Source organism: Salarias fasciatus, chromosome 1 (assembly GCF_902148845.1).
Source record: "Salarias fasciatus chromosome 1, fSalaFa1.1, whole genome shotgun sequence".
NCBI classification, from domain to species: domain Eukaryota; kingdom Metazoa; phylum Chordata; class Actinopteri; order Blenniiformes; family Blenniidae; genus Salarias; species Salarias fasciatus.
The window spans coordinates 27,754,051-28,042,408 of record NC_043745.1 but is presented as its reverse complement, the minus strand read 5'-3'; the positions used below and the strand labels follow the sequence as shown (position 1 = coordinate 28,042,408).

Below are 288,358 nucleotides of genomic sequence, written 5' to 3'. Positions count from 1 at the left end.
ACCACTGTGTTCGCTTCCAGCCCGATGGCTCCTCTGGCACAGAAATGCGCATGGGGCAAATTAACATTTGCTCTCATAGCCTGCAAATGGCAGCTCGTGCTTGCCATAGAAATGAAACACTGGCAAAAGCAGGGGAGTGAGTGAGAAAATATTTGAGCGAGGAGCGATTAATAATTCCTCGGGCAGAGCGGTAACATTTGCTTTTAGGGGCAGTGGATCGACAGAATGGGCTTCTTCAGGAACTTTTGAATCAAAGCTTGTTTTTTTTATTGGCAACTTTATCTTGCTCTGTGCATTTGAAAGCATCACCGGATACTTTTCATTGACCAGCATTACAATTACAGGCAGTAAGAGCCACACTTCTCACCATACATCCTTTTTAAAGTCATGGCTCTCATAAATATGGAGAGGGAAAAAAAAAAGAAAAAGAAAAAGAAAAAAGACCAAGACATTGAACAGAGGAGGCAAGAAGCCTGGAAATGTATCTCGAGCAATAAGCTGTTCTTTACAATAGGAAGAATATTTGTCCTAATTACAATATGAGCAAAAGGATTTCTTAATGCTGTGCTTCATTATGCAAGCATAGCCGTTAGTCCACAGTAACAAAGGGCTTTGAGTGATTATAATTATTTAACATTTTAAAATTTGAACACAAAAGTATGAAGGCGCTGGTTGATCACCCAGTAGTGGAGAAGCGCAGTGAATGTTTTGCACGGCGAAAGGGACATTTACGTCCACTTTTTTGTGCAGGACAACCCTCAGCTAATGCCGTGATTACTCAAAGAGGTAAATGGACAGAGTTATTGTGAGAGACGGGAAGGGGGGGCATGACCTGCTGCTGACTCTCCACACGCTCCGCAAGAGGAGCTCCTTCCTCATTTGCTTCTCAAGATGTTTGACTCAAGGCGAAGTTCGCTACAGATGGCTCTTCTCTGCTCCGCCGTAGCGCCAGCCTGCTGTGGAAAGACGCCTGTTTTGGATGCTCGAGCCAAACGGATAGACATTTGAAAGAGACACGGCACATCTGTGAATTACAGTTTCAAGCAAACATCATCCATCGTATTCCTCACAGAAATCTCATTTCATACCAGAGGTTTTCTTCTTCTTTTTTTTTTTTAAGTAAACAGGCCAAGTAAGCACTTTAAAGTTCTTTCAGAGGAAATGTCTTGGTTTGGGGCAAAATGCTAAATGACACTCACTCAGCATCGTGACTTAAGAAGTTCTCAGCGTTCACCTTTTAATAATTCAAAGCTGCTGGATATACAGTATGTTTCATTAGCATCTGCTATAAGGTACAAGGATTTCTCTGCCTCAAGATTTGTACCCTGAGGCATCTTCTCTCACACACATGGCCAAACATCTTGAGGGGATGATGATCATCTTGTCAATTTGGCAACAGTGTTTTATTTTTGCTGAACACTTCAGAATTTGCACTGGTGTGTTTGAAATATCATCTTATAATGACACGTCAAGATTAACAATCCCAAACACCCCTGGGTAATTGGATGCGTATTGTTCCTTGCTTGTGCTCAATACTTAAAACAATACACTTCACCTTTGTTTTCCTAATTAAATCCCATGACACTTTCGCAGCTGCAAGTTGTGTGAAATGACACTGATGTCATTTCTATCATTGATTAATTATTGTGGAAAATTAACTGACAGCACCAATGATGAAAATAATGAAGTCACAAATCTTTTTTTCTTTTTTCTTCCATATTGACTTCAACTGAGTGTATGCATATGAAAACTTGCCTGGAGTTGACACGCATGTGCCGCCATATTGGTTTGACACTGAACCACAGTCACTTGAGATTGATGTGACATTTTCCAGATCAAATGACACATATTGGAAGCTTGCTACCGTTTCGTAACACGTGCACAAGTGACACGCAAGGCAGCTGAGAATCCTCCACCAATCCAGCAAAACAAAAAGACATATGACTTTGCAACTCATAGTTTTAAAAATAGGGCGGAACAGATGCACATGTTAAAGTATATGAGGAAAAAAATCCCACTAACACTTTTACAGTGTTGCATAAAAGCCAATTCAAAACAAGGTTTTAATGCAAAAGACTCTTTCCATGAAGTCAAAGTAAATGCTGCGATAATAATTGGAATGCATTTTGAAGGATGTCAGGCTCAGTAGTGGCGATCACACATTCATGCAGTAGCGAGTTTGGTTGTGACAGAACTGTATCAGTGACGTTAGATGTCATACAACCAATTTTAACCTTTCATTGCTGGCAGGGAGAAGAAATGTCTGCCACGGCGGCTGGTTGGCGAGGTGATGAGAGTGGATGAGTGGAGAGACTCGTGAATGAGTGAGCGGTAAGTAAGCACCACAAGATTTGTTAAAAGTTCACATTTTTTCCACATGAATATTAATTGATCAGCATATGCCAGGTTCAAGGGGATTTCTTTATAAGGATGCTGAGCCTCTGCGGTATTAACAGTGCACTGCAGGTATTCTACCACTCACAAATTTAAGGTTTAAGAAATCCGGCCCAGGAAATGCACGTTCATGCTGCTCCAATGAACTGTGAACAATTCAAAAAGCAGCTTAACTGTGGTCAATATGCTGTTGTTGGTATTGGTGCTGTTTTGGTGAGCGTACCTGGCTGTCATTCAGCTCAGCAACTAGTCAAGTGTATGCAACTTCAAAAAGAGATGGCTTCTTTGATGTGTGGGCCCAGTGCTGATTAAAAAGAGAATGGGATATTTGAGCAGATGTGCACAAAACCACTCCCCAACACAAACTATGACGATAAGTGCACCATGAGAGAAATCTTTTTTTTTTTTTTTTCCTGTACCAAAAATGTAACCTTGCCTTTCCTGTGATTAAGTGTCTTCATCAAAGAATCCAAGGAGATGTCACTTCACATCAAACACTATATTTTATTATTAGTATTATTTTGAAACATCAGAGTCATGTTCATTAGACTCAAGATTTTCAAGGAGTTCAGCTGTGAGTGCAGAAAAACAGACGCAGTCAGCTTTTTTCCAGGGAAGCTGGAGTTGAATGTCCGCGAGGCTCATTTTCACGTCTGCAACAACCGAAGTTTCTTTGCTCAGTTGCTTGTGTGTTTGGTATCTTGGTGACTCCTCGGCGGGAGGAGAGAAGCACGGCTGAGGGTGTGGTGATGCCAGTTCGGTGGCACATTGCAATTTTGTTGCCAGGAATGAATCTGTTTTACACGGCTGGCTGCTCGCTGAGCAGGTCAGCGGCTCGGTTCACTTGTGAGTCAAAATATTTTGTCCACTTTACTTGCTGGAGGCACTCATATTTAAAACTCCCTAAAGCGACACAAACCGCTACGGAACTGTGTTTTTATTTACTGATGTTATTGTTTTTATTGTTCTAACCAACATAAGAAGTCAGTTTTTGTCTTTGTTGAGAGAACAACAGGTTCAGCATTCATGAGGAACGCAAAGATGCACGGAAGCAAATTGTGCTCTAACCACACATTGTTTACCATGCTCCACTGAATGTAAGAAATCATGATTTAAAAAAATGAATGAGTTTGAAACACATACATTTTATTAAAATGTGTGTTTCAAATTTTAGAGCAGAATATGATGCAAATCTAGTAAAGACAGAAATGCTCCAGCAGAATACAATATAAATCTAGCAGGTTCCTTGAATCAAAAGCATATCTGACTCTTCATAGGCCAAACACCCAATAAGGTTCATTTGACTCCCAAAACCTCAACATGTCTTCTATTTAGCTGAAAATTCTAACCGAAATTGAAGCAAAGTCTGTGCATTGTGTTTATTATTGATATGTGAGAGATTAGATTTGTGTTTAAAATAGATTATAAAACAAATCTGATGGTAAAGTAGCTTTAATTGCTGTGACGGGGATACATTTTCACCTCTCCTGTTCTAAATATTTTGGGGAAATGAGGATACATAGACCTGAGGGCAGACTCCATACTCTCAGTATGTATGGATTGCCGTGTATTGATGCTGAATTGTATGAAAATGTTGAGTGAATTTGCAGTCTGTGTTTGTGTCAATGCGTGGCATCTCATTTGTCCAGAGAGAAGGCATCTGGAAGTCATTGATCGGGTCAGCTGGGTTTGACCATATATCTTTGAAGACGTGTCGTCACTAGGTTAATGTAATGCATCTTTATTTGTCAACGCCTATATCTAAGTATCTATAATTACACAAATTAATGGAAAAAAAAAATTCCATCCACACATTCATGCACAAAACAGACAAATTAAAACTGAATGCACACAGACGCCGTCTGAATAAAACAGGCTGCTACTTCAGGAGAGACTAAACCCAGTTGTGCTGGATGTCCAGGGACGGCAGCTGTTTGAGTTTGAGTTTGTGTTCTGATGGATTCAGAACCAGATGCAGGGTTTCTGAGTTGGTTGGAGATGTTGGCTGAAGAAGAGGCAGCTTGCTACTGCCTCCTCTTCCTGGCAGAAGTCTCTCACCTTCCATGCATCATTGTTTATTTTCAGTTTGTTAAGTTTATTTCTGAAAGCTGAGATGCTTTTAGTAAGGTTGTTTTTCTATTTAATTTATTTCATTAACCTTTTGGCTACTGGAGTTGATCTTTTCTTGAAAATCTTTCCTTTTGTATCTCCCTTTCGTTGTTTCCTTTTTTTCAGTCATTTGAGGCAGAGCATAACAGTGTGTATGAATTGATGATTGTGACTTGTAGTGTGGAGTGCATTGAGACCACTGAAGCAGTAAAAATGTCCCCCATAAGTCAGATCCAATTACTTAAAGTTGGATTTCTCTTGTCACTCGTTACTTTTGTCTTGCAGGGAAACATCGCCGTCTCCCCATGCCTTCTGCTCACCGACCATTAACACAACCTTTTCTCTGCTGAAGAGAAACAGTTCACCAAACTTATGTTTACTGGAGAACAAGCTCTGCCATTGATCCTGTATCAGACTCATACCTTTTAAGAGATGCATGAAAGATAACTGCATGCAAGTATGAACATTGCGACATTGCATCTACGGCACTTGAGCTGATAAACTGCAGGATGTTCTCATTTTAATGTTCATTAAAAAAAAGTAAACATCAGATAAAAGCCAAAAAAAAAAGGTTTATGCTCAGTCATTATCTTTATTGATTGAATCTGTCAGGATCTGAATGACCCTCACGATGATGGACAGCAAGCTGTCACTGCCCCCATTAGGATGGGGGGGGGGGCTTTATTATTTGTAACATATTACCTCAACTTCTCTTCTTTTGACTATCAATAATGTAGCTCATTACTTCTAAAACATAATAATATTAGCAGAACTGATAAAGTTTATGATGAGATCATTATTACTTGTTCCTGCAGCTGCAGAAGCACTTGGGCTGTACGTCAATTAGTGTTAGAACAGTTTGGTCTCTCTTTGCTGAACAGCAACACTAATAATACTAAAAAAGTAGTGTCAATAATACTCATTCCACCTAACATAAAACTGAAATATATGTAATAAAAGAGTTCATTTAAGGTTTGACATTTTCTTCCGTTGTGATTAGCTGCTTGCATTTTTTTTTTCTTGTTTTGTCTCTTTCTTAGTTTCTTTTCTCTCATTTTTTTCCCCTCAAACTTCTTTCCCGGAGCTACTGAATTGCAGCAACAAATGCATCTTATTCTCTAAATTTCTGATGTTGGTTTATTATCTATGCAGGGTGCTATTCATCAGAAGAGATGTGGGAGATCTTCCCTTCCTCCGGTGTCAATAAACCACCACAACCAAGTGAAAAAAGCTTTTTCTCTGACAGAACTCTGCTTTACTTGACTCAACATTCGGCTCCCTGCTATCAACCGTCAGTAAAACCTTTGTGATTAAATTTACTCTCATCACACGTGCATCTTTTTCTCATCCTTACATACCGTGTTTTAGTTTGAGTCAACAGTTTTTGACTTGAAACTGGAAGTCAGTTCAGAAAAGGTTTATTTCTTACAGTACACCTTGCCCATATAGGGTCGGAGTCCCTTTTGCCTTCAGAGCTGCATTAATTATTGGTGGCATTTAGGAACGCACTGGAAGCACTCCTCTGAGATTTTGGTTCATTCGAACATTACGGCATGGCATTGTCCGCTGCACATTCATGATGCAAATGTACCAGTCCAACAGATCCCAAAGATGCTTAACTGGATCAAGTTCTGGTGAAAGTAGAGGCCTTGGTAGTGCGGTGAACTGATCGTCATATTCAAGAAGCCAGCCGTTTTCCATTCAGTGGTCCTGTGGCCTCAGATTCAAGTTCTTAGTTGACCCTTGAAACTGTCGTGATCCAGATGAGTGAACCATCCATCATAAATGAATCCCACTATGACTGATAGCTTCAGCAGCATGTCGAGAAAAACACAGCTTTCAGTAAATCAACAGAATAATTGTTGCTGTAATGTAAGATGTAAGAAAAAAGTTGCTTTCTCAACAAAGTGTCTTCTTCCCATTTGTAGAGTTCAGCAAGGTCCTTTTTTTTTTTTTTTTTTTTTTTTTTGCGAGGATGTATCAAGTGTTTGGAGCTAATTACTCACTTTTACTGACTCGTACAACACCGAATAAAAGTGATACATCTGACCACTTGTGAGCTCAAAGGAACTCAGTGTTCTTTTTCCTCTAACAGATGTAAAGTTTAGGATGACGAGTTGTCCAATCTCGATACCTGGCATGAAACTACTGCCACTCCAGGATTTATGCATCTTATGTCGTTCATCATTATCAGAAAGTAATGAATTATTTCTATGATTTGTTTTCAGACAGATGCAGAGAAACGTAAAGCGACATTTACATTTTATCCTTTTATGCAAGGTTACTTTCAAATCAAGGCTACGCTCCAGTTGTCTTCCATGTTTAGTTGTTCGGCACTCAGATGGTGCTTTCAATCTCCTTTGTATCTTTCCTTGCTGTCTATCATCTTCTGCTTTGTTATTCGATTCAGAAAAAGGAAAAAAAAAAAAAAAACATCCGATGAGTTGTTGAGATATCCTACTGAGACTAAAGCCTCATTTCCGATGGTGTCCTAGAAACATAAATCTCATTATAATTTCCAACATCAAGACAATCTACTTTGGAAAAACACAAAATTATGAGTAAAGCTAAAAAAAGATTTAAAAATAAACATATTGGGAAAGCCAAACAACTTCCAACCATGCATATGCATTGAGTTACTCCAACAAGATGAATAAAAAAAAAACAAAAAAAAAAACTGCTGGATATCTTGGAAGTAAAATAACACGTGAAACTCTTCAGGAACTTTGCAAAAAATAAGTGGCAGTTGTGGTTTTTGCATGTTTTTACATGTCACGCATTGCATCATCAAGAAGTACGATGTGCATGAGCAACTGCATTGTTTTCCTTGAAATTCATCTCATAAACTAATGAAATATGAAACACAATATACAGTTTTAGTACCTGTGTTTGCCTAGCAATGACAATGAATAGGCTGTTATTTGTTTCTTTATACACCTTCCTCTGTATTTGTGCTTTATAAATAATAAGAGCTCATTACAGCCCAAAATGTTCTTTATTCACAGACCAAATCCTTATTATCAAGTTGTCAGGACTTTAATTTCATTTCCTCCATTGATGAATGTGGAAGTCATTGGGGGGGGGCGAGAAACGAAAGCCATTCTGATGCTTCATCCAATGATGATTCCTCCGGGAACCTAAGATTACAAAGCGATAATGCTAATAGCAGCCTGTTCATTTGATCACACAGACACAAAACAAGGGCCTCTGTAATTTATTATAATGCAGTTATTGGCTGGGAGAAATACAGCTTTTAAGGACATTTGGGTGCATCCGTTCTGTGGTATTTGCAGTAGTCTCATTCGCCGCTCTGTGGGGTTTGGATTAGGCTCTGTGGAATTTTAAATAGTGCTGCTTGTGCTTTGCACATACTGAAAGAGTGAGAGTCACTACACATTACTGCACCAAAGTACATCAAGTGAGAAAAGAGTAGCAACATGTTGTCTTTGATAATGTTCCCTAAGAGGCTGCGGACTACACCTTGTCTTGACCTGCTGCCTACTATATGCGCTGCATACAAAAAGACATATCAACAATAATTTCATGAAGAAAGCCTTCAAAAGAGCAGCCGGGTCTAAACACTCTCCGATCAAAACAAGTAAAAGCAGTTTAGAGCTCCATCATGGCAAAGGTTTAAAAAAGAAATTCCAATAAATGTCGTAAAACCTTGATTTACATAATTAAAACAAAGTAAGCAACATTTAAATTGGTCAAACTAATTTTATTAACCCTATAGGTATAGATGAGTGTCGCTGCCATCCTGAATTGCAAATCTTAATTATGAACAGTAATCTGTTAAAATGGAGACGATTGAACACTAATGAAAGAAACTGACAAATGTTTCATGCAATTATGTAATGATGATATAAGCAATTGTATTCTCAGAAATCACTGCAAGTTAAATGTTGGTAGAAATCGTCAGTAACTACTTTTAAGACACATTAGTGGTCTCCAACCTGTAGTCCCAGATCTTAACGGGCAGCAGAGCTTGTCTGGGACCCTGAGGTTTTAATGACTTGACAATATCAAAATTACATTGTCAGATGTTAAAGAAAAACCACATTAAGTCATTTTCACAGACTGCTTTTGTATGCTGATGAGAGTGGGTGCATTAGTGAGCGTCTCGGTTCACTGTAATGTTTCAGCGAGTCAGCGTGCATTCTGGGATCTGCAGCCTTAAAAAGTGATCTGAAAGGTAACCAGGGTTAACAGATTTGGAGCCACTGCTCCATATGTAGTATTTTTAAGTGTGCATCTTATACTTTTTAGTTCAGGCTAAGGGAAAATGAACTATTTTCAGTTCACTGAAATACATCACAACAGATATGTGTATCAAAGCAAAACCCTCAACTGCAGCATTAAACTAAAATGAGAAAAGCATCAGTGTGGTCTCAAGCTACTCAACTGCTCTTTAACCATATGAAGCACAATAATTTAATGTTTTTAATTACGTCTACACCGGAGCAACTATGTTAAAACCACATTGTTTTTATTGCTGCATAATTATGAATGTCTTTAATCAGCACGCAGACTATTGTGTGTGTGTCAGTTTGAAACTGCCAATGCATTGAATTTGTAAATGGTTTATTTTAAAAACTAGAATGTATTAAAAAAATAAATAAATAACAAATTTTAGGACACAGTCAAGCCTACAAAGCCTTCAGCTGTGACTTTTAGTGTTTCACTGATTTTTGTGGACAAATGTGGTGTAAATCTGCCGAATAGTGCTTTGTGTGTTTCTCCAACTGGAGAGCTGGCACCTACGCACAGCCGATCCAATAAGCAAATATTGGCCACAGCGGATGAAACCCTGTGAGGACTGGCAGACTGTATATTTAATTGTGAGACTGGATAGTGGACAAATAGATTGATGATTTGCTATTTTCACACAGTCCTTGGAATTCGAACAATCTCCGGGTGTTTTCTCCCCCAGGCTTTGTTTCAGAGCTCATGGCACCAATACAGTAAATACCCTGAGCATCACACTCTGGCGCAGTGGAAATCACATGATGCACCTTGCTCTAAGTGAGCTGTAATCCTGATTCTGACAAAGAAAAAAAACATAATTTGTCCTTTTTTGTTGTTCCTCACAAGAACAGCTTAAGCATTTACTATCTTTGTTTAATGTATACATCTCCAGGGATTCCATTAAATTACCGATTTTTCATGCAAGTGGAAAATTTACTTCAATCCCCTCAAAATAAAGTTACATTTACCCCTTTAACAACTAGTTATGTAATAACTAGACTCATTCTGAAAGTATTAAAAGTTTAAAACCAATAAAACGATAACTTGTCAATGTTATAAACCATATTTATTCATCCTTGATTGAGAGACAGTACTGAACAGTTTGTTTCCTCAAGGAATTATGATTGAACTTTATGATGTACCTTGCAGTACACTGCTTGCAGGATATTACATTATGGGCTTTATTACATTGAAAAAGAAAGGAATAATAACAACAATGGCAGGTATTACATTATTAGCCATTGTTACGTTGTTGGCTGTTCCAAACCCCTTAGAGCAAAATCTGTTGTATGCTGATGGCCTGGTGAAGTACTGACAACCTATCTGTTGCAGAAACGACATAGGCCAGTGAAAGGTGTGAACATTTTACACCTGATTTGCAAGCCATCAAGTTGGATCTATTTCTGTGAGAAAGTAATCGCTGGTTGGACGCAAACATGATTTGCATTTGAGCAAAGAAAATGGAGACTGCTAATCATTGAAGAAACAGCACATACGGCCTCCTTGTCAAAGCTGAAATAGCTGTGATAATCTGCACTGCAGCTGTTCTGCCTCCAGACAGAGAAATGTTCATTATATTGTCTTTAAAAACACAAGACGTATTCAGTGTGTACAATAAGCCCAGAAGGTAAAGTCTCCTTCATCTGTTATTTTTGTCACTTTGTGTATCAGGCCTGAACAATTATGACTGGAAAAACAACATCTTCATATCTTCACTGGCACAGTTTATCTGTTTAATAAGAAAAACTTTATGAAAGATCTCTGAGTTTTATCATTTTCAGTAGTTTTACAATATTTCACAGAGTAAAATAGCTTCTCCTGTTAACAAGATCATAATGGGCCAGATGAACAATGAGTTCTGTGAACCCTTTTCAGAGCTCACGATAATTTTAAGTTATTTAATGGTTTATTTATTTATTCAATCATAATAATGTATTATCCACTGGAGCAATACAGCTCCACTGGTCTCTGTTCACACCCCCGGGGCAACAGATGTTTCACAGCCCATATGGTGTCTTAATTTCTTCAACAATCTTTTTCTGCCTCCCTTTTACACTTTCAACATTTGTTGCATTCCGGCTTCAACATACAATTGCATAATCAGCACCACTAAAACTGTTAAAGGTCGGCAGATTTTTCAGATGCGCGGCTCTCCTCAGTCTGTGAAACTTCAATGATGTGGGGAGAGACTCTTGCGTCAGTTTGCTGCCTTGCTTTCACAGTGAAAAGGAACCAATTTAGGCAGTTTAGGCACCTTTTAGAGGAGACCCTCCGGCACTTTCCTCGGTGTTGTAGGCATGGTCAACGGAAAGCAGCCCCAGCGTTAGAGAGCTGTGACTCCCAGGGGGGCTTCACATATCCCAGTTAACCAAAGATCTACATGAAGAAGCCATGCGAGGATCCAGTTCCTGACCTGGATAAAAAAAAAAAAACCTTGAATATTTATGAACTGAACCAGGAATGTTGTGGTAGAAAGATCCCATAAAATATAGAGTAATTGGGATTGTTGAGTGCTGTTTGTTGTTTTTTAAAATATCCATGCCTGGTCCTAATTGGGTTCTTTGACCCCAGAAGTCTGGAGCTTTACTTTGATGTTGCCTACAGCAATTGCATCTCTATATTCAGGAGGCTTGTGTTTTGTGATTGTTTTGAAACGGCGTCTGACTGAATCCTCCTATCATTCGGGGATTTAGGCCCCCGATGTTTTCGGCGTGGTAAAGTAGCAGTCATTTTCAAGCTCAATAAATACATCTCGGATTGGGGGAGAGATTCATACAAACACGAGCACTGATGCTGACTGAAAATGTGCAAAAAGCAGAAATTGTCCAACACACATCTAAAAACAATTAGTCACATTCAGCCGGCTGCCATGCAAGGTGCTCGACCTCCACCGGGAGCAATTTGAGGTTCAGTGTCGTGTTCAAGGACACTCTGACATATGGTCACGACGAGACGGGGGACTGTGCCACCAACCTTGAGGTTTTGAGATGCACAGTGTTTAAATACTGGTCATTACCATTGCTGCGAAGATTATGAGAGAGACACGCTTGTTTTTGTTTTTTCGTGTTGTATAAAAACAGTTTTTGGGCGTGTTTGTTCCTGATTTGATTGCTTTGTGCCGCCTGCCTGTTGGTAGCTCTTCAAACGTGGAGTGTCCAGATGGGACGTGTCCTTTAAATTCTGTTCTGGGCTTTTTCTTAAAGACAACGGGAACTGTCCTTCAGTGCGAAATTGCAAACGTCGATAAAACACAGGATAAAAAGCTGTATTACTCTTTGGGATAGATGTCGTTTCTCTGAGATTTACAAAAGAGACCAAGTTAAAGAAAATCAATTCTGTCAACATACTTTCATCACATAGACTTCAAACACAGCTCTATTACATGTGAGAGTCTCTGTTTTTATTTCGCCCAATCACCTAGTCTGGGGCTGTCAAACATAAGGCCCATGGGCCAACACCGGCCCCCAAGAGACTCCAATTTGGCCCGTCAAACTACCAGGCTACTTTATTGCACAAATTTAAACTAGCATTAGCCTCAAAGTCATTCTGTAAGGGTGAGCTTGTAAAAGGATGCAAAATGCAACAGGTACAGGGATGAACTTTTTCTTTTTTTGGCATTTCACTGTATTTTGCAACAGCAGATATCATTACACTTCATGTTCATATTGTGCTTATTTTTGTTGGTAATTGTTTAGTTTTTGCAACAAAAAAACAAACAAAAAGAAAATATTTTCATGAAGTATACTCTGTGCCACAACACACAAATTCTTCAAAGTTTAAGTTTAAACATCATCATGATACTATTTTTACGATTCTGACACACTTAAGGTGAAATTAGGCTGCATGTGGAGCCGGAACTAATATGCATTTGATACCCCTGACCTATAGTTAGTTACATTAATGGATACAACCACACTAAATTAAAAGGCTGCTGAATTACTGTTATTGTAGTCATTTGTTGCAATAACAGTGCACATTTTTTTCAGAAGTAAAGTTAAAAAAATGTCCAAAGCCAAAAATGTCTGATTTTGGAAAGTATGCTAATCTTTACATACGATATATAACTGTGTTTATTTGTACTGTCTTATTTGAAAAGGCTTTTTGTAACCTTCAAATATATAATCAATTTCAAAATTGAAATTTCAGTGTGTTTTAATGACGGGTTAAATTACATGCACTGTAGCATCTTTTCTGTTGCATGTAATGTAACTTTAATATCACTTTGCAAAAATTATTACTTTTTTCCCTGCTTCCTCCTCCTCTGATGTGGTCAAACATATTTTGATGGAGTCAACTGTTTCAACAACTGTTGAATGGTCTTGTTGGGGGGAAAAGGCTGTAATATTACTGCCTTTGGACCTCCAGTTACTGCTAGTGAGTGTTCACACGAGCCAAGTTTGGACAGATTACCACAAACCCTTGTGGTGCGATTGCTGCATTAGTGCAGTCCATTTGTGGAAGTGTGGTCACTGCCATCTGAACCCCGGTGTGCACCAAGCAAGCCGGAGGTGATTTTCTGAAAAGCAGGTCTTGGTTTGCTTCCAGATTCTCTCTGATGCCGTCCGACTGAAGGTCTAAACACAACGCGGACCAAAGGACTCTGCACGGACAAAAACGGAGGATGTGACCGGTGTCGGAATCGCTGTTTCCCTGCAGCAAATCACAACTGATGTGTACAACAAAGAAATTCCCAACACTGCTGTTGACTCAATACATTTTTTAAGCTGGCTGGGGAGTTCTACAATAACAATGCTTGTATTGCACAAAACAATACTTTATATGATATCTGTCAATCCTACAGTCTAAATAAAATTGAAGAAATTGTTTTTATGCCATAAAAGAAAAGATAAAAATAAAAAGCTATCTATTCTTTAGTGAAATAGTTCCATTTTTATCAAGTCAAAAACTTTACATTCATATGATTTCAGAAGATTTTTTTTTCAGTTTAAGTATTGTACACATAACTTCATCATTATTTTTTATTTGTGTTTAAAGGAACTTCCCTTTTTTTTACAGTAGTGGTCAAATTTCCATAGATGTATTTGCCATTCTATACATTATTTACCAGTGTTTCATAGTTGGACCTACTTTACTGTCAACTTGGGGCTCCATGCTAACCTACATTTATACTGTTGGTGAAATTAGAAGCGCAGAACATCAAAACACTGGAGTTTCTACCAAATAAAGTGTAGACTAAAACATATACGTATATTAGCCTATGCTCTTGCTAAACTTGCATCAATTTTAACTGTGGGTGTGTCGCTGATGAGATATATTAATGGGTGAAAGTCCACAGTCATTTGGTGGCTGTCAGTGTTTAACAAATGTAACTTTGGAGGAGTCTTGTCTAATTAAAATTCTTCATGGTTTTGGGGTGATTTCAACAAGTCGGGCTGTTGCTAGGTTACCGACTGTTGATTTTACAGTATAGTGCCAAAAATAAATGCAACAAATTAACAAATAATTACCAAGATCACAGGTACATGCACATCAGAGTTCTATCCTCATACTGTGAAAAGGCATTGTGTGAATTACCAGCTCTGGTTAGTTACCAGTTTTTCCTCGATACTTCATCTAAACAGCTTCGTGCCTGTGAGCACTGTTTCATGTGAATTCATTTGCGCGCACATTTGAATTTTGCACTTAAGCGACTCCAACCGAGACTGTGAACAGTGAAAAGTGGTGGGATTCTACCCGACGCGCGGTGGGCTCGATGTGACAGCCCACTGAATTTTCTGTAAGAGTTTATATGTTTACTGTGTGCCGGTGTGTGCCTGTTTTCTCCAGGTATTGTTTCTTTTTTTCTTGCTTTAGTCAGTTTGGTATACAATTACGATAATGTATATGAAGTAATTAATCATTAGAGTTGTTCAAAAAGAGTTACTTCTAGCCCTAAATTACTATTAGAAATGCATGTGCAATCATATTATAATATGTATGAGCAAAGTGAACCTTGCTAAACTTTGAGAACAAATACAGTACAGGATGAAAAATGTAGTGCTGAATTGTCCATAAACATTTTGGGAAGAAAACAATAAGGGGTTTTTTTTTTGTTTTTGTTTTTGTTTTTTTTTAAATGAAAAATTACATTAAAAAAATTGTGAAGACTCAAAGAAGTGGTAAAGGACTTGTTTGTGTATCAAACTCTCAGATCCTCATTATCCTCTGGACGAGTGAATTTATTGACTGGGAGCTAATGTTTTGAATAGAGTGAAAACCTTGACCTGACTAAAGAGCGCTGTGATTTGAGTTGAAGTGGCCTTGTCTACAGGAAGATTAAAGTTGTTCATCAACATTGTTTTGAAGTCACTCGTTTCCTTCCCCTTTCATCTTATATGCCTTTAACCCACCAGGTTATATTATCTCATCTAACCTCATTAAACATTAAAATGCATATATTAAATCTACAAATCTTTTCCGGGTTCTGCAGGTTTTCTTACAGCAAAATCCTCTGTTGACCTATTTTTTCTGGACAGAGTCAAAGTCTACTATTTCCCACCCTTGTTTCAGATTTCCATGTGGATGAAGCCTTTTTGTCACCAATGATGAAGAAGTGTGATGCTGACACAAATCAAACAAACCCGTGTTCAGAGTTCACACGTTTCCAGCTTTCTCTGTGGTCTTTGTCATTGAGGAAAGTGCCCCTCTGTCCTCATTCCTCATCGTCTTATTACACTTCATTATATTCACTCCAGGAAACATTCAGACGCCACTCGTGTCACGTTCATCCGTCGAAAGATTCATCTCCGTGTTCATCAAAGCTGTCTTTTGCCTGCTGTCACCACCGAAACTCCCCTCCTGTTGAATGCCTCTGGAGACTGACTAAACTAAAATTAATCATACTTAAATAATACCCTTGGGGATTGATTCCTTTTTTTTTTTTTTTTTTTTTTAGTGACCCATTAGCCACAGTACTCCAGGGAGCTGGTAGGGGTCAAAGGTCTTGTTTAGGACTCCTTAATTATGGCCCGTCGACTATAGGGATTGAACCAGAAATGCTTAGACCTCAAATCTGCTTCTCTCTAACTTCACGGCCGCCTCTGCTCACTATTACTAATGCCTTCCCTTTTCACACTTGAAAGATCCTTTTTTCCCTTTTTTTTTTTTTTTTTTGTCATCCAATAATATTACTTACTGGTACCATTGTTTTCCTGATGACACTCAACCTAACCTTTTCTTTCCCTCTGGCAGTACACAGTGTGAGGCATTCATTTGCAGATGCCACATTGACATCTCTGTATGGATGCCTGCCCACCACCTCAAGCTAAGCCTTGACAAGAGTGAACAGCTCCTCTTTCAAGGCTGTTTCTGCCCTCTGCGAGATCGCTCCATCATCGCTAACAATGCTACTGTGACCCCTGTTGCCTGTCAGCAATTCCACTGTAATTCTTGACAACCGGCTGTCATTCATCAAACATTTGCCGTCACAAATACGTTTCACACCAATATATTAGTACTCAACATCAGCCGGTTCGGTCTCCCAGAGGACTCAACTCACCTCGCAGCTCTTTGTCTAGACTGCAGCTCCCCCCGGGCTGGGTTTCATATCAGAACCTACGCGAGTAACCGGTGAGCGTGGCCGCTGTGTCGGTGGATGGAAAGGGAACAAGGGACAAAGGAGCTAAAATTACACTCGTGAATTACATTCTCTCTTCATCTTCGTGGAAGTGAAAGTCCTATTTCTCTGAGGTTACTGTATTAATTGCACAAACTGGCGCGGTCGCTTTTCTTTGGAGAAGCTACTGCCAATGTCGCATGCTCTTTATGTAGAATTAACACACAGCTTCTAAAGGAATTCGCCGGAGAACGTTTGCGCTCGCAATCTGTCAGCTGACGCACTTCTAACGACCGGAGTGATTGATGAAAAGCTTTGACAGAATTATCCCTTGAAAGCAAAACTATGTGTGACAAAGAGACCAAGACAAAGCCCTCTTCAGCGACTCGGTATGCCTCCTCTCAGTCCGCCTACTTGAGCCTTGTGTTTTTTTATGTGTTTTTTTGGGATCATGTTTCATTTAGTCTCTTCCACCAGCAAGGCTTTAACCTTATTCCTTTTCTCTTATTGCCTGAGGGCAAAAGGTAAATGGAGGATTCTATCAGGCCAAACCCCAACGCTGCAAAAGGCTTTCAACTCCACCAATTGAACCCACACGCAGAGGAGCTGTCAAGCTAAGCTGCTGAGCCATGTGAAGGACCAGTGAGGGGGAAAGGAAAATGCAGACGCCATTACTGTCTGTTTATGCCAACAGAGGGAAGAAGAGGGGGAAAAACAGGGTCATTGAACACAACAGAGAGGAAATTGTGCTGTGATGCAAACAAAGAAAAGCCTGAGCTCGGGTGGCTATTATCGCAATCTAATCAGCTGCAGTCATTTCAGCACCAACTTTCTGCTTTTTCAACATGTTTTTTTTTTTTTTTTTTTTTTCAGAAGATAGCCATTCTGAATGTGTGTATCGCACAGCGACTCCTGGATGACTTCAAAGTCCACTTGTCATCAGGTGTGTGTTGCTCGAAATGGATTAATTCAAGGCCTTTCAGACTCAAATAAGGCATTTTGCTGCTGTTTGCCCATTCCAAGTGAACCCTGATCAAATCAAGACCTTGTTTTTGGCAGGAAGTAAACTTACAAGTGTAACTGATTGCAGAAAGAGGCTGCGTGGCCCACCAGCTTGGCTCCATGCATGCACTGCTACATCTGTAATGGACTCAGGCAACGTTGTACCACAGAAAAAAAAAATCCTTGTGACTTACAAATGACTGGGTTTCACATTTGTTGTTGTAAAGCTATGATATATAAACAACTCACTACATTTTAATGAAGTAAAAAGTAAGCATTAACCTTAAAATTAAAAAAAAAGAAAATGGGTGTAACAAGCAACAATGTAACAATGGCAACATAAAACACACACATGCACACACATATACAATAAACTCTGCTAATTTTCTATGCTTTATGTATTTTGCTGAACAAAGCAGATTGTCTAATTTTGAAATATGCTGCTTTATTATAGCTTCATGCAACCTTTTGTTGTTTTTTTTTTCCTGTTTTTGTGATTTTATAGCTGCAACATAAGATGCTACCAGGTGAAGTTTGGTTAGATTTGTGTATAATGAATGCAGCCTCTTAATGTTCAATTAATGTTCAGTCAAGTTGAGAGATATATTTAAAACTGCATTGGGACGTTCACGAGTAGAAGCTGTCCTGTGAGGACTTGTGTTATTTCTCTGATTTTGCTATATACATAAGTTGTCTGTGTGAAGACACACAGAGATTTTTATTAGCACCGCAATACAGCTTCGGTCCCCACGTAATTTTTTGTTTGGGGCAATCAAATTTGTTGCATTGCCTAAAGGCATCTGGAAAAACAAGGTCTGTTAAGAGACTGTGTCCAGACGGCCTTCTGACTCTGCAGAAAAGCAGATGGTTTTTAATAATGCCCTACTCTCAGCTTCATGCCCCCCAGCTAGCCAGCCACACAAATAATGCACACACACACACTCACACACACACATATACATGGTCTCTCTGTTTGTTGCTGCCTCTCTCCCTCTCTCTCTCTCTCTCTCTCTCTCACACACTCACACACCATACATAACCCAACCTCTCTTCAGTGGGTGTTGCAAATTTTCCAGTTTTTCTTACCAATTGAAATTTGAAGGAAACCAATCAATCTTGAGTAAAATGGAGTGTTGATCTCCATAAACAAACGCAGAATAGCTCAGGGTAAAAATCCTACGACTCAAGGACAGATTGAAAAGCACATCCTGCACATGAGAGCCAGCACAGCGGTGGCACTGCCAGCAGCCAGGACGTGCCACCGTCTCGCGTCAGAAAGGAAGAAGAAGCACGACAGAACAACTGAGAGCAAACAACTAACCAACCGGGACTCTGTTCCAGGTTGCTGGTAACGCTCTTCTGAGTAAGATTTAAACACGGCTTGCTAAAATAAATTTGCTAAGAATTTGTTGTTGTTGTTTTTTTGTTTTTTTTTTTTTGTGTGCGTGTGTGTGTGTGCCGTTCGACAGTTATTATTTGGCAGCTGTTGGTCTAATGCTTGAACATACATTTCTTGAAAGCAACAAATACATTTGAAGCCTATTTATGGTTCTGGTATGATCAAATGATTGTATGAATATGTCTGTTGTACTTGACTTTAACACCATGCTGTTTTCTTTGGAGCAGTAAGTTTGTGTTGTTGCGTTATTTTGGCTCAGATGTGAGTCGGGTGGTTGACCTCATGATCAGATGTGCCGAACTGTCCTTGCAAGAGACGCCTAATTTCAATAATGTGCACTTTGCACGGCGACTGTTAATCGTGTGTAAATGTGCGTGTGAATATTTAGAAACGATATGCAAGTCTATTTAGTATAATAAAAGGTAAAAATATATATGTTTTTTGACTGCATGCATGGAGATTGCATATTCTTCCTGGGTGCAAAATCTTATGAGCTGATTCTAAATTGCATTTTGATGTGAATATGTGTGACTGACTGCCTCTGCTTGAGCTCTGTGCAGAACAGTTCAGTGTGTAACCTGCCTTTCTCTCTGAGTCCTCTGAGATCACGTCGAGCTCCGTGTTGAGGTGAATAAAGTGAATGTAGCAGGTGGGTGGATGGATGAACTGCAATTTTTAGCCTTCGGCTAAATTAATCTAATTTTCACCTAAAACCTACAGACGCATGTGATTCTGCCTCGCTGAGAAAAACAGCAGCGCTGACTCTTTTTGTGTGGTTGCAGCTGCACTGTACATGTTCATTACTCAATCAGATTTGGGACTGTTGACTAAAGTAAATAAGATCAATCTTTCTTTGTCAGGTTCAGTCATTAAACAAAGAGCATCTGTTTTCCCCTGTCTGTATCAGTTGTTTGCGTTGTCCCTTCCCTCTATGCACCTTTAACATTAAATTTAAAATATCCAGCAGCTACCAGGAACAAATCCGCACAAACATCAAACACTTGCTGTAGTCTAAGCAGAGTGCATTGTCCCCCATTTCAAGCAAGGTAGAAATATAGGATGAGGAAAAAGAAAACGTCCTGTGCAGATGTGTCATATAGGTCACTGTCATTAGCTGTTGCTGCCGAATCTCGATTTCTGGCATGCGAACAAACCGGATTGTGGGAAAAATGTCCAAGTGAAGTTCACTTACAAATTTTCCACATTCTTCCCCAAAACATTTCTCCATGTTTCTGTGCACACAGATTCTTAATAGCACCATCTTCAGCTGAATGAGGCACAGATATCAAGTGTGCGTCAAGTATGTGTGAGGGAATATTGCCATGCGTAGCCCTTGACTGCCTGGCCCGAGGAAACGAGAATTCCTGTATCTTGAGGAGAGAAAGAGGGTTTTTTTTTTTTTTTTTTTTTTTTTTTATGCGAGGTGCAGAACATTGCATTTTCTCTGATGCTTCATGATAGCATATATAAAACACAGTCTATTTGCACTGGCTAAGAAGTAATGCACATAGGTGACTTTATTTGATAAAGCCAACATAACCTCTCACGCCTTGTCAACAAAATGAATCATTTTGCAAAAATTTTGTGGATTTTCAGTAAAGAATGTACAGGATATTCATCAAAGAAATAATTAATTTTGTGTAATGTAAGTGAGTGGCTTTGTGTCAGTTGCACATGGTACATCTGTGACATACCTGAGGAACATAAATTATTGGGAGCTGGATGGATCACATAGACCACAGGCGTTAGATCCAGAACCTGCTTCAGACCACCTGAATTCAGTGAATACGTCATCATGAAGTGTGACAGAAAGTGTGATAATTAACCTTTTTATCAAACTCAGGTGTGGGAGAAGAGAGCTATGAAGAAAAACGTGCAGGAATCTGGCCTTCGAGGACCAAGATATAACACTGTTGATATAGATAAAGGAAAAAGAGAAGAATTCTCCTTGATGAAAAAAGTTTGGTCAGTGATGCTTTTCCTGAGCCCACCAGGTTGTTCTTGGCTGTATACAGAACACTGCAGGATGTACATGCTAAACGTATATGCAGTGGTGAAGCAAAGAAAATACTACAGTTAAAAAAAAAAAAAAAAAATCAAACAGTCACGATGTCCAAATAAAAATCCTCATTATACATGTTGTTTGAATAGCACACTAAAAACTGTGGGAGCTCTCTTCTTTCCACTCTTCTGTTGACTGTTTTGTCAATCAACTTTCAACTATCAAAGAATTTCACTTGCCTGAAAAATATCCTGTATTGTACTTGTGATTCAGACTGCCTACAGAAAAGAAATTCAGAAATTGACAAGTTAGTATTGTCACAATGACCTAGACATGAACAGCACAAGGACCAAAGGAGATAACTTCAGTAGACTGAGGCACACTGAACACTGACTTAAAGCTAGTGCAATACCCAAAAAGAGACAAAACAGGTGAATAACTTTTTTTAAAATCAACAGACAACACAAACGATCACATGGACATAAGTGGGTAATCTGGCAATGATTGGAGGAAGAGTCGCAGTATTTCTGCTGGTGAGGGGATGAGGTGATGAATCTCAGGTGTGCAGCTCTGCCAGGCAGTAGACTATGGCTGACCACACCCATGACACACACAAACACACACACACACACCCACACACACGAGAAGGGAAACGTGGGAGAAAACCACGGCAAAAACCATAACATTGCATTCATGACAAGAAATTTAGAGGTTAAAGGGCTGCATTTTTCTAGGTGCCCACATCTCAGCTAACCTAACCTGGATTACAAATCATCCCCTCTCAGCTACATGGGCCAGCTGCAAAAGCTGTTTTTCACATTTGTGCTGTGTTTCTATAAGATATGTGCTTTCAAAGTGTGCTTTCTTGAGATTTTTAGACTTTCCATGAACATGCATCAGTCACTTTATTTAGAACACCCATTCAACTATTAGGCTATTAATTTCATAATTCATTTGTGCAAATGGCTCAAGACAACACAGGAGCTCAATGTATTTTGGCAAGACATGTTGCAGATGACCCGCTAGTATTCAAACAGAACATGAGACGTGTGATTCAAATGACTGACATCCTTGGACCTTTCAGAAACTGCTAATCGACTGGGATTTTCACACACAACCATCTCAGAGAATGGTCTGATAAAGTCCAGTGAGCAGCAGTTTTCTGGGACTAAATGCCTTGTTGATGTCAGGGGTCAGAGGAAAAATCGCCAGAGTTCCTGCAGACGGCAAAAAGACTACAGAACCTCAAATAATCAGTGGTTACAATCAAGGAATGCAGAAGATAGAAGTGGGCAGAAGTGGGCTACAGCAGTAGAAGAACCAACATACATCCAAATCTCTTGGGAAAGAGTCCAGCACCTTGTTTTATTGATGAGAAGAAAACTTTGACTAAGAAGACTAAGATTCCATCAAGCATCAAGTAAGCTCAACATTGTATGCTTTTATAAAAGTTATGAACACGCATATATGACTTGTGTTTATTTGGAGAGGTAAGGTTAACTGTTGCCCAGCTGAGCTTGACCTTGCCTACTCTCAGTTGAAAAGATGCTATGTCTAAATACGTTTCACACTATGACTTCAAAAGATTCTATGAAGCACATAAAACATGGTGTATTAAACGATTGCCTGCGGCCCTTTATGAATTGCTGTCTGACCGACCTGTGTCATAATTACAGCTACCACTAAAGGTTGCAGTAAATGTTAAAAAAAAAAGGAAAACTGTTCATGTCGGTGGTCTATAGGAAGTTTAGAGAAAGACTGGAATTTATAACTTTCTAACAGGGTGAATTTTTTTCTTTTTCTTTTTTTTTTTTTTTACCCAGTTTCAAACCTCCAATGGCGAGTTAATGCCATGAGGAAGTAACTAATGACATCTAATTAGCCGTGATATGATTACCAAGCACAATATCAAGTACTCTGCGTCCAACTAACTTCAAAAGGCTAAAAAACATCTTTGATAATACAAATTTCTAGTATCCACACTTACACATTCACTTACACATATACACAGAACCTTTTTGCTGCCTACCTCCTGTACCTGGTCTGCCAAATGCTGTCCCAGGCGACGGGGGGGGGGGGGGGGGGGGGGGGGGGGGGGCTCCTGTGTGATGATCCTTAAATGCATAAATCCATCAACAGGGCTACTAAAGAAGGACATTTCGAAATGCTCTTGAAGTGACTCCTTTCTCATTTTTAAAACACTTTGACTAATGTATTTATTAATTGCTCTATCTCACTCGGGTGACATTTAGACTTGGGAGGACATTCTGTTCGTTCAAGCAGGAGCAATAAGTTTATTAAGGATTTAAATCAAGGATATATAACGGAGAATCATTATTTCACAAAACCAGCCTCCAGCCTTTTGGTCCTCGGGGTATGGTGCAGACTTGACATGAACATCATCCCGTTCAGCTGTGAAGGCTTTTATCTGAAAGTGCCTCTAGCCTGAGTTACAAAAAAAAAAAAAAAATCTGACTTGGCCCCTGTAGTGTAGCCTTCATGGTCATGGACAAGCAGCATACGCTTGTAGTCGTAGCTAAAGATTAGAAGTTTTTTTCTCTCTTTTTAAAAGCAGACATTTTACCATCTAATGGGGGAAAAAAAAGCTTGTGAGTATTTAGGGACAAAAAAATGTCTGCCTTTCATTCAAGAGTTTGCTGCTCTGTCACTGTGCAGGCAGATTCAATAATAAGACACTTTGAAGCAGGGCCGTCACTAGGTTTTACGTTCGGGGGGGGCTTAGTCCCCAGGAGATGCACAGGATGTGAGTGAATGTAGCACACAAGCACAAAACTCCACAAACAGATAACAAAGACTCGGGTCACTTTACCCCAAGTAGTTAGTGAGCCAGAGCTTGGAGGTCTGTGAAAACATGTCAAATAAACTGATAATAAATTATTAACCATCCCTCATCAGTCAAAAAAAAGTGTAAATCTACACATATCACTAAATCTGTGATCATTTGCATCCCACACAGCTCCTGCCTCTACTCAGTGTTTCTAGCTAGTGACGAGATGGAAACATGTTCAAATAAGCCCTCTTCATCAAGTGGTGCTGAGTCTAAACCAGCAGAATGAGAACATGTCATGACCTTTATCTGGAGTTTGGTTTCACTGAGAACAGCGGCAGAAGACCAAGATGTGTGGAGAGTCTTCCGCTGTTAGCAAATGAAGCCACGAAGCCACCAAGTTACAGCAGCTTCTGATTACCAAAAACCAGAGTTCAGAGACTAAACAAAGGCCTGAAAACAGGAATGGTGAATTTGGCTGTAACTTCAGAAAAAAACCCAGAGAGCTTCTGACATATAGGTAGAGAAGAATCTTAGTCTATTTGTCATCCATCACTCCAAGAATAGAGAAACTCGCCTTCTCACTAATGTAACCTGTTAGTGATGTGAGTGAGTGAGTTGTGTGTGATAATACTAGTTATATACAGTATATTTACTGGATGTTTTTTCCGTTTCCTGCCAATAATTCAAAAACATGGGAGTAAGGGTTGAACCACTTCAGAAGGTTTTGAGCTGTTTGTTCAACAAGCTAGTTTCATCAGTGTTCATACTGTTTGTAGTAACTTGAAGATGAAGGAAACTCCCTGGTATGAAGCTTCGAAACTCCACAATTGATGCTGTACAGAACAGCTTACTGCTAACATCATAGATTTATATAGAACACTAGATGCCTTACGGCAGACTCCATGACGTCCGCAGAGGTCGGCCATCTTTGTACGGGAAAGCTGTTAGAGAGTTTCTGTGTTTCTGTGGAACACAAGGTAAGGTTGGTGATCTGTGCAGACGTTTGTAGGCTACTCTTATTTCGCTGAAATTTTGACTTGAGACTTTCTGAGCTCCTTTTATAGATTTTATAAATTTTTACAATGCCTAATTTTTTAGCAATGTATTTTCTGGTGCACTATTTCATGTTCAAATAATCTATGGGGGGACATGATACATTTACAATCGATTTAATAATGTGGAAGGTTACTGTTTAACATTATATATGAATAAATATAATATGATATATGTAATATAATGAGGTTCATGAGATTTAAGTATTTACATCCCTCTCACATCTTAAAGGCGCATTAAGGAGTTTTTCATCCTTAAAAATGCTTATTTTCCACCATAAATATGTTACACATTTTTAATGATGTGTACAATGTGCCCTGACATATTTATTACAAGTACTTCTAACAGCCCTAAATTCTCACTTGAAAGTTGCAGTGCCGGTTTGGCACCAGAATTTTTTTGGGGAGAATTTGAAAGGAATGATGTAATGCACGCTCTGGCTGGTTAGGTTTCATTTTGTCCGCCATTACTCTGCCAGTTGCTTAGTGAGCAACAACTGAGCAGGAGCTTCCAGAAAGTACGAAAAAACTGGCTTCTGGCACTGCCACAACTCCAGCACAGTCTCCACCAGGTAAAAGAAACTTAAATTTTACTCGAGCGCTACTAAACGAGCGAGGAAGGAGTTCCTCTCTTCCGTGCACATGAGCCGCAGGGACGAGTTTTTCACTAAGCTGCATTACGCGCAAGGCCTGCAGGGGGCGCTGTTTCACATAAAACGTGCAAACTCCTTAATGCACCTTTAAAATATTTTCATACAAAACTAAAAATATGGACATGTATGGCTTGTCTAAATTATTCATAAGTCTGCAGTGCTATTAATATCTCTCAGTGTAACGAATTGAACATGGAGCCTAATATGAAGAATATTATGAATATTCAGGATATGAGATATATATATACACACACACACACACACACACACACATATATATGAGTAAAGCACAAAAAGGGATTGGCAATAACACCAGGGGGTCCAAACACCAGCTACTGGTTGACAGGGCAATCGCCCAAGACTGCAAGGCCCGCAGCACCAGCCTGTGCTCTGCCTGGGTTGATTACAAGAAAGCCTATGACTCAATGCCACACACATGGATACTGGAGTGCTTGAAACTGTACAACATTAACAGGACTCTAAGGAGCTTCATTCAGAACTCAATGGGGCTGTGGAAGACGAGTCTTGAGGCCAACTCAAAGCAAGTGGCACAGGTGACCATCAAATGCGGCATATACCAAGGTGATGCCCTGTCCCCCCTGCTGTTCTGCATAGGCCTGAACCCCCTCAGCCAGACCATTACCCAGAGCGGCTTTGGATACCAGTTCAAGAGCGGAACAACTATCAGCCACCTCCTCTACATGGATGACATCAAACTGTATGCCAAGAATGAGCGTGACATCGACTCCCTGATTCACCTCACCAGGACATACAGCAATGACATTGATGTCATTCGGACTAGATAAGTGTGGACGAATGGTATCTAGAAGAGGGAAGGTGATCACAACTGAAGGAGTTGAATTGCCTGAAGGGAACATAACAGATGTGCAGGACAGCTACAAGTACCTGGGGATCCCACAGGTAAATGGTAACCATGAAGAAGCAGCTTGAAAGTCAACCACAGCCACATACCTACAGAGAGTAAGACAAGTCCTGAAGAGTCAGCTGAATGGCAAAAATAAGATCCAGGCCATAAACACCTATGCCCTACCAGTAATCAGATACCCTGCTGGCATAATATCCTGGCAACTGGAAGAAATGCAAGCCACTGATACCAAGAAAAGAAAGGTCCTTACAATGCACGGAGGGTTCCACCCTAAGTCCAGCATACTGAGGCTATACACCAAGAGAAAGGAGGGAGGCCGAGGACTAGTGAGTGTCAGAGCCACTATCCAGGAGGAAACCAAGAGCCTCCATGAGTATACCAAGAAGATGGCCCCCAGTGATGATCTGCTAAGTGAATACCTCAGACATCAGAAGCCCAGTAAGGAGGGGCCAGAGGAGCTATCATGGACAGACAAAGCCCTGCATGGCATGTACCACCGACAAACTGAAGAAGTGGCTGACATTGGGAAAACATACCAGTGGTTGGAAAAGGCTGGACTGAAGGACAGCACAGAGGCACTAATCATGGCTGCACAAGAACAGGCCCTTAACACAAGATCAATAGAGGCCGGGATCTACCACACCAAACAAGACCCCAGGTGCAGACTGTGCAAAGAAGCCCCAGAGACAGTACAGCACATCACAGCAGGGTGTAAGATGCTGGCAGGCAAGGCATACATGGAACGGCACAACCAGGTAGCAGGCATCGTGTACAGGAACGTATGTACCGAGTATGGACTGGAGATCCCAGGGTCAAGATGGGAGACACCTCCGAAGGTGGTCAAGAACAATCGAGCCAAGATCCTCTGGGACTTCCAGATCCAGATTGACAAGCAGGTGATGGCCAATCAACCTGACGTAGTGGTGGTGGATAAACAGCAGAAGACAGCTGTGGTGATAGATGTAGCAATCCCAAGTGATGGCAACATCAGGAAAAAGGAGCACGAGAAGCTGGAGAAGTACCAAGGGTTGAGGGAAGAGATAGAGAGAGTGCGGGGCGTGAAGGCAACAGTGATACCAGTAGTGATCGGGACACTGGGAGCAGTAACCCCCAAGCTGGGAGGATGGCTCCAGCAGATACCAGGAACAACATCTGAGAGCTCTGTTCAAAAGAGCGCTAGGAACAGCTAAGATCCTGCGCAGAACCCTCAAGCTCCCAGGCCTCTATTAGAGGACCCGAGCTTGAAGGAGACAGACACAATACCGCCGGGGTGGTGAGAACACAGTTTATATATTTTTTTTTTTTTCCACACTGAAGAAACATTGAAGAAATATCTGATGGAGTCGAAATGGCAATTGGTTTCTGATAAGTTATAACTTTAAGTTAAAAACAAGCATGTACGCGTTTATTTTATTGATTTATTTATTTATTGGGAATTTGTTTCATTTTATCATGTGGTTTTAGATTTTCTGTTCAGTTACTGTATCTCTGTGGCCTGTTCTCCAAAAAAAAAAAAAAAAAAAAAGATAAATTGTTGGTGATAAACAAGATTCATTTTTCTGACTCCTTCAGTAAAATAATCCATTTCACTAAAGTCCTGCTGACTCTAATTTTTTTCCCATGAGTCTTTTTCACTTGAGTCCACTGTTGTTATGTGTGCCACGTTACTCAGACCTCAATGCGATGAAACAACTGCTCAGTGGTCTTTATCAAACTGTTTACAGATTTTTCCCAAAGACTTATAGAAATATATGCCAAGAAGATTGCATATAAGATGTTTACTTGCACTTTCAGGTCACGGGTTGATTTATTTCATATAGCCATTTTATTATGTTAAAGTTTCAAATGCTAATTTCTGTTAGCCTATATATGGGAATTTCCTTTTTCTCTTCAAAAGACATTATACTACTCCGGCTCAGCATATTAATGTGGGTTTGAGTGGGAGGCCTATAGAAATGAGTCCTCGTGTGTGTGTGTGTGTGACTCAAAGATCCCACAAGGTAACATCAAACAAAGGATTTTTTTTTTTCAGGTTTATTCTACAACAGTCTTAGAGGCACTACAGCAGACATTGGAGGTCTTCCTAACTGAACTGCAAAACAAGTGTTCTGATTGGCTGGCTTCCCGCAACATCTCAAGTTTGGTGGCTTAAAAACTGACAAATAAAAAAAAAGAAGTTAACCAAATTATCGACTGTGCCAACTGATGACAATTTGTCTCTCATGTGGAGAACTGTTCACCATCTGCCAAATTCAGCCAAGAGAGAGCTGAATACTTTGGGTACTTAGCAACGGCCACTCAGAGGACTGAAATGATCCAGGTTAATGGAGACCTTGAAGTCAGAACATAGAGTCAAATCATTAATCCAGATGATTCACTATAGTGAAGGGGTGACTGTGAAGTAGTATTTAGAAAGTCTTCCTTTTCACAGAATGCCTCATATATTAAAGGTTGCACAAGCTGGAATGCTTTACCTATCGCTATCAGAGGACGGTTCACTGATGAGACAGTTTTAAGAGACAGTATAAAGTGTGATTAGAAATCAAACTTGAGAACATAAACAAAAATAAGGCACTTTCATTATTGGCACTGTCTGACTGCACTTTAACTAAATCACAGCACTTTAGTGTAGGTTTAACCCAGCCAGAATTTGTTTATAGTCTTTTGTTTTACTATATTGTTTTTATATGTCTGTAGCTGTGTCTGTTTTCATGTTTGGTACATCGGATGGAAATTAGCCTTGTGCTAAATCTGGCTTATTCACTGCAACCTTGTGCAAACTCATTAGGCTCATTAACATACACTGCTCTATCCAAATGAAAAAAAAAAAGACAATTAAATGAATCATGTTTATAGCTGTGTAATATTTACAAAGTCAGAAAATTCATTCTGGGATGGCATAACTACAATGTCTTTCTAATAACGAGGTTAACATAAATGAAAAAAAAATTACACTGAGGGAATCAGAGTTGGTGTGGTTTGTTTAGATTCATAAAAGAGGCTGAAGCTGTATGGCGAACTACACCATAACAAACAAACTTGGTGATGGCTTGAAATGGTCTACATTTTTCTTCATAATTATATATAGCATACGCAAAAATATGAAAAAAAATTTGGAAAGGTTTTTGTTTTCCCTCTTAGATACTATTTGAAGGAAACATTTGGTTTCTATACTTCATACTGCTGTGATACTGACTGTGATGCCCCTTTCACATCAAAGTCCATCATTCAGTTTAACCTGCAGATATAGAGGCTTCCTCAAAATATATTGAAAGCAACAATAAACTTTTTAGTGCACCCTATGAAAAGGTATATGAGACGTCTACCAAGCGATTCAACAACATTTTGATTACCTGAATCAAAGTGTACATTTCAGCGATGAATAAGAACTGTGTATTTAAGTAGGACTATACGTGTTGCCTAAAAGTTCCCAACAGCTTTAATGCAATCGACATCTTTTTCTTGATATGCAAAGTCATTCCAGTAGAAATGAACTCAATGAAAACTTTAATGCTCCAACACACTACAGCAGAGATTAGGTCCAAAAGTCAGATGCAGATATGGCTCTGCTGAATATGCTTTTATGTGGCCTCCTTTTTCCTTCTGTTGTATGAGGTTGGCTGAGGACAGGTGTACACAATCAGTCAGGCAGGATGTGGGGAGCTGACATAAAGAAGCAAGATGGAAAAACCCAAAATAGGACCAGTCTCAGGCACAGATACGTGTGGGGTCCCCACAAAGTTCATGTTGTGTACTGTGGTTGATAAATTGCTTTCTTTCCGGAGTGTGTTAACCCTTAGGACAGCGTTAGATGTTTTTCTGTTCAGTTTGGTTGATGATTCGATTTGTGCATTTGCTCTCTCCTCACTTCTTTCTTTAGGGTAGGTGTTCCTCAATACTCATTTGCTAGTTTGTAATTTACCTTTAACAAGCAATTGTTGGAAGAAAAAAACATCCCAGTCTTATTTATTTAAACAGTTCAAGAAATTGTTGAAGAAAAATCGTTAAGGGTGCAAAAGTACTAATCAGATTGTAACTTCTTACTTGTTTATAGTTTACTTCCGCAGGATTAATCCACACTGAACTACACCACCAAGGTTCAAACCACATTAAAGAAACATTAGTGCTGTAAAGCATAAGACATCATAGATCATGAATTATTTTCTTTACTCAGAACCATCTCACCTAATAATCGAGCTTTAATGACAACATTATGTAGGATGCAGGTGGTCAAACAAGTAGCCCACAGGTCAGATCAGGCCTGTGGTACAACCTGAGTGAGTGTAACACCAGCAGCAACAGCAATCAGTTTCATTCAATTAAATTAACAGCAATTCCTTTTTTTCACAAAGTTTCCAAATGAAAGCTGGTGAAAAAACGTATTCATACTTATGCACACTGGGGACAGGGGGCTGCCACAGGGAGCGGGTGGGGATCGAGGGTCTTCCTCGGGGACATGCAGTGGTAACCCGTCGACTGTAAGATTCCAGCCTGTAAACCTCTGATGCCAAAACCAGACAAATAATGTGACATGTATGCCAGATTTAGAGGATCTATTTTGTTATGTGACAGGCTTTGCCCACATTCATTTGAAGGAGATGAATGTGGCAAAACTGATTTAAGGTTGAACTTTATCCTTCTTCGCAAGTGTATTTTCAATAAAGAGTCTTTGTTTTTGCATTATATTGTCAATACCATCATTTTTTTTCTCAAATTCTTATTGTCTGTATTTATTTCTATTATTAATATTTAAAATTAACATTTATAAATAGTCCCATTTTCTTACCTTTGTGCAATGCAGAGTTACTGTGAGTACCACTTTTCCAATGTGGGGAATACTTAATTTCTTTTCTTTATTTATTTTTTTTCTTATCACAAAATAAAAAAGACATGTCAAATGTGATCATTTTCAGGGTGTATTTTTATTTCTTGCACTATTCCCAAGTCAAAAACTTGAAGTCATGATTATTACGTTATATCAATTTACTCTTGCCCCACTGACATGTAATCGGCTTTATGCGGCTCTTGAACAGAAATGAGTTTGACACCACTGATTTAGTGCTACTTGTCGGCATGTTGCCTGTACAGTGAAGATGTCAGTTTGTCTCCATAGTATTCCAAATAAGTCCTTATCTTCGGAGATGTGGTGCCTCCAAAGGCCATCAGAATACTGGGGTTTCATTCCATGTCTGAGAAACTACTTTGAGATGATTGGAGCCTTGAGGCACGACACTTGATCCTGCTGGAAATAGCAGGAGAAGAAGAAGAGGAAGAAGGAAAGACTGATGCATAGAGGGATGGACATGACTTTGACTCAACAATAAATCTGTTATTTGGTGTCTTTTGTGGCACTGAATGAGGTCTTGCATCAACTTTCAGCACATTGTCCTTAACCTTCGATAGCATTGCCCACCTGTAACAAACCACGTTTCTTTCACTGATTCTGCCCCTTTCAGTTTTTGGATTTGTTTGTTTGTTTGTTTGTTTGTTTGTTTGTTTGTTTGTTTGCCTTTTGTGGCATGTGTTTCTGTCCAAAAATCAGAGTTTGGACTGAGTTTGGGATTTTGTTGGGGGTTTGGATATTTTTTTCAGGAAGTAAAAGCAGCACGTGTGACATAGTGATGGCAAAATGTATGATTAAAATTACTTTTCTATAATGTTAAAAAGGAATAACTAGGTGAAAAAAAAATATGTGGAGATGTAGAAATATGATGAGGCATATGATGGCTTGTAATTTTTCTTTTTTTTTTTTTTTATTGTTGTGCCTTCCATTCACCCATCTTTCTAACAACTACATCTACTACAATGTATAAAAAGTCAGTTTAATAGAGTGCAGATTCGTTAAATGTTTTGGCGCAAAGAGAGGCTAACGAACAAGAAAAAGGAAAACTACTAATGCGGCTTGAGTTGCTTTGATTTCATAAAAAGCTCACATTGTCATAAGAAATTACAACAGCAAATTTTGGAGGATTGCATATTTGATTTTTAACAGTCTCCGAAAATAATTCCTGAGTGTTTTTGTCACTGACTTTCACTATCAAATTAATTTGAGCTACAAGAATGAGCAGCTGTAATCAATAACGTGTGATCCAGAACAGGTTTTCACTCATTCTTGGGTTTCATTTCTTTCTTTTTTTTTTCCCTTCACTGCTGGCAGCTCTGCAGCAAGCTGACATTTAGCACAATCTGTAGATGCTTTCCTGTCTGCATCTGCGGCAATGTTTGTTGTCAGACAGTCATTCACACAAGAGAGGGCAGTCAAAAGATGAAAAGAGGGGAGAAAACAGCCACTCACAGTCCCTGCCCCTGAATTCTCAAAACTCCACTTCACTACACCATGGAAGCTGCAGCGCTTGGGTGGTAACAATTGTTGTCTGTCTGAACATGTCCTGCTCCATTTTTTCTCCAGCTGGAGATGACTGACAACACTCACCACCCACTCCGCACTGTTTCAGCACATAATGATGTGACTGATGTGAGTGGATGAGCAGAGGATGTTGTGTGGTGCCATACTGTCAATCATGCTCAAATGAGCTAAACCAAGAGAAGGGCAGTCTTTTTTTTCCCTTATAGGTCCATTCAATCTTCTAGTGAAGCCGATTATTATAAAGAATCTGCCGACCTCCTGACACTTACACAATTTACTTTTTGAAGATATTGTGTTACAGACTGGCACATTGGAGATGAACCCCTGGGGATGCATATGCTTCAGGCAGTTTTCTTTCATTCCTCATGTTTAGCAATATGAAAACATGGCAACCCTGTTCACCCCTTCACCAGGCAGGTAACTGTATTTCTTTACTCCTATATGCTTCATGAAATTTTTAAAAAGTGTAATTGAATCAAAGAGTACCTGATAGTAGTCCCATGCAGCCATACGGTAGAGAGAGAAAAAAAAAAAGACCCGCAGCAGGTGGGGAGGAACAAAGTGCATTATCAACAGACCAGTAAGCCCCTTCAGAGCCATTCCGACCACCAGCAAAAGCCAGTTATATCTTAAAGGTGCCCATTCATCCTGAATGTCACCTCGCTGGTTTTCTGTGCAAAGAGACACTTCTACCCCAAGCTGAATCTTGATATGCCATAACCCCAAATCACGTGAATCTGATTTGCACGATTTATTCATTCACATCTACCACTGGGTACATGTTTACACTGCTTTCAGTTTGTTTGATTGTTGTCTGTCAAAAAAATGAGTCAACAACTAATTAATGGATTTTGATCAAATTTTGCAGACTACTTGATGATATCCCAAGCAAGAGGTGATTTAACTTTGGATGGGATCCAAATTTGAATTCTGGATCTAGGAAACAGAAGACACAAAAAAAAAGAATATTCTATTAAAGTTAAAAGTAATATTGCTAATGAGCTCAGAGCTTACAAATTGAGAGTGATCCATATCATATCGTGGACACTAAATCCATAAGGATGTATAGAGATCCCTGATGTGGTTCTCACTTATGTGCATGTACAGGATGTACCATGAGAAGTGGGGAGCAGGAAGGGAAAAATGTTCCTGCCAGGTGAAGGATATATGATGCTTTGCTACCAACTATACATTTTTATGGCATTCTGTCCTACACATTTGTTAAAAAGATTGCACTTGTCATGACAACAGAGCATTGTCATGTTTTTCCTCTTTGTTTTGGCAAAGCAGCTTCAACTCCCAAGAAGAACAAATGATTGATGCATTTAACCTAAAAATATGAGAATAAATGAAAAATTGTGACAAAATCAGTGGTCTTAGCCAACCGTATGCACCTGATTGCTTAAGTTTCTGACATTGTTATAAAATTACCTCTGGTAGTCAGCAAGTCCCGCTCATAACATAAAAACCAATATTTTAAATCTTGACAAAAGGCATTCCTCAGCTTGTTGATCTTTCATTCAAAACAGGCGTAGTGTACTACTTATTAACTGTAATATATTGTAAAAGTTGAATTATCTCAAAAAGAGGCATTTTGAATTCGGAGGAAACTGCACTTGGAAAAAAAAAAAACATGCGAACTAAAAAGCAAACACGGGCACTTTCTGCTGAGTGCTCATCACAACATTACTTGATATCTGTTTCAATAATCCAGAACGTTTCAAATCAAATTTGTCTAGGTTCAGTTGTTTGCTGTCAAGTACCTGGTGTAATGATTACCTCTGGTTTTCTGATGGTCACACAAATTTGAAACACCAGCAGTGTGAGGTGTTATGGACTGAAGACATTTTCCTTTTTTCCTTTTTTCCTTTTTTCCTTTTTTTTTTTTAGCACAATTGTCTGGACTGCGGTCGCCTCGAAAAGTATCTGATACGTATCCGATATGAACGAGGCCTGGGTCTGGTGTGAAAAAAATCGGAATTGCAACGTTCACACAGTCACAAAACAGGTCAGATATGGGTCACGTGTGAGCAAAAAATCCGAATTGAGTGGCATTTGCCTGCAGTGTGAAAGGACCCTAGCTGTATCTCTCGCTTCAGGCTCTGTGGTGCCCTCTAGCCTCATGTCTGATTGCCAGTCCCTGCCCTGATGTGTTCACCTGTGCCTGATTGTGTGATTGAAGTCACATGGTGCTCTGGGCTTATCAGGGTCTGTCTGTCTGTGTTCTGGCTGTCAGGTCGTCTTGTCTCACCTGGTTATATGCTTAGTCTGTATATTCATGCGGTACTCCTGCATCTCTGACTTGTGCTGTGCCAGCGCTGACCTTTCCTGGACCTGAGTCCCTGGTGGACTCCTCCCTTTGTTGGATAGTTGGATTTTTGTGATTCTTTATGGACACAAAAATGAGTAACACACTACTCGGACAGTGCCTGGCTTACTGGGTTTTCCGCCCACCGCATTCCTCCCGTAACTGACATTTTTGAGTCGACCACCATGTGTTTGGAGAAACCTCCGGCTGGTGATCTTTTCATTGCTCTCCCTTCAGGAATAAACACTGCACGGATACAGATTTTAGTAAATGGTCGGCCACAGGAGCCAACGCAGCACGAGAAGGCAGTGGCTTTTAAATCCCATGTAAACAGTAAGCCTGCAAAGTACAGCAGTGAACATTTTGTCAACAACAATAATTACACGCCTGATTTCTAAATCCTTAAGAAGTGACAAGATGCTACTTAAGTTGTTCCCCTCGTATGGCGCTATGTCATTTCTAAGAATACACTGGTAAAGACAATGCGGGGTACAAAAACATAATTAAACCTTCTTGTGTGAAGAAACTGTTTTTGTGCAGTTTAATGACCAATAAGGAAGACTTTGGTGAGTAGGCCGTGAAGTAAGTTAAAATTATACTGAAAAATTAAAAACTCTGGTCGACTGCACAACAAATAACGGCAGAGAGAATTAATAGTGATTAAAAGTGATGTGTGCACACCCGGCTGAAAAACTGTTGCCGTCTGTAATCAAACCCACCAGACAACAATTCACTGACCTACTTGTAGACTGAAAACATGAGAAACACAGCAGGATGGCGTCACACAATCAGCACCTACACAGAAGAGCGTCAGTAATACCAGTCATACACACATTGACAACGACAATTTACTCAAAACTCCTCATTATCAGTGTTCTTATTGTTCACTCAAACAAATGAGAATTTACCTCAAAAGTCTGAAAATGTACAGATTAAATGTCCAGGTTGGGTTTGGAAGCCATTCTGTGTGTATCCATGAGTGGTTGTCCATCTCTGTGGTGGTCTTTTGAATTTCCCCTGCAGTATAAAGTCATGGATTTGAGGTGAACTGGTAACTCTAAAATTGCCTCTAGGAGTGAAAGTATTCGTGTGTGTATGTGTGTGACTGCTTTAAACACTTTTCTCACTGCTATTGGGTCCTTCAGGCAGCCATTAAGCACATTCAAAACTAAATGGCACTCACGTATGAGGTCAAGGGAATATGATTTTTGTATTTCTTCATTTACTTAATGATGTGCACCTAACAGGAATCTTGGGTGGGGGGGACGATTTGAGAGCACTATTTATGGGAAGGAAAATCAAACATTGGTCAGACTGTAAAAGACCTTCAGGGAGATTAAGCGGATTCAGGAGTGGCGCTGTGCTGTTCAGTTGTGAAGCACCTGTACAAATATGACCTTGATGGAGGCATCATCAGAAGAAATCCTTCCCCGTGTCCTCATCTGAAAAGTCTCGATGAGCAAAAGTATGTTTGGTTAAAGGGTAATATCTTTTTGGGATGAAAATGATCACACTCAGTACCATAATGAGCATTTTACTGGTTAACACGAAAAATCTAGTTCAGTCAGATGAGGTGAAATTCTGCAAGCGAACATCTCAAGTGGTGTAAAAACAGTTCAACTTGAGAGAGGAGGCCTGCTGTATCATCCCTTTTGCGCAGTGCCAGCCGGGATTGTCTTCAGACCCCTGCGACTCTACACGGGATAACGCAGGTTTAGAGGATGACTTCTACAACAGGATAATGACCCTACAACACATACCGCAAAATCCTGAAGAGGCTTGAGCTGAAGGTCTTGCTTTGGCCCAACCTAAACGTCGCTGAAAATCTGTGGATTGACCTCAAAAGAGCAGTGCCTGCAAGACAGCTCAAGAATCTTACAGAACTAGAAGTCTTTTCAAGAGAAAACTGACAAAAAAAGAGAAGGGCTGCGATGTAATACGCTTTATTGAAGGTTTCTTAACACTAACCAAGTGTTGGGTGGACAAGTATTTGCCTTGTACCCTGGTTTCAGTGAGACAACCAGAGTGAAGGTCAAATAAAATAAAAACCAATCTGAGGGGTAATATGAGAAAGTCCCTCTGGTGCCTTTTAGAAATCAGATCATCTGTTCAAAAGAGCAGTAATGAAAAATGGGTGACCAGAGGTGGCCAAAGCGTGCATCTCTACCTGTTGTCCTGATCATATGACAGGACTGAGAGTGAGCAGCGGACACGTGTTTAGACAAACACATGAGGAAAAGAGCAAGTGTTCATCACTGACGCAAACTGCAAAAAGTTGCAGGATAGATACATTTTTGCATGACTAATACTGAATGACAATGGATGACAGCCTGTGTCACAGGAAAGATTTATTCATGAAGTTGCTGAACGTTTGACAGGTGGGGTGGCTGGAATGAGCCGGAACAAAATGAGTGGAACCCAGGAGAGAGGACATGAATTGGAGGAACTGATTCGAGTGCGGAGCTTGAAGGCGTGGTGACAGTGGACGTGATGAAGCCGGCAGACAGACAGCGAGACGCATACACAGAAATACAAAGAAAGACTACACACTCTGAAAGAGAGGGGGAGGAGCAGGGAAAAAAATAACACTTTTGAAACCATCTGCTGTCTGCCGGCATGTCATTCCCAACCAGTCAACCTGTACCACAGGTTTCTTATTGAAGACTGTTACATTTTTAGCACTCACCAAGCAGAATCTGTAACTATTACCCAGCGGTGCACTCACACGTATTCAATTAGTCAGAAGCGATTTCAAAGAATTAATTTTTATTAACTTTGTTATGAAGTCTGATTAAAAGTACACTTGCAGTAAAACCAATTTATTAAATCTGTTAAAGAGATTTGGCAGGATAAAGTGGAAACATTTGCATTATGTTTTGTAACATTTTGAAATTTATTAGGAAAGAGCTGCAACTGAAAGTAAGGAACCAAACACTTCAAAAGTGCACACAGACTCCAACAAATGAAAAATAGTTAAGTGGAGACTCGTGCAATTTTTGGGAATTTGTATTTGGTTACATGTACTTGTTGCTTCTTTTATAAAGTTATAATAAGACATGACGTTTATTCAAGATAGATATGCATCACAATGTCAATGAAACTTTAGTTATAAGTAATGCTGCATTGATGTATTTTATCCCATGTAACACTGAATTGTAATATATTTTGTCCAAGGTAATATATACAATGCAGTTCTATAGCTTATGCTATGAAGTGTCTTGCCTCTTATTTCGCTGGCCGTGCAGTGAATGCACTGAACTGGGTGGCCAGCAGCCGCGTGAATAGAGGGACAGTCTGTTAACCAGATCCTCTTGGTTCAAGGCTCTGTGCTGGCCAGAAAACCATTCACACATGTGCAGTCCAAGGAGGTCACATTTCCCCTCACGCGCATGCACACTCACAAGTCCCCTGTCTGTTGATGGAAGCTGTTAGTGTGCAGTCGCGCAGAGCACCATAGCATCCCCCCCAAAAAAAACGGTGCCGCTCAGAGACTCCTGCACTTCGTAACCTGCTGTATATTTATGCTGCTCAGAAAAAATAAATAAATAAATAAAATGACATAAAAATCTCAGGGTCCAGCGGTGAGCATCTTTGCCTTGGATGCTAGCAAAGTGTTCATCCAGTGTGCCATTTCACTTGATTCCCACGTCTGACTGGGAAATGGAGGATAGCGAGGTCCTTGCCATGTCCCTGTGGGGGTGAAAGAATCATCAGTCATGCTTCCAATTTTAACAGGAGAGCACCCCTGAAAAAAAAAAAAAAGAAAGAAAATGGTGAATGATTCCAAATGTCTGGTGAAGGCTTGGATTCACAGCATTTGGGGCAGACATGGTCAGCGTCTGGACTGCTGCCACCAGGAGAGACCCAAAAACACTAAAAGAGAGAGAGAGAGAGACAGAGAGACAGAGAGAGAGAGAGAGAGAGAGAAGGCTGCAGCCTGGCTCACTGGGGCTACCTCAGCTTGGTGGTGGATTAGTCATCAGGGATAATCTTTTCAAACAAGAGCAAGTGGTGACAAAATTGTGCCCCTTACTAATCCATTTACTGAATATGCAAAGTCGGGCATGCACAGCCACAGCTGCTTCCATGCAATGTTTTTAGGAACAGTGTGACACAGGGGCAAAGCAGCAGATGAGGGAGTCTGGCTGTCTCGCCATGTGCGCGAGCATCTGAACCTCTGTGTGGAAAACAAACGCGTTATTATAGGTTGTCAGAGCCGTAGGAACAGTGCGGACGGCAGGTTTGAACTCATCCCTCTCCTTGCGCTGTGTAAAGGGAAGTACCTCAGATCCTCACCTTTCAGGCTTTGGGGACCAGTTAGGGTAAAGGTAGCATTATGGCAAGTCAAAACAAGTCTCCTGTTTAGAGACAGCGGGGGTTGAATGGACTTTTGGGAAGTTCAGAATACCAATTAACTCTTTTTCAGCTACTAATTAAAAAAAAAAAAAAAAAAAGAAAGCCCGTATTTTTTAACAACCGCTGCAGTAATTGCCTTCAAGTATCTTTATTCTGAGCTGACATAAGAAAAACTATCTAATGGTAACAACTAAGGTTGGAAATAATGGCAGATGTAATAATTTAATGGCCACTAAAAACGCAGTATGGGGAATTATCTTGAATCGGAAAGTCTTGAAAACCATATTGTAAGTTAAAATTGTTAAATCAAGTGCAAAACTTCCCAATGAGACTTGCTGATTCAGCCGTTTCACTTCACGCCTCTTGGTGGAGCATTTATTACATCAGATTCATGGATTCAGTCAGAGGAAGTTCAATAGCAGGAGAAGTACTAGCCATCTGCGAGGGGTGGGGAGGTGTCCTCTAAAGTGTCTAATCTTCAGCTCTAAGTGAAAAGGACGGGTTAGGAGGGTAATGTGAGGCGGCTGAACCCTGCTGACCTGACCAACTGGCTTGAATGCCAGCTTGCAGAGGCCACGGGCCTTCTCCGTGTGACCTTTAACCAGGTGGCCCCTGAAATAAACAACCATTTTGAGAGGAATCTGGAAGAAGACGGGAGAAAAAAAAAAAAGTTAAAAAAAAAAATACAAGTACAACATAGATGATAATTGTAACAAATTAACTAGAGGAGAAACCGTGTTGTATACAGAAAAAAAAGTGTACACAGATAAAGGTCAAAACCTCGAACAGTTCCTTCAGAAATTTAAAAATTCTAATGAGAATTACATTTCCATCAGTAATTAACATATAAACCCACTCAACACCTCACAAAGGTTCTCAGTACTGAGACTGACATGCACTACTGACGGCTGAATGGAGACGGCAGCCTAATGGCTCATGTAAACTAACTTGTGAATCAAATAAATACTAATTAGGATAGATCAAAAGGCAATGACGATAAAAATAAAGGCCGGTTTCTGCACAGTGATTGCTGCTGTAAACAAGGAAGGTTTCTACCTAAAAGGCAAATTTTCCACATAATTTAGAAATGTTTTCTGTCTGTAAAGTGTGTTACATGTTTTCATTACAATGGAAATTAGTGTAATCAACCACCCAGATAAATTATAACAGTTAAAAAAACAAAGGTCTTGCCTAAAAAATGAGTGTCAAATTGAGAAAGTTGTTGCTTTTTGCTTTCTAATAGTGGGAGCATACCTGATGAAGACACTGAAACCAAACTGAAAGAGCTGCCACAGTTGAAGTCTCTGGAGATACAGTAAATTATCAAATTAGATTATCCCTTCAGTAATCAATGCAGAAATAACAGCATATATCCATTTTATTCTCTGATCATAAATAGTGAAACCTCTGATGATCACTGTAACGACAGGTGCAGCCTGTAATCCCAATTTTTTTTCAATCTTTTTTCATTTTGTGAAATTTAAAAAAAGAGTCTCACATGGCTTTTACATTCCAGACTATTGTTTTTGCATCATGAAGCCTTTGTTTCACACTTCTTTAAAATTATTGGATAAGAGTTTCAAGCTTCAGCCACACATTATATATTTATAGAAACAAACACCTGAAGGCTTTAATAAACATTAATTTCACCTTTGATTAGATAAAAGTTTAAAGCATTACAGGAAATGTAACAATTAGTGGTGATTCTCTGAGGTGTCACAGAGGATGCGAATGTCTATCTGAAGGTAGCCTATTGACGAAACACATTATCAAGTCCATGATACTGCTCAGAAAAGAAAAGGAACTAAAAACAAAAAAGCCTTTTTTGTTTTTTTTTTGTTGTTTTTTCTTTGTTTTTTTATGTTTGCATGCAGACTGCTTTCTGTGTGGCACTTTTGTACGACTCCACCTGCTCTGATCACATTTCTGTTTTAATGCAAGCACAGCAAAGACTTGCAGCAAACATACAAAAAGCAACATGGTTGGGCTGACAGCGTCAAGGAAAATTGACACAGTCCATTACCACTGCATGGCATGCGGTGAACCAGCCGATGTGACAAAGGAGTGATGAAAAAACAAGCCGCTTTCTTTTGCACAGGGTGACCTATCTTCGCATTACAGATTGCAACTTTAAATAAAAGAATAAAATGGAGTGGAAAAAGAGACCTGCAGAGAAAGCATGGGGCCACAGTGATAATAGGCTGCATTAGCCACATCTGCAGGGAATAGGCCTGCAGCGAGGCTACTTGCTCAGTGAAGTGTAATCTTCAGTGGCCTGGCCCCGGTGACAGCCAGCATGGTGAGTGGTTTGGGTGGGGCCAGTGGGGCCTTACACAAAGCAATGAGTTTCACTATGGCAGGTAGGGGATACAAATAACACACATACAGCATAAACACAGGGGGAGGGCATCAGACCGTGTACGAGCCCAGCATGAAAGGTAGATCACCGGTGATATAGAGAGAAAACTAGATGTTGGAAAGGGGACTGTGGGGAAATTGGCTGGAGGGCGTGAAGGGATGAGAGAGAGAAGATAGAAACTAGGCTGTGATAGTAAATAGAACAGAGCTGCTGATGTGAAGATGCAATGGGAGGAAACGGACGGATGGAATGATAAAGAGGATAACTACGGCGTAAAGCGTGAGAGCTGAAGGGATAAAAACAAAAGATAGCAGGTCAAAGAGGGATGTTAAAAGAGGAGATAACTGTACAGAGAGACGCAAGTGCAAATGCTGTCGGGGTGGGGGAGTATAGCAGTGTGACCTGTTAGACAAGGAGCACATATTTACATAGCGGAAGCCTCGTGACAGCTTGCGTCTCACTACTCCCCGGTTAAGGCATTGGAAATAAATGTACCAGTTGAATGTAACAATTCAATGCAGGCTTAATAAATCCAGTGTCTGTGTCACAGCTCAAATCATCACTTAGGAGCGAGTCAACGCACGAGCAAACAGAGGGGCTGTGTGAGGGTGAGGCTGATTATTTTACATAAGGTATATGTACTGCGGGGCTCATGTGTTTTCTTCCTTTCAGTTGTATGGAAGAGTTCTATATGTTCTTATCATCCATTGTGCATTCGTCAGCGGAATCAAACATAATAGATGTCGCACACCCACTCAGACAAAAACCCAAATATCCACTCTTTGGAATCAAGCAATGCCACATATGCACGACCGTCGGACGCTATCCGCAACCCGCCAACTTGACTTGTGCGCCGGATCATTTGCCCTCCAAGTTGTGATTACCCAGTTCACAAGTCGGATGCACCCCTTCAATCCCATCCCGCATCCCAGCATCCCGGCGGCCCCGTGGGTGCCTGACCTTTAAGAGAGTGCCTCGTGAAACGAGAGACGGAGGGGAATAGAGGGAGGCTCGGGAGATGTGCGTCCCCCCTGGGGAGATGGACAGACTGGTAGACATGGGAAGTGGTGGCACTTGAAAGCAAATGGGAATCGGGATGGAAATAGAGGCACATCAGCAACTGTTGCCTGCAGGGTGGAGAGAAGTTGTTTGGTGTGCACCACTGAGGTGGAAATGTGCGGATGGCCCAGCATGGTGGGTGGCCAATAGCTTTTTTTTTTTTTTTTTAAAGGATAAAATAAGAAGCATTTTTATGACTATGGAGATTTGCTTTTCTGTATGTTTATCTAAGGTACACGTGCTGTGAATCGTGGAGCAGGATCAGCTTCAAAGCCTAACTTACTTGCCTTGCTATTGAATATTGAAATTTGCCAAATATCTTGAGACCGACACCAGAAACCAGATGTGCTATCTGTTGATGAACAATGGATTTAATCCATTATGTCTCCAGAGAACTGTGGTATTTTTAAATGTTGCTTCAACCTCCAGTTGCACAGTCTGCTGTTCAATTTTTCGTGTTAAAAACAAAAACCCTCTGGTGTCTGGTCTTGTTTTTGTCAAACAGCTGTATTGGACATTTCACTGAAAAGACACGAGAGGAAAGGGTGTACTTTCATTCAGAAATTTGGCATCGTGTTCCCCAAAGCTTGCACAGTAATCCTCAGCCTTAACCGGAGAAGACATTTGCTATGCAGTGCTTGTAAACATCTGATTAACACTGCCTGGCCCCCACATAAACAATATTACAAACATATTTGCATGCACAAACACATCGGGTAAATAAGAAAATCTTTTTCAATGAGAGCTGAGCACAAACAGCAAGAATTGTACGGGATAATAGAGAGTGGAAGGTGACAGCTCAAAAGACTCTCATGACCAGACATCAAGCAGAGAGATGTATACATCCACAGCAGCCAGTGGCTCCACATTAATGCAAACAGCCTTGCTGTTATTCACATTTTCATACAGTGTAGTACGATGTATTTCTCCAGCTGTCACCAAAGTGCAATCTTTTACAGATACATAATGACAGTGATGATAACAGCGGAGTAGGAGTAAAGCAGACCTTTGTCTTTGTTGTGGAAATCCAAAGCAGTCAAAGTTTCCAGAATTGGAATTGTTAAAGTAATTCTTTTGCATTCTGTTCCATTCTATTAAAAGGTAATTTCAAAGCCATCTGTTTCCATCAGCAGCACCGCCCCTTTTTCTCTAAAGGGCTTATTGATTTGGTTCGTAATCTACAAATAAATATATTGTTTGAGTTTATTTTTTCCATGCTGACAGCAATGTTAAAAGGACACAGCTCATCTGGCTGATGGATGGGAGCAAATGTAGCCCAGGGCCTAAGGGTGGACTGCAAGAGAAATGCACCTTATAACACACATAGAAACACACACACACACACACACACACACATACACGCACATAAACAACCCCTCCAGATGGGTACCCCCTTGTGAGCAGAGTGTAGGGCCCAATTATGTGTGTGAGAGAGTGTGTGTGTTTGTTTGTGTGTATTGGTGAGAAGTGGGGGTGGGGGCGGGGGTGCAAAACAACTCTTGTCACAAAGTGTTTTGAAAACTATTACAGCAAAATTGAGTCGCATTATGTGTAAAGCACATTTTAAATCACACACACCTACATTACAGAGCCACCACACTCCACAGCAACACCACACAACGGCGGAGAGCGTCGGTGGAGGTCAAGGCAGTGGATTATTGTTACCATAAAAGAATGCACAGTGCAGTCTTACCCCACAATGCTACGGTTCTTTTATAGTGTGTACTTATCATGCAGCGTGACAATCGGCGTGCCGGTATGTCCACGGGAGCTTTTCCAAACAGGCAGAAGAAGAATCCAGAAATGAGATGCTGTGCGCCATAAATGAATGCCATAAAGCACAATAGCTGGATATGTCACCTCTTTCATTTGCAGAGCTTTTAGTGTCTTTCTTGCATCACAGCACACCACTGCACTTACAGTGTCTTACTAGAGTCACCATTGGGTTTGACTCAGTTTTGATGTAAACCATTTTTAGTGAAAGAAAGTAGTTTTGAGGATAACACTCGAAGTTGCTCTGTTGGTTCAAGCTCCCTTTGGCCTGCTTGGGTATGACCAAAACGTAAAGAAAATCAGAAAAAAAATATACAGAAGTATATAAGTAGGAGTACTGTTCAAGTAGTATATATTTAAAATCACATGCATAAATAAAGATTGTTGCTTCATCCTTGTTTAATGTTAAAGGACATTCTTTCTGACTATGTTGGGTGTTTGCAAAGCTTCCAAGTCTCGCCAACACACAGCTGGGTTGAACAAAGAGGTCAAAAACCGAGCAGAGGTCCCTGTGGGAGCTCTCCTGCCCTTCAACCTTTAGGTGCTCATCCCTGATGCTCATTTCCCCAGAGGTGTCAGATGAACACAAACCAAGAGGTGCTGTATGCAAAGACAAGGAAAGGAGGTGTGGGAAACAAGGGAGGGAGAACTTGAGAAGGTGAGAGAGGACAGAAAGCTCTGAATGAGCAAGGTAGAGGAGAGTCAAGGAGAAGAAAAGAGGGAAGTTTAGAGGGAAGGAGCGGGAGGAGTGTGGCTGCAAATGGCACGCGGGGTGAACAGACTGGGCAGAGAAGGGGAGAAGAGAAGCGGTGCTCGAGAGAAAGAACACAACGAAGATGGGCCCGCATTAGCAACACGTCTCAGACCAATTACTCTGCCGCTAACCCTCTTCTTCTACCACTCCTCTTCTCTCCCTCTCTCTGTCCTCTCCTTCTCCCCCACTCTCTCTATCGCCGCTCTAACTATCCGTGTGCTGTCAGCAGCAACAGATCCCTATATGATACCGGTCTGCACTGGCAGGTTTTATCTTCCCGTTGTACAATAGGAAAGAAGGATCTGAGAGGAGATAAGATAGGACCGACCAACAGTGACAACAGCAAACACAGCACAGAGGGGCACGTGCTTGACATAGTGCTTCACTGCCATCTAGTGGCACGTGTCTCAGCAGGGCCTCCATCAAACCACGCTGATCATTAGTCACAGGCAGTTACGTTGCAGCAGCGGGATCAAAAAGCTCATCTGAGAGAGTGTTTTTTACAGATGAGCGCAATAAAAACCTTAAGGCCCTGAATTATGTTGTGCACCTGCGCTCTGCAGGGGTTGTAATGCACTTGTGTGTGTGTGTGTGTGTGTGTGTGTGTGTGTGTGTGTGTGTGTGTGTGTGTGTGTGTGTGTGTGTGGTGAGGGTTTGTGTTTACTGTGCCTATAATAAACTGAGCCAAAACATCCGGTTCTGGCTAAATGACGCCTAAATGACTCAAATTATGGTGTCTTAAGCAGCCCGATGCAATGCAGATCACTACAATAAAGAGAAATTGATGCTGAGGTTGATGGAGAGGTTCTCAAAGTTTAGGTTTTGAACAAATGTGGGGTTGAATTGACTAGCTATTTGTAAATACCTATGATGTATTGGATTTATAGCAGATAAGTAAGATTTAAAAAAAAAAAGCATTTAGGGCTAATTGGAGACTCTATTTGCCCGAAGATGTTTGTCTCCCTGTTTGCGCTTTAAAGGACTCTCTGAACCCACTGCCAACTGGGATCACCACCGGCAATCCTGAGCTGAATAAAGTGTGAGTTTATATTCACATCAAGCTCTAAAATGATATAAATTGAGTTTCCTGAAGCCTCAAAAGAGCAATCGATCTATCCATCTATCCATCCATCCATCCATCCACCCAGACAGGTTCACAGACGACCAGCCTTACATGCAAACCCTCTGAAGATACATCTTGAAACAAGTGCTCTGAATTTAATTTACAGGTTGTTTGTTTTTCAGTTTTGGTCCGACCTCTCTATTCTGCTCGTGATTTCAGCCTCAGTGTTCAGTTTATTAAAAAAAATAACAGCATTAAACAGTGACACGATCGGAGTAGAGTCCTGAGCTCCTGACTGACTCTGTTATGTGGTTTATGAGAGAGAGAGAGAGAGAGAGAGAGAGAGAGAGAGAGAGAGACACTGACACCTTATGTGATTATCTTTTTCAAAGTGAAGATGGGATTGAAGAGGTTGAAAAATCTGAAAAACAATGGTGGAAGTAATGTTGCAGCAAATAAGCCCGGTTAATTTACGTGTGAAATGTATATTGGTATTATATCTTTACGGTTAACAGGCATAAAATTGAGGCAGTCAGACAACTAGTGTCTCTGTGGATGAGTAACCCAACAGTTGGGTAAATCGTGATGTTGCATGTGGGGGGGGGGGGGGGGGGGGGGGGGGGGTAAGTTTACTCTACAACAAAAAATATACACTCAATAAAGTAATCAATGTTAATTCTAATTGTAACTATTACTAACTCCGGCCAATCCAAACTGTTTCTGGCTGTGTAGGCTGTGGTCTCAGATGACTTGGTGTGCACTGCATGGTAACTACAAATCCATGCTATGAATAGGGTGTCAGGCTGTCATCTGTCTAATAGGGTGTTAAGGGTGTAACTGATGAGCTCATTGCCATGCAGTAAGAATAACGCCAGTGAAGTGTTGTGGAGAACGTACAGGAAAATGATAGTGCTGAAAACTGACTGCAAAGTTTTTACATTCGATGGAGCCAATTTCAAAAAGACGTTTTAAGCAATAACTTTATTCGCGTGACTCCAGCGACCCGCTGAGGCGAGCGTGTGTGTGGTGGGCATCAGGGGTTAATATAGGTGCAAAGAGCTGGAAAAAGACAAAAATAAAATCACAGGGCCACTCCAGGAATAATGGGACATCTGGTCCAGGCATCTGGAGCCAGAGGACTTTTAGGAGCTTCCCAGCACCCTCTCACCTTGTGGGTAAATTAGCAAAGTGAGAAAATATGGCAGGGGTAAACGATGCTGACAATCACACAGAGGGAGGACGGTTGAGACAGGCTGGTGGGGGAATTCATCATTTGGAGGTCTTTTTTTTTTCTTGTTTCACATGAATAAAGGGTGATAAAGACCGGACAATGCAGGAGCTGAAATGGGATTGTGCGTGTGTGCGTGCACATGTGCATGTGCTTGAAAAGCAGATGGAGGTGGAGCCCATCTCATTACTCTTTGACAAGAACTGATACATTTTCTACACTCAGCTAATAAACGGAAATATGTTTGTTAATGGACATTATTATTCCAGGTAGGCTGGACAACAGATGACTGACAGTTATTTTCATCACTCAGACATCAGTATAAATCTCTCATCTCATCATTAGCGGGCCATCATTGGGCTTTATCAATAATCTTTAAAAGAGAAAGAAAAATCCTTTAGTCAAATCCGTCATAGATTAGCTCATGAAAATAGGTTCTGCATAAATTTCGAGTAACAGGCCATGCACTGACAAGTCTGAGCTTTGGTTTTCAGCCCTAAAAAAAGTTGTTCAGACTGTTGGGGAATATGAAGAGACAGGTCATCAATTAAACTTTTCCAGGCTTAAATCTTGCAGAGAAAACTGAGCTTGCAAGATGCAGTCTGGCTTTGCAAGCACACATCATGGACTGATGGGTTGGCATGTGTCTGGAAAGAGAGGCAGAAAGAGGGGCAGAGAGTGAGAGAGACGGTGTCAGATGCGATATTGATGACAAGCCGGTGTGCTCGTCTCTTGTTTCCCCTTGGCTTAATGTAAGGTCACAGAGGAAAGGTGGGACAGCAAATACCACCAAGTCACTCTGACAGCCTGACCCCTGGGAGAGAAAATACCCTTTTCATCAGCTGCCCCCCCCCCCCCCCCCCCCCCCCCCCCACCACCACCACCAAAATGCCCCATTCCTCTGCATCCACCTCTCCACTTGCTTCTCTGTCTTCTGTCTTCTCATCTTGTCTAATTCACCTTAACCTAACCTGCACTTTCTTCACCACCATCACAAGCTGTTTTGCCCTTTTTGTTCTTTTCCCCTCTCTCCGGGCGCATATGCATACACACATAAAGATACAGAAGCAGTCACACGGCCCTCTCCCGTCCTGGCAGTTTCCTTGGGCTTTGGATCTAATGTCACAAATAGGTAATAAAGATGCCATCAAAAGGACACCAGAGGATCCACATTCTGCCTTCACTCCCTCCCACTCGTAACTCTCCAGAGGGCAGAAGGACATACATCACCTGGAGAGCTTGCTGGCATAGAATTATGTTGTTTAGTGCAGGCTGTTCCCATGGTGATCCAAATGCATAACACTCATGTGCACAGGAAAAAAAAAAAAGAATGAGACCCACACTGTGCAAATATAGCTAACATCATCCAGTAAGTGGGAGCCATTAAGTAATCTAAAGCATAAAGCAAAATATGTCTTAGAGCACCCTGCTCAGCATGCTCACCACATAGAACAGCGAAGACAGGATGCAGGCGGCGGACGGGAAGTACATACTGTATTTATTCCCCTCTGTGTATCCTCCGACCCCTCCTCAGACAGTGGAATCGGCTCTGCCCATAATGTCTCATCAGATATGACCTTGAGCGAGTCCATTGTCTCCCAGGATCTTCAGTCACGCTGTCACATCAGGCCACTTCAGTGTTCTCAATAGAAACAACACAACAACAGCATTCTGATGATCTATGGCTGTACATCAGATGCATTAGCAAACGGCTGGGGTGGGTTTGTCATTTCCAGTCATCGGCTCTGTAGAGTGGAGTGGCTTTAAACGTCATCCCAGTGAAATTTTTATGATTTCGCCTGTCTTGTCACGCTCATTAATAACGGTTCTCATAAAAACCTTTAAGCAAACAAAGAAAAAAATAAAACAGGCTTCAAACCATAAGCTAAAAGTACAATAGTTATCCTCACATGTTAAATCACAACTCTGTGAACAATAGATTTTAAAAGGTACATGCTAAAATTGCAGGCATGCGTTGCTTGTGTGCTGCTTTTGGAATGAATCTGATATCTTTGACAAGCGCTTCGCGGAGCTGTCGCAGTGACATTTTGCACACGGATGTACTGGGTTCACCCTGTTACTTCTAAGTGTCAAAGTTAGTGCTGTGCCTTTAGGAATTATATCACCTCCATGTGAGCGTTTTTGTCACAGCCCACAGAACCAGCTCCAGTTAAGTGGCACATCGTACTCATCTGTGCCCTTTTGCTATTTTGGTGTCTCACTTCAGCTTGACTGCACATTTGTGTGAGCAGAGGCTCAATACAGGTGACAATGACCTAACAGTTCAAATTAAGATGATCCAAAGAGTTGTTTTTTTTTTTTTTTTTTGAAGGTCTACACTGGTTGGAGAGCAGGTCCTTTGCAGTTTTTACAGGTGTTTCCTTGGAACAGAGAATGGGCTTTAAATTGCTGTTCTATGAGCAAGGTTGCCACACGAGCTTTCCCAGTTCCATCTGTGTAATTGTGGCATGCTACAAGCCACTAATGCAATCCTGGTTCATTACAGCACCAAGAAGTCATGAGGAAGTCTAATATGTTGGCATTTACTGCATGAAAAGGTGAAATAATAATAGCAGTGCCACACTTTGAGACTTGTAAGTTGCTCTTTAAGTGCTTTGAATTGAGGATTTTTACCACTTTGAAGCCTATTTCTTATTGCTTGAAAATATTATGCTCTTATATTCTCAATGTCTCTGCTTTTATCTGGTTGTATAGTTTGAGTTTATATCACAGATTGCTAGCGGCCAAGATACACTACATGGATTAAGTATTGAGTCATTCATTTTATTGGTGGAAGTATTTTATAAATTCTTGTAATGGAGTAATTTTCACCAAGATGATCAATAAGATCTAAATGTTTTATGCCGTGTTATGTGGTCGTGCAGTAGAGTAGCAGGGCGGCACTGCAGCACCACAGCAGCATAGTGTCACTTTCAAATACTTCACCCAATGTACGGAGTTTCCATGTTTTATCATTTCCAGTGAAAAGATAACCTAAGATTAAATTGCACTATGCTGGTCACCGGTGCAATGAAATGTTGATATGAAATGTGTTGACTTTTGTGTGTATTGTTGTTCTACATTAATTTTTTATCCAAAGCTACACTGCAACTTTCTTTGCAGTGTTACATAATCCCAGTCAGGATTCAGTGACTCTTAAGTTAACTATTTTTACATTTTAAATCACGTGATGAGTAATTCACATGCGATTTCTCTGACAATGCCATGTGAGTATTTGTTTATTTGCAGGACAAAATCCTAATTTGTACCGACCATCAACATCTGACTGGAGTGTTTTCAGTTTAACCGGCTTCAAATGTTCTGAAATCAAAGTTGAGGACAAAAGACAGATGATGCTTTGCTGTTGCAGCCCCCAAACTCTGGAACAAACTGTGTCCGAGCATAGTCACCACTACATTTACTTTTTTAAAAAATAAGACTTTTTCCTTTAACTGTATTTTATGAGGTTTATGTATGCTCTGTGTCATCTTCTCACCTGTTCATCTGACTTGAGTTATCTTCAACTTCCTATCAGTTTTGGTCCTCTGACCTCTCTCGCTGGCATTTTCCTCCCATCCAACTACACTTTCGTTGTTTTTGGCAAGAGTCTGTGTGATCTCTACAGGCTACGGTGGTGGGAGTCCCAGGAGATTAGTCATTTCTGATAAACTCAAACCAGACCGTCTGGCACAGCCAATAATTGCATGGTGGACGTCACTGAGATGACATTTCTCTCTGCTCCTGGTTGTTTACTTTGAGCCTAAACTGGACCTCCTGAGCATTTTTAGTCCTCATTAAGCAAAAACAAAGAACCCGTGTTTGTTGCACAGATGTCTGTCACTGCTGTGTATGTCAAAGGCTTCACAATTAGGCCCTTTTTCTCATTGTCAGTTGCCACATGCGACACGTCAACACCAATATGAAGAGGATTTACTCAAGAATAAATGACATTGTGTTCAAAGACTGCCCTTTGGTAAAGGCAGAAAATGCATTCCAGCGTTGATCCATGTAGTTTTAGAGCTTTACATATGCATCATTTTGTTATTTTACTGGCACTTTTGCTGAGTGCATTTTCTTCTCAATTCATAAATTTGAATTGATCATTGTCTGCTTTCCAAAAACCCTCCAGTCCGTCGCTTCAGTTCTGTCGTTGTCAGATAACATTCCCATGTGGCTAATTTCCTTCCACCATCATGAGGCTAGCTAAATGTCATATCCCACTTTCATCTGTTTTTATTGATGCATAGACTCTTGCAACATTTTCTAAACAGGGCTGTAATTTTCGATGGGAATGTAATGAATATGTAAACTATCTGAGCTATTGAACTATTGTGAACTCATACTGGCCAAAAAGGCTGGAATTTCTGTCTTAAAAAAAGAATAAGGAGGGGTTAAAAAAAACAATTGTGAAATATTGCTTGAGAGTAATTCCGGACTAAGAATTGATTTTTTTCTTTCTAACACCAATGAGGCAAAAACTGATTTCGGCTTTGAGATGTGGATGTATACGAATTCACTAAGCGATTATTTTCCATCAACAGATTGAACCCTCCTGGAAACTCAATTTCATACCTTAATTGATGTACTCAAAAACCTCAAACTGAGGTTCTGAAATAGTCACACGGTTAGCAGGCAGAAACAAGAACTTGTGGTGGGCCAATCGATAGAAACTTCATTACCAGGAAGCCAGGCTAGTAATCTCCTTGGCTGCAGCTGTGAGGGGCATACATTCAACCACAGCACCTGTTCCCAATGATATATCCAGCCTGCACCTGCAGAGACACAAAGGCACGCTCTCACCGCTCAGTGGTTTAACACTCCCAAACTATCTCACCATCTCCTTTCTCCGTCTGCCTCTGTCTGTCTACCTATCAAATACAAGCGCACAAGGTTTTCATGTTATTTTATGCTCTTGTCCCGTTTCTCTCTCTCTCTCTCTCGCTCTTTCTCTCTCTCTCTCTCTCTCTCTCTCTCTCTCTCTGGGCTCCAGATGAGCTTTTTCACATTTGTGCCAGGATGCATCTTTAGCAGCTGACAAGAGCAGAAAAGGAGAAAACTGATGGGAGAAAAAAAACACAGTGGCGGAGAGTGGAGCAGCAGGGCAGGTGTGAGGAAGGCAGTGAGTGGGGGAAAAAAAGGAGGGTGCAGCTGAGTTTTTTTTTCTTTTCTGTTAATAGAAATAGACTGCTGGGGTTCAGAAATTGTGTAGTATAATATTATGGTAGGACAGCTCCATTTTATACCAAAATTGGATCTATGATGGCTAGCCACATTCAGGCATTTTTCCTTTGTGGCTCTCCTTGTTGAGAAAATTGGATCTTCACTGGGAAAAAAAAAAAGACAAACCATATACTTATAAGTACTCCTTTAAGTATTTATCCTTGGACTAATCTGACATTTGTAATCGTCTAATTCTCCTACAGAGTAAAACTCCAGTGAAAACCAGGTCCTAGCTTTGGTCCTAAATTGATTTTGTGCTCAACTGAAACAACCTCTTACAGGTCTCATCAGGTCAATTGTGTGAATGAAACATACTTATTTTATGTTAATTCAGCCAGTAGATGGCAGTGATAGAGCAAGAACAAACACCTCTTATTTTCCTGGAAAAAAAAAAAAAAAAAAAAATACACACTGTATTTCACACAAAGAGAAGTTCATGATATCGCCACAGTGATACTGAAAATACTTTTCCTTGTTATTTACCCTCCATCCCATCTAGCAGAAGCCAGAACTAATCAAAATGTGCTCTTCTCCGCTCCAGCTAGGTGATGACTACTCTTATAGCGAGGAATACTGAAGTCTCCCCTTGAGACGGACGGATGCAGCTGCTGTGTCTGATGCATGCTGGAGAGCAGCTCGCTTCAAAATGTTGTTCCCAGATAGAAATAACGAAGAGACACAAGCTTATTATTGTCTTATAGCCTCCTCTATGTTGCCGTGGTGGTGGAAATAGTCAATACCGGGACCTTGTCAAGAGAGAAACACTAACTGTATGCTAATAGCGCCCATTATGCATCCAGGTAGTGCAAAGTAAAGCACAATTGTGGAGACTGTCTCCTGTGGCCTACTCTCCTTTGTGATTGACATAATATATGTGCGCCGAATGGATTTCTGCCTGGTTGAATAGACTTAATGAACAGTACATTTGGTGCTACTCCATTAAACTGAAATCTGTGTTTAATCTGCGGCAATTATCGTTTTGTGATAAACACTGGAAATGCAGGTTTGATTAATTCAATGTTACAAAACAAGTATTTGTGGCCGCAGTGTGTTGAGTTGCCAAGAGCCAATTCTCCAAACATTTCATAATAACACAGCTGTGATGCACATTTCTGGAACTGTATATTACTATAGAAGTGACGATTCCAGCTGGCGCGGTAACAAAGTTTAGTGTCTTTTGGGTTTTTGGCATTCCCACAATCACAGTAATTAGTCTGTGAAGAGTGTTTTGGGGCATTTGGTTAATTTGTACTGTACAAAACAATATATTACACACCCGGCATTTTAATTTGGGGAATAGTGCAGCTCCATGCTGTTCCAAAGGAGAGCACTATTACCACAGATCTGCTTAAAGAGCGGCAGATCATTGCATGTCAAAGCAGTGTTACCATCCTCTTTGAGCACCGTAAGAAATTATTTCTATCATTGATGGCTTTTTAGAAGAAGAGAAGAGACAGAAATAACAAATGAAAAAAACGTTACTGTAATTAATACACACCTAAAAGCGGTTAAAAAGTGGCACGTGTCAGTGTTTTTTAAGAAAAGTTCCCAATGTACTTTTACTGTCATTTGCCAGTAAATGACGACGGCTAAAGCGGTGTGACTTTTTTTTTTTTTTTTTTTTACACATTCTCAGCATCGCTTCCATTTCTGCACAAAACATGATTTAGAGGCAGTCACACAGGAACGGCATGTCCGAATGTGTACTCGCAGGCTTTCAGTGATGCTTAATTTGAGGGAGCATAAAGGCCAGTCTAAACGCTAACGTTCCATCAATCAGCTCACGGTGGATTCCGAGGTCCGCTTTGGGTCATTGTCCAGTTGTACGAGCATGCCTCTCTCCGATTTCTTTTTTCATGACTGACTGGTAAAAATTTGCATTGGGTATTTACAGGTATTCAGTGGGATTCATTTTGTCCTCCATCTGCAAAATTTTCTGCGCCGCCAGCTTCTTCAAAGGCCCAAAACAGACTATTTCTCTTCAACAGTTGGCAAGGTGTTCCTTTCAATTTTTCCCCTCTCTCTCTCTCTCCGCTTCAAACATGTCTTTGGTGATCGTGGCCAAAGAGCTCAATTTGAACTTCATCTGTCAACAATGGCTCCGGCTCATTCAGATGTTGCTACGCTGATGTTTGTGATGAGGCCACAAGAGAGGATGCCTTGTGATGACTGTTTCATACGCTGGACCCTGTTTGTGCATTGATGTTGTCGACTTGAGGCTGATTTGACAAGGATTTTTTTTTTTTTTTTTTTTTTGCTTTGCCTTTCTGCCCAGCCAATATGATGTTTTATCCGAAAGTTTTCTTGATCTCCAGGATCTCGTCTAGACTCTCAGAGTTCCTCTCGACTGCCATCTCTTCAGAGAGTTTCTGACAGTCAAAGCTTGGAGTGCTTTGATACTTCTTTATAGCTTCCCCTTGCTTTGAAGTAACCGTACATCAGATAAAAATCATATTTTTTCATGTTTGTTTGCCTGAGTAGTTGTATTTACTTCCCTTCACTTCAAAAATCAACACCATATGTGATTTTCCCAGGAATGTCCAAACTACTGCACATTCAGTGGTGCATAGGGAGACTTTAACTTACTAAGGCAGGATTTACATGTGACAAAAAAAAAAAAAAAACATTATCAATTGCAGTGTCAATCTCAAGTGAATTATGCTGTTTCACATATGCTCTTTTTTTTGGGCATATTATTGTCAATTGTCTCAGAATCTAAAGAAGTGATAGAAGATATACAATTGTCTCAAATTTTTTTGTTGAAAATATCAAGCAAAACGTTTCAAGCATCTTTTTAGGATTTCAAATTTTGGTCTGCAGTTAAACATAGAAAAGAAAATATCTGATCTTATCAAATATTTTGTTTATTTATATTTTATTTTTGATGAAATAAGCTAAAATCAAGGGGGAAATTATCTTTTTCATTGCAGTATCATTTTGAGATCTGCCTCAGTCTTATGACTTTGCAGAAATTTGAAACTTTACTTTTCAAACTCGTATATCTCTTGGCACAATACTTTTGTGTGGCCGTATCCATCTTACTTAACGGCTGTGAAGCTGTCTCGTAGCTATCAAGATAGCTTAGCAGCCCTTTGATTAAATGAAAAGACCAAGGTTAACAGGACATCTGTTAGGAAATCTGGGCAAAGATTACCCCGGCCTCATCTCACACAGACTCACAGCAGCAAATGATGTAATTAAGACCAAAGTAATACTGCCTCTTGGCCCTGGCTTCTAGCCTCATTCAACCTTTTGTAGGAGTTGTTTTCTGCCCACTTTCAGATTGGAGAGCTCACTAAAAACAAGAAAACATCCAAAAAGTAGTTGCGAAGGCTTGGGAGAGTATACTTGTAAAAGAATTTGTTGCAGTTACAGTGTTTTAGCTGCAATTTTCCATTTTGATTTGAGGTCTGTTGACAGAGTGTTCGTATTTTTCTTACACTGCAATTGATTTTGGGTTGGACAACATTATGATAGCAATGTTTTCTATGTCTGTCTGTTGTTCATGGAGTTTCAAAGAGTTCACGGTCGATGTTGATGAAGTGGAGGACCTCCGAGTATACTCAGAGAAACAGAGGTCAGAGTATCAGGTTTACAGACACACAGCATCACTGGGTTACGTGTTCGGCTCCTTGTCTTGTCACTGTTTCTCCGTAAATAATGCAAAGCCAGCCTGTAACATACAACCTTTTTATGTTTATTTAAAATATTCATCACATAACTGATCACCTCCAAATTTGAAATTTGACTCACATCGAACTGCAGAACATATCATCAGCACATTTTCTTTACAAATGAAATATATCAATTCAACTCATTCATCCACTCATATCTAAATACTACTTCCAATAACACTGCTGTTGTATCGTTTGAGGTAAGTACACTCTAGACCTTCAGTACCTGAATGCAGCTCTCAAATGACTCTCATTTTCCTGATCTGCTTTCCCACGCTCTAAAGCCTCTCAGTCGACCATGTCTACAGCCTGTGTTTACAGAAATATTTCCAAGCCCAGTGCACGGAGCGGAAAAAAACTCCGGATGCAGGAGGCAAGATGGATTTTTAGATGATCCATTTTAATATACTGCTTTCTCTGTCACTGAGCTGATAATATTATGCAAAGTGTGTCATAAAAATAGAAACTGGGCCTGTTTCCACAATCTCACCAAATAACAATGGAAATGCATCAGTTGCGTTATTAAGTTCATCGCTGTCCATCCATCCGACGCTCGCACATGATGAGGAATGACAGCAAATACCCGACACTGTATGAGACAAAATGATTGTGTGCAACTGTCTCAATCTGCCTTTTTCCAGAGAACTTCAATCTCTCAATATCTCTGAGCAGTATGCTTCCAATCCCGGCAAACAGCTGGCCTGGCATTTAGAACACATGGGGATTAGGGGGTTGATTTAGTTAAAGGCTCAATCCAGAGTCAGACCATAGCACCACTTATGATGCCAAGATCACCTCTCTGCAGGGTTTGTTCATCATGTTTTTACATCCTCTGCATCGATCCAAAGAAATTAAAGCAGATATGAAATAATAATTTTTTCTGTCACCTACATAAGGCCACAACATATCAGTTAAAATATCTGTTTCCTTATTTATCTTTTGTTGTTTTTTTATCTGTGAGCCAAGTGTGAGTAAAGAATCATGACATTTCAAAGTATGTTACTTGAAATTTGCTTTGATTTATTCTGCAAAAACTTGCTTTTATCTGTTTGTTTTTATACCACTATTGCTTGATTTAAATGATCTCAATGCCGTGGCTACTTCAAATGTTGTCAATTTGAGCTCAGTCAGTAATTACATGCTTTCGCTCTGCCACAGAAATACGTGTCATGCAGCTTTTTGTGACAATACAGGTGTGCTTTAAACGCACAGGTGTGTGTGTGTGTGGACGTGTTTTCATCACATGCATGAAACAGGAATCTGTGAAGTGAAGTAGATGGCCCATTGGCTGTTGCATCTCATTGGTTAACACCAGGGCCAGATTTGCATACGGTGGGAGTGTCCTGAGCCAGCAGTGGGATGAATGACTTGTTCAAGTCAGACAGAAATAAGGCATAGCACTTAGCAGAGGTCTGCACAGCTCAACGCTCAAAATGCCTGGGTTACTTAAGCTGCCACTCTTCCTGCTGTAAGTGGAAAGTGCTGGAATAGGACATAAACATGTTCAACAGCAGACTCCCCAGCCTTAGCAAAACAGGAAGAATCTGGGTAAGTTTTGTCATCATTTGCTTTCCAGATTGACTTCACTGTGACTCAGCTACAAGTGCATTTTAATGCTGTGAATACTGTTTTATATTATGAAGGCAGAGGCATAAGCAGGCCCCAGTTCCTACACACCGTTCTGTGTCTTTCATAGTCCTGTTAAACAAGTGAATACAAGCCTTTATCTCAAAACAAATCTGATTTTATAGACTTTCAAAGCTCATCACATTCAGGTCTTATATGTCATGGTTGTAGTTCAAATCTGATGAGCATGCAACAAATAATGCAGCAAAATAATGACTGTCTCACTTTGTTGTGCTTCTCTTTCATTAAACTGTTTTATCTTTGATTATCTTGTATTGCAGGGATTGTGCTTCCTCTTGCTCTACGCAACCCCACCTTCCTGTTTGGCACATTTTAGTCAAGCAAAAGAGCTCATCTATAAGATAAAAGAGGGATTACCCACGGGGACCTTCATAGGAGCCATTGGAGTAGACTTAAATTTGGATTTCACTGTGGAGCCCCCCTTTCTATTCAATCTCCCGCAAAAGAAGGTCAGTGGACAGTATGTGAATCTAAATAATACCACCGGGGAGCTGTACACATCTGCTACGGAGATTGACAGGGAGACCCTCTGTCCTGATAACGCCGAGGGACAGGGCTGTGTCCTCTCTCTGGATGTATTTGTGCTGCCTCAGCAATACTTTCAGCTTGTAAAAGTGAAGATTTTAATAGAGGATGTGAACGACAACAGGCCAAAGTTCCCCACAGATGAGATTGTTATGTCAATCCCGGAGAACTCACCCATCAACGCTCGGTTTGCAGTGGAGCAGTCTGCAGTTGACCCAGACCTGGGTCAGCATGGAGTGCAGACCTACTGGCTGGTTAACGACTTTGGCATGTTCACGCTGGATGTTGAGGAGAATGAGGGAGGTGAGCTGACTCCCTTCCTCATTGTTACAGAAGCTCTGGACAGAGAGACACAAGCTGAATACAACACAGATATCATCGCAGAGGATGGAGGGGTCCCTCCTCTACTCGGAGCGGCCACTTTAAAAATTGTCATCACGGACGTGAATGATAACTGCCCCCAATTCACAGAGTCACAAATTAATGTGACTCTTCATGGGAATACCACCAAAGGGGCACATTTGGCACGTCTGCTTGCTTTTGACCCTGACCTTGGTGCTAATGCTCAGATCAGCTATGCTTACAGTGAACGTGTGCCAAGGGACACCAGGAGCTTGTTCCATTTGGACAAAATCACAGGGGTGATCAAGCTAGCAGGGAATATAGAAGCTGCCACAGCCACATTTTACAAACTCACTGTACTGGCCAATGGACCTGGTTGTATACCTGCGGTTGCCACTGTGACTGTCAATATCATTAAAGTTGTCACAGGACCTCCCGCTATCATACCTCGATATATTGCACCAGAAAAGGATGGGGTGGTAACAATAAAGGAGTCCGAGCCAGCTTTTTCTCCCATTGCTTTTTTCACTGTTAAAAACGTTGACACAAACCAAAAGGTGGACTGTCATTTGGAAGGAACTGGTCCCTTCAGACTTGGGCCCTATCAGCTGTTTAAGAATGAATTTCTACTGGAGACGACAGAACCCTTAGACTACGAGAGGACACAGGAGTACGAGCTAATCTTGGTTGCGAAGAATACTCAAGGTCTGGTTATTAAGACCTTCCTGAAGGTGCAGGTTTTGGACGAGAATGACAACGCACCTGTGTTCCAGCAGTCCATGGTGGAGATATCAGTCGAGGAAAACAACCCACCAAACACCTTCCTAATCCAGCTCCAGGCGTCAGACCAGGACAGCGAAAGCAGAGGGGAAGTCATCTACCTTCTTGGAGGTGATGCACCCAGGATTTTTGTTGTGGACCGAGACACAGGCGTACTGACTGTGACGACCTCGCTGGACCGCGAGGAGAAGGAGAAATACAGATTTATCGTGCGAGCAGTGGATCAGGGCACACCCAGACGGGAGTCGATCGCGACAGTGGTTGTGACTGTTCAAGATCGCAATGACAACAGTCCACGATTCATCAACAAGGACTTCACTTTCTTTGTACCAGAAAACTTTCCTGGCTACGGTGAGATCGGCGTTCTCTCTGTAACAGATGCCGACGCTGGGGAAAACGGCTGGGTGGCCCTTTCCATCCTCAACGGCAGTGACATCTTCATGATCGACACAGGTCGAGGGGCACTGAGGGCCAAGACACCCCTGGACCGTGAGCAACAGGGGACGTACCAGCTTTGGATCGAGGCTGTTGATGGTGGGGAGCCTGCGCTCTCCTCTGTTACCATGGTTACCGTGCTGCTGTTGGATGTTAATGACAACCCACCTATTGTCTTGTTCCCCCAGTCCAATCAGTCCTACATGCTAGTGCTGCCCAACACTGTACCAGGGACATCAATCACAGAGGTATACGCGGTGGATAAAGACACTGGCATGAACGCTGTGATCGCTTACAGTATCATTAAAAGGAAAGGCGGTGAGCCGGGGTCATTCGCTATTGACCCTGAAACAGGAAATATCACATTAAAGAGGGAGCTCAGCAACCGGGGCCTCTACAGCCTTCTGGTCAAGGTCAGTGACCACGGTCAACCTGAGCCACTTTATTCGACTGTCATGGTTAACTTTTTTGTTAATGAAACTGTGAGTAATGAGAGTTACATCCAAAGTTTGCTGACCAGAGAGGCTGACATAGAGGTGGAGGAGAAGCCCTGGTACATTGGTCAGATGAGAGACGGCCCAGAGAGGTATGAGCTGTTTCCCTGTAAGCCCGTCCTTATAGCTCTATCAGTGACATGCATGGGGCTGTTCTTCTTGGTTGTCACGTTGACATCTTATATATGCTGTAAAAGGTTCAAGAAGAGCAGGAAGAAAAGATCAGAGGTGGAAATACCTTTGAAAATGAAAAATGACTCGATGCAGGTTGTAAACAGAAAGCTCAGGCAGATTTCTAACATGTGATGTTCTGTCATCCACACATCCAAAGTCCACCGCTGTTTACATGAATGTTTACAAAACTCCCTGAAACAAGTGCAGCTCTTTAATTAAGTTGCTCCTTTTGCTTTTGTCATATAAACTTCACTGCATGGTACATGTTTAGTTCTATTACCATCATTAAAAAAAGAAAAAAAAAATCACAGACCCATTTTCTGGTTTATTTTTATTAATCATAACTAAAGAAAAGGCTTTATTCAAGAATTGCCTTCCTAAAAAAAACACACTACTTGCCACTGCATGATATGACCATTATTGCAAAACCACAAGGAGCAACTCTCAGAATATTCATAAGGCCCTATGTAAATATTGTACAAATGTTTTTCAACTTTATACAGTTTTGCATCGGCGTGAAAGGAGGTGAAAGGACAAAGAATGTGTGGAGGCACATCAATGATTCTTTCTTTAATAGTGTCCTTGAAAAATTCAATCGCTTCATGCCACCTGTTGTTATGACAAAGATATAATTATATTTATTTTTTTACTGTAACATTCCAGCATATTCATCAAATAATCACGAATGTTTAAACTCTTGGATGAAAAAAGGCTAATCAGACAATGCTTGCCATACTATGCATTCTATAGGAAGAGCATGACAATTTATTCCTGAAACTGAAAACAAACCAAAAAGGAGAACGATCACTATTTTCCAGAGCTTTCAGTTGTGTCTCACTTTTTTTTGTTTTTTGTTTTTTTCAATCAATATGGACTGATATGCATTCTGTGATATATGTACAACTATATTGGAGTAACATGCTGTGAGATAAGGGCGAAAGCTTCTGAAAGTGAACCGTGAGGTTTTTTGTTTGTTTCTTTGTTTCTTGTCTGCTTTGTTTCATACACGTCAGATTCTGCAGGTTGTTTCTGAGCCATTCTGAGTCCTCCAGATGTGAAGGCTTACTGAGGATATTGGCCGGATACGTAAATCCTTTCAAATGCCATCTCGCCACAGCAAAAATTCACATACTTTCATTTTCACTCTGAATAAGTGGAATTTTGTTCAAATTTGTTTGTCAAACTGCTTTAAGTACATCACTGTCTTTCATCGAGTCATGCAATTCTCAATGTTTCTGTGAAAACATGCAAGTGTTTGTGAAAGAAAATCTAAGTAATTATTAAAGATGTCTATTTTTCTACTACAATGGGTTTTATTCCATATTAATATTTCTATGAAGTCATGTGTCCTCGAACGGCTTTGCAGAGAAAACCGTCTATTCTTTTGACTATGACAAAATGACAGGCCCACACAATGCAGATATGCCACTGGTAATGCAAACTCTCCTGTTGTTCCAGCAAATATGAGATTTAAAAAAAAAAAATCTTGCCTGTGTTGAATAATTAATCTCATTATTAGTCAAATGGAATCAAATTAAGACAGCATCCTCTTCAGATAAGATTTAATCTGGTATTCAAATTACCTGCTGCATTATATTTCAAGAGTCACCGGAGACATTAAACAGTTAAAGATCCAAAGCCAGATATCCTGTATTGTTGTTGTCGTCACTCGCTCCGGTCAGAGCCGGTGAGGCAACACCCAGAGTCGCACTCTGAAGGAAAAACACTGCACCCCAGCTGCCCTTGTCGGGAACATTTGAAGATCAAATCAACATCTCTCACCTTTCCTGAGCGGTATTGGCCATCACTGTCCTGATCGTACCAACACAATATCACCCAGGAAATTGTGAAAGAGGTTGTGGCACTTTCTCTTCTTACAAATGACCTCATAAAATCTTTTTGCTTTAGTGCTTTTGTTTCTCTGCCTACATGTTTTGCTCTGAGGCTCTTATTTCCTGTTAACTATGCACACTCCCAAGCCAGGCACTTGGTTAAGATCACACCTCTTTAAAACCTGTTCGGGTTTGGCTCTCACAAAGCAGCAAACATGCTAACAATCCTGTGTCAAAAAGGTATTCGCGCATGCTCCTTCTCAAATTATTGGCAGTCTTTTAGGATAGAAACACTTCCTGTAAGCACAGAGCACATCGGGAGCTCCAAACAGCTCAGTGTAATCCTCACTAATCACCTCCGGCCAAACCGTGCATTCTACAAATATACTGAAAAATGATATCCATGCATGTACTGGATGTACAAAACAGAATGATCACGATGACAGGTGCTATATGTAGAATTACCTTACAGTGTATGGCGTTGAACAAAAGCACTTCATCTGCATTATGTAAAAGAAGTGAAACCAGTTTGAAGAATTCCTGTGACGCTGTCCATCATAAAATGTGGCTAACCAGGTCCCAGGCTTAGTGTGCGGCTGTGTGCCTACGCAGGACATGAAAAAAGCAGCTAAATTCAATCATAAAAGGTATTTTGTCAACTTCTATTTTTAAAACGACTTCTATATTTGGATGCCCTTCACTGCTTTCACTTTGCAGGACATTTTCCAGAAAACTTCTCATAATATATGGGAACAGTTTCAAATGCAGCACACTCTGGGGAGACCAGGTGCTCTGTCATAATCAACTGGCCTCATTTATCAAGCTGAATCAATACCCAGTCAATATCCCTCTCATGCAGCCCATATCTTCCTTTGGTAAATAAGTCAGCTGCCTGGCCACTGGTCGTTTGCAGCCGGGTGACACAGAATTTAAGATGGTTTCTGCACAGTATTACGGATGTTTTTTCATGCAGAGCAAACACTTACAGCACATGATTTACTGCAGGAATAACAATGGAGGTCTGATTTCACTGTACCTCATTTCTCTCGCACCCACTCCGACTGTTTCAATTAGTCATTTTTCCTCCACATGTTTAGACAGGAAACAGTCGTATAAGCCCTTTAGGCCTATTATGGCTTAAGCCCAGCTGTTAGGATGATGGAGTGTGCTCCCGTGTTGAATAACAAACCATAGGGCATGGTATTGAATGATATGACTCCATCATGGAATCACATCTTCTGAAATATTGCAGTCATTATTTTTTTATTAGTCATTCGAGCAATGCTTCGTTCTACTAGAAACAAATACAAGAAGTGTCATACTTAATATAATTTTAAATTAATGACAAATTTAGCTAAAATTTAGATTTATTGTTGTATTCTGTTCAGATGCATCTTGTATTTGTGTTTCTTTATTTGCATATAATAGATAACATAGAATATAATAGATCAGGGTTTTTTGGGGGTTTTTTCCAATGAGATGTAATCCATAGCAACATATTCAACAACTTCTGATCTAAGAAGGCACAACAAGAACTTTATCAGAGGTGACTTTTGGCAGATGTTTGAAGGTGCAGGGTTTGAATTAACCTGGGTATGACATGCTCAGAACCCATCAGTTAATTAATCATATACAAAGTGAGCGCAAAGAATGAATATTTGGCGGTGATTTAGAGACTCAATCATTTTAAACCTTGTTTTTTTTTAAGACTGTGGAAACTTGCTCCAGGATACCTGCAAAAAGCCAAAATCCACTTGTAGAGGGCCCCGAACGAGACATTCCCGCTGCGATGGCGGATGGAGGGGGGACCACTCCAGAACCATGAGGCTCTGTGATCAGAATGTTTATGAGTCGCAGCTGTGTTTAATAAAATACACACCGAGGCAACATCAGATTAATGAGCAGATTGCTAAGCATATCACAGCTTGTCCTAAGGAGAACACAGCTTGATGTAACAAATTTAAAGTCAGTGTGGTTAGCAGTTAGACTTTTTTTTTTTTTTCCATAAACTGCGATCTTCAACCTCATGTGGACATCACATTAAAAAACAGAACAGGTGATCACCAAAGTTATTGCTCCAGAAAATCTGAGAATGATTAAAAACCTCTGTCCAGGTCTAGAAGATATTGACACAATCATGTGAAGCAAAGCTGTTCAGTGTAGATTCTGCGCAGTGTTCTGCTGTGAAACCTGGATTTGTCGAACGGCATGAGCAGCCATGGCATTTCATGTTGTTGCCAATAAGTCAGTATCCTACTTTACAGTATCAAATAGCAATTGGATCCTTACACTCCCCCATCCAGCACCATCCTCCAAAGAACTTCTAACCTCAACTGTGATTGTTTTTAACCTTCAGTCGGTCATTGACATGACTCCATTTTCCTACACAAATCCTGCTTTGGGATTTTTCATGACCAGAAACAGCTGGAATGGGAGTTATGCAGACGGAGACACTCCGCAGCTTTTCTACATGACTGATCACCTCCAGCAGTAATCCCTCTGACAGCCAGTTCAACATCTTCAGACCAGGACAGAATGGACTGTGGAGGGTTGACGTGGCTTAAATCACTCTGTATGTTTTGTTACATAAGGGATTATTTTCTGTATTTCACACTGTACACCAGGTATTCAAATCACACATAGTTTGGGCGCTTGAAGATTCCTCCTCTTTATATGTGCATTATGTAGGCTAAATGTGGTTCTTTAGTAGCACACAAAAGCATAGGGAAAGACAAACTGCTTTAGCTAAACGCTAACTCTATGGCCACCACTCCCTCCCTCCCTCTCTCCCTCTCTCTCTCTCTCTCTCTCTCTCTCTCTCTCTCTCTCTCTCTCTCTCTCTCTCTCTCTCTCTCTCTCTCTCTCTTCCAGGAAAGCCTATCTGAAATTACATTAAATTCTTAATGGTGTAGACAGCAAGTAATTACCATCAGTCACAGTGAGATCCCATTTCCAGATTGGCTTTATTGTAATGTCCCAGCCTTGAAATCAAACAAATAAAGACACAATGAGAGGTCCGGCTTAGGTTACACAGGTCGGCTGAATAGGGGAGGCTACATTTCACAAGTTATGACATCAAATACGACCCTCCGAATCCACACACACACAAACACACACACACACACACACACACACACACACACACACACACACACACATACACAATTTTGTATAGCCTAATGCATTTCCATATTCTCCCAGTGAAATCAGTGCCTTTGATCTGGAAACATCTTTCACTTGCCGTGACGCAAGAAAATATAATCCAGTCGCACTCTTTTGATCCTTCTGCGGATTATGTTGCTAATTTCCTTTATTCCTCCATCCCTATTTTTCTCCCAGTTTCATTTAGTTTCATCCCAGCAAAACACAGAGCGGCTTCCAGGGAATTAGCAGTAGCAATTTATTCCTGAGCAACTTATTTTTTCCACAACTGCTTATAATCTAATATCATCCTGCCTCAACAGTGTATTTATTCCCGATGACCCTGAAACAGTTCATTTGGACAGAGTTACTTCATTTCCCATGGCTAAAAATACAAAAAAAAAAAAAAAAGAAAAGAAAAAAGAAAAAACATAATTATGATGTTCAAAGATAATGTTTTTGACATTTTTAACCATTCTGAAGCAGCCTCTTCTTGCCAAAGCCATCATTAAAAGTTCTTGTAGTGTCTCTTGTGACTATTACAGTAAGAATGACCCACTCTCAGAAAATAAGTGTTCAAAGGTTCAAAGACTTTTTTTTAATGTATCTACAGTGGATTGGTGACATGCTGTTTTTCAGTGTCGGTAATGTGCACGCTGCCTTCAGTTTGGAAACTGAATGGAGATAACTATTATGTATCCAGAAGAAAAGGTATTGTCAAGTGTTCAGTCACTGTATAAGACTACATTTTTGAAGTTGTTGCCTCCCATTATACAAGATACACCACTTTAAGGGGATAGTTCGGGATTTTTGACTTGAATCTGTATAGCATCCCCGTCAGCAGTGTTGTGCGTTCACACAGACTTACCCCTGACAGCGTCCAGTGAGCGGAGATCCTGTCTGGTTTTGGTCCAGACTACAGTAGTCCGGCAAGTTTGCTGGGGCCCCGAAAAAAAAGCGTTTTTCTTCTCAAACCAATATGTGTTCGAAAGAGTGATAGATTCGCATCACAAAACCATTGTTCCAGAAAAAGTCAGACCTCGTGAACGCTTGGCACTATTTTCTCTCCCTTCATATCACTCCGCACTGCCTCCAGCTGGCAGCCACGCTAGTTTACTGCTAGTAAAGTTAGCTCCAAGTTAGCTCCAGGAGCTAACTTTACTAGCGCGGATATATATATATATATATATATATATATATATATATATATATATATATATATAAGACGCCTGATGAAAATATTTCTTGGCGTTAAGGAAGCAGTGCGTTAATGCGTTAATAGCGCATAAATGTGCCCAGCCCTAATATATATATATATATATATATATATATATATATATATATATATATATATATATATATATAGATTCTGAGCCTGTTATTTTATTTCAATATTCTGAGCTGTGTGAGATTTGTTTAAAGGTCTGGAGGTAACACAGCGCCCACTGAAAAGTGTGTTGTTAGGTCCACTTACTCCTGTTGTTCTGTGATGGGTGAATGGGTAGCCGACAGAAACAGCGTGGCAGATTGATTCCTGGCTTCGCAGTGCCGAAGCAATGAATCGGCGACGAGTGGGTGTCTGTCAGGACTTCAAATCCAGATGCTGACCAAATTCAGGTGAGTGTAATCCGGAGTCTAGAAACCAGTTGAGCTGCTCACTCTGAAAAAGAGGGAAAACAGACGGAGACCAGTCTCTGCCACAGCAAGATATATATACATATCCGGCCCTGTTTGTTGTTGTTGCTTAATTTACTCTTAAAAGTGCTTTAGGAAATTGTATCTTCTGCTTTAAACATGTTTTCAATAAAGCTTATCTTATTCCTCTGATTTTATTAATGATCTAATAAGAACTTCTAAGGTTCAAGTTATAGCAAAGTTTTGACTTCCTGAACTTTCAGCTTCAGTGTTTCAGTTTTCTGAGTATTTGTACACTTGTATTATCAAGCGTTGGACACTGAAACTGTACTCCTAAAAGTAGCAATGGAACTACGTTTAGCAGCAGACAAAGGAAAGAATGTAATTTCTGTTCTCTCAGACTTAAGTGCAGCATTAGTCACTGTGAACTATCCAGTTTTAATTGACCACCACGAGACATGAGTTGACATTAAGGACACTGCACTTAGATTTGTTTGACTCCCAACCTTCTCTAGACAACCTTTGTAAGCATGACTTGTCATTGCAAGGCTTCTACAAGGCCTCCTTGTGGCATACCACAGGGCTTGGTTTTAAAGTCTGTATTATTTTCTTGATCTATTCTCACAACACCACTACAGTTTCTTTGCATTTCTACGTAGATGATGTGCGTTCATCCCTTTCACTCAGAGTGCGGACGATCCACGAAACCTGTCTGCTGCCAAACACAATTTCAAGATGTCACTTCTTGGTAGGTGAGTATGGACAGTGAATGAATGGATCAGTGGGAGAAGTCATTCTGAAAATCATGCCTATGAAAGCAGCGCATGCTCACTATCCATGAATTAGCAGTAATTCTAACCACTTAACTGTTGGCATATCCACATCCTCACCATCAACACATACAAACAACCTCTTCCTGCCTTTGACGGTTCATCCAACATTAACTGCTATTGTCAAAGCCCAGGCTGCGAAAATAAACACTTCCAAAGCAATCTCTGGTTCTATTTAATAAAATAACTTGATTATATTAGAAGATTAAAAAGGCTCAATCAAGCGTAATTCACACATTGATTTTCCTTCCATAATGAGTCATCCGTGCTTCCTGGTGGGTGCTTCAGTTTAGTAGTAGCAGCAAACACATTCCTGAAAGAGAATAAAGACAGCAAGTAAAAGAATTTTTAATGAAACCATATTCTCTGGTTAGCTGACTACAAGGCCAGCTGGATCATCACGATACAGTTTTCAAAGAGTTGTTGGATATGCAGACTCCAGTTGCTCTTCATTCACTTCACCACTTCTGTTTCGCTCTCAATTCTCTCCAGACTGAACTACACGAACCCTCAGAAGCAGCGGGAGAACTGGTAAAGGAGAACCAAATGAAATATTTCCATTTGTAGACGGATCTTGTTTTATTTCTGCTTCAGCCTACTACATATGCTTTACAAACTGTACTTGTGTCTATTTCCTTTCTCTGATCACACTGAAGCTTTGACTGAATCTAATGTGCTTGCGGATTGCTGCACTTTTAGCAAGCGTCCTTGACTGAGGAAAGGATTTAAAAGTGCGCACAAAGCTACCTGATGGCAAAATGGCTAACCCGACAGTGAGAATACCTCCAGTTGGTGTCGGACCTTGAGAGGTTTTGTGGAATTCTACCTGTTCATGCATGAGTTTCCTTCCACAGGTCAAAGACATGTCGTTGAGCATGAACGTGAGCGGCTGTGATCATCTACCTAGGATATTCTTACTGTGAGGAGAGAACAGTAGCCACTACACCACACCCCATAATTTGATGTGTAACTTTTGCTTCGTGCTATGTATCTGATCCTGGCCCACATTAAATATACATGGTCTTAATTTTCTGTGTTGTTTTCGTACTCACAGGAGAGACTATTTAATCAGCTACACACACCTGGGTCAGATTAGTGTCCCTAGACCTGATGCAGTGTCTGTACTGTGAGAAATGTTCCGCTAATAAAGAAGAATACTTCTAAAGGGAGCAGTCTAGAGTGTTGTAAATTCCAATTTCAACAGAAACTCTTCTTTTCTTTACTTCGGATAGGGAAGATGTTTATGTGCGTTGCATATTGAGTGCTTGCCAATTTAGTGTAGTAATAAAAGTCAAGGTTTCACTGAACCCCTGTCTTGGATTTGAAGATATAAAGCCAAAGATCCCCAGATGTCCCTTATCAGCAAGCTCAACTGACCCACACAGCAAGTCCTGAATTTTAAAGTAAAACTCTTTCACAGATGCACCTGACATTCAGCCGTGGAGACTCTGACTGTCATTTTCACTGGATACAGGATCTTCTGGGTGTAACGATCAGCAGGACTCAGGTCCTGGTCAACCTGCCTTTCATGTGGGTTTTCTATTTACATAACAGTGTGTCATTTACACATCCGTCAAGCTGAAAGCTTTGTATGTTGATGGGATAAGCTATTACGTGTGGAGAGCCTGGTATTAACATGACTGCTTGGTATGTGTATGGTTTCCTTTGTGACTTGTAAGTCGAGATGAGCAGAGAAAACAAGCTTAATGTCTTTCACCTGACTGGGTTTGGCCAACAAACCATTTTGCCCTCTCTGTTACCTTTTGTTCAAATCACAGATGAACTTTTGACATGCTTCCATTTTGTTTGTAGGCTCATGAGTAGCTTTAAAGAGCTGGATGCACTGGGGGACATATCCAGCTCTGTGGGTGAGCACTTAGGGATCACACCAACCCCAATTGACTCCCTGCACCCCCCTGCTGCATCCGGCACTCTCAAGTCACTGACTGTTAATAATTTACACTATTTGTTATTCATAGTTGGACAGCCTTTTAAAATGTCTGAAGTAAGCCTGTTATTAATGCTGCACTAGCCAGCAGGGTCGCTTCACAAAGTCCAGCCGTGCAAATTTAAAGATGCAGGACGATGTATTCTGCACAGGTGCAGAAATGCTTACATGGACAATCAAAAAAATGTTGAACATGCAGCAGCATTCCAGGTTGGCTACGAGGCTGGTGCATGAGTGCAACTTCCATTGCTTGGAAGAGAGAAGCACAGTCACTAATTTGTGCCGTTGGAAGAGATTTCACTCTGTGCATAGTGTGAAAGAAATACCTGGTTCATCAGGAGTGCAGAAAATGTCAAACTTAAAGTGAGAACTTACTTTTTTCTCTATCATAGGACATTCGAGAAGATGAAAGTTTTTGTTTAAACTTTGGTACTAAGTACAGGGGACATGAGGTTTCTTAATTTTCAAAGTTAAAAAAGTGAATGCAAAAAACAAAACAAAAAAAACATTGAGCATACCTGATGTCATGTGCTGTAACCAAACAAAGACATTCTCACCAGTGATTGGCAGCTGGTAGTTTAATTGGCAGGATAAGTTTTGCCATTGCGGTTCTACCACATTGTGTCTTAGAACATTAGGAGTGTTCGTGCACGTACCGCATGGTGCCAATAAGAACAACAGGAGATTCAGTCACACAGTAAATATGAAGAAGTGGATTCTTATTTCATTTACTTTTTAATTATATGTTGAATGCTGGGTTTTATTTACGACTATTCATCTTTTATGATCTACAGACAAGTTCTTACTCACATTGGTAGTTGAAAGAACTCACCATTAAATTCATTGTGTTACTTGGATTACGCAATGGTTTTGCACGGCATATTTTTAATTAGTCTGAATTTTGGAAATCAAGTAGTTCTAAAAAAAAAATGTCTCACAGTCAAAATCCCTCTTTTTAACTAATAAAATTACATGACGAAAGTAGGCAAGCTGGAGAAAGTCCCCCTTTACGTTTGTCTGTTGACCACGAGAAATGCACAAATCCAACATTACAAAACGAGTTTTTGCTTTGGCTGCGATTGAGGTCACCCGAGGTGAAAGCAAATGAATTTTGAACACACGTGTAGCCCTGTCCAACTGAAGCGTTCCTCCTCCACTCCAGAAGAGAGGTAAAAAAGACTCTAAAGCGAGGCGCCCTATAAGGCCTGATTGTTTCGCTGTCTGGCCGAGCTCGAACATCAGGCTGAGTTAATGGAGTGCCAGATGAGCGCTCCTTGTTAATATCAGCCACTCATGCATTTCAGGAAGCCGTTTTTTTTTTTTTTTTTTTTTCTGTCAAGGGGAACTAAATCCGTTCTTTTAATTTGGTGAATAAAATGCTCAACAGGTTTGTCTTTTTTTTTCTTTTTTAAAAAAAAGCTTCTCATCATGTCTTGCTTGACTGATGTCAATAACTGATAACTTGCAACTTTTTAATAGTGCACAAAGCTTATAATATGTATGCAAATGGCTCGAGCAGAAGATGAACTATATGTGCACGCCTCTGTCGAATGTTATGCCCCTCTGCAAAAGAGTTAATTTGACATACTTAAAATCTCCTGCAAATTTTTCAGTATTGCAGTAGGTACAAATGATAAAAGCCGGTGGTGAAATAGAAAATTCACCTGAGAGGAGAGGGCAAATGCACACTGCGGACTGAATGGCAATGATAGGGTAATGGAAAAAAAGGGAGAGAGAACCCATTAATCCCTCTGCACTCTGCTGGTGGTTTGTAACCTGACAGCCTGAAGCGAGAGAAAAAAATGAAGAAAAACAACCAAAATACAGACAAAAAAATGGGCAGGAAAGCCAGGAAGTACAGAGAAAGAACAGAGATAAACAGACATGAACAGCTGGGCAAAGAAGTAAGTTCTTATGACATGTAGTCTTTGATCTGAAGTTTTGCTATTAATAAAAAAAAAAAGACTCATACTCATATGGCACAAAGCACAACTTCAGCTGACTCCATGTTTACTCCTAGATCATAAAAAATAAGTTGTACAGGTTTTTAATCTTTGTGCCTCATTCAACCACATGTGAGGGTTAAATCCGACACTGAGCTTCACGTTTTCAGCTTTTCCCGTCATGGAAGGTTTCATTTTGAAATCTCTGCGTTTGCCGTCACACACGGTGATTCCGGGGCTCGTCTGCAAATATTTTGGCAACACCTGAGAGGAGTTATTGAGTTGCCAGCTAAAATCAAGTGAAACTGGTTAGTTGTAAGCTGGAGTCATTTTTTTTTTATTTGTCAAACATTTATTGTTTGCAGGATCACCTACAGTTTAGTCGTTCATTTTAACTGACATGCTGACAGCACAGGAGGTGCTCATCAGATGCTTAAATTAAAAGATGAAACTACCAAAGTCCCTCTTTCTCTTGTTTAAATATGTTGCTTTTTTTTTTTTTTTAAAGCAATTCTTTAAAAAATAATACTATTCAATTCAGTTTAGTTTTATTTGTAGCCTGAGGTTAGTTTCCAAACATTCTGAAAGAGCCATAATTTGTATTAACCAACGAGAAACAGAAAATACGCAAAAACACCACACAGACTGGGGATGTTCTTACTTTGGAGCAGGAGTGCTAACCACTCCATCACTGTGCTGTTTACCCTCACGGTTATTTGTGGCTGGTGGTAAAGATACCTTTGCATCATTTCAAGCTTGACCAGTTTATTGAAAATAACGGTTTAATATTGTGAAGAGGTGCTTGAAATGACTCATCACATGGACCAGCACCGAGCCAAGAAAAAGTAACGTTCAGCATGAGGCCAGGACTTTAGTGCAGTCACACCTCTGTTAACACAGTGTCATAAAGTGGCAGAAAACAACAATTGAAACAATTGAAACGTTTGACGCACAACGGTGCATGGAGTGCATGCGAATTCTGCAGGAAGGAAGCCCTTCTTGAAAACCACACATTAGTATCAGAGAGTATTCAAATTCCCAGTTGTGTGATGCATTTCTGGTAATTGCCACAGTGCACAAGTGCCTATTAGGCTTGCCAGGATGTGGAGGATTAAAGGAGGTCAGTCGGATGCATTTGGGTCATTTTCGCAAATACAAACACTGCACCCGGCACAGTCAGGCTGAGATGATTTGTTGCAAACAGCTAAGTAGGATAAAGCATGCAGAATTACAGCCACAGCCACATTTTAAACATACATTTCACGACCGAGTGGAGGAATACAGTTGATCAGATGTTTATTGTATCATTTGGAACTACTGTAATTGGTTATTGACATTAGGGAAGAATAAAATACAAATGTTATAGTCACACAGTTTGCCCTAAAAAAAAAATGGTATTATTAAAAGGTGAAGCTAAAAAAATACTATGTTTGTTTAGATTTAGACGTAATATTGCAGGCTTGTTTCTCCTGTGCTTCAACACTGACTGCACACTATCTATTCTACTGCATGTTTTACTTCATTTACAGTTTTACCATTGCAACAAATAACACAGAAAAGCCATCAGATGCAGGCCAGCGTCATATTTCAAAATGTTTCAGAGTGATGAGTTCATTTTCATGGACCGTTCCTGCATCGACCCATCTTCCCGAACGTATTGTTTCGACTTAGAGTACGGGGTCGCACATGTGCAGGTCATCAGTCCATGACAAGGGAAACACAAATAGACTGAACCACACACACACCAAGCCCCTTACCTTTTACTCCAAAGTGACAAGTGTACACCAGTCCTGATGTTTTCACAATATTAAAGATTTTACTGAGGTTAATTCAACTTTGATTTTAGTGTAATTACCAGTTTTCAGGGCAAAAAAATCATCAGTAAACAAAACTTTCAATTCTCTTCCTGAATTGGTGATCGCAGCTCATCCTTGAATAAAACTTCAATAAATAGCACTAAACGCTCGTCCCCGTGAAGCCTTGTCTTGACACCGGCGTTGCACTCAATTTCACCTTGTATCTCGGTGTTGGCAATTTAACACATCTCTGATCAGCAAACTGTGCCAAGTTACTCTCGAGCAGGCAGGAATACAAACACGTGCGAGAGGTCTAGAGGACATGGAGCGCTTTTAAGATTTGCTGTTGTTTTCACAATTACGTGCTCTGCCAAGTTGGATGCGATACCGCAAGATGAAAGCCACCTTCCCCTGCTCAGGAAGAGCACTCAGAGGAGGAAGATAAAGACATGTATGTCAGGGGCTTTCGAAGGCATCGGAGTATTTACCGCTGTGCCTTTTGAAATGCATTGATGTGTCCATGGATTTAGCCTAACACAGCCATCAGTGTGTGGATAAGAAATGGAACCGGTGTCTTTAATTGCATGTTTGTTATGCCTCACAGGAAATTAAACAATAATTTCTGACCTTTTCTGTACAGGATACCTCAAAAACTATACCATCACGGTACACACACACGGTACGCATTGAATAATGTGTCATTTGCAGTGTCTTCCTTCTCTAAAACAAAACTTTTGCCCTTTACCACATGTCACAGTTGTGCGGTAAAATAGATACAGCAGGATGGAATAAATAACCTTCTATGATATATAAGCCTCTTAGGGAAAGAGACGCCTTATGGCATTCATCATCTTGTTCATCGTGGTTTGCAGCTGCAATGCAAATCTCTATTGTCCACAGGTTAATCCAGGGATTTAATGGATTTTAGGTACTTCATCAGCCAAATTTAGCTGCAACCAGCATAGGAGACACTTTGGACCACAGTGCAGTCGATATTTTCTTCAAACGTACAGAAGGATTCTTAACACCTCCAGCCCTTTCGTGTTGACGTGACTCATTTTTCTGACAGGATCAAATTTTATATGCTGGTGATCAACTTCAAAAATATTTATAATTAAACCCGAACCCAATTATATGAACCTAAAATCACAAGCAGTACAAGGAGGAGAAAGCTCTCTTATCAGAATGTAAGCTTATTTGCAAAAATCAAAGATGTCAAAGGTCATGTATTTTAGCCTAGCAAGGTTCAAAATGATTGAACGCTGGTTCGACGGCAGTGTGAGAAGCTTCAGAGGTGAAAGACTTTTTCTTCATCTCTGATTGATTGAAGCCTTGACATTCTACAAATACAGAAAACATTTTTTTTAATCATATGTAGTCGGCACATCCTTCAGTCCGAGTGGCGCTGACTTCACGTCAATTACACGAGGCAGTTGTCCTTCAGCTGAATTTACAGTGAACATATTACACGTTACCTGCCACTTTATTACCTTTTAGTTTTATATATATAAAGAAAGAGTCCGCATCAGGTTACAGTAAACAACTGCCAGGTATCATTTTCAGTCAGAAAGCAGCAAAATTGGAGTATTCACTCATGCACTCAGCAGAAGAGTGGGGTAACAGAAACTTTGAGCGCGTTGGGTGAAGTGTGTACACGGGAAAGGAAGAGGCTGATGAAATGAAGAAAGTAGACAAGGTGCAGCAAAGAAAAAGCTGTTGTACTGTACAGTTTCAGATATATTTCACAATCAAAAAAGATTAACAATGCCAATGCTTAGTTGGTTTTTTGTTTGTTTTATTTTTTTTTAAGTGGTTAGTTACTGAAGCCGGTGGAGCAGTACGTGCTTCCACCGCCCTGCATGATTTAGAAACCCTCAGTTTTGGATTTGGAGCTGCAGACAGAGTCTTAGCAGTGCTGCGAGGTTCGATTCATCAACAAGCATTTTTCCACTTAACTTGTTTCAGCCTCCAGACTGTGGTGAGGAGAGACTTCCTGTCCGGGGTCACGAGCCAATTTTAGCTCCACAGATAACTCTTGTAGCTTTACTCACTCAGCAGCCGAACAATGTTAAAGTGAAAAAAGTCTGCAATTTGAAATTAATTACCTTTTTTATATTTTGTTTTCATTTCACTTATTAACATTTTTTTAACATTTATTAATCTCTCAGTAAACAAACCATGGATGAATCCAGATAAGAACTGTATTGGAGTAAAACAGATGGTTTCATTCGCTGTGGACAGTCTTTTCCAACTCGTAGTTGCCGACTTGATCCCCCATCTCAACTTGATCATATGTTGCATTGCCTCCCAGTAATTAAGAATTGTCTGTGTTTCTTAATTGTGGCTCCTAAATGCTATAGATGTGACATAAACCGCAGTTGTGGTGAATGCAACAAACAAGCTGAATTATCTCCACTGTAAAGGTTAAATATGTTTCGTAGCTCCAGATGAGTTTCACTCCAGTGAAAGTTGTGAAGATTGCAGAACCCTGCTCTACACCACAGCAGCCTCTTACTTTCTCTTTTGTCGGCACTGACAGGCAGAATTGCTCCAGTCTTTTCTGTTCTTGAGGAGAGTTGCCTGAAATGACTTAAAGACAATTAGCAGTTCCAGCCCTGATAGTTTAAGATCCAATTTCCAAAAATGCATAAACCTTTGGTTTCACAGATGATGGGAGGATGGTTGCCATTTGAACCAGGTATCAGCAGAAATTACTCCAAATTACTGGAATGCTGAATTGATTGCAAGGTTAAAAATATATGTATCTAATACTTACATTTGTCTGCAATTACAAACTTATCATTAATCCTTTTCACTTAAATTAGCTTCCATAATTCCTGTCAGTCCTTGTGGTGAATGTGCTCAATCACAATTTGCTCACAATGATTAAAACTGCTCGTCACATCGCTCTCTTAATGCTTTTCTATTAAAATTACCTGCTTAAATAAGGTCATTTTCTTCTAAATGAAACAGCACTAAGTTGTCTGATTGAAGTTAAGCTGAAAACCATATATCTGACCTCTTTTGACTCAGATGTTGCTGTGATTGCACTACCAATAGAGGAATGTTTGCAGTATGTCTGCAGTAACTATGTTATTTTCCAGTAATTAAATAAAACAAATCTATACAGCCAGTGTTCTTTTAAAGCTATTTTGAGTCCATAAAGGTATAAATATGGTCAGCGCCGAAAACACACTGAGCTCCATGGCTCCAATGGTGCCACTTAACAGAACCAGTTCCATTGCGATGGCGTTCTTAACCCCCTTTACTTCTGCTTGAACGGTTTTCAGTCTTAATATCGAGCCCAAAAGTTTCGAGCTCATTTTCCAGCACAGTCCTGGCCACTGTTTTCAGCATGCCGACCCAGTCCTCTCACACTTTCTCATTTCTAAAAGCCTCCAAGCCGAATGCAGCATTACCCCAGGGGTCGCTCTCCCAGTTTTTCTGAGACAGGACCCAAAACAGTCCGCTTCTCCCTGGAGGTCAAAAGGAGATCTTATGCTTCACAGTTCACTACCTCCACAACATACAGTAATCACCTAATTAGGAAAGTCATGGAACCAGAAGCTGGGGGCATAACACAAGGCCAAGTGGCTTTTTGTAACTCACAAGCCCGATGGGCCAGGCAGCTTTTCTCAAAAACATCTCTTTATATCAGCATATGCTGTTTTCTTAGATTTTAATGTAAAAGACAACAAAGATTACAGTAGCAATCAGCGATGAGCTTAATAACAAAAGCAGCATTTTGTGTTAAGATGTTTTGTAAAGTCTTGACCTTTTCTTAATTACCTTTTTCCTGTATTGCAGCAGCAGCGTAAACCACTCCTGTTTTCATTAATATGTTTTTCTCCCTTCTCTTCTTTATCCCCTGGATCATAAGAGAAGCGGTGGGGCAAACTTACAAAACTTTACTATTTGCAGGCGGGACTTTGGCTTGAAAATGCTTGTAATTTCTGGATGTTTGATATGATGAAACACAACTGAAACATTGGAGTTTAAAGAAAAAGATGTCCAAAAAGCCTTGTGTAGCCCTTATTACAAAGTCTAATTACAATGATTTCTTTCTGTTTTAGGAGATTTTGCTGGGTTTTTTTTTTTTCGCTTTGTTTTTAAATACCAATTTCACAATTAACAGGTGATGCAACTGAGTAAAATCAAGTTGGCTTGTTTTAGAAAGTACTTCAAGAAGCTTCTGTCCTTGGATTTAAGTGGTTGACATGAGTTTTTACCGTAATGAAGCAAAAAAATAGAAATGAAAATCGGCTCTTTATTCATCACAGATACAAGTTATTGGAAGACACATTCATAGATGGCTAACACCCACGCTGCCTTGTTGCGCCATGATGAAGAGAATATTCTCATTTGACCTCTAACACCAGACTGAGAAACTACCAGGGAATGTTACTCTTGCCTCTTTGATGCCTTTGATCAGGAACTTCAGTCACTGACCAGTATGTCATGTCTGCAGCTCAACTCCTTAAAAAAAAAAAGTTTTTATCACCATTTTCGGAGCATTTGTGTGAGAACTGAGCAACACTCCCAGCTCCATGAGCCACACTTCAAGCGATCCGCAACCTGACCAAAGAGTGAACTTGAGACGAGCTCGAGAGAAGCCCACGCGTGGATGGATGAGTGCCAAAAAAGCACTTCCGCTGTTTGTTCCTGCAGATAAGAGTTTTGTTTGCTACATCTGGCCTGATCGGGCCACCGCAGGACAGCAGAAATAAAACCACTACAAAGACTCCATGATGATATGAGTAGTTTTGTTCCAGATAGGCTTTAGACTGGGTAACGTGCAGATCGCTTAATGAATCTGTTTTTCACCCGGGCTCGTTTGTAATGGAGATATAAAAATAACAAGGCCCACATTAGCCAGACTCTATATTTCTCCTTCATGTGGCATGCAGCCATTAGAAGTAACTGGACAGAGTACATAAAAGTGACTGAAAGGCGCTTTGCTCCATGTTTTCTTTGTTGCGTAAAGCCATATGTGGTAATGGTGAGGATCAATACCGGGCTGCTGACTCATCATTCACTCTGAGTCCATACTGTCTTTGGTCAAGCTAACTGGCCCCGTTTGACCATTACAGTGTCATGCGTTATGAGTAACACAACGGGCTGCTTGGCAACAAATGTCTGGCAGGATGTTTGAAGAATGACCCATATGGGCCACGGTCTGCTGCACTGTAAAAAAAAACAGCCATTACCACTGACAAGCAGCACCTATCTCGCTCATTAAGTGTTCAGCCTCTGAACCTCGGTTCAAGTAATGACACTGAAGTCTGAGGTGCAGCCAAGTTGTTCTTCTCTTTCTTTCTTGCTTGCTTTCTTTAGCTGTTCTCTGGTGAGTGTACTTGCATACCTGTGCCAGTTACATTATTTGAACAAGCGTTGTGACTGTTTTCATATCCACAATACTGAAAGAACTCTGTCCAACATTAGAATATCACAGAATGACTGAGAAATGAAATTAAGTTTTCTTCCAGACTACAGAAACATCGGTGCCTTTTTTTTTAATTCAGGAAAAAGATTTACTGTTGTTTTTGTTCATATTTTTGTACTTTCTGTATTGTATGTTCCTAATTTTATGTCTTTATTAAAGACATTCAACCTCTGTGCTGCTTCATGTCATTGTTAGTATTAAAAGTAAACTATGGATCAGATCTCAAAGTATTGGCAGTATTAAAAGTGACTGAAATTATGCATGATGTGACCAAAGCCGCTGCTTTCTTGTTAAAAAAGAATGTCTTAAGTTTACCCGGTTCAGTATTTAATTTTGAGTGTGTTGTTGAATCACTTCGGTTGAGTCTTATTACAAGTGGAAGTATCTTCACACAGTGATGCTTTTACAGAACATGAACACAATTAAGAAATTGTGCTTTTTTATCTTTTTCTTTTATAATCGTTTAATTTCTGTACTTCTACTCAGATTCTGAGTATTTCTTCAGCTGTGAAAGATGCGTGACTAATAAGTATACATTTGATCATTATATAAAATTGTATGTGGATTCAGTTTGAATAACCAGTGGAATCAGGCATGACAGTCCAATGATGATTATTTTCTTTCTTGAAATAAACTTAAAAGCCCCCGTGTTTGTACCTTCATCTGGATAAACTTGGAATCTTTCATGCTTAAAACTAATTTCCAATCTGACATCCAAGTCTGTGCTCACAACCAAGGTGATATAATATGCAAAGGCTGAAAATCACGCCAGCGTTCTGTGTCCTCTCCATCACCATGATTGTTAGTGTTTCACTCGGATGGGTGAGCGCTAAGCTTTGCAATACAAATTAGATTTGCCTCGAGATTCCGACAAAGCGAACACATGAAGGCGCTTGTTTTGCATGTTAGTGGTGTTGCCATCTACCAGATGGTGGTTTGACTCCATATACTTTCACTCACATGCAAATTACAATTCCAAGCCTTTCACGAGTAGGAAAAACAGAAGAAACCACCGTCATGCAAATCGACCTTTCTGGAAGCTTTAACCTCCGCAGCATCTTCTGTTTACCTTTTTATTTTTTGACTTTGTTTTAAACTGTCCTTTTTATTCTTGCTATAGTCCTCTGAATTATGAACATGGTAATCCTAAATATGAATTTCAGAGAAGTTACTAAGTTGACCAAAAAATAATCTCATGTAAATAAAAATGCAAGGCTCATTGAAACAGTTCTTCCTTTTATTTGAATAGTAAATAGACTTTGCTAATATAGCGCATTTTTCTGCTTGAGTAGTCTCGACATGTTTTTCATGAGCTGTCATATTCACTGATTCACATAGACACACACACGCCAGCTAATGTGCAAGGTGCTGATGCACCACAAGGAGCAACAAAGTGTTCATTCTTGTCTAAGTTTAGTCCATAGGCAGAGGAACAGGGTGTAGGTTCAAAACCAACTGAGCCAGACTAGAAAAAAGTGTCATCTTCACTACAAAAGAGAAAAATCGTGACCGAGTACGTCTACAAGTTATGAAAACTATGGAAGCTAGAATAATTAAAAGTAATACTTACACTTTTTTTTTAACTTTAAAGTTTTCCCCTTTCTCTTTTTTGATTAATTTAATGGAAAATAAAATAGATCAACCATCTGAAGTATAATATATCTTTGGAAAGCCTTTTCTTCAATAAAATAAAATAGGAATAAGTACAGGAGCTGAAAGGAATCAAAACAACTCATTTTTCAGGGTCTTATGATTACTGTGGGAGTGAACCCAAGAATACTCAAAATGATGTAAACACATACAGATTTTTTTTTTAAATAATTTCTCATTTTGAATAATCATATGATTGAGGACAGCAGCTAATAGTGCAGTTATGGAGTAATTTCTGGAGCACTGAGTGTTCCTCTGTTAAAACTGATACCAGTGACGCCTGAAGGGGAACTTTGTTCTTCGGTCACTTTCATGTCGCCTCCTTTCTGGTTTCCTTTTTTCCCCTCCATCGACAAGACCGAGAGAAAGGTTTAGTTTGCTGAAGCTGATGTTAAAATTATGTAAGAAAGACGGCATTTAACAGAACGGCAGGGTTCAGATGTCAGTGAAACAAAGGCGCCATGGTGGGGAGATGGAGAGTTGAGGGGTCAGGTAAGCTGAAAGATAATGGCCAGCAGCTGTGAATGGGGAAACGAGGCGAGGAAGGCAGGTGGGAAACGAAGGGGCAGGGCAAGGGGGATGTTAATGTGGGAAAGGAGGTTGTTCCCTCTCGAGGAGTGAAAAGCATTCCTCCTGTTGCCGAAGGTTATCAGGTTGCGGGGTTGAGAGAGCCCTGGAAAAGGAACACAGGAGCGGGCGGGCTTGTTTCAACGCTTCAAAAATGAGGCCTTTTAACCTCGCCTGGCCACACGACTCTGGGGATCGCGCAGTAAAAACATCAGCACTGTGGAGTTCATCACAAACATGTGAAGGGACACACGCACGCATTCGCACCCAAAGCAATTTCGCCGACAACAGCTTCCTTCAATTAGACTTCATCGCAAGGCTGTTTTGCCGTGAGGCGACAGCGAGCCACTGAGATCAGCTGCCGCTGTCTCATAATCCAATAAACAGACATGCAAGTGTGTGTCATGACTTCTGTGTGAGGAAAATTAAGTCATGAAAGGGCAAACTCATTGCAATGAAAGGCATTCGTGTTACATCTCATCAAACATGTTTTCCTCTCACTGTAAAATTCAATCATATTCCCAGACTGTTTGGCGGTACACTGGATAATTGAGATCACAGTTAACCACACACTGTCTGTCACATAAAACCAAGCACAGTAGTTAAAGCTTCAGATTTACACTGATCACTGCACCAACTGTGTAGTTATATAAACATGAAAACAAGTTGTAATCCACTCTTCTGTCCTCTCAGATTTCATTCCTGCTTCTTTTGGTGCAACTTTGCAAAGTACAAAACAGCATTTCACATAGACATTACTGCACAGGATCAGTGATCTGGGGCTACTTGTGCCTCCATAGATATACACTCATGCTTTAAGATAGCCAACCACATGATAGCCACTGAAATCATTTCAAAAGCTACAATGCAATATTACTAATCATGTTGGATTTCATGTTCTCTATTGAAGATGATTATCTTTTAATTTATATTTACAAGTAATACCAGTCAAAAACAGGCACTCTAATCCAAAGTAAGACTTTTATTTTCCTTCTGTTTATTGACTTCCAACAACAGGTTAAAGCAAGGGGACTTCTGATTAATATGTTTTTGCCTGCAGGGTCAATAAAGGAAGAGTCAATATGAAATGGACTTAACCCGTTTTGCCCCACTGGCAACAATTGTTGCCAAAGTTTATCACTGTTATTTTTGACTCACAATAAAAAATCTCAAAGGTACTAATGCAACTTTTCCCACTTAAATGCTAGTAGACCACTTAGACAAAGGTTTTCATTTTTAAAAAATCATTTCCAAGTGCTTCCTGTCACATGACATCATCTGCTTCCTGCTCCTTCCGGCTGAAGACATGGCCGACGCAAATCTTCCTGGAAAGAGGTAATTTTCAAACATTTCTAATGATTTTCCAACAGCCATATTTATAATTATTTAATCATTCGAGTCTCTAGAGTAACCCTGAACCCAAAAATTGTACCTAGGATAAATATTTTTTTGTTCATGGGCTTATTTTTATGAGCGGCAACAAAAGTTGCCAATGGGCACATAGCTTGTCAGTAACTACAGGAAAACACTGTCTGCAGGATTGCTCCTAATTTACTTATTTAAATTTGTAGAATGATGTACAGTGTCTCATTTTAGTCCTCTTAGAATACTCTTTCAAGCTAAATAAATTCACAGGTGTTCAAGGCCTGTGTGTTTAGGATTTTTATATGTTATCATATATCATTTTGTTGCTAGCTAACATTAGCTTGTGTTTCACTGAAGTAAAAAATGTTGCTGTTGGATGATGTTGGAGGTGCACTTCTCTTGGCACACAAGTACTTTTCATAGCCAATGCCCCCCCACCCCCACCCCTGGGGTAGGATGGATGTTATTTAGCAATATCACAGTCGAGTTTGTGATCTTTGACTAGAGGTCATCATCGCTACTGCTCTTCAGTCGACAAGAGCAACAGTGATGATATCCAGACCAACATCAAAAACTAAATTGTGATATTGCTTTTCCAGAATATTCTACATATGATGCTTTAGAAAGAATGATATTGATGATTCATCAATAAAATCAAATGTGAACTAAAACATGGCGCATTCTTACATCTGTCATGCTTGCTTTGTCATTCATTTAGGTCCTGGAAAAGTGGGCAGGAGGATCTCCTCTGCTTCCAGAGGCTGACAGCCCAGACCCTCCTCCATGGAACAAAACCAATTAGGCAGGGTAGAAGATCTTCAAAGGCACTGCTGATAACTGGTTTGATAGTTTCAACCACTGGGCCTTCAACAGCAGCAGGTGCAACTAGTGAGAGGCAAACAAGGCTTCATGAACCACGGTCCGTATTGTCTGAAGCCACTAGATGGTGCTGTATGTTGCTGTATGTATGTTGTAAGAATTGTGTGAAAGCACACTTCATTGTCAGTCCTTCAGCCTCCACTTTAAAACCAAGAGACTCGTGACCACAGAAAATGGAAACCATGGAAAGTGGTTCAGGAGGCCTGATTTACCCATCACTAGAAACGATGCAAGAACTGTGGCGGCATACATCATGAGCACGTGGAAAGTGTGATGTTCCACCACATGTGGTGTGCTTCAAGAAGTACCACAATGAGTAGAACATGTATGAAAGATGATGGAATGTATGGCAAGAAATTTTATGTAGTATGTGTTTTTAGACGTTCTAAGAAAAAACTGTTTGCTGAGGTGTTGAGTGTAAAAAAATGAGAATAAAAAAAAACATTCAAAATTGTTTGTTGTTTGGAATTTTATGCAGGGAGAACCTGAGGCTCCATCTTATTGTTATTGTTTATTCTGACTATATTATTATTTTGTTGTTATTGTCATTCCTGTATTATAGGTGACATTTGACATAGTGACAAGGTATGTGCCCACTGGCAACAATTGTTGCCAGTCATAAAAATTCAATTTTTTTCAAAAAAAAGAACAAAATGGAAATAATAAATACATAACTTGATTCAACTGGACTCAACTGATAAAATGATATGCCTTACAACTCTGAAAAAAATTTGGGCACAAATGGGTTTACCACTACCAACATATCACTGTTTATCTGATTGAAAATCAATCCTTTAATATTATGTGGCCAGCGTGTCATGGCCAGCCCTTCAGAACACTTTCAAGAGCTTCACTTTCAGTTCCTCCCTCGTGGATAGGTTTCCATATTACCGGCCGTTAATTATTCATTTGGGCTCGCTTGGAGCCTGAGTTGGAAAATAAAGCAAACCCTCTGGACTGGTGATACAGAATAACACAGTGACCTCTCTGCTGAACCCCGGCGCTTTGTCCATTCGTCTCCCGGCGTTGGAGGGAGCGAAATTGGAGCCGCGGTGGAGCTTATTTCTTCTGGTGTAAAACTCGCCTCTTGCGCCGCTAGAGTCCATAAACAGCGAGAACAGTGGGTTGTGCGCAGTGCTTGAAGAGCTGGGCACAGTCGCTTTTGTAATGTGCAAAATGATATCTCTGCAGTGTAACCATCTCTATTACAGGGGGAAGAGATTGTCTTACCCTCTGGATTTGCTTCAAAGAACACGACAAATGAGCTTGAGCCGATCGTGCTGTTGCCGATTCTCACAGAGCGAAATGTCACAGCGAAACTACAGCATGTGACAACAGGCACGGGAAACATTTCTATATCGTCTGCTAAAATGACTTTAATTAACTTCAACTAATGTTAACAGTTTCCTGAGTATGACAATGAAACCAAGGAAGCTTGAAAGGTTCGCTTCTCCGCTCCGCATCAGTTTAGTCATCATCTGAAATGAGTCGTCAGAAATCAAACACGCTGACACAAGTCTGCTACATACTAATAGTTGTTTATTTTAACGCATCCATTTTTTCAAATCACAACATGTACAGTCGGTACGTTCTTCACAAAATAAACAGAGGAGCTTGTGTCGGTCGTTCCTTTAATTGTGTATGAGGTGCAAGCCCTTTGAAAAGTTCGGATGTCCTGACGATGTGAACGCTTAAAAATTCAGGAAGCACTCTGGATTCTCGCGGAAAGTGGAAGGATGTGGGACAAACACGCTGATGGACAGAGAAAAAGAAAGTAAAATTAGTCATCTCTTCATTTTTAAGGCATCTGGAGCATCTGAAAGGATCAGAACTCAGATTTAAACTTTTTTTTTTTTAAAGAAATGTTGTGTATTTAATGATTGCAGTCGGCAAAAGCCAAGGTTAAAGCAATTTTGAGCATATCCTGTAATAAAAACAGCAAGATTTGAGATGCCAACACTAACTTCCCTACAAAATACAGAAATATTTAGCATTTAAATGTGAAGGAGTATAGAAAATGACACTTACATCGATTTACCTGCCAGTGTAAACTCAGACACGTTAATCTCGTGCCCTGGGTGGCTGGTAATACTGCTGCGTGGGTCTTGTGCGTCTCGGTTGTCCGTCTCCCCCACGTCGAAACTCAAGTGAACCGTCATAGTAACCATCATCTTCCTCCTGCCATCGCACATTTGATATGGTTGGGATGTGTTACTGCGAGTGATTAGACTACATGTCATTCATATTTCATCGGCCGTCGTCACTTCACTTGAATGCAGTTTGATTAGCGGCTCAGTGCCGCGTTTGGATGTTGATGAAGGGCCTCACCATGGCGTCGGCGGGGAGGGGCTTGATGTTGTGCAGGAGGACTTCTTCACAGTTTCCATAGTCGCTAAATACAACCACCGCCGTGGTGCCCGACGGATGCACAGCGTCTATTCTGGCATGGTAGAACTTTATACAAAACACAAAACAAAAAGAAAGTGTAATTTTAATACGAATATATCTATACAAATCAAATAACGCTGAGATGGAAATGTTGAAAGCAACGCTTATCTGGTATTTTCTGTGTATGACCCACCTTGCTGTCTTCCCAGTACAGTGCCAGACACTGGTCGCCTGGCTTCCACGCATGCTCCACAGCGTGACTTCTCTCGGCTCCTCGAGGACCCTGACCTTTGCCTTGACCCGCCCTTCTTTTGGATCCCGGGTTATTCGGGGCGTTTTTCTTGTTAGGTGGCTCCCTGTTCGGCGGACAAGATGAGTTCATAGGCTTGATCGGCCCAGTTCTTTTATGTTCTATGATTCCATTTTGAAAAAGAGCGGGGTCTCCCGCCATTATTCGAGGATCCTGTGGTAACCCCACGTCTTGAACGATCCCTGAGCTGCCTCCTGCACCTCCTCCTCCTCTCACATTAAAGTTTGGAGGTCCACCATCCCTTTGTCGGTCAAAATAATCCGAATTTGGCCGGTCGAATTTCCCCTTCCTCCTGCCATTGTTGGCGTCGTCATTTCTGTCCATACGTTTATTGTTTCCTCTTGCGTCCATTTCGCTTCCTGTAGAATTATGCAGTTTAGGAGCTGGAACGTTGTCCCTCCCACCTCTCCTCTGAGGCGGCCCGGACATATTCCCAGAACCATCTCCGTTTCGATACCGTTGCTGGGAAGATCCACTGAACTCCAGCTGCTGCTGCTGCTGCTGTGGATCCTTTGAATGAGTGAAAGTATTCATGTAGGCAGGAGGATAAATCTGCTCGTCTCGCGTCTCTCTCCGTTCATTCTGGGGTCTGTCCGATGGGCCCCGCGACCATCTGTCCTGGCCCTTCCACTGCGGGCCTTGAGCTGATGTTTGGGGGGTTGGAGAGTTCGAGAGAGGCTCCTGGCCAGGTTTGGGAAAATCAGTGTCTCTGTTGAAGCGAGGCGGCCGGTCATTCCGTGGCTGCCGGTGGTCGTTGTGTGAGGAGAACTTGGTGTGAGATGTGTCTTTGGTGTAATAATCTGAGTTGGAGAAACCTCCTTTGTTCTCATGTCTCTGTGGCGCCTGGTTTTTTGGCTCTGAAACAAACAAAAAAAATTCATTTAAAAACAGCAGTGTGATCAAAAACAATGTCAACACAAGTATTCCGCAGATTTATGATGCATGAATCTTCAAGGATTTAACAAGTAGAAAGCATCACTGAGAAAAATCCTCTTTTTAACAAACACTACGATGCCAAAAACATCTAAAGACGCCTTTCTCCATGAAGTAACTCAAGCATAGACTTGATGGGCTGTTCTTGACATAAAAGAGGCAACGCAGCAGTTTAGAAAGAAACACGGACCGGTTCACTCACCATCGATGGAGAAAACTCCCATCTTGGATTCCAGAAAATCAAACAGAGTGCTGGGTCCTGATGGCCTTCCTCCTGCTCCCTCATCCTCATCTTCATTTCTGGACCTCCCTCTTCCCTTCCCCCTGCCTGACGAGAACACAAAAATTAGACCAAGTTAGGAATGCTTAACTCATGGGAGCCTGAATGATTGAAGCTTAAACCCTGTGTGGCTACAAGGGAAGAGAAATAGTCTAATGTGTGCAGATACTATGTCTGAGTCAATAAACAAAAAGTAAATACACAGTAACTAAATGAGCTGTTGAACCACTCCCTGCTCACAGTTGTAGAAAATAACTCTGTGAATAGTTCAGTGCGACTGGACTTGCTGCAAGCTGATTTTCATCACTGAAACAAATACTGAACAATGACTGGAGGTAAAGTGGAAAATCCATCTGATACCTTAGGTGTGCTTGGCAATAGAGTCAGCAGTAAAGTGTGCATTAAATTTCTAATAAACGAACAAAAACAGGCCGTAGCTGCCACTGTGGACCTTTAACTACCGTGTTGGTGTTTTTCAATGCATTTAAAGGACCTCCACATCTCTCTCACCTTGTTAACTCTATAGGCATGAAGTGTTACGAGGCTGGATGAGGCAGAAGGCGTGTGCGTCTCTTTCTGTGTGTGTTTACCTCTGGGTTGCGGCTTGTTCGGTTCAGCCGCCATCGGGCCGGGCCCGCTACCCGAGGACCCGGTCAGCAGGCTGTTTAGTGCCACTTCAAGGTTGTTGTTATTATCCATCAGGGCCTGTCGAGCGGCCTCCCTGTTGAAGCCCATCTCCATGATGTCTCTCAGGGCACGTTCGTCCACCTGCCCGCCGGACGCCATGAGGGGAGGAACAGAAACAGAGTGAAAAAGGCATAAACAGTGCAGGGAGACGGGGAAACGACACGTGCATGTAATGTCTCCGACGGTGAGGTAAAATAAGGTAGCTTCAGACACAGAAGTGAGGTTTAGTCTGACAGGAAGGAAACGGCTGGAGAGATAGCAAAGAATCTAATGTTACCTTTACTTTAAAGCTCTGTTCTACCTTGGATTACCTTGAAATTAAGTTTGAAACTAGTAATAAAACAGTTCAGAGCCAAACGCAGTAATAACCTGTTCCATTCTATTTATGTCTTCAGACCAAAGCTGAGAAACTGGCAGGTAACAAAATAAAGAAAGGCGAATGGATTCCCTCCTGATTGGGAAACCTGACCAGTTCATTTACATTAGTAAAGTTTCATAATAAATGCCTCACCCAGTCTGTGAAACGTAATATAACACCTAAACCAGAACAAGATCCAATTTTTAAATTACTTTTTTTTTTTTACAGCGAATGGCAGCTTCAGTAAAGTGAGGTAAATCTATAATTATAACAGTCTGTTTTTCTTTCTTTTTTTTTTTTAAACAGAGGTTCAGACCACATTTGTCTTCTCACCAGCTCCCTGTAGTTTCCATCTTGTCTGCTCTCTGTTCTTTCGACCCTGTCTTCTCGTCTCCTCTGCTGGTATGAGTCTCGACTCCGGGAAGAGGAGGCTGCATTGGATAAATTACTGCCTGCATTTCCTCCACCACCAAACGTGCGGGGGCCCTGACAAGGGAAAAAAAAATAAAAAAGGAACAGACAAAAACACTTTGGGATCAATATGGCTGCAGGGCTGAATAATAAACCAAAAAAAAAAAAAACAAAACAAAACAAAACAAAGAAAGACACAAGATGCTTGCAGTTGACAATGTAATTATGATTTTTAATTTTGTGGACTTCCCAGAATGCCAGGAGAAGTTAAGGTTAAAGCAGATGTCAATAAGGAGACTGTGGATCTTAAATGGAAGCCAAATCAAGTAGGTTGAGCGTAATTGGTAAATCAATGAGCAAAGCAGCAAGAAAGTATAAGCGTGGCAAAAAAAAAAAAGTGCTTTGAAAAATTAAATGGTCAATGGCAAAAGGGGAAAAATTCTAAACTGCTGGCAAAGACAATGTGTGTATTACAGTTTATTGTTTTACGAAATGTTAAAGCAACTAATTAAACACATGGGAGTGATCTTAAGCTCCTGCTTACCTCTTTGGTCTTGGCCACCTCTGCAATCGCTGCTGTCCGCTGCTTCTCAAACTCGTCGTTCTCATCGGTGCTTTTAACCGCGGTGTGAGTCTGCAGCGTCTTCCTCTGGTCCAGCTCTCGGCTGTCTACTTCATCTTTCCTCGCACACTTCTACAGGCACGAGAAAAATAACAGATCCAACAGCAGTCAGGTGTAGTTTCTTAAGAGAAGGATAAGTGCATTTTCGGAGCGTTTTTCTGAGTTCACGCGGCTCAACTATCATCAATTCATCTCGGGCTGCGTTATTGTTGAGAGTTTGGCTGCGGCGGCAAGCGAAAATCCAAATCCTAACACAGCTCTTACAATGGGAACCGCGCTGAATTTTAAAAACGTCGTCGCCGATGTGGTCGGAATTAGATGGAAAGCCGAGATCTGCCGCTGCTGCTCAGTGACTGAAGGAAGTGATGAGTCAGTCAGGGCCACAGTCGGTTACCAAGTGCAGCAGTGACCTTTGCTTCGGAGCAGGACCGGTGTCTTTTATTGCCGCAAAGGTAAAACTGATGAGTCGGTGAGGATAAAGAATATGAAGGGAGGAATGACAGCAGGTATGCGACTTCTGGAAAGTGGCCACACAAATCAAATCAACAGTAAACAGTAAAACAGTCCTCCTGGATGATGCCAAGTCGGCAGTTTCTGTTTGGAATGCCCAGGCCATTAGACATCCAGTGGACATTACGACAGCCGATATGATTTATGATTAGAGAAAGCTCTAAAGGAAAAAAATACTTAAGGGGAGTCCTTCTAACAATGTTACTCTGCATTATTCATATACCTCTGTAATTACAGTTTAAATTAAGTCAAATAGGTTTTCCTGAAGACAAATGTCCATGATCTCTGTAGATTGACTAAACAAGCAGTGTTTCTGCAGACAAAACTAAACCTATTTGCATCATTAAAACATTTTTTAAAACGCATATGCTGCCACTGCTGACACACGTCGCACGCAATCACCTCAACTGTTTAAAAGAATCCAATCAATCTAGTATTAAAAGGTTAATTAGACCTTTGAGGACTTGAGCGATGTATTTTAAATACTCCTACGTTTCACTTGTGAGAGTGTCAGACTGAAAAGAGGCCAGAGATGATGTAAACTAACCACTTCAACAAATTGTCCGATAAAAGCTCACTCGCTCAGAAATCTCCCTTTTAAACGCTCTCCCGATGTGAAGCGGGGCCGCGGCGGCTTCACGCTGTGAGAATGTCTCCGAGTAGCGGGAACTCGGAGAGGTATAATCGACTAACTGACAGAACATAAAGCCAAGGACAATGCGGGCCCAGATTTGCTTCACGGTGCCAATTACTCTGAGATACAGGAACGTCTAACACCTTAAGGCGGACTTATTTAGCGCTAAGTCCTGGAGTGACCCGGCATTAGAAATACAGCTGCACGGGAAAATCTGCAGAATGTTGAATGATAATTCCCAAATGTTCCTCGTCCAACTTTACAAAGCTTGAGCAAATCTGGAATGAAGAGTGGGTGAAAATCCCACAATCCAAGTGTCAAGCTGATCCGGATGCATCCCACTCTGAAGCTGTGATCCTTGCCAAGGGAGTACTGACTTAGAAACAGTAGCTTTTAAATGGAAATTCTAGCAATTCTGTATTTTAATTCTCGCCAGGAATTTAAATACAGTTCTTCTCTTAATTTTCTGAAAGTAACTTACGTGCAAAAACCGTAAAATGCTGAAAAACGTGAGATGGTTTAATATGAAGCACCGGATGGTGAAGGTGGCTTTTTTTTTTAAACTCATATGTTTAACTGCGTGTAGAAAACAACTAGGTACATTTGTCTTTCAGCTTGGTTCAGTTTTTGTACAAAGAAGTTTTATATAGAAGCAACATTTACACCACATGTTGCTGAAGGAATGAAAAAAAAAACCTGCAGCATGTACAAGACAGACTGTAAAGCAGAATTAAAAATCAATGACGCATTTTAAAGATTCATGCAGTTGTTGCAAGAAAGATCAGAGACAACGTAGCTGGGACAAGGGACAACCAGCCTTGGAGGCAGAGACTCGGGTTTCGCCCTTGCGCGTGTTTCTGAGGTGATTGTTATTCAGTAGCGTCCGACTTCCATTAAATCGCAGCTGAAATCTCATTTCATAAACATACCATTTCCTGACTGTATTATTTTTTTTGTTACTTTTTTTTTTTCTTCAAACCACTGTTTCCACGTTGCCGTTTCCTTGCCGGGCTTTAACCAGAGCAAATTTTGATTGGGGAAAAAAGTGAAGGCGCCGCTATAATTAACATTTGTCCTCACCTGACCAAACTGCACAAAGGGGGGAGGTCCGCCTTCTGCTCCAATGTTACTCCTGCTGTGTTTGGCCAAACTCTGGAGGTTAAACAAGAAAGAACTTGACATCAGAGAAAATTCAAGGCGAGACTAATGGCTGAAACATGTACTGGAGGCCTTTGTTAGAGGTTTAGGATGATTACTAAAATATGAATTCTTTATCCAAAATCGCAGAGCCATCATTAAAATGTGGACTCTCACCCTTTGTAGCTCCCATTTTTCCACCATGTGATCAACCTCTCCTCCAAGGACGGAGATTTTTGAGTCATCAAGCAGCAAAAGACCATTTTTAACCTGGACCGTACCAAGAAGCTTCACCTTTGTTCCAGGGGGGGTATTGAGGCTTGAAAAACAACAACACAAAGGGCAACAATAAGCACATTTGTAACCACAAAATAGATAAATAAATAAAAATACAGTCTTTGTAATCAATTCGTAAAGGTTAAGCGGGTAAGGATTGAGCGTAGCATCACATATAGAAAGCCCCACACCCGACTGCCTCAGCCATACCACTTTATAAATGACATGGAGCAGTGCCAGCGGATGGGTGGCAAGGCTAGGAGAGACTATTAATAATCCCAGCTGCTCACCCATCCTCATGGTAAATTAAAAGCCCCTCTATCTCATCAGGCCTGATAAGGCCTCTGCCTCTCTCATTAGGAAAGCACAGGGACTTAGAGGGATTTCCAGCTACTGATGCCGGATGCCAAAGCAACAATTAGGGATTTCACTCCACACCACTGGGATGGATGGCGTTCTCATGATAACAGAAACTGCAGAAATGAGGCACTCGCCATCCGCGATTCAATCACATGCAGGCAAACACACATTTGGTGTTGGAATTCATCGCCAGCACCGCTACTTAGTGCTTAATTGTCATGTCTCTCCACTATATCACTGTCTCGCGCTCTGAAGGGTCCTGTAATCCATCTCATCCTTCTTTACCACTCACTTATGGACCAGCACACACTTTTCCTCAGAGACACTAACCACCGCTGTGGGCAGGCCTGCATGTGTGCGCCCGGCTCATAAAGAGGGGATTTGTTCTGTTCTCTCCTCTCTTCCCATCAGGAAGTCAAGGCCCACATTCGGGCCACTCCACCTGTACAGACTGGCTAGTCACCATGGCAGCAGTCACCAAGGCCACGGTTGCTTGGATGGAGATGCAATTAAGGCCGGGAATTGTTAGATCAGCTGCCACCGACTGGAAATTGCAGATAAAGGGAAAATCCGAGCATGTGGTGGGGTGACAGTGTTGACGAGGAGGTGAAGGGTGTGTACACAATCTTCCCCGTCCGCTTCGGATAAATTATGAAGTAGTTAAATGCAGAAAGTTTTAAATGCACAGTATGTTGCAAAAAGGCGTCTATTTTTTTTTCATTAAATAAACACAATAAAACTGACTGCAGTTACTGACTTCCAAGAAAAATCCTGCATCTTTCCCCCCGAACAGAACTGGTTTTGTACCTGATCTTCGACAGATGTTTAAACTCCAATCCAACACAGGTGGTATGGCCATCTGTCATTTGTAGGCGCAGCATTCGTGGCGCGCCCTGGGACTCTTCATGATCTTTAGGAGCCGAGATGTTTCTCACCTTCTGCACCTGGAGAACACATGGACCCTCCAACTGGCAGAGAAAGCAAAAAAATTAAAAAAAAAAAAAAAAAAAAAAAAACAATGTTTGAAAGGCAAACTCAGCGACAGGCGGGGGGATTATAGAGGTCAGTACAAATAAAATATGTACGTCTTTTATTGTTTTTCTAAACACAGCAACTGATAAACTTTCCCTTTGGAATTATTTGAACATAGATTTATCATTTAATCGGTCTTAACTGCAACATTATTTTTTTCAGCTCACTCAAAGAATACATAAATTTTTTTTTTTTTTTTTGAAAAGATGTATGAATCCCATTTACCTTCCAACCTGTCATTCTGGGAGCACAGAAAGGTCTATTAAGTCTGCTACATAATGCATAAAGGCAGTGTGTATTTTCAAAAGAATAAGTGAGCCTGAATGGAATGGGAAGTAAACACAAAGAAAATCCCATTTTCATATTCTTGAAAATTTGCTTTACTCTGTTTCTGAGGAGGAGCAGAGGTTTCATCTACATTTGTTAGTGTGTTAGGGCCATCTAGTGGCACCCGTGTGAATTGCATTTTATCTGTGCCATCAATTTTTCAAGATAATCATTACCCAGAGATTTTGAACTCGAGCATTAAGGTATTAAGGAGCACTCACCTTCTCAGTTCTTCCACTATTGATATCAGATGGTAGAAACTTTCTCCCAACAGGCCTCAGATCACTCTGGAAAAGAATCAGTAAATAAGTCCATAGTTCAGTCAGGTTCTTTATGTCTTTAGTTTATGAGTCTAATCTTTACTTCTATTCGGCCAAGTAGCTTTTTGACATGTTTTAAACTGTGTTCTCCTGTCTTTTAAAAGACACGTCATCTACCACCATACGATGACATTTTTGATGAAGACGGGAGAACACAGTCTAATAATGTCAAAAAAGTATGTTGAAAAAAAAGAAGTCTACTTGCCTGAACAAAGAGAATCAACAGGAGTAAGAAGATTGTGCCAAGTTTTACAATAACAAAGAAAATTTAAAAAAATTTAATCCGTTTTCCATTTGGTCATAATTCCCCGAAGAACTTCACATTATCACATTCTCACAAACACACCGAAGGTGAAAGCTGTCATGAAAAGCACTTAATCCTTCCATAGGGGGCAATTTGGAGTCAGCGTGTTGCTCAAGTACACATCAACATGTAGACTGGGGAAAATGTGGGATCAAACCTGCAACCTTACAACTGAAAGATGACCTGCACTATCAAGAGAGCCTCTGCCACAAATGAGATCAAACAATCTGTACAATGATTCATCAGTGAGGCTTTTTCTTGTATTCAACATTCCAGAAATTCACAATACTGGGTAACTTTGCTTTACCAAAAAACCAACACATACTCACATAGTGAAAAAGCATTATTTAGAGACAGTCTTAGATGATCAAAAACCTTGAAAAAAGTTCAGGCAGCCGTGACTGGCTCCATCTACCCTCTGTTTTCAGAGTTTTTCTTGTTGTCATCAGGATGTCGGTTCAGTTTTTATCATTACACAGATCCAACAGACACAAGAACTCCTTTGTCCAAGCTGCTGTTAGTCTACTCGACAATTGAATATATGTGTGTCGGTGTGTGTATTGTAGGTATGATGTTTTCTTTTACTTATGTATCACTGCAGCAAATTGCCCCTCAAGGGTAATAAAGTTGACTGTTAAATTTGCTTTAAACTTCAAACACCCTGTCAGTAAAAGAGATACACTTAAAATATGTTTGTATTTCTATCCGAATAAAGTCTTTTTAACCATAACGGTCTTAAAATGGGCAGCAATACATGTCATTCCTCTAGTATTATACTGAAATATAACAATCTTTTAGCTTTCAACAATGCAGTTCTACTGTGGAGCAGAACTTCATAACTAAGAAACTGCATTTGGAAAAACAGCTGTCTCAGTCTCAACAAAGTCCAAGGCCTTTAAAGGAATACTCCGAAGAGTAAGAATCAGTTAAAATAACATTTTGATGCACACAGACTTGCGCATGCGCAGTGCTCCGCGGAAGGATGTACCGGAGCACAGCAGGAGAAGCCATAGACTCGGCCGCTGTGCGCCTGTATATCCTTCCATGGAGCACTATGCTTGTGCAGATCTGTGTGTATCAAAACGTTATTTAAACGGGTTAAAAAGAAAACACGTCTTTTAAAATGTTTTATAACCATTCGGATTTACTTCACGTGCTAATACGCCGTCCCCTGGACCACTGGAAGGAGTATTTCGTCCACTTTCGTCAGTCCGGCTCTGTTTCCTCTTCACCTCCGGCAGCTGAGCTAAGCTAACTACGATGCTAACAGCTGGGAGCCAGCCAGTGGACGCAGAGAGACAATAAAGGTATATATGATCTTGTCTCACTATAAAAATGATAGGGATAGGGCGTGGGTCCAAAATCTTCGGAGTATTCCTTTAAGCCGCAATCAGCTCAGAACAGTTCCTGTCTTTTGGAATAGGTCGAAACATCAACCACAAAGTTCTACAATTGCGGAATTTTTGTATCACATATTCATTTTCAGAAGCATTTAATTGTAGTTACCATGAGCTAATTACACTGTCTCCGTTATGTTGTCGCATGATGCCACAAAAAAGATGATGGTTTTCAAGGTATTGCATCAACATGGATAAAATAAATAAAACTGTTCACCAATTATTTTTTTCTTTTTCATCAGAATATTACAAAGTAGAACACACCTACAAATCACTGAGTGCATTAAAAAACATTTCACGTGACAGTTTATGCAAATAAAATCTATTAAAGAACATGCAATGTAATTAACCAACCCCTGCTGACAACATATTATACAATCACCAAATGTCCATGGACACCTGTGATACTCACATCAAGTGCAATGCGGATAATGTCAGTGTGTGTTACATTCTCAGCTGATCCTTTGAGTTCTGCGATGCCTTCATCGCTGAGGTACCTGTAGGGTGAAAGAAAAAAATAAGATGAGGAAGATGGAAAAGCTAAGCATCGTGAGGTAAGTATATATAGTCACACACCAGTTAGAACTTAGGATCATGCAGTGGTTACGGTTCTAGTCTCACAACAAAGTTTGGGATCAAATACTGGTGCAGTATTTGTGTGTGTAATTTGGATGTTCTCCCAGTGTGTGTGTTTCCTCCACAGTCCAAAAGCATGGGTGTCAGGTGAAGTGGTGACCCTAAATTGCCCCTGAGTGTGTGTGGATGTGTGTCTCTCTGTGCTTGTAACCTGCCCTGAGTGTATAATGCAGCCTTCTGAGTTTCTGTTGGGTATGGGTTGAAATCTCATCAGAAAATTGTGAATAAAGATGAAGCATCTCTAAACACTCAAAAGCCTAAAATTATGACAAGTCTGGCATAACTCTTGCCAGGTGAAGCTATGAGTCGTTTATTTTGAATATTGTCAGTTATGTTCTTTGCAATAAAGCTCGAAGGCATCAATTTACATTTGAAATACATCTTATATTACATTCATAGTAATACAGTTAAACCCCAGGTGGGCTCTCCTCAAGTGATTGTTGATGTTGGGCTGCACAGTTCTTCTAAATATGTTGTATTATAAAGAAGGCTGTAAGTTGCACTTTCTCAATCAGTTATTCATTTATTTTTTTGCCACGTATGCTTTGACAAGGGTCTGGAGTGTGGGAAGCAGCCCTGCCGGTGCCGTTATCACTGCTTATCGCCAAATGTCTGCGATATGATAGTGGCATGCTAAGTGTGTATTAGCAAGCTGGTGTCGCCTAGCATGCAGTAACTGCGTCCAATTGCTTCAGTTTCGCCTCGAATTGTTCTCAAAAGCAACAGAATCCAACACGTTCGGAACCAATTGTGTGAGCGTGTGACCAAGAGTAAAATATTGATTAGTGTTGTTAGCTAGCACCAATGTAGCATCTCAGTGTGATAGCTAGCTCTCTGACATTAGCCACCATGCTACTCACCAGCCCTCTTTGACCAGGGAATCTATCAGATCACTCATTTTCCTCCAAAATGCAGACGTGTAAATGAATACACTAATGCATTTGAACGGGGAACACCTGAATGACGACTATCTCGGTCTGCAACACATGTTTATCCGGCTAACAAAGCTCGCTAATGTGAGTACTGAGCGATCCTCTGCTACCTACGTCACAACCGAAACGCGTTATGCGGTACGGAGAGTCACGAGGCTCAAAACTCAAAAATGTAATGCTGTGTGCATTACACGTGCATAAAAGCAATAACGATGCCAACATTATTATTATTATTATTATTATCATTATTATTATTTTTAATATATATATAGGGAATAACCATTCATGGACACCTGCATGGTAACGTAGCACACACGTTTGACAGGTGCGAAGATGCTGAGATGGCATGAACACACCTAAGTTTTTTTCAGTGAAATGATGAAACTCAACAAAAAAGACACAACAAAAATAGTCAACTGTACTTGCAAAAACTCTTTGTTTTCAGCCATGACTATCCAGTGGAAAGTGGCAACCAGGTGCACATCAGGCACTGGAATCAGAGTTGCAGGTCTTCTTCTTCTCCTGTCTTTGATACCACCAGTGAGGAGTCAAATGGTTTCTCTTGCACTCCATGTTCTTTCCACTTTTACACCAACTTTCTGCAGCATATGACTTGAATGTGTGAATCTTTATCTTCTGTTTTCTCACCATACCATGATCGTTGCAGTCTCTCCTGCTCAACAACCAGGCAGTCACAGTCATCATGCTAAGGGAGGTGAAACACAAACAGGTGGCACCATTTTGATCTGATTTTTTTTTTTTTATATAGTAGCAGTGCAATAAAGGAGCTATCCACCACCGACATTATATTTTTAAAATGTGCTCTCTCACTACTGCAGGGCAGGGGATATGGATGACTTTTCTCCTCTTCTGAACTCATCTGTCAGCTGCACACACAGCAGTGTACATCTGAGAAGGTTAATTGAGTAGTTATCATTTCATATGTACCTTGCCCTCCCTGCAGTTTACGGAGATCCAGCATTAATAGGGTGAAGTGATGTGGACGATTTCAATAGTCTGAAATTAGCACATATATGCCAATAAATGAAAACATTACCATAACTCACTATCTTTCTGTATTTTTCCAAAATCTTTTCAAATAATTATTCTTTCATTGTTAGATTTTTTTCCAAGGCCACTCTTTACATTCTTCCAAAAACTTTAACGTTAAATTTAATATGAAACTTACTTTCCGTTTGAGACATTATAATCCTTAATCCTTTTTCCTATATTTCTTCGATTGTTTTCATTTGTAATGACTCAAAATGGCTAAAACCTCAAATTCACAAGTTATTCTTATTGCAAGAATAAAACAAAACTTTGAGGAGTCATGGGGACTTTGCAGAACAAATAGGATTGCTATTGTGTAAAATCAGAACGAGTATTAGTTTTAAGCATTTCTTTCATCTTGGTTGAAAAGAATTTCCCTTTGCTTTAATAATGCATTATGTTTAAGCTCACACAGGATGTGTCCACGAAGCTGTTCAGTAAAAATTGTTCTTCCATAATCCCTCCTGTCACATTGGTCATGGTGCAGTTTTCATGGTGGAGAAGTCAAGCATGAATGGAATATAAATCCAGCATTTACTGAAATTTGATGAGGGTGTTGAAGAAGCATGTCCAGCTCAGTTCACTGCATCCAAATTCTGGCCTTTGCTTGAGGATACGAATCGTGATGCTGAAAGACACCCAACTTTCTCCACAAACTGACTAAACACAGAGGATAACGTTCAGGCAAGCACAAATTGACAAATAGCACAGACAACTGTAGATCAGCAGTTCCCAAACTGGGGTCTGAGCCCCCCATTGGGGATAAGAGGTTGTCTCTCTTTGCATTTGTAAATTTCAAAGAAATCCATTGTAAAATATCCAGTAAAATCAGAGAAAAACTAGGAATTTTTGCATTACATTTTATTTTGGAAAACTCATGTTATTGTATGATCATTGCAGTATGTGGATTTGCCATGAGTTGGCTTCTTTCTCGTGTTTTTTTTTTTTTTTTTTTTTTGCATTTGAGGACTGAGAGAGGGTCCACAACTGTTCTCAGTGACAATCGAGGTGGGCTTCAGGAAAAAAAGAGTAAGTGATCTCTTGTACAGATCAATCAAAAATAGTTTGAAGTTGTCTTGGAGATTGTCTCTGATGGACAAAACACTTAAACAAACTTTTTTTTTTGCACTTTGGAATTCGAAAACTTTTAGCTGGGTAGACTTTGGAATACTTCTGCAAGTAATGTCTTGTCTCTCAATTTATTTATTTTTTATATTATTTTCTTTTATTTATTTATTTTCCAGCTAAGCACCATCATTTTGTAACGCCTGTCAAAGATTTGATTAAAGACACTATAGAGTAAATGTTTATACTTGAGCACACAGCTACAGTATTGTGATAATAGGCTACACTGTTCTTTTCTTGAAGACAATTAATGGATCTTGCTGTGAACAGCTTTCCCGTGGGGATATTGATAAGTTCTCAGAGGGCTCAGTGACAGATTTCAAATGACTGGTGATATATGAGCTTGTGCTGCAGAGAAGTCTCTGTCAACTGGGATGTTTGTTCTACACCATAAATTTAACAAACTATATTGTACTGAGACCATTTATGCATATTTCTTTTCTGTTTGGTAGCTCTAATGATGTTGATTTCTTTTTCATTTGAGTCACGTGCTCCTTTTTCTTTTTAGGACTTGGATTTAATATTGGTTTATTCAAATGAGGGAGCTTTAAATTTTCAAGAGTTGAATGAATCTAATGGGCTCCTGAACAGTAAAAAGCAAAAAAAGTTTGTGGCACGGTGGTGCTGTTTTAATAACACCACAAGATGGCAGTGTATGCACACAAAAAGTGCAAAACCGAGCCTGCCCTCCTGACAGGAGATAAGGATTTACACTTGTTTCCAGTCAAAAATCACACTGAAATGGCTCGTTTTACCCTATCTTATATTATGGCAACTGACATGAAAAACATTTTCAAAAGGTTTCGTTCTGTTAAACGGAAGTTTATCATCCCCTCAAGTGGACTTACTGGACTTTTTTTTCTGTTAAAGTACTTTGAAATGACTGTATTCCTTAAATGTAATGAAAATGAACTGAATGGAATCGAAGTGAATTGAACTGAGCTGAATTGAATCCATACATAAAGTTGAGCCCATACATAAAGTTGTGATTTGATGTTGAAATGTGTTGCCACTGCCAAAGCCTGAATTGACACGTCGTGCTTTATTTGTCCTCAAGAGTTTATAAAAGCACATATTCAAACTCCTGAGCAAGAAAATAATCTTCTTTTTGATGGACGTATTAGTTGAAACATATCAAGGAAAAAGTCATTCAAAAGGAAGGGCTGCGGTTTTATGAACTGTATCTTTCTTTATTTGTTGGCAGATTTTCAAGATATTCATGCCTTTACATAGCATTCAATTAACTCATGAACCTTCTTGGATGCTGAGATCAATGTCATTATCTGTACAAAAACAGTTTTTTTTTTTTTTTTTTTTGGTTTTGGCTTTTCTTTTTTGACTGTACATCCTTGTAGCAATCCTTTGACCGATTTGGACGGCTCGATCTTTCATTGTCAGAGAGGATTAGCGAGGCACAATGCCACAAGGCTTGTGTTTGGCTAGACGAAGAGTGTTAATACACTGCTGGCAGGCATGCAGATAGCCTTCCAGGGATTCAAGGAGTAAAAGGTCTTTCAAGATAACAGGGTTTCAAGAGGTTGGATTTTAACAAAAGTTAAATTAAATTTTGCAGCTCAAGGCTTCATTCAAAAGTGACATTTGACTTAAGGTAAAATGACAAAAAAAAGTCAGTTTAAATTCCAAAATATTCATTCAATATTGGTTCAGGGCAAGTCATATTTAATATATACCTGGACCTATCATAGTTGGGGTGAAAAGTTCATGTGTTGAAGCTGAGGAAAGTAATAATGAAAGCTTAATTAAGACTGAATCACTATCCCACCTGTCAAAGATTGATGTTCGAAAATATACCAGTTCAGCAAACTGAATGAGCTATGACGTAAATGAATTCTGTCACCTGTTGTGGGTTTGCCAAGTACTTAGTGTATTTTTGCCCCAAGTGTACATGTCAGAAAAGGCTGAACGAGAAATGTTTCTAAAGTTGAAAAGTCTAGTAGGTCACACATGTCTTCCTGTCATGTGAGTCCAGTGCTAAGGATTCACAGAGGATTAACACAGTGCTTACAGCTGACAAGAGGCACAAAAGCAGTGAAAAGCTTGACAACTGCTTGTGGCGATGATGTGTGATGGGAAGCGGTACCATGGGATCAGTCGCAGATCGGGACATGTGGCAGCGGTATTACAGCTGCTGCACTGGACTGTTATGTGAAGTCGGGACTGAGATGCAAAGATGATATCTTTTGGTTGGTGAGAGAGCGGAGGGGTCCTCCTGGAGAGGCTGGATGAAGCTATGAGGGACAGAGATATCTGGGCTTCCCTGCTCTCCATACTGTTACCACAGCTATCGTGTGGAGTAATTTAGAGAGAAGATGAAGTGAGGCTTTTCATCTGGTTGCCTTCATCAAGTTATGCAATTCTGTCCACATATAAATAAAGATAAAATCTTATTAACAATCCTCAGCTTGCTGCCGTTTCAAAGGAAAATCCATCAATGAAATCCAGCTCCGATCTCTTAGAACAGTTGCCACAGCAACTTGAAGTGACCTGCATGCTCGTTTTCAAGGCAGATGCCCTTTCGTGTGGGTCCCCCACAGTCAAGGTTAAGTTCCCTCATGTGCCACCAGTGGAAATATAAAGAAAATCCATCCATAACAAGCTATAATAGTGTGTGGTTCAATCAATAGTCCACATAGATAAATACATTGTTTTTGACTCTATTCACAACAGAAGCACTATTGTTTCATCATGCTTTGTCTATCGTTGAAGCTCTTTGTGATACTGCACGTCCTGAAAGATCACGTTTTTTAGTGAAGAGCATGAGGAAAATTTCTGTTGGTTGCATCACATTACTTTGTGCTGTTTGCATCAGACAAGGTACCTGGGATGTTACAGTAGCCTCAGCTTACCTTTTAATGAAAAACAACAATGTGATAAACACTCTCTTTAGCAGTGGTCTTACATCCTGGATAAACTTTTGAATAACATGATAAATGAACAAAGTGTTACCTGTGGCAGTTGCACAATTAGAAGCTTGATTTTAGCAGATGCAAGAAACTTTAACTGTTGCTACTAATATGTATTCTCCCTTGTGACATGGAAGATAGAAGTTGTACAATTTTAAGCTGAATGTTTGACTCACTGCCTTTTATGGCGGTGATTGTTGCTCAAGTGATGAAACCGACTGTCCTCTAACATCAGGGTTGACGGTTCAAGTCCCTGCTCAGCCAGATCATTTATCCAGGTTGATGAGCAAGACCTTGAGCAAGACGCCCAGCATAGTATTTCTCATGTGGGTAGCTATAGCACGGCAATCGTCTCAGTTGGTGTTTGAATGGGTAAATATCATCAAAAGTGTAAAATGCTCTGAGACTGCTCTAAGTGCAATGAAAATATGCAATTTAAGTGAGTAGAGTGTATTTATTTTTCAACTATTCACTTGCTTTAACTCTGTGAATGTTTTGTAACACTTGGTATTGATGAGTATGGCATATAGGATATTTAATATTTTAATGTGACATTACATAAAAGATTGCATTCGAAGGTTCACAATTTTAAATGTTTTTTTTTGTTATTTTTTTATGAATTCATTCCAGACATGTCAAAATCGAGTTGTATAGGCATATACATGCACATAAAATATACACATATATCCAGTTTAACAAGTAAAATTCTTTCAATCCTTAACTCTTCTACAATATTCAATAATCACATTATGACTTTCAAAAAGTTGCATAATGTATGTTTTTGTTTAAAGCTTTTCTCCATTGGTTTGGCTCATTTCTTGAAACACAGTTTACATTCTCAAAACAATATGGACAAACTTCCAAACTACTTGGAAATTGCTCACAACAGAACATTCTCATTCATTCCATCACATTTGAAATGTCTAAATAGATGTCTTAGTGTCTCAGAAAATCTTTGCAAATGATTAATCACACTAGACAGTAGAGTGCTAGATTTAGCACAATGTGAATAGATCCAGTTGATCTAAACTGATTGATTCTCAGTCTAATGGTTGTTCTCCCCAAAAAAATATCAAGATCATTTCACTGTATCAGTCATCACTTGCAAAATCATCTGTTCAACTGTCAAAATTAGTCAAGAACAAACTGCAATACCATGAATACCAGACATGGATCTCTTTACATGAGGGTGAGGGCCCTGACCATAGGGGTGAGGAGGACAGTCCAGTGAAGAAGTGAGCTGTGAAACTCCAGCTTCATTTACAGCACCATGTTCTACAATCAATTCTCCTTTTTTTTTGTTTTGTTTCTTTGTGTTTACATATTATATAGTAGCCTATGCTGAACACTGATGGATGGAAATTACTTTGTGTGTGACTAAAAATGACTACAGTGTCCTTGGAAGAATGAAAGCAATGTGTGAATCAAAACTTGAAGGTTCCTTTTACTGTAAAATGCTTTCTTTCTTCATTTTCTTATACAGTCTGTATTCTATTAGTTACAGTAAACTGTAAACAACCCAAAAAATAAAGACAAAAAAATACCATTGTGAACGAAGGACTGGGCTCAGACAGAAAGGTAGAAGAGGAATATTTCAATGGTCCTCTGCCTTAATGACAAAACATCTAAACATTGTGACTGTCAGTGCTCACACGATGCCAAAAAGAACAAAGCATTTTGAGGGCACTGACCATTTGTTTGAGAAAGAAATGTAGTTTTGTCACCTGAGTGAACTGTTTTGGCAGAGATCTGAGCTTTGACAGGTGAACCGTGTGGTTTTGCTGAACCGTACAGATTGTTTTTGACAAGAGAACCAAGATTGTTGAGAACGTCAGGTCTGTTTTGAGAAATGAGCAAAAGCTGTTGAGAAGGATCTTTGCATTTTGGTGGCACTGACTATTTATATGGGAATGAATTGTAGGTTTGAAACATGACCAGTTTTGGGAGAGTTTTGCAAGTGAACTATGGTGTTGTGCTGAACTGTAAGACCGTACTGCCAAATGTGTTTTCAAAATGTAATTTCTGTTTCAAGAAATGAGCCAAACCAATGGAGAAAAACTGTAAAACACTTCAGTTGAAACCACACAGCTTCTGTTTACTCAGGAGGGTAAACCACACCTCAATCCGAAACTGAGGCAAGATTGACTGACAGTGCCTTTCAACCAACCATATTCGTTTATGAGGGCGGATTAAATTGAATTCAACCAATGAGGAGAGACGTCTGTTGTTTACAACACACCATTGGTTGGATCAAACGCGGTGAGATGACGTAGTCACTGCGCGGGTCTGTCAAAAAAGAAAAAAACAATTCTCCAGCTGAAATTTATCCCGCTGGCTTTTCAGCCTCTCCACAGCTTGCATTTAACGACCGGACAAACTTTGTCAGCGGCGAAAATCGTCAAGTTGTAAGCCTTCGTTTTTCACCCCCGCGAACGGAACCCTGGGCGTTACGTGACAGTCCATAAATTGGATTATCGCTAAGTAAATCCACCAGTGAGTGATGGTGTAGCACCTTGCTAGCTAGCTGAACGGACCACTGGAAGCGTCTGGATGCCGTCTATTTTAGCTGTAATTTCAGAGACACACATGGTGGTCTCATAAGCGTGTTCAGCTCGTCGTCCTCGGGTGTGTGTGGATGTGCACACATTCACGTCTCGAGTCTCATCAGGTCCTGGAACGTCGTTAGGTTAACATGGATAGTTTCAATCAGCGTTTTGAGTCGACTGCGGGACGTGACAGCAAGTCTCAAAAGAAGAAGGGCTCTTTCCAACAGAGCACGTCGGTGTACGATGAAGGAGACCGCAAACCAAAATTTGTAAGTATGGCAGTGGAATGTGAAACTCATACTTATCTACCTAGTACAAAGCAGGTGATAGCCTCAGACGTTCACTCAAGCGCACAGGTTTTATGACTTCAAATCATGCTTTCAAGAATGTCACAAAGGAGATTGAAAACCCCATGCTGTTTGTCACACACTGTGTCACTAATATTTTATTTAGAATAGAATAAACTCTTCCTTATAATATCGATGCAGGCGACCTTGAGTCGAGTTTGTCCATTTTAACTTACTTACCTCAAAACAGTTTTTTTCTGCTTATAAAAAAGGCAATTCAATTTAGAGGCAGAAGGCTACATGCAACTAATCTTTTTATAATCTTAAAATTAATATTTTAATTAAAATCTCTTTAAAACACAATGCAGTCAAAGTTCTTTGACCCTTGACCTTGAGTGTTTTTTGACATTGGTTTGCATGTAGGATATCAAATGGTTAAAATTAGCCCAGGGTTTAACAAACACTAATCCATGTGTTTCCCTGTACTACAAACCAACCACCACCCTGTCATTGGGATGCTAGCTTTGCTGGACTCTTCAGGACATGGTGGGAAGATGTAGGCCAATGAAATACCACCTTCATTTTTATTTCCTCAGTTTATTCAATACATGGTCTGATTTGTGAGGCTATTGTGAGCATAAAAAGATCTTGTTGATGGCAGTGGTCCATTCATTTCTCCCTCATCATATGATGAGCCCATTGTTGTTAGAGTACTACCATATTTTAATTCCTTGCTGTTTGCAGTATTGATAGTTATTGTACTTTGTTATTGATTAGTTATTTAAATATTTCTCTAATGCCGATTATATCTGATGAAAACATTGCACAGTAACTGTCAGTGGGAGTACCAGGGACATGCACACATTATATGCCATGCATAATATTTAGACAGCAAAAAAGTTGCCAAAAAGTTGCCGGACTCTGGTCATTTTTGATTGCTTTTTGTTATGATTACTTCTCAGAGCAGAGACGGTCCATCTCTGTATGTTCCTCATCAGTATTATTGACTTATGGGCATGTACAAGTCTGAAAATGCTCCAGTGACTTTCCCAGCTGAAACGAAACAGAATGTCAGAGCTCAGTTGGAATTGTTGATATGAATGCGAAGCTTCAAAGTAATTATGCCAGTCATGTATGAAGTGACACCAGCTCCCAGCGCTGAGTTTGTAGCAGGGAAATGGAGAATAATTAGCAAGAAAAAGAGAATTGCTAGAGTCAAAGAAGATTGGTGAACAATATAATTAAACTTCTCAGTTTCATTGTAGGTTTAGTCTCTGAGGTTATTCTACATTTCCTGGGATGAACTCCACATATTAGCCAGTTTCTTGACCCGTACAGTTTGAGCAGAGAAGGGGGCATGTTCTGGCATTCCAAAATATGAGTTAAAATATGGGAAAGGTTAATGAAAAATTATGCAGTGTCTGCCAAGTTTTAATGTCTTACCCAGTAGCAATTTAAATTCAAGAAGAAGAAAAAAAGAAAAAGAAAAAAACTTGTTGCACCTCGAAAATGTTCTAGTGAAACTTCATTCCAGTAGCTGCAGTACATCTTGTCGATACCGAAGTACACTTCTGGTAGTAATTATTTGTCGCAAAGTCATTGAAAGGAAGTTTCACTGTGAACATCTTGTACTGAGCGGCACAATATAAATACAAGCAGTGTTACATTTACAGGTAGCAGCAAAATATGAAAAGACTTGAAATCATTCATACTCAAGTTCTCTATTATAAATCTTATTTCTTTTTTTTCCTTGTCCATCTACAAAGAAATTCTAGTTATTCACACTGAAAGAGTTGTAATTGTAGCAACACTGATCACAATTAATCAGTGTTGAACACAATTTCACACAAACAAAGTTAAAATGTGCTCACTGAATAGATTAACTTTTCCCAATGCGTTATGTCCATGTAAAGGTAATTATAAGAGTTTGGCTGATTTGACTAAAAGAAAAAGTATGCCTTTGAATAATAAAAAGAAAGTGCAGTATAACTTTGCTAAATTAAATTATCATTGTATAAGAATTGAACAATGATGCAAAGTTTGTGAAAGCATGGGGAAAGTCACACTGTCAGGTCTGATTCACAAACGCATCCATCATTACAGCCGGATTCAAAATGTGTTCAGAGCAGACCTGTAAAGTTGACGGTTTGAGGATTTTTTTAGCATCATATTTTACAGAGTGCCTGGATTTGTCCTTTGCTGAAAAAGTTCTTCACAATAACTGTCAGAAAATTAGAAAATATTTAAGGAATGTCTAATTTCTCCTCACTTTGGTGTTTTGCATTCTTGCCTCACAATGAAAAACTCCAGGTTGACTTCTTACTTCACTGTTGAACTGAGTCATGAGTGTTTGGGTGTTTTCAGTTTTGTATGGAATGTCAGCCTTCTCTGATTTAGTTTGATCGGGTATTATCTGCCCAGCTAAATGATTAATAGTTTATTGTAAACCTGTGGTACTTAACTTATTTATTCTCAATGAAATGACTGCATAAAAGCACGGACATTCCAGCTACTATTTTTCTTTTTTTTAGTAGGGAAAAAAGTTCAATGAAACTTTTCAAATCTCTCCCGACTACCACTGCTGTTCTATTCAGCCTCCAGTCAATGTTGTGTTATGGCTTCAACTGTGGATTCTCCTGTGGACAAACCAGGAACAGCAACTATATTTACTGAAAAAGTCTCATAATATTCCCTTTGAAAATTCTTGAGCTTCACAAGGTCGCCCAATGAGGAAGCGCCGGCATATGGGCCATATGTTCGAAACCCCTGTTGGAAATAGTTCAGCAGTTGTGAGACAGCATTTCTGGGTAGTGGATGGATACATTTTGTCAATTTATTACAATTGAGTCGCATCAAATTCTGCCTGCATTTGAGCCGAAATGTATGTCCCATCTCGGCAAGCAGATCCATGGCTCACTGACAAGCTGACATATTGTTTTCCCAGGCGACTGTAGATTTATTTCATACTAATAGAAGTGAGCCATAATTTATTTTTATGCTTCAGGAAAACTAACCCTGTTTATTTAATGGTTTTCCAGATGTCACTTTCCACAATGCCTACAGATAATACAACATCAAAAAAACTTAAAGTCAAGTAAATGAGAATAGAAAAACCTTTATATTTTTGAATGCACTAACAACTGGACATTGGCACTGATGTATAATTTGTAGATATGGCTTCTCTAAAAGTGCACTTCAGACAGCAACTGAATAATGCTTCTTTATTAAGCAGCTAAACAGTACTGCTGGGTGTCTCAATAGGATTCCCTTTTTTTGGAGGTGAGGTTTGGCACCTACCCATTGTACTTACTAATAGTTGGACGCGCTCTCGGGAAATGTGCAGTCATTTTGACTTCATTCAGCTGACACACACTGGTCCATTACTACTCCTGGATCAAAGCGCTGAGTGTACCTTTACATCATGGCAAGTTCAAGTATTCATGGAAATGTGAACGCTAACTCGAGTACTACAATCCTTTTATCCTTTCAGACAAATGAGAGAAATGTCTGTTGAGATGATTCTGTTATCGTTATACAACACACTAATGCTTTTCAGTCAGAAAGAATCAGGACTTTGCCATGTTTTAGGCTCTGTAGTCATTATAGTTTTTTCTGTGTTTGACTGTTTGCTTGAGTTTTCGTCCAGTTTGAATTCAAACACTTTTAGCTCTAACGTCTACATTTTTAAAAATTTTATGATTAATGTAAATAAGTGATGACAAACCCTTCAAAAATGTTGTACGTAGCAATACATTGACACAATAGCTAAAATAAAAGTTAATTCTGTAATAAAAAAATGTAAATGTTTGATCATGGTTATCGTAAATATTTCAAAGTATTTAACTGTTATTTGTTTTGAAAATCTTTTTGTGGTATTTGGTGCACTGTCTTTATGTGTCCTGATTTGAGTTTTCCTGTTCCTCACCTTTATAGCATTTACCTTTTCGAAACATCACAGATGATGTGGTAAGATCGGACAACGGTTTTTTTGGTTTGCCTGTCTACACCTTGCAAGAAGTAATGCATGAAGTGGTGTTAAGATTAGTCTCCATTGTTGTCTCAATTGGGATTCATTATCACAGAGAAGAAACCTCTTTCCTCATAAACATCTTTCTTGACTCTGAATTTAGCTCCAGGTAGTCCTTTGTTTAACATGTGTCAACCAGAGGCCTGCACTACGAAGCTATATTTTCTCTTATTGAGGTAACTTCAGGGTAAACACTGGGTTTTCCATCCTACGATGCGCGTTCACGTCTTACTCAATTTCCATGGTGACTTGTGAGATCAACAAGTATATAAGCATCATCTTCTGACCGAACAGATCGCTTGGAAAATGGTCTGCCCCAGTCAGATCGCACACCACCCCTTTCATGTGAGCACACACTAATCGAGTTTGGAAAACCCTGTGTTCAATTACTGACTTATTAACCAGCTTTGTAGTACCAATTATACGGATTGCAAATGACTGGGGAAGTCAATCCAGGTAACTGAGAGATATCCCAGCTATCTTGATCCCTTTTCGTAGTACAGGCCCCCAACGTTACCTGTTTGAGCTGTATTTATTCCATTCACTCTAACTATAGTTTTCTAACTCAGTAAATGGCTAATTGGTTGTTTACCCTTGTAGTAACCATTTAAACATACTCATAATCTAACACTGCTTTTGTTCATTTCACCTAAGCTCTAAAGAGTCCAATATTGCATCCCCTGTATTCACACTGCTTTCTCTGTTTCCTCCATAGCTGGACAGATTTGCCAGTATCCGGATTCCGGGTAGTAAAAAGGAGCGGCCACCCTTAACGCAAGCTAAAAACAACAGTAACGATTGGTCCTCTTCGTCGTCCCTCAACTCTCATCACTTCGAAGAAAAAGAGATCTTGGCTCTGTTTGAAAAGATGATGGTATGTTCCTCTGTTGTTACCATGAAATATCAAACTCTTTTCATAAGTAAACAGGGTCGACTTGTGAAGCCTCCATCTGACAGAAGGGCACAGAGGGAGTGAGTAGTAATGGTGTGGATCACAGCGAGGAGAAGCAATGAATCTAACAAAGGCATCTCCTAAAATTCAAATATCTTTTGATCACATATGAATGAATATTGCAAGTAAAAATACACCAAATGAACAAAGGAATAATAAACATCTGAAATCTAATAGCCATGTAATGTGTGTGATTGACACCTGCATTTAATCTGAGACTTGCTTATATTTAAATATGCACTCGGTTCCCAGACTGATTGAAACTTGATTGATGCGACCGTTATCCTCGCTAATGATAACATCAGCCTAGTTGAGTGAAAAGTTAATTCTGTTTTTTACAAAAAAATGCACATAAATTTCCCAATTCTTCATAATTGGGCTCCACAGATTTTTGATTTTGACAGCATGCACCCGAGATTGGATGGCCGTTTTGTTTCTTTTTTTTTTTTTTTTTTTTTTTTTGGCAAAACCTTCTAATATTCCATCCCAACCTTGGCTGACGAAGTTCTAATGAACTGATAATGATGTGAAAATTCTCAGCTTTCTCACAGCTCTTACAGAGCATTTTGGTTCGTGGCTTCTTGGAATTCCTAAAAATTCTGCCAGTGTTTTGGCTTTAATTGCAATGACGTGACTCACTGCGAGTTTCCGCACATGCATTTAGAACCTCATCAGATAGTGCCAGACTGAACAGCGCTGTAGAGAAACTTTTGCAGATAATCACACCTACTATTTGTTTGCCTCAACAGCATAGCAGCAAGAAAACTAATAAGTTGCTTGTTGTGGCGAGGCCTGCCAAAAGGAGCAGCCAAATAGAAACGAAACATGTTAAAAGTACTTTTACAAGTATTTTTCTAATATAACAAGTGTTCAAATTGGACATGTTTTAAATCCCTACTTATTAACAATGCAGACCAGCACCCTGATGGTAAGAACTAGATTTGAGCTCAGGGAGCTTGAGACTCTGGAGCGTCGACTGACTCTCACTGGTGTTGCACTGTTAAGATATCTTTTTATTGCATTAAGATTTAAAAGAATGGGCAATTGACATAGTGCACCTTTTTTTTTCTCAGTGACTTGCTTTTACATCTAGGTTGTTTTTTCTTTTTCTTTTTTTTTTTTTTTGTGAATCAGTTTCCTCGTCGCGTCTTCAACATTGATCTAAATTCCTGGGGCCAGGTTTGGGAGATCATAATGCATATATTTTAGATGAGTGGGTAAGGATGCAAAATTATATTGATACTTTCAAACAAAGCTAACTTTGCTACAACTTAATGAAAATGCAATCAGAGTTAGGAAAACTCCAGTGCCATTGCCAATGTCCTTTTGCTGTGGAGAGAGAGAGAGGAAAAAAAAAAAAAGAACATTGCGGATTCATCCCATTTCTTTCATTTTCTTTTCAGGAGGACATGAACTTGAATGAGGACAAAAAGACTCCTTTGAGGGACAAGGACCTGAACACAAAGCGAGAAATGGTCCTCCAGTACATTTTTACTGCCTCCAAAACTGTGAGTTTGCAGATGTGTACATGTGTTTGCCTCAATTTTGCTTCAAGTTAGTTGCCATCCAACTTTTTAAGTTTGAGTTATTGTGTGGAAAATTAATATCTGCGCCTCAATGTCATATTTCAAATCTAATTTTCCCTTCCTCTTATTCATCTTCGTATTGAGTCATGTGGGTTCTTGTCTGTTTGAACCAGGAGATGCATTAAATCGGGAACTAAAGGCTCCATACAGATTTGAAGTGTGTCCACACATGCTTTCAGTTCTGCTGTTTGTGTCCCTCTGAGGACGTTACAGGGTACTGGGATCTGTAAAAAAAAAAAACGTATAGAGGGTGGAAACATCTTATAGAGTAGTCATTAAACTGCAAGAACTTCATAATTTTAAAAATATGGTGGTTAAATGCAAATATCTACTTGTGTTGATGCTTTTACTGGGTCCTCACACTTGCTGTGTTGGTGTCTCTCTTCTCCACCCGTTTCTTTTAGATTTGTTAAGTCTTAAACATTTGTCACTTAAAAGGTCTTGAGCTATAGCATTTTCTTTTAGCCAGTAATGCGTCACAGCTTGAGCTGTTGACGCTTTAGAATAATGGCAGTTCACAGCTCAGAGGGGTAACGTTGGGTATTGATTCGTAATAACATTTTTTTAATGCTGGAAGGTGGTTGATTATATTGAGAGTTTGCTATCATGGTTGATTGGTCCTTCGTCAAAGTTTCAGCAATGAGCCCTAAGCTTTTCTTTTCCTCCTTCCCAAAGCAGACGGATAGATCGAGGGTTATAAAACTGTCAGTGTTTGAAGAAAAACAATTAAATCTTCAAAGAAATGGGAACTTTAGTTTCTTTTACCCCAAAGAAGGTTGAAGAGAGGGCTGCAATTTGCAGGTGATACTCCATTAAATATTTAACCCACAGCATGCTCATGATTAATACGACTTTAGTCTGCGACTCTTCGTTTGAATAATGATGAAAACAGAACCTACTTGAGGTTCTTGTGTTTGTAGATTTCAGATTAACAAGAACTTGAGAAAGCCCCCTTTCAGAGGCACCCCTAAGGTGTTTTTTTTGTTTTGTTTTGTTTTTTGTTTTGTTGGTTTCACCCTGACAGAAGCTTGGGAAAACAGTTTTTTCTGTTCATATGATCACAGCTTAAGGGTTCTTTCTGAGGGTTTTAGTCAAAATTAAATCAACTGTTAATATCACACACAATTTAATTCTCATGTTGTATTTTTTTTTATTGCATGGTCCCTTTCTACAATGACGAGTGTGAAACATTTTTGATTTTTTCTGGTGTTTCTTTACTTTTGTGCTGTTGGAACTTTAGCTTCGTTTAACACTGTCATCTAAAACCTCAAGTCATTGTATGTAAACGACTTCCTGCTAACAGTCAGCTCATATTTGGCTCATATATTTGATAAAATCCATAAATGACAACTTCACTATTCTTTTTTCAACAATATGATTCGACATTATTCAAAAGCAATATTATTTGAGATAATTTACGATCAGCTCACATAGTTTACTGTTTCAGAGGTCAATTTTTGTGACTGCTTGCACTTTGCATCGAAATGTGCATATATAGGTGATAACTAGCTAACGGTGGCTTTTCAGTCTTTTTTCTTGAGCATCAGCTGATCTCAAAAATAGCACAAAAGGTTTGGAAGCTTCATGATTTGAATAAAAAAGACAACAGTTTTACTGACTTCTTAGGAATAAGTGTTATACCATCTGTTTATTTTGTCACATCTGGCAGAAGCATGCATTTGTGGGATGAGCAGCAGGGATGAGTATTTGGTTGATGAAAATCTTCTCTCAGTGCTTTTCTTTGCTGTGGGTTTTTGTTTGCCGGACCTGGTAATTGAAGTCTGAACAAACGAGACATATTGGCAACTTAACAAACAAGATCCAGAGCGGCGTGTGGGAGAACCGGACACAGCTACCGCAGCCTGGCATCTCCTCTTATTCACGGCAGCAGTTTGATCACACGCTGTTGTGGGACGGTATCTCATCCTTCAACCAGAATTTATTGCGAGTCAGCCCACGTGGTTGTGCTGGTCACCTAACAGCGTATCCAAGCTGATCACACAAGACTTTTAGGGATTTGAGGGTAGGACTGCTGGCAGGCGGCTCGGTTCTCTCCACTCCCAGATTCTGGAGGGAGTCACTTATAATCCCCGCTCTGTGTGGTTGTGCCCTCTCATCTGGTCGGACATAGTTTTATTACCGACTGTGAGGGGAACAAATGGGTTCAAGCAAGTTGCAGTAAAGCATCTCATCACTCTGCATTGAGATGTGCCAATCGGACGGCCGACTGTCAACACGCTGGGTTCAGAACAAGAGTCTTTACAAATGATGAAGAGAAGCTATTCTAGTATTGGTAAGGAAAGTTTTACAAAAAAAATTGTGGACTCAACTCGTAAACTCAGCAATGTTTGCAACAAATAATTAACACCCCCCCCCAAAAAAAAAAACCAACAACAAAAAAAACAAAAATGGTATTTGGTTTGTTATACTTAGAGTGCACTAAATATTTGTGTATCTATTAATACTGGCCAGTAGCATTATAACTAGTATTGTTTGTCTACTAAGACTTTGCTCTGAGTTCTTCGGACCTGCTGGTATACAGTACATTAGGGTTAGAAGTGTCTTGAGAATAAAAAAGGTGACTCTCCCATGCGTACAATTAATGTTAAGAAGGATAGTCAAGTAATAGTTTTGACATGTCATGTTAGATATATCCAGTGGTGGGCACAGCTAACCAAAAAGTTAGCTTCGATAATCGTTCTTCCGCTAACTGAAAAGTTAGCTTTGATAACGCTAAACCGATAAACTGCTAAAAGATTTAGCTGAAGCTAACAATAACCGCTAACCGCCTCACCCACAGCCGCTGCAGGCTCTGCAACAGGCCTAACAACAACAGAGGAACGCACTGAGCGCGGAAGCGCCGCGCACGGAGTTACTGATCGCCTCCCATGTTAACCTTTCTGACTGCCCGCACACAACGCGCAGGGGAGGCGCCGCACGCGCCGCGGCTCGCGCTCTGCAGCGCGCCCGCTCCGTTCTATTTTTCACGCGAGCCGCGAGTGCCGAGAGCACCATTTGTCGAGCTGGATCAAGCAGATCGGACCAGACAGGAAGTCGGAAACAGAAAAGGCTGGAGGATCCGGTCAATTTTCAAAATAAAATAAGTGAAATGACGATTAGTTACGGACGGTGTTGCTCGTCCATCTATAATGTTTCACTTGAGTCTAATCACAAGAGAGACACACACACACAAACAGACATACGCACGTAGGCACCCAATCAAACAAAAACACACACACACACACACACACACACACACTGAGCGACAGAGATTCACGTGATGCAGAAAAAAAGAGGACAGGAGGAGAAAACGGCGGAATCTTGAGTTCCGGGGATTTCTGACAGTTTTTGAATCGTTTCAATAGGACAAACGGATCGGGAGTTATATACATTACAAAATCCATGTTTTTTCGAAACAATTTTCGGCGTTTTTTTAACCGCAGAGAAGAGACTTTTCATTACTTTGCACAGTAACGGAAGCACGTACGAGAGGCGTTCAAGTACCCTCGGAAACTATAGTCAACCTACATTGGCTCCCAGAGCTACCACTACGCTAATGTGTAAATTTAGCGGAAGGTAATTAGTCCGCTAATGTTTTACAAAGTTAGCTGAACAGCTAATCCGCTAATGAAAATGTTAGCTTCCCTAATTAGCGGTTAGCTGATTAGCGGACTGCGCCGCCACTGGATATATCCATTGATTTGTTGAATTTTATCCCAGTCCGTTTTGGGTCTTGTCAGCTCCTTTTCAAAAATGTTACTGTCTGAATGCAAAACTTTTCTGAAACAAGCTCGCAAAATCAACAGTGTTTTTAGTCGATTGTTGTCCTGTAAGCTGTTTATGAATGGCATCAAGAAAAGGTTTGTTGTATTGAGAAGTAGACCTTAATAAGAATAGCTTCGGCATTATATTTCTAACTAAATTGGTTCATTCTCTTAGCACGTTTAATAACATGTTCAGTTTTCTGAACAACCTACCAATAAATATTTAATGAAGTGCTGTTGAAAAAAATGTAAATATCAGCATTTTTTGTTTTAGTGTTTTATTTATTTTTTTATTTATTTTCACATGCCCTGTGTTGCTGAATAAATATGTCAATAGATGTGAAATATTCATCTACCTTAGATGAGGTTGGATTGTCTGTGGGTGTATAAATTATGGTTGAACTAGTTCTATATTTTGTTGTCATTCAACTATTATTATGACCAGCATTACTTTTCTTTATTTTTACAGTTGACCATTTCCTTCATTTGTTCTTGTATGTATAAGAGCACCTGTCAGGGATAACACAATCCATTTTCTTGGCACATCCTTTTCAACCACCTCTCTGCTTTGCCAATTAACCTTTAATACTGCATTCCAAATTGATGCATGTCCCTTGCTGACATCGTCAACTGTGTTTCTACCTTGTGAATTTAGTAGATTGCTTTGTAAGAAAACAATTTTCTTGCATGTTGTTACAGAAACGGAAGGCTGGCCTTTGACCATGTGTTATGTAGCAGGAGTTGTCTTGAAATAACAACTCTACTTTTTGAATACCCTGGTGTTGATTTGTTTGTAGAATTATCACGATGTGGGAAATTGTGGTTTTCCTAAACAACGAATCACTGGTGGTCTTTTGTGCAACATCTGCTGCGAATCAGGTCTGTATCTTAGGGATGTTTTTTTTTTTTTGTCTTAAAGTTTCAAAATAAGCACAGAATTTGATAATAAAACATTCAGTTAATTAAGAAAGCCCATTGGAGCATGCATAAGTAGTGTGTTGGAGATTCGCACTGGCCCTCTGATGCAACCTGAATGTGAGTCTGAGCCATAGCTGGCATCTGAATTCCATCCAATGTCATATGATGAGGGGCAAATTGAATTGAAAGAGGTTACTGACAGGTCCATGGCTCCTTCAGTGCTCGCAGAGAACAAACAGCCACTAAAACTTATTTGATGAGAAAGTTCAGACATATTGTCCATGAACAGTGCACCGTTTCTGTGCTGTGGTGGAAGGCTAAAGAGATCCTGAGGAGCAAACAGACTAGTCATCATCACTCCTCACCAAAATTGCTTTTGGGGGCAGGTGCCGATTGAGCTACAGGACGAAAATGGAGGAAGGCTGATACTTACTGCACCCTTGACGGTTTGGTGTGCGCCCGGTATTCGTGAAATTGCCGACGCTGTTCCACATACTCAGTGCTGAGCAAGAGGAATATCAGAGAAAAGAATGGCAATCAACGGCCCGTGTGTAAATACAGGAAAACGGGCGTGATTAAGACATGATGGCATGCTTGCTAGGGATGGGGTGAGAGCCCCTATATACCCCAGAAGAGAGACTGCTTTGATATGTCTTGTCCTGTTAAGCCAGAACCAAGAGAGGGCGAAGTTCACACCGAAGATCGTCAGATCTTCAGTTATTACTGTCTCACCGAATCTACTCCAGATTTGCCGATTGCCATTTTCAAGCGTATTTCTCTTCGACTCCCCCAATCCATGTGGGACAGCAGAGCTGAATATGATTATAGAAATATAAATGTAGCTGCTCTCTTGAGTCTCAGTGTAGATTGGAGTTACAGATGTCAAATAAGAGAGCTGGGCAGAAACTGTACCAGCCTTAAGGGAGCATTTGATCCTCGCGACAGTGATACAGGACAAGCACCACAACCTCTGATGAATCAAGAATCAAGCTCTGATGTTCTCAGAAGTCTGTCAGTATTTCACTAGAAGTGTTTTGGTGCTGTTTTGTGAAGCCACTAAAAGGTTTTTTTTTTTTTTTTTTTTTAATGCATGTAGGTGCAAGTTTAGGAGAAGCTCCTGAATTATGAATATAAAACTGAAGATGGACTGTGTATTAAGTATTTAATGCAAATTCATTCACATCGGAGTTGTTCTCTTACTCGTTCGTGTGATTTCACATATTGTTCACCAGACAAAGTAATTTTGAACCCAGTTTTGTGTGGAAGGGCATGTTTTTCAGAAGATTTTATTTATTTGCTGTGTGGTGTGGTGTCATTGAAAAATACATAAGAGTTTTTAAAAATGAATCATTTGCTCAAATCTTACAGAAAGCTACATCTAGAGCTTGCTCCTATGCATGGAATTTCATCTCATTACCTCGTCCTCATGGGAATTTGGAAAGGTTTAACAGACAGACATGATTTATTTAAAAAATTCAATCATTATATTTCATAAAATAGTAGATACAGGTCGCATATGATCACTCTGCCCTTCTGTGCTCTCTTCATCATTGATCACATGCTTAAAAACAGCTCCACGGTCACTATGTATTTTTTTTTTTTCATTTTTGTATTTTTATAGTCTCAAACCAGCGTCCCTCTCATTTCTTTTTTCTTCGTTTTTCTTTAACATCATGCAGACTTACACCACTGGAGTGAGTTGTTGACACGGAGATGCTGTCATGTTTTATTGATATACCTGCACTACTGCAGCACACTTGAGCTGCTGCTGATTGATTAGGACTGGGTTTGAGAACACAGTGAATATACCTCCCCATACTTTTCGTTGCAAAAGTCTTCTGACTTGCATCCAAATTTACTGAAGTTAAAGTTCAGCGAGTTTCTCCTCGCTCCAGTGTTGCACCATATATTTGAGTTTTGCACTTTTGACCATGTATGGATTTATTTTTCTGCTAGGATATTGCTGTTTCAAAAACCAACACTGGGAAGGGAACAAGTGCATTAAAAAATAGTTGTTTATTTTTCAAATGTCACATTTTCTGAGAAGAAAAATTTTCTGTATCATTAAATGCATTAATTCTATTTTTCAGATTATTAAAATGTCACCATCCTGATCGCAGATCATCAGCAATCAACCATGTCTGAAATTCCCAAACTTTCACCTGTGCTGTTGCTTATATTCCCCTCCAATCATGATATTTGAACAGATTTTTCCAGGATAAGTCAAAAGCTGTTGCTCCTGACTGCATTTGGCAGATTTTTGAGATTTCTTCTTTCTTCCTTTCTTTCCAGGGTAGCTTGCGGAGCAGCCATCAGATATCTCCACTGGAATTCCTGAGTGAGCTGAAGTCAGGGGTGATGGATGAACGTCTGTTTGCCTGCCTCGACTCACTGCGAGTGTCCCTCACCAGCAATCCTGTCAGGTATTGTACAAGATTACGACGGTGGATGTAGACCTGCTCCCCTCAGTTCAGTGGAATTGAATTCAGTTGTTTCCTTTGTAATATTTTCTTTTCTTCAATAGCTACACGGCTTAAATATTTGCACCGTCATTTCTTTAATTCAAAGAATCAACTTGAAGCTTGTTGCAGATGACAACCTTAGCATTGTTTAAACCTCAGACATTGTCGTTATCCGTGAACCTTCCTCAGCAGTAATCCCATGCTTTCTACTAGTACGAATCGGCCCTGACTTGTGGGAAGGCATTCTGTCTGCCACTATTTTTGGATGTTGATCAGTGTCACTGTTTTGGCATTGATGCAAGCAACTCTCACGCTTCTCTTCTATCCAATGATTGCACCCTGCGAGCAGGTGTTTACTGATTTATGTGCTCTGCTGTTGACTTTTATCCGACTGAAACTGACAAACCTGCTGCAAAGTTGGGTTCTCCTCGCAGCCTTGAACTCTCACTGTTCAATGCTCGCCGCTTACTCCTAAATAGCCTTTGCACCTCTGCTGCTTTAGCTCTCGCTCCGTTTTTGTCAAGAAAGGCCACAGTGTTACCCCACAGGAGCAGCAAGGCTACAACATGTAATTGTATTAAATGGATTTGATAAATGGATCTGACAAAGAAGTGGAAATTGGTTTTTGATATTATATTAAAGCTGACCTTCAGGTTTAAAGCTGAAAATATATTTATTCTTTTATCATTTTAGCCACACGACCATGCAAAGTTGAACATTCTTCTTCTTGGTACCAATGTGTAAAAAGAATTAAAAAAAAAAAAAGAGAGATGCTCTTTTCTCTCCTGCACCTACCACCCATGAGCTCCATACACAGCTTTTAAACCCCATACCGAGATCATGACTTCGCGTTGGACTGTGTCAACGCAGTTCTGTTATATTAATGTGTTTACTACCAGGTTGTACTTTTCAGTATTGATGCACTGAATTATATCCCATTGGCTTTCATTTCATCTTTGTCCACAACAACAGTGCGATGAATATCCAACAGATTTCAGCGTAATGCCTCCGAGCACTTTAAAAACACAGCCGATTTGCCTCAAACGGAGAGGAAGACAAAGGAACTCACTGACAGTGTTAAATAGTTATTGCAAAATATGAATTTATGGCTTCGCACTTTGCTGGATTGCAGTCAATATAATGAAGTAAAGTAAGGATGAAAAAGGCGACATTTTGTTCAAACATTAAAATATAAGGGAATGAGTGCTATACATTTTGTTAAACTGAAATAGCATCAACATATATAAGATCCACTAGGATACTCAAAACGTGATTTATTTAAGACTGAACAAATGCGAATGATTGTGATAGATTTTATCTTTAAAGTCAGTGGATGTGTGCAGGTATTTTCAGCGATTTACGCTTTTACACTTCTAGTGTGACCCAAGATAATTAGTTTGCTCAGAATTCTACATTTACAAATGATAATTTTTAGTTTTATTCAAGGCTGTGTGAGGTGAGGATTGCATTGGCATTGAACACGTGAAACAGGGGAAACACAACTGTTTATTTTTTGATCTGGATAACTCGTGTGCAGTGCCACGCAATCTCAAGCGAAAAGTCGATATCAGTTTGCCTTGCAGCGTGTATTTTTTGCTGTTGCATTAGATATTACGTAACCCAGAGGTCATGAGTCAACCTTTATGAGTCAGTGATCTATAAAGCATACTCAAGTACTATGGAACTCTGTTTGGTACAAATTTCTTGAATAATTGCATCTTCACATCATGTTTTTTTGATCTGACAGTTTCTTTTGGGACATCACGAGGTCCCTGCTGGGGACGAATCAAAACTATCCCCTCACTAAAATTATTTCAAAGTATTGGAGGATTTTTTTTTTCCCATTTTAAACGATATTTTCTTGAAATTACATACATGTGATGTTTCATTCTTTGTGTTGTTAAGATATTTCTGTTGGACTGAATATCCCCACAAAGTCTCTGTAATGATGATTCTCTAAACAATGAAAGATGTGGTTGAGCTGGTTTGGTGAAGTATGAGGGAGACATAGCGATATAAGGAAAGGATGCTAAGGATGGAGATGCCAAGAAAGAGGACACGATGAAAACTCACGAGAAATTTCATAGTTACAGTGACATAAACTAACAGAGATTAGTGGAAGTAGATGATTTTTTTTTTCCTTCCCCCAAACTAAAGTCGCTGCTGGTGACTTTTGGAGACGTTGTTGGAATCATTTCTTTCTCATTATTTGAACTGACCTCTTTTCTTCGGTCCATATGTCCCACGTTGTTTCTCCTTCACTCTGAGAGCCTTCCTGATGTCAGATAACTTGTTATGCCCAATACAGCATATTAAAAGCTAATTTTTTATTTCTGCTTCGTAAGCGATTTGTCGGAGTGCGACGTCGTGCCGTGCAGCGCCGTCTGGGAACCTTGGAGGCGTTCTCCTGAGACCAGGAGTCAAGCTACCTTAGCTGTGAAGTTAGCCAGATAAGACTCATCATTTTTCTCTTTGATTTATGACTGTTTTTGTTCTTCAAGGAGGGAAGATATTTTATATTTTTATGTATTTTATAGTCTCATCCCTCTGGTCATCATGGCTTTCATGCCTGCATTGCTTTTTTGCATCAGTCTGTGGTGACCTATGTTGTATGTTTCAACATTTAGTTTCAGTTTATTCGACTCCAACAGCCGCTGTGACAATTTCAGGACCTGTTTGTGCAGCACAGCGGCTGTTTTTGAAGAAAATGGCTAAATTGATAAAATGAGAGTTGCAGATGGATTTCTGTGGCTTTGTTGTGGCCGAGAATGACTGTGGCCTAGGTAGGAGAATAGGCTGGACAATTTTTTTTTTAGGTCCAGGTATTGAAGTGTCCTTGGGCCACACACTGAATCCCAAGTTGCACTCTGCATGCCCGTCGTGTGTGAGAGGCCAATGAGTCACCACGTAAACCCTGTTGAGACTTCTAAAGCGGTATAAACGCACTACAAAGGTTAAGCCCACGATTGCATTTTTTTATCCATTGCTCTTTTTTTTTCTGTGGTTTAATAGTGAGGGTAAAATATCCTGAGCCAATCAAACCTTTTTGGGCATTTTTAATGCTGATAAATTCTGCAAAATGCCCTGAAGCTGTGTAGCTTGGGTCTGTGACCTTTGAGAACTGATGATAACTCAGGATTGGTTTAAATCCGTCTGGGTTTCTGACGCGCCACATGTTTATGTTGCTAAATGACTCATGACGGCAACAGCGTTAACTGGCAGTCCTCAGACCGAGATCGAGGCTGCAGTTTCTGAGCACTGACAAAAATAGTGGAAACTCGTTTCATATAAGTTTTGCGTAGCACAGCTCTCATCACTGAGGACATTCAGGCAGAGAATGTGATTGAAGTTTTCTCATTTGGGATGTGGGAGGGGTGCCAGATGTTAGGAACTAATGAAACCCAAGGGCTGCCAGAGCATGCTAGATTAGCAAACAGAATATCAAATACTTTAATCATTTTAGGGTGTAGACAGACAGCATGTCAAATACGAACCACTTAACTGCAGAAGCATAAAGCTACAGAGAGACTGTGCAGAAAGTGGGAGGTATTTCATCTCTGTGTGGGTTGCCCTCGACAAGGACAGCAGGAATCTGGACAAAATTCAAATGGCGTCCTTTGTAGTCCTTCATGTTTTTTACACCATGACAATTTCTCGCAGTGATTTACCGAATACAAAAGAAAACATGATAAACAATGTCAACTCCGGACCGTAAAAGAAGATTGCTCTTGAATAGCTTCATTAATCTTGCAGGAATATATCCAACTTCAGTTTTTTGTCTTTTATACACGTTTTAAGTCCTTTTTTTTTTTTTTTTTTTTTTTTTTTTTTTTTTGAGTATGTAACGTGACAAAACTTTCTGTCTCGCCTGCTCTGATATGGTGTTTTACAGCATTGTCATTTGTCAAGAAAGAAAGTAGAACCAGGCTTTTGTTTCCTGTCAAGAAAATATTTTATTCAGAAGCATGATTGAGTAGAAGAGTACTTTATTATTGTGTTTTTGACAGGATAATATTAATTTTTGTGGCCCTTCTGACTCTCTAATACAGTAAAATAATAGTGATTTAGTCTTTTACTTGTAGCTAAAAGTGATACACACAGCTGTGATCACCTCACCTCAGCCCAGTTGATACAGACAGACAGTTATGGCTGCATAGACTGTTTGAGTACCTAGATATGTGCTTCAGCTAAGCTTTAGTGGTTCTTGCATTCAGCATTAGGATTCAGTTCTTTACATTGTGGCCGTTAATACCTGCCAATTCCAGTTCTTCAAAAACGGTCCTCTCAAAGTGAGTCGTGTGTCTGAACACAACTGACACGTTACGTAAAACCGCGAGAATGCCTTGCTTTATTTGTCCCAGCCCAGCTCCCCCTGACCTTCAAAAGAATTTAAAGGCGCACACCTTTGATGAATTATTGTCTGAGTCTGATTGTTCTTGCTCTTCAAGATGACACTTTTCTCCAGGCGTTGTAGAAAGCTATTGCTTTGTCACTTTCTGGCCTCTGAGATCTTCGAAATGCATAAAAGCTAAAAACTTCAAAAAGCCTTTTGAAACATGACTCACGTCACCACTATCCCACTTTTCCCTCATATGTTTCATGGCGAACGTCTTTGAAATGGGTTTGCAGCAGAACCTGACAGTGTAGGCGTGTTGGTTTCCTCCTCTATAATCCCTAGTATAGCATATATCAGCTGATTATTTTCTTTGCTCTCTGCCTCACCTATTGATGATGAAAAACTAGCGCGTAGTTGCTACCGAGCAATGCATTTCAATGAAGCTCTTGTCAAGATCGTCAACCTTCCTACTCTATAACCAGAATGGCCCGGGCCATGGCCTCAGTCAGGAGTGCAGACTAAATTGATTTCTTTTCTCAAATATGCGAGCTTCATTTCTTAGCTACCTTGGCAGCAGCCTTCCCTGTCTTCATCAGCAAGGCTGCTACAGTTTTTGTCAACGTCCCTCATTTTCCTGACCCTGCCACACACACACACTCTCGCACATGCGCGTATCAGTCATTTATCCTGAAGGTGTTGAAACCTCCACTGCTTCTCTGAGTTTTGCATCATGTTCGTGGAGGCCAGTTCACTAAGTTGTAAAACTGAAACACATCGAAAATTCATCATTCATTACCGGTTTGCACGTTTTAAGTTGCATAAAATTCCACATCCTAACATTCGACAATGACGCACTGAGCATTTTTGTTGTGCTTATAAGTGTAATGACTGATTCACTTCATACGTTCAGCTGAAGCTGCATTAGTTGGAGGTCAAATTGTGGGGACTGAAGGTTATTTTTCTCTTTGTGTCAATCAGCCACTATTTTCAACTGCAAATGCTCCTGTCTGGATGATGAAGTTTGTTATGGTCCTGCAGAACTCGGCATAAACATCTGTTTTTGAAAGAAACAAATTGATAGAACAGTGACAATGATGGGAAGCAAAAGAAAAAAAAAAAGAAAAAAGGCTGAGGTAAACTACCGACATGCAGACAGCAGCAGATTGATCTTATGAAGTTAAATGAATGTATAAGCAGTGCAACAAATCCATCACAGGCATAGTCGGGAAATAGATATTTTGCAAAAGCTGAAAGCCAGAGAGACGCGGCAGCTGAATTCAGGAATTGCAATGACATTAGCAGAAGAGTAATCAGTTCCTGGCTCCTTGCTGTCAGATGTACTGGCTCTACGGCATCGTGGGTATTTCATAACCCTTTCCCACTGCAACTAGCGGGTCGACCCGTGTTTTCGACCCACTGATAATTGCCTTTTGAGTCCTTTCACATTGCCTGCAGACCTGGATTTAAACCGCCTGCTGGCGATGTCCCGCGTTGATGACATCATCAGCACGATGGAGCAAAGTGAAAGTAAACAACGCAGCGGAACACAGTCCCCGTTACCTGTCGACGAATCTCCTCTTCCCCACAGATCCAGAGGAGCTCTCTGGTCTCACTATCTTGCCGATACTGGGTCGTCTTGACGAAGGAAATCTCACGCTGTGTCCAGAAACAACAAATAGCGCGCTAACGTAGCCACGCTGCGTTGACGTCATCACGTAAATTGCCGCGTCGAATCGTGTCTGCCTTTCACACTCCCTTTCGCCCCACCCACTAAAAGCCGATAGTAGCCGACCCGCTAAAAACCTGTGTCGATTGCAGGGTTGAACGACCCGGGTCTAAATGCCGATTAAACCCTTTCACACTGCCATGAGGAGCCGATTATTATTGGGTTTAAACGGGTTTTTTGGCCGGTGGGAAAGGGGCTTTATTAACCGTAGCCAAATGGGTCTGGGTCACACATGTGCAAAGAAAATATTTCCACCAGCATCCCGAACTGTCAATACATGTCTCCACATTTAAGCAGAAACTGTAACTGATCAGACTGGACACAGTTTTTCCGACGTTTTTTATTTGTTTTTTTTATTTATTTATTTTTTTTATTTTCTCTTTTTAATCAAAGTGTTTTTTAACCTCACACTAATTTTAAGTTGACATTTTCTCATTCAGCTGACAGACTCGTGCTCTCTCTGGACTGCTTCTCTAGCTGTGGAGTTAAAGGTTCAACATGTTGGTCTTTGGGATTCTTAATGGTCTTTGCTCCTGATGGTCTTTGTCTTTTTTGATGAATCCACCCATACTCCTCCAACTGCAGACGTTATACCTCAAGTGCCGGACCCAAGGACTGCTGCTTACATTTTGTGGAAACACTTCACTTGGTTGTTTGTGAAAATCTTGGTAGCTCAGCTTCTGACACCACCTTGTTGAGCACCATCAATTTTATTTAATCAACTTTTTTTTTTCCTAATTTTAACGCTCAATTTGAACTTCAGTAGTTCTTATCGGGATGAATGTTTCAAGTCATTAATTTTGAAAATAGACATTTGAGTGTGAGCAAGCAAAATAAAGTAAAGGCTTTTATCTTAGAATTCTTAAGTGTATTTTCCTGATACAAAAATTGGACTTCATTGTTATTCTTGACTACACAACAAAAGTATAACAGATCAACTCCTGGCAAACGCTACCTATGCTGCTTTTCAGATAACAGCTCCTCATTTTATCTTGTCACCTTGAGAGTTTCTTTACATTTGATGCTGGAAGGCATGCAGTTTGTTGATTAGAGCAGCCGAGTGAATGCTAATGCCGGGAGACAGTATTCAGGCTCAGTCAGGAGGGGAGGTACAGTCGCTCACAATCTCACTCAGGCTGACTTTGCCTATTTTCTGCATACTTAAAGGCTTTTCAGTCAAAGTCACAAGGTAACACTTGTTCTTGTTTGCCCTTCTTATCTGAATCACAATAAAACATTCTCTATGAAAGTCGTTGTGGCTTATTGGTCCCGTTCAGTCGTCAAGTTGTAAGTGAAACCTTGAGTCTGTAGAATGTGTTTTCTCTGTAATAAGGTTCTGTGATTCAGTGACTTTCTGTTCTGATTCTACGATTCAATCAGTCTTACAATGGCTTCTGGGTGTCTGTTCCTGTGTTTGACTTTAAACTATCTTGTGCACACGTCACCACACAGGGTTTGATTTTGAAGAGTTCAATTCATTACTTGCTCTTTATATTTCCCATGCTTGAAGTGAAGTCTTTACCAAGATTTGACTGTATGTTTGTCATATTCTCCTTACTGTAGGTCATATCGAAGTGTGAGTGAGAGGGCCACAATGTCTGTGCACTTGTTTTAAAGTCTTTTTTGACTTAATCATTTACAGCCGAGGCGTCAAACATAAGGCCTGTGGGCCAAAGCTGGACAGCAGGAGACTTCAATCCACCAAGCAAAAATAAATTACAAAAAAAAAAAATAGAAACAATATAACACCGAAATCTTGTTGAGCAAACCAGCCCGATGAATGCAACATTTTTAATTCATTTTTTTTCTTTTAATTTCACCAGCATTTATCATTAAAATTGTCAGAATTCCTGGTAGTAAATGCTTGGTTTTTGTGAAAATATCTTCTTTGAATTCATTTTATATATTCTGAGCAACAACAAAGATTAACCTTTAAAGTTGTTATTGCACTATTTTACCAGTTGGGCCACTCAAGATGAAATTCGGCTGTTTGTGGCCTCTGAACTAAAATGTGTTGGACAGTAATTTAATAGGCAATCAATTTTTTTTTTTTTAAATTGACTTCACTACCTGTAATGCCAATCTGGTGTGGTAGTAATAGTAATACATTTTATTTATCAGCTTCTTTCAGGACACCCAAGGTCACTGTGCAGCTTAAAAAAATGTTAAAAACATAAGTAGCGATTAAAAAAGATTCAGGCATCATCAGTGACATATTTTGACTTTGCAAACTCTCAGTAATTGCTTTCATGTAACATGTTTTCTGAAGGACACTTCTGTCACTGTTCTTGATTTGAAATAAAAAAAAAAAACAATCCAGTCCTGAGAGTTTTAGTTTTGAAATATATAGAAAGACTGAATTGTATAATATAATTTAAAAGCAGTGATTCAACAGTGAGTGCAGAATATGTTTTTAATATGCCTGTTGAATAAATTTTTGTAAGTAATTATTCAGTTACGCATTTTTATGAGTAGATGTTTTAATTTTCATGAAGGTTATTCAGTTGAACTGTAGCTGGGCTTGTTTTAACGTTCTTTTGTTATCCAAAGAAAAATATCTTCACTGAATCGAAGCCAAAGTAAACCACCATGGTAACGACAACCTTCCTTTAAATAAATCACTTTTAAAGCCTTTGGTAATTTGATATTTTAACCATCACTTTTGAAGAGTGCGGTTTGGCTTCAGGAATTGATTCTTTTTTTTTTCCCCTCACACACTCAACGTCACAGTTTCAAAGGACAGCACCTAGACTAGATGGAAAGAACTGTGCCCTTTCAAAGGAAAATAAATCTATATTATACGTTGGTCCAGAGCTTTTGTAATAACTCTTTAATCACAGGCCACATTCTCTGTGATCCACCAAAGGCACCTTCTCCATAAGATGTCTAAAATCAACTTCCACATAAAGAGCAGCAGGAAAATTTGATCTACCCACAGCTTCTCTTCTTTTCTGTGACAGCGAGGTGTGAACTTTCCTAACGTCCTTTGGAGAGATTCAGCTCAAATGTCACTTGCTTCAAGCATGACTGAGAATTTAATTTGTCCTCGGGCAATACGCTTATTTTTTCCTCCATTATTATTGTTTTCTGTTGTTTTCCTCTGAAGTTTCTTCATTGCATCGTGGATGCTTTTTTTGACTTTGACTTTGTTTTGTCTGTTCGCAACTATGCTTGTGACGTTATCGCGCAGATTATTGAAAATGTTTATATACAACATCATTAATATAAATTATTAAAATATTTGATCTCAGATTTTCCTGGGATTATTAAAGTGATATTTTTATTTCTGATGTTGTGCTTCTTTTAGAATTGAGTGAAATTCAATCGATTACTTGTATGAGCTTGTCTGAAGCTTTTTTTGTTGCATGCCTACTGGTGTTTGCTGCTGCCCGAGTTTCTTTTCAGCTTCGAGAATTGAATCCTACATGTGTTTTTTCTGTCTTCAAACTTTCCTTGGAGGTTGATGAGTATGAAATTGTTGCTGTCAGTTGTCAGTCTGACACTGTTGTTATTGATTTGCTGTTTGTTATTTCAGTTGGGTGCAGAGCTTTGGGCATGAGGGTCTTGGACTGCTGCTGGACATTTTGGAGAGACTGCTCCACAAGAAACAGTAAGTTTACACACACGTGTGTATTCTGGCCAAAACTAATACCCATCTGACTGCAACGCAGTAATCACAAATCAACACCCGTACTAATTATAGTCAATTAAAATGCACTCATAATTGGTGGTGCAGTCAGCTGTAGTTTCCCATCTGTGCAAATATTAGTTCCCTCAACCATTTATCTGAATATTGATTCAGAAGCAAGCATTTTCAAACACCTTGCATACATTGAACACAGTATTGTTTTGATTCTTTATATTGGAGAACAATCGATGGTCATTTGACTTTTCTGTGTACCCAGGCAAGACAGGATTGATAAAAAGAATCAGCATAAAGTTGTCCAGTGTCTGAAGGCCTCCATGAACAATAAGGTAAGTGTTTCTTTTTGTCAGTAAACCTGTGTGTTGTGTTGGTAAGTTTTGTTGACCACTTAAGCCTTGATCTATCTTGAAGAGACATGAAACATGCCTTGTATTTGAACCCTCCACACCATTATAGCTGTGCTTTTTGTGTCGTAACTGTGTCCAGTAGTCTTGTGGCATCTTGATGGTCAGAATGTTAATGGTCATTGACTTATGTGTCAAAAACGTTTCCCCTTCAAAAAGCTTGAGTGACTTCAGACTTTTTCTTTGCTTTTTTATTTTTAAATATGACTCTGTACCCTTCAAACGCTATCGTTTTTTTTTTTTTTTTCAATCTAATTAGACACCAGGGATTTTATTAATAAAGGGGAATATGAGCAATGAAGCAGAATAACATTGTGACTTTATAAAGCCAATTGAACTCAGTTTTACTACTGTTTGGCACCGTTTGACACTTGTATAGAAAGTGAATATTCCTGACCCGTAAGACGTGTCCTATCTGTAATTAGCATTTTCTGGTGTCTCTGAAAATATAAAGGAGTGCAGTGAAGAAAGACCGAAAAAAACATGACTTAATTAGCTGTTCGTTGTTTGTGTACTAATGAACTACAAGCACAGATTAGTAGCCATAAATTCAAACAATAATGTTTTGGTTGTGTGTGGAAATAACATCTCAAGCAGTGGTCTACAGTAAATCCTCTTATAGTAGCCAGGGCTTTTATTTGTCTCAACTGTAGCAGGCACCAGGCTTTTAATGAAAGGAGGCATGTTTAAGAGAGAGGCTTATATTTAAAATTTTTCAAAAAGAGCAGAAAGATCTTTTGTGTCAGTTTGAACTCAGTAAAATGTACTGACCCCATTTATTTAAAACAAGTATCAAACAGTACTAAAACAGTAATAAACAGTAGTGCAGTTCAGAGCTGGGTGATATATCGAATTAATGTGATTTGATTTTTTTCAATCGACGTGAAAAAAATTAAATCCCATCGAGTTTAATGTTTTCTGTCCCTCCGCCATTTTTACCGGATGCGTGTAATACACACAGTCGCCATACCAGGAGGACTGGCGCTGTAGCACAGACTACAGTCAGCATTCTCTTACAAATGAGAAAAGTTATATCTTCCTGCACCCAGCTGGGGACGGAGAATGCACGGTCCTACCCGGCGCGAAAGAACGCTGTCAATACAAAAAAAAAAAAAAAAAAAAGCTTATATTGGGAGGCGGCTTTTATGAGCTTTCTTCAAAGACGCACCCGGTCATTAAAGGAGACGAGTTTTTAATGGAATGCAGGTCATTATTAGAGGATTTACAGTAGTTTAAAAAGAATCAGCGATTTATTTATTATGCAATGTAATTTGACAAAAACAGTTTTACCGTTTGAAGAGTAATCTCAAGTGTAAAAGGCAATTGAGTATCAAAGTCCTCTTTTCTTTCTGATCATGTAGAAAACTTGAGTGAAGTGCAAGCTGTGGCTCAAAGAGATTGCATGTATTCTCCTCAATGTTCTCAGGTGGTATATATGGTATAGTGACAAATAAACAACTTAGTCTTTTATGTTCTGTTTCCTTTGAAATCAGCTTGATGCAACATCAGTCTACATACCGTCTTCCACTGCTTCGCGTGGAGAGATCCGCGTCCTTTCTGTCCTTATATCAGAGAAGTTGATTATACCCCATGTGCTCTCTGTCCCATCATAAAGAAATCCCACAGGTGCTGCAGGTGTTACACATACTTCGACACAATACGTGCACAAATCAAAGTTGGCAGCAAACGCGACAGCCAGTGATTAAGTCTCAGCAAAAACCCTCACATGTAACACTCCAGTTGTGACACAATTATTGTTGTGTGTATGGTACACTGCAAGAAAAAATTGCAAGGTGAGACTGAGCTATTGGTTTTACACTTCGAGTTGATCAAAAATAAAAGGCCTTTTTCTCAAGATGGCAGTCGGCCCCTGATGCGTCTGCAAACACCTCCATTCTGGACTGGAATTTGCATACATTTTGCATAGTTTGTTGAACTTTGCACTTTGTTTCTTTTCGCTAACCTAACTTAAAAAAAGGATAAACTCAGACAGTGATTCAGTGATGAAATGATGCCATTAAAAGCGGGTAGACAATAATATTGACTCTGCGCCCAGGCCTAAGCACTTGTAAATGTGTTCTGTTGAAGTAGCTTCATTTTATAATGCTTCAGCTTTTCCTCCTCATGTCCTGTTAGTCCACAAGTAGATCCAGGCAGGGGGGGGGATCTCGCCACATGGAGCTAAAACCCAGCGGAGACGGATATACAGCCCCTCTGGCACAAAGTGTGCTGTAAGGTCTCTTGTAATCCTGCGTCTCAACAGGCGCCAGACGCCAGCATTTACCCGTAGGCTCCTCTGTCAGTCCAGACCTTTCCCTGGCTAGAAAGGCATCTTGGGACGGAAGGTACCCACAATGCCAAGAAGACAGGTGTTCTCTGCCAGCTGTCAGTGCAAGCCTTTTCTTCTTCTGCCTCTCTGTGTCAAGTCACACACTTGCATATTTTGTATTGTCTGTCGCCAAAGGCATAATAATGTAATACTAAAAATTACCACGCTGTGAAATTGTTCTTTGAACCGCTCAGCTGCATCAAGAAAACCTTCCTCAGTAAACAGAGAATCTCGCTTTTTCGTTAGTCACTTAACAAAATGCGTGTGCAGTGCTTCATTTGTGGCGTTAATTCTTCAGGAATGTGTTTGATGTGGAAAAATCAGCCTAAAATCTTCTTTACCTCCTTGAATAAACAGAGAAGCGATGCTGTTAATACTTTGTGAGTTCCAGGAAATCATGAATCAGTAACTTTTACATTTGTTTTGAATGTACTGTGATCAGCCATAACATAAGTGAAACACCCTGCTCATCTCTGTCTCAGCACCTGTTTTATGGGGATAGGGGGATATCTGTGAAGTCATGTATTGTTCTAAAATAGAAAAGATCAGACACACTCGGCAGTGGTCCATTTGTAAATTTGATGCAATGTGGCAGCCCTTTATTTCTTATGTGGAATGTCTGACTGCACCATCCAGCTTATGAATGGAGCATAGCGCTGCTCAGGTGTACTTCTCTCAAAATTATCTTTGTTTTGTTTGCTATTTATTTTTTAGAAATTTGTTAATTTGTATTTGCTTCTCTTTACTTTTAGTTTAGTTTTTTCTCACCTGCTTTATCTTTTTTCTTTCTTGAAGTGGGGGAAATTTCTGTACATCTATGTGTATATATCATAAATGTTAAATTTTTCACTCTGTGTTTAAACAATGTAATAAAAGAATCAGGTTCAAAATCAGGGACCATGTAAAATGCTTTGATCAGATATGGTCAAGGTAATACATTTTTGTGTTTTTCTTTTTAATGTGACGTGGTACGCCTCTGTATAATGGACCAGGATGTGATTATCTGAGCAGCCTTTTGTTACTTCCTGCAGTATGGCTTGGATCGGATTCTGGGCGAGGAAAAAAGTCTTGCTTTACTGGCAAGAGCCATTGATCCCTCGCAGTCTGCCATGATGACCGACGTGGTGAAGCTCCTCTCAGCCATCTGCATCGTCGGTGAAGAAAACACGTATGTTGCCTTATGCTGCACTTCTCTACTGTTTTGCTGATCAATTCAGATGACAATGCTGTGCATGGCAAAATGTGCTCAGACAGCTGAAATTGAAGTATATGATGGAAAAATATGCTTATAAATGCATTTCCCCCCCAGATAGCTATATCATTTCCTTAGCTCCAGGTAACCTTGGGTAAAATATGGAAAGAAAGACCTAATGGTCAAAATCCTTATAAATGAATGTATTACTTGAATTTTTTTTCAGTTTCACTCATGCATTTCATGTTCTCATTTAGCCTGGAGAAGGTCCTTGACGCCATCACCACAGCAGGGGAATGGCGAGCCATTGAGAGGTTCAGCCCTATTGTACAAGGACTCCGAGACCGCTCGGTTCAGTTACAAGTGAGTGATAATTACGTCTACAGCCACCGACACCTTACTTCCCTCAGATTTCCCAAAAAAAGAACAGAATGACTGGAAATGTGAACATACCTACATATCAAAGCCACGTTCAGATCTTGAATTTATTGTATTGGTTAGAAAAGAAATTGATATTAGGTATTTTTTAGATCATGGGCTATGGATTGCTTGTATCATGCTAGGCTGAATGTGTCTTTTGTGTTTGTTTTTTCTTTGATATTTCAGTGACATGAAATTATAACTAGTGTTTCATATAATCTTTTCAGAAACAATTTGTAGCGAAGGCTTTGGACTTGACTTTCTTTTTAACTCAGATTGAGCAATGTTCTAAATAGCAAAGGCATTGTGCCATTGTCAAACAAATAAAACACGACACATCTGTTTGATTCAGCTGTGTGTTTAGCAATAATTTTGAAATAATATCAGTACTTTCAGGGGAATCATAATCATGCATATATTAAAAAAAAAGGCACTATCCCATTCAGCTACACATGGACTGTCAGTACCAGATGCTTCAATTAAGCACAGACATCCACTTTAATGATCGCTTAGAGTACAGACAGGACAGAATGTGAAAGTCTGCCACCCAATTCATCTGCACTGTTTCTGTTGACATCAGCCTGATATCTGCAGACAGCTGGGAAGAGACTCGATGAAGTAGAATTCCCACACTGTTCACTCACGTTCAGCTCCGCATCTCAAAGCCAGAAATACGAGCTCATCACCAAGCGCACGCGGAGCGCAGATCAGTCTGCAGTTCTCTTTTTGTCAATTCTTCTCGTAGATATGATCTCCAGATTCACTAACAGATATCCAGAAACAACTAACCGTCCAAAAAAAAAAAAAATACTGCTGTAGGTCTAGAAAGACAGCAACTATTCATGCCACAGTTTATGGGACAGCTACAACTCTTTTTTAAATTTTTATTTATTTTTTATGCGTGTTTTTGTTATTCTTGTTCCACTCATTCACTAATATTGCCCGTTTTCATACATTTCCATCATTTATTCATTTTGGAATTAAGTTGTGTACCCAAAGCCTAAATTACAGCCTCTAACCACAGCATGCACATCTTTCTAACTAACCAAAAATGAACACACATTGATTATGAAGTGGTGCACTTGTGGCTAATTTGAAAATAAGTGCTAGTAATGACCAGGGCCAGGTTTGTTCCTGATTTAGGATGAACCTCTTCCATTATTTCACGCGATGTGGAAAAACCTTAACTGACAGTACATCTTGACCCTATGAGACATTCAGTCACAATATGCGCACAAACACTTGGAATTTTACATTTACTCAAGGCCACATGTAGAAAAATGTTTCTGGTGCAGTGCGGGTCTAGTGTCAAAACACATTAAATGTATAAATTGTCTGAAGTGTATCAACACATGTTATGTACCGAAGGAAATTGGAAATAGGACTACACCAAAGAAATAGTAGCCGAAGGACACTTTGCACGTAGTCATGTGAACATAGTGTACTATCAGTTGGTGGGATCTGTAAGCCAGAGTGGAAAAAAGCTGACTTGAACATACGTAGATCAAACGAAGTACAGTGTGTCAGTTTACATTCTGGCTTGCGGAAAATGTGCCTCTGCACTAACGGGTGAGAAAACAACCCTTCATTCTGGAAAATGCCTTATTATAATTTTCTTTGATCTGTTGAATCCAATTTTGACAACCCATGAGCTGCTGAGTAATTACAGTGCCCCCGTCCTCTCCAAGGGCTCCCACAACGGGGTCCCGGACCTCAGGTTGGAAACCACTGTGATTATAAACAGGATGTCATTACGCTCCCTTCATAACAAACATAATATCTCATTAACCTGCATACACCTCACTTATATATATATATATATATATATATATATATATATATATATATAAAACCAAAAACATATTTAGCCCAACACATTGAATTTTACATTCCTGGGTGCTTTCACTTAACATATATTTCCTCTCATTGGAGGAGGAAACTTTTTATTGATAAGCTTCCTGCTTATATACACACTTGAGATGATGTGCATATGGGCTTTTCTAGACATGACCAGCATCGGTTTGTGTCAATAATGTTATTCATTATTAAAGTATGCTGTCTGCATTTCTAATCACTAGCTCTGGGATGTGAATTGATAATTCCTCCCTGATGTTCCCCCTCGCCCGTTCAACACGCACGCCTGCACGCATGAACAATCACACATTTTCTCCAGTACAATGATTTGCTTCTTTTGTTGTTTATCATTCTCATGCAGTGACCATCACTGAACCTAATTAAAAGATGCAATCGTTTTTCCCTTCTTGTGGTTTTATCATCAGCGCTCAGTTTGTTGTAACTACATGTGACAGTATGATCTCTCCCAGAAAGTGAGAGGTAAGGAATCAGTCATCAGTGAGGGAAGAAAAATATTCTTACGTGGAAGGAATCCCAGATATAAAAGATTTAAGGATTTTGATGGTTGAATTTCAGAATGCTGCTTATCTCAAATAGACCAAATTCATCCGTGGCCATGCAGACACATCTCTTTCTACATGACCGAGTTGTATCGATGCTATATTATTACCTCCCAGTGTCTAATAGACAGCACAAATCCCTTTTAAACCCAAGCGTTTTTATAGCCTATGAATACAATTTTTTCTGACTAAAGCAACGTGTCGCTGTCTGTCTTTACGAAGCCAATGTCTGAGAAAGAAGACTATAATATCGTCAGGCGGGCATTTAGACAACAGTGTCAACAGAAATGTCAGATGGCAGTGTTTTTTTTTTGGATATCAAAAACTCAGAAGCTAAAGCGGATGAGGAGATTACTCACGTTGTCTAGTTGGACTTATTGGTGAACAATATTCCAATAACCTGAAATGTTTCAGTAATTCATGACAATATGGATGCTTTGTTTACATTGTTAAGTAGCAGGGTATTTTTTTTTTTACTCTTTGTCGAGGAATGAACAGCGCAGGGAATCTCTTACATAACTGATGTATTTGCTGTAATTGTTTCAACTTCCTGAGACAAGTGATGAAAATGTTTTTTGATGCACCGTCATGTTACTTGCTTTATTTCTGTTTTAAAACGTTATGTTAAAGACAGCGTGGGGGGAAAAAAAAAAGAAAAAAAAAAGGCAAAAATAGGAATATGCTGTATTTGACAATGATTCTCAAGGCATCTGAATATTTAGCATGGCCATGCCTTCTTTTCACACATGAACGGAGTGCATCTCTGATCAATAATAGATTTTTCTGTTTGTGTTTGCCCAGCTAGTCAAAGAGTTGCAGGGTGCAGCGGTCCCTGTGTAATAAACCGAACTCAGGAGGGAGTGGAAACAGCTTCCCAAAAAAAAAAAAAGAAAGGGGGGAAAAAAAAAACCCAGTTTGCCCTCAAATTGACTGTTAGTTAGTTTTGTGCGTACGGGTCTGCAGTTGTTGCATTAATATTAAAATGCCGCCCCCCCAGCTGGTGACTGGAGAAAATAGACATGCATTAGTTATGGTCCTCTGCTTCCAAGGGACATAATTCATTTAGAATGCATGCCAGCATGCTTTTCATCAACTTCTGGAAAAAAAAAAAAAAAAAAGTCAGTCATCTCTTCCTTTGGTTGTCTTTCTCCCTCTTGTCTCTGTCTTTGTTCTCTGCACTTTTCATGTTGCAGGTGGCATGCATGCAGCTCATCAATGCTCTGGTTACATCTCCTGATGAGTTGGACTTCAGGCTGCACATTAGAAATGAATTTATGCGCTGCGGCCTGAAAGAGATACTGCCGGTAAGCAAAACTCAACCGCACACGTTCGCAAACGCACAATATAAAACCCACACTCACCTTGTAAATATTTAAATGAGTTGTCCACTCCAGTGAAATATTTTCGATTTGCTCCAGCAAATAATTTATGAAACAAAGTTGAGTTTGTACGCCCTCTGTCTGTGTAGCAGCCAGAAACCAATAAAGTTTCAAGCGTCTGGGCTAATAATCTTCTTCCTGGCTTTAAAACATCTACCTAACATGTTTATGTGTTGTAAACAGTGTTGCTTTTACTGCCAAGGTAATGAATAAATAAAAGTAAGAAGTTGTAAACAACAATGGGTCGTATCGGTTTCGAGCCTTTTGGCTCGACTTGATCTTAACTACTCCATTTTTGTTGATCGCGTCTTAAAGGTTGTCAAGCCCCTCACAATAATTTATGTGGCTGAGTTTTGTGTCTCAATGCATCTGTTGAGCCTTTTGTTACCTCCCTCTCCCTCGATTCACCTGTAGCACCTGGCGGCGATCAGAAACGAGGCCCTTGACATCCAGCTCAAGGTGTTCGAGGAGCACAAAGAAGAAGACATGATGGAGTTTTCTCACCGCCTGGAAGACATCAAGTGCGAGCTGGAATATCCTTTTTGCTTTCGCCAACATAAATATACAAGTGGCAGGTCAGGTTTATGTGTACGTTCTTCTTTAATTTGAGGTTGACTTTGCTTGGAAATATTAAGGGTGTCAGTTTGAGGTCAGCTGTTCTTGAAAAGATACTATGAAATGTGAAAGTTAAAGAAAATACCCAACAATTCCTCCATGTCATTATTTTCTCCTTTCTGATGTGAAAAAGCATTTAAGGAAAAAAAAGAAAAAAAAAAAGAAGAGGTATTGGTCCTTGACCTCTTGCACCGATGCGGAGGATGTGTTCCGTATTGTGCAGAGCACAGTGAAGGACAGCAGTGCGGAGCCCTATTTCCTCTCTATCCTGCAGCACCTGATGCTGATCCGCAACGACTACTTGGTCAGGTAAGGTCAGCGCCGCGCACGCACACACAGAGCATTGGTAATCGAGAATGTAATGAAGCAAGCGGCACTTTCAATGATCAATTTGCCAGTTCATTAGACTGGTATTTATTTATGTTTTCCTATTTCTTCCCATATGTGCATCTGTTGTTTGCTGGTGTGTTTATGATCCGAGCTTTCCTTATTGATAAGAAAGTCATGCAGTCAATGTATGATTTGCACCCCAGAGTTTTGGTTGAGCTCGGAGTGTAATACTGTAACTTTCATTTTATATATGAAATAATGACGTACAGAAACTAGAGTAAGTACAGTTGACCACTTCTTAGCACTTGTTAATGAGGTACACTGGGTGGGGAGCTTATGTTCAGTTGGGGTCTAACTCCTTCTGCCTGAAATCCTCTCAATGACACCGGCTAACAAAGAGAATGCGCTCTCTTTCATCTCGCAGCCATCTACAGCAACTATAGCTCCAGAGAATTTCTCATCAGCTTTTAATGGTACTTTTCAAAGGCTTATTTTATGTTGGTTCGCTCACAGCTGGGTGCGACTTAAACCGTAGTTTGATCAAAAGATGGAGCTTTTATCTGAAGAATACCAAATGTATCACCTGCAGTTTTTCCTCCCACCCAAAAACAACACCTGTCAGACACTCTCCTCTGACTGTGTCTGATTAATTTGCTGTAATAGAAATCCTTATGCACGGATAATTAAATGCTAACACGACTTCTTTTGGAGACGTCACCATTAATACCATCTACTTGGTGAACGACAGTGACATAAGAATATTCAGCCAACTCGCAAAGCTGCATGTTACAGTCCTGTGCTCACCCCACGAATATTATGTTTTACCTCTTTTATTCATGTTCTGACAGAAAACCTGCTGAGCCACATCGCTTGCTTTATCATTTTTATCTAAATTATTAATGCTTTGTTCAAACATTCAATTTTATAATTTGTTTTATAATTGCTGAAACAGTTTGTCAGTTGATCATTCATTAACCTTAAACCAACTATTGAGTGATGGTGGTCCTAATTTAGCTGAGATAAGAATGAATCCCCACAGGCCTGTCAAACCTGAGAGATTCCTCCATTTGCTGAGGGATGTTACATCTGGAGCCTCGTTGAAATGACGCGACTTCAATATGAATTAGGAAACTGAAGCAAATAGCCAACAGAGTACGTTTGAACTTTTTGGGTTTAAAAGGCCGACTTCACGACTGGTGCAGGCGACTGGTGACCTGCGGCCTTCCTCATTCGTTATGGCCTGAGATTTAGTTTCAAGAGATTAATGCATTGTTGGTTTCACAGAATGTTTTTTTTTTTTTTTTAAACCACATTAAGGTTAAAAAACTGGTCACTCATAATTTTGTGGCCCTCATATTGATTAAAGTTCCCTTCATTTGTTTCAGGAACTTCTGAACGTAAAATATCATCAAAACCCATTGTAGTCCCTTCAAGTGTGACCAGATGGTTTACATACCGTGACTGAAATATTTTGACGTCTATCTGCATGAAAACATGCAACCTTTATAGTGCTCTACTACTCCTGTGTAAGAAGTATTCATTGATGAATTGTAAGTGATGTGGACGTATTGGCACGTTGATCAGCCATTTATGTTTACTGATGTTCTTTTTTGGGGGGGGGGAGGGATTTAGCATCCATTCAGACGAGTCGCGTCTCTAATTATCCAAAATGACCTATCTGTCCTCCTGCTTGTACCGTGCCATCTGCCAAAAGCCTCAATTTTCATTTTCAACATCCGCGCGCTGCAAGTAATCCCCTCTTTTCTCTGCCCTGCTGTCTTTGCAAGCTGGATGTATTCCCGCCACACCACCTTGAATCTTTTGCTAATGCTTGAACTTCACATGGGAAACTAAATGTCTGTGCATATTGACACTTGGTTTTGTCTCAACATATACAGACCAGACGTGCAAACCAAAAGATGAGCTAAGAGAGGAAGGGAGGAAATCTGTGTGAGAGAACCAAACTTTTTTTTTTTTTTTTTTTTTTTCGTGTTTTTCTTTTAAACGGTGTCAAAACAAAACAAAACCGCAAAACAGAATGCTGGGTTAATGAGCACAGATGTGCTTTGGGATCTGCCATAATGACAAATAATGAGGGATGTTGCTTTTAATTTGATATTTTTCATTTTCATTATGACATTTATCCTATTTGATATCTGACCGTTTGAACAGTATCTCCAGACATTTGCAGTTTCTTTGTGTCAGTCACCGAGCCCTCCGAATGTGTCTGATCTTCATCCACGTGGAGGTTTCCATCTAGCAGCGTCTGCTTTTTGTTCATGAGCTTCATTGCACTTGTGAATAAACAGATGAATGTCAAATAAAGTTCACGTATATGGCACACTTCATGTCCTGGGCAGTCTCAATGAGACGTGTAAGATCAGACGCACGCACGCACGCACGCACGCACGCACGCACGCACGCACGCACGCACGCACGCACGCACGCACGCACGCACGCACGCACGCACGCAAACCATCACCCTCACTATTGGACGATGACCCTGTGGAAGAGCTGCTGAGCCATTGCTGTGCTCCCAGTGACTCAGTGATCGCTGGAGTCAAGTGATTTCTGATTTATTCAGTCAATATTTCTGTGTTGAATCACATGAGTATGAGATGATTCTCGCAAAAGCATTCATCCATTTGTTGCTGGACAGTTGCAGAGATGCCCTCAAAAACAATGTTTTGATGAATGGTTTGTGGATTTTAAGGGAGTTCTGTTGAATTTACATGATGTGTTTTTACTCAAATTCTGCCGGGAACTCGTTTATCTGCACAACATGCATAACATAAGATTGCAGTGGGATTACACGTATATTTTTTTAGCATTTCATTTCCCCCCAGTTGGCTGTAAATTGTAGCAGCCCAGTGAGAGGCATTCAAAATCTGATGATTGCAGAGTCATTTATCACTACACATGCGGCAACTTATCTAAATGTCTTCCTTTGATTGCACTGCACTTCTTGCAGCCGATTGTAGTAATGATCTGTTGTTGGCACAGTCTTTGAATTCTTGATCTCAAGGATACTTAGCCCCCTTTTTTTCTTGGTTGCCAAAGTCGAGGGATAATGAAAGCAGCATGATAACATCGACCGATAACATGCCCTTTTTTTTTTTTTTTGGTCATTGTGACTGTTAGCAATTCTATCAGCTCATCTTTTAAATGTGTCATGATATCAGATCGAGCCTCAGCATTGTTTTAGGAAGAGGTGGGAACTGGCTTCCCAGATTTATCACTGTTTATAAGTATCAAAGTATTAGTTCATGATTTGGTCCAGAATGGATTAGGACTCTCAGTGGCATTGTTGTGAGATAATGAGCAGATCAAACAGACACTTTGTCTTTAACTTGCAGTACCACTGTGGCTCCCAGCCTTGCATGTCATCCATTGTTGCACTGTAATATTTCCTTTTGCTTATTGAGGCTTGCCCTCGGTTATTCTGAGATTAGTGCATTCAAAGGAGCAATGTGAAACAATTTAACTGCGATTACTTAACAGCTGCTAATTGGTTGGTGTCTATTCCCCACTGCTCAGTATCATCAAAACAGTGCTTATGCTAAGGTGTAAGTGGTGTTAAATGGCTGTTTTTGGATTCAGCAGCTCTCTGGGAACTGAAGAGCCTAAACGTGTGTAACATTAACGTGGCTCTCTTTTTGTAAGTGGTACTGTCTCAACGGTCAACACTGTTAAGACCATGTCATACGCAAGATTTGGTCAGTAGGGCGCTGGAGCCAATTTCTCCAGACTATGGGAAAACCTAGATTATAGCCTGATCCTGAACATTGGAGACAATTTAGTCACTAAATGACCTGCAGTGCATGTTTTTGGATTGTGGAATTAGCTAGGGTAAATAGCAGAAATGTAGGCATCCACAGGGAGAACATGCAGGCAATGAAATCATGTCTCACGTCTCTTAATTGCCTTCTGACTCTTATACACCACTTACTGTGACCCACAGGCCTCAGTACTTTAAGATCATTGAGGAGTGTGTTGCACAGATCGTGCTCCACCGCAGTGGCACCGATCCAGACTTCAGTTACCGCAAGCGCCTAGATGTTGACTTCAGCCACCTCCTGGGCAAGTTTTCATCCCTTTCCATTGCTTATTTACACTATTGACTTTCAAAAAAAAATAAAAAGGGCATTACTAACAAACTGACAACTCTGTGTTTGCAGAGATATGTGTGGAGAAAGCTCGGACAGACGAGTACGAACAAAGAGCTTCGGAGCTGGCACAGAAGGCAAGTATTGACCCAAAATAAATAAAAAATAAATAAATCGCCCAAGATTTTCATTGTGTATGTTCACTATGCCATCGGGACAAAACAAAACCATAGCTTGCTGGCATTTATACAATTGTTTTTGTATAAAATAGCATTTTTTAATAAAAAATAAGCACTGCGAAGTAAACAGAACTCAGGTAATTCCTCAGGGTTTATGTTAAAATAACAGAAGATCATAAACATGACAAACATTCTGTAAATTTTCAGAAAATAACCTGAGAAATACCTTCTTACCGTCAGCAATACATATGGTGACATTTCTTTTGGAATAACAATCAGACTGACCTTAAAATACGCAGGTCCCTTAATACAGCCAAGCAAGCCGAACGCTGTTATAATGCAAGGTAAAGTTTATTTTTCCTCTGACCGTGATTTTTCTACGTGTTGACAGCAGATGCTATTCTCAACGTTTTTATTCTAATAAAAATGTTCGGATGTCTTCTTTACTTCAAGGTTCTATACTCATGTTTAATTTTTTTTTTTTTTTTTTTTTTGGTTCGTTTCCCAGATGAGAAATAAATAACTTGGTCCAGGCTTTCACTCCAGTCAATAAGTCGCTAGTGGAAAAAAAAAAAAGAAAAAAAAAGCAGGAAGCTGTAGGTCGGTAGTGCAGATGAGAAAGATACTACAACGCATTTCACAATACAAATATTTGCTGTTTAGTTAACAATTTGTTGACTGATTAAAATTCTTGAAGTAATGTATATAATTAGGAGTGAAACCGAGATGCTGTTTGTTTCAAGATGCTGCAGTTTAAGCTCGCGTCTCTTTTGCGAACAATTTTAGCTTGAGTGTGTTTGTGAAAACATGAGAAGAATAACTGTAGAAAAAGATGTTTTCACTATTTTAAAAGAAACACTGCATTGTTCCCTGTTTTGGAAAGGAAAAAAAAAGCAATTTTGGGTGGTACTTTGAGATAAAATGTGCAATATTTTAACATGCTAATGTTTTATCTCTAAGTTAATATGGTAATATCTTATCTATGTGGGTTCTGGAGTGAAATGAGTTCAACGCTTCTGATTAGAAGTATGGATTCAGTGATTTGCATGTGAAAGGTTTTCGTAATGAATGTGTGTTTTCTGTTCAAGTTTGATGAGGAGTTCCTGAGCAGACAGGAGGCACAAACTCAACTGGCAAAGTGTGAAGAAACCGTAGCAGAACTCCAAGCAGAGCTCCAGGCCTTCAGGTCTCAGGTAGGTTTTATATGTCAGTGTGAAGTTTTCTACTTTTCAACAGGATGATGGAAAACATCGAAACATTTAGTTTGATGACTCAACAACTGTTTGAATGTAGGAAAAAAAAACCTTGCAGTTGAACTTTCTGTTCTTGCTCCACATTGTAAGATGTTCTTGTTATTTTTGGGGTGCCGGATAGGGATGGGACTGGCTGCTTCATGCACTGGAGCCTGCAGTTTGGTTTGACATGGAGGCTGCTCTGCTGGCGAGCTGACACTAAGTCTAATGAGAACACTGACCGGTCCTCCACGTTGGCCATTTCTAATTCTCAGATCTCTATCCCATAAGAGGAAATTGTTCTAAAAGCAATTTATTCTGACAACCCCTTCAGCCTCACTGCTGGGGCTTTCTTCAATACCCCTACACCCCCCCCCCCCAACACATCAGGGAGTTGCTCCCACACCCTGGCACTGCAAGATAACTACACACTCAGAGAGGGGGAGCCAACTTCCGTTTTATTTTCCTGATAATTTTTCAATTTGAGTGAGCAAACACAGAATGCATACTCAAATAGTACCTTGGTTGAAATGGCAATAGTATTTTTAACCAACACACACGCACACGCACACACACGGGCTCTCTGTCTTTGTCCATTCACCCTCCGTCAGCCTCACTCTCATGAGCATGCTAGTGCACACACTTGTTAATTCAGCGAAGGTGTTGTTCCCCGTAGACGCGGTGGCAGCGTTGGGCCAAGGGCTGACCTTTAGTGTGCGTCTTTAATCTAAAACTGCTGCATCGATCAATAAGTCATTTGTGCTGTATGATACAATTTACAAAGCTTGTAGGCCCAGTTATAACATTTGATTTTTATTTTATTTTTTTCTTTTAGCTTTGGAAGAGAACAAACAAATCATTGTTAAATTGTGAACAGAATCATGGCTGCTTATAGGCTTTTGCCCTTTTCTGAGTGAATGAGGAAACATGTCTTTGTTATACAGAGTGAAGCGACGTGACACGAGTGTGGACTACACACTTGGTGCTCTGGCTACTGAATAGGAAAAGTAATATTCACTGCAGTCAAACAAGTGCAAAGTTTAAATGACATGAGGGAAGTGTAACAATCTGAATCTTCTTCAAAGTGTGATCTGACCTTCACTGACAGACGAATCTAGGTTGCATATTTATTTTTTCTCAAAAGAGCTTTGAAATACAGAAGTTTTGATTCAACTAAGACTTTTTAATTGAAGTTTTTTTTACAGTTCCAAGTGATAACTGAAATAGTCTGATTTCTCAACATGTGTAGTCTGTTTTTTTTTTTTTTAGCTTTCAATTCTTTAGCTTGAGCAACGTCATTTGGAGACTAAAACTAGTAAATAATTGTTGGTGTGTCTCATGAATTTTAGTAATTTCAATAGTTGGGGATGTTGTTCATCTTTAAATGTGTGACTCTGGTGGCCAAAACTTTCCGTCTTTGTGTTTTTCAGTTTGGATCGGCTCCTGCTTGTGTGACCGCTCACCAGGCCGTCCAGGCGTTGTCTTGCCCCCCGCCTTCAGGACCTCATCCAGCCCATGCTGGAATGCCCCCTCCCCCTCCGCCTCCCCCTCCCCCTCCTCCACCCCCACCCTTGCCCGGCTGCCCTGCTGCCCCTCCTCCGCCCGGGCTGCCTCCTCCGCTTGGTGCTCCCCCTCCGCCCCCTCCCGGGCTGTTCGGCGGTCTGGGCTCCCCCACCCCACACACGCTGCCTTACGGCCTCAGGCCCAAGAAGGAGTTCAAACCTGAGACCTCCATTAAGCGCCTCAACTGGTCCAAGGTAGGACGCCGGTAGATTTCTGCACTGTGTCATGTCGCACCATCGCCAAACTTCACAACAGAAAACTCTAAATTTAGGCCAGAGGTTTGTGATGTTTCTCTCCTCTCCAGTTTCTTCCTGATGTTCATTAGCAGCACCTGCAGAGTACAGCTGTTTTCCTAAGAATTAAACAACAACTTTCGACTTTTGTGCCAAGACAGTAATAATTGAAAATAACAGATGATGGTATGCTAATGGCGGAGCAGTGACTGCAGATGTTTTTTCTCTGTTGCTCTAGCAGAGCAATATACCTTCACACCACAAGTGGTGTTAGTTTGCGGTTCGATTAATAATTTAATTTGAGGTTTACGTCAGTGCAGGTGTTCGACAAACTAAACCAGATGCTTGAAATTTCAAGTGAACCCTTTAGTAGGACAGGCGGACGACAGACAGCTGCAGGAGACCCCCGCATATGGTTATGTGTGGGACAAAGCTGTTGAGAAAGTTCTTCTGCAAACAGATTTCAAACTTCAAACTGTTGCCCACAAAAACAAAATACAGGCCGTGGTACATTTTCAAAGTAACTATCGTGCAGACAACTGTCACCTTTTTTTTTTTTATGATTATTATTGTTCAGTAGCTCCATGCAGGCGTTAGTGTCACATAACACATGACTCCAGCATGAATTATAGTCCTAAACATTTTGGAAGTGATTTGGCAAAGACTGCTTTGATACCGTGAGTTGAAAGTACTGCGATATGCCACTCCCAATGCGACTTCACCGCAGCTTGACACCATCCACACGGTGAGCTTGAAAATACACTCCAGCGACTAAAGCTGACTGCAAACACCCCATCCCAGTCAGTTACATATTGAAGGCACAGAAAATATATTTATTTCTTCTTTGTAATGCAACGGGAGAATGACGTTAAGTGACACTAAGTGAGTTCTGGGTTTGAGAAAATAAAGTGAATTCAAGGTTTCATTGATAAGTGTTATTTGATGAATGAACAGCTTTTATTTGTAGTTCATTTGTAGGGCTGGGTACCGTTAGATATTTTTCGGGTACAAGTACTTTTTCGATACCTCACGTACGGTACCGGTTCCTGAACCGTACTTCTTTCGATACCTGCCTTCACGGCGCACAGACGACGCCATGACTGCATTTGCACTTCATGCCACGAGGTGTACTGTTTGCATGTTCAACCTTATTTTACACAGACACCACAGAGGAAGAAGGGCGCTGCAGGCTGAGCTCTCTCTGCATGTTAGAAAGAGTGTGAGGCGGCAAGACGTGGTGATATGTTCAATGATGCGATGCACCGTTTTTTCAGTAAAAGAGAAGAACTGAACGGTCGTTTCCGCGCATGTTTATTGACCGCGCAGCCACTTTAAGAACCGAAACTGATACCCGTACGCATGTCTCTTGTTTGGTACCAGTATATACCGAAGTTTATCGGTCGGTACCACTGAGGTACTGTTAAACGGTACCCAGCCCTAATCATGTGAAGCCATTTCAAAAAGTATTATTAAATTACTAAATACTCTATTAGTAATTAGTATGTATCCCAACCCAAATACGATCACTTGTACTTGGTCTGAGAAAAACAAAAACATTGTTACCGTTGCTCTATCTGAAGCTGATTTTGTCCAATTTCATCCTTCCACACTGTTCAAGCTGTGGGCCTCACTAAGGTGCACTTTGGTGTTTGTACGGCTTTGTAAATATGGAGCTGGGCATGCAGGTGTGTTCATGTTGCATGGAATACTGAATGAGTGCAGCGTGCAGTGTGCAGGTATTCAGCCTGTTCAGACGGTACTGAATCCCAGGATGCTTCCACAGCGGCCTTCAGCATGTCTGTGTTGTGGGTTTGGCATCCTTCTGGTTTCCTCCATACAATACCTTGGGCAAGTGTTCGCTGCACACAGTGTATTTTCTGAAATATCTGACAGCAGCTATTTATATTTTGCAGTACACTTGTAATTATGGGTTTGTTAAGCCCCCGTATCCCATCTGAACTGAGTGCGGTCGGCTAAAAGCCTTCAGTGTAACATTAGTTATCAGGAGATCAGCTGGAGTGAGGTACTTTTCAGCTACTGAAAATGCTTTCAGGCCGTAAATATCAATAGCCGTAAAAATGAATAAACACATTTTCTATCTCTTCTTTTTAATTTCATATTACTTTATTTTATGAGGTTTTGCTTTGTGTGTCTGGTTATAAACTTCGTTTTTTTCAATTGTTACACATAGCCTTAATTAATAATGTCTAACAAGAGGTTTTGTATTTTAACAGTGGGAAACTTTGAATATGTGTTTTCAGATTCGTCCCCAGGAAATGTCAGAGGGCTGTTTCTGGGTGCTGGTTGATGAGGACCGGTATGCAAAGCCAGATTTGCTCAACAAAGTTGCTCTAACATTTGGATCACAAAAAGCAGGTCAGATTTTTCTAACATTTTCTTTTCTGTCCATGTGCTGCCTGTGTGTTGAAAGGGCTTATTTGAGGATAACAGGTTGATGTGTTCACGCAATCATTTGTGTGTAATGTGCATTTTAATATTCTTATAATTTAATATTTTTTTTCCTTCTTCTAAAACTACTAAAACATTTTTGGTAGTTTGTCTCGCAACTGAGGCTTTTTGGCCGCAGAGGCAGCGTACTTCAGTTCAGCCAAGACGATAAAATCACTGTCTAAATTCATCATTTGGCACAGTCAAAAGCCAATACATATCATCTGAATTTATTCAGATATATAGAATTGATGAGCACTTGTGTTTAAATTAGGCTAATTTATATCTGAATAGACTGCGTATATAAATGTCTCATATCTCATGTCTTTCTGCCCTCAGTGGTTTCACTACAATCGGCTTTTAGTCATCGACTTAATCTGCTTTTCATGCTGTATTGGACTTGGTGGGCTGGTAATGCTGCATGATAAAACACCATACCGTTGCATGCTCGTGCATTAGTATGGCTGGTAAGATCCGGGATATGCATGTACAAGGTTGTTGGAGTGATTAAAGCCAGAGCAGGAGGCAGCAAGAGATGTTATCACTTTTGTCATCCCCTGTGCGTGGTCTATTAGTCCCTTCGCTGATGATTTATTCACACGTCTTGTGTTTTCTTTCTTGTCTTGTCACTAGCTCAGCTAGCTCATGCCAATTTGAATTATTCATTCAGGTGTTATCTACCTGTCACAACTCTATGCTACTCCTCTCAAGGCACCCCGGACCTCCATATACACCAGCGCGCCTCGGTTACCCATTGTCAGGCTGTTGAATAATGGAAGCAGATCTAAATGGCAAACGGCAGCCAATCAGGTGTTCTCTGGGGAGGTTAAAGGAAGGATGCCCACTTCTCTCGCGTTGACCCGGAGCCGGCACGCATTTACAACACCAAATTTTTATTTTACGGCCATCGTGAAACGCTTCCCCCCCCCCCTTTAAATGATGGATCCCACAAACACTGCTGCTCTGCAGTGAACTGGCTGCTGGGCTTGTTCCTGCTCATGGGTAATTAATTTTAGATTCAGTGAGAATGGGATGAAACGTTGGACTACAATCGAACCTCTCACATGATTCGCATGCGCTCCTTGAGCGGCCCGTCTCTCCCTTTTCCCCCGGTCTCAGTGGATGTTGTGGGCGCAGCACGCCTGGAAGGTTGCGCTGTCGGACCCAGATGCTGCCGGGGCTCTGTCGGAGTGTCAGAAAGGAAACTCCAACGCATACATGCAAGCGGGCTCGTCTACTTATTACAGGAGCCGTGTAGCATCATGTTTCATCTCACTTAAGAGCAGCAGCATCTGGATCAGCATTAAACATTAAAAAGGACACACTGCGAAACAGTATTCACTCAGTTTTTTCTCATTAAATATTCATTTCTATGTCTTGAAACTTCCTTATTCTTTCGCAATGTTTGAGCCGCCTGTTGTTGTTTTTTTAATTTTTTTTTTTTTTTTTTTTTTTTTTTTTTTTTTTTTTGAGGAGAATTCTTGCTACCAGCCCACAAACTGCTGAGTTCAGATGTGTGCAGGGAATAGTTTATGCTGTGCATCAACGAACCTGGACCTTCTGAACTATCCAGAAAAACACACTAATTGAGTGAGGAGAACAAAATTCTGAACATATATTTTACTGCAGCAGGGAATCAGAAGACTAATGCGTTTGAATAGGTGGAGATTATAGTGACTGCTGTTAATGCTCGAGGCGTGTGTTTTTTTTTGTTTTTTTTTTAGAGTGGAATGTGTTTTTAACAAAAGGTCAGTCCACTTTTAGTGAGGAAAAAGAAAGCTACAAGATCTGCGTTTTCTTTCTCTTCTGAGTTGAGCTTTTCAGAGTGGAAGAAATTGAATGGGAAGCCACAAAGCATGCCATTTTTGCTCTCAAGTCCCTGCTCATCAGCACTGTACTGAGTTTATATATAATATATAAATGCTCTTTCAATGTCTTGACTTTAACAGTGGTACATAAAGGTTGTATCCATGGGGTAAAAGCACAGAAGATGTCTCACTTTGTGCAATCCATGGGCTAAAGAAGTTCATGCATCATCAGCTTGAGAAATTGTTTGATGACGTCTCATGATTTGTTGTTTGTGTGCTCATTTTACTTGATTTTAACTGTTGATGCATGATTTTGCCAATATCTGAAATGACGATATTTTGATAATCCACCCACGTTTCAGATACAGTATTTCAATATGGACAACATTAAATCACACTTAAATTGTGATTGTCATGATTGTCAGCACAGTGATGATGGGACTGCTGTTGTTTTGTACCTGAATAAGAAATCTAATATGTGTTACATGTAAAAAACATTTATTTTTTGTCACATTTTTTATGAAAAAAGGCTTTTTGTTATATACATATATTCCCACATCATTTGATAATCACTAAGCCATGAAAGCCATGTCTTGTAATTGTTAAGCATTTCTGTTTGTAGGAATAATGAAAGTGCACTTTACAGTTTTACATGAAATAGTCCTCATGAATTGAGTCCTCATAAATGAAGCTGAATCAGTGATTCATAGACTCTGGTATTAACTTGATGTGTGGGAATATAGTGCTGAAAGATGTAAATGTGAAGTCAAAACTGAGTTTAGACTATTGTAGACACTTATCTGAATGAGAACCAATGACAGTCGTGGGATGATGTGCAAACACACTGAACAAAAGTGCAGAATTCATTTCAAGTCCTATAAATCCATAATGATAGGCAGACGTTTCTGCATGAAAAGAAGCGTCTCTGCTTTTTCACAATCTGTCCCTGGCAAGTCAAATACATATGAGTTCTGGGGCCATATACATCCCAATTTCATCTTGAGTCGGCTGGGTGGGGGAAATAGAGCCATAATAACTTTTAATTTTAAACTGTTACTTTTTTTGTGTGGTGCAATTAAAAATGTCTATTTTCACAACACCAAACAATTATGACAAAAAAAATCACTATACCACTGCAGAATGCCAATTTTATGGATTCCTTCTGGTGCAAAATACAGTGAAATGTAAAAAAAAAAAAAAGGAAAAAAAGTGTGCTATAACTGTTACATTGTGCATGCTTTCACAAACTCGCCCTGACAGCATTATTTTATGGCTAATGTTCTTTGAATTTTTTATTGACAGATACCGATGTTGTTTGAGTGTCACCGTGCATTCCTAGTTTTAACCCATCATAACCCACATTTTTTTTCTTTGCTCATTGCCTTTTTATGATTCACATCACATATATCGGCCGTTCATTTCCTGCCCCACTGAGACGTTCTTCCTAAATCTCTCAGGTTATAATAATTCATTGCAAGATCAGTTCCTTTTATTGACTTAACCAAAATAACCCTATAATTACTGGGCCGGCAAAGAGCAGCGCAGATCAATTTTAAATAGCTTTTTAACTTCATCAGGAACAATAACATCTGAGGGAAAAAAAAAAGAAAGAGTGCTACTAAACATGTTGTTCTGAGGTGGTCTTTATCTGAAGTTGCTTCCTTCTGCATAAACTTTTAAAGAGAGAAGAAAAGGACCATTGTGAAACTTTGGGCTTTGTCACGTTCTCAGCGAATCCGATGAACATTGTTCATCTGAAGCTCATTACTCTGAACAAGAACAAGAGTCACACCGGACATCTGCCTGGTTCTGATGACAATATGAGCCGCCGCACATTTGTTTAGAAGTTATGTCATTTAAAAGAACTGCCTCCGCCGAGGCCTGCAGATGAGTAGTGTGTGTTTACTTCCATTGATGCTAGCAGAGGGCCAATTAGTTCTGAGGTGAATGTCACTGGTGCTGAAGGTGTTTTCCTCCACTAGCTGTGTAAATCCGCCTTGTTTTGGATGTGATTTCAAGCTGAAACACTCTGTTGAAATTGGAAGTGGGAATTGTTTTTTTTTTTTTTTTTTTTTACCATCTGCAATTTAGATTGTCAAATTTAGTTTTCAAATAGATCATTGGATGCAATACAGAGATTGACAATATGATTCAAATAGAAAATGAGCGCAGTATATCACCTCCCGGTCACTTTAACTAATCATTATTGACCTAAATATTAATATTAAATGCCAGTATGTGCATTTCCCAGTCTCAGGCCGTCACTCATGAGAGTTCATTACATTTGTAGTTTAGTTTTGGTTCCTGGTCTGATAAAGATCATAAATGTAATCTCAAACTGGCTCTCTCTAAACCAGATCCCTTGTGGAGCTTCTTTTAAGTGTTCCTGAATCCTAAAGCTAAGACACGAAGCCGGCTCCAGCCCCGCTGTTCTTTTGTATACCTTTCTACTTCGTCTTCTCGGCTGTCTGCTCTCTTACAACACAGCTGCTGTTCAGCAGGAGTCGGCGCACACAAGTGGACAGCTTGCCTTGTGTAAGATGAAAAAGCCGTAGACTAGTGTCTGTCTCTGCTGCTTTCACAAAATAATAAAACTTCCCATCAACTTTTCAAAGCAAGAGAAATAAGAGGTGCGGAGAGGATCTGTGTTTGGTGGATGCAGTGTCAGCCAACCCATTACTTTTTCCCATTGTAACCTTTCGAGATGAGCCATTTCAGGCAAATTGGAAGGAACAGTTTGGAAAAAATTCATTTTTTTCTCTCTCGAGTTACTCAGAGATTTTAGATTCCTGAGGGTGAAAGTGAGTCTCCCCAAGCCATCAGTACACTACTTGTGCTCGGTGAAGAGTGGCACACTGACCGCTCAGACAGCCTTTTAAAGCCCCTTCTCAAGGCAACAGATGCTGACATTAAAATGTAGGATTCAAGGCTTCGTGTGGCTGCTGTCTCTATAAAACCCAGCGACTGTGTTTTACTATTTTGTATTTTTTTTGGGTTTTGTTGTTAAGTATAAGGTCACATGCAGACATGAATGTTTCTCACTAATTTTGACTTCTCTTCAAATATCAACTTGTTTCAAGGTTCCTTCCCTGCTGTATCAGCACAGGCTTGGCCAGTTCACACATTACAACTCAGAGCACGCACTGCCTTCTCTTTCCACTGCCTTCCTGAGATTTTATCATTTTCCCATATTGTAGAGAGGAAAAGATATATTAGTTTATTTCCAGAGATTAAATCTCACATCATCTGTGGGCCCATTTTCCTATAAACATGGATAATGGGAATTGTAAAGTTTTACATAAACAGCTGTTTTTTTTTTTTTTTTTGTATTTTTCCTATTAATATTTGCTGAGTTTATGCTGTAGCATGAAGCTAATGATGACAACCACTGAGCCAAGACGTGTTTTAAAAGAGTATTAAAAGAAAGTGGTAATTTGTCAGGTGTTCTTTTGGGAAGGAACTGATCTAGTTTTACAGTCTACATGAGAAAACTGCATCACTTGGCATGATTCATAAGTGATATTTATTTTCTATTATTGTCATGGTTTTAACGAGGAAAACAAAGGTGATAAGATGGCAATAAGAGCAGAATCCCTGTTAGAAATCTGATCTCTTTGGTGCTTTAGTCTTTCGAGCTTGCGTTTATCTTTTCTCAAAAGCAAAGCATGTGCATCTTGAGGATCATACTACTCAGGAATTAGTAAATTCCTGTGTAGTATGATCCAGGATTTCTTTATGTGCAGCTTGTAAAAAGAACATAAGAGGACTCGTTGAAAGGCCTGGCATCCAGAAAGTTTCTTCCTCAACGTTGCACCAGCTGTTATCATTGCCAAAACACTGAGAAAGCGACACCCAGTAAGTTGTTTGTTAAAGTTTATACAGCCCTGAGCAAACAGCATACATGTTGATTTTTGGAATGAGGAGTAGTAAATGCTCCCCCTACAGCCAGCACATTTCCAATCGTAAAGCATGGGGGTGGAGGCAATCTCCTTTGGGGCAACGTGTCAGCTGGTTGCACAAGGGAGAGAAAAAAAATGCATGGACAGAGGGAAGAATGGATTTGTCTAATTATCAGCAAAGTGTGAATGCAGATGTAATGCAGCCAGTGAAAATAAACAAAATGTAGCTGCCTTCTGCAGTAGGACAATGATTTAAAATGTCTAACAGCTCCCAAATTCACAAAAATCGCTTCGGGATGTTAAAGATTATGTATGTGCAAGTCTGCTTGCGAATATCTCAAAACGTACAAGTAGGAGTTCATTAATATTTCCGAAACAAATAAAGCGAGAGCAGAAGGGTCGATCTTTAGGAGGCAATGACTAATTTTTAGCATCACCAGTGACCAGATCAAATATTGATCAGTTATCGTTGATATCTGTGTTTAGTCGTCTCTTCAACTTTAATTTTTAGTTAAACTAAAAATAAGATGTGCACACGTGTAATATTAAAAGAAAACAATAAACACACACACCATTGAATAATACTGTGAAAAGCTTTATGGAGTATTTCTCAGAATATATGATTGCATATTTGCATCCTTCTATTCCAAATTCTTAAAAGAAACAAGGATGCTACGGAGTTCATTTTCAATTTTAGTGGTTTAGTGTCCACCTCTTAGCTTGCCTCAGTATTGGATCCCCATTTGATCCTTTGGTGTTGGCACTTCCTGTCATTGTGAAGCAGAATATATGTATATATATTGAACTTTTAAGATTTTTTTCTTGATATATAAACATTAAATATCACCAGATACTGTTACTTGTTTTCATAGTGATCAGCTAGTTGCAAAAAAAAAAAAAAAAAAGATTTTACAGGATGCCTGTGCAATGCCCAAATGCTTTTTTTTCTTCCTCCATTTTTCAACTAAAGTCTACTGCAAAATTGTGATCCATTAGCTTATCACTGTTTCCAGAGCAGGATTTAGAGCTGTGTTGCAAGGTAAAAAAAAAAAAATCTATAAAATAACACAAGCCGAAAGAAAAAAACAAAAATAACTGACATTTAAAGTCAGTACCTTTTAAACTGTGTGGGTCTCCAGAGTCTGGATTTCACCATTTGTTGTAAGACACAGAGTTCTGCATAAATCTCATCCAAAGATTTACTGGGTTTCAGTGGGAAAACAACAGCTTTATAGAAAAGTGCATCCCTGCTCAGTCTTCACAAAAACGGAGATGAGATGAAGTTATAAGAGCTAAGTATTGACCGTGAGACCGCTAGCTGTGTGAATTCTGCCGTTGTGTATCGAACTGTCATTGTTGACTGTGAATGTACTCATTTTAGCACTTTTTTCAAAAGTTGTTTTAAAAGATTTCATTGTCATCCTATTTACAAAAGCCATCATTTCTTCATTTGCAATTACAATGTTTTTCCTGTCAGTTTATCTTGGTGAATTCAAACCGCTTTTGCATTTACAAATGTCAGATTCATTTTCATGAATGTGTCCTTTCTGTTGGCATCAGTTCTGTCGGATTGCAGATAAGAAATTTTAGGACACGTTAACATTGCAACAGAAGGAATGTGTAGTGCAATGTTAATGATGGCTTCGACAAATTGCACCACTCCTAAACAAAACAAAAAAACATAGGAGAGATGTGGATTTGATGGATGAGCAGCAGTGATACGGTTCTCCTGGCGTTAGAAACACTCGCATTGGCACCTGAACATGTGGAAGAATATTCTATTCAGCGATGAAACCAGATTCTCGGCTCAAAGGGTCAAAGTGTCTCCAAGACGCAGACAGCGGTTTGCTGAATGCTTCACTGGAAGGCTAATATCGCCTGGTCAAGGTCCTCTGATGGTGTGAGGCACCATCTCCCTGGCTGGAAAAATGAGGCCTGTTATCATTGGAGGCAATCTCAGAGCAGAGCGATATTGAGATGAAATTCTGCGACCAGTGGCAATCCAATATCTCAATAGTTTGGGACCAAACTACCCTCCAAAATGACAACACTCGCCCCCGGCAGAGCGCGCGTTATCAGCCTGCCGGTTGAAGAATGGGAGGCCGCGTCCCTCAGTGGGGTGGCCACCAGGAGATGGAGGCACCAGGCTGCCGTGGCGTTGGATGGTTCTTTCAAACACTGCTGTGATAGTGGCTCAATTATCAATACGCCGTTTGTCTTGAAATCTTTCAGATCACCAATCAGAATGTCTTTGCTGTTGGCTCTTCTTTGGTGAATTGAAAATCTGTTTGATGTTGAAAAATAATTTTTTTCCCCCCCACAAACTCACTCTAGAAACTCTTCTTGCTGCAGTTTGAATGTAAATAGGCTTTCCAACAGTCTACGATTCATTTACACAGAAGATTATAACTGTTTAAGTCTTTTAAACAGAAGTCATTCACACTTTGTGTTTTTAACCTCTGAAGTTATCTGAATTCCTGGAAAAATTGATGTTGTGTAAAAATTAAGACCTTTCATTTAAGTCGTTGTTTATTCTTTCGTATGTGATGTGAGAATTCAAAACAACCACTGTGCTCATTCAAGTGTTTCGGCACCTTTGTGCCAACATGATATGCAGTGTCAAACTAAAGCAGGGATGGCTGCATTACTAAAGTAATTTTCACAGCTTTTTCAGGTTAACTACGAATAGTGACATGTGGATTTTTATGTCAGGTTTCTCTTGTTGCGATTAATATTCACAGATTATGTATTAAGCGTAGTTAATGATGCTGCAGTGTCTGCCTCTGAACCCGCAGCTTTAATCTGCTCCCTTGACATCTAAGTGGTTTAATTGCTGCCTTTGTGGTTACGTTCTCATTTGTTGAGTGCATGAGCCACGTGGGGGCGTGGGGTGGGGGTGGGGGGTGTTTGGAGGAACAGACCTTCTCAGGGCTTCATCAGGGAACTTCAAAAGAGAAAGAACTGAAAATGACATTAAGCCGTGGAGCGATTGTCATTCATGGAAACAAATTGACTGCTGACCCGTGTAGTGAAAAACGGCAAAGTGATAAAAAAAAAGAAAGAAAAAAGAAGGCATTTTCTTTGCAATCAGTCAACTTTGGTGATTGCACACGGAGCCACGCTTCATGCTTTGTTTTATGGGAGTGTTTTTTTTGTGAATGAAATGTGGGGAGCCGGACCGAAGATTAAATTCTTTGCCGAAACTATTTGCATACATTTCGAGGGATGAAACATTTTGTTATTCGTTTCAAGTCTGAAGCTCATAAACGCGACACGGCGCGCCGCAGCTTTTCAGATTCGCTCACTGTTGCGAACGTTGGCGAAACACAGTCATGATGAAATATGACAGTCAGTATTTGCATGTTAATGGATGTAATGATCGCGAGCAGCCAGTAATATTATGTTTCTTTCAAATGAGGAAAACAAGGCTCTGACCTATAATGCCTGACATTATTATGAAGTTATCAGCAGCAGCTATCAGTGGCTCGAACCACTCATCACCATCATATGAAGTCTGTAATGCTCCGTCATTACAACCAGACGCGTCTGTATCTTCTTTTGACAAGTGTGATATTATGAAGGACCGAACCCAAATGGCTTGCCTTCGTGCTTTCAGTTATTGCTTCACAAGGTCTCTCTGTTCATAGCATCAGTTCCTTTGCTGCGGCATTGCTTTGTTGCTTCTCAGCTAACAATAAAATGTCTTTTTACAATGCTGACTTGAAACATTTCTAACCAGCTTTTCTTCTTTTTCTTTGCTCATTCTCTTATAATCTTCCTCTCTCCACTTGCTTCCTGTTTGTCCTGCTCTTTCCAATTCTGCTTGGCTGCATGCCTTGATGTTTGCACCGGATCAGAAACAAAAGGTTAGTCTCTTTTTTTTAAATGTATCCTTTTAGAAGCCATTACTGATGGTCTGGACTTGTCTGGAGCTTTGCAGAGTGGGCTGTTCACACACTTTGTTCAGGGGTGATCCCTTCACATCATTCGAAATTCTGCCCTGCAAATAGTTCAGACATGACGACTTCCCGATTCAGCTACTGAGGAACCATAGCCACCTTTGGTATTAGCACTCCAGTGATTTTTGTTATGTACATTTTACCCTTGTGATATTTTCATTTGGTGTCTTTTTTTTTTTTTTTTTAAACCTGTTTGGTTTTCAACACTTCTAAGGTTTTCAGTTTTCTAGCTAAACCTCACAATAAACACTGTTTTGATAAAAGGTGTGTTACACTTAAAATGAACCTGGAGTAGGAGTTTGACATTTATTGAAAGGGTGTGGCGTATCAACACCTGTAACTGTCATGAGTTTGTACTTTCGTCTTTTAAGTTTTCAGCTGTCACTGTGTCGTTTTCGGTATTTAGCAGTGACGTTCTGAACATTTACGGCTTTGTTCTGGTCGGATTTTGGAATTTCATCATTAACATACACCAGCAGCCTTTTCCTTAAGAATGATGAAGGAATGATGGAAAGTTTGAAACATGGTTATGATAAAAAAAAACAGAATTGTTTAAAAATAAGCAGGAATAAGTAAAACTTGTTTTTTCTTACCCCTCTATCACCTTTTCCTCTCAATTCAAATTATTTGAGGATTCTTCTGCACATTTACATTTTACATACAGCAATATCCCCATTTTTGCAACCCAAAAAGATTAACTTCAGTAATCTCCTCTCTCAGATTAAAAGTCTCAATTTGTACTCATGAAAAGAATAAAAAACAAGACAAACTTGTTCTGTGACAAAATAGTTTTTCACAATCTGGTGCTGTAATTGTATAAACGGTCTGTTTGGCTTTTATTTATCTTTCTTCATCATCATGAAGTGGTGATCTATGGAGTTACTGCTTTACGCTTTTTGAATGACATCCTGTAACGTGAAGGCTGTTGTCAGTTGTACTCATCGTACTGTATCATCGGATGAAGCCTTTAAACTTTGAATCACACTGTTAGTTTGTGTCTGTAATCATATCCAGAGCTTTTCAGTCCCGTGTCCTGTACCAACTGCAGGTGGTTTGTGGCTTTGTAGAGCAGGTTGTCTTTCCAGTGCAAATGTTGGCTGTTTGATTCTGTTCCTTGCCTGTAGCACACACAGGAGCGTTCCCGTGCAAAGCCTACGTTTCCCCTGATGGTGTGGAAGCACCTTGTGTGGCACTGACACTCCTAAAACAGGATCAGTAAAGTACATATGTATTGTTTGTAATATCCTTTTTCCCTTCTTTTCAGTCAATTTGCAATCACTTACATTGGAAAAGACACACAGGAGTAAAACAGCACCCCCCCCCCCCCCCCCCCCCCCCCCCCCCAACATTAAACCAGTCATCTCCTAAGTGTAACAGAGAGAAGTGAAGGAGAAACAAACAAGCAAATGCACCGAGTGGCTGACCAGAGAAAATGCTGACAGTTCTCAGAAGCTTCAGCAATTCCTGTGATTTCCCAGATAGCCTCTGGAGAAGCTCTTTGAGACCATCAGTGTCAATAGATAGAGATAAAACATGTATAGCGGGGCTTTCCTGTGGGTGTTAGTGAGACGAGAGGGTGAAAATCACAGAATGTTTCAGAGACACTGGCAGGTGAGAAACTGAGGGATAGCAGAGAAGACATGTCTTTTTTTTTTTTTTAACCATACTACTTGAGTCTTGTTTATTGTCATTTTCTCAAGCTCTGCCACCAGTGAGGTTACAAACTAGAAGCATCCTGCTGTACTGCTCCAGCAGCTGAACTTGTGCATGGTTTGTTTTGAGTCCAATGAAGAAATAATAGTGCAGATGTCCGTGACAAATCGACCGTGGGTGATTAATCGCTCTGCTTAATTTACATAAGCAAAACACAGAGCGTGTGCTATTTGTTCCATGCTTATTCTTGGGCAATAGCTTTGACCAATAAGTAGTACATTAAATCTCCATTACATATTTAAAAAAAAAAAAAAAAAAAGTGTAATATAAGTGACTTACCTTACATATATAAAGAAATTGCATTTACTACTTCATATGCTAATATAAAAATGTTTTATCACATCTGCACTCATGGCTTCAGTGAAACTATCCTAATTGACATGTGAAACGCACCAGCGTTTTCCCTCCGTCTGTCTGTTTATTAACTGAGGTCACTGTGAGAGATTTTTTTTTTAGCTATCTTGCTCAGAAAATGAGCAACAACATGAGGAGCGCTGCCCTTTCCCGGGGCTTCTTTTTCGGTTAATAAATAACATCCAATTAGATGAAATCCTTGTAGATCTCAAAATCAGTTTGCCATTTCTCCCCAGGATACAAGTATGTGCTAATAACTAACCCCAACTGCAAAGCTGCGACGCGGCGAGAAGAGAGACAAAAAGAGGATGAAATGTAAAGGCTGTCATCTAATTTGAGTGCTCAAAACTGAGAAAAAATAATACTTTTTGTAACTTGGCTGTAGTTTGTCTTTTGACTTTTCTTTTTTGGAATTTAGTAAGAGGAGTCAGTAAATCTCCCTGAAATCTAAATGTTCAACATCATCAACCAAATACCGCCTTTGTTTGAAAATGTGAAGATGATTGAGATCCATAACCAGAAATACAAAGATGACGGTGTAAAGACGACATTTTCACAGAAACAAGTAAAAACTCATGAACCCTTGCTATCGTAACACTCTATTAATTGAATTGTTGCGCTAAAGTCAAAACACTCTTCCATTCGTATTTGTCCTTTTCAGGAATAGTGATATTTATTGAGATGAACATTATATTATGCAACAATAATAATGAAGCCTTTTTTGACATAACTTGCTGGTCCCAGCTTCAGCATGCAAGAATGCATTCAGTAAAACAAGATGATGTGCGCTATTTATGTGAAGAATTTCAGTTTAGTTAACAGGAAAATGGTGTCTCAGACATGGGTACTGTGTGTACAGACAGGGAAATGGCACAAACACTAGGTCTCTGCAGCAGCCGTGCGCCGCCTGGATGAAAACTTGCTGTGGTTGTCGGTACGAAGCAATCCTGGCACGTAGCATTCACATGACGGGTGGAGCAGAAGCTACGGGAAGTGGTTCATCCATAGTTTTCTTTTGAATAAATAGCCCGGGTGTTAAATAAACCTAAGCAGTGTTTATGTAGTGACATTATATTAGTTTGATCCATGCAAACAATGTAATCCTAAATTTGCCCTAAGCTGATTACTAATCATCGGTGTTGATATGCCTCTCATTTCCCCAGTGGGTGTTTTGTTACACTGTACAGATTATTAATTTAATAAAATTATGTTTATTAATAGATTTTGATTTAATTAATGATTGTGTTTAATCAGCGCTGGAAGTTCCAGACAGCCATGATTAAAGCTCCTAGAAGTATGCAGCTCGGCGTATAAATCAACGGAAAAGCTTCATAAACACTAAAAGTTTGATGATAGATTTTTCTTGAAGTGACACCCAGAGTATTTAACACTTTGACAAGATGCTTCACACGTGTCGCCTTTGTTATGTTACTCACCATAGTATTAAGGCTGTGTTCTCAGTGGATGTCAGGCTCTCCAGATCAATGTAGCCTGTTAAAGAGAAAGTTGAGGAAAGACAAGCTCTTTTTCCCCCACTGCTGCTGTGCTGCGAGAGATAATTAGACAGCCCATTTCCATATGAATGTAATGGCCTGGAATGGCGGCATGTTTGTGTGGGTTCTGTCAGTCTGCGCAAGCATATTTGGGGAGCACTTGATTGAAATGGAGGGTGTGTGTGTGTGGGAGGGGTTAAGCTCCTGCGGTTGGTTTTTGTGGGGCACAAAGTCAAGGGAAGGCTCCCATATGGAGGTAAAGACCACGGTCAGAGCTTGATGGGCTTGTCGGGACTTGTCAAACTGGCTGATGCGACACATTAAACAGTCATGATCACTCAATTCCAAGCCTCTACTCTGTCAGTCTTCTGTACAATACCACTCAGACTACCTCTAAATTGGAGCCACTTAACATATCCACATAGTGATGGTTAATAGGTCTCTTGAATGCAAGGTGGGCGGATTTCTTAGAACGGGAATAGCTTTTGTGGTCTGCTGTGCAGAGAACTTGATAGGCTTTTGAATTACAATGAGACGAAAGGAGCAGAGGAGGTTGGTGGAGACCATCAGAGGAATTATGAAGTGATCAAGGACAAGAGAAGGTGGGGATGAGAGGACAAAAAGAAAAATAGAGGAGGAGGAAGTATTGAGAGGAGAAAAAAAACCCCGAAATGATTCAAAAAGTCAGAGTATTTCATATTCATAAGACCATCAATATTTTGACCTTATATTTGCTTGAGTTGTCTTGCCTGCAATAATTAAGTTCCCTCATTACCATTTTCATCACAGTTATAGCCGAGGAAAAATAAAACATTACCTTTAGAGGTGCGTGGAGTCCGGTAGTGCTTTATGAGGGAAGGAGATGGAATTAGCCGACTTCAAACGCTTTAAATATAGTTTGTTTTGAAGCACTCGGAGTATCTGAAGATAGCAGCAGGATGTCCATCTCACGCTGCCTTGCAGTTAGTATTTCTCTCCACTGGTACATATCTGTTCTCATCAAATGGACTTTTCTCTGCTGTGTGCCTTCCACTTGCTCATTCTCCTCTCCTCTCCTTTTCTCCCACACTCTTTATGCTTTGACATTTTGAACAAGACCATTAGTTCTATAATGACTTTTTGTGTGGCTGCAGAAAATTTATGGTATTATGCGAGATCTCATCAAATGTATAATCATTAAAGGCTCTTTTCATGGTTTTTGAAAGGCGGTCTCATCACATCGTACACACAATGAACTGATGGGCCTTATTTATTTTTTTAATGTCCAGAATAGTATTTTGACACGTTTCTAAAAGCCCCTGTAATTTAACCATATTCCGGTCCAAAATGTGTTGGAGTAAGATTAGTTTCCTGCGCTGGTGCTGGATCTATACACCAATTACCTGGGACTGGACAGAGTCCTGAGGAGCTTGAAAATGTCACAAGACTTGCACAAATACACACACATGCAGACTCATTGTCCTCACTAGCTCTTCGCCTTGCGTTTTCCTTTTTTGTGCTTAACCTTCTATTTTTTTGCTCCAACTTACCTATTCCATTGTTTTCTTACCTGCATTAGCTTCTCAAGCATCAGCTCTTCAATTTAGTCCCAATTTGTGTTTTTATGTTCTCATATCACCAAAGTAATGGGCACACTCGTTAAAAACATATTTGCTTTCCCGACTTTATTTTTTTCCCCTGCAATTTCTCATCCACACGTGTAGGTTTCTGTATGAATAGAAGCGGGGGGGGGGGGGGGGGGGTTTGGGGGGTGGGTACCGACATGTTTGTAACAGCAGGGAGTGAAAATAGAGGAAAAACAGCAAATTACTTCAGAGGTGAGTGATTTAGGCTGTCATCAATCTGTTGAATGACTTGGGAAATGTTAGGGTGGGCTTAACAACTGTTCAGATTAGATTGGTGCTGTCACAGTGAAATGAAATGGAGATAATAATGCTTCATACCTGATATGACAGAGTAGTCAGAAAATGCCTATTGCGCACACGCACACACACACACACACACACACGCGTACACAGAGGGGTTGTTGGTAGGTCTCGGAGAGGCCTTTAGAGGGCACTACTCCACAGAGAATAGAGCTACTGGTTAAATTCATCCATCCCCACAGGCCAGTATACACTGATTAGCAGAAGCTTCTAATCAATTAGGAATCTTTTGATGCAGTATCAGTCACTTGAGTCCAGATTTGCCACTTTATTTTTAACTGTCTATCCTTAACATGTTTTTTTTTTTTTTCCTCTTCTTTTTTGCTGACTCCTTTGTGAAGAGAAATGGACTGGGCCATTGTCGACCCTGACACTTGTACAGGAAGACTTTTAGTGATCTTGGTGCAGAAGGGGAAAAAAACAGAGGAGAGGAGAGAAAAAGCTTAATGAAGTCTGTTAATTTGCTGCTATCAGAATGAAAGTCTCAGACTAATTATGGCCCTGGGTCATCTAGTCTGGATCACAGAGAGAGGTGGCCGTGCATGGCTCGCTTTGATTAGCTCACTCACAACACAGCTCCTCACTTCATTACTCTGATCTCTTTCTGCCCCACACTCGGTGGTACTCACACACCTCGCGCACACACGCACACTCACCAATACCTTTAAATAGTGGAGAAAAGGACAGTCCATGCGCAAACAGACCAGTCGAGCTGTCATCCGGCTGTTATCCAGGACTGTGGAGTGTGTGTTGCTGAGGCAGAGCAAAAGGTGAGACCAGGTATGCATAGTGCAGGTAACCACTTTTGATGGCTCTTGTGCTTTCTGTCAGTCTGACTGAAGTTCAGGACTTAGCTGGATCCGAACCATGCAGTGATTCAACCAGTCAAACTGTGTAGCTGGTTTGACTGTTCCTCTCCCCTCTGTTGACTGCAGAGTTGACAGATGTGTCGGAATTGTGGATTTGTTCACTTGCCGCAGACAGCCCCCCTCCTGTGCATCAGATGTCTCACACTGGATTTTGCTTCAGGCAACGGTGTGTATTATATATGGGTGTGTAGCGTTCGCCTATTCCATGGTGAGGCCCCCTGAATTACCGCGCTGCTGACACCCCGTAATAGTAGTGATTTAAAAGTTACCTGCATGGCTGCTTTGATTGGCTATTGGAAACAACACGGTAATTTAATTACCCTGTGAAGACGACTCTCCCAACTTTCTTCTCATGTGCTTGTTTGCCTTTTTGCGGAGAAGACGATGGTGTCAGTATATCATACCATAAATAATTAAATCTCATCACGAAGGGAGAAAAATTGCGTAGGAAGTACAGATGTGCTGTAAATCAAGAAGGGATGTATGGCACACACGTCACTGTAACGTGTTTGTTTATCTGGTAATGTCTTTCAAGTTCATATACGTGTGTGTGTGTGTGTGTGTGTGTATATATATATATGTCTTTCCAAATGGTCAGAAAGTGTTTTCTCTGATTTGAAATCGGTCTTGATAAGATAAAGCGGTGGTGTGAACGGAGTGCGCTCCGGAGAAAAGAAAGGGATTTTTTTCTTTTCTTTTTTTGGAGCGAGTATGAAAGGGGTGGGAGGGGATTTGAGGTGTTACTTGCTCGTCTCTCAGGCCTGCCTGTCATGTACGGCATCAGTCATGCTCTTTCGCAGCAGTTTTAGTTCATCCACCGCTCGTTTTAGTGCTTTGATGGCACAATTCACTGATTCTGCCTTGTGGGAAGTGCTGCTGTTTGGGATCTTTGTTTGTGCGCCCACTGTTACACATTGTCATATTTTTGTCAAGTGCCTTTAAACTGTGGCAGATACCAGATCAAAATTCCGTCGGTAAAATTATTTTGAGCGAAAACAGTATATCCCTTGTATAAAAACCCCATCTGACCCTGCAACTACACATTTATATGCTCATCCTCTGAAAACGTTTTTGCTCAAATACGGGTACGTTATGCTGTCATGGGAATATAGCAGATCACAAATATGTGAGGCTAGAGGTAAAAATAAACAAAAAAATCTCCCAAAAAACAGTATGTACTTAGATAGTCCTCTACCCTTGTTTTGTTTGTCAGACTTATCTTTCCTGCGACTTTGTCCACAGTCCCCACATCAAGTTGACGTTTATCAGCAGCCTCCGTGAAAAAAGCTTCAGCTTGGTTAGAGAGTTGATGGTTCACACCATGTGTGCTGTGGTAGAGCAGAGCGAACCTTTCAGCTCACGCTGTTTCCCCACTGTCAGCGTCTATCCGTGATGCACTGCTCTTCCCCGTTGTGTGATTCAGTCCCCCCCTCCTTTTTTTTTTTTCCCTGGCGCTTTCTGATCTGAACTGTGGTTTTAGTCGGTGGCTCATTTCTCAACTTCCATCTTTTATGTCACTTTCACACTTAGTTCCCCCCACAGTCCCCTCTCTAAACAGCCACATCTTTTTATCCCAGTGGTGTGTCACCTTTTCAACACAAATGAATGCTGGAAAATATGCCATTAGATCCTTGAATATCAACCTCAGTTGCAGTGTACCTGCACTGTGTCCACTTTGCTGTCCCTTTCGACCTCTTCCTACCTGCTTTTCGTAGATGCGTGATGTGATACGGAGTCCCCACTGCTCTGCTCCCACAAGTGCACCTTTATCTTTCCACTTCCTGGGTGATAGCGCAATCTGATAAGTACAACTGTCGCCACTCCCTCTGATTGATTAACCACCGACCTCCGACCCTTAGCGGGGCAATTTTAATTGGCTGATGCATAATGAGCTGCCTACCCCTGAAGAAGAGATGCTTTTGGCCACGGAGGATGAGGGGGGTGATGTTGGAACAGAGCGATTTAATTAGCCGATTCCACTGATAACACTCCAGCCAGCTGTGTGAGGGTATATGTTAGTGTGTCCGCATGTGGAATGTGATTTCTGTCTGACCGCTGTGTCTCATACCAGAGAGATGGACTTGGTTCTCGCAGGACTGTGTGGGAATGATTCATGAATTCATGACTCAGCCAAGTGCGTTCATATCCATACTGAAGCATGATGATGAATACTTGACAACTTTTATTTATTTATTTTAGCCATTTCGTGTATGTGCTTGTATTTGAGGGCGAGCCAGTGTGTGCTGTAATAAACGAGATTCTGATGGGCTATAAGTTATGATGGGTAGATCAATACAACATCTTAATGCAGTAAGCTGGAGGCTTTTTTGGCCTGCCTTCTTTATATTGCATCTAAATACCCAACAGCATCAAATTTAGGCTTATGTTCTCCAAATAATAAATACCCCAATTCTTCATACTTTTATTAATTTGATTTTTCTTTCCTTTGCAAAAGGCTGTTATGCACAAAATCTTTATTTTATGGCACTGATGATGCTGATTTGTAGCAGTCCATCATACTTGTTTAGTATGTTTTCTCTGCCCTTATATTGGATTGCTCTGCATGCTCATTCACCTATTTCAATTGTTTAAGTTAGAAAATAGGTCTGTAACCTTGCACTGTAAAATAATGTACAGTATAGTATCTCTTCTATATTTTAGACCTGGAATGCAAAATGCTGAATGAGAATGGCTCCTTCATTGCTGCCTATGACCAAATCTAATAATTTTATATTGGTTAATTGTCACATCTATGAACAAATCTACAGAAACCTTAATCGTGAAACAAAGAGAACATCAATGACAAATGCAACACAAATCGTCCACTTACTATTCCGACAGGAACTTTCAGGGCTCCATTTTACAAATGTCACTGTGTGTCGCCCAGCACAATGCAATTCAGACATGCGTAGTTGTCATTTTTTTGTCCAGCACCCACGTTGTTTAATTAGCAGAAGTGGCACAAGTGGAGATGTAGGTAGTAAAAATAGGTGTTGACAAGTGCGCTGCTGTTTTGAGGCCATGGAAAACTATTGTGTGATTTGGCCATCAAAGCCTGTCTGATTCTGCGATAACATTTGCGTGCATCCATAGAGGTCTGAGTGCAACATGTACTTCTCTCTGCGGGGCTAAGAGATTTGATTTTACCTTCTCTCAAGTGCAGTTCAGGGAATTGCGCTGCAGTTGGTCGATGTTTGGGCTGTTAATTTGCTACTAAGAAATGACAAATACTCTAAAAAAAAAACAAAAAAAACCAAAAAAAAACCAGTATAAATTTGTTGTTTTGACTTTATTCCATATCACATGTTCAACATACACTAGTTGTGAATAATAAAGAGCAACTCCCTTGAAAAATGCATTTCAGATTGCTTACTGTAACAATCGCAGCGGTTAGTCATTTGCATGTTTTTTTTTTTAGATTGTGCTCTCAAAAATATAAAATAACTGAAAACTCTGTCATGGAAAATGTAAAAACATGTTCTTAAAGCAGAACTTGAACACATAGATCACTTCTTCTGTCCATCCAGCCGTCTACGCACACGAAACAGAAAAATGCACACACAAAGTGAGAACATACAACTTCAGCACAGAGACACCAGGGACATTCCTACTATGAGCCGAGGTTCTAACCCTTGACATCGCTGTACACCCTGGATTGATCTCATTAAGAAAAACAAAACTATTTTTAACCTACCGTTTGCAGATTGGCTTGTGTAATCACTGAACAAGGCTCATGACACCAACGTGCATTATATCGAGTAACTGAGAACCAAAACACTTTAATCATTCTGGATTTTTTTTTTTTTTCTTTTTTCTCCTCATGGTTTGGTCAAGTTTTATACTGTTTGCTTCCAACTCAGTTGTTTGTTTAGCCAATTGTAGTTTTGGTTTTATAACATATTTTGTCTCAGTGTGCTTCTTCCTGCTGTGGACAGAGTGCAGTGTTATGGAGAAAAAAAGAAAGATTTTTATCTCTTCGTTCTCTCTCCTCTTCCCTTTTCCATGGTACACACTTGGCATTGTCCTTTGCATTTTTGCCTCTCACTCCTTCAAAGATTGTGAGGAGAATGTACCAACAGAGGAGCCACGTAAGTCCATGGATAGCGCTGTGTGTGCCCGTGTTTGTGTATTTCAGTGTGGTGGGCTGTGCTGTAGGTGTGCTTGTTTGTGAATATGCTACCAATCTTTTCATGCGGGAGCTCCCAGCATAGCTCTTCACTTTTTAATTAGATACAGGATCCCTGAAAGAAGTCTGAGCCCGTGTGGAACAGCAGAATACCTTTCCTGTGGATTAACCCCTGTGCTCTCTCAGCCTCTCCTCTGATCTCTCCTCTCCTCTCCTCTTTTCCTCTCCTCTCCTCTTTTCCTCTCACCACACACAATAATTACAGCGCCAGACAATTACCCGGCATACTCCTGGGATGCACATTTTGTTCTCTTAATCTGGTGTCTTAAATAATTAAAACCAACCATGAACTTTTTTTTTTTTTTTGTGAGCCTAGCTCAAGAGGGCACGTGTGTGTGTGTGTGTGTGTATGTATTTCTATTGGTTTACTCTTTTGTTGTTTTTAATCCACAGCTCTGGTTTCCTCTGTTGTCTACCAATAGTGCTATAAAAATCCCACCCACCCGACTCCATGACTCAAATCAGATTTACCATCACCTGTAACCTAATTACCGGCTGTGCAACTTTGTGTTGATGGTGGAGTCATGGCTCTCCGATGCTTCACTCAGTGCTGTGATCACAGCGCTTCACCCTTAATCCCTTTTTCCATGGTCTTCCAGTATGCCCGGCTTCCCATCATTGTGTCGTTGTTCACTTGGGAAATATATGTAAATACACACACAGGCAACAGCCAAATAGAAAACAGAAATGATTGTGACTCGTTTCAAACAGCCGATACATTTATAACCTGTGCAGCAGCGCAGCTCAATAAATGAATGCAATGCGGCTGGACAATCTCTACATCCCAGAGCACTCCTCTTCACTTCCTTCCCCGTCACCTGGACACCGGTCTAAATCTCATAATCTGACTGAATTTGTGTGCATCATTCAAACGTCAGCAGGGAGTTGCTGACAAGTGCGTTTGTGTAATGCGTACGCAGTGACGATAATTGAGGATTTCTGTCTTCATCAGCCAAAAAAGAAGAGGAGGATCTGGAGGATAAGAAAACCATAAAGAAGAAAATTAAGGAGCTCAAGGTGCTCGATCCCAAGATTGCACAGAACCTGTGTAAGTATTTGTTCATTTTCAGCACACCATGAACTCGATTTTCATATGGGTGTTACTCAAGGGCACCGAGCATGTGTATCCTTACAGCTCCATGTTTACTATTTAGTCACTGTAGCCTCTCTGCTGTTCTTTTGCCATCATAGACCATATTTTCAGGGAAAATGTTACACTGTGGCTTCTTCCGACAGAAAATGAAACGAGGCAGCATTTGGCCAGTTCCACCAATGACTCATGTCTTCACACTGAGCTCATTAATAATGTTCAGGATGCGTTACGAGAAGGAGGAACAGGAGGAGAACGCTGAAGTGTATGATCACGCTGATCTGTGCATCTTATCCTCGCTCCCACTTGCATTCGTTCATACATGCATGCTTGGTCTTAAAATGACCATTTCAAAAGCGGCCAGCATTAATGAGGATCCAGCTGATCTCTTAAGCACTTTCAGATCTTAGCACCTCATTGGCTCACATCAAGGGAAGCTGTGACCTTTGTTTCATGTATTAAAGGAAAATGAGAGTAATCAGCCCTGTAACACTGATAAATCATGCAGCAGGAATTATAGCACAGTGGGGGAAAAAAAAAAAGTAGAAGGAGAGTGGGTGGTTTATGTGGTCTGCCGAAGGAGGTAAAGAGTCTCAAAGCTTTGATTGAAGTTTAAAGCGAGTGCCCAGAAAATTACTTGATTGATGCCGTCACCGTAACACAGCAAATTGATTCCACCTAATGAGTTTTAATGCACTTAAATGTTCTCGTTTGAAAACGAAGGAGCTTATATCACATGTCACATGTGTTTCCACTGGAGACAATGCTCTTGCCAGTCAGTCACACCTTCAGTCAGTGACTGCAGCTGTTAGGGTCTTGAAATGTTTCAGTATTGACTCCCTACACTTTGCTTGAATTTGCCTGAATGTCAGTGAAACTATGAACTCATTTTGTAGTTTTTCTTTTAGCAACTCACAAGAATTATTTTTCCTTGCTTGATCTGATGTTACGTTTCAATGTGGATCCTGTAGATGTGAAGTCTCTTAATCTCTTCACATTTGACACTCAAATACAGAGCATGCATTCATATCGCCTCAGATTCTAGCTTCACATATTCCCAATAAGCTTTCAAGTTCTGCAAGATCGAACTCCGAGCCCGGTCACACATCTTTTAACTGAGTTTTTTTGTGGTTCCGCTGGCTTCACTAATGACTTATCTTGACAGGGCATTTGCTATTCTGTCCCCAGCTGTACCACTTGCTTGAGGATTTCATGCTTACTAAGCCAGTATGGTTTTTCAAAGTTTTTTTTTTTTTTTTTTTTTCCTCACTGCAACAGTTTGACATCTGACTTTTGCACTGATGTGTCTTTTGATAATATTTCAGTCCACTTCTGACTCCACGGCCTGCGACTGTTCTTGGAGCTATCCTGTTTTGTTTGACATCATTCTTCGTTTAATCTTTTGTTTCCCTTCTGCGTCCTCTCATTTTTATGACCACTTGCCTGAAACCATGATATTAATGGCCGGCTGTGAATCATATCTGTATTTACGACAGCGTTTGATGTGTCCTTTCTTTTTCTTTATACAGCCATCTTTCTGGGTTCCTTCCGAATGCCTTATCAGGAAATTCGACGCATGATAGTGGAGGTGGATGAGGACCAACTGACGGAATCCATGATCCAGGTAGAACTCGCTTCGCTTCACTCTTTAATGCAAATTCTGCTTGCTTGTCACTGGGCCTACTTAACTTTGACATCGAATGAATATTGGGAACTGGTTCAGACTACTTTCTGCAACTTTACACCTTGAGGCTGGAAGTGTATTTTTATTGCTGCCCTTCTCCTACTCACTTGGTCCGGTTCAAGGCCCGGCTCTTGTCTATTGTCTTGATTAGTCGTATGCCTTAAAACGGCGCGTTAGCCCGAGGCTGAAGCATCAGGCGTCTGTAAAGCCTGCAGTACAGCAGGTGTTGAAGCAGTTGGTGAGCACAAGCAATCTGTCAATAAATAAATAAATAAATAGCACTATGGTGAATACTCAGCTGTTCTCCATGATTTTTATCTTGTGTTTTCTGGCTGCTGGAAAGATAACTTTACACCTTGTATGGATTTTTCTTCCGTCCATCAGGCCATACTTTACTTTCATTTTTTTCTTTGGAGTACTGTAGACGAGCCTGATTTATTTTGGCTTGCGAGCCATCATGACGGCTGATGTCTGTGAACTTCACTGGTAAATGGACAAGTTGGGGCTTGACAGTCAATTGCATGAAGAATTCATTGTTGAGAATTTCACGTTAATGGTCTATGTATAAGTATTAAAATGCAAAATTTGTCATAAAATTTCACACCAGACTGAAATATTGATGACTGCACTGAATTATTCGTGTTAGTGTGTTGTTGGATCCAAAAACATCAATGTAAAATAACCAAAGACACAAACCTAGATTTTAAAAGAATTTTACGGTGGAAAATAAAATGCAGGACATCCCCAGTTAAACAAATGTCCTTGTAGTGCTTCAGCGATAAATATAACCAACTGTTAATATTCTATTTATGCTCAACCGAGAGATTGTTACTCTATACGACATTGGAAACTGAAGCAAACACCACTGAAAAGTAAAAGAGCAGAATTTTATGCAGAGAATGGTCAACAAGAATGTCATGCATTATCAAGTTTAAATAATATGAAATGTCTTCCCTATCTTGTTTTTTTTTTTTTTTTTTGTAGAACCTTGTGAAGCATCTCCCCGAGCAGGAGCAGCTGAACGCACTGGCAAAGTACAAAAATGAGTACTCCAGTTTGTCTGAGCCCGAGCAGTTTGGGGTTGTGGTGAGTACACATCGTCACCAACGCTCAGCTTTCCACCACCAGGCCTCTGTTTTAAGAATTTACTTGTGTGCACGTGTGTTCTTCATATCACATAAAGAATTCCAGTATCTTTTCACAGACTTCTGACTTAATAGTCTTTCTCAATTTGACCAAACAAACCATAAACCCTGAAAATAACGTAAATGTCCGCATGCCAATTTGTTAGAAGTGCTTGTTACTGTAATTTAAACTTATCGTGTATTTATTTGAAATCCACTCCTTTTTTTCCTTCTCTTGAAGACAAGCACATATTACACACATTGAGCACTCTGGTACGATTATCATAATCCTGAGCTGTTTAAAATTCTATCTTTTTAAGCCGTAAGAAGAAAGACGGGACACCTGTGGACTGCTGCACTAATTTATGCACTTTAAAGAGCAGCACCGCCGCCTAATTGTGTCTGCTTCAATTTCTTACCGACTTCTTGAAGGGGGTGGCGGGGTTACTCAGAATTATGCATGAGGGGTGCAGCAGTTTTGTTTTTATGTATTCAGAGTTTCTGCTGAGCCGCCACGTTACTGACAATATACAATAATCTTCTTTGGCCCGGTGTTTTGTATTTACTCATGAAGACATCTGAAAATGAACCCACTAAGTGGTTGATGGAGAGGGTGAAAAAATAGAGCGTGTTCAGCTGTTGTATATAGTTCATCAGGGAGACATAGAACAAAGAACAGACCGCTTATATAATATTGTTTCACTGCTGTGCGTGCGTGGGCCCAAGGAGGCCTGTGTGCTTTCACCTACCAGAAAAGCTTAGGTTCAAAGGGAATTTTTAATTTACCATTGTGCAAACACATGCAATTTATCCTTTCTATTTTCAATACTCAACTTGCTCACACTTGACTTGAACTGCGCCCCGTGTTAGCGGCGTGCGATCGTAATGCCTGTTCTCGGAAATGGATGTGATTGCATTGTGAAGATCTTTAGTGTGCCTTGAACTAAGTGACATTGTGATTATTTAATGCTTCTCCTGCAGCTCCGCAGAGAACTTAAAGACTCTTTGTGACAATATGTCAAAAGGAATTAAAAGAAAGTTCTTCATACATTAATATAATATCCATATTTATTATGACGTTATTACTTTGAAACGTGTTCTGATATTTTCATGCTGCTGTACTTCAGTGGGAGTGGATTTTTTTCTTTTTTTCTTATTTTTTTTTTTTTAATTTGTGAAATCTAAGGACTGTTTACCAGTGTGTGTGTCCTGCTGGTACAGATACACTCGCAGTCCTTAACTGTGGAACATCTTAGAGTTGAAGCTTTTCAGCTTGGATCTAAATTGTTGTTGACACTCCACGGACACTTTTATTACAAGCTGTCAAAATATTTACCCATAATAATTTGTTTTCACACCAGACGATGGCTTTTTAAACTTTGAAATCCAGTATTGATTCTTTTGAAAACATGAGGGAAACATACAATAAGTCAACAAAACTTCCCCCCCGCCCTCACCCCTTGGGGCGGCGGTGGTTGAATGGGTATAGTGGATAGATGGTCTTTAAAACCCAAGGTTGGTGGTGCGATTCCCACATCTCATCTTGCCCATATGTCAGAAGTGTCCTCGGGCATGACACTGATCTCCAAATTGCTCCCACTTGCAGTGGAGCACCTCGCTCGGCAGCTGTCTCCATCAGTGTGTGTTTGTGTCAGATCATGTAAAGTGTGCAGGGAACTGCTCAAGCTGTAAAATAACTTATTTATGTAAGTAAAGTCAATTTACCCCATTTCACCTCTAGAAAATTATGACTTGGCAAAACAGACATTTCCCTGAACTTTTCTTTCGGTAACCGCTCGTGTGGTCAATGCAGTCTACTCAGAACTGCACACACAGTCTCATATGTTTTCTCGGATTCTTCTTCCTCCCATTGTTTTCTATGGGTCAGATCACATAAATTATCACATTCACGGACTTCACAAGCACATTGTGTTCGCTCCTTCAGTGCTCTTTACTGTTTGTTAATTTCACCGTGTAATTCTCCTCCTCTTTTCTCTCCTTTCTACAGCGTGTGCACATGCAAACACACACTCACTCTGAAATAGTCATTTGATAATATTACAGTAGCTATAATTAAACCCTTGATGGAAGGCATCAAACTGCACAGCCAGCTGTTGTGTGAAACAGACAATTGGAACATGCCCTCCTTCTCTCCACCCCACACACACACACACACACACACACACACACACACACACACACACACACACACACACTGTTGTAGCCAGGTCCTGGGCCCAATGCAATATTTTCCAATTTTCTCTAATTGTGTGAGAGTGGTAATCCAAGGCTGCCTATTGTATATTCCACCCCCTCTGCTGCATGCCCTATATGGACACTAACTCCACAATTAACTTTACCAGACCCGGGTCCCAAATCAAATCACTGACAGCATCCATTACCACCGCCTAGCAACCCCTTCCAACATGCTGGTTGCATAAATATCTTTTAAATTAGTTTGTCTGCATTTGAGAGTGTGACAGAAGCGTGATTGTAGTTATTCTAAGTTTTACTCTGAGTTCTCCCTTTGACATGGTTTTACTCGATTTCCTTCAGTCCCTTTTCAGTAATTATTCTTTTCCTATTTTTCCTCATTCAAATGTATACCGGCGTGTGTTCTGCCTTTCACAGATGAGCAGCGTGAAGCGTCTGCGCCCGCGCCTCAGCCACATCCTCTTCCGGCTGCAGTTCGACGAGCAAGTCAACAACCTGCGTCCAGACATCCTGGCTGTAAACGCCGCGTGCGATGAGGTCAGGAAGAGCCGCGCCTTTGGCCGCCTGCTGGAGCTGGTGCTGCTGCTGGGGAATTACATGAATGCCGGCTCTCGAAACGCCCAGTCGTACGGCTTCGACCTCAGTTCCCTCTGCAAGGTAAGCGCTCAGGCGGTGACCGCGCCGTTAACTGTTCCCGTCGAGTGTACAGTCATTTATCTCTCCGGTGCCAACGGTTCAACATGAGTAATGAAGGTTCAATAAAGCTTATGAGATAAAGTTCCCCAATAGATTCTACACAGCTCCGTCTGCTGCCATCGCAAACACCAATCAGCCTTAACATTAAAACCACCTGGCCTTTATTGTTTAGGTTGCCCCTTTTCCACCAAAACAGAACAGCAATGAACCAAAGCAGACTTGTGCAGGTATGACCGAGATACTCACCTCGAAGTGGTGATGTTGTGCTTCCAGACTCTTTTTCCCCCGCTAACGCTCCTAATGTTAGTGGTTACTCAGTGTAAATTTGAATAATTACACAAAAGTAGAGTTTTTTTTTTTTCTTTTTCGAATCTGAAGCCTTTTGACGGGTTGCTCTTTTCCTTACTGTCTTGAATGATGTTTGTTGGAGTCAAGCCTCAGTGGTTAATGCACTCTGCAGGATGAATCTTTTGTGTCCAAAGGACCGGCCTTAGTCCGTGAAACTCCTATTAGCACAACTCAGTTAATGCTTAAGTGAAGTGTTAACCTGTGTGTCAGTGATGAACACGGCTTGAAACAATGCTGATGGATTTCACAGCATTTGGGAGAGGACTTTTTTTGTCAGAATATCATTAATTAATGATAAGCTGTTTTTGTTGAGAAGACTCGTGATCAATACGCCTTCCGTTTGTCTTTCTGGGTAAATAATGTAATATAGAAATGCAGCTTTCCCAGTCCAGTGAGAAAGTAAGTAGCTCGTAGGTGGTTCATCAACATGATGGAGACTTCTGCAATGCTCAGTTTGTCACTTGTACTCGATTTGTAACAGTATCACATAATTTCCACAATTTGAATATTTCCCTCGCTGTAGAGATTATTGAAAATTATATTAAAAGTTGTATTTGTGCTTTTGCTTTTGTTTGTCCTTGAACAGCTTGTAATTAGCTCTGTGTGTTGTGCTCAAAGCTCTCTGATACCAATGCACTTGCATATTTTTACTTTTTTTGTCACCTGAGCCGAGCTCCGTCAAGGGACTAATTCAGAGTGGCGCCTATGATGACACATCTTTCCTACTTTTTTCATTTAATTGAACACTATCAGCCCTGCAAGACCAGGGCTTTTCTTTTTCAGCTCACTTCGATCAAAGCATCCAAACCTTGGGAGTACTTTCTTCTCATTCTCCTGCTCAGAATAGATAAGTGAGCCTTTGACCACTATCCTTTTTGAAAGTTCACCCACCCTGCAGAGCTGCCTCCTCTTCGAGGGCACAGACGTAGATAACCACGCCTGGAGACTTTAGGTGACATGAAGACGGAGCACTGCGTTTCCCCGCATGATAGCGATGGCAAAAACAGAGTGTAATTGTGAATGAGGAGACTCGTCAGTTGGTTACATTACAGCTGTTGGCAAACACACTGCAGTTTCCACAGTAACGGCCACTGCAGCCATTTGTCAATGCCATCTCTTTGCCCTGTTAGACTTGGATGCTTATGCACCTATAAACATCCAGTTTGTGTGTCTGTGTGCGTGTGCATAAAAGACAATGCATTCAGACATAAATGATGGATTTGATGCATCAGCCCTAAAATAACATGAGCAATTAACAGTCCATTAAAGTTCTTTTTTTTCTTCCTCCTCCTCCTTCCGAGCATCACTGATAAAGCCGGCGTTCAGATGTGTTTGCTTCTCTATGTCAGAGCTCATATGCTGCCTGACAAAGGTGTGAGTCGGTGTCACAGGCAGGATATACGTATTGAGGAAGACATCACCTGAGTGTCTGCCCACAAGTTTGACAACTTAATTTCATGGCACACTCCACAGCACAGGAAAATTGCACCCAGCCCAACTTGAAAATGGAAAATGTTTACATTGTCAGCAGTGATTACCATCCATCTAAATTCAGAAAGGGACCTTTTGTGAGAGAGCACTTGATGTCTTTGGAAAAAAAAGGAAAACAGATATGAAAAGAGAGATGAGAATGTTTGATTAGAAGCGATAATACAAACATGATTAAACCCAGCGGGTCTGAGCACACTGCTGTCTACCAATAGATCACCTAGAGAGATACACAGCAACACACTCCGCAGGAGGGATGTTTGGCGGGGAGACTGAGAGACATCTTGGAATTAGACTGTAAAAGAGCAATGATGGAAATTTATCAGAGAAATTGAAAAATTGTTGTATGTGGGTGAGAAAGAGGCAGCAAGTGGAGGAGGTCAGCACATTATGAAAACGCATCCGCTACATGAGTATGAGACAGGAAATCATCTGGAGCATTGTCAACACTTTGTGCCAGAAAAAGCTTGGTGGATTAGAATAGAATATAGTAGTTCAAAAAAATGACAATAGCACTCATTTGTACAACATCTGATAAATGGAGTTGTCGAAAAAAAATCTGATGTCCTCAGCAAGAGGACCCAAAAAGTAACGTTGCTTTCTCTTTTTTTGTCCATTGCAGCGTTTATATCTGCTGTAAATCAATACTTTCCTGCTCTTCTTTGACAAAAAGCAAAATGAAAATAAAGTTTATACATCTTTTTGGCTTCATGGTGACATCCAGCCAACTGTCTGACAGTAATTTAATGTTGTGCCATTCCAGTATCTGTCTGCGTCAGAGGCCTTCAAAGATAGAGACCCAACTTCAATGCGTCCGATATTCTTGCATAATTCAGTAATGCCTGTGCTCCGCCACTTGCAGAGGACAAAGTCACAATTAAGCTGTGAGCACATAAACATTCATTAGCTGATATTGCTCTGCTAACATAGGCTGGCAGGTAAGATGACAAATTCGCTGCCGAGCTCCAGCGCATTAAACGGCATGTAAACACACCTGCAGGTTCCTCTTAGGTTCAATTAGATGGTTGGCTTGGCTCTTATTCTTAACAGCAAAGTCATGCCGTCTATCCTTGGCATGTAGCATTTCCTTGTTGTCATTCCCTCTGGCATTGTAGCAGTCTGGCAGGTGCTGTCAATGAGACAGACAACCATGCACCCCTGTATCCACTTCACTGAAAAGGGAGCATTCTGGTATTTCATCCAACACCACGTTTCTCAGTAATATCACAACAATTTGTGTGGTTTTCTAGGTGACTTAGCTTGGTATAGATCAGATGACTGTTAGAGCCGCTTCTTGCATTCATGAATCAAAAGCCCTCTTTTATGCCCCAAGTTTGTGATGGGAGCGCTGTGCCTTTGTTCTGCCTCCGCTGTCTGTTTAAATGACACAGAGGCTGATTTGGAGGTCAGTGTCGCTCGGTGTGTTCTGGCGGCAGAGGGAGTAGGAGAGGTAAAGTGAAGGTGAATTTGTTTCTGCAGGAATAGGTGAGAACTACACACACACACACACACACACACACACACACTGCCTTCCTATTGCTTTTACTGGAAACGGAGTCACCATGTTAAATCCCATACTGATCAACTTTATATGTTGCTAAGTAAACCGGCTCATTTTTTTTTATCAACTCCTATTACACATAATTAGGACCTTTCAGGAGGTGTAAGGTGCAAACTTTGTTCAGACCATTCCGTAAAACAATTTTAAATACATGAAGTGGCTCAAATTCTGTGTTCCATCTGTCTGTCTTCACCAAGGCCAGTGGAAGGAGAAAAAAAAATGGAAAGGAAAGAAAGAAACTCAAATCAAACGAAATATCCACTATACTCAAAATATTGAGCAATTCCTTCACGACTAACTGCTCTGTAAAACCTACCAATTGTCTTAATTTGATGAATGAGCACATTGACTGAAATAAAATGCCCCGCCCCACCAAATACTTTCATATGAAGCTGTAATGCTCTTGCAGGAGATATTTTGCAACTTTGTGGAGCCAATGTGTTCATTTTACTGTCAACAAAGCAGTAACCGAACTGACGCTTCAGCTGACAACATGAGGATTCCATGTGCATGTCTGCGTATCAACCAAACCTGAAATTATGCAAGCGAGCGCATCTGAATCATTTCCAGTTTCCCTTTTTGTTTCTTTGTCTCCCCCATGTAATGCTTTACTCAGTAATGGGAACTATTTCCAATGTAGCGGAGAGAAGTACAAAATGTACTTGAGTTAAAGTAAAATTGCTATTTTCAAAAACTACTTCAGAAATGAAAATGACTCAAAAAAACGTACCTTGAGTTAATTTAACTCATCACTTTCCACCTCTGGTTGCCACTATTACACTATCAATGTATAGTTGAAGTTCCTTTGAAGAACTGTGAGTGAACAATGGAACTAACATGGGAGAAATCACACAGCCAGTGTGCCGGTTCATCATAGTGAATCAGACATTTGCACCCACAGTAATTTCGAGCATGTGGACTCTGGGAATTTGGCTGGACAACGCGCTGCAGTTAAAGAAATTATATAATATCTCTACAAGCCACTATCACTGTGCTGCCCCAATTTGATGGACAATGTTGATGAATGGTTGGATATGAAATAATAATACTACCAATAAAAAGTTCTATGTGTGCAGATTGTTCATTGAAGGAAAAAAGGACAAAGCATGAGTTTGCGAAAAATCCATTAAAAGCCAAAAATGAGGTTTGCCAACAGCAAATCAATTGGTGGCACTCACTCAGCGAATAAACAGTTTACAAGCACAGCACATCTCAGTGTGCACAAAAACTCAGCTTTTTTTCATGCAGTCAAGCTCATTCCACAAGGAAAAGGAGAACAAAACTCTGCAGATTCCTGCAGATCGCTGTAAACACATTAGACATTTCCAACACAGCGCACTGACGCATACTTCCTTCCATTTAATCTAATTTGATATTCAACCAAGTTGCCTCCGTCAATCGGATGTCTGCAGAAACCGGTCTGTGAAATCCACCTTTAGAGTTTGTGGTCACACATTCTGTCCTGTGCACCCTCTGCATAAGCATTTTCTCCACACTGCTCATGCCATTTTCTCACACTGGGATTTGACCCAAGTGTGGCTAAGTCAAAAGGCTCCCCGCCTGCATTTCTTGTCTTTTTTACACATTTCACAGCGCTGTAATGTTAACATCAGCTGCAGGTAAAATCAGCTACCCTGGGCATGGAATTAGCGTTGCAGTCCAAGTCACAGAAGTTGCATCAGGACTTCCGACAACTTGTATACTCATTCTTTCAGAACTCAGTGTATTGAGTTTATGAGCACACATACAACCAGCTGAGTATTTAGTATGAGTTAAGAGCATCCGTTGTAGTTTGTAAAATGTACATATAAGATACTGGTGGTTGTTGAAATTGTAACAAAATTACGTTTAATCTAAAACTGTTAGTGCATTATTAACTCGAAGGAAGCAACATACCCTAAAAATGTTGCAAAGGATTTGTCACAAAAAGCACATAATGAGGCAGGGAAACAAAGCCTTTATTTTTACAATATGTAACTGTGCTGTCTGCAAACCTCAGCCGGCAGTTCACTGTTTTTAAACTCATCTGTGAGTTTGTTTCTTATGCTCTTGCCATCTTGCTTTCAGTTCATGATTGGCATTTTTTCCTAATCAGTAACATTTTCTCTGCTTCTCATCCATCCATTAAAGGTTTCTGAGTCAGTCAGAACTCATTCTGAAGCTGTGTTTGTCTGCTGCGTGTTTTGTGTTTTTCATAGGTTTGCGACATTGTGCTTGAACTGCAGTAATGGAGGGTTTTTTTTATGGATGTATTTTTTTTTTTTATATATTGATATGTTGATCTACAAGTTGCTAATTAATACTGTTAACAGCATGATCAGCAAGCAGAAAACAAAAATAAAAGTGTGTCTTAATAATCTGGAGAAAAATATGCAAATAAGTGTCATTATTTCATTATCAATTTTGTCATACAAAATAAACCCAAATGTTCGATAAAGTAACAAGAGTGTGATATTATCTATTGTCTTGAAGCAAGTTGATAGAATCACTTGAATAATAATTTGTCAGATTTCTTCATGTGTATCTGTATCGTTTTGTTGTTTGTGATTTATTCCAGCTTAAAGACACTAAATCTGCAGACCAGAAGACCACGTTGCTTCACTTCCTTGCCCAAGTGTGTGAGGACGATTTTCCAGATGTGATCAAGTTCATCGATGACCTGGAGCACGTGGATCGAGCCAGCAGAGGTGAATTATATCATATCAAATGTCTCAATTCACATGACACATTCAGTGTCACACAGACGACAAGTTTTTGACAATACTTGATGTCGATCTAAAGATAAGACAAATCTCGATGCTATTTGCCTTTTTTGCATTCTCAATAAGCATTCCAGGCTCGCGTCTTGCAGCTACTTGATAATTGTAGCACTGTTTCCACCTTCCACTTTCTTTGAGGCTGTGCCCCAGTGAGATTATTGCTGTTATTTTGGTCTCCTGCTGGTGTCAACTTAAGTTCTTCAGCTTTCCCAGCGCACACAGAGTTTCATCCATTTACTATCAGATCGACCTCCCTGGTGACGCTTAGCAGCAGGGTTTTGTCAACTGGTCTTAACTACAGAATTAGTAATCAAATAAGTCTGTTTCTTTTCAAACAAAGCAAAGAAAACAAACTCGGTGACTTTGTGTCGTTTCTCTTTGTATCCCTGCGTGAAAAACTGTGTGAACCAGCTTTGAATTAAATGACAAAAGCCTTTTATGTTAGCCACTGTTCAGCATGTTGTTTCAGCAGCCGAGGACATTATTAAATCTGAAAACTGAATAATAATTTAGAAAGGTGGCGCGAATGCTCCGGTCTCATATTCAGTGGTGGCCATTAAGCTTCATCACCTGACACAAACAATAGTGAGCTATGGACAACGGCACTGTGAAACGGGGCTAAAGCTGAGTCTAATGAAAAGATAATTGGATATGTGGGTTGTCCTGCCACATGAAGTTGCGGTATTGTGAAACCTTATCGCATTTTAACATTATCTAATTTAAAATCAGTTATGTTTAACCACTGAGATCTAACAGCATCCACGCAAAAACCAATACTTTTATCTCAGCTTAAAGTAATTGAACCAGTAATAGGAAAGAGAGAAAGTGGTAATATTGAGCACAGCGGTGACATGGAGCCCAGGTCCACCATGAAAAGAAGATTCATGCACCACCTGAGAAAATACGTTATGTGTTTTTTTTTTTTTAACTGAATAGATATTAGATTTGGTGTTTTATATTTGCTTGTTTTGGATGTATTTGAGCAGTACTGAGAACATCATGCATAAGCAGCATCTTACCTTGACAGCATATGTACCTTGAAAAAGAATCAAGTGTTCTTTTGTTTTAGTTTGGGCTTTATTCCTTTCTTTTTGTTTTTATAAGTCCTCGGGGATTATTCAGGGCTCGGCTGCTTGTTGATTCTGTAAACACCCATTGTATTTCATCCTTTTAGCGTTTGATCTATGTTGTGCTCAGTTCATCTGCTCTGCTGTTTGATTCCAGCATTAATCTTATGCTGCAACATATTTTACAAGCTATACATTTATTTCTCAAGGAAACTCTTCAGGTCACGACTGGAATGGAGATGAAGGACAGCGCTGTGTTTGAATGCATTTTAAGTGAGGTGCTGCTTTAAGACGATCTGTAGGTGTTACAGGTGTGAACACAAGCGGGAAAAGCTCCCACAGTGCTCGGAGTTTGTCCGGTGCATCTGGAGTATGGTAAAGGTCAGAGGCAGGCTGGGTGGTGAGAGAACACTCGGCCTTTGTTCGTGTTTGCTGGTTGTGTTTGTGTGCGTGTCAGGTCATGCTGTCACAGCATGTTTCCTCCTGGTTGAAAGAAGATTTTACCCACTGTGCCATTCCCAGCAGGAGGGAGCAAAAGAAAGTGTGAGCAAGAGAAAACATGGGAGGATGCAATATGGGACTTCATTGTTTGGACTCTTCTTGCTGTAAGAACTCCTGGCATTTTTTTTTTTTTTTTTTTAATGGGGCTTTGATAATCTCCAGAACGATGCTCCTGTTGAGTGTTTCATTTCGTCCAACTGTACTGCATGTCCGCAAGCCCTTAGACGAGACTCGGTACAAGGGTAAGATCAATGGAACTCACAATCCTTGGATCTTTCTTAAGGCTTTGACCACCTCCTTACTTCAAGGACCTCAAGCTGAGTATATTTGCAACTATAGTGTGTGATAACGAAGCAACTCGGTATTTTGGTCAAATATTATGTTCAAGAACTCAAAACCATAACAACTTAAGAATTCAGTTGGTGCAATCACCTTCAGGTGATCTAATTACGTGACTGAAAAAGGAGTGTGGCTTAAAGTGAGGAATAACTTGCAGCTGGGTGTGCATACTCATGAGGCAGTCTTTTTGTAATGGTAAAGTGTATGAGAGAGAGAGAAAAAGCTCCAACTGAGTGAAAGGACAAAAAATTGTCAAAGGATGGAGGATGATTAAAACAGTGGAAATGTGAAGGTATGACAAACACGCAATCAAACATCCCCAAAAAGACACTGTGCCCTTCAGCTCATTAAAGTGCAAGGGGAATGGGAGAATAGGAGAATTACTTAAAGACAAATCTGTCAAAAGTTGTATGGGTAGATAACTATCAGTGGGCCAAATGTGTAGGTCTGTGTAGTCATCTTTCATTTAACACTTTTATTTTTTTTTTTACTCGGGCACCAAGTTTACAGAAAGGTTCGTTTGACTAATCAATGCTGCACAGATTGGATCTGTCGGAGCTGGCTCAAGTTTGCCTCTCAAATTTACTTCCCGCGATGGCCCAAGACGTCTGCACTATTCAGTGTAATCAAGATATTAATGTAAGACAAAGCTCTGTGCCATGTGTCCAAATACTGCTCTGTTTGGCCTGCAAGCAAAGTGCTCCAGAGGTGATTGAATTCATGATTTACCTCCTCTTTCCCCAGACTGTAATTCCACTGATATTTTTCTGTCATCCTTAGATAATTGATTGGATTCTTTGATTGCCATCTGAGGCAGAACTGGTTGTGAAGCTTATAATTTTAGCTCATGCGTTGTGTGTCAAAGTAGTTATAACTGCAGCTATGCTGGAACATTTTACATCCATTATTATTGTCTACTTGTTGGTTATCTTTTCATTTATTCCAAAAGAAATTTCGGACACCCTTATAAACCAAGAAATGAAATTGAAATTACAACGGAAGTATTCCTGAGAACACATTAGTCCAGTAAAGAGTATCCATCATTCTATGTTTGTCTTCCACTTCACATTTTCTACATTACATCCTCCGCGTCCATGAATTTGGCATCCAGGCACACAAATCCTACTTTCTTTGTAAACTATGCTTTTGAGTTGCTTCCTTTTCATTAAGCCATTCAAAAAGCCTGTAGACCCACTTAAAGAGACACTAACCAAAGGGCTTATTTGAGCAAAACAAGACTTGATGAAGGTAGCGGTAATGCTTTACACTGCTGTCGTAAAAACTGTCATCTTTCGACTCTGGAACACAGCACTTCTTTCCCCCGACTGTCCCTCAAGGAAACCGTACTGCAGTTCAGGGTTCAGTCCTCTTATTTTTACCTTCTTTCTAGAGAACATTGCAGTCATTATCTCCTCAGTTATAGAGATCGCCTTACATTTCTACATCTATTTATTTTCCATCTTCCTGCAGTCACACACAGGCGTTGATGGACACCAGCAGGCTCAGGCAATTACTCTGTTTTGGTGGGTCGTACTTGTTGCCAAGCAGTTATGGAGACGGACTCTAGTAGTCAATCTGGCCACTTCGTTTTGTAACTTCAAATACTAAAGGCAGCAGCACTGCTTGCTTGTTTTATCCAATACTAAACAGACATTGCTGCACAGATGTAATGCCACAAAGATGCAGGATATTTAGTGTCTTTTCAAGGCGGCGTGGCCCTGAGGAGTCATTACGAAGAACTAATCATCGAAACTGCGCTGATGATGTGGTTCCAGCTTTGTTATGTACTTTTCCATCTCATGATCTGAATGATGAACCTCAAGTTGAAAGTACAAAGAATGAGCACTCCTCCCTGCGACTGCCGTGCTCTTTTTGAGTCTCCTCCTGCAGGTGCTCAGCATGTTGAGCAGGATCCCCTCCTTGTCTCCCGATCCCCAGCCTCTGGCGCCATCAGTCTAGTCTCACTTGTCTGCCGGGTTTTTGACCTCAGAAAACAGATCAGATTTTTTTTCCCCCGTCTCTTAATTTCCATACATCAAAAAATGATCTGTTGCAGAGCCGTGTGTGTTTGCAGGGCTGTTTATGAGTCTCCTTGCTTGTGTGTTCCATTCAGACTCATTTATATCACAGCAGGTTAGCAGAGTAATAAAAAATATTTCATGGGGGATTTGACCTCTACAAATATTCCAATTATTATTCTTCTAAAACATCCTATATCTGTCTGCAGCCCCTCCGGACCACAGAGACATTCAGACCCCACTGCTCATAAAAATCACTCACGCCTTAACACACAAACAGAGCAGGAGTGGCGCGGCCGCAGAGTACAATGAAGACACGGAAACACCCTGTCATGTTTATCGCCCACTCTGCTTTGCCAGCGTACCACTTCGCAATTACTCAACTTTTTTTTTTTTTTTTTAGTTTCTGCTGCAGATGTGTTTACGTGGAGGAGAAAATCAGCTCAGTTCCGTGAATATTACAGCTGCTACGGCTACATTCGGCCTCCACAGCGGGCACATTTTATTGTTGAGGCCAGAAAGCCTGGAGATTGGCTTGTGAAACTCAGACATGAGGAGGTTTCTTTCTCTTTTGATTTAGTCTCACACTCCTTTGCTCTTTTCTCAGTCAGTGCGTCATTACTTGGCTTTAATCGTTTCTGTTAACAGACTGCCAGTCTGGCCTCCATCCTCGTCTGAATGCTGCCCACACCTTATTCAGATGATTTCAGTTGCCTGGTAATTCACCGAGGGATTTTATAGAAAAGAGAACAAATTTAAAATGGACGAAATCCAGCAGGTACAGATTGTGCTGCTGTACTAAATGTTTGCAAATTTGTCTGTGATACAAATCTTATTGAGTGAGGGAATAATTTACTCTTTGGTCAAAAATTTTATGAAGATTCAGCATTGACCCCAAACACAACTAAACACCAGTTTTTGTGAATATATTTTATTTTACATTGCACTTGGTTTTGGCTCTAATGGTTCTTAGTTTGCTTGATGGTGTTTTTCACATTGAAGAGATCAATTGTCTGACACAAACTTGTTGAAAACTCACAAAACCAAGTCACACTATGCAAATTTACCCTCTCAATCACAAAATCAACACCAAATCAGAACCCAGCTCGACCTCAGTTTTAAGAACGGCACCCAAATGCTCTTCCTGATTGCTAACACTGGAAAAAAAAAATGGCAAAAAAGTCTGAGAAAGCCTGCTTTTACCACTAACCCTCCAGGTAAAAGAAGGGCCATGCTGGAAATACCTCATACCTTCTTTTTTTTTTTTTTTTTTTTTTTTTTTTTTTAAGTTTCCAGACTAATAAGATTATTTCTTGCTTAAAAAAACCTCCCAAAAAACCAATGTTATTCCAAAGCAGTGGCTTTTTCAAACTGTTCTCATTGAGGCACTGTTGGTCGCAACATAATCTGTAACAGGATTTCTGACAGACCGGCGTTGAATGACATTGTTAGTAGGGGTGGGACGAGACACAAATTTCATGGGACGAGATGTCTCGCGAGATTGAGTCCACGAGATCGAGACGACACGACACGACACGAGACGGGGGGGGGGGGGGGGGGGGGGGGGGGGGGGGGGGGGGGTAGCGCGGTACTCACATGCAGCGTCGGAGCATGGAGTGTCGGGTCGGAGTGCCCCTTGTACGGCCACGTTGCCCTCCGCTCTACACTGGCCGCCTCGTTCGCCTATTCCCATTCAAACTGCGGCGCACAGACGACGCCATGACTGCATTTGCACTTCCTGCCACTAAGGTGCGCTGTTTGCATGTTCAACCTTATTTTACACAGACACCACAGAGGAAGAAGGGCGCCGCAGCCGCTGCAGGCTCTCTCTGCATGCTGTTAGAAACAGAGTGTGAGCCGGCAAGACGAGGTAAAATGTTCATTGATGCGATGCAGTGTTTTTTCAATTAAAGAGAAGAACTGAACGACCGTTTCCGCACATTTTCTTTACGTCGTATCAATTAAACTGTATCACAAGTAGTTTGTGTACTCAAAAGACCAAGATTCCTTGCAGATAGAACATGCGCAGAACAGTATTTCATGTCCTTTTCGACCGGATTTTTAAATATGAATATGAGCACATTCAGGGTTTTGCACGTGTTTATATGGCTGTGCGCCGTGTAATGTATCATTCCGTCAATATTCCAGTTAATAAAGAGTTTTTGCCTTGATATAAACGTACTTAATCTCGCGGCATTCGATCTCGCGGGATCTCGCGGCATTGCGATCTCGCGAGATCTCGTGACACGAGATCTCGTCCCATCCCTAATTGTTAGTGTCCCAGACTGGCTGTCAGTGTCAGGAGAGTCAGAGGAGGAGAACAGGAACAAAAAATAAAATTAAGATCTACAAATCTCTGGGAAAGTTAGAACATCAAGGACAAAGTGAGCCAGGCTTCGCAGAGGGAGCTGATGTGATAATTACTTAATACATGTAGGTGCAGAATTTGTATTATCCAGAGTGTTATATGGTGTTCTTTTTTCCTTTAAGTCTTGTTGTGACTGCAGCATATTGAGATTTCTTTCTGAATGATGACTGACAACAGATTGAAAAGAAGCCACCTGCCTTTTCCTCTCAGCCAGCCGAGTGCAAGCGGGTGAATTTTGTGCGTACAATCAGCACCATACTCTTAACTTCAGAGTGGAAAAACACGCCACTAAACTTTCAAAATAGGGAGAATTGATCAACTTCTTAGAAAATCTTGACTGAAAATGTCTGCTTGAATATAGGTGTGCCCCAGATAAGACGTACAAAACAGCATGCTGCCATCAGGAAGTGGAGTTTATAGTGTGAATTCAGTGAGAAGCTTAACTACATTGAAGTCCTTTCCCTTTTTTCTTTTCTTAAAGCGCGTATTAGGATCAAGGGAAATTTGAAACTACTTAAAATTAAGCAGCTTATGGCTTTTTGTCAAGCAGGGTCTAATCGGGGTAATTTAAGCCATATGCTGCATTCAGAGACGAGCTTAAAGTGTCAGCCGTAACCAACTTAAGAGGAAGTTAGGCTCCGTGTTCCCCTGCTCTCCCACCTGCCTGACCCGTACACCTGTTGACGAGACCAAAGTCAAAGGATGAGAGACGGAGAGAGGTTTTTTTTTTTACTTTCAACAGTCATCTTTGTACCTCCAGGCAACATTTAATGTTTGTGTCTGATACTCCGAGCAGCCATGTGCACCGTGCAAATGTGAACAAGCAGCAATCATTTGCTTTCACCACAGTATGTGTGACAGCGAGGGCATTGGATTTTTATATTAATTTCAGTTTACAGCACACATGGACACAAGGTAAACAGGATAATAAAAAAAAAAGGTCTATATATTGAGCATGCTCTTCAGCTGCTGTTTGTATTTTCTGTCATTGTTTATTCCCATGGTGTTTCTGCCACAGTGTGAACCCATAATAAGCATGCTTTGCAATTGAACTGCTTCTCTTTCATTTTCCCTGTTATTTTATTTATTTATTTGTTTTTTTAGTATGCTGTGTTTTTCCAGATCCTGTCGGAACCTCAAAATAATAATGCATTTGATTGTACCTGTAGTTGAGTTGCTCTATCTCTCATGCTTTCTTCACATTTTCTTGCCACACGGACGTGTTTGTGTGTACTTTCATAAATGCACGCCTGTCTCAATGTGTGTGGGTGTGTGTCAGTGTCTGCAGAGAATCTGGAAAAGAGCCTCAGGCAGATGGAGAGGCAGCTGCTGCAGCTGGAGAGAGACCTGGAGACTTTCTCCTCCCCCGATGACCCCAACGACATGTTCCACACCAAAATGGCTATATCCTTTTCACATATATGCTTATCCTCACTGATAGAGGTAATTCTCCGTGAGGTGACTGACATGAATCAAACAGGAAACCTTTTACTTAAAAAAGTAAAATGTTTAGTTTCATGACTGTAGTACTCCATAGTAGCAGTAGAGTGACTGTCCACAGTTTTACAAGGCTAATTATTTCATTTTAATTTGCTGAAATAAACCCAAGCGACTTTCATCATTAAATTAAACATATGTGCAGTAACCTGATTTAGGTTCTTCGGTTTTTCGCTCTTTAACTCTGCTTCGCAGAGATTTTCCTACAAGCAGCTGGTGTTATGCTTAAATACAAAACCCACAAAATCTCTTTCCGTCAGTCAAGACCCACTGTCTCCTGGCGTCACTTCTGAAGCTCTGATCACCACCATCTCCAACTGACTCCTCCTCTTTCGCTCTTATTGCTTTGAGAAACAGAAATCTTGTGATTGGAGAAGTGAATACCACTTTTCATTCAGGTTTTTTTTGTTTCTCCTTCTTCCTTGGTTGAGTTAACTCTTTACATGTGTAAAGAAACTATATGGGGAGGAAATATTTTCAGTGTACCTGAAACTGAATGAGTTTTCTAAACGAATAAGAATAAGTATAGAGGGAGAATAAAGACAGCGCTGGTGTCACCCTCTCATCTGCCAGTGTGTCAGTCATTGTCTGTCCCTCAAGACAAAAAAAAAAGCAGTTTGTAATGTTTTATTAGACTGTCATTTTATATTACCCAAGCCTCTAATGTATAGCGACACAAATAGACAATTTCTTGGTGCCGTTTGACCGCCTCGTTGGGATATCTCCCTCGTCGCTGACAGCTGTCTATATTTGTTTGACAGCAGTGTAAAATATTTAATGTCTTGTGAGCTTGTTCCACGGGATCAGGTTGACAGGCATGTCTCAGGCCAGGTGTGTGTGTAAGTGTGTGTTCAATAATACACCCTGTACCTTGCCTCCTTCATGTAGTTTTGATCAATAGCCCAGGGGCTCGGGCACTGATGGCTTGTGCAGGAGTAGTTAGCAGAGAGCTTGAGTGCAACATAGAGGTTCACTGAGAATGGATTTGACAGCTCTGTCTTTTGTTGCTTCGCTTTTTTATTTTTTTTTAACTTTTCAGTGCCTTGTAGTAGGCCCAGCATGTCTAGGAGCTGATTAAAAACTTGAGGTTTAAAAATAAAAATAGAAAAAAAATAGGAAAAGAAATCCAAGCTCTTCGCAAGTAAAAAGCATAAAAGAGGTGCAGTATTATGTACGTGGTTAACTTCTTCAATGAACGCCTCAGCATTCACAGAGGTTCTGACTGTCGGAGTGGAGGATCAGAGAAAACTAAATATCAGACAGACATACGCTCTCGCTGGTTTAAACTCTGCAATAACAAATATTTCACTCAACTTTTGTGGCTCCTGCTGCTCAGTTGTATTCACCCCAGAGCCATCCATATGTGATGCACGCACTCCATACCGCGTTTATGGGCTTTGGTGCTTCATTCATCCCACAGTTTAAAGTCTTTCAGCTCTGTGAGCTACTTTTGCTGAATTGACAGAAAACAGAAGTTTTTACCCGGAATCTGATTGATGGACACAGTTCTTAGAAAACATTCGTGTGGCTCATTTTAATGTGGCCTCCTGTGTAAAGTTTAATTTTATTGTATATGTTGTTGTTTTTTGGGCATTAGCTAAAAAAAAAAAAAAACATCTATTAACCTTCACTTACTTATTCTTTCTGAATTTAACTTAATTCCTCAACTAATGTGTCCATAAATGTGTTTTTAATCAGTGTTAGTCAGATGTGTTTGTATAATTAAATTCTTTACACTAAAGCCAAGTGCATTAATTTTCCTAAAGTTTGAAAATACTCCCAGTCATCCAGGGCGTAACACACGGCGCAGTCTAATCAGGGACAAATACGCAACATTTGCTTCTTTATTGTAAGGATGTGATCACAATGTATAAACAAACTCCAAAGTAAATGGTGGTGATGTTTTTGTGTCATGAAGTTTTTTCTACTGCAGTTAACTGCATATAAACTTTTTTTTGTATGTTTTGCATCACTACCAAAGGCACATGCCAAACATGAGAAACATAGAATAAAACAGTGATGACATTAAAAAAAAAGAAGAAGAAGAAAAAGTTGCATCCTGCATCACCTCAGAGTAAAATAAGATTGGGAAGAGAATGAAGACAGTGAGGATAAATATGAAACGGAGGAGGGGGACACAGTTGAGAATAAGCTGCAGTGCACCATTGTAGTTTTTCCTGGAAAGGGAATGAAGCCAGCAGAGGGGTAACAACAGGAGGATGGAAATTTCACACTTCACGATACTTATCAACCACAGCTCTCAGCCGTGTCTTTGTTTTCTCTTTCTCTTGCTTTCCGTCACCTGTTCATACTTTCCTCATGTATCCTTACACAAGCCTCTGGCTCAGAAAGATATTACTGACAAATCAATTTGGGAGGAGTGCCTATTGAACAGCGTTTACCCAGCTGTGAATAGGTAGTCCCATCCACAGCCAGATTCAACTGGGGCCAAACCTCAAATAGGTCCATCAATTGAGCTATAATGAAGAGGGCACAATAGGAAACAGAGAGGCTGCCCACACACTTTTGTGGTGCCGCACACATGCAGACACATTTGCTTCTTATCTGCCACCAGCGTAACAGTCATTAGTGAGACTGATGAGAAGGATGCATCTTTTTCTGGAAAATTATGCGCTGATTTTATAATGACTGAAAAAAAGAAGAAGAAAGAAATTGGTCCCAGTGTGTATTGCAGGCTGTAATTGCAAAAGCTTGCAATTCTTAGAAAGGGCAGACAGAGACGTACTCTAAAAACCAAAAATAATTAACATTACAGCATATGTTGGTGTAACAACAAATGCATGACTGCTGCGGCTTTCTGTTTTTGTGAATGTTCTCACAGATGACAGGCAGCAGACTTGCTCACAGTCCTGTTTGCTCTGGTGGCTGAGGTGATGTGTTGTTGTGCTCTCGCTTTAACCCTCGCTTCGTTGTGACACGCGCACCTCTCCAGTACATGTTGACACAACCATTACCTGTTTGTCCCTGTCCTCACAGAAGGACTCTGCTCCTATAGCAGAGTGGTACTTTACACCACAACTAACTGGTATCCCAAACTAAAAGCTTTACAAGGTTATTCAGAATGCAGCGGAGGTTGCAGTATTGACTAGCTGTGTATGTTTTGTCAGCTTCATTCTGCCGTGAGTGCCAGATCTTCATTGTCTTCCTATAGCTTTTTTAAATGCAAAATGATATTGCCTGGAAATTACAAGGAGACACCAAGCAGGTTGCTGGATTTGGCAATGAGCACATGCATTAATTTACATGTCATTACCTGCTGTCATGTACTTTTTTTTTTTAAGCATGTGATCAGCTTGGCTCTACAATGACACTCAAGTTAAAAAAAAGTGAACTTTGAGTTAATTAAAACTTTGCAGTAACTCCACAGCAGCATATGTCAGAGTCTTTGTTTTCACAACATAAGGCATTCAATTTAGTTTTTATTTTGTGCGTGTTTTCTGTTATTACTCAGCATGGCAGACGCGAACACACTTTGCCAGCAGCTTGACTTGGGTCATAATACTGTTGGCTGTCGGAGTCCAGCACTCACTCAGTGGTCGTAACCTGCCAATATCAGTGCTGATAAAGCCACTGACTGACCTCCAGCTTCAGGTGCCGTCCCAGTAGGGTTGAGCACTCCTCTTCAATGGGGTGTAAGTGCTTCCATCAACATTAAATAAATGTTATGCTTGTTTTGTTGTCCTTGACCACAACCTTCACAGCTTCAGTAAAATCGCCCGAGAGCAGTATGGTAAACTGGAAACCATGCACAGCAATATGGAGACGCTGTATCAAAACCTGCTGGAATACTTTGCTGTTGATCCCAAGAAGACCTCGGTGGATGAGCTGTTTACTGATCTCAGCAACTTCCGCTCCATGTTCACCGTAAGTACCAAATCCTCTTTGCTGACACAAGAGAAGTACTCGGAGAAAGAAAAAGATCTGATTTTCTGTGTTCCCCTCAATGCATGAACTTAATGTTATTAGTTGTCTGACTGTGGAGCTGTTTTTTTTTTTTTTTTCTTAATTGGGGGTAAAAAGACAATTATAATTCCATGTTACTTTCAGTTTGATTTAAATGAATGCTCATTTATAATTTTATCACAAGCGTTTGATTTTTTTCATGAAACTATAGGCAGTTTTTCAAATTATACGCCATTTATCTGCTAAAATGCACTTTTCCTATTACTGTTTTATTACTGCTCCGTTAAGCAAAACTGAAATAATTGAGAAGTTATAGTGGATGTGAACGAGATCATTGAGTTCTTGATGAGCTAAATCATGCATGGATGACTGTATTAAGTTGGTGTCTGGTGTAGGTTCATCCATCAGAAGACAAAGCATGAGAAATAGTTTGTTTTATTAACATATTTTGCAATACTAACAAGAAAAAGTGAGGAAAGTTTAATTCTTTGTGTCTGTGTCTGACATAAGTTGTATGTCATATGTATGTACGTATGACAGATATACTTTAAGACTGCATTTATTTGCGAATACTTAAAAAAAACAAAAAAAGCTTGTGTTTTGTGATGGGTTTGAGAACAGCTACAGTAATTCTATTTGTGCCCACTGGTATAATGCAGAGCGGTGCACAGCCCAGCCTGCGCAGTCCAGTCTCTCCCAGATATTTCTGTCATTGCTGAGCTCCGTGGCCTTATCAGTCTGCAGCTGAGCTCCGGAGCTGCAGAGACCCACTGTGTTTAATCAGCAGGATTAGTGGCACAGGCCACTGGGCGCAACAGATAATAGTAGCTAATTAGCCTACTAAAGTTCATGCCCTGCCCCCAACTTAACATTTACCACACACACACACAAATGGATTTCATGCCTCTTTGCTTTTTTGCCCTCGCATAGTCATTAGTTATGCTTTAGGTCTTCTTTACTAGAAAACTTTGTCTTTACATTTATGTGCTTTTTGGTGAAGAGGAGCAGGCTTATGTTGCTCGTTTCTTGAGAATTGACTGAGACTTTTTCATGAATTCTCAAAGCCTGACAACTTTTGCCTTTGTTTCTGTGAGGATAACACTTTTGTATGATGCCATCTGGGCATATATATATATTATATATTTTGGTAATTAGGTTTCATAGTTAACATATTGCAGTACAAAATTCTCAAACTGTCCAAAGTCCAAAATGGATGCATTAGATGTGGTTACAGTTGTTTTAGGCCAGTTAAAGTTTGATCCCCTGAAGTGGTTATCAAATGAAGTGGCACAAAAATATACTTTATTTCCATTTTTCGTTTTTCTTTTTTTCTTTTTCTTTTCAGGGTGAAAGAAACCACCAACCTTTTTTTCTGAAGGTTACAGAGTGCTTCTTAAAAACTGACATGGTGACACAATACAATAATGGGGGGAAAAAAGGCTTTGCTGAAATGTCAGAGGCTCTGATAAAACAGGTTTCCCCTTTCGTTCTATCACACGTTTATAAGAATGTGCACCAACAGTGGGATTTTGAATTAAAGTTCATGATGTGACTTTGGTGGTTTATTGACTGAAGCCATGTTATTTATTTTCGTTGATCTAAATCAGCCCATTGGAGTGTGCCACATGCAGTCCCCGCAAAACTTTCCAAAAATTAAAGAAATCATAGATTTCTTTAATGATGGCAGAAGTGAGCTCATTCAAGCCATATTTGAACTGAAAGTGAAATGAATTTGTCGTGTAATTACAATATTAATAAAGGTATCAAAATATGGAAACATGCATGTGTAAATTTTCAAAGAAACTTGATGTCAAGACACAAAACTCCTTTTCATGCAGTTATTTGTCGAGTCTCTAATTCATTTACTGTTGACTCCTCATATCCTCCTTGAGGATGTGTTTTTTTTTGGCCTTTACAAATGTTGAAGCTGTTCAGCATTCTCAAGCATAAAAACAAAAAGCTAAAAAAAAAAAAAAAAATCCCACGTGTGAATACCTCGCTGTAAGCCAGATGAAACGGTTTTGAATGGGTTACCGGGTCATTATTTATTGAGGATAACAGTGTTTTATTCCCCCCTTTTCTCCTTTCTATCCGGCACAATTCAGATGTGAAAACTGAGCTGCCACACAACTTGATATGCTGCTCGCTGTATGTGGCATCTGAGACTGAAGCTACAGCCGCAGTCTTTACTGGTTCTAAGAAGCAGTTTTTGGGCCAGAAAAAAAAAAAAGAGAAATAAATCCCAGGTGTATTGTTTTTGGTCTGGCTTTTTTTTTTCCTTTTGTTATTGATCCCAGGCCTTCTCTGTGCTTTGATCTTCAGCCACAGCCCGAGTCACTCTAGGTATGTTTGGATATGAATCAGACCGAGAGTGGACCTTTCAGAACCCCGAGTGTATACTTTAATGTATCCCCACACAATGCAGCGAAAGAATGCTTTTATGGAAACTCCGTGGCGCAGCTTTGAGTTTTTGTCATACCTTTTATGTAACCAAACATAACGGTTAATGCTTCTGCCACTGAAAGGTGAACAAGCCAAGTGTTATAACGACCAGCATTATATGGTCCCCAATTCCCAAGCTACCTATTTATTCCCCTGTGATAGGTCAAGGCGTAAGCAGCTTACACCCTCAGCAGTTTGTTCAAATGGTCACATCACGCAGACATATCTTGGGGAAAGCCAAGGCTGGGTCAATGAACGCAGGCATACAGTAAATCTCAGCATCGTAACCTCTCGGTCAAATCTGTGTCAGCATTTACCCTGCTGTGCCAAGGCCCATGCTAATAAGTGTGCACTGTCTCCCGACCACTGCCCAAGGCCAGCTGAGCCTTGAACTGTGTGTATCTCGCTCGCATTAATGTGTGTTTGTTTGTGTGCTGCGTACGACATCCTGTCTTGGCGATTTCATGTTATAGGAAAAAGCTTCTTTTTACATATACTATACCGGGTATATGTTTTATTTTATTTATTTTTTTCTCCACACATCCAGACGTACACGCAGACAAACATACACACTTGTGCACACACATCCAGCGTGTTCAGTCACCCATAGGAAGGAGACCCAGGGCGAGGCCGCACATCTGACAGGAATCCAATTGAGCGTGTCTAATGGCGGACATCCAGGAGAGGCGGAGGGCGAAGCAGACCTGCAGTGATGAAGGAGAGCGGAGGGCAATTTCCTCAGAGAGCTGCTGAATCTCGCTCTCTCTCACCCTCGCTCTCTCTCTCTCTCCCCACCTGGCTAATCTCAATATTCCAGCAAAATTGAATGTTTTGTTGTCAAATGACAGTAATCATACAACTGTCATCTTTCAGCATCTTCTCAGTTTTTTTTTTCTAAAATTGGTGGCCGTACCGCTTGTTTTTTTTAGTATTGCACTTTCCATCCGTCTTGAAGAGAAATCTCCTGCATGTTCCAAAATGTGATTTACTACTTGATTTTTTTTTTATTGACATTTTAGTTTTAATAATTTTGAGAGATTGAGTGATAATTTACAAAAAAAGAAAAAAATAATTGTGCTGCTCTCATTTCATCCTTTAATTTGATTAAAATATTTGAGAATAATATTTAGCTTCTCCTTTCCTGTATTTGTAAGGTTTAAGGGTAATTTATTTCTTACATGAATCTAAAATTAAATTTCACGAAAGAAATGTCAGTTTGGCTCCAAATATATTAAGCGTTGTTTGGGTTTCAGGTAGGAACAACGCTGCTTGATTGCTGTAATGTGACAAGTTGTCCTTTTTAGTTTATTCATTAAATTGGACTATTTAATAGGAATGCTGGTTGATAACAAAAAAGGAGGAAGAGCTCTCATTTTTATGGAGGTCACATTAAACATCAATCATGGTGCAACCTGGAATAACTTCATTGTTCCTTTCTGAAAATATATTTTGTGTGGGATGTCTTGTTCCGCTTTTCTGCCTCCCAGTTTCTTCCCGTAATTTACTCGATTAGATGCCATTAAGAATGTAGCCGTTTGTGAATCGTTGGTTGCCACGGGCAACCAACCATTATTCCATCAAATCAAAGTTAATTTTGTGAAGTAGTTGGTTTCATTTAAAAATAGTTTAAAAAGAGCTGTCTGAATAGCTTCTGCGTCTCAGTCATTTGGTATTCATCTTCAGCCTCTCGCTCTCCTCTGTGTTCATTTTTTCTATAGTATTCCCATAAGCCCTCGAGCCTACTCATCAGTTATGTTAGCCGCTATTGTCCTCGGACCAATTCACTTTTACAGTCTACTATCATGTAGATTTTCAAGTTTGCACTCAATAATCCATATTGTCAAAATAAAACCATGTTGAAACATTTAGTCTATTAAATGTAAATACTTTTATTTACCATTCACAATTGGTCCAACTAGTGAAAAGACCAATATGGTAAATTGATGGCTGATAATACAAAGTAAATCAATAAATTGTTCACTCATCGCTATTAGCTGAAAAAAAAAAAAGTAATTGTGTCTTCTTCATTGTTTGACTTTTTAAATATCCTTCATGTTTGTATGATAAAACTAATTTGATTCAAATTTCAGGGAAGCAGCCGCACAATGCATGCTTACAAAGTAACAGATAGTGTAGCAGGACCAGTTAGGATATGGAATGTCCCGTCTTTCACTTACATTTTGCTTTGTTAAAGCTTTCATGTTTTTCCCCTCTCTTCGGGTCCTGGCAAATGCGCTGTCTTCATGCGAAAGTTTAAAAAAACAAATCCACTCTGACTTGATGTCTGTGGTAAAAAGCAGTCTACCGTACTGCACAGAATAGAAATCCTGCTGCCACCTCCTGTTTGAGACGTCACAGACCTACAGTGAGAAACGGTAGCTCATCTACTCAGTACTCTCAACAGAATTACAGTACTGAAGGTGGATGGGAAGAATTCTTTACTTTGAAGTATACATTTCTTGCTTCAGTCTTTCTATCTTTAGTGTTTTTCCTGCTGGAAAGCAATACTGTGGCCGAGGGCCACCTCTGCAATACTCCCTGAAGTGCAGGTGATTGAACAGTGTTTATTGGTCAATGCAATTGACAGGATAAGGAGATTGGATTTAATTTTTAATTCGGTGTCAGTATATTTAGGAGCTCATATTCATACCTTGCCTTAGGAAACACAGGACCTAAACACAAACAACAATCAATCCCTGTCGCACTGTGACTCCTGTTACCCCTCTCCTATTTGTAATGTCATAGTGTTTTTTGAAGTTGTCATTGCTCTGTATTTGTGAGTGGCTGTTGGCGTTGAATGGACCTCACTGAGTTGTTGAGAGTTGGAGCAGACTATATAATTTTCATCAGTGGTCACTTGTAGACGCAAATAATGCGAGGCTGTCACTGGACTTCAGTAAGTGACCGCCCCTCTATAGTGCGCCACTCCAGTCCTCCGTACACGACAGTTCTCGTACTGTGTGTTTCTGTCCACATCGTGTCATGCTGGTTTGGCATTTCCATTCTTCCACTGACCTGCCAGTCAAGCTGAGCTGTGTGAATAAAGAAAGAGGAGAGGAGTTGACAGGGAGGAGATGGGTGTTTGATGAAATCCCAGACTCGCTCACTTTAAGTGACTGGCTATTGATCAGGATGACAATCATGCTAGCACTCTATTAAATCATATGCAGCCTGTCCCTTGGCTGTGGCATTATTGAGCTATTGACATCATCATAGGAGTTCCACAAAAGGAATTATAGTGCCGGTGTCCATTACGGGCTGATGTACAATGGATACTAGACTGAGAGACTGATTCATCAGAGAGAGACAGGCAATAGATTATTGCTGTGACAAGTTCTAAAGTTAGACACATTGGTTTGTTCAAACAGAGACATCCTAAAGACCCAAGAACCAGTACAGATGTTGAAAAATACACACTACTGTTGCATGATTATAGATTTATTGACAGTTTTGGTTTATTTGTTTTTTGAAGCCCATAGTGATTCATATTTAAAATGACAGATTCTACCATGCCACTTTGGATACCAAAATGTCATCAGCCAGGAGCACAGTTGTATATGAACCACCGCATCTGTTCCACTGCAACCCAAATTCAAAAATGGGAAAATTGTTCGTCTGTATATTGTATTTCCCACTTGGTCCAGAGGGGATTGTGGTCATCACCTCTTCCACGGTAACCCTTAGCTGCTCCTTCACCAAACTAGAGATACAGTATATGGTCTCTTCAGCAGGTTCTGGGCTGCCCCTTGGGGTCTCCTCCCAGTCAGACCTGCCTGGTCAGCCTCTACTGGGTGGTGACCAGGGCCGTCCTATTGGACGTTCAACCGGCTCATCTCCATGTGGAGAAGTATCAGCTCTGCTGTGAATATCTTCTGGATGGCTGAACTCCTCACTCCACCTTGCATTTCATCTGTTTCAGCAATGATGCTTTTGTTCAAGCCTGTTACTGTATGTCTGGTTGTGTGATTTTAGATTGCACCCTGTTTTTAATTTGTATTTTACACATCCGTCCAACCTTTTTCGAATTAGATTTGTTCGTTCCTCGATTGTCGCCAGGAGCCTTTTGTTTGTGTAGAGATCCTCGTGTTTATTTTAGTTGTGGCAAAGTCATGAAATTACAAATGGCACAAAAGCAGACCCTGGACATTTTCCTCAAAAGCATTTATGTGGAAATTGTTTTGCTTCATGTAACAGTGAGGGCCCAGTCAAAACCTCATCTTAAATTGAAAGATACAAACAATGCACAAAACCCCTTTTCCACATCTCTGTTGTGATTATGATTGAAACAGCCAGTGGAATGTTTGCCTTGATGCACTTTTTCCTGTACAGATTGTGGGTGGCAGCCCAGCCCATGCACATTTGAAGCTTCTTGTGAAAAGAATATATAAGACTTATCCATTCTTTGGCACCGCAGCTGGACTCTCCAGAATTTATTCAGTGTCAATTTGGTTCGCTCTGGCTTCAAAGCATGACTGTAAGCACCATTGTTCAGCAGTTTCACCATTTTGTTTACTAGTGCTAGTATAATATTTCAATTTAGTCATAGAATTCTCCTCAGAAAAAAAGCCATATTGTTTTTTTTTCCTTTATTTTTTTTTTTTTGCATCGTCTTTTTTGATCGTTGGCATTTCATAATTTCAGCTGCCAATCTTTTCACCCACACGGCGTCGTGTGTGAACAGCCCTCACCGTCTCCTGCATCGCCAGTTGTTATGTGATAGGGCAGAGTTCACACATTAGCCACCAGGTGATGCTGAAGCTGTCTTCCTGACCTTAACACACACCTTAGAAACATCTTCTGAGTTTAATGGTGCCTGATAATGATGTCTGTTGGGTTTGACAGCAGCCTTTGACTTTGACAGGCTCCACACTACTGTAATTAACCCCACTTAGCAATCCGTCATGTCTTCTCTTTTTCTCATTCTTTTTGTCACTTTTTTTTTTCTTCCCCCTCTCTCACTCTCTCTCTCTCTCTCTCTTACCCACAGCAAGCACTGAAGGAGAACTTCAGGCGGCGGGACTTAGAGGAGAAGCAGAGGAAGGCACGGGCAGCAAAGGAGAAGGCGGAGCGTGAAAAGCAGGAGAGACAGCAGAAAAAAAGGAGGCTGCTGGAAGTCAATGCAGGTAGATTTGCTTTGCCTGCCAACTTTTGCGTGGATAAACTGTTTAGAGAGCCGGGCGCTAATCAATCTCGGGTCAAAGAAGACAACTCATTTATCAAAGAAGAAAGTGCTGTTTTAATGATTGCGGAATTCACAGTATGTTTTTGAATAACATAAGCCCACTTTCTCTGAGAAGCCTTTTATGCTTTTTTTAGATTTTTGATGGACACAGGTTATGAAGGAAATTATAGAATACCCAAAATATAAATTACAGGAGCTCCATGTCAGTCTTTATATTTCCTATAAAGATTGACATTCAGCCCACATCACTTCTGTCAAACTAGAGTCTTGGTGAGTGTTATTTCTTGTCCATCATTCTATCAAATGTTCCTTACAGATATGAAAATCATACATTATGATATGAGTCACGCGCTACGCTTTAATACAGCCCGTTATGTTATTCATTGTTTTCTTTCGATCAATGAAGCCTTCACCAAGGTAAAATCCTTGATGAGTGGCACTTTGCAGTTTTTCACTTCATGATCATTGATTGGTTTAATAATTCCGAGAAAGATTTCACCTCCTATTCAATTCAGGGCACAAAGTCGGCTTAAAGAGCTCACGGCACCAAAAAATGTTTGATAAAATCAAATAAAGTATTTACATAAAGCATTTTTAGGATAATCCTGTCATCCCCTGGTAATCAATTACCCAAAAAAAAAAAAAAGCAGTGATATTAAGTCGTGACTCTAAAGTGCCACCAGGCGAGCTTTCTGAACCGCAGCCATGTTGGTCGTGACGTCATGGCAACAACATCATCAGCAACCAGTCTCATGAAAAAAGCCATGGACGCACAGAAAAGCAAAGAAAGAGAAAAATGCTCCAATGTTGAAGACATTTTTTTTTTTTTTTTTTTAAGTAGACACAGTAACATTCAGTCCCACCTCAGCTCTCAGCCGCCTTAGCCCATTTTCCACTACACCACGCCAGGCACTAAGAGGACTAGTGTTTATTTTACCACATTGCTGTATGGAGATTTTTTTTTTCTCCAGACATTCAACAGTTTATCATAGGTCTACATCTATGTGTCTCAATTTTTAAATCAGAATTTTTCATTCTGAGATGCTGCTCGCTCTGCATTTCAGCAAATATCCAATTCTACAATTTCATTTAGCAGACGCTTTTGTCCAAAGCGACGTACAACACAAGCAAGAATTCAGATATAAGAAAGAAACCATTAGCATCAATTGCTTCAAGTGCGATTGGTCAAGATAGTTGTCATCAAGTATCAATCAAACGTGCCACCGTACCATGTAAACACACACACACACACACACACACACACACACACACACACAAATGGGAACTACAAAGAACTGAAGTCAGTCAAGTTATCAAAAATTGTCTACGTTTATCCAAGTTATAAAAATGAAGCATTGTGGTTGTTGTTTGTAAAACAATACAAAACTGTTTTAAATTTTTTATACAATACACTAAATTAAATGAAACTGTTGCTTAACTTTCAGTGTTGATAAACAGGTTAAAGCGAGGGTTGGCGTTCTTGGAGAACTAGCGTTAGCATGTAGCATCTCCCCAAGGCTCTACCTAGCTAGCTCCGCCCAGCTCCTACCCCATTGGAGGAGCTCCCGTTGGGAGCGGAGATGTTCACGGCGCGCGCGGTGCATGTGGCGCTTCCGCGTCCAGTGCGTTCTTGGCGTAACCTGTCCTCAGCGCTTCGTTTCTTCGTCTTTCTTTATTTGCACTGCGCCAAGTTATGGCGCACTCAATGGTAAGTAAACCCTCAAACATTCGTCTCCGCCATTCTGCAACGACGCTCCGTCCTTCTACGCACGCACTGAACCAGGGTCAGTGCACGCGTACATGTACACGCAGGGGGCAGGTGGAACGGCGAAGGGATTTGATTGGTTTAAAAAAAGGTGTCCCCTCAAGACTATTGGTTGCTGTTTTTCCCATTTTACTCCTGCTGTACATCGCGGATATTTTCCAAACTACTTTAAAAACACGCTATGAATTGCTCCCCATCGGGTCACAAAGATCATTTTAACTAGTATTTAAAAAAAATTATCTCATTCAAATCGCCAACCCTAGCTTTAAGACAGTAAATTATATAAAAAATATGCAGACAATATTTGTTAAACATGATCTTACCATGGCCCATAGCTCGCTGGGATTGGCTCCAGCACTCTGCAGCCCTGAACAGGATGAAGTGGCATCAAAGATGAATGGATGATCTTTAGCCTTTCATCAGATTCTTTCTTGCCAGGTTTGCCAGGCTCAAATCCTTGTTTTTAATGATCCCCTTGCAGGAATGTTGAGTGAGAGAATCAGAAATTTTGTTAACTAGCCATTCAGAACACTGTGAGAGAATCGGCAAAGATCTTGAGTCAAGATTATCCCTATTTTAACAAATCCTAATGTTATCAAGCTGTTAAGATGCTTCTTGGACACAAAGTATAAAAATGTAGAGAAGTCTCTACAGATTGGCGTTAACTGTGAAAGCACACTGAGATTCACACTCTGTTGGAAATATCTGGAGTGGTGCTTGTGGTCTTGGAGATTGAAATCCAGGCACAAAACTGTAACCTTAATGTTTGCACAAAAAAAAAAAAAAAAAAGTCTTCATAGTTGAGCTGTATTACTTTTGGAACAATGTTCAATTGACAGGTGTTTTTTTTTGTTGTTTTTTTTAAGTTTTGAATCAACTCTTTTATTAGAGACAAAATTATCTCTTTAGCCAACTCTATTTTCTATCAATTTAAAGTTAATGCTAATCATTTCAAAGATTCCCCGAAGTATTTCAGAAAACTGCATTACGCAGTGTCAAAGAAACCAGTTTAAGATGAAGGTCTTCAGTCCATCAGCACTAAACTAGCCAGAGAAGGGAATGGCTTATTTATTTTTTTAAATCTATTCAGCCTGTCCTAACTGAAATTCAATTAAAAACCTTGGGAGAGCTGAACTCTACAATTGCAGAAAGGGCCCAGCAAACTGTTGAACTTCAATGCATGAAAGAAACTCCTGCAGACCTGTCCCGCGATCTTTTCATTCAATAAGATGCATGTTCATAAGCTGTTATTTCTGTTAAAAACCTAACAAAATTTTTTGTGAGGGGTGTCAACAGTTGTCATTCTGCAGATCTATAACAGTCAAAATGTATACTTTCTACCGCTACTTCTGTTTTGGACATAACCGAAGAGGAGGAAATGGCTGTTGGTATTACAGTTGAGGATGCAGGTTCACGGTTGGACCCTGTGTCTCCATAGCTTCGTAACATGTAGATGTTGCTCAAGGTTTTATGCACTTTCAGGCACCATGATGTGGTGTTAGACCACATTCAGACAGATTCAGGTGTGTCCGTATCATTTGACTGAGACAAGTCTTTTGGGATATGTCTGGGGAAAAAAAAAGAAAAAAAAAGTCATCTTTGAGAATCGGTTTGTCCTGGAAACATTTTGTTCCATCTTAGATCTATTTGACTTCAGTGATCTATTGCTCAAATAACATACCTGAAACAATGTGACCTTAAGACTTTTCTTGTTTTTTGTGATCATTTCAGCATACAGATATACAGAATGTTCTTTTTATTTTACAAATATTACTGCATGTTGTCCTGCTCCAGGATGGCATAACTTGAGTGATAACTGTATTTACCACTCAGCTCCAAAGAAGGCTAAATCTACCTTATGCCAGAGACTCTGCCTCTAACAGCCAGTTGTTTAGTTGATTTTTTTTTATTTATTTTTTTGTTCAACAGTGTTGCCTCCAGCCCCACTTCCAGTGCCAAAGCCAAGGTTGGCAGAACAGTTAAGCTTGGCAGTCGGTGCGTTGCACCAGCATCTATAGCTCGCACGACTTTGCCAGACACACCAGCACCTCTGTAGATGTGAGAGTGCAAGACCACAACCAGTATGGCCTGTCCAGGCCTAAGTACTACTGTGGGGGTGTTATCTAGCCAAACCAAGCCCACTCTTGGCAAAAATATAATATAAACCACTCCTTTTTTCCAATTTCTCTGATTTGGATAGCTTTCAGTTGTCACCAGTTACCATAAATTGCTTGGAGTTTTAGAGTTTCTGGCTCACTCACTCAAAGGGTTGTGTCAATTTAGAATTAACAACTTCCAGGACAGGCTGTGCACCGTGTGATAGTCCAGCTGAGTGTAACCCATTGCATCTCACTGTGTGTCTTCTTGTAATTGTATTAATGTCAAGAATAGCTTGTATTGCATTGACATCTGGGAAATTCAAACTACTTCTTCAATAAGCCATTAAAAAAATTGGCTGTGGCTCAGTTGGTAGACCGGGATGTTTCTCAGTTGGAAGATTTAAGGTTCGATATGTTTATATGTCGAAGTGTCACCTGCATCGTAGTTGAATTACACTGAGTTCGTGTTAGATAATGTGTCCAGTTACTGCCAAAGGCTACATGAAACATGTTCTAATTTTTAACAATATGTTATTGCAAAATATACAATGCTATTTACAGTATCTTTATGTCAGAATGCTTCTGTGTGGGAAACTTTTGGAGGTATTAGCTTAAATCAGTGCAGTAGAATGAAAAATACCAAGAAGGAAACCTTGATTCATTTTTATAAGAACTGTGGCTTGAGAAAGAATTCAACTTGTTTAAATGGTTTAAAATCAAGTATTTTATGTGTCTTGAACAGATGAAATCGAAATCCATATTGCAACATATATATTTTTTTCTTTTTTCTTTTCTTTCTAACTTTCAGCTAAATTGACCCGAAGCAATTTGAGAAGCATGGAAATCGCCTTAATTACATAAAACCACATCATAACCCCTGTGACCACATAACAATTTGATTTGAACCTGATTCAAATCAGTTGTTTTCACTCGGCCATTTAGATTATGTTTCTGTTCATTTCTGACAAAGAGAATAATTACTGCACATCTGACTGGCCTCGGAATTGTAAACCAATCAAACAGACTTCAGTGTTCTTTGGTGGAACATAAGACTTTGTGTCCTTATGTGAATTTTAATAATTTGTGTTTAATTTGTAAATGACTGTGTGTGTGTGTGTGTGTGTGGGGGGGGGGGGGGGGGGGGGGGGTTGAGTAGTGTTTTTCTGCAAACTTTTCTGAAAAGTAGTTCAAATGTAAGAAAATCATACGAATGAACTTGGGCCAAATTTCTGTCAGAAAGGCTTATACAAATGTGCCTGGAGCAGGAAATTTATTTAGATATGCTCAATTTAAGATAAAGCTAAAGGCAAACTTGGTGACATCTCTAAGAAGTAAGGTTTTTGGCGAAACACACACACACACACACACACACACACACACACACACACACACACACACACACACACACACCCTACATACAGATTGTTCAAATGAAATGAATATGTTACCGAGATTTTGTGCCTCCGACTCACGGCAGGATTTACTCGCTCACTCTCACATGCTCTCTCACTCCGTCTGTCTCTCAGCCTATTTATTAACTAAAGAGCTTTCTCTTTGTTTGTCAGGGAGGATTGTCCTCAATGGAGATTTTCTGTGTAATCATCTGATTATCCATCAATTCCCTAAAAAGCCCCAGAGAGACTGTGCATCCACATTATGCTGAAGGGCACAGGAATGAGGCAGACGAAGGGAAGGGGGAGGGTTTTCTGGAGAAATGGATCAAAATGAATTTTAGCTTTTCACCTGCTGCTGATATTTGGTTTTAGCTTCAGCTGCTTGTGTGTTCATATATATAGCATGAGGTCCCACTATTTTCTTTCTTCTTTTTCTTCCCCCCCCTCCACCTCTTTTACCTGCCAAACACTGGGCTCCAACCCCCACTATCATATGCAGCCTGTTGTCACCATTGGTGGGTTCTGGCAGTTCCAGAGAACAGAAGCATCAGCTTGCATGTATTTGCATAGAGCCCTGTGGAGATTGAAATTCAGATTGAATAGGTGTTTTTTTCTTCCCCCCCCCCCCACTTCCCGTCGTCCTCCTCGAGCTGTGCCTGGCTTGTGTATGACAAATCTGTTGCATTAACTCCCAGGGTAGGCCGAGAGCAGGAATGTTTGTGAAGCGACAAATTACACATCAGAGTTGTATTTAACATTCCCTACATGGCTGAAAGCGTTGAACTATTAAGACATCAAATAGAAGAACAGCGAGAGATGCAACCCTGCATGCAAAGATGCTAAATGCATCGGAGGACCATGGGAAAAAAAAAAAAAGAAGCAATGAGAGAACATTGGTGGAGGAATAGAACTTTATATGAATATTTGTACATTCTCTTGAGGTATTTCTCAAACTGATGCCGTAGGTGAAGGTTGAGGATCTGAACCATGCGTTAGTTATTCAATAGCACTCACATGGCTTGGTTCGTATTTGAGTCTATGCAGTTGCCTCTATTTTCTCCGTTGCTTTTGGGTGACTTGCTGCGAGGAACCCGGAGATCTATGCAGGGAATTTCCGTTCGATGTGCAAGAGTCGCTGATTATCCTAACAATGTAATTGTCAGTTGAAATTCATGCAGCGTGAAGTGATGGGCCCTTGCCACTTGTTTACCCAAGGACATTCAGAATGCCTCATCTTGTTTACCAGACTGCAATTGAACAGTAGTTGCTGACTTCGGCATAACGGCATGCATTGAGATGTTGGTCACGTGTCATTTTTACACCCTGCTATGAGATGCTGTGGACCAATGCTGACATGTTTTCGACAAATGGAAAACTGCCTTAGGTGATGGAGGTTTAACAGTCCTCTCTCAAACAGTCATATGTCTCCTAAATATCGCAAGATAGTTTCCCTACCCCTTTGCAGTCCAGTGCAAGAATGAGTTTTATGTATATTAATGTAACACGCATGGACACTAACTGTGTTGCTTTAATGCTCACATGCAAAACAAAAGCTTATCTTATTTTAACAGTGGTGAAGTTCTTAATGATTGTTGCTAATTTCATTTTGGTAGGCTCCCACAGTTCAAGTCGGTTATTTTGGGGGGGGGGACTGCAATAGCACTGTAATTAATTCAACTGCTTCTTCCAACGTCATAACACAGGACACACATGAACATGACCAAAGCAGTACACTGGTATCATTTATCAACAGTAGCAATCTAATACAAGCCCGTAGGACCGCTTCCTGTGTTACTGTGAGCAGCTGGACCAACATGTAGACTTTTATGTTCCAGCAGCTGTGAATGTGTTGATCCTCAAACAGAGTCAATTTATTGTTAAAATCACTTTCACAGTAGGTTTTGGAAAATTATTTCTGCACTAGCCTCGGTTTTGTTAAAGGTTTGGAGAGAAAAAAAATTGAAACAAAGGAAACAGAGGGGAAAAAAATAATCACTTTTTTGTCTAAGCCAAATTAAATTGCAGATTTTCAATATTAAGGTCAGGCTGAACTTGGTGAGCTCTTTCCTTAATGAATTCAAGTTTAACAGCAATTAACATACTTATTTGTCCCCTCTTTTCTTGGTTTTTACTTTGTAATATACTTAGATTCAAGTCAGAGCCCTGAGTGGGAGTCCTGCGCCCCCCGGTGAGGAACCACTCTAATGAGCTCCCACTCCTTTTATATCTTTTTATTCTGTTTTCTGTGGCCACAATGCCAGAGTTAGCACATGAAACTTTGTTAATCTTATTTTTCCTTGCCTAACTCTGTTAAAAGGATCAACATCATTGATTTGTTAAAGTATTTTATAGCTGGTTATGATATTTGTTACATTTTATGCATTCTTTCGTCGTCATCTTGTGAAAGCCTTCATTTCTTCAACTCAAAGTCTCCGTATAGTCCAACAGAACCGATTCTATGGAGAGAAAGGGGGCTGACCAACTTTATTGCACCATTTGTCTTCTAAGTGTCCAGGGGTACACAGTGGTGGGCCTGCAGTCATTGTACTCGGGCCATGTCATTTAGTCTCCTTAGCTTTTCCATCCCAACCCAATTGACCCTGTTTCTTGCCTTGCTCTGGCCCACCTCTGATACACACCGCCACTACTGGGTCATTGTCCTGATGATAAGTGCCACATCCTGTTGAGTGAAGTGGTGGGAGACATTTAGTCTGGGTCTGAATGGAGGGTGGACATCGGCACACAGACAAGCCGCTTGTCCAGACAATGGGAAATGCCACTGTGAGCAGGCCCTGATTAAATAGATGGTGATTGAAGTTTCACTTCAGACAGGAGGATAACTATAGCTTTTCCCCAGAGGTGGAGGTTCATCTTAGTCTTGATTCTGCTCCCAGAGTTTGTTCTTTTGTTTTGTGGTCAAGTAAACGCCTCTCTGTTTTTGTTTTTTGTTTTTTTTTCTTCTCCTCCTCCTATCTGACCTTTACTCTTGTAGTATGTCTACATTTGCAGTCTAAATCATATATATGTTTGGTTTTCTATTTAAAGTGAGAGTAATCTTAAATATGACATATCTCACACATCTTATTAAAGACTATTTGCTCCTACATGATTTTTTTCCCCCCCACCAGTCAATGTGGAACATGTGTCGCACTGAAAAAGTTGTGAATTCAAGGTAGACGCCATTCTTTAAATAGACGTCAAGTGAAGCCTCGGCTGGCTTTCAAGAAAGTACTCATCGCTGAGGTAAAGGTATAGCAAATATCTCGTGAGCACATTGCACACCTGTCATGAGAGCTCTAAATTCCAGATGCAGCACAATCAAAAAAGTCACACGAATTGTGCACATCAAAGCACCAATCAGTGGCTCCATGTTTGGAGCCGGATACCTCTCTCAGCTGTCCCGTCCTTCTCACCAGTCTTTATTCTCTTGCCACATCCTCCTCAGCTCCAGCTTTCACATGCTGAATGGATGTTTCAAGCCCATTTCACAGCTGCTAGCTTGACTAATATTCTGCTGCCATGTGTTTCTCTGCCATTACTGTCTATGTGACATGTCTGTGATCCCCCCTAAGTTTGTGAGCATGTGGGTGTGAGTTTATAAATATGTGTTATAATTTTCAGTGTTCGGATGTGCGAAAGCACCTCTTGTCTAAATTCTTTAAAGTACTTTTCTGTCTGGGTCTCTCTGAGTGGCTTCTGATTGATGTGTAAAATTGGACTGTTTTTGCTCCCATATATTCCTGAGGCGGGAGATCTGAGTGAGCTTCGTTTTTCCTCTTCTCCTGAGGCACACAAAACGTTTCATGTTCTTGTGGGTTGGAGTCAAACGGAGTACTACACATGAAGGCACACACTGCAGGTTGCAATAGATTGATCTGCTCCCTTCTGCTTGTTTTCCGAGCGCTTTTGGTACTCTCCGATGTGTGTTGTGGTGAGTGTGAAGCTCGGCGCCTGTGATGAATTGCCATCGCAGTGAAGACAAATTTGGACGTCGAGGAGCGTTGGTTTTTGCTCTGAATTTTTTTGCTGCCTCTCTGCTTCGTGTAATGATGAAGAACTAGGCACGTATCAGGCAGAGGAGGAGTGCAACTGTTGCAAATGAAAAGCAGGTGAACGCATGCACACATTGGAGCAGGCAGACATGAAAGTGGGCCGCTATGCATTCACTGTGAGCACAGCATGAGTGTAGGGTTTTTGTTTTTTTTTGTTTTTTTGTTTAAGCCTCACTTTAGCATAACCTGCTACCATGGAGATCCTCTAAAATCAGAAACGTTCATGTGGAGCTGGAGCTCAGTCAATGCATGACAGGAGATTTAAATGTTGGTTGGAGCATCCCTGGGTGCATCTGATCTCAGAATGTCAGGCTGGTTTGAGAAGAGGCCTGCTGTCCTCTCTAATCTGTCACATGGCATGGGTCAATTGTGTGGGGGCCAGATTATGCACCCCACAACTCAATAGCTGTATTTTACTACCGTTGTGTGTGTTTGGTTCATTTGTGACCTTGAACGTCGTGGACCTAGTACTGAGTCGTGGTTGCTGCAGGAAGGGCAACCTCTAAAAGCAAAATCTATGTTGCAAGTTGCAGCAACTTAATGTGGCAACCTCTTTGAAAAGGGGCGATGCTGAATAGATCTATGAAAGCATATGTCAAGTCATCATAGACCTAAAATCTAATTCATTAGACTCGCGTGTATGCTGGAAAGCAACAACTCTGCCATGCCTTGTATCGATACTTCCTGACAGAGTTTATGCTGATTTTTTTTTTCTTTTGGAAAGTGCTGTTACATTCCTTGTGTTTGTCAATTGGTTATAAAAAAAAAAAAAAAAAGTTTATCTGAATGGTCAAATACCAATAGCCAAATGCAGAGACAGACAACCAGTCTGATTTCACACCAAATGCATATTTAGAATTTTGGGAAAGTTAAAGTATGCAGAGAAAATAAACTGTTGTCGTTGTCCAATTTCTTTGTCTTTAGCTGTGTTATCAGGATATTTTTTTCAATTGTTTTTACAAATACCCCTCATCAGCCCCCAACACGCACATAGTGAGAGCTGTGCAAACACCACTTTGTTTGACACCGCAATAAAAACTGTAAGCTCCATTTAGAAGAGATTTATAGCACAGTTGTTCTATTAGATTGGATTAGCCAATAAACTTCAAAGTTGGTGCATCTGATTGTAGAAACAATTACATTTGGGATGCTCCTCAGGCTCAGCCCACCCTAGTCAAGGGCAACCTTCTGGCTATATCCACTGTGTTCTGTTAAAACGATGCCTCCTCTCAGCCCATTTCCCCTGATTTACAGGACAGTATCACCTTCAAGTGATTTTGCATGAAAAGAAACTCGTGCATTTTAAAAATGTGACTAACATTGGCCAGGCAGAGGTCGTGTCACGCAGGTCAAATGCTAGTCGCAGACATTTGTTAATATTTTTTTTTTTTTCTTTTCTCTGTGCTATTCCTCCAGAGGGAATTTTCAGGCAAAATAAAGGAGTGAGAGAACTGCTCGCCACCTCAATCAGACCAATGTCCTCCTAACCTTCAGTAAATCAGTGGTGGGACTTGGCAGTCACGGCATGGCTGAGCATACGCCTTGGCTAATATTTGAAGTCAAAGTAGCTGAACATGATTTTATTATTATTTTTTTTTTCATAGTGTTACACTCAAGCATATCAAACTCATTCATCCATTCATTTTCTGAGTTGCTTATCCTTTTCAGGGTAATAGGGTGTTGTAGTCAACCCCGGCTACTTATGGGCAACACCCTGGACAGTTCACCAGTCTATTGTAGGGTCAACGCAGACAACCACACACACTCACATTCACACCTAGAGGCAATATAAGGTTACCAATTAACCTGACGCATATCCAACTCACACATGCAAAAATACTGTATCCACTGTTGAGTTGCATCAGGCTCTTGCCTTCATATTTTTTGCATGTACATGACTGTACTTGGCAGAGTTTGAATGAAAAGTTAGATATTTTGTGTTTTTCCTCAGTTTTTTTTTGTACTTGATTTGTACATACCTTTTCAACATGAGCAATCACATCACATGTTCCCGCCAGTGAAATAAGACTTCGTGTGTTTAGCCTTCAGCATTTGCAAAGTTTGAATGTTGAAGTCCCGAATGACCCGGGTTAAGTAGCGCACAGCTGTTCACATTTTCAAGGTAGCTGACAAAAAACTTGAAATTTGAAGGCAACTCAGAAGCAGCATGGAAAATGAAACACCTACGCTCACATAGTCACATTTGCATGACAAGCACCGTATAAACTTTTTTTTGATGGTATGTGTTGTCCCTGAACATCCCTACATTGCGTAACTGCTGGCTATTTTAGAGCTGTTTTCACCGTGTGTCTCTGGTCAGGTCTGTTATTCTGCTTCAGGTGGCACAGCAAGGTTATCCCAGCTCTATCAACACCAGACAGGATTCGAATGTCTGATTTGTTGAGCATTTCTTCAAACTATATATCTCAACAATGGATCTGCATATTTGAAGTTGCATTACATCAATTACGCAAAAGAAAAGTCAAATATATACTTTGAGCCGAGCCTTGTAAACATTGTGAAAGATGCCTACGGTCTAGATTGCCTCAGTTAAAACCACCTTTTAGTGTGCCCGTGTTGTTTGTTGTGTTTTCAAATTGCACGAAACGGAGGTGTATTGTAGAACTAAATCACAGGACTTCAAACATCAGACTGCACCTTCAAATCTTTTTTTCTCTTTTGTGTCATGTGCGTGGCTGGGTGCTACATAGATTCACCGTTTGTTTGGGACTTGACTGTTGAGCAGTGTTGTACAACACGCCCTCCGAACTGTTGCAAACTCCACGGCATACGCCGATGTCAAAACAAGAGGGATTTTATTTGATTTTGTTTCTTTACCTTTCCTTTTTCCTCTAACGTCTGCTTTTTTTTTTCTCTTTCCTGTGGTTTTTCAGAGAACGATGAGACGGGTGTGATGGATAGTTTGCTGGAAGCCCTACAGTCAGGAGCTGCTTTCAGAGACCGCAGGAAGAGAGCGCCAAGACCCAGAGGTGAGACTTCTTGAGATTCTCTTTTTATTGTATGCTCATACCAAAAAAGGGAGAACTTAATGTTGGCACTTTTTGCCCAAACTGGAGAACATTTTCATTCCAATATGATTACTTTAAAAAAGAAAGAAAATAAACCTTAGGTTGGGTGCGAACCAATTGAATTTTTTTTTTTCTAAAAATTGAGTGAATTGGATACATTATGAAGTGCTTTGGCTCTCTCCACTCTATTTCTCAGTCTCTTGCAAAATACACTGGTTTGTTGTTTATACACTTGCTTGCTAGGAGCACATTGCCAGAGAATCCTCAGCCTGACAACATTACTACAACTGTCTGATGTTTGGATTTGTTTTTTTTTTTTTTTCTTTTTTTTTTTTCTGGCAGTCTTGAATCCAAATCCAGAGACTGAAAAATTGAAAAGAACAAGCATATGCAATGACTCTACCATGAGATTTGTACCTAATTTGAAAGGATTGCCTCATTCAATATTAGGGGGAAATTAGCAGCTGATCATTTAACAAAGTCTTTCTTTGTAATGCACTTCTCTCACAGCTGTTCTCCAGTGGTCGATGTCTTATCCGCAGCGTTTTTATCCTTTTTAAGTACTCAGTGTTCTGGCATTATTTGTTCACTGCCCTCCCTACAGATACCCAGCAGCAGACGATCAGCCCCAGCTCCTTCCGCCAGGTCCTCAGGCCTGTTAATTATGGTAAAAAAAAAAAAATGAACCACCCCCTCCAGCTTAAAACCTCAAGCATGCTCAGCTTTGTCTCTCAGCTGCTACTGGAATTTGGCTTTAAATCTCTTTGCATGTATTCTATTGCAAACTCCCTTTGACACTTTGTGTGTGTCCTGCCTTTTTTTTTTCTTTTTTTGACCTTTTCACTTGCCGATTTGCCTTTTGTGACCTTGTGTGCGTATCTTCTCAAAGGTACGCACACGATCACCTCTGAAACATTCTGCTTTGGTACTGTGTGTGGACTCTGAGAAAAGCTTGGTTGAGATGCTCAGGAAGTAGTGTGTGGGCTGTTCTGGTGGCTCAGTTTGAAAAGACTCCTAAATTGTTCAGCAGCTGCAGAATTTTGAGCTCAGCCCTGTCCTTTTGAATTCAATAGGGATCTTTCTCATTCTTTGGATCTTCAAGAGAATAACCTTTTTTTTTCTTGATTTTTTTTTTCTCTCTTTCTTTTTATTCCACTGCTGACCTTTGTGCTGAGTGTTTCTATAAGAGCTGTGAGGCATATGCACCACGATTAGACACATGACACATTGTAGATGCTGTGGCTCTAATTGGATACACACCACTTCTACCTTCGAGCACTTCAGATGTTCACTGTTCCTCAGCATTGTGTAGGAACATTATATTATTTTAATGTAAACAGGGCTAGCGCTGTGACTCTGGGCGTGTTGATTACATGCGATCCTAATTATACAAAATCAAAAATGTAAGCCGTTATGTGTAGTTGTGAAGATATATTGCGCCTTTAACCATTGCTAAAATAAACAACAGGTTCCCTTTGTCACGGGTTTTCTGCAGTCATTACCGCGGCACTTAAAAAATTATGCTGTAACCCTATTACCTCTTATTACTTGTAATTGGAGTCCTAGTGGGCTGGGTGCAGGCACACATGAATAAAATTATTCACGCTCAATCCACCCACATCATTGATGGCAATGATAAAGGGCCTTGCTCTGTTGTTCTGCTGTGGCTTATCTGAAATTAGATTGGAAAGGGACGAGGGGGAGGGTTATATATAGGGTGGGAGGAAAGAGACAGATAGATGTGGCTGTAACATAAGAAATGGAGAGAAATGGTGTGAGGAAGAACGATAGAGCCAGTTGGTCGAGGTGAGACTAAGGAATAATGTGGGAGAGAAAAAAAAAATTGGACCGAGATGCTGGTTTGACTGCGTGTGAGAGAGAGGATGGGCGTGAGAGTGAGTCAGTCACTATAAGACAGAGCAAGTCAGAGCTGTGTTGTATTAACAGGAGATTAGGGTTGAAAGAAGTACTGAGTATAAAGGAGCTGCTGCTCGATGTCCATGTTGTGAAGATGCCCCATGGGGTGTTGTACAGGTAAGGAGGTACTGGGAGGTTGCTGACCCAGCCGCCCCCTGCTGGCAGCTTCAGACATGGCGTGTTGACTAATAAAGCTCAAGGCTTTAGCCTGTCACTGCAGGCATCATACTCACTGCCAGCCTCCCAGAGCAAACACAGCTAATTACTTTTCTCTGCCCAGCCCCAGCACCAGCTCAGCCCTCTCAGTACCCATTCATCTTAATTTCCCCCTCTCTGCCATCTGCCTCCTAAATAACACTCCTCCTCATTTCCCTACCATCCCATATCCCTGCTGTCTTCTTCTATACTCTCATGGCCATGCAATGGCCCTCCCATACATAATTGCCTGTTATTGGTATGGAGTCTCTCCATTGCTTTTGCCTCACTCCTTCCTCCCCATTTCCCCATCCCTCCTTCACTCCTACAGAGATCCGGGCCTTAATTGCCCTGGGTTTAGTCACTGGAGTAAGTGAAACCCACAGGATACTCTCTGTTTAGTTGGGAGGTGATGAAGTTTAGTCGGCAACAGCGGCACTTAAACAGCTGCTTTCACTTTCACACCATCATACCACCTCTTTTGCCCACTGTTCTAAATACCCTTTAATAATTGATCTCAGGGGTGTTGCCGCACTCCAGTGGAGCAGCAGAGAGAATTAAACAGAAACATCTGTGCCAGAAGACACTGTAATTATTAGTGAAGGAAAGACATTTGAATGGTCAATGTGAACACGCATGATGCCATTTTGTTTTTGACACAAGGGAGTCTCAAGTGAGCCAGTCTGTTGGTGCCAAACAAATCAGCATGCCAGCACCACCGTGCACCCAATCAGACTGATAAGACTGTTGAGTAGCTTCATTTTTGGCTATTGTATCACATATACATGATGCGAGTAATTAGCATGTAATACAAAATGCAATCAAAAAGTGGCCTTGCCAAGTAGGCGCCTCCAGTGTTCCTTTCAACCATATGGAAGCATGCAGATTCTTGTCTTCAGGGTTTTTTTTTCTCCTTGCTGTGTTTCTTCCCATGGACTTTGATATTGGGCTGGTTCCTGGCCCAGTAAACCTACCTTTTTCTCCTCAGGTTTCTCTTTCTCTCATCTTTTTTTTTTTTTTTCCCTCTTGCCCTTAAACCCTACCCCTAAATTGGCTCAACACACTTTAACATGAGCCAGCAGCCATGGTGTTTAGCTTGGTCTGCACTCTCCCTGCAGTGCAGACACTCCCGTAGACTTTGAGGGGATGAAGGTAAGCGGGCTTTGCGGTGACTCTGGCCTGGGTTAGGATCAGGCTGTGGGACTCTGGGGCTCCTCAACACTCTAAATTGGATTGGGCTCCACAGAATGATGGATCGATGGTGGTTAGCCACACAGGTGTAAGATACTTATTGAATCTATAAAGCAGCTATAGCTTTTTAACTGTGTCCTTCTGAAAACATCTCTCCAGGCACTTTCTGGTCATTTCAGCCTTTTTGCAAGCTCTCATCACAACTGTTCAGACTCCCAGGCAGGCATGTATGTGTTCAGAGGATTTCTAAAACTGAACTCTTTTATCATTGCGTCTGGCAGAAATGAGAGCACTCCCTCTGTATGTGCACGCTATAATACTGGATTGATCTGCCATGGAAAGTAAGAGTGCGGAATGAGATCCATGAAGGGGTAAATGTCTTTGTCTTTAACAGCAATTATTTTAGGTGTTTTTAGTGACACCCGACCTAACAATTATCATGTGCGATATAGCTGTTAACTGGAGCTTGAAATTGATGTAAAGGTCACTTCACAAAGTCATTGAATCCTTCTTACCAAATGGAGACAGGAGTTACTTTCCTGACTTTCCTTTGATGACATTAATGCTTTTAGCAGTTAAAGCAAGCCTCTCGTTATGGAGGAATGTTTACCAAGTCAACTTTGTTTCTTTGGTATGGGAGCAAATTCTTAAACCCAATCTGAAACCCAAACGGAAGCATTTGTTAAAGCTGTGGATTGGTAAAGTTTTTTTTTTTTTTAAGTTTGTTTTCACTCCACTCTGTGCGGTCTGTGTTCACATGTGAGACATTTATGAACAACTCTCAGTGAGAGTCAGCCACTGTAATTTCCTGAGGCTGGGGCACTCCAGTGGAATCTGCTGTTAGATGCTTGCCTTTTGATTGGTCCTCTTATAGACTGTGATATGTGGATTCCACTGCGGGCTAACTGTATCCTGCAGATTGCGTGTGTGCTTTTTCATTCCTCTTCCACATTTCTGTCTCTTCATATCAGTGTCAATTACGGGGGAAAAGCTTCCCATCGCTCAAAAGTTCCTAAGTCTACACTTTACTTTTTGACTTTATTTTGTCTTCACTTTATCTCTCCCAATGCTTTACTGCTTTTCCCCCAGCCATGACATAAGCAGAAAAAAGAGCGTTATTAAATCATTTCAGAAAGCTCAAGACAAAAACAAGAGCATAGACTTCATCCTCTTTAGATCTATTGCATTTGATGCAACACGTCATTGTTTCAAAAGTGTAACTGTAGAAGCTAGCTGATTTATCTGCGTTTGGTCATCATATATCATCCACACATCACATGCGGCCCGTGCGCTTTTCATTAAAGTGACAGATTATTGCCAAGAAGCTTCTCTTCCTGAACAGAGTGTTCATTGTTCTACTTTCACACATGCATACTCATGCATACATGCATGAAATTGTCCGCACGAAGACTGTTTTAATGACACAAAGAAGGTTAAAGTCCGTTTTGGGGTTAGGGCAGTAGTTGTCTATAGCTTGAACAGGTGTACACCTTTCTGTATTCATGTCTTCAGACATTGGGCCACTTAGAGTCACCACATCTTTCTTATCGCCCAAATTGATTGGTAGTTTAAGTGTTCTTGTAGACAAAGGTATATCCAGATGGGAAAATGTACCTTGACCTGCCTTTGTGTGTCTGTCGGAAGTGCTGCACTCGGTGTGTGAGCGCGTGCACGTCGGAGGCTGTGCGCAAATGCATCGAACAGATGGAGCAAGAGGGCACCTTAACAAAGTGGTTGATGTAATTAGGCATGGCCTGTGCAGTGAGACTTGTGGAATAGTAATTGAGGGTTGTGGAATCCAATAAGAGGTAGCTTTTACACCCTTTTTCAAGTTTCAAAGCATCCATGTCTTTTAAGGAAATGCCCTGTTGCGTGCTTGCAGTTACGCTTTGGTACGTGAAAAGTTCCCTTTACAATACAGTCTGATTGGCTGGACACACAGCCGCTTCTCTTTTCCCCCCCGATCAGTTCATGATTCATTTTGCCACGTTTCTTCCAACTGTCTAGTGATTATGCGCGTAGCTTCCAGACACAATCCCTCCTCTCTTTTATGGCAGAAGTAGCACCTGGTGTCTATCTTAGGACAACCGAATGCCATTCATTTGCAAAGATATAATTTCCCACATGTGTAACACAGACTGATCATTAAGTTCAGTTTTCCTCATGGCCTGTCGCACTTTCTGTGATCATGATGCTGTTTACGTCTGAATAGCGTTGCCTTAAAGGCAAGGCCATAGGTAATGAAAAATGACTTTAATAGCTCCCACTTGGGCCTCTGGAAACCAACGCTGCCTTTTGAATATTAAGGAGTGTTTTCTCAACAAAACATGATTAATTTTGATGCTCACACAACAACTTCTGTTGAAAGTAATAAAAGTGGCGTAAGTGTATGCTAATAGGAAAACTTAAAAGACCTCCAGTAAACTTAGCATCTACACATTAAAACTCTGTAAAGCCTGTCCTGCTTGAGAGTAAAAGAGGATAAGAAAGTGGAATTTCATGCTGGATGTCCTCTTGACTGGCTCGAGAGGTCAATGTAAAGGATGAGAACAGAGTAGACACACATGCATGCACACAAGCTGTTGCTGTTCCCACTCGCTCCTATATAGAAAACAGTTGATAAAGACCATCTCTGCACTCGGCTCCATGTCTCCTTGCTGTACATCCCACATTTTTAGCCAAGTCCTAAGCCGATCAGGCTCCTCAGATATCCACTTTTAGCTGGATTATGAGGAAGCTGGGCTGTAATAAAAGCTGTGAATCGTGAAATAGAAAGTGGTGTTCAGCATGTCGAGCCAAGGACCCTAATCAGTCCATTCACACCAGCTCAGGCCCCAAACAGCAGGTGAAGCTGCTAATGTAGGATTGTTATTCAGCCGGCTTTTGAGATCCTCCCTCTTTTCTTTTCACATGGAGAAACTGTCTTGCCTTCTGACTGCTTGAATTTACACCTGATGTACAAGGACAGAGACAGAAAAGCCATGCACAAAATTTTGAAGATTTATCAAGAGATTTATTAGATTTATTTTAAATACACATGGAATTTTTGTTGGACTGAAGACTGCAAATTGATTGGCCTCTGTTTTTTGTGCTCTCCCTCTGGAAATCTGCTTTCCCTCACTAACCCCTTATTTACATTGATTGAGACTGGGCCCTTACATAGTGCTTTAGTTAATAATGCAGTGAGAAATTAAGTCATTTTCACCATGGCTTTGTGCTAATTAAATTTTACAGCAGCCTTATCGCCAGAGCCACACACACTCTTGGTCCTCCCACATTTACCAATGCCAGCAGCCATATCATGCAGCCGTCAGAGAGAGAATGAGCTTGGAGATGCTTGTATGAACTTATGTTGTTATGGGAGGGAAATGAGCTCTATCTTCACCTCATATCTTAACATTCCATGAAGAGTGGTGCTTGACTTACATCTGAAGTGACGTAAAAATACGCTTTAACACAATGCTCAGAATCTTAACTCCATCTCCCCAAATATTTGTGTCATTCCTTTGTGTGTATGTATATGTGGTGTGTGTGTGTGTTTTTGTCGGTGCGCTGCCAGTGTAATTTGGTTTTTGTTTTGAATGAGTCACACTGTGGACCTTACAGAAACCAGCCGCATGTCTGCGTATGTGCACTGCTAAGCTGTCTTAACTCGGAGGGAGAGAGACAGGAGTTTTGGGAGGAGTGATAAAAGAGGATAAATTATTATTCTAAAATGCTTCTCACCTTCCTGCCATAGCCAATCTGTAAACAGTCCCATATCCAGATATCATCCTCTGGCGCGCCGTACACGCAGAGAAAAAAGGAAGAGATACCACGCCTGCTGTTGCAGATGATTCCCAGGACCACTTTAGTCTGCGGTGATAAAATGATCACATTCTTTCAAGCCACCTCATCTCTCTGTCGCTCTCCCTGGCAGTCATTTCTGCTGCCACTCTACCTGCTATGTGTCTCTTCACTGATCCAGAAGCTCTAAGTGCAGTGACAAGAATTTCCATGCCGGCAGAGCGAGAAGGCCAGCCCGCAGGCAGCAAGATCTGTTTGATGCCCAATTCTCCTCAGAGAGTGGGATTTGGGCTTTGCTGATCTGCACTTATGCCGCCCTTTTATGTCCACGTACTCACTCATTTACACATTTCACTGTACACGGCTGCATTCATTCACTCAAGCACATGCAGGCACGTACATACACACACTCTCACACAGTCCCTGGTAGATGCTCAGCCTTGAGGCACAGGGCCATGTATGAGGCTCTGGCCTGTGGGCTAAAGAGCTTCATTAGTCTGGCACCAGCTTTGATTAGCATCCTCAGGGGTCCAAATTAGCAAACAAGCTCAAGTGATCCTGTGAAGAAATACCCTCTCTGGTACGTTCGACTGATATATGAATACTCCACTAGCATATGATTTCCCTTCTTTTCAAAAGATGACACTTTTACCTTAAAGTTCCTCTCCACTCAAGAGAAAAAACTGTGTTGGTCCCTCAGTCGAATGTCTGAGCTTTGCAGAGTGGAGCTCAAATCTACAAGGCCGCTTTGATAGTCAACTGCTGAGAGGGCTTTAATCGTCTGTGGTCGCTGGGAACGGGATTTTAGAAATGTGCCTGCATTCATCATGTGTGTTTAAAATTACTGCGGAAGCTCTCCTGATTCAACTTCAGTCACAAAACATGCAGTGTTGCACAACCACTGAAAATTAAATTCATAGAAGAAAATTAGATTTTTTGTGACTAGATGTTAAGCTTATTAATTACTATTTATTTCATTAATTATTCATTTCGACTCTCAAAGACTCTGAGGTATGCCGGTTAGTTGTTGCTCATAGCAAAACCATCTAAGTGCTCGCCTGGTGGCGTCTTTTATGTACAGTATGCATGTTAAAACATACATGTATGTTTCTCTGCAGTTTAGAGTAAGAATACTCTCAAGGGTCTCTGCACCATTAGAGCGCTAAATATTTAAGTACGCCACAAACCAAAGCATAATATCCTGCGCATGTACAAGTTATTACAGGTATATTTAGAGCTTTTTCTATATACTCTATTTGTGGTGTGCACTTCAGCTGCCATTGACGTAATCAACAAAGACAATTTGACCTCTTTTTTTTTTTTTTGTCAACTCGTTATTTCGTGTGCTCAGGATCCATCAATTTCCTGTTGATGTGAAATGTACCGCAGTGCATGCTTAATGCATCTCGTTGTCTCACCCCAGAACTGCCCTTAACTTATGCCAACTTTATGCAAATGAGGATTTAACACCTTTCGAAGATCAGGAAAAGGAGACATGCAGTGGAAAGATTCCACTCTCAGCCTTTTAGTTGTTAGAGAATTGAACGTTTTTCTATTCTTTGGTTAGACCAGAGAAAATTCCGTCACGGACATGTTTTGGATGGGATTCAGCCCGAGGGACATTACTCTGGCTGCGAATGGGTTAATTTCACTACCTCAGTGAAGGCGTTAGTGTGTGCAGATGTAACTTGTATATACCCATTGTCCCAGGAAGTTTTTTTTTTTTTTTTTTTTTTTTTCATCCAGGTGAAATTCCTGGAGCTGTCGCTTGCTCTATAATAACCATACTTGACATTTCTCTCTCCTCCAGCCTGTGGAGACTAGCAGATGCTTTCCATTCCAGTTGAACCCATTAAGGCCTTCTCTTCTCTACTGCATCCGCTGGCCTGTCCTTTGGCAGGGCCCTTCTGAATGTCAAAACTAACTGTTTAGCATCACAATAAAGCAGATATGGGGCAGAGGAGTAAAGGAAAGGAAATGACTGGCTGGCAAAGGGCATGGACAAAAAGATTATTTCTAAAAAAAAAAAAAAAAAGACTACCACTGCGCTCTCAGTGCTGTATAGCTGTGCATTTTACCATGTTCTGCCTTGCTCTCAGCGTCGCGTTACTTTGCTGTGAATCTGCTTTCATGATCGACGTATGGACTGTTCTTCAGCACACAGTCAAACGCAGTACAACCAGTTGTTTTTTTCTTTGGGTTTCCTCTACACCAATTCTAACATCTTTTGTTGCAATAAACCGACTCTCTTGTCTTAGATTTGCTTGAGGGTGTTTGACATCAAATTTTGGATAACAGTAAAAGGACTCGCTAGTTAGAAAACCCTGAGTGGATTGGCCTCGCATGCCTCATTGCTTGAATTGGTTGGTGAATGGGTGTTTCAGTTGCGCTCAACTTTGGCACAGTGATTGTATTTACAGGGTTGGTTTTTGTTTTGTTTTTGGAACGTATAACACCTGACTCCCTCTTATTTGAATGGAATGACTGACTACAAGCATCACAAAAGCAATTTTTTAAGTGGTGATACTTTAACATTTTTACACAAATAGGCCGAATTAATTAGCCTAATTAATCAATTTATGGCCAAGTTGGAATCCTGGTTCAAATCTGGCAGCAGTTCCAACGAAAAAAATTGAGCGTCACAATGAAATGGGTAATTAATGAATTTGTTTAATGTATGTACATTTGAATAATGGATTGCTTTGTTGTAGGAAGGATTTGATTATAAAGAAAACATCAAAATCACACCTAGTAGACTTTAGTTTTCATTCCATGGTGTCTGTGGGTCGTCTTCATTTGTGTATAAACGTGATTATTTTTCCAAACAGGGAAGTAATCGGCCTGGCTAGTTTGAATAGCAACTAAAATGCAAACCAAAGAGAACAGGGATGGTCTAAATGTATTTCAGACAGTCCTCCGATGGACTAAATAGGCTGGCATACACTCAGATCCACAGGCACATTTCTTATTCTAAATGCTGGAACTTGTGCAGATAAACGGGAGTTATTTATATCTTTTGGCGTAATATAACTTTATTACAGCATGCTAAAAAGATTATTCAGTGTTATAGTATGACATTTCTTGTACAGACAACAGAAATCTAGTGTTTTGATTTTGACATGTATCTTAATTAGCTTTGTTGTTTTGTGTACCTCATTATTATGACTTAAGTGTTTGTCTGGCTTTCAGAACAGTCAATTATCTTTTTCCAAATCACAAATACGGTCAACATGCATGTGTGACTGCATCTGACTTGAATGTTGTGTCATATCTTTTAGCTTGCTTTTTAATGGTAAATTTATTTTCCTGCTTATCATTTATTCCTAGTATTCAAACATGTGATGCATGATTTATGCAGGATGCAGCAATACAGTTGTAAGCATGTACTGTACATGGTTAATAATGTATTTATTGCCAGCAATAACTCCTGTAGAGCTGCTGAACAGGAATCCTCTGGCTGATAATGAGAGTGAGGATAGTAAAAGACAAATATGGTAATGTGCAATTTCATAGCATGAATAATGAATTAATGAATATGTAAATATTTTGTTAACATTTAAAATGGGCATATATGCATGCAGAGTATTTTGTTCGTGTGTACTTGTTCAAGAAGGTGTGTGTGTGTGTGTGTGTGTGTGTGTGTGTGTGTGTGTGTGTGTGTGTGTGTGTGTGTGTGTGTGTGTGTGTGTGTGTGTGTGTGTGTGTGTGTGTGTGTGTGTGTGTGTGTGTGTGTGTGTGTTGTTCAGTCACCCACCATTTGCCCTTTTTTAAGCTTGCACTTATCCAACATAATGGATAAATTAGTTGTTAAATTGGATCAGAAGCAAATAAATCTGATTTCTATGAAGCTCATTGTCACAATAAATAAATAATGATTTTTGGATGTAAAGTTCTCTTCAAAAATCCTTGGCGCTTTCTTTTATCTAAAAGTTTGTAGTGCTTCAAAGCTTTGTGCTCCTTTTATTTTGATGCAGTTAGTGCTCTTCAGCTTGTGTAAAGCCCTGCTGGATCCTAATCAGATTACAACTAGTGAAATAACACTGGATTTTTAGTTAGTAATGCACTCTGTATTATTCCTCTCGGAGTTTCAGTGTATAGTCAAGAATATTAAAATACGTTATTAAATTTCTGCACAAGAACAATTAATAATTGATTTTTTTTTTTCTTTTTGCGTCATGTAGCTGTTGCTGCATACCTTTTAGGAAAGTTATTTCTATCACATCTCACCATCAAATGTTATTGTGAGAAAATGAATACAAAAACAAACAAAAAAAAATAAAAGATTTGTGTGAAGTTTTTTCAGGAAAACGTTCAGCACAAGCCGTACTGACTGTATATGTACAATTATACTCAGTTACTGAAAACTGTCATACCAGAGAAATAATTTAAGAATCAAGATTTCCAAGTTTGTTTTATTTTGAACAAAAGATTAATATATTTTGGAAAAAGCATACAAAAATAAAATATTTTGCTTAAATGTGCACAAATCAAAGATTTGAAGAGAATGGAAAAAAATGCAGCTGTAGCCTGCTGAAAAAGGTAGTATGAAGACACAGTTTCAGTTTTCTCACTCCAAAAATATCTCAAATGTAACTCCCCGACAGCGATATTCTTTACTTGTTTGTTTGTGTGTAAGACAGCGAGAGATTCTTAAATGAAGTCTTTTGGAGTAAGCTGTGGCTTTCTGGCTCTTTGACTTCGACAAGAGCACAATGGGAGGCTTTAAGATGGCACCGCAGCCCTTATTTGCCCTGCCAATACTGACACATACACAAAGAAACACAATTCAAGTGGCCGTTGGATAACATCTGTCCTTATTGTTCTTGTATTACTGCACTGACAGAGTGTGGCACTGGCCAGCCTCCCTGAGCTCAGAAATGTGAGAGGGTTAATGAACAAGGCTTATCCACCTTGGAAGGTTTTAGAGAGAGAGAGAGAGACGGAGGGAGGGAGGGAAGACTGACTGCTTATAAATCATCCATCAGCCTTTGCAGCCAGTTGAGCCTGAGCTCTGACAATGGAAAGTGTTTGGGCTACGGCAGAGGGTGACATGATTTATCAGGGAGGTGAGTGATTATGTGAAGCCTCCGTACGGGTGAGACAGACAGGACTAAAAGATGATCCCATTTCGTTTCATGAAACATGCAAAGAGTAGTCCATGAGCGTTGGTGAAATATGGCTATGTGCTTAAGTGCAGGTAGAAAGTGCTTTGAAGAATTCAACTTAAAACTTGATTGTTTTATTTTTCGTAGATATAAGACTCTGCAAGAGTCTAAAACAATCCTTGATGACTTGAAGTCATTTTCTTAATTGCTATAATCATTGGGCCTTCCAGCTTGTCACTCTGCAGTGGCATATTTAAAAGCATTTCTCTGGGACAGAAATGACAAAATGTAGCACTTTTCTTCTTTTTAATGGATAATTATCTGTCTCAGGTGTTAGAGAGGGGAAAATGATGAGCACCAAAATAGATCAGGGAAAGAGAAAAGTCTCTGATCTTCTCCTGGAAGTGTAGTGGAATCAAAAATGAAAAGCCCGTGGTTTAACGTTAAGTGTTTCAAGTGCAAATTCACCTTCACACATTGACAGTTCACGCTGGCACAGTGGATGACTGGTTTAAATCTCAGTTATGTCATCTTTTTTTTATTAGATGTAAGTCATTATCTTTTGTTTTGTCCCAGTTCCCAAGACCGTGAAGAATTCGTACTGTGATGAAAGGGGGTAAAGAAGTTGACATCCACTTTAGTCTGCTTAAATTATTTGCTTTGAAGATCCAAATCGAGATAAATAAATATCAGCAAACAATGACTACAGACCATCTCACCTCTGCTACAGCTTTCTTACACATTTCAGAGGCGGCTGATAGACGTGTGAAGAGACGGGGCGGGAAAGGGAGGTTGAATAAATTCGGTGATCTGCCTGCTGACGGATTTTATTTTTTATTTTTCTTTCCCCTTTAGCCTCAGGCGTAGTTTAAAACCTACAGTACAGAACTGTATAATCCTTGGCGCGTATTGCGCGCACCAGTGTGATAATCATTGCATACCATCACACAGCTGTGGTCCTCAGGGCAGAGCTTGCATAAGATATAACTGAAACACAAAAGCATGTGACTGTTAAAGATTTTGTGTGAGAAATTTAGAAAACCACATCGTAAGATACCATATTATGGTAGCTCGTTCGGTCCAACAGATCATTTTCCAGTGTTGACAGTTTGATCACCACCCAGTTCACTGTGTTCATGTGCTGGAGTGTCCTTGTGTAAGACAGTGAACCCCCAGATTGCTCCCAATGGTGTTTTAGCGTCTTACGTTGTTATTCATCAAAGCCGTTGGGTGTGATTGTGTGTGTGTGTGTGATCATGTAAAGTGTGTTTAGACCTCTCAAGCAAAAAATGCCTTCAATAAGTAATGTCCATCTGCCGTTGTCTATATGGGATTTTGAGTGTTAGAAAAAGCTTGTAGTCTCAACTGTAAAATCCAGGGCTGTTTTAAAGGTCTTTCCTGTGGTATAAACTGAACAGTTATTTTTCACCTGAATACTACATTATGTACTTTTAGTTGCAGGTGTTTGAACTTGTCTACGGTAATCTCATACAATATAGTCGCAAATGGCATGGATTTCATTCTGTTATGTTTGAAAGTTAGATCAATTCATTGATAAAGGTTAAAAATCCAACATATTAAAACATATTATGACTGCAGTTCTTCACCTGTACTTGTGTATTATGTTCTCAGAACTCCATATTTCTGCTTAGCCAGTGGCGCAGCTCAATGAGCCTCCTCTACTGCTTGAGTGTCACAATATAGTTCATACATGTACATTACATATTGAATCCACTGCCTTTTTTTTATTCTGAAGAAATACACCATTTTTTGTAATCTTACATCGCTGGGGTCAAAGTGTCAGTGCTTTCAATTCAAACCGTATTCACCCTTCATTCATGTTATAAGTCTGGCGGCAGGAGCTCCGAGAGAGAAACCTCTAAATCCAGGCAGGAGCAGATAGAAGTGAAACTGTGCATGGCTTGACGCCACGAGGGAGAAAGGGAAAAATATGTCTTTTTGTAATTTGTGTGAACTGACCCTTCAAGGTGAGTTACAGCACAATTCCTTTGAGTAAAGCTGTCCTGACCTTCTGGTTCTGTATTCCATTGCTGATAGGTTTTTTTTTTTTTGGAGCAGGAACACAGGACCAAGATGGAAAGTGAAAAGAAGAATGGGCAGGGACAGGGATGCTGAGCTTAACGTAGAAACAAATGAAATAAACAATGTTAAGAGACAGGTGTCTATTTTTTGTCACTCTTCCTGCTCTCTCTCACCCTTGAATGATGAAATTGCCAATGATTTATAACAAACGTCAGTGGCAGGCACAGCAGACTGCTGTTTTGTCCCTGTCAGAGCCGAGTAGAGCCTGAGGTAGGCAGCTCTGCTTATCAATCAACGCCTCTCCCCTCGCTTCCGCCACTGCTCAGTACGAACCTTACTGGTTCACCAGCTCGCCAAACCCAGGTCCAGCATGGTTGTCATGGAGATAATAGCATATATGTAGTCATGTTCTTCGGGGGGGGGACTGAACCAAGCAGAAAGTAACAGTGATAGTTATCACCTCACTGTCAGAAGAGTTTTTCTTCATATATATGTTGCTCGGAGAAAACACTGTCTTCTTGGTGTCAGTCTACAAAAGACAAGCTTTCCCTCTTCCTGACACCTCCAGTCACTTTGAACCTGCATTTACTGAGAGGGATTTGGGCGTGAGTAATTATCATAAATACAACACCATCTTACTCTGCTTGAGTACCCTCGAGTTTTAAATTCACTTCTAAGCAGATTTCACAGGTGACTAAAGCTACCCCTCAGACTATTACAGAAAGTCAGTCTCGCCCTTTGCTCTCGTGAAGGAGCAGCCAGTGATGTAAAGTAACTTAACAGAGTTCATTGTTTGAGGATTTTCAAGGAATATCCAGCCTTGAGCCTACCTTAATTATCCATCTTTTCCAAACCTCTTGACATTGCATTTACAGACGATTTACTTTCTTTTTCGGCCTTCATAATTCATACCCTGTAGTTAGCCTACAATGAGGTGCTTAATTACAGATGTATTTGAAAGGACAAGAGCTAATTTGTCAGACTGTTTTGTCAGATGGAAGACAGCAGGGTGAGGTTGGTGTCATTTGGTCTCTGCCATCAAAGCAACGCTTGTGCAAGAAAAACAGCAACAAATGACCTGAACCATAAAAGGATGTGAACCATGAAAAGCTGTCAGCTGTGTTGTGAAGAAGGAAATAGAAATTTTTCATCTTATGGTACACAGATACTGTGTCCAGGTAAATGAAATGTGCAAGTAATTGCAGTCTTTTTTTTAATAACTTTTTTTTCTCCTGTAAATGTCCTGCCTTTGTGTTAAAGGCACTTTAACCTCCATACAAATATTCAGTGGAATATATGCAAATATTAGCTTGTGAAAGTAAATCCCTACATAATATATTTAATTTAACTTTTTTAATCTTGTTGAACATAAACCGTTTGAAAGAAAAGTGAATAAGTGAAAGATCGCATCTAACCGTGATTGAAATGTACTGATACAGAAGCTCAATCATGATCCTTCCAATTATTCTGAATGGTTTAAAGCAAACAAGCTAACACGAAATGTTAAAAAGTCAAATTTCATGCTATTTGCAGGAAATAAAAAATACGACTCAATAAAGTAAATAAAGACCTGACAAGAGTGAACTCAACCAGTTTTCTTGGTGTGAGGATTGACGATAAATCAAATTGGAAAGAACATATTTAGCATGTATGCAAAAACATATCAAAGTCTGTTGGGGATTGTAAGTAAAATAAGCCATTTGATTCATACTAGGTGTTTATCTACTCTTTATTAGAGTCTGATCTATCTGTACTTGACATATTGTAATGTTGTGTGGGGAAATACCTTCACCACCTACCTTAACAAAATTCACATTTTACAGAAGCGATTCTTGAGAATTGCTACTTACTCCGAATCTAATGCTATGACTGCACCTTTGTTTATTAAATTGTTTATTAAATTTTACTTGTTAAATATTTTTGACATCAACACTTTTTTCACATGTATATTTGTGTGCAGAGCTCTCTATGATTCTGACTGGCCGACTCGCATCAAGCTCTACTTTTCCTTTAATAACCAATTCCATAATTACGCCACAAGACAGGCTCCTGGTTTGCACTTACCCTTATACAAGAGAAATCGTGATCAGTTCTCACTCAGATTTAATGGACTTAAAGTGTGGAATATGCATCTGGACTTATTAGAAGCATCTTCGTCCATTGTCAACTACAAAAGAAACTTAAAGAACAATTTAATTCCACAATATCTGACCTAGTCCAAACACAACGACATATGCATGATGTATGGGGATTGCTTTAGATTGTTTTGTTTATTCGTTGTTTATGTTGTAGAATCTATGTTTGTTTGTTTTCCTTTTCTTTCCTTTTCCCCCCTCTATTTTTGTGGTGGACTTCATGACATTTTTCCATGTACATTTTTTTTCACTTTGAGTTTGTGCGGGAGCGGCATTTGTACAAGCCTTTTGGCTTTTTTCTCTCCCTTGCACATAGTCGGAGATTGTTTTGACTATATGTGCAAAATAATAATTAAAAAAAAGTAAAAACAACAGGTTCCTAGTTGTTTAACAACTAATACAGAACAAACTTTATCTGCGTTTGTCCATTTTTTATGTCAATATATTGGTTCCCAAGTCGCCTTTTTTTTTCTGCTACTCAAAGTAGTTTATGAGCTTTTTACTCAAATGGAACAATATTAAACTTAGCTTTTATTCTCAAATTAAACATATAACCCTCTGAGCTTAACAAAAGTAGTTCCTGTTTGTACAAAGAATATAAAATCCTGTTAAAGCACGATTGCAAAAATAAGAAGGAAAAAAAAAACAGCTGCAGCATTATAAATGTGCGTTGTGGCGTTTGCGTGTCCTCCTCATGCCTGTGTCTCTGAGTCTAAGTTCTATTTTCCTTCACCATCCAAACACATGCTTCTTAAATTAGCTGGTGACTCTAAATTATGAGTATTTGTGTGTTGCTCATCCTGAGGAGCATATCGGCCATTGTGCTTGTGAACTTCCTTCATGTGCCTTTCCAACAGATGACACTGGTCTGCCTCCACAAGACACATTTGAAACAACATCTATGTAGATGGATGACACTTTGGAACTGCAATTGTTGTCTAGCTGTCAAATTGAGAATGGTCCTGCAAATTAAAACAGGTTGGATTATGCATATTAAATATTTTATATGACGTGTTCAAAACATCAGAATAATGGTGCACAGTACACAACCCACTTTGTATGCTCAGCATGCGATGTAAAATACTCTTCAGAAGCAGATTAAGTCAACAGTGTGCTGTTGTTTTGTTGGTTACTTTTATGACTGGTCAATAGTTACTTTTTCTCCTCTATGGTCAATTCTGCTATACTGTAAGAGCACACCTCACCAATTTTAACTTTGAACAATCAGAAGATGCACTTGTTGGTTTATGTCGCCTTTCTTTTAATTGAATTGATGTTTGAATTCATGTAAGACTGTAAATAATATACTCCTCCCAATTCACATTATCAAATTAGGAATGCAGACATGATTTTTTTTTCTGGAGTGCAATTCCAACTAGACAGTTAACTTGAACAGAGATGTCTGATGTTATGAGTGGATGCCATGTATAACCCTCTGTATCTCGTCTGAATACTTCTCCGTTCACATACGTATAGATTGAGTAACACGTGGGCAGTCACCTCTCAAGGGGACTCATTAAAAGCAAAGAGAATAAAAGTGTTACCAAGCAAAAAAAAGAAATCTCCTATTCCGTCGCATCTTTCATAAAAGAAGGGAGAAAATACTTTTTGTATACCACAGAGACAAATAGTGGGTGAAATACCGGGATTACATGCTCATCTGGTTTAATCACCTTAATCCACAGTGAAGTCCCAAAGACATGTACTTCATCTTTTTATCGAGGGAGAGAAAAAAACACAAGGTCAAAGCATTTTTAAACCCTCATACAGACATCACTGTTCTCATTCGCTTGATCAAATCACTGAACTAAAGAGAGCATTTAGTTATTGTGGCAAGGCAATTTAAGAATAACTTGTGATTTTTCTTCAATACAGACTGCAGCTTGTGTTCCACGGTAATGTCAGTGTTAAATAACAATTCAGCCCTTTCATTTCAATACTTTCTTCATGCTGAAGTGCCTTCCTTGAAGATAAAGTATATATTCAGGAATTTTATTGTTAAGGTCACTTGTAGTATGCATCTTTGTCACATTAACAAGTAATTTAAAAGTGAAATGACTGTAAAGATGAATCACTCATTAAACTTCATTTTCAGTAGAAATATTGTATCAGTAAGTCATATTCAGGAAGTAAGATAATTATACGATGCAGAACCTGCATCGTGTTTGTAGTGTTTAGTTGTTGAAGCGCAAAAACTGAGTTGACATTTGCAGCCATTAGGGATGGGACAAGATCTCGCGAGATCGAAATGCCACGAGATTGAGTACGTTTATATGCAGGCAATAACTCTTTATTAACTGGAATATTGACTGAATAATACATTACATGGCGCACAGCCATATAAACACGTGCAAAACCCTGAATATGCTCATATTCATATTTAAAAACCCGGTCGAAAGGGACATGAAATACTGTTCTGCGCATGTTCTGTCCGAAAGGAATCTTGGTCTTTTGAGTACACAAACTACTTGTGATCCAGTTTAATTGCTACGACGTAAAGAAAATGTGTGGAAACGATCGTTCAGTTCTTCTCTTTTATTGAAAAAACGTTGCATTGCATCAACGAACATTTTACCATGTCTTGCCGGCTCACACTCTTTTTCTAACAACATGCAGAGGGAGCCTGCAGCGGCTGCGGCGCCCTTCTTCCTCTGTGGTGTCTGTGTATAATAAGGTTGAACATGCAAACAGCACACCTAGTGGCATGAAGTGCAAATGCAGTCATGGCGTCGTCTGTTTGCCGCGGTTTGAACGGGACCGTACAAGGGGCGGCCCAACGCTGCGTGTGAGCACTGCGCCGCTCCAACGCTGCATGTGAGTACCGCACCGCTCCCCACAGCTCAGCACCCCCCCACCCCCCGGTCTCGTCTCGATCTCAATCTCGTGAGACATCTCGTCTTGTGGAATTTGTGTCTCGTCCCACCCCTAGCAGCCATGTATTGTGTAAGTTGGTGGAGTGGCTGAAAGAAAAGAGATGCTGGCGAATAAGTACTGAGGCTCAGGCTACCAAAAAAAAAAAAAAAAGAAAGAAATGTAGTACAGGGAGGAAATTATGGTCAGTAATGGGAGCATTAGACAAAACTAAATGAAGCCTTTCCTGCTCTGTGAAGTGTGATACATTGATTTTAATCTTGCCTTTTTTTTTTTCTTTTCTTTTTTTTGGCTAATGAAAACACTGCTTAATATAATTCTATTACAATTCTAATCAGAAACATAAAGAGCTTAAGCTGAACAACCCAGGGCAACCCGCTGCTACGGTTTACTTACCTAACAGAGGCAGTCTCTTAACCCCTAATCGCCCCTCATTCACACCAAATCTAGCTATTGCATTATCTGTTCTGCCCAGCTGGCAACCTTTTTAAGTCTTTGTTTCTCTATTTGTTAACCATGTTTCTATCCAAGATTCCTGTGCTAAAGTACAAGAGAAGCTTTGCACAGTTTTAAATAAATAAGTCACAGTCGAACACAAGTATAAATCCAGAGAAACCCAGCAAGCGTGTATTCAAGATATTTTGCAGCGTATTTCATCATTTACCTATCTGTATATGTAACACAGACGCAGAGCTGTTTGGTGTACCGTTTTATTTTTGAAACAAGGATGAAATCATTCACCCAGCAGAGTTTTTAAAAATGACTCGAACTTTGATGCATGAAGGAAAAAGACTGAAATGAATTGTAGTTATGGGAATTACTGTCATACTGCACAGATTATCGATTCATCTGAATTTTTCACACAGATCTTGCTTTTATTTTTAATGCTTTGCAAGATGATGCAACAACAGCAAGCACATTTCTTTCCACTGTGAGCTATAATGAATAAGTTCCCCGGTGCGTTGATATATATTTTAAGGACCTTTGAGAAATACCATTAAAAAGCGCTAGTGTGCATCAGTTAGTGTGTGAGGTTCATAGAGATTCCGTGAGGTTGCTGTATTGTGTTGTGTAGCATGGAAAACGAGACTATGACCTCATTTTTTTGTTTTCATTTAAAACACTGATTTTACCAATAAGTTCAGTATCAGTTCAGATATTCTACATCCTGGTCAATTCTGTCAACACAATCTTGTTCCCCCCCTTCAATCTGGCAAGCAGATCTGTGGTGTATTGTTTGCTCAGGGCTCATCTGTTTAAAGCTTGTGTTCTTTTTGTGCATACATTGGTTTATCCCAGGTTGTGCGTTTTTCTCCAGCACTCAACAATTGTCTGTCTCTCTGTTAGCCCTGTGATGGACTGGCGACCTGCCCAAGGTGTTCCCTGCCTTTGGCCCACAGTCAGCTAAGATTGGCTCCAACTCCTAACAACCTTAAGTTGGATGAAGCGTGTATGGAAGACGGCTGGATGAGTGGATTATCAAGCAGGGAGAGTGAGATAAATTGAAATCACTCAAGTGTTTATGGATCGCCTGTTAGCCAGCAAGCTACACTACTTGTAGATTATTTTTGTTTGGTACTGGTTTGGGATTAGTCAGCATTTCAGAGTGTAAATAAAATCCTAAGAGGATTACTTTAACGTCTCCTTCCTAAAATACACACACTTATATTATCTACAGTGTTTTGATGTAGAGACCTACACCACATCATGAAATAAAATGAACAACTTTAATGCTCCTATTGCACCTGAATGCCCTGTGGAAGAGTTTTCGTCACGAAAAGGTAGCTGTCATGGGTCGTGTTGCTGTGCAGTCAATTCAGGGACCTGTGCTACTCATATTCTTATATTTTGAGCTTACTGTCAGAGCCTCTGCAAACAGGTACATTCATGTCAAGTATCGGCAACGGCGAGGGGAGTTGGGTCAACGGCTGTGGCTAAGTAATCAAAATCGAGTTTTTTCATTGGTGAAACCCACCATTTCCAAACCAGGAGAAGGTTAAACAGATTAGCAGTGTGACGAGAAGCATGTTCTTTGAGAATTATGGGTTTTATACCTATGAAGTAGGACCCCACAGTGACCGACACTAATTTATTTTATAAGGAAGCCGCGCTTATTGCATGAAAACTCTTAGTTTTATTTTGGGTGATTACAGTGTGCTTGCTCACCTAGCAGTGACTGCACACATACACCATCCAAGCTCCCATCAACCTGTACACTGCAGGTTTGGCTCACTTTTACTGTTTCTTCTTTCCCAAGATGGGGCTCAAGCCGAAGGGTTCTTGGTTTTATGCTGTGGAATATATCCAGTTCCACTTGGATGACGTGTTTCATAAATTTGTTCACTGGGACTTCCCCAAAGCATGGCATTGCTGCTTGGAGCGCCGTTTGCCTGCACACAGTGGCTGCTGAAAAGGAAATGACTGCCAAATCTTTTACCACTTACTGTCTTTGCTTTTTGCCACACAATGTTTTGATCACACCTCATGCAGAACACACCAACACATTTATGTCACCTTGTAAATAGTTAAGAATTTCCCAAGATTGTAACGTTGATGGGCAATTCTGGGGCTTGGAAAGGGCCACACCGTATTATAGTAATTGCCAATTTGTGTCATCGAAAAAATGTCCATGGATTGTGTCCAGGTGATACAATAGATGTCTCACCTGGACACATGTATAGCTTTTGTCTGGACGCTTCAGTGTCTTCCCTAAAGCCAAAAACAACTAGTGTAAATGCGGGTGTGTGTGACTGTCGAAGCCCAAACCCTGTAATGGACTGTCCAGGGTGTATCCGGCCTTCGCCCCGAGTAAGCTGGGATTAGCTCCAGCTTTCTGCAACCGCAGAATTGGATGTACAGTACTTGTATCAAAAATGAATGGATGGAGTTTGGAGAGAGGGTCTGTGCCCTTCTTAGGTGTAGGACACTTGGGAAAAATTTGGGGAAACAGTAGTTTAGAGAATCTGACAAGTGCATTTCCGAGATCAGTTGTGGTTTTCACCCTACAACCGTAGGATGGAACAGCATAGAAGATGTTCCTATAGATTTTAGTTGGAATTGGCTCCTGCAGTCGGACGATCACATTGGCAATAATGAAAAACATTTTTATTTATTCATTATTAGCCTGCATGCAGGCTATCATCACCACATACGCATTCCGAAAACAGCTGTCGTATTTGTGGAGCGTTGTTTAAACTGTGGTTATACTGAATTGGGATATTTCACAGTGCCTGTGAAGTTGACTTAGGGCTAATATAAATTACAAATCGAGGCATTTGACGGACTTAGAAAATGGACCCGTGTGCAACTCATCCCTATTTGTATGTGAAAGTTCCCGTTTCCTGTTATTATTTCTTACTGCAAAAGAGATTACTTTCTCTTTGCTGAGAAATAAAGCCTCTTTGTTTGGCTGTCACAGTTGACTAGTAGCTGTCTGTCACAAGAAAAATAATGGCAATGGAGTGGGAAGGCAGAAATAGTCTTCAGAGGTAGGAGGAAAAGAAATATGAAAAGAGATGAGAAAATGTGATGGCCAGGAGAAATAGGAACACTGAGATATGAAAGACGGCAGTAATGAAACGGTACAAATAAACAGATGTTATGATGTTAGGAGAAAGGCAAAACAAGATCAGTCAGTAAGTGAAAATTAGACAAACAAAGAAACGGACAAATATGTTTTATTTTCTACTGAGATTGGGATCCACGGTCATTACCTCTGTACTCACTTAATGCTCGATCCTGTTCTCAGAGAGCCATTGATTCAAACCGTGTGTGTGTGGGTGTGCATGTGTGTGTATCCCTGTGGGTTGTAGCTAATCATCAAACAGTGGTGTGGGCCAGAGTTTACTCATGATAGTCTGCCAGCCGATGTTCATTAAACATTTGGCACATGGCTGCTTGTCTGGACACAGTTATCCATTTTGTGTGTGTGTGTGTGTGTGTGTGTGTGTGTGTGTGTGTGTGTGTGTGTGTGTGTGTGTACAGTACTGCACAAAAGTGGTCTTTAAATAAAGTGACTGTTTTCAGAAATTGTAAATTTTCAATTAATATGAAAGAAAAGGCAAACAATTGGCACTACCCAAGTGCTATAGCTGGCCTCCAAAGAGATGGGACAATAAAGCCTTTTCTTTTCAATTTTTTCTCCTCAATATGTTACACTTGAAGCTTTGTTAAATGAATACCCGCTGAACTCTTTTGCAGCAACTCATCTTGATTCCAGTAGCTGAACCTGACTTTGTTGAACACTCCGTAAAGTTTTGTCGTTATGTCACAGGTAGATGTGAAGATCACTTGTTTGCGCGTTGCTTCAGTTAAATGTATTTTTACAAGTCATTTCTCTTCAATACAATATATTTCTAAATAACATACTTGTTTATGTCCGTCCCTGTCCGTCCCACCATAGATGTATCTACAATATCGACTTGGTAGGCTCATCCCTCCACCGTCAACACGGGGTCTATGTATCATACAGTATATCTATGCTTGTCAAGGCCGTGCTGTTATGCCGGTTCTGGGGTAACGTGATAACATGAGAGTTGCTGGAGGTGGATGAGTGAAGTCGAGTTGTTTGGACTTCCGTGTTGAAAACACGACATATAGAATTTTTAATATTCAAAAATACAGAAGTATTCTGTAATGCTAGAGGTGCTAAAGTTGATAATTGACTGGAGATTACTTTGGCATCCTCATAAACGCATGATGCAGCTCCTTTAAGGTTCCTAAGAACACAGCAGTGGCCTCTGTAATCCTTCAGTGGAAGACATTGGGATGACCTGAACTCTTCCTGGAGCTGGCTGTCAGGCAACACTGAGCAATCAGTTGAGAATGGCCTTGCAGTGCACGACACATTAAAACATGCATGGAGTTTTCCAAAAAGTATGTTAAGCACTCCAAGACAATGAGAAATAAAGCTCTCTGTTCTAATGAGATCAGGATTGAACTTTTTGATCTCAGTTCTGAGCGATATGTGCCGGGAAACCAGGCAATGCTCATCACCTGCCCAATACAGTCCAGCCAGTGAAACAGGGGGGCAACATCATGCTGTGGGGTTGTTTTTTCAGCTGCAGGGACAAAACAACTGGTTGCAATAGAAGGAAAGATGAATGCGGCCAATGCCCGGGATCCCAGATAAAAACCTTTTCCTGACTGTTCAAAACCTCAGACTGGACTGAATATTCGCCTCCCAACAAGACAATGACCCTCAGCACACAGACAACATAAAAGAGTGCCTTCAGAACAACTCTGTGACTGTTTCTGAATGACCAGCCAAAGCCCTGACTTAAACCCAATGAAGCATCTCTGGAGAGACCTGAAAAAGGCTGTCCACCAACATTTGAGATCTAACCTGACAGAAATGGAGAGGATCTGAGGGCAGGAATGGCAGGGGTGAAAAAAATTACTCAACTCAGCTTTATCTCTAAGGCACTTTCAAAACAGCTGCTGTTGGCACAAAGTGCTGTACATCGTCATAAAAAAAACATGAAGTACAAGGTAAAATACAGTAAGAACAAGGGTTGTTTCTCACCTTTAAAGGGGTCTGAATACATTCCGTACCCACCGTAATGCCCAAACAAAGTTCTGATTGTCACTTAACATACACTGCCTCATTGTGCCTCTGTATGTTATTTTATGCTTCAAAAGTGAATCTTTAATCAGACAATAGAGATTTCATCACCTGATGAAATTCCGTTAGGGATCATCATCACAGGAGAGAGGTTTATAAGTACGGTTTGAAAAGTTATGTAGTTTAATGCCTGGACACCTGTGAACAGGAACTTTGAGATAGTTTGTCAAGGACACATTGAAATCATTGATGGAGAATGGAGATATTGAGTCTGTGGCTAAGATCAGCACGGTTGAGAGAGTATAAAGAGATATTGTGGTTTGAGATAAATGTACCATTTTCTCTTAGCCCAGTTCATCTATGCAAGGCTTTAGTTGAAAATCACCCTTTTTAAAAAAAGAAAAAAACTTAATTAAGAGGTCACAGGAAATAAATAACTAAACTCAAATCTGGTGAAAAATGTGTCACTTTAATCCCTAACAGTTTTTTTAAGACTAATGGAGACATATTTTTACTAACTTTTCTCGGTGAATTTTAAGTATTTCAAAGGACAAACAAGTTCTTTTTTTTTCTATTTGCTTGACACCATATCAAGATTATCTGTCTCGTGTCACTGCAGAAGAAGAAAGAAGTAAAGAAGTTGAGCTTAAACCTAACAAGACAGTTTAGGAAACACCCCTGTTCCTGCGATGTTCACGGGACACTCACAAGCACCCACACTTTTGAACAAATAGTTGTTACTTTGCCATATATTCACAATCCTACGTAGTTCACCTAAATTGCTTGTCTTATGCTGCAGTACGATTCATATCTCGGCTTTTTTCTGCCTCCCATGAAGCCTTTCACAGCACCGGATCAGCTCAGGAACACAAACCTGTTCCCTGCAGCTGCCACCAAAAGACTGTCTTCCGCCATATCTTCTTTCTTTCCTACACATACTCTCCTGTGCACAGTTTTCCCTCCATCCTGCTCCTGTTCCCATGTTGACAGAGATGACAGTTGAAACCACCCCCTAACTGGTTGGCCGTCAAGCACCATTTTGCCCCTGCCATTCAAATGTCTTCACCTGACTTAGTCTGTGTCAGCCCATCTCATATCATTATACCTCAAGGTCACAGCTGTTCTATTTCAATCTCAGGATGTCTATGTGCTTCACAAAAAGGAAAAAAAAATATTTAGGCATAATAGTTTAAAAATAAAAGACTACCTTAAGTTTCCTTTGCCACAAAACTTAAATATGAAGAGCTATAAAAAGAAACTGTGACCATGTAAAGACTATGTAAAAAGAGAAGTTTGATTCAATAAAACACAAACATTCACAGTGAAGTCATAATATTCAGAATGAGAAACTCTGGTGACACAACAAACATTGTAATTAAAAAATCTGAGTGAATTCCAGAATATTATTGCATTTTTTGATTTGTTCCAATCTTCAAAAAAAAAAAAACCTACAATAAGCCATCCTTTTTTCATGTAAAATAAAGTAGTGGTTGTTTAAACTGTCTGCCAATATTTCCTTCATATTTACAAAAATATAAAACCATTTTACCTAGGAATGCACCAATACCAGCATCGAGTGTCACGTCCAATACTGCACCGAGAAGTCGTACTCAGAAAAGGATCCTCAATACCACCTGACTAGGCAGACTGTGAATTAAGATCTGCCAAAAGGATGAGTCGAAGCTAGTTGGAGCAACAACAGCAAATTCATCACCAGAGACACTGGAATCAACAGAGTTAACCCAGTCCCGCTCATTAGTTTCACTGCTCAGCATGTAACTCCGAGCTGTGCAACATGCTAAAGGGTTTCAGGGCTCACAGACCAGCTACATGCTAAACATGATTAAAGTATGACTGATACACCGATTAACTCATTGGCTGCCAGCCATTTTTCAGATCAGCCAACCCTTCTCTGCCAGCCATTTTATAGGACTTTGACTGATCCAGTGGTGGGCACAGCTAACCAGAAAGTTAGCTTCGATAACCGTTCTTCCGCTAACTGAAAAGTTAGCTTCGATAACGCTAAACCGATAAACTGCTAAAAGATTTAGCTGAAGCTAACAATAACCGCTAACCGCAAACTTTTATTATATGAGTGACTTGTAGACTCTGTCTATGGACTCAGTAAACTGACGAGTGAGCACTCACGACTCCATTGACGAGCCGGCGCGTCAAATGCGCACGTGCAACATTTGTTGACGTTTCGCCATGATGCAAGCACATACGCGAATCGTTCAAATACCCCCTGAATCTTGAGCTCCGGGGCTTTCTAACAGTTTTTGAATCGTTTCAGTCAGACAAATGGATTGGGAGTTATGTTTATTACAAAATCCATGTTTTTTCGAAACAATTTTTGGCGTTTTTTAACCGCAGAGAAGAGACTTTTCATTACTTTGCACAGTGACGGAAGCACGTACGCGAGGCATTCAAGTATCCCCGGGAACTAGAGTCAGCCTACATTGGTTCCCAGAGCTACCACTATGCTAATGTGTAAATTTAGCGGAAGCTAATTAGTCCGATAATGTTTTTCAAAGTTAGCTGAACAGCTAATCCACTAATGAAAATGTTAGCTTCGCTAATTAGCGGTTAGCTGATTAGTGGACTGCGCCCACCACTGGACTGATCCTACAGAATACCGAGTTCTAGCACTATGTTAACACTGAAAATACCAAATGAAAGAGAATACTCTTTTATCAGATAAAGTAGATTCCTAACTTCTACTGTTCTTTATGGGCATGGAACATAGTGTGGTTTCATCAAAAATCTGACCAAAGAAATGGAGAAAAGTAGCTTTTTCTGAAAAGCACACTTGAAGTAAAACCGTGATTCTCATTGACATCTATAGACGTCAGTGGCAGCGACCGTTCTGATTCTAATTGACCCTGCTGATGATGTATTGTTGCAATCTGTAGATGTCGATTACAGGGGATTAAACAGGGATCTTAAGCATGTGACGGCACACAGCGATCTTGCCCTGAAGTGCACATGGCACGGTGCGTAGACAGTGCGTATTGTGTAGTTGAGACTATGCAAACTGTCCTCTGCGTACTGTAGATCGCAAGGCTATTGGACGCAGAGGCTGCACGTGTTTGTGTCAACGCATGGCTATCACATATCATTTGCGTATTGAGTATCAATCAATTTTTATGGCATTTAAGAAGCACATGTTTCATTTCTCGGTATCTGCAAGTAGCTAAAGGCTCGTATTAATACTTGTCTTTTTAAAAAGTGGTATCTTTACATCCCTGATTTTATCCAATAACCCTTACCTTGAGGACATTGTGAGTTTATGATTCAATATATAACATAGATCTGTCAAAATTCAGCAGTAATTTGGAGTTTTCACATTTATTATTTTTTTCCCCAGTCATCTACCTCTTTGTACCTTAAATGTATAAATATGACTGACAAGATGCCTTCCCATAAAATTTTATTGTGATGCTTCAGGTGATAATGCAGTACGGACAAACACTTCCATCTGTCGACAATGTGAAAATTTAGAGCAACAGTTTGATGGAACAAGCAGAAGTGATCTCTGGAAAGACACTCTCCACTAACACGAAAAATTGTTCTTAATGCCCTCACTTGGGCAGCTGGAAATAGCTCGTCTTATGTCACAATGTGTTCTTTTGCACTGAAATTGCTCTGCTCGAGAGCTGCAATAGTCACTCAGGACCATCGGCTGAAGAACACTGGGCTTCACTAATGTGTCCAATTACATAAAACTAAAGAAGAACCCGTTTTCATCTTTTTCAGTTAGCTTTTTATTTAAGCAAGTGATTACTTGACAGACTTGTAGATAGCAGTAATTTGTAAGTATGGCATATTTCCCGAAAACAAAAGAAAATGCATAATTACACGTTAGCCCTCCTGCTCATTGGCACGCTAAATAATCACTGGTTCAGCCAGGCAGTGTTTTATTCATGTGCATGTTGCCATGAGTTGGAGCTACAGCAAACAGCATATTACCCTACAAGGAGACTAATATTTCCTCACAAAACAAGGGTGACTGGGCAGTGCCAGTAGAAAATAGGAAAAAAAAAAAAGGTAGCCTAGGTGCAATGCCAGGATGCAAACTGCCATAAATCACTAATTTAGAGCAGCGCAGAACCACATTCGTTTGTAAATTAATGTGATTGAAATGACTGCTGCTGCCAGTGCTACTCACAGCCAGCCCAATCTGATATAATTTTCCTGAAGATGCTGGAATCCCACCTGGTTCGAGGAAGATCGCACAGCTCATCACAACAATAACTCCGCTTCCACTTAACTCGATGGTAAAGGCATCATGATGTGTATGATTAAGTGAGAAGAAGAATACGCTGTGCAATATATCAACCGTTTACCGAGCGTTTTCCATTTCCAGACAGACCCTTAATCAATATGAAAGTTTTTGTTTTAATTCCCATTGCAATGTGTAGCATGAATAATTAATTTAAAATTTCAATTGAGGAGGTTCCAAAAACCTTGAAGGAGATACTTAATATTTTTAGCCTAAATGCTTTGCTTTTGGGATATATATCAACAATGTTCGTTCTGTCTAAAATTCAGGCCTACAACAGTCGTAAGAAAACACACTTTGCACCTTCTTTTTTCCTTGGTACACAGATGGAATAATTTGCCATTTTGTTGTCCCGCCGTAACTTTAACAAAATTTCATACTGTCCAGCTTTGTGTCAGATTTTCTTTTTATTATTCCCCGACCTTGCTGTCACCTCTGTTCATCTTCATGGTTTTCATAAACACTATTTATTTTACCACTCAGAGAAAGACAAGTTATACAAGTTCTGGCTATGCCTGTCAGAACATTTCTTTTCCTGTCATGACGACCCAGATGTTTGAAATACTATCAAGAGTTCTTGCCTGAACAGATTATAGTGTAATAGAAACACATTTTCTAAAAGATGAGAAACCTCTTTTTTTTTTGTGTGTAGTTAAATAAATTGAACCCTTGGTCAAACAGCTTTCAAACAAAGGCCAAAAGAGGAAAAGGGGAGTGAAGGAGAGTAAGATTGATAAATAAGAGATGACAGGAAGGAAGAGGGGCGAGGGAGAATAATGTAACAGGGCCAATCACGCCTCAGTGGTTCTACTAATCATGCAAACAAGGTCACTGTCTGCCAGAGCCAAACTGGCAGGCTATATGCATCTGAGGCAACGCTCTCTCGCTAGCTGCCGCGCTCCCTCTCTTTGCAGCATCTTCGTCCTTCTGTTTGGCCACTCAGTTAATCAGTTGGACATACAGGCAGCTGCACACAAGCCAGTTCAGTGGAACATGAATGTTATCAATTATGGTACAGTACATGAAAAACATCATCACGTGATCAGGAGACGGGTCAACTACTTTTTTTTAAAAAAACAAAGCTTTTCGGTGCTTTTTGCTTCATTCTCCTTACTGCTTTGCTTTGTTGACTTGAATCTTTTTTTGTTGTTGTTAGACTGTTATCAATAGGAAGAAAAGAAATGTTTCTCTTGGGAGAAGAGTCCAGAATCAAACAACAAATTAATGAAATCAATCATTTCAGTGTTTGTTTTTTTGCTTTTTCATATTTTTGTTCCTATTCAGTTATTTTTTCATTGTTCAACTGATTGCCAAAAAGTTGCTGATTGTTCTTGTGAAGTATTATTTGGAGCTTGATATTTGTGCGTTTATGAAGCAACATAGGAGGTCTCCGTTTAGAAGCTGATTGGTAATATCACAATGATTTATTTATTTATTTGTCTTTACCTTCGCAAATTACCTTGCAATTTGATATTCCATGTTTTTTTTTCCAAACGCTTTGAAGTCTAAAAACACGCTTTTGAGGTAAATTGGTGGCTTTAAAATGCCTGTGGGGGTGAATGTGTGTGCATGCGCCTTTGCCTCTCTGTGCTTGCTCTGTGATGGACCGGCGACTCGTCCAGGATGGACCCATAATCAGCTTGGATCAACTCCAGCTCACGGCAAACATAAGTTAAATATGGCGGTATCAAAGATAAATGGATATTTCATCAGCGACTATGTGTTTTGACTGATCTTTCTAAGTCTCAAAGGGAGCTTTATCACAGTGTTAAATCCAGCCATCTGGGCAGAAGGGATTATTTTCTGAGGTAAAATTTTGGAGTCTCAATTTATTACTGCTTAACAGCAGCTTTCATTCCAATCAGGGAGAGTAACTGCAAACTGGCTCACTATTTGCATATTGTTCATTACACACACCACAAATGCATGTTTTGCTTGCAACTGTGATGACAAATGATATGAAACACCTGCGGTTTCAGTTTCATTTTTGTCAAGCGTGCTTGTAATTGTCAATATTCTCTTGCTTTTTCTCTGTCTCTAACACACACACACACACACACACACACACACACACACACACACACACACACACACACACACAGATATGACTCCCTTGACAGAAAATTTCATGTTTCCCTGCTACCCTTAATTGGCCACATTCTGAAAGGAAGGCTATATTGCAGTTGTGAAATGTTAGTGGCCCTTTTTGGGTAGAGTCCAGTTGAAACTACATTGGAATAATAGGAGGCCCCATGAGGCTCGGGCGTCCAGTGAACCCATCACTCTTCGTCCGTCTGGAGCGGTTTCTACACTCAAACTGCTCAACGTACTTCAGTGCTGTCATTCCTTTCACATAAGTTGAATTTGGACACCAAGCCGTCAACGGAAAGTTCTCATGCAGCTGATAAATTAAGTCATTTCGCAGTGTTATTTTCCCCGTTTCCTTTGATCCACAGTTGAAAAAGGGGTTCATTTTCACCTTTCTGTCTTTTGAATCATTAAGTCTGTGTTGGGCTTGCATCATCTTCCCATTCAAAATGTTGCAATAGTGAAATAAGAGATGTTTATTAGGAAATGTTCGCACAATGTCTTCATTGTGGTGTAATTTGCCGGATGTTACCTGAAAGATGATATGATTATAGGCTGTTCTGCTGTCAGCTGTAAATGAGGGCTTTGATGCTGATTTAAAAATGCAGGGTGGCTGTTGTTGTTTTTGGTAGGCATCCTCTAGCTTCTGTTTGCAGCGAGGTGCACGTGCTGTCACCAGAAACGGTTACCTCTGCACCAGTGTTACAGTGACAGGCGGAGAAGCGCTGGCCATATGTTTGTGATTTCTCAAGGAGGATTAGACTCGGCCCGGGTTCTGACATGGTCAACACCCTGATGACAGACTACATAAACGTGAAGAATCATTCATCACACCCAAACACACACAGCATGACCAATATTGTCCCAGGGCCCTGAAGCAGAGGCTTTGTATGTGTTTATGACCTTAAGTGCTGGTGACAGGTGAGAATAAATCCCACTCCCCTTTTCTCCTTTCTTGTGCCTTTTCAGACTGTCTACATTCCCCCTTCTCTGCTTTTTTTTTCTCCCACTCATTGGTATCCATATTCATACAAAGAATAGAAGCCAATTCTTTTCCGAAGACACGATATGGATAAAATGACTGACCCATTTTATCCATATGGTGCCTTCTTGCTCTTTTATCCTCTGACGTCTGCCTTTCTTTTATGTTTGATGGATGTCCATAAACGCCTCCATATTTCGTCAAAATACAACCAATGACTTTTTGAGTAAGTAAATAAATTTCGGCCTGTATTCGGCCACCTAATGTCTTTCCATCTGATAATCTGAAGTCCAGTGGAAGCGCAATGAAGTCGCCCTTCTCCTCCTTGTCAGTATATACAAATGCCAGAGCCCCTGCTCTGAAGGCGCTTTGCCCATTTGCTCCTGAAACACCTTCTGCATGACAGATAGGGTGGTGCAGGAAGGAGGGGGTTGGAGTGGTAACAAGGGAGATACTGTCAGGATTCGTCACAGTCCTCGTGTATAAAATGCCAGCAGCGTTTTAAAAAAAAAAGGAGCCACAGAGGACTCGACATTAGCATGATGCGTGTCTGTGTGTGCTTGTCTGTGTCTTGGGGCCATTTTACTATTGCAATACCGCATGTGTACAGCTGTTGGAAACAAGTCATCTAATCAGTTCATAATGAGATCCAGGTCGTCCGATATAAAGGATTCATAAGCGAGAGTCGTGCATTAGGCACCAGGTGTCTCTTTCCTGTAAGCTATGGTGAACAGAAAATTGATGTATACAAAATGAAGTGTCTATTGCATGGATGTATAAAATGAAACCGTCCAAATCTGCATGCACTCTGCTTTCAATTGGCATTAGCTATGCTGCACCCATCTTACCACGAACTGAAAAAATGAACCATTACAACTCCCCAAATGTCTCTTTTCTTTTGCTTTTTTCTTCTTTTCATCCCATGTGTTTTACTCTCAGCAGCGACTCTGTGCGTGCTGAGCGGAAAACATATGAGCTCCACAAAGATCATCTCTTTCTTCCCCTCCACCCACCCATGGCCGCATGCAATAAGTAGCCACAGACCGACTCTGGAAGGTGTGTGTTGATTGTACTGAGTCTGTTTTCCTGTCTCACAAACATATACACGCACACACACACACACACATATATATACACACACACACTACACACAGCTACTATTCAGCTCAGACCTTGGTGATTACAAACCAATATTTAAGAGCAGATATTTTCTCTTAATCCCGTATTAATATGGATGGAAAAAAACGCATGATACCACACCTGTAAAGCCTCCAAAATAATATACAGGAAAGACATTTCTGTATTAGAAATGGTTTCAGAGCTCTATAAATCACTGTATTCTCCTGTCATTTTGTTGTCATCCGGGCAAAGTCAAGTTGTGAAATTAGGTTTAGGATTAAGTCTGCACTCACATTTTTTCCTCCTTCGTGGGAAGACTCCGTGGTAAAAAGCAGTGTGCATTGCTTACCAGATAGAAATGCTCCTCTCTCCATGTGTGCAGAGAGGACTTCAAAAATATGTTCACATTTTTCTACACTGAACCTCAGGGGAATTAAAGTACTGTGTGTACTCTTTAATTAAAACATATTATGGCCGAAGTGTAGACTAGTTCAATCAACCAAACAATCTTACATATCCATCCTTCGTCACGTTTTGTTTTTACAAAATGTCAGGCCTGTAAATATAATAAATATAATTTTGGCAGTTAATGCTGTTTTTTGAGTAAAATGCAGTTGGTTTTATGTTCTTATATCCTGGTTTGCTGTCTCACTTAACGGTGAGAATAGCCTCTGTTTGATTTTGGGCTTCTTTGGTAAATCATTACATCTGTGATGGATCAACTACCTTTTTAACTTGGCCCTTGCATTTTGCACATTGTCAGCTGGAATCGACTAGAATCCTTGTGGCCTTAAGTTTGAATGAAAGGCATAAAGAGAAGTCATTTTATCAAAATGTACAATTCCGAACAATGGGACGTTAAAAAAAAAAAAAAAGCTAATCTCTTTTTATTTCATTAAAAAAAGATCTTATTTTTGGTCTCAGTAAATGAACCATTTCTTAGAGACTTACTATCTCTGATATCAGATAGAGTCACAAGTGTGCCACAAACTCCATAAAAAATTATGGAACAATTCTAGAGGAAGAATACTCAGCATATAATTGTCAAGATTTTCCAGATCTCACCATCTCCAGTATACAATATCATAAAACTGACTGAACAAAAATCTCATCTGCTGCAAAAATCTCATGAGCTGATCTCATCTCATGATCTCAGGGCCCTCAGACAGTACTGCATCAATCACAGGCATTATTTTCTACTGGATATCAAAGTAAGGTCTCAAGAACACTTTTGGAAATCAATGTCTGCCAACACAGTTTATCATGTCATCCACATATCCAGTTCTGAGCTGTTTGAAGAAGCTATATGCGTGTTCAATCCAAAATAGCTGCCATCTACTCCGGACCAAAACCCAATTAAAATGGTCAGGGCTAAATGGAAAAAAAGAAAAATTCTATTTTCAGATGAATCAACATTCAAAGTTATTTTTGAAAGCCATTGACACAGTGTCCTGCAGATTCACGAGGAGCAGGACCACCCAACTTGTTGTTGTGCAGCTCTCAAACCTTTGAACTGATGCAACCCCAGAGCTGCGCTTGCACTGCAGACTGCAGTCTGGGCTTTTTCTCAATTGAAAACATTTGGTCAGTCATGACTCAAGAAGGAACAGGACATTAATCTCAAGGCAGTTCCAATAACTTGTCTTCTAATTTCTCCGCCACTTAGACAATGCATTTTGACTTCCATCTAGATTGCGTTGCTGTGATGAACATCAATATATGATTTGTATGAAATGGTATAGAGTTTTTATGGACCATAGCCGTGTGTCTTTTGCATTTTAATTTATAATTGTTTTGTAGTTTGAAGCAATCAGACCTTTATTATTCCAATCATGCAGTATAAAGATCTGTGTTTATACTGGGATTTTCATTAACTAAGACAACTACTTCCTCAACTGTGTTCTAACATAATCATCATCCTTTTACATCTGTACTGGTCGTATTTTGTTAAAAGCCACTCCAGACTGTGGGTATGCTTCACAACAGGATAACACCCTAGGATCCTACCGGATATGTAAGCTGGTTCTTCTCCTGTTATCTTCCTTCTGGGTTTAGAGATGTCTGATTATGTCCAGACTCAAGCAATTCCAATAACAATGTAAGCTTGGCCTCCTCGCCAAGTGTTTTGGCAGATATGAAATCAGTACAAACAAAATCTGATTTGTGCATGCCCAGAGCTACATCCCAGCATTACTGCACTGACTACTGTAATTGCAGTCATGTATGTATCTCGAGCCACATTTCACGACAAGCCCGGTCGAGCCTTTAATGTGCCACTTCACATTACCTACCGTACTTCGCTGTCTTTATGCCGTGACTTAATCGTTTGCATTTTCGTCTCCTGTCCTGTGTTTACTGCATTTGATCGTGTGGGAGGCAGCACTGATTGCAAAAAAAAAAAAAAATCTTGCCATCAGGAGATCAGTTTTCTGGATCACTGTGATGAATGGTGTCTGCCGGTGAGAATGGATTTGTTCATTTCAATTAACCTACAGACAAAAAGAATAAATACTGTATATATTTGCGGGTTTGCAGTCAGTAGCAAAGCTCCATTGGTTCGTCTGGTCGGAGAAAGTTAGAATCAGACATTTTATCAAGAGTTTGATAAAGCCAGTCGCTCAACTGAATAAACGCGATATCTGCACCACAGTTAAATTAGCTGATTAGCCGTGAACGGTCACAACATGTTTCACCCTGACCAGAATGTAAATTTCATTTTTGATCACCTACATATAAATGGCAGCGATTCGGTTGGTAAGGCATTGGGCATCAGCCACACTCTCACCCATCACATGTTCTCTCCGTCTCCTCCTGCTGCTTGTTGTTGTTGAATTTATGGAATACATGTTTCCCCTCATTTGAAAGCAGGAGTGCATTCAGTGGAATACTTCTGCATTTTTGCATAATTGCTTCTGCTGTGGTCTGTTGTTCCAGTTACAAATGTAACATGTTTTCACCAAGAAATTCAACGCTTTTTAGCCTGAGCTGGTGTCTCACTAATAAATACGTACCTGCCATCAGCCTCAGTCCTGTGGCGCCGTACACTAGTTGCAGAAGGCATTGTTTTTGTTTGTCCCATTACTTATGCAAAACACAACTCTCACCAGACTAAAATGAGTTCATTTTTGTGTGTTTTCTTTTTTACTATATGCCCTTGTTATTGAGTAAATGTGGAGGTTGTGGTTTTGAGTCTGTTGGTGCTGCTGCTGCTGCTGGTGGTGTTGTTTGAATGTGATGTGTAATATATGGGGAATATTCAGGTCTGAGAATGAAATCGTAATGAGGCCGTTTTCACTGGAAACAACTGTTGTTTGACTAACTTTCCCAAACAGTCGAGAGACATGCACACGTGGGCCAGGTAGCCCTACTCTCACCTCTCTTTTATATCTCCCGTCTGATCAATGCTCGCGTCTGACAACAGCACCAAAGCTTCCCTGATTATTCCCAGTCAGAGGGTGTTGCATGCTGTCATGGTGCTTTGTCTTTTTTTTTTTCTGAAGTTATTTACTGTTTGTTTTTTTTTCCCCCCTCGATTTTCTGCTTTGTTCCAGTGTTTGTCTTGCGTGTATCTGCTGATTGGTGCTGTGATAATTACAACAAGGACTGTGCTGCAGGCGCTCCTGTATGCTCTGATGTTTCACACTGAGCCATTGTTCTCTCTATTGGTTGATTAAAGAAAACAAACACACGTCTAGGTGTTATTTTGTATATCTAACGGCGCTGAATAAATAGCACAACTGTGCAGTCTTATGAAACAGGTGTGTATCTCATGTTCTACCACTGTTTTAATTTTCAACCAAAAAATTGGATTTATGACACTCAAAACAAATATAATATGTATATAAATATCAGGGTGCTTGGATTCAACGGCTCATACATTTTCACCCATGCTTTAGCTTAATTAATTTCAATTTTATTTTTGAAAGGACACATTTCAACAGGCGTTATCTGAAGGCAGGTTAAAGCCCACAATTAAACATGAAGAAAATGCAACAATTCAGCAACTATGACATGAGCAATACTGAGGAGGAAAGAGTTCTTTAAACAGGAAGAAACCTCAGAGAGAGCCAGACACAGAGGTGGGCGGCTGTCTGCCTCGGCCGGCCGGAGCGAGAGGCCAGCAAGACAAGAGAGGAACAACAAACACACAAACACCGGTCAGGTTGGCGAGGCCAGGAACCACAGATCAGACGACAGCGGCTGCAGGCTCCCATATACCTGAAGACACATGGCAGACAGGACAGAGAGTGAAAGTCGCTGTGTGCTGTCATACTGTTTGGAAGCTAAATCCAATAGGAATAACTCTGCAATTTTTGTAAAATTGAAATTCAGATTATTCCTTTTATATTTGCAAACTCAGAAAAATAAGTTGTATTAATGGATTATATTCTTTCTGCCAGTTAACCTGAGCAAATGAAATCATCATAATGAATTTTAATTTCATTTAAAAAAAAAAAAAAAAAAGAAATGATAGAAGACAAAATCTGTATTTGGCTTCATTTTCAATTGCAAAGCAACAGGAGATTTGGGATTTCAATAACAAATGGCGATGCCTGTGCAGCAATTATTTTTATTCAAAAAGTTAAAAACACGTTAAGTATTGTGTCGGAGTTGAGTTGAATAAATGTTTAAAGTTCATAACTGCATTTGACCAAATGTCAGTGTAACTGACATGTAGAGCAACAGAGCACAAAGTTGTCTTTCTTTCCTTTAACGCCCTTTTGCCTTTGAGCAAGAGGTAGTAATGATCTGAACGTTCACTGAGCTGATGAGCCTGGCAGGCACAGGAGAGGGCAAACACAGAATAACAGACATGATTAGCTGCTTTATAAAAGAAAAAAAATTGTCACCACGTCGGACTTTTCTGATACAGAAATGCCTGCATCGATTTGGCTGCGATTTCCTACCAGCTCTGCCCTCATTCAACCAGTTTGAATCGATGCGGCTGTATCTTAGACATTAAGCCCGGCACATTGATTCCTCTTGGTGAATCGTGACACCGCCCTTTGTATGTGTGTATGTGCATGCAAGGACACACACAAATGTTCACTTTGATATCTTTCAAGATTTTTTTTTTTTTAAATCTTTCCACAACAAGGCAGCAGATGCTGATTTTGAGCATGACCATGCACAGAGCAGAACATTGCCCCACACAATAAGCAGCCCTGCGCTCCACATCTGCTTCACATGTTTCTGTAGGTCAACTAGCGAATCTACTCATTTGTGTGCTGCGAGGCATTTGCCGTGTCAGCTGCTTCTTTTGTGACCCCTGTATGTATGGATTTGCCCAGTTTTCTATTTCCAAGCCTCGTTCCATAGTCAAAGCCTCAACCAAGCTGCAACCTTTTTGGCAGTGCTCCTCTGCGAGCCATTTCCAATATTAACCCATTGTTATTGTCCACACGGCTGCAGCCTCTGTGGACTGGTGAGACGTCGAGTATGTCTGTGGGGAACATGGATTGCTATGGTCCCCATGGGAGCTTTCAGAAGGAATGAGATGGATGACACACTTACACTAAAGCGCTGCACTTTTCCCTCTGGCCAGATCTGCTAAGGATGCTTTTGTGCTAAACCATCAATACATGTGCAGATATTACACAGATGTGCAATAAAGAGTGACTGTTTTTTTGTTTTTTTGTTTTTTTTATAACATCCTTGAAAATAAGCTAAAATAATCATTTACTGCTGACACATACTGTATCTGGCATACACACATACTAGGGTCAGTGCCACATGTCCCACTCAGTTTGAAAGCCATCCCCTGAGTATTTTCTAACAACTGGCTACAAAACGTGGCTCCACAATTAAAACATGTTCCGTCGTCCTGGGAGGGCAGGCACCTCCTTTCAACCCTCCATTGATTAAAATCAATATGGTCCAATTTCATCAGCACCACTGTCCTTGTGCTTCCTGGTGTCTATCTTGCGGAGGGCTTTGGGTGTGTGATGAACTACAGCTTTCTTTTGGAAGATCCATTCCTTTTGAGGTGATTGGGTTAACGCGCTCCCCTGAGCCATGATATGTATAGCCTCCTTTTTCACTGCATCATTTGTCTGCTGCATTGATTAGAGGTTCATTGAATGCAACAAAGCTGGCTGTGCCGTCGGTTCTAAATGTGCAGGGAATATGAAACACAATAGGCATTTCTTTGCACACACTGTGCTGAGTGGGTTTGTCCATTTACACGTGTGACTTGTGCAAATGTATGATTATATGTTCTTCGGAAAGTCACATAGACCACTGATGCATGTATTTTTAATTGCCAGGCCAGTTGTGAGAGTTTGAGGAAGAGGCCCCTGGACAGAGGCCGAGCTAAACTCAGCCATGCCGTCCTGTCACTTAATTTGTTTCCTCTCAGACTGCCTCCCTCACTCTCTTGCTGTCTCTTTCTTTCTCTCTGTTAGTCTGAGTGGTGTTAGCTGACCTTCACTGGGACACAGCCGTGACTCTAATTGCATTGATATGTCAGTGAGCTCCAGCGGTTGCAGGAGAGTACAGCAATATTACCCCAAAGCACTGTGGTGGTGCCATGTGAATTTTGCTTTCTTTTCACTGATGACTCACAGAATAAAGGAGCTGAAGAGAACTCGACAGACACGTGCTTGCAGACACGTAGCTGTTCAAAATTAATTCCCAGCAGGATGCCCAAACCACACCTAGGTGCGCAGTACGCATGCGAAGCCTTTCAACCCGACACTAGATTAGGATTAAACACATCACGTCCATGTCAAGCCCGATATGTTTGTGATGTTTTATTTGAAGTTGGAATGTCAACTCACCGCTTGTTGCTATTTTCTTTTCTCATCAGTTATGGCAGGGAATTATAATTCCTCTGCTTTCAACTTGTTCATTAGCGCTTCCCAGTAAACAGCACAGGCGTGTCTATGGAAGCCTTTTAGTTTGGAGGAGCAGCAGAAAGTGTTTGATTTACTCACTATATATTTTAATTCTGTGTTATGTGCCACAGTTCTTTGTACCGTTATCTTAGATTGAATCTGTCACGGCCTTCATGTCTGCAGTTTGCATGTGTGACTGTGTCAGTTTTGTGGTGGCGTGGTGACACTCATGGTGTAATCTGTGTTTCGGCCATGGAGAGGATCTAAAAGATCAATGGATGCCCTGTTAGCTTATGCAATATTTTCCCTTTGATTTATGGCGTAGTGTAGATGAATGCAGTATATTGTTCTTAGATGTGGCTCAAACTGCTGAATGAAGAACAATACTAAATGAAAAATAAAGCCCCTTTTTATGGTATTGCTTTTTAATGTTGCCATCTTTCAGCTCTGCTGCACGTTTCCGTGATCCTTTCCTTCCTTCTTCATTTTGATTATGATATGAGCTGATTTGATCAAAAAATTTTCTTGCCAACTGGTGGGTGGCTGTATGCACATGCTCCTGCCCTCAGGCTTCTGTATGTGTGTGTCATATTTATTCATCAAATTATATATCCGAAATCAAGTGGGAGCGAAGAATTTGCATATTGTAAAATTCAATGTGATTTAAAGGCCACTTTGTGTATTTTGTATTTTGTAGGCTGCGCCAGTTTCCTTTTAAATGCAGTCATTAATTATTTTAACAAGATAATATCTCTGGATTTAATGAGTTGGGACATTGATCGTACTCACTCGGTATTCTGCATCACTGTCACTCAAGTGTTTAAAAGTCTTGTTATGAACTATTTACATAGTTATTTTTACTCATAATGACTAACTGAAAAAAGGTTTTCTGAAAATTTTGCTAATTTATTAGAGATAAAACACTGAAATATTACATTAAATAAGTATTCACTTCCTTTTTGCGATGATGCTCAAAACTGAGCTCAGCTGCAGCCTGGTTCCACTGATCGTCCTTGAGATGTTTCTACAACATGACTGGAGCCCACCTGTGGTACACTAAATTGATTAGACTTGATTTGGAAAGGCACACGCCTGTACTGATAAGGTCCCACAGCTGAAAGTTCATGTGAGAGCATCAACAGCCATGAAGTCAAAGGAATCGTCTGTAGATCTCTGAGACAGTATTGTATCAAGCCACGGATCTAGAGAAGGGTACAGAAACATTCCTGCAGCGTTGAAGGTCCTGAGGCGCTCAGTGGCCTCCATCATTCACAAATGGAAGAAGTTCAGAACCCTTCCTAAAGCTGGCTGCCCCTCCAAACTGAGTGATCAGGGGAGAAGGGTCTTGGCCAAGGAGGTGACCAAGAACACAACGGCCTCTGAAAGAGCTCCAGTGTTCCTCTGAGGAAACAGGAGAACCTTTCAGAGGGACAACCATCTCTGTAGCACTCCACCAATCAGGTCTTTGTGGCAGAGTGGCCAGACGGCAAACTCTTCTCAGTCAACAGCACATGAAAGCTGATTTGGAGTTTGCTAAAAGGTACTTAAAGGACTCTCAGCCTATGTGAAAAGTGACTCTCTGGTCTGATGAAACCGAGATTGAACTTTTTGGCCTGAATGCCAAGCACCACGTCTAAAAAGAAAAGAAAAAAAAAAAAAGGAGCACTGCTTATCACCTGGCCAATCCCATTTCTACAGTGAAGCATGGTGGTGGCAGCATCATGCTGTGGGGAAGTCAGACAGAGGGAACGATGAATGCAGCAAAGTACAGAGAGATCCTGGATGAAAACCTGCTCCAGAGCGCTCAAGACCTCAGACAGAGGCGACGGGTCACCTTCCAGCAGAACTACGACTCGAAGCACACAGCCAAGATAACAAAGGCGTGGCTTCGGGACAAGTCTGTGAATGTCCTTGAGTGGCCGAGCCAGAGCCCAGACTTGAACCTGATTGAACGTCTCTGGAAAGACCTCAAAATAGCTGTGTAGCAACGCTCTCCATCTAACCTGACAGAGCTTGAGAGGATCTGCAGAGAAGAAAGGGAACAATTCCTCAAATGCAGGTGTGCCAAGCTTGTAGTATCATACCCAAGAGGAATTGAGGCTGTAATCACTGCTAAAGGTGCCTCTAGTACTGAATAAAAGGAGGGGAATACCTATGTATGTGTGATATTTCAGTTTTTCATTTTTGATGAATTTTAAAAGTGTCTAAAAAAACCATTTTTCACTTTGTCAGTACGGGGTATTGTGTGTAGATTGATGAGAGAAAAAAACTGTTTATTCCATTTTGAAGTAAGGCTGTAACATAACAAAATGTGGAAGAATTGAAGGGGATGGAATACTTTATGGATACACTGTATTAGATATTTTTTTTCACAACATACATTGTAACATAAGGCTGAAATTTTTGGTTATTTTTAAAACATGTGGTCTTGTGTCGTTGAGCATGGCCTCGGGTCACTTCTTCATTCCAGATGTGACTTTCCGTTGACTCTCTGCTGCTGCATGTCATGTTTGCTGTCTTCTGTCTTCTTCTTGGGTTTACTGCACATGTACAAATGTATTGGTCTTGTTTTGTACTGATCAGATAACTACATTTCTTTGATGAAACATATCACGACATTCTGTTCACATGATCAAGTCAATAATCTCAAGTCTTCACAAATGAAGATAAATGAGCTCGGTAATAGGAAATGTCTTTTGAGCCCTGAGATTTTTGCATCTCAGCTGTTGGCCACTTTTGTTTTTCACCAAAGACAAACCAGCATTTGTTGAGGAGTCTGACTGCATATTTTAATGATCCTGATGTCAGTCTTTGTTCTCCCTTAAGTGTGGTTGAGTGAAGGCAAAAGAGAGAGATTCCTATTGGAATGATTTTATTTAACTTGGTTATTAGGTTGTCGCCATTGTGCAGACAAAGCCCACCCAGTCACTTTAGCTGAGCTCTCCATTTGGCACATTTTCATGAGTCAATTTTGAGGTTTTCTTTTTTTTTTTTTTTTCTTTTTAAACAAGTCCAGACAGCTTTGGTATGTCTGAGACTGTGCAGTCACAGAAAGGCTACACTGCAGTCTGTCCTAACTAATTTTTCTGTATTTTGACAAATCTTCCTCACTTCTTGAAATGAGAAAGCAGCTTTATCCTGCTGTAGGAAGGAAATTGAGAACCATTTTCTCCAGCTGGTGGTCTGTGTGATTTTTCTCAGAAGGGCTGAGGTTGAAGGACAGCTGAGAGGTGACAGTTTCAGCAGCAAGCAAAAAAAAAAAAAAGTGATTTCCAGACAACAAGGGAGAAGAGAAAAGTGAATGAGATAAAGGAGGCAGGAAGAAGTGTACAGTTGTTTGAAAGAGGAAAACCTGTGTTGATGGAGACAGGCTGGTTACCAGATGGGTTTTGTCAGAGAGAGAGGGGGGGACAGAGAGAGGGAAATGGTTAAGAGATGGAGGCTGATGTGGCTTTCTGTAATGCGATATGGCAGATGCGATTTTATTTTTAGGACACAAGGCCCCAGAACGATAGGTTTTATAGGGTTTTGAGTGGGTTGATCTTTTTAAATATTCAACTTCAATGAAATATGGAGCATGACTCCAGGCTGTTTGGAATTCATAAGTCTGTTTGGCAGGACTGGCCCTGCATATTGAGAGCTGTCAGAGTCGGCCTGAGTGTTAAACACAACCCTTCAGCTGGCAGCCGAAACAATGGCAAAAAAGAAACACCTCAGTGGGAATACAAAAGGCTCAGAGAATGGAAGTCTTCTATTGGAGGCTGAAATATTTAATCACTGGTAATTTAACGTCAAGACGGGAAGGGATTTTTGTCCTGTGCTATATTCTGCGTGAACCAATGATGTCATGCAGATTAAGTTATTTTTTGCTAAATGTCCAATGTGGATAATGAATAGGTATCAATTAAAATGCTTCTGATCTTCGTCTGAATGTTGGCGCTTTTGCCTGAAGAACTGCTTCTTTTAATATCATGAGTAGACATGTGAACCATGTCTTCATTTAACCAAGGAACACACAGCCACCAAAACCAAAATATTAAAGGATCTGCTCATCAGAGGTTGTAGATGGCTTACTATAGCTCATGTCTGGGTGTTGGAGAAATCTGAGTCACAACTGAACCTCTTCTGAAATGTATGAATCTATAAATAGACCGGATAAAAGTTAGCTTTTTTTTTTTTCTGAAGACAGTGTAATATTGTGGTTGGTGGTGAATGCACACATGCTTTACGAGCTACCAAATTACTCTCATAATCCTCTCTGTGCATTAATTTTTCAATATAAGCTTCCTCTTGGTTATTGAGGTGATTAATCCATGTCACCTGCAGATTGCAAGCTAACAGAGATGTGTGCTTCCGCCTGTCTGTCGTCGTGTCTGAGGATGCATTTTAAAGTGTGTTTCAGCTTCGTGTCTGGAGGCGTGTGAAGGATCAATATTTTTCTCTCCCAGTGTGACAGGTGTACACTGCTGGAGAGAGCAGCTGATAGAAAGCCTTAGTTAGTGTGAAGTCACCGAGGGGAAATACATATGCATTAGACTACGACTGCTGGGGATATTTACCAGCAGTAACCACACAAACAACAACAGGTAGCAAAGCCTGAAACCAAGACATGTTTAATTCATGCCCGATGCAGGAAAACACACTGTCTACACACCTGTATCAGCAAAATAGCCAGTGCTTATTGGGAAAAGGACTGTGGGTATGTGTATGTGTTTGCCTCGCTGCAGTGATACGTGTCTGTCAGGTTGTCTTGCTGTGTTTGTGCCTGATATCTCCTTTGGTTTCAGTGTATATACACACACACACACACACACACAACAGTAAGACCCCAGGAAATGATGCCGTCCCTGTATGAGGAAACATCCTCAGTCCATTACCCTGCATGTAGACATAATTAGCGTAAAGCAGGAGGAAGAGCCCGGGTTGCTGCAACCATCTGCCAGGTGTACTTCCTCTTTGTAATGCAGGCAGATGTATTTGTTCATATTGGGGGGGGGGGGGGGGGGAATAATCCTTTTTTGTATTGCTGACCATAATCTCCAGCAAAATGAATAAATAAATATTTTAAATATTTATAAGTTGCTTTATATATGTAATAAACACTTCATGACTAACGCAGCTCAGTGCATTTCTTTACTTTCCCTCAGTAACGACGTGTAATTTGCTACGTTGTTTGTATCAATCTGAATTGATGGTCTGTTGAGTTGTTTGAAAAAAAGCGCTGGAGCAATGTTACTGATGTTTCTTTGACATCTCACAATGAAAAGATTGCTTGTCGGGGTCCGTCAAAGCAGAAGCTTTGGATTAGAGCTGCATTCTCACTCGGCCATCTGATTCAATGCAAGCCAGTAGTAAGTATAGGGTAGCAGTACTAGTGATAGAGAACTAGGCTCACTTTAGAGGCATTGTTAGATGCACCAAGGCGTGTTAACACAATGTCATGCTCGGCTGAACCTCACAGTGACTGGGGTTCACACTGAGGGGCAGAGGACTTGAGGGACATCCAGCTCAGCCTTTTCATATTCTTCACATCATTCTTATCTGTCTCTGGCATCAAACTGGCCCAACAACACTACCAGCAACTCCCAGCTCACTTTGTAATGTACACTGCATTTGAATATGTCATATTTGCTGATAGATCGTAGGTGGAACGTCTGTATGCATGTGGGCCTGAGCTTGTGTAAAGGTCATTGCCATGTCCAGTTAAAGTATACTTACAAGGCTGTAGTCATGGAGAGTGACCTATAAATGTCAGAGACTGCCCCCTGAAACTGTCTTTTCAACCATTTATTCAGGCTCCACTTACTCTGATTTCAGATGACTTAGGTACTGATCACTATTTGAGGTGTCATATTTACAGGAAAGTTTACACTGAACCCTGAAATTCCAGGGGCTCTTTTATTTCCCTTGCATCTGATTCAAGTTGAACTTAAAATTACGAACATTGGAGTACAGAGCATTTCAAAAGTTGCTCAGAGCCTTCATAAATCTACTGTACCAAATTGAGGATTGTGAAGGTCCAACATGCTTCCTGTTTTTGGACGAAACATCACTGTCACTTAATCAAAATATGTGCTTTTGGCAGGCCTGGTAGGGTGTAATACATTCCTCTAGGGCTGTAACTAATTATTATTTTATTCTCAACTAATCTGTGGATTATTTTCTTTAATAATGTAATAATCATGTAATCTGTAAAATCCCACAAAATAGTAACAAATCCTACCACAAGTTTCTGGAGCCCAGTTTGAATTAGTTTTTTTGTAACAAAAACTTTATGACAAATAAGCCGGAGAGAAACGGTGCATTCAGACAGTCTGGAGCTACAGTGAACGTCGGACGTCTTTTTGCTTGATAAATAACTTTCTGTTAGTCGTCCTGATTGATTTTCCGTTTACTGTTTCTGCGCTATTTGCCTGCAGCTTTTCAACCAGCTGCTGGCTAAACCTTCCCCCTTAACACACACACACACACACACTCACACACACGTACACACACCTCCAAACTGAAATGCTATTTGCAGTCATATAATCTACAGACTGGGACATATCCTTCTAAAAGGCTTCCAAATTATGCTGCTTTCACATCAAGATTATGATGTACTTTGTCTGTATTTCAACAAACATATTAGGGGTTGTTAAATGTGCAAGAGTAGCGACGGAAAACGAGGGAGTCAAATCACAGCTCAACAAAGGGAAACACTTTGATATGCATTAGAGCAGGACAGGCCTCTGTTTCCAACACCGCTGCTGCTTTTCACATTACCCATAGGGTTTGTTATAGTGTTCCTCCAACAATCCATCCCCACACTCTCTCTGTTTTCACTTTCTTTCTCTCTTTACTACTCCCTCAATTTCTGCACTCTGCTTTAGTCGGGTCCAAATTACAATCATCAGCTCCAAATCATGTCACTATCTTGAGGCTGTTTATTCTGTGCACCTTGTCATCTTCTCACTCGCCATTACGTTTCTTCTGCTGCTGTCCTCTTTCAACTCCCCGTATTGCTTGTTGCTTCTCCTCATTTTTAATCCCGCCTGCCGTTTTTTGCTTTACTCCCCTTCGTGACAGAGAAGCGAGACGGACCACTCTGCGCGCGCACACACACACACACACACACACACACACACACACACACACACACACACACACACACACACACACACAGTTATTTACTACAAACAAGCCGGGGACAAACCTTTGGTGACTGGTGTATTGCCAGGTAATGATCTTTAATTACAGTCAGTCTAATACACCCAGGCACACTAACGAGCAGTCTGCTGGCTGTTACCTTTTAAAAGACATGGATGGGGGGGGGCATGACACATTTATGACGCCGCGCAGCTCCTGATTGTGGCTTTCTTTAACACATCTCTGTTGTTTATGTATGAAATGATAGCTTTTAACGGCGTATTACCCGCTATCTTGTTCCATCCAACCATATCATTTTATCCAACTCGGGGCTGCATGAGCGGATTCCAGCAGATCGTGGACAAAGGCAGGGCGTACCCTGGACCGGTCGCACGCCAAGCAGACAGATTTGTGACCACGAGGCACTGGTTTTCAAAGACTCAAGAATGAATTCCTAATTTACTTTAGCCACAGGAAAATGGTTTGACTCTTTTTTAGATTTGGAATGATAATTGAATTTTATTCCAGAACTAATCATGGAGCATTACCTATAACTATTCCAGTTGCCAAGTTGTTTATTTATTTTTTACCAAATTGATTTCAGAACGACTTTAATTGAATGCGACTCTAGCATCAATCTGTAGACTGGCCCCAAATGTTTCACTTGTAAATGCAAAAAATAAAATAAAAAAAAAACAGGGTGAAGTAGTCATCATTAGACAGAACATGTCGTGCCCTGCCAAGCCAGCTAGCGGTGTTTAGATTTATGGCGGGTTTAGAAACGTGCGTTTGATCTTGCTAACTTCAACTTGTTGTCAGTCACTCCGGAGAGGGAAAAAGTCACTTCACTGTCTGTATTTTTGTGAGTCTGCTTGACTACTCACTTCTTAAAGTGATCAAATGCAGCAAACTTCATAAGAGTGGAGAGAAGGGGAGGGAGCGGGAGATGAGAGGAAAGGCTCATCTGCATCTGTATTTGAAGTGGCAAATGCAAATGGACCAAATGATCTGACAAGAGGAAAATGTGAATTCCTCTCTGCAGCTATTTGCAGATTAAAAAAAATTGCGGGAAAAAAAATGCTCCATTTCTTTATTGGACAGGGCCTTTCACGTTTTTGCAAAATGCCATCCTATCAGACATGTAATAAACCACCATGGTTCCATCTTGAAAGTTCCCAATGATATTTCCAAACCATTCAGAGCAGCGATTAGTCTGTTTTGTTTGAGATTTTGCTTGTCTTACGCTTCGGCACAGCCAGTGTCAGTAGCTGGGTAAAAGGCTGAGGGCTTTGAGATTCACAGTTTAAAGACACTTTTTTTTTTCCTCCTTTTTTAACAGCAAAGCTGAGAGCAAGACGAGGCACGGCAAACTCAATCTGCCAGCTCCTTTATGATTGTTTTTCAGCCATTTCTCTTCTCCAGTCTGCCTTCCAGTGAAGTAAAGGACGGCGTCGGACTGTTGACTGTGATGGACTACTGGTTCATCACAATGGCACTCAGCTCAGAGCTTTACACACTGGGAGAAGCCTGTCTCCAGGCATCCTCGTGTGTTTCACTGTTTCCCTTCAACCCCTTAACAACACTTCATGTAGATGAGTTCATGGTTCCCATGGTGGTGGCGGCGGCATTGCTTTTGCAGTCAGAAAGAAAGAGACAGGCATGCACGACTGCATCCCCGACTTCACCTTCTGTGTCTCTGCTGAGACTCCCCGCTTCAACTAAACTTCTCCAAACACCGGGAGAGCAGGAGGAAGAGAAATGACTAAAGGCTCATCTGGCTCAGGAGAAGCAGCAAAGATAAATGAGGCAAATGATCTTACCCGAGATAATGTAAACTCCTTTCTGCTGGTATTTGCAGATGGAATAAAGGAATGCCTTGTGCACTCTTTAATATTGAGCCTGGAAAAGTTTCTCGGTGAACTGCCAACACATCAAGGTGTGAAAGATGAACTGCTTTAAGAGCTGCGCAGTGTTTCGCCTGAATGCTGATATTTCTGTGTGCATGCTAAATATTCACATCAGTGGACATGTGATGTTAATCAGAATCAATGATGCAGGCGCACACACTTAGGCATAAAAATATCTCCGTTCACTGAGCAGCAGGAGTGTTTATTTTAAACAAGCGCAAATGAAATGTATTAACAATTAAGCCCTGTTTGCATGACACATTTTAATTGAAAATACATAATTTTTACATTGTCGTTTAAGAATAGTTTCATGTTAATATGTTTTGAAAACTGTAATTTTCCTGTAGGGCTACCAATAGGTTCTTCTTGTTTGTTTTTTTGTAATGAACTGATATAATCATGCGTGCAGAGAATGATACTCCATAAACATTAACAATGGCGCGTACACAGACGTCCATATGAATGGAAGGCAGAGTTAGATTGCTGTAACGGGTGACTCTCAACTATAAAACTCGTCTCAAGAGAATATGAAGTGGGAGTCATGATGCTGTGGAAGCTGGGATTGCCGTTTTTGTCCATCTAATTGTGTCTATGCAGAAAAATACTGACTGGGGACGTGGCCCACACAGGCAGTGTTTCAGAAAAGTTGCATTTTACCAGCTGTTAATATCAACGGATGACGGAGCAGGTTCAAAACGTTGAAGCTTGGGAACCATTTTCAAAAAAAAACTTTGTTTTCAGTGTCTCAACAGACACTCAAAACACAGCAAAAGTTTAGCATTTCAATTGAAAGTGTTGTCACGTAAACAAAGCCTTAGTGTCCATCAAAACCATTAAAAGTTAAAGGTTCTTGTTTTACTGTCCTTGTCTCATTACTGACTGAATTTAGTCACTGGTCACCCAGATTGACCATTCTCAGGAGGTCCATATTGCAGTGTATGCTGCGTTACATAAAACAATGTTTTTTTTGTTTTTTTTTTTTAATGGCTTGTTCCTTTTCCGTCGATATATTATGTGCCTTTGAAAAAACTCAGGTGAATGTATCCTGTTGTTTATATGGTAGAAAATTGGAAACATTTATCAGTAATGTAATAGCTTTGTCAAAATGCGCTATGAGATGATAAACGCTGGTTAAATGTATCAGCACCAACTTACTTTTAAGAAAAACAAGAACGCTCCTTACTTTCTCCGAACTGCTCTTTGTGAAAGGCAATAACTGGAGCAATAAGCTATTTTATTTACAAGGACATGCTCCCATTTAGTGGTTAAAGAGCTCGATTTAGATGGATGGCAATGATCCTAAAATCGAGGTAAACAATACCCAGTTGGCAAGATTTAAGAGAAAAATGCATCCGATTTGGAGACCGTCCCAAGCATTGGCCTTCTGGCCTGTGCTGATTGTTAAAGAGGAAGCCCCCCAATTTTGTCAGGGTGCATTTACTGCCCTCATCCATATGTGGACAAATGTTTTCTGAAGCCTTTTTGCAGCTCCGCGGGGAGCCGTGCAAACTCTGACCAATTGCCAGAAATGGCGTCTCTGGAGTCGGCTTGATTTTGAGTGCTGCAGATTTTGAGGTGGAGACGTTGGTCCCGCTCCTCGTGTCTGCCGGACACCGGTCGCTCTATTGGCCGCTTACAACCATAACACAGCCCAATTTACGACTGAGCCGTCTGCAGCTGAGTTGCATTGTGGGGAAAAGGGACAGTCGGCTTCCAGAATGTGTGAAATAAAAAAGGTCTGGCTGAATTGATTTTTTTTTTTTTTTCTTCAGAATGTCCGTCAGAGTTATAGGAGTGCACTGCTAAATCGATGCAATTCTTTAAACTATTGATAATGTGGCAGTTTTAGTGGGTAATTGAGATAAAAGGTGAGACACAACCAAATATTAAGTTTAAGCTAAACTAAAAAATACTGAGTAAATCTTCGATTTTATTTACTTATTTTACCAACATGAGATCATATTGCCGGAGAGGAATAAGCGCGCCACCCCGGCCATCACAGTGTGCGCCCAGATAAAGACGACGGCTTCGCCTTCGGATTCCCGATCATTCACAGCTTGCATTTCAACTCAAATTCCACTTGAATCGTTCTCCGGTACAACCTTTGTCAGCTGCTGGTTTAAGGAGTGCAACCTGTGAGATGAGGCATGTTTTACATCTCTCAAATGTGTCTCACAGTTTAGTTGAAGGCATATGTTGAAGCAACGAGGCTTCAAAGGAAGGGGCAGCTAGGTGTCACAGGCGGGCAGAGCGAGAAGAAACTGAACTCGCCAGCACTTTGATCATGTTTCCCAGTAAAGGCCAGAGCCCTGTTAGGGAGAAAAGAATCACACTTTTTTTTCTGAATAAGAGGTCTTATTCAAGTGTGGGTTTTTTCCATTTCTGTTTGAAGTGTAAATTGCGTGCTTGCATGTGTGCAGCACTTCTTTTTAATATAAGTTTTTTTCCCATAAATGATCATTAGGGGTTCGTGCAGCGCTGAAAATAATTAAAATGTTAATTAATGCCAGTAAAGCGGATGTAAATTCAGATATTCACGTTTGATTTTTTTTGTCACTTCTGATGTCTGATGGTAGCGGCTGCAACGCCCCCTTCCCGTCGGAGATGACAGAAGTGGCGTCAGTTTAGGATTCTCACAGGAGCGTAAACAAGGCATCAAAATGCAAATAGTTGATAACACAATGGATAATTTTCACAGCATCAGCTCTGCATCTGCGACTGTGTCATTTGTAAAGGAAATGTGTGTTTGTGAGCAGGCATCTTTAAGCAGAACTGGTGGGGGTAGATGACAGGTTTTGAGAGGGAGGAGGACAGAGGAACAGGATGTGATAGGGAAATTGTGGAGGGAAAGGATCGACAGTGGGAAATAATTGTCATGTGTTACAACAGAGACGGCTACAACAGGAAGAGGGAGCAGAAAGGGTTAGATAATGAGGGGAGACTCGGCTTTTCAGCTGTGGTGCGGTTGCACACTCCACTCATTTCATCCCTTTAAAATCCCCCCACTGCCTCTTGTTTGTCTAACGAGCTTTTGTGCGCCGGCGTGTGCGTGCGGCCGTGTGATCGTTGGGTTTCTTTGCTTAATTTTTCAGTCAGTTCCTTCCCGTCTGCTCTCTTTTCCCCCCCTTTATCCTTATTTATTTGTCAGAGGTTGTGTTCAGGGACGTTCCTTGTCATTCGTCAGCTCAGCCCATAAAACACACTGTCATGACTGACTGGCCACGCTCCAAACTCATTACCGATTGGCTGACAGAGCGGGTCGCTCTGTTCTGCTCTGGTGTGTTTGACTCCTGTTTGCCAGACATTTCAGGCTCAGGAAACTTTAAATGCAGTGGTGTCTTTCCCCGCGCCGCTCCTCTCAGCCTCACGCTCAAGGTCACATGAATATGGATTTGCCCTCTCCTTCCAGCACACACATACTGATGATGAAGTCTAAGATCTACTCAGAGGGATTATAATTCAGAACGTAGGTCTGATCTTGGCATCTGGGCGTCGCTCTGTTCCTCTCTGTCTGTCTGGCAATGCGTTTTAAAGAATAGGAGAGATGAAGAGGAGGACCGTGGAGGCAGAGAGCTGAGATGAAGAGCGGGGAAAGGAGAATGGATGATGATAGTGGGATCAGGGGAGGTGGAGCTGGAGCTGGAGCTGGGTGGGAGGAGGGAAAAAAAGGAAGACAGACTTGGAGATTGGAAAAGGGCAACATACAATCTTATTGAGTTTCTGTTGCGGTTGATCAGCCATATCCATTTCATCATATGGAGCTGGCTCCGTGCCACAGACGGCTGCAGAGAAGTTATTCTTATCAATGTGTGTGTGTCTGTGTGTGTGTGTGCCTGCTCGACATCGAGTGTGTCCAGCCACATCAATCCCATGCAAAATGCTCACTAATGTCTCAAGTCTTACTTCTTGATGATTCCTGTCTGGTGTGTGCTGCATCCTGACCGGCGCTTCAGTTTCATCACCCTAACCTGCTTCTCTCTCCCGTCCTCCTCTGTGCGTTGCCTGTGATTTAATATGTAATCTGATTAACCTCCTTGCTGCCGTTCAGTGAGTCAATCACGCATCATCTCATTCTCACCCCCCGCCCCCCTTCTTTGTCTTAGCGACGCTCACCATTTTTGTCTCCGTTTTTCCACTCACAGAAAACAACAAGGCGCCTTTACAAAGGTCCCGCTCCCGGCAGAATATAAATATGAGCTCATCGGCGGTGAAAGCTCCCACCGCCAAGGAGGCCCAGAACGAGCACGAGGGCCATCCGTCCACGGCCAGGGCCAAGGCGGCGGCGTGCTCGGAGCCGGGCCGCAGGTACAGGAACATCCCCGGTCTCAGCAGTGGGCTGGACAGAGAGAGGGTGGTCGACAGAGAGGTATTTAAACCAAGTGAAAGAAAGACGGAGGTCGAAGAGGCTGCGGCGCTCCAGCTGCCCTCCTCCAGTCCGGCGGTCAGCAGTTGCGTCTCCGGCGGAGAGTCGGACGTGGAGGCTCTCCTCGCCAGGTTAAAAGCCTTGTGAGGTTGTTTTCTTAACTCTGAAGTGTTTTGTTTTCTTATTATTATCAAGCACACACTTTGTTTTGACACATTTATCTTAATATCGTCTGAATGTAACCTAAAATATTCTCCCCGGTCTGATGAAAGAGAGGATTTTATTGTTTCTTCACCTTTTTGTTACTTTGCAGAGATTCTTTTTTCTCCGTTTGAACAAAGGTAAACACAAATTTTCGCCACCCTGAGTAGAGCTAATGCTAACTACCGCCAGGCCTCCAGAGAGGCTAACTCTCAACAACTATTCCTTCCAGCCTTGAAAGCTTCGGTGCAACTTTTCTTTGTCTTCCATTTGACTGGGTGGAGATGAAACACCAGCTCTTGATCAACACTTTATCAAAGCGGGAGAGTTATTGGTTTTGTCTTCGCAGCTCGTTCGCTCTCGTTTGCCGTCATCAGATCTCGTTGGCCATCAAACTTTTTTCACAGCAGAACTTCACTAGCTGTCAGTCCACGGCAAAGCAAATAACACGGCAACAACACCAAGTTTAGAGTCTATCGTTTTATTTTAGCTCCTCGTCTGCAGGCGTTTCCTTCTCATCGATGCACCCGCTTATAAAACTAAAATTACTTCTTGTCACTTCTAATTGTCTTTAAGGTTATCCACCTTCGCTTCCTGTTTGCCCACTTGAAGTTCACCTTCCATAGCATTTGTGTTTGCCTTTGATCAGACCAAAAATTAAACGTGAAATAAAATGTGGGGAAATCTGCAAACATCCAAGCCTCCACCTCTCTTCAACTTACCCACAACATGTACAAACTGTCAAGAGGTTCAAAACGATAAGAATTCCTCTTCACAAGGATGAAACCTCAACTGTTAGGAGACACACAGTGTCTGGTCAATGCATCATTCTGAATAAATAAGAAATAAACACTTAAAGCTTTATTAAATCTATATTGCTATTTATTTTATTCACATTTTTGTTCTGCAGGAGTTTGGTTCAGTCTTTTTACCAAATACAATTAAAAATATTCAGTGATTCATACACATGAGTGTCATGTTAATGTTTCATAGAAAAAGCACTACCAGATTAATTCAGCTTTTATCTGAAGCTGCTAAGTGCACTGCCAAAAAGGTTGGCCATCTTTTACAATTTCCGACTTAACAGTGTATTCCCTAAAAGTCAGGAATTGTCATTCAGCACTTTTTTGTATTCAACAATTGTTCAAGAGTCCGTCATGTTGAAGCATTTCCGATCACTGCTGAATGTTTTTTTTTTTTCATTCTAATGTCCTCTGTATTTTTCTGTTTAGTTAATTCTATTCATATCCATGTTATTAGTATAAATAACAGATAAACCGCAAACATTATTCTGCATCTTGTAATTTCTTTGTATTTTTTATGGTTTTCTCTTCTTTATTTCTTTTTTCACGTGCGGGAAGGAAGTGGGTTCGGTTCTCATCATCATTTGGTCTAATTATAGGATTTTAAAGAGCACACACAAGGGATCATATATTTGAGCTGTCCTGTAATGATGACCCAGGTTAGAACAGTAATACCATTTGATTTTAGTTGTACCAATGTGTCCAGTGTCTCTGTGTCATTAGCTAGTGAGGTTTTTTTACACAACAAAGACGCTGCTCTGAGAGAGAAACAAAGTCTTAGTGAAAAAAAAAACACATAAGAAACAAACTGACAACGTGCTGATACAGTTTTTCTTCCACATTCCTGCTGCAGTTGCTCATACATTATTCATGTTTATTTCTTTATTTGTACTCATCAGTTTTATAGTCCCATTTACAATAAAAGCAATACAAAAAAAGTTGATTTCTGTCTTTTCTAGCTTACAAAAATCAAAGTCTGTATGTATGTGTGCGCCTGCTGGTGTTCCGATTTTTTTTTTTTTATTATTATTCTCACTGTTGATGATATTCTATTTCAAACATTCACAAACTCACATCCTCATTACAGACACCCTGCAGAAGAGTGTACACAACCTGAATTAACGCCAAGCACAAGTGATTCATCAAAGTGATGACTGAACTTCTGCTATTTGCTTTTACATCTGCTTTACCACATAATTGAAGTGCAAGTGAACTTTGCAGTCACCCACTGTACTACCAAACTAAAATAGCATTCATCATGCGGTCTGGGTATAATTTGCAGCAGAGAGTACTGTAAGTGTTACAGCATGACTCCTCTTAGATGTGCAGCAGTGGTTCTTATCAGCCTGCGTGTGACCTTTGTACCGCAGGTTCCGCTGTCCTGCAATGTATTTTTGCACATTGTGAAAATTGGAGTCCTTTTAAAGGTAGTGCTTTCGCTGGATGACATTCATTGGACTGCAGTGAGCAGTGTCCTTGTAGAACTTTCCCTTTTTTTTATTTATTTTTTTTTTATTGAGGTTTCTCTTAACGTAATCGACTTCATAATAAGCTCAGTTTTCAAATGATTCATGAATGGATTTGTTCATAAAAGACCACATAATCACATGTACAGCTAATAAAACCGCAGCTTTACCATAGTTAATCTGCAGTCAGCTTATTAAAAAGGCTCCAAATAAAACTCACACCTGACTCTGAGCTTGTGAAGCGCGTGTGCGCGCTTTTATCACCCAATTTTTTTTAAAAAATAAACAAGATGTTAAAAAGTACCGTGTTGAACATATGTTCAATGTAAATCAACTTTCCAGGAATAGACTGAATGCAGATGAGCGAATCCCTGATCTGTGCAGGAGGTGAAGGGAGAATTTGGCGGCGCGGTGTCTGACAGCGTGCTGGCTGTATCTCCAGCACCGGGAACGGCACAAGAGAAACATCTTCCCTACAATGCAATCAGCAGCGGCTAACCAACCTCCCCCAGTGGCCTTGATTTAGCTTTAGCTGACTCCAGCGCACTTTTACAGAGCAGTTTAAAATCAAACCGCAGTCCTTTACAGGCCTCGGGTAGACTGTTAAAACAGTCACCAGCCCCCTCAATGTCAGCGTGTTATTTTTTTTTATTTTGTGTCTTTTTCTTTTTTCTTTTTTTTAACATATGTTCTAAAAGAAGTGATATTTTCCCCATTTTTCTCACCATATCTGCTGCAAATTACTTTTTTCAGCTTCACAATTCTCATTTTGATCTGGGAGATTATGTGTGTGGGTGTTATCCGTTGCTGAATACAGTGTTTCTCAGGATGTGCTGTGATGTTGATACAAAATACTTAATGTGCTGTGAATTTCACTGACGTTTAGGCTTTCATTGCAAAAAGAGGATGTCGCCTAATTTTCTTTTTTTTAAACATGTCTGGGTTGTTGTATGCAGTTGCATGCACAAGGTTGGACTTTTTCACATTTTGTTGATGTTTGGAATGAAAAGAAGGAAATACAGGCATGAATCAAGCAGTTATCAAAACGATTGCAGTGATGTTTATTTCCACGGATACAAATTTGCAACACTGAGAGCTTCGTTGACTTGCCCAAAGCCAGTAGACAGAAATGTTCACTTAACAACCCTGGACTGCTGCAAGTAACTGACAGTCCAAACTGGTTAATTGATGCTTCCAAACCAGGGGAAGACGTGAGGCGCGTACCAAGATGCTTTCGGCTTGAAATTTCTATTGTGGGACCGTCGATATGAAATGGAAGTTTAAAAAAAAGTAACTGAACCGTGGCAGCTGAGGAAAGATCTGAACAATCAAGAAATTCTCAGAATTACAAAGTGTGTTGGGCGATAAGGAAATCAAGCCTTGGTGTGACTGCAGAGAAGCTTTGGGAACATTGTGGCGTTACATTCAACCTCCGGGCCCGTGTCCACATGGCTTTTTTTTTTTTTCTTTATTCTAATGTCTTTTGTCACTTGTTTAAATAGTGACTTCCTGCAGCCTTTTTCACCCCCGCCAAATCTTTTGTGTAACCACTTTGGCGATGGTGATATACATTTAATACTGACAGGCAAGCATATGTGATGGAGCAAGATTGGTCACCTTGGTAACTAAGTAAATGGAGAAGGGGGTGTGTGTGTGTGTGTGTGTGTGATGGCTTATGATTTCCCCAGCTGCAAGTGATGCAAGGAAGAGGGGTTCAAACTGGCTTGACGCTAATTATTGTCAGTAATTCCAGCTACTGAATTACACTGAATGTATAAGTTACTTTAAATTTGTCGACTTGATGCCAGTCGATGTTTTTAAGGATTGTTCGTATTGGAAATTCTAAAACACTTGAAGTAGAAACTCTTCAATCAATCAATCAATCAATTTATTTTTGTATAGCCCAGTATCACAACAACAGTTGCCTCAGAGGGCTTCAAGATGTTACATTGGTCGGTAAAAGTAAAAACAGTGAATAAGCATAATGGTAATATGTCAATATTTACAGTAACGAGACAGAACGAAGCAACCACCGCCTTCGACCCTCACATCCGGCAAGAAAAAACTCCAAAAACCCAGTGGGAAAAGAAGAAATCTTGGGGAGAACCACAGTATGGAGGGATCCCTCTCCCAGGGATGGACAGCTTTGGCAACAGCTAGCATGAGACAATAAGAAGTAAAGCCTAGGACAATGTTGAGGACAGTCCGTTGGACGGTCCAGCACAAGAACCACGGATCCCAGCAGTAGAACCGAAGCCAGTCCACGGGCAGGACCGACAGGAGTGTCCTCCCGGTCCGGCCAGAGCTTGTTCGTGGAGTCAGCAACTGAAACTGGAGAAGACTCCCCCTCAAAGGGGGGGACAACAGGTGAAAAGCAATGAATGGACTAAAGGGAATAACATTCAGACATTAGAGGATAGGGCTCAGTGCACCGTACTTCCCACAGCATTCTAGCTCCTAGGGCAGCTTTGTGAATACTTAACTGTTTAAACTAGTGTTTAGTTAGTATAGTTTAGTTTAGTTTAATTTAGTTTGGTTTAGTTTAATTTAGTTTAGTTTAGTTTAGTTAGGTTTACTATAGTTTGGTTTGGTTTACTGTAGTTTGGTTTGGTTTACTTTAGTTTGGTTTGGTTTGGTTTAGTTTAGTTTAGTTTAGTTTAGTTTAGTTTAGTTTAGTTTAGTTTAGTTTAGAATCCCTAGCTGACCTGATCATAGGCTGTATCGAAGAGAAACGTCTTGAGCCTAACCTTAAATGTGGAGACTCTGTCCGCCTCTTTGACACCACTTGGAAGCTGGTTCCATAAAAATGGTGCCTGATAGCTAAAGGCTCTTCCACCTAATGTCCATTTAGAGACTCGAGGAGTCACCAGTAACCCTGCATTTTGAGAGCGAAGTGCTCTGATTGGTTGATAAGGCGTTAAAGCATCTTGGAGATAGGTTGGAGCCATCCCATTTAGGATTTTGTAAGTGAGGAGAAGGATTTTAAATCTAACTCTAAACTCGACTGGAAGCCCGTGAAGAGATTTTAGAACGGGAGTAATGTGTTCACGTCTTCTAGTTCCAGTTAATAATCTGGCGGCCGCATTTTGAACCAACTGAAAGTTTTTTAATACACTTTTTGGGCAGGCTGCGAGAAGGGAGTTGCAGTAGTCCAATCTAGTAGAAACAAATGCATGGATGAGTTTTTCTGCATCGCTTCTAGGTAGAATGTTTCTTATTTTAGCTATGTTGCGCAAGTGGAAATATGCTGTTTTACAAGCCAGGTTGATGTGTGCTTTAAATGAGATATCCTGATCAAATAAGACCCCGAGGTTCCTCACAGTAGAGGAGGAGGATATACTGACGTTATCTAAGGTGATCATCTGTTTGGATAAACACTCTCTCAGTTTATGGGGGCCTAGTATAATGACCTCTGTTTTGCCAGGATTAAGACGGAGATAGTTCGTAGTCATCCAGGTTTTAATTTCTCTGATACAGTCACTGAGTCTGTCTATTTGATTAGTTTGATCAGGTTTCATAGATAAATACAGTTGTGTGTCATCTACATAGCAATGAAAATTGATATCGTGACTTCTAATTATGTTCCCTAAAGGAAGCATATATAACAGAAATAAAATTGGCCCGAGCACGGACCCTTGAGGAACCCCATAACTGACCTGGGAGCACGGTGAGGACTGTTCACCACATGGAGTATAAACAGCCTTGCGAGCACTTCTTCCGGCAGGAATTGGTGAAAAAAATGTGAACACATGTTCTTCCCTTCGACATTATGACAGGTGAACATCTTATGTACGGAATGCAAAGCGTGTATGCATCCTTCTGGAAGCAGCCTGTGGACAAAGAAGGTAAAATTGAAATACATGAAGCCTTCAATCCAAACAGATGCTGCACAAGAAAATCCTCTAGGTAATCTGGTTTCCTCCCACAATCTCAAAGCTTGCATTTGATATTATTTGGTGACTTTACGTTCGAGTGTTTGTCTGAATTTGCCCTGCAATGGAGTGGATGTTCCCTTCCTTCACCCGGAGTCCGCCTGGATAACATTCAGCTGGACGGAGCCGTAATTGTCTGTTTTCTTTCCATTTACATCTTTGACTTAAAGTTCACCAAAGCTGCCCAGGCATGCCCGGACTATTGCATCCAGATCACAACTGATCGTTTGTAATTACTACTTCTCATTTCCAACAGCTACAAAATGATTACATTTTATCCCAGCATCTGTGCAAACCCACACGTTTGACGCCAAATCAGGAAAATGACCAGCTAAACTCATAGACACAAGGAATTAAGAGGCGGAGGAGAGCATAAGGAGGGTAGGATCTTGTTATGCTGAGGGAGCCTTCATTACTCACAGGCCCGCGTTCCATCCATGAGCTTTATCTATGGGCCTAATAAAGTGGAGCAAAACATATTGTGCAGCAGATTGCAATCTTGGCTTCTTTGATTGGAGATGAAGTTAAAAAAATGTGTGGTGGATTTGAGGAGTCGGGCGGCTACAAAGCAAATCAACAGAGTTGTCACTATTTCTTTTCCCCCACCAGTCAAAGAGCCGTGAGCTCGGCTGTATTTAGAACCGCCTGTATACGTCTACCGTGGAATTTCATGCTGCAAAGATTGCTTTCTATTTTCAGGCTGTTGGGCAGGATCATTTTGTAATCTACTCTTGATGATGTCAGTCACAGTCGCAGGAAAAGGCTTGGGAGGTTTGGAACGACGTAACCATCCAACTCATCTGTTACCAGAACGTCGTGGTGCTTCTGATTTGCCTTGCCAAATGCGTTTTGGAGGAAAGGTAATTGCCGCCTGGATTACAGTGGATGTCAGTGGAGAGAGAGAGAGAGAGAGAGAGAGAGAGATGCTCCTGCACCTTGTTGACAGCAGCTTCAGCTCCTGGTGGGGGTCTGTTCCGGCAGCGTTCGGTGCGCAGCGCTGTGTGTTCGCTGCTGTCCTGCTGTCTCAGGATAGACTGTGGAATGAAACTGCATCTGATCCTTCAGTCGTCAGATGAGTAACAGAGGCTGTGCTCTCACTTGTAGGGTTAGTCCCGAGTGCAGACTGTCTCCGAGAAGGCAGGAAACTTTCTCGTTCAGTTTACTCTCCATAGTGTCATTGTAACAAGGGACAGAAACAGGAAAAATAAGAAGCAATGTTGATATGAGAGGATTTAAAAACGTCTAAGGTGTAATGGCTGGATCAGTGCTTCTCGGTCGTTCTCAAGTGCATCTGACCTGCATCGTTCAGAAGCATCTTTGTCTCATGACGATGTCAAGTTTGTTTGCTTCAGGGATGTTGAAACAGGGTGACCTCTGAACCCTAAAAAGCAAACAGGTGTGTGTTCTTGTGGGATGTTGAAACAGGATCTGCTGGTTACATCCCTCTAGATTAATAAAGTATTTCCTTTCTATTCTAATCTATGCTTCATCCCAATCACCATAACTGAACTTCAGAGGGTCTTCTTCAAACTTTGTGGCCTTTGAACCAATTTCCAAAACTTTGTGAATAGTTTACAGGTTATGCTGCATTTCAACCAAATATCAAGTGAATTTGCTTAAAATCGCTAACACTGAATTTACTTCAAGGTAAAAGTTTAAAATGCAAGCATGCTGATTAAAGTCGGTGACATACGGTGACTTTTTCATTAAAATATCTGCCATAACTTTTAAATGCTTGTGGTAGATGTGTTGAGTCATAATTTGATCCTCGGTCTCATCTGGACTGTTTTGGTCGTAAAAGGAGGACCTACTCAACGCTGGCCGGGGGGATTTGTAGGATTCTTTTTATAGCTTTCGCTCCAATCCTGTGCCCTGAGTTCATTGCACTGTAATGTAATTTATAATATTTTTTACATGAGAAGTGAGCTCGCCGAGAGCTTAAAAATGCATAAAGAAGTTAAAACAACCAGTGGAAATTTCTGTTTTTCACACACCGATACAAAAAGACTATCCCCCGCTGCAGGCAGATGGGCAGTTCTGACATCTGGCTCGTCCTTTGTTCGGATTGTTTTGATGTCTTTGGTTCACATCACATTCATAATTTAATTGAGCCACACTACTCTTTGTTTGGAAGCAGACTGAGGCCGGCCTTTCAAACACTCTCTGGCTGCCTGTGTGGTGCGCACCAGGGCTTTAATAGCAGCGTTCACACCTCCACATAAGGGCCACGCTGGCCGAGCTCTTTACACCAAGGTTCATCATCGCCGGACCAAATCTGACAAGTGGGAACACATCCAAAAATAACCACACTTGATGATTTCAGAGTTGTTATGATGTGCTGTGTTGTTTTCCTTCCCTGGGACCGCTATTGTTTGTCTGCCAACCGGTCTCAGCTCATAACCTTCCGTTTTTCTTTATTTCTTTGATAGCTGCTTCATCGTCGGTACCGTTGGGTAAAGGAAAAATTCCCATAATTGCTCTGTTTACCAATGCAAGAATCCTTGAGCTCTCCACTTGTAACAAACTCAAGTAGTCAGAGATTGAGTTTGTGTCTTTTGCTTTCTCTGTCTTTTCTCCGTCTCTCACAGGCAGAGAGCTGGTGTCTTATATTTTGTTTTGTGTTTTTTTTTTTCTCTTTCTCTTCCTCTCTTTTCTTGTGAACTGTGAAGCTTCGCTATGTGGCAGAACCCAACTAATCACTGTACAGCTCAAACCCAAACGCCTTGTTGTTGGGCTCTGATCCAGGAGGAAACAGTTACAGTGAGTACGCCGCCGCCGCCGCCCCGGTACCGTCGCCCAGGGAGAAGTCGGGCTCTCACTCTTTCCTTCCTGCGTATTGATCAAACCAGATGCGTCTTTTCGCGACGCGTTGATGCCTGCGCGAAGCGGCGTTTGTCATCGAGCGCTTAAATCAGCCGTGAAATCTTCTCGCTCTCCTTATTATTCCCGACTTATTCTTGTCTAACAGCGTTTCTCGTAGTGCCGCGCTGCCCTCTCTTTTCTTTACCGGGGCTACCACCATCTGTCACCGCAGGTGTTTTTGTTTCCTGTCTGTGTTTCTTTGATCACGATTGCATTCCACCAGTGTAAATTTTTGCCCTCTTTCAGTTCTTTGTCTTTGTTGTGCTGTCTCGCTGAGATGTTTGTTGATGTTTTTGTTGTTAAAACTATAAAAGACAGACAATTCATCCCTCGCTGCTTTTCAAACAAATGGCACTTTTTTGGCAATCATGCAAAATATCACAACAGATATTGAATGCCTCGCTATTTGTCCCAATGGGCTGATTTATTCCCTCTTCAAACAGTTGAATAGTATCCTGCGGTCTGAACAATATGCATGTTCATTCATCGGCAGTCACAACAAATTAGCCAGGTTCACTTTGTTGTTGTTTCCGTCAGCAGTTGTTGATCTTTGTGTGGAGATTTCTCTGTAGTCTGAGTTCTAAATTTTCCTGACAGGGATGGGAGTAAACAACAATGTTGTTTATCATATAGAGAATTACGGTCTTGTTGCTGTATGATGAAAAAAAAAAAGAGAAATTAGACTTGCCCTTTTTCATTTTTAAGTTTACAAGCATGCATGACTTCAGTGTGGTTTCTACGTGGCTCCAGAGTGATCAGGGAGCGCATGCTGGCTTCAGAGCTGTTACTCTGTAAAAATCATGTGGAAATCAAAATGTTCCACGGAGTGATGAAAGACTGCAGCCTGAATGAAGTTTTGCATGGTGTGTGTGTGGCTTTTTTATCCAAGGAAGGACAATTGGACCAGAAAGCACAAAGCAAAGTGCACAAGCTGGCGTCAGCGATGTGATGCTGTGGATCAGCTAACCTGAGGAACGTCCAGGTACGTGGGCCTGATATGACATTCACTGTTCCACCTATGGAGCTACAGCTTTTCACTGAATGCTCATTGATAATCCTTTATCCAAGAGGTTTTATTAAAGACTCTATTGTTCTTAATATTAGGTCTTTCCATGCTTTGCTTAATTTCTTTCCTACATTGTTGATATTGTGTATTTCTTTAGCCAAATACAATTTTCCTTTGTTGTGTATCCTCGATATGTTTGATAACCTCCTCCACAAACACTCCGAACCCCATGTCATCAGATTTGATTTACTGCTTGCACTCACCCCCTAATCCAATATTTTCAGGGTGAATTTCAGATGAGAAAATAAATTATCTCTTTTTATTTGAGATCTTAATAAATTGGGCTTCAGGCCTTTTGAGTTTTGCATCTTTTCTGTCTATGTGACTGTTTGTTCCAGAGATATGCATCGGGATAATTGCTGTTTCAAAACTGACAGTATGTGTGTCTCTCTGTTTTTGCCTGTTGATGGAATGGTGTCTTGTCCAGGGTGTGTGATTACTTTCACTGTTTGTCTCCAGCTTGCTGTGACCTGAAGGCCCAAGATCAGACATAAAACATGCTAAATTGAATGTTCATGCATTATGGATTGAGTACTTGTATATTGTAGAGTTTAGTTAAACATGTTTTAGCATTACGTAAATCCACTACATGGATTGTGCGTGTGTGCGTGCGTGTGCACACACTGTCATGTCTGGGTCAAGTTTTGTTCGTTGTTATGTGAGGTGGCTTCGTCCCACAGTGAGATAAATCTGAGTGCCTTATGGTGCCAAAAGCAAAGGTCTGGCATACTCCTCCTGCTGCAAATTTTATTGATTTGTTATTGATTTATAGCTAAGGCCATTGGACAAAAGTTGAAAGAAAGACAGAAAGTTCATTACATTGACAGGAACAATAACAAAAACAACAGCGACATGCCCTCCACAAACCGAAGGGATGGTCTGTGTTGTGTGACCCCTCCGGATGCCGGGGTGCACCAAACATTTATGTTGGGGGTGGGAGGGTGGGGGGGTGGGGGGGGGGCTTCTGAGAAGTTTAAAGGTGCATTAAGGAGTTTGCAAATTTCATGTGAAACAGCGGCCCCTGCAGGCCTTGGGCGTAACTGCAGCTTAGTGAAACGCTCATGTCCGTGGCTTGCGTCCATGTACGTGCACGGAACTGCATTAGCAGCCTTGGCACGCAGAAGAGGTGATGGATTCGCAAGAATGACTTCAACTGAAGTAACTAAAGTTATTTTTGTAACTTTTGGTCAGCCTCCTTCCTCGCTCTTTTAGATGCGCTCGAGTAAAATTTAAGTTTCTTTTGCCTGGTGGGGTCTGTGCTGGAGTTGTGGCAGTGCTAGAAGCTGGTCTTTTCTTACTTTCGGGAAGATCCATCCTCAATACTGCTCAGTTGTTGCTCGCTAAGCATCTGGTGGAGTAATGGCGGACAAAACGAAAGCTAAGCAAATCAGACCAGCGGGAGCGCGCATAGAAGCGGTGCTTGGAATGAATATGTCAGGGCACATTCTACACATCATTAAATATTTGTAACATATTTATGGTGGCAAATAAGCATTTTTAAAGTTTAAAACTCCTTAGTGCACCTTTAAATTAACTGTGTAAGCATGTGGAGAAAAAAATGGTTGCACACCATCGAAAAGGACTAAAAAGAGACATAAATGGATACCGAGAGAGTTACATAGAATATGGCTTCAAAGAAATAATGGACAAAATTCGAGCTGAATGCATCTTTTGTGGTGGGAAAAACTGGTGAATGAAAGCTTGAAAACTCAAGCTGAGGCGACTCCAGTACAGAGATGCAAATGACTGGATGATACTGAAACTAAAACCACTGATCCCTGTGTGAGGAACACCTCCCTTTTCATTGGATCAATATGACCTGAGCATGAAACCACTGGCGTGAAAACAGCTGATTGTATTTCTCAATAAAACATTACACTTCTCATCCAAAGCCAACGAGACGGCCTCACCTGCCATCGACAGGAATGAACTGTTCAAACACCGTGGCCCACGCCTGCGTCTGTGCGCAGTGGAGCCAAAGAAAGACGTTAAGCTGCAGCTGATTATTTTGACTTTCATATATTCCGGCTGGAGGATGCGCGGCGGCCCGGGAGGAGAGCTGTGGCGAGTTCTTCACGTTCTCGCAGCACGAAGTTGATTCCCCCAGGGCTGTGGCGGCGAGCAGAGTGACAACTGTAAAAACGCTCCGCGGAGCGGCGCTTTGTTGGCGGCAACAGCAGTGCGCACATCTGGCTTTGATCACCATGGCGATGGCGGTGCGGGGAGTGACAGGGCATGCGGAGCGATGGAGGCAGATCCTCGGGGGAATCATTATCCTGTTTAGCAAGCCTAATGAGAGAAAAGGTGTCGCACCTCGGCTAACCGCTGTACCTGCTTCAAGCGCATGCAAGGAAATATGAGCACTGAGTGTCTTGTGATGTGCGCTGCAGCCTCGACCGGATGGGACACGATTAATGGCTGTGTGATCGCAGCATTAAACATTTTAACAGAAAAGTTGAAAGAAAATGTTAAAAAATATGCTTCAATCAATCAGCAGGGTCTAAATTATATGCTTCTATCAAACAATCACATCTGAACATAATTACATACGGGAAGATAAAATCTGCAAACAAAGAAAATAGTGAAAATTAGAAAAACGAGGAGTACGCCCAGCTGAATCTGCTTCTTTTGCATTCTATGCAAAACAGTGTGGATATGCAAAGCAACTAAACTCTTGACACCAAATTAACCTGGAGACAGAAAGCGTGCCCACAAAGAGACAATACCCAAAAGAAAATAAATAAAGGGCAGGAAAATGATTCAAGAAAAGTGGAGGGAGTGGTAGTGGGAGGTAGATTTAATCAATACAAAATGCTTTTGATAAAACAAATTAAATAAGAATTTAGCAAGATTGAAGACACAAACAAAACACCCTCTTTGTGTTTTTGTGGCTGGCTTGTGTTTCTTTTTTGGTTCTTTTTGCATGTCTGAGTCCAGGAACTCATTGTTTATTAATCGACTCATGCTTGGAAGGGTAATCGCCAGCAGTGCTGATTCTTTAAACAAATGTCCGAGCAGAAATGGAAGCGTTGCATTAAAACTGCCTGTAAAACCTTGGAGCGCTGCGTCACGGTGTAGTGTGAGTGTGATTGTGTGTCCGTCTCTGTGTGTTTTTCCTGTGATGGACTGACCACTCGTCTCCATCCAGTCAGCAGGGCTTGACTCCAGCCTCCTGCGTCCCTGGATTACTTGACACATGATGAAATGAATAGACGAACAGATATTGATTCTCATGATAGCAAATCGGTTAAAATTTAATCTAAAAATGTGACACTATTTTTCTTCATTTTTTATGATCTTTATTATTTTTTTATTATTATTTCATTCTAATTGTTATGGCTTAGGTTGAAAAGTATTTATTAAAAAAAATAGTACATAATAGATTTCTTGATTTATCCAAAAAGAGAAGTTGATTAATGGGAAAACTTTGCTTTTCTTTTGCGTTCATTGTTTTTTACGTGCCTACACTGTAATTACGGATTCTTCATAATTGTTGAGCCCCTCTGTGTCGACTCACCCAGCAACAGAGAGAAAGTGAACACACTCAGAAAAGATAACGGATGTGAGGTGCAGTTAAAACTTTCGGGACGAGCTGTATGACCACCCTCACTGACAGAAACAAACAAACTCAGATTTTGGGACGTGAGAAACAGACATCCATCAGGCCGTTCCTCTCTCTTTGGGGTCATGCAGGCTGCAGGAGGAGGTGGCGCGGCCCGATGTTTTGCCTCCAGCTCCTGTGTCATCTTGGCATTAGTCCGGGGATGCCGCCACGCCGAAGCCTCGTCCTCCAGCAGCGCAGTCTCTCATTAGAGTGCCAAGGAACAGTGACGGCTTCAGGGAGGGAGGCCAGCTCCGCTGTCACAAACACATCCGTCAGGAGCGTGCAGGTAGCTGGCAACACGACACGGTCACAACGAAACAACCCGGGCCATCGCTTACAAACCTGATGGCATTAGGATTCATCCAGCACGAGGATGAAAGGCTTTGAGGGGATGTATTGTGTTTTATGTGGTCTTGAAAATAATCAAATCTCATCCGTCATTAAAAAAGATCTCAGAAAATTGCTTTAGTTCACCTTACCAGCGCATTATTTGAATAACATCAATATACAGCTTCTGTTTCTTATCCTCTTGGAGTTTTTCTTTTTTTTTCAGATAAAACTCAGCCTATTGCCAAAAAAGACATGCTGCTGTAGAAGAGTAGACACTGTTTTCTTAAATCTTTTTGTCCTTGTCACTTGACATCTTACTTTACAGTTTTATTTCCCCAAAGTCTCGAAACTGTATCTCAACATCTCCATGAGGGCATTGCCTATTTGAAGTTTTTTACCTCCAGTGGGGATTTTATTTCCTGAGAAATATTCCTGTCATTCAGAAACTTTAGTGTTTACATGACTCCACAGCTTAGCAGAACAGGCACTTCTCGGTATGTGGGCATAACTGAGGGGTCGGGCTGGCTGCTGCCAGGACGAACGCCGCGGTGAACGCCCAGCCACTATGGCCGGCTGCTCAAAAGACCATTCAGCTCCAAACACCCGCGGTAGCAGCAGCAGGCTCCCAAATAAAATAAGACAACTGAGTGTCTTCAAATTAAAGAGCAGAGCATTAACTCCTGTTCTCACTCATGCACCTGTACTAAGATAAGACGAATTTAAACTGGATTTTTTTTTTTTTTTTTTTTTTTTTTTTCTGACTAAGTTTGGTGCCAACAGCAGCGGACAGCTTGGGCAGTAATTGCTGCCTGGTAAAGCTCTGGTAGACAGGTAAATGGTGTGGGGAGTCTGGCTTATTGAACTTTGTCACGGAGTTGATGAGCATGCGGCTCGGCCAGCCACAGGCTGTACAAATCACCTGGAGCACACTCACACAGACTGTTGGCAAAGAGGAGAAAAGACAGAGCTTTTTCTGGAACAGTTTCTCGGGCTAAACACCCGCTACAGTCACCTCTATGACTTCAAGCCTTGTCCGCCCAATCAGATACATCTGTTTTCCAGGTCACAGCGTTTGCAGACATTTGCTAAAAAAAAAGGAGGGGGAAAACGCAGTTCTCAGCTACTGGCTCCAAACTTTAGACCTTTTCTCAGTTTTTTTTTTTTTTTTCTTTTTTCTTTTTGGTAAGCTTTTAGTCCACAGCTTGATTTATAAAAGCCTCCACCGCAGCTTATTCCATATTCAGCTTTGCACAGTTCACTTACCGTTGCTTCAAGTCATCACAGTCTCATATAATCCTCCGGTTTGATCAGTTGTGTACAATTGTGTAACGCGCTTGCAGAATAGTCTTTCACAGGCATTAAACTCTCGGACTTCTGCCTGTATTATTGTTCTCTTATAGGACGTGATTATCTGAAATGTCATTGGTAGATTGACCCAACAGTACAATCATGTGGTAATCCCTTAACGCCCTGTGAGCCAGAGGAACATCGTATGATCTTCACATGTTTTGCGCATCGGAGCATGCCAGATTTTTTTCTTTTTTTCTTTCAGTGATGTGGAAGTGAAATAATCATCCAGCGACTCCGAACATCCACAGTTACTGATGGCGCTCTCTGCCTTTGATGGATTCGTACTAACAAGGATTGCGTCAATGACAGAGAACATTACTATCATTATCGTGGTATTTTTATTAGAGCGCTCTGTCTGATTCATGTATTTGATTTAGTTTCTCAACCTGATAAATTCTTCACTTGCCTCACCTGTTGCTGATGAAAAGCCCCGTTTTATTCAGAGGCAGAGCCCGCCTCCCCCCATACGAGCCGGTGATCAATAAAGCTCATAAGATTTTTCCTCCGACTGAGCGAGCTTCTGCTCCCGACCCGCTGAGAATCACTGAGCGTCAGACAGACCAGACACACTCCTCCTAAAGGTGCCTCCTGTCGCATACAAATCCCGACTCTGTCTTCCTCTGCTCCGCCAGGCTGTGCCACATGCACATTCCTCCCCTGAGGCCAGAGACAACCAGACAAGTAGATAACGTTTTAGTGAGTCCCAGCCAAGGAGGAGATTAATATGGGAGGGCTGCATATTGTTTGTGTGTCACTGCGTTTACATGCTTATGAATATGCTGATTTGTTCCGAGGGTGCACTTAATATATGCACTCACATGCAAACATACAATGTGCCTGGATTTTTTTTTTTTTTTTTTTAAACATTTCTCATTGACATGTTCAGCAAATTGCATTAGTGTAGAAGAAGCCGCTATCGCACTCGCCTAATCAAAGAATTAAGATTAAAATGATGTTTAGGGCCAAAAGCTACAACAAGCTTGAGAAATAAACAGCTTGTCTCATCTAATTTGCAAATCTTGTGAAATGTTTTGAAATCTCTTTGATTTAGGACCTCTCTGCTCTGCAATGTAAATCAGCTGGTGAATAAATGACTTAATGCTTTCATCAATATGTATGCACATGTCAAGCTCGCCTGTAGCCTGATGTCAACAAGATGTGGGACAAACTGGACTCCCAGTTTGGATAGACGGGACTGAGGCAAACAGGAAATGCACATCTCAATCCCTGCAAGAGCATTTTTAATGAAGATTTTACAAGAAAAGAATGTAAAAAGAAAAAAGACGTAATGCACGTCGGCTTGGAATATTACCCGCGCATTAAAACGTCACACATGGCTAAACTACGAGCAGTAACGCAGTGCTGAAGCAAGAGGGGGAACAAACTGACGTGCAGGTAGGCACAAAGCCCGCCGATCGCCTCTGAGGGCCGGTAGCGAGGTCAGAACAACCATCACACACTCCGCCTGCAGATGCTGAAAACGCAGCTTCTGCCGCATCAAAGTTGGTGCTATTTTTGATTCAAACCCAGCGATAAAGGCCTAATTGCTCTTTCATTATGAGTCATGATGCGGACTAGTCATGTGCAATTAATGAGGGAGCCGATGGACGCGATTGTGTTCATACATGAGCCCGTACTGCGGACACGCATGTGAGCAGAACAGCTCCAGAGACTCAACTTTGATGTGTTTCCTTGATTGTATCCTCTGGCAGATAACACTGCTGTGTGATTTGGGGCACCGGGGCGAGAGTGCCTGAGTCAGCTCGAGCTCTGCTCTGGGAACAGCCGGTCTCCCACTCGTTTGAAATCACAGCAACATACAGTACGTCTCAAGAATCAAACTACCACAGGCGTTTTCCAGCCAAGTGAGAGCTGAGACCCTATCTAATGCACTCACAGACAGGAGCTGGCTGCCGCAGTTCATTTCATCGACCGCGCCATCAAAGCCTTCAATCTTCTCTTCGGAGCAATTCTCAAAAGTCATAATGGTAGTTAGATTCAAATTTACCCAGATACAGAGTAGACCGAATCAATCATACCAAACATTCCCTGATAATGTCATTCTTTAACATAGATTGTCATTAAGGACGTCCCACCGTGCACGGAGCGTGCACATCGTATTATCCCATCCATCTCTGAGGCCGCTTCATCCAGCTTGGGGTGCTGGAGTCTATCATTACGGTTCGTGCATATTTTGCTCCGGCAAACCAATATTACGTTGCGTAATATAAAAGCATGCACGCTGGGCTGATTGTCGATCGTTTCACATCCAGTACCAAGGATATGCAACTGGAACCTTTTTATTTGTGCAGGGAAGCCGAGCCGGAGGTTAACTACATGCTGCTGAGAGCGTCCAACTGACTGGTGTAAATAACACGGAATCCAATAAGCCAGAAATAATTTCCTTGCACTGAATAATGCAGCATTTATACTTCCACACTTTACACAACACGATATGATAACATAAACTTGTTGCATTGCGATGAGAAATTTCACAGGTTTGTTTCATATGATGTGTTCTGTCGCTGTTTTTTTTTTTGCAAGCATCCAGATTCCTCCTTCGGAGACCAAAGTGTCACCTCTGTTGAAATGAGATTTCAATAATATGGCTGCTGTTCTGCACAAAACTACTTTGACAACGTTCGGAATAAAAATCAGTTCGTGAAGGAGGTGAGGTAACGCGCAGTGACACGGCGTCTCAAAAGGCATACATAGTGTGAGCATTTAGGCATCGTGAAGCTACTGAAGTGGGAAAGGTAACATCAGTACCGATGACAGAAGCTTTGGCTGCAAGTCGATCTTTCCCAGGTGGTCACTTCTCTTCAAACCAGAACTTACGGTCTTTGACTGTATTGAATTTTCAGGATGTTCAGGAGCTAAAGGTAGAGGGAAATAGTTCACTCCGTCACACCTACAAGAATTTTAGAGCCACCAATTAACCTAAAACATGTTTTTGATCTGTGGGATGAAACCAGACCACTCAGAAAAAAACACATAAACACACATTAAGAACAAGCAAACTGAAAGTTAAGACGAAGACAGAAGCAATTTGTCGATATATGTCCACACAGAAAAGCCTCCAATAGTTGATATTTCAGCCAATTTGAACCAAAAATTAAGGCCTAACCCAAATGCATTGTCTTTCTGCAATAAATAAAAACTTGTAACAATTTAGATTCAGAGATAAACCACATATTGGAGGCAATGTTCCTCAGTTTCCTGAAAACGTGCTCTCCAGTTTTGTTCACTGCCAGTGTTCAAATTACATTTTAAGTCAACCATTCTGTCATCTGGCTCCGCTGCCGGCTTGTCGGCTCCCGGTTTTAGTTTAAATATTATTTTTGAAGCGACGATCAGAGGAAGGGAAATTAAGCACTTGGTGGAATAAAAGAGAAGAAAACACATACAATGTCCTCGATGAATAAAGGCACGGTGACTGCCAGTTGCTTTATTCCCCATAAATAGAGCTCCAATTAAACCAACAAGCTTTGTCTCACTGGAGGAAGAGGAACCAAGCTCATTTACAGTACCGGTATCTTGAGAAGTCATGACAGATAAGAAACATGGTAATACTGTACAACATCCTGCCAGTGATTGGAAGGAGACTCGGGGGCAGCAAAAAACAATCCCTGACACTGAACTGATGAATATTTCCAATGCATGAAAGCAATTTAAGAGATGTGGAATAGCATAACGCGGTGGGCTTACAGTGTATTTCTCTGTTCCTGACGTCCCTGAAGGCTCCATTCTCCTGGTCATACGCTGGTCAGTGTTCATACTGATAAAGGGGCAGAATTGAGGGTAATGAATGCTTTCGGGGGTTTGGATTCATTATTTTGAGCACATCAAGCTTGCAAATGGACCTGCATGTCTGGGATGAAATCAGTCCACGGGGAGATGTCGGTGTTATTTTCATTTACTCCACAAATGGACAAGAAACTGCACAGGAAGTCCAAAAAACACTTGAAGAAATCACTTCTCAGTGCAGGAAAGGTGAGCTCCCGCAAAACCATGCATCCTCATTAGAGTTCCCTGCATACATGATGTGTGTGCTGTGCTTACAGGAGCCGATCCGGGTCCGGCGAGGAGGGGGGGTGCCGAGTGGCCTTTCTCCCGCCGTTAACGCCGCCTGTCTGCCACCATTACCGTGCATATGGTCGGCGGATTCCCAGGTGGCCAGGCCACGCACAGACATGCAGCACTTTGAGCTGGCGTCTTCGCCCCGCGCAGACAAGCCGGAGAGGCAAACAGTACGTGCAGACAGTCTCCTCTTCCTCCGTCTGCTCTACATCCCATGATTCCAGTTGACAGCGGCAGACGTGTCACAGCTGGCTCGGAGACCAGAGTTGAACAAAGGCAGGTTAAGCCAACTAGGTCACATGTCGTCTTGAAGGCTTCAGTCCCCTTTTTATTTACCCCACAGGGATCTTCACTATTTGCTTTCTGTCAGATTTCTGGAGTCGTTCAGATCTACGGCCCGTTTTCTACCTTCCTACCGTAGATAGAAAGGATGTGATTTACTTGGTGGCTGAGGGCCAACGAAACCATGTGCCGTCCCACTGAGTGGAGATAATAAGAAATAGTTACATTAACTTATACATTAAAAAAAAAGTTTGCTTGGATTAAAAAAAACAGTATGAACTTCTGAAAGCATTGAGCCTTAAATTCTGAATTTTTCATAAGTGATTAGTTTTCTATGTTTTCCTTTCAGTTTAAAATCTAGCTTTTGGCAATTAGACTCGCTTTTGACCAAAAGACCCCAAAATGCAGTGATGAAGCATTTCCCAGGCAACTTAACTTCTCAAATGAAACATTGCTTTGCAAACAAGTAACTTTTTCTCACATGGAAAAAAAGATTTGACTGCACTGATCGATCAGCTGCAGCTTTTAATAGCACAAACTGACTAAGGTTTCCACTCGGTGTCTTCAGGGTCAAAATGGAGGAAAACACAAGGAAAATGCAAATGTTGTCAACTCTTGTTTCTCTTTCCTCGACTGCTCACACTGTACTTTGGTTTTCAAGCCATGCAGAAAAACTAGACTCTTAATTGAGGCATTGAGCACAGGAAGTCCAGAACAAACTAGCACGAAATGCAGCTTTTTATTGTCAGGGAAAAAAAATCAAAACCTGCTTCCATCTTTCTGAAATTTTTGAATACTTAAAAAGCTACATAAGTTGTTACATGGTTCCATCCACAGGAAAAGGTGCAGCATAAAACCTGCACATGCAAACTCAGCGAGTTTCCAGAATACAAAGCCTTTAATAGTCCAGGGAGAACATGCAAACTCTACACAGGAAATCTAAACCCAAAGGTTCTTTGCTTCTTGCCAGACTTCTTATTCTTCAATTTTACAAGAACATTTATTATTTTTTTACCAACTGCCGCAAAACATTCATTTGTGGCCTCTTTGACGACATCACAACACCTTGATTGTTTTTCAGTTGCAGTTAAATGTTAGGCTTTATTTAGAATCACTGTTAATCATTAAAAACAGTGGCACCTTCACACATGCAATGCGTTCAGTTTGTGCGCCACATGAGGTGCAAGCAGAGGGAGCTGAAGCTGTTGAACTGCGAGCAGCGTCAGATAACAGATGTCAAGAGGAAATGACAAGAAGGGTTTCAGATACGGGCGGGGGAACCTTTTCCCAACGGGAATCTACGCCGAACCCAGCATCCCTAAACTCCAACGCCGATACGGACACATGCAGAGAAAGAAATGCAGCTCGAGGGCTTTTGTATCGTTTTTTTCAGGGACAGGAGACGGAAAACATACGTGCACATGAAAAATGGTGCTTTTTTAGCAAAACTAATCAGTTTGTTTTCAACACCGCAGAAGCATCACCGGTGCATCCTGCCTCTAACAGGACTGGAATTTAGCACCTTTTTTTTCTTTTTCCTCTGAAAATGCCTTCCTCCACAGTTCACCTTCAGAAGCTTTGTGCAAAGTGTTGAATAGCCCGAGCTTCATGCTCTTCTGTGTTATTTAAAGCGTGACCTTCTGCTTGTCATTGGTGACCGCTGCCATCGGGCTCTCAGCGGTCATGACTGACGCATTCCTTTTCTCTCCTTCATTTTTAGATGAGTTTATCTGAGATGCTGCCATGACAATGAGAGCAGACACACACACACACACACAGGCTGGAAAAACTGAAAACTTTCCACATCTCTCTGCGTCTCCCCGACCCACCCACTCAAACACAAATATACTGCTGCTCAGGAGCTTTTGAATCTTTAATAACGGGAACATCTGCGTGTCCTTCTGCAGTGGACTGACCTCTCCCACAGGTGCCCGGGCTCCGTTTCCGACCCTCTAACTTTAGTTTAAAAGATAGGCTGGAGAGTACGTGTTTGGATGGGCCAAGGACTTTTGAGAGCGTCTGGTTAAACGCTCCAGTGGGTTCTCTCTGAGGCTGAAAAAAAACCCCAAAACAAACAAAGAAAAACATTAAATATGAAACAAATCAGAAAAAAAAAAACTGACATAAGTTTATGAGGTTTTAAGTTAGTAACCAGTGCACCCGGAGCCAAAACAATTTGTCTCATAATTGATTAGTGGAGTTCTAGAAAAAAAAAAAAAATCTGCGCCTATTTCAATTATTGACATGGCATTTAAGTTAATTTTCTCCATGCAACACCGAACAGGCACTGCAGCTCATTTAT

General features: G+C 40.5%; 3 protein-coding genes across 5 annotated transcripts; 2 read left to right on the top strand and 1 right to left on the bottom strand.

Moving 5' to 3' along the window:
• The first annotated feature begins 57,645 nt into the window (after positions 1–57,645).
• On the top strand, positions 57,646–61,950 carry pcdh20 (protocadherin 20). The gene is made up of 2 exons (XM_030096733.1): positions 57,646–57,800; positions 58,160–61,950. The coding sequence occupies exons 1-2, from the start codon at positions 57,753–57,755 to the stop codon at positions 60,779–60,781; spliced, it is 2,670 nt and encodes an 889-aa protein (XP_029952593.1). The 5' UTR covers positions 57,646–57,752; the 3' UTR covers positions 60,782–61,950.
• A 23,247-nt stretch (positions 61,951–85,197) lies between these two features.
• Positions 85,198–97,659, bottom strand: tdrd3 (tudor domain containing 3). 3 transcript variants are annotated; one of them, XR_003931662.1, is made up of 14 exons: positions 97,461–97,659; positions 96,377–96,461; positions 94,165–94,230; positions 93,392–93,552; positions 92,126–92,267; positions 91,892–91,963; positions 89,590–89,739; positions 88,968–89,120; positions 88,180–88,357; positions 87,512–87,637; positions 86,260–87,233; positions 86,007–86,132; positions 85,707–85,892; positions 85,198–85,430 (listed from the first exon to the last, which is right to left on the bottom strand). XR_003931662.1 is itself a non-coding variant. In XM_030094072.1 (14 exons), exons 1-13 carry the CDS (start codon positions 97,496–97,498, stop codon positions 85,740–85,742), a joined length of 2,388 nt encoding a protein of 795 aa, XP_029949932.1. In that variant the 5' UTR covers positions 97,499–97,659; the 3' UTR covers positions 85,198–85,430; positions 85,707–85,739. The 3 variants fall into 3 exon arrangements, 2 of the variants coding, with proteins under 2 accessions (XP_029949932.1, XP_029949941.1); XM_030094072.1 differs by having other exon boundaries at positions 85,707–85,856; XM_030094081.1 differs by having other exon boundaries at positions 85,717–85,856.
• Positions 97,660–105,301: 7,642 nt separating this feature from the next.
• Positions 105,302–267,536, top strand: LOC115391784 (protein diaphanous homolog 3-like). Its single transcript, XM_030096137.1, has 27 exons — positions 105,302–105,446; positions 110,207–110,365; positions 111,847–111,951; positions 119,004–119,134; positions 128,771–128,845; positions 129,141–129,210; positions 132,646–132,782; positions 133,064–133,169; positions 136,834–136,944; positions 137,434–137,552; positions 137,827–137,943; positions 141,926–142,044; positions 142,143–142,207; positions 143,338–143,442; positions 144,912–145,238; positions 147,539–147,653; positions 168,884–168,979; positions 170,551–170,645; positions 171,690–171,791; positions 174,461–174,700; positions 180,694–180,823; positions 188,468–188,592; positions 192,406–192,570; positions 200,039–200,174; positions 212,438–212,533; positions 213,177–213,239; positions 265,860–267,536. Exons 1-27 carry the CDS (start codon positions 105,324–105,326, stop codon positions 266,225–266,227), a joined length of 3,600 nt encoding a protein of 1,199 aa, XP_029951997.1. The 5' UTR covers positions 105,302–105,323; the 3' UTR covers positions 266,228–267,536.
• Positions 267,537–288,358: the final 20,822 nt, after the last annotated feature.

What these genes read in the sequence shown, in the direction of transcription:
- LOC115391784 (XM_030096137.1), top strand. Translation starts at nt 105,324, where the DNA reads ATGGATAGTTTCAATCAGCGTTTTGAGTCGACTGCGGGACGTGACAGC. An exon ending in TGACTTCAGCCACCTCCTGG is followed by an intron (nt 142,045 to 142,142) that starts GCAAGTTTTCAT and finishes CTGTGTTTGCAG; the next exon opens with AGATATGTGTGGAGAAAGCT. An exon ending in GCTGCTGGAAGTCAATGCAG is followed by an intron (nt 200,175 to 212,437) that starts GTAGATTTGCTT and finishes GTGGTTTTTCAG; the next exon opens with AGAACGATGAGACGGGTGTG.
- tdrd3 (XM_030094072.1), bottom strand. Translation starts at nt 97,498, where the DNA reads ATGAGTGATCTGATAGATTCCCTGGTCAAAGAGGGCTG. An exon ending in AAAAATGGGAGCTACAAAGG is followed by an intron (nt 91,964 to 92,125) that starts GTGAGAGTCCAC and finishes TTTAACCTCCAG; the next exon opens with AGTTTGGCCAAACACAGCAG. An exon ending in GAACAAGCCGCAACCCAGAG is followed by an intron (nt 87,638 to 88,179) that starts GTAAACACACAC and finishes TGTTCTCGTCAG; the next exon opens with GCAGGGGGAAGGGAAGAGGG.
- pcdh20 (XM_030096733.1), top strand. Translation starts at nt 57,753, where the DNA reads ATGTTCAACAGCAGACTCCCCAGCCTTAGCAAAACAGGAAGAATCTGG. An exon ending in GCAAAACAGGAAGAATCTGG is followed by an intron (nt 57,801 to 58,159) that starts GTAAGTTTTGTC and finishes CTTGTATTGCAG; the next exon opens with GGATTGTGCTTCCTCTTGCT.